Source organism: Ambystoma mexicanum, chromosome 3p (genome assembly GCF_040938575.1).
Source record: "Ambystoma mexicanum isolate Mex_15411 chromosome 3p, UKY_AmexF1_1, whole genome shotgun sequence".
Classification (NCBI taxonomy): Eukaryota; Metazoa; Chordata; class Amphibia; order Caudata; family Ambystomatidae; genus Ambystoma; species Ambystoma mexicanum.
The window spans coordinates 366,349,804-366,638,161 of NC_090925.1; the positions used below are offsets into that span (position 1 = coordinate 366,349,804).

The 288,358-nt window shown below is 49.4% G+C and overlaps 1 protein-coding gene across 4 annotated transcripts; it reads left to right on the plus strand.

Moving 5' to 3' along the window:
• Positions 1-11,068: 11,068 nt before the first annotated feature.
• Positions 11,069-186,146, plus strand: MAPRE1 (microtubule associated protein RP/EB family member 1). 4 transcript variants are annotated; one of them, XM_069651027.1, is made up of 8 exons: positions 11,097-11,226; positions 16,303-16,426; positions 32,308-32,453; positions 89,314-89,518; positions 90,323-90,403; positions 90,643-90,764; positions 153,965-154,117; positions 184,874-186,146. In XM_069651027.1, the coding sequence occupies exons 2-8, from the start codon at positions 16,306-16,308 to the stop codon at positions 184,928-184,930; spliced, it is 885 nt and encodes a 294-aa protein (XP_069507128.1). In that variant the 5' UTR covers positions 11,097-11,226; positions 16,303-16,305; the 3' UTR covers positions 184,931-186,146. The 4 variants fall into 4 exon arrangements, with proteins under 4 accessions (XP_069507130.1, XP_069507128.1, XP_069507129.1 ...); XM_069651028.1 differs by lacking the exon at positions 11,097-11,226 and adding an exon at positions 11,231-11,317; XM_069651029.1 differs by lacking the exon at positions 90,323-90,403 and having other exon boundaries at positions 11,069-11,226.
• The last annotated feature ends 102,212 nt before the right edge of the window (positions 186,147-288,358 follow it).

A 288,358-nucleotide genomic window follows, 5' to 3' on the forward strand; every position in this document is an offset into this window, starting at 1 on the left:
CTCTCTATTTCTAGCAATTGGAAGTGTAGCGACCCATCGATCTAACTAAGCACCCCGCTAGAAAATATGGAGTATGTGGCACCATAGCCTGTCCCGCCCCAACGGTTCAGGAGCGCCTTTTGTTCATCCGCTAACAGGTGGGTCTCTTGGAATAGAGCTACAGATATTTTCTTACTGTGCAGGTAAGACCTTACCCGATTTCTACAAAGGTAGGAGCCCATACCTATCACATTGAAAGTCAATATTCTAATGGAAGCCATGGTTTGTTACAGATATTGTGAGGTGGCACCCACAGCACCCGTCCTATCAGCCAAGTATAATCCCTTGTAGGCCGTGATGTATGGAATAAACAAGAATATTACATTCATAACACAACTATAAAATATTGCCTAGGGAGGATAGCTCAGGAAGCAAGACGAGATGGAGCAAGACGAGATGGAGCAACACAGGTTTGATCCTCGGGTCCGCGCTTAGAAACCTCTGGGTATTAAGCGCGTTATAAATAACCTATCATATCATGGGGAAACATTAACAAACAAACCTACGTTGTTCAGGCATTCCCAAACCACTAAAGTCAGGAGTGGCAGTTGTGTACCAGGGAGTGGGACCAGCAACAGGCTGGTGCCCAGTGTCAACTATGAGCGGATGGATAAGAACCAACAGTGGGTAACTGAACTTCACCCCCACCAAAGAAAAAGGATATCCGCAGCGGCATTAATGCTTAGCCTTTGTGACAGCAGTCAGGGGAAACCAAAGAAACATACCAGGAGTCATGACACTGCCGTTCAAGCAGGTCGGAATCAATACCTATGCGCATTGTGAGCTATCCTATGTGTACAGTGTTCCCCCACATGAGCGGGGGCAGGGGCACTTTCACTCAGAGTGACAAACGATGACTGAAAACATGCTGAGTCATTCGTTATGCCAGGTATCTGCACCACTTTTATCGGCCAAGCTGTTGTGTTCTATCCACATGGTCACAGCTTCAGGATTGTCAAGAAAATACGACTTGGCTTTGTAGAGGACCTTCAGCTTAGCGGGATACATGAGCATATATTTGAGTCCTAATTGTCTAGGCCTCGTCTTGGTAGGCACAAACGTGTCTCTGGCCCTCTGAACTGCAGGCGTATAGTGTGGGTAAATAGCAATTCTGGAACTGTCTCACAGTATCTCGTCCCTCCCTAGAGAACCGTAAAATCACCTTCCTATCTCGAAAGTTAAGGATCTTGGCAATTACTGGTCTAGGGTGGGACTATGGGGATGGCTTCTTCTGGAGGGACCGGTGGGCTCTTCCAACGCCAAAACACTGCAATAGTTTACCCAGGCCAATCTCTTGCAATAGCAGGTTTTCTATATAAGAGGTCGGGCCTGGTCCCTCAGCACCCTCCGGTAAGCCAAGCACATGTATATTGTTCCTGCGTGAACCGCTCTCAGCAGCTTCAGCTTGCATCTCCAGTGTAACATTCCTCTTTTCCAGTTCCTCGACTCCCACCACAAGATCTTTGGTGGTTACTACAGTTTCATTTAGCAGTGTTTCTGCTGTAGTGACCCTTTCAGGCAGTTGTCTTTTTTTAAAATGTCTTTCTTTATTGAATGACTCGCACTTCATCAACAGTGGCCATATACATTTAGCATATCTTACATCCCTCATCACCAAACAAGTTGTATCTTAACATTTACATATCAAGCAGCAAAGCATACATTCAGACATTCGGTTATCATAGGGTCGTGGTTACATCAGATGAGGGGGGTTTCCGTGCACCATGAGAACCCATCCTATCCTGAGGTTTCTGCTTCACCTGTCCATGGAGGCCCTGCAATCGTGTGACATCATACTCTCTATTCTGGCATGGGGGTTAGTCTGGGGGACTCTCTTGAGTCAATAGGTACACCGTAAAAGGGTTCCAAATGTTTTTGGGCCGGTCTTGCAGCCCAATTAGGTTTGCGTATTCCATATCCGTGTCACTGAACCATATTAGATCTCTCAACCCTGCTTGGACCCCAGGGGGGATGCAGTTGTCCACTTCATCAAGACGCATCTCCTCGCTATTATCATGCAGGTAGAGAGCAGCTTTCGGTAATGTTTCGGCAACCGAGGGAGCCACCCAAACATGCAACACAACCATTCCCCCGGTACTGGTCACCCTAACATTTCTGACATGGTACCAACCACACCTGCCCTAAAGGGGCGTGTTTTAACACAGGCCCATAGCATATGTAGCATATCCGCCAGGTCCACATTGCATCTCTGGCAGTTGGCGGGTCTCGTGGTGTCATATTGGTGTGTGCGTGCTGGAAAGATGTATACTCTGTGCAATGTCTTGAGTTAAATTTGTTGTAGCCGGGAGTTAAAAGCTCCCTTATTTGTGGTGCCACAAATCACCGCCCATTGGGCCTCATTACGAGTTTGGAGGTAGCCATGCCGTTTTTACTGGCATGGCTACCCCCAAACTCGGATCTGGTCCTGAAAAATGGGAATTACCGGGCCATTCTGACCTTTGCAGGCCCGGCAATTCCCATTCGCGGGGCATGGACCCGGTACGTCCCCATTCCCATTTGAGCCCCCATAGGGCTCAATGGGAATGGGGAGGATGGTAACAACGGTTCACTTAATAACGGGCCATTGCTACCATCCGCTACAGCTCGCGGGTGCCGCTCTGCACGTCTGGTCTGGCCAGGCGTGCAGAGCGGCCCCCGCAAGCAGAACTCATTATGTTGCGGCGAGGTAACAACAGCGTCGGTAGCACTACTGGCGCCATTGTTGCCTTACCGCAAAACTTATAATGAGGTCCATTGTCTGTCTGTGAGGGCTACCCCGGAGTCCTCTTCCCATTTCTTCCTATATTTCATTGGTTCCCGAGGTGTATCAGTCTGGAGTAGTTTATGTATTGCATAGAAAATAAACAATGGACCTAGATATAAATGAAGCTAGAGAAAATACTTTCAAAATTGCAAAAAAAGATTTTTAACAGTCGAAAAGTTTCTTTTCACATACAATTTCAATATTATTTGTTCAACACATACTTATACAACATAAATTCCTTAACATCAGTCTCTCCTCTTACATACTTTCACACATAAATATCTCAGCTATTTCACAAAGATATGAAACCTAAATAATCATACATGAACATAAAACAATGCCATCAATATCAGTATTGTTATTTTGTATCTTAATATACATTTATTGTTCAAAAGATTGGCTACAATTCCTTTCTCTTAGATCTACATATTTTTAGGTCAAGTATATTGCAGACAACTCCCCTTTGCTCCCGGAGGAGTTTCTAATATATTGTGTGCTGTAAAACACCCCCATCTTCTCTACAAACAGTTACTGAGAGATGAACATCCCATCCGGGTACATATCGTCCATACGGGCTATGCCCGCCACCCCCAGTCTTGAATAATGGCCTTATCGCCGTTTGGTGCTAGGGTGTCTATGTTCCAGAGTGAAATGCCCATGTCAAATGGGCAGTCCACTCTTAGCCTTCTCAAGGCTCTTTTCAAGGCATATATAGTGCATGCAACCGGGTTGAATCTACACTTGTCCCGTGATTTTCCTGAAATCAACAGTCCCTGAAGGGAAAACGGGTGCACCAAGCGTTGCTCAACGCGAACATGGGGAGTCGCCCGAGCTCCCGCCATCCAGGATTTCGTAAAGGACAGTTGTGCCACTAAGAAATAAAGTTCAACATCCGGCTCCCCAATTCCCCCGCTCCCTCAGGGCTGAACCAGTGTTTCCCAACTAATACGTGGGCTTTTTGGGTGCCAGGCCAGCTTGACCAGTAAGGAGCGTACCTCCTGGAAAAAGCCCACTCCCGGCCAGACCGGGATATTCTGGAAGATGTTCAGAAGCTTGGGTACCACTATCATTTTGGGAATTGCTGTTCTTCCCATGAGGGAGAGGCACAGCCCACACCACCTTTCCACTCTGAATTTCAATACTTGCAGATATTTTCTAGTGATTGTCTTCTAGTAGTGTTCTATGTGACCACTCGTTGTTCCCAGCCACATCCTTGGGTGTTCAGAGGTCGAGGAGTATTCTCAATTAGGGGAAATAGATCGGATTTGGTCTTATTGATTCTGAGGCTGGAAGGCATACTGAACCTCTCGACCTCCTGCGTTAGCGGAGATAGATTGCTTGCGGGGTCTTTGATATATACAATCTCGTCATCCGCATACAAAGATATTATCTCCCTGGCCCATCCCATCGCCAGGCCCCTATGTCCGTGATATCTGCGCAGTCGAGCCACCAGTATTTTGATTGCCATGACGAACAGCAGGGGTGAGAGGGGGCAGCCTTGTCTAGTGCCCCGTCCCAGCCGGAAAATGCAGGAGGCATGCTACCAATACTTATCTGGGCACTCGAGCCAGAGTAGAGGAGGTGCACTGCCGAGAGAAAATATTTAGGGAACCCAAACTGAGTCAGTACCTCAAACAAATAGCCCCACTCCACGTAGTCAAAGGCCTTTTCCATATCCAGCTGTGCTGCCGCTGCTTGTGTATTGTGGTCTATCTGGGCTAAGATTGCAAACAGACGCTGAAGGTTTAGTGAGGTAGACCTCCCTGGGATGAACCCAGACTGGTCCATAGGGATAATTTGGGAGACGTGCAGGAGCAGTTGGTCCGCCAGTACCTAGGCAAATATTTTTGTATCGAGGTTCAGCAGGGACATCGGCCGGTATGAAGAATACTCGAGGGGATCTTTTCCCGGCTTGAGGATCAAAGTGATCACCGCCTCACACATCGAGGGAGGGAGTTGTTCCTCTGTCAGCCCTTCCTCTCAGGCCGCCAGCATATGCTTGGCGATCTCGGGACCCCATTCCTTGTAAAATGCAGTGGTCAAGCTGCCCGTACCCGGTGTTTGGTGGAGGGGAGGGCGCGGATCGCGCATAGGATCTCATCAACCATGACAGGGGTTGCCAAGGCTTTTGCCGCCTCACTGCTGATTTTCGGGAGGGTCGCCTCTCCCACATAGTCCTGCAGTTCCGCGATCGGAAGTGTCCACCAGGTGGTATAAAAGCACTCATAGTAGTGACGAAAGGCGTTTGCAATCTCGCTCGGTTTCATGGCCACCTCCCCTTCCTGCGTTTTTATCGCATTTATTTCCCTGTAGCCCCTTTCATGCCTCACAATTGCCGCCAGATGTCTGCCAGGCCTAGCCTCTTCTCCATATCTGCATGCCATTGCCGGCTGAGCAAGGTATTTAACCTCCCTCTCTGTGAGGGCGCCAAAACGGTCCAGCTACTCTCTCAATTTAGCGAGTGGGCCTGGCGCGTCCCCCTTGTCCACCTCCCTTTCCCAAGTATTAATTTCGAGCTCGATATTGTTTAATTGCCTTCGTATCTGTTTTAACAGTTTAACAATTCTAAGGACAGGCACCCTCCCCGAAAGACCCCCTTAAACACCTCCCTTCTTGGAGACAGGGCCCAGGTTCTCAGTAAAGTAGTTTTTGATCAAGCTGTGAATTTTGCCCCTGAACATCAAGTCCCCCATCGCCTCAGATTTGAACCTCCAGTGGGGGCGAGGCAACGCAAAGTCTAGAAGCAATGACCACAGCACAGGGGAGTGTTCAGAAAGTGTTCTTGGGAGCAAAACACAGTCTTCTGTTTGGTGCACTAGGAACGGGCAGGCTAGAATATAATCCAGCCGGGACGAGGTGTTGTGAGTGGTAGAGTGGTGTGAGAATTCCTCCCCCCCCAGGCCTCAAGAGTCTCCACACATCCCCCAACCCCAACGCGCCCATGCCACCTAGGACTGCCTCCGCAGCTCTGGAGTGTCGCCTCCCTCCCCCAGGTGTTTTGTCTCTGCTAGGGTCTAAAACTACATTGAGGTCGCCGCCCACACAATATTGGTATGTACGTATTTCTGAAATAGCCTCAATAAGTTATGAAAAAACTCTGGATCATCAACGTTTGGACCATATATGTTGACAAGTGTAAGCAGTGTGGTTCGCCAGCATCCTGACACTATAACATACCTCCCTTGTGGATCAATATTTGTATAATTCATTCAGTAACCCCAGAGATTTGTGGACTAGTGTCATAACTCCTGCGGAGTAAGCAGAGTATGAAATGTAATATGCGCAGTTTCCCCAGATTTTGGCTACTCCTTCGTTCTTCCCTTCCGAGAGGTGCGTTTCCTGTAGCATAGACATTTTAGCCCCATGGCGTTCACAGTATTGTACTAGTTTGCGGGTTTTGCGCAGGTTATTGAGTCCCTACAAGTTCCAACTAAGAACCATATGTGCTATAGCTAGGATGAGGGCTACATTCAAAGGCGACTTCACCCCGCCCCATTAACCAGCTGGATATCCGACTTTTGGCCACTTCCATTAGGTATGAATCTTTTTGATGTAACTTAAACCAGTAACCCCTGCAACAACCCCCTTTGCCCCCCTTATACACACTTAACCAACCCCCATCCCCACCACCCTGCACAAACACTGCCCACCCTCAACCTGCAGTGACTGAAGCCCCCCTTCCAAAATCCCTCAACATCAACATTACCAAGGGCAATGGCCCGGGGCTGCTGGACACCGCTGTCCAAGTCACCTTAGCCGTTTCGGACCTCGAGGGAAGGACCTGAGGAACTGAACAACTCTTACACATGCCGCTGGACTTATTAATTACATTGTTGGCATTACATTTTCGGACTTATCGTGGGTACCACTCTGATAACATTTTATTCGGTCGGGACAATTCTTTAGTTAGGATCATGAGATCTCAGGACTGACGCCGCCTCCACGGCTCCTCCCAAGGGGATGTATGTAAATCTCGGCAGATTACTTCGGCAAAGATTCTAGAAAGTCGTGAACCACCCCTGGACCGTAAAGAAATGTGTTTGCCCATTATGTTGCACCCTTAACTTGAAAGGGTATTGAATTGAGTACCGAATCTCTCGATCCCGGGGGGCTCTTTTCACTGCCAAGGACAGGCAGGTTTTCTGGGCTTTCTAGCCAGCTGGGGTGAAGTCCGGGTAGAAGGATACTCTAGTGTTCTTGTATTTAAGGTCTCCAAGTTCCCTCACTCTGCAGAGTGTGGTATCCCGGTCCCGATAGTTCAGGACTCGCGCGATGATTGGGTGAGGGTTCAGACCCGGTCTTGTGGTGACCTGTGACACCCGTTGCATCCTCTCTACCAGGAATTAGGAGGACATGGACGGGCTCTGGAACACTTCCAGGATGAACATTTCCATGAAGACCTCCACGTTTTGCTGCAAGACTGACTCCGGGATCCCCACGACTCTGATGTTGTTTCTTCTAGATCTCGCTTCCAGGTCCTCATTCTTGTCTCTGATGGATTTTACCTACCGCCACAATTCCCTGACCGCTTACGACATTTCATTGCTAGTGTCTTCAAGCACTCTGACTTGGGTCTCGACCTCAGATGTCCTACTACTTTCTTTATCTATGCTCTCTGGCATTCTGTCAACTTGATATGCCACTCCGTCCAGTTTTATGTTTATAGCAGCGAAGCCAGATCGCATTTCTGCTAGCACCAAACTTAGCTCCGATGGTGGGTTGCTCGCACTTGAGCCGGCGGCGTCTGCCACCCGGAGCTCCGTGGACGGTATTGTGGAAGCCTCTTGGGGTGCTGTGAACTTGTTGCTACCCTTACTTAGGCCCTCCTTTTGGGTAAATGGTAAGCGGGACTGCCGCTTATTTCCTTTCGCCATATAGCTTTTGACGGGGGCCGCTTCAATCGACCCAAGCACAGGGTCTGTGTTGCAAGGGGGCGCCCCCTGGCCGTCACTGTGTTTGTACAAATTCAGGGTTGGTAGCCCTTCCGATACACCAGGAGCCCTCATGTGTTTGTTGCGCCTCGCTCGAGCTGTGGTATCTACCTAGCAGCAACCTCGTGCCCCAGGAGGTGCGTTTTGCCGCTGTCACCGTGCCCTCTTCCAGGTTCCCCCTCTGTTCGCTAGCCAGTGAAGGTTTATGGTTGTGATCTCACCTGCAATGTCTTCCCCCAAGCGGTGCCCTGAATGGCAGAAGCTGTCACTCTCAAAGGTGCCAGTCTTTAGGGTCAGCTCACTGTGGGGTAACTGTAGCATTTATGGGGGCCCTGCACAGAATGAAATGCCAGGGGCCTCTTTTCTTGTCAGGCCTCGAAGAGCTAATGGGATGGCATTGCAAGGAATGGGCGCCCCCGTCTCAGGCCTCCGTGTCGTGCACCTTGCCACTGGTACTCGTTAGGGACCCACGGTGTAGTATCTGTAGCTGTCCCCTGGCCCCCTGATGGTCACTGGGGGCCCAGGGCCACCGAAGTATGCAGCAGTCAGCAGTCTGCAGGATGCGTTAAGGCCGTGTAAGCTTCCTGGCTCTTCCCGCCCAGCTATAAATCACATTGTGTGCCGTCCCTGGGGTGATGGTTCGCTCGCCGTTGCAAGTGGAGGAGGGTTCCCTCAGGCGGGCCACGAGTCCGCTCCTCCCCGGGCTGCCTGGGTTGTCACTTATAAGTAGGGGGACAGTGGCGACAACACACCCCGTTCTTCGGGTGACTGTAGTTATCCCTGGGGTCAACAGTCAGTGTAGGGACGGGCAGCTACTCTGAAACATTCAGTGAGGGTACAAGGGCCACTCACAAGCAGGCGCTATTGGGTCTACAGGCTCAAGACCCAGGGGCAATCAGGGAGTCCCAGCAAGTGTACCTGACATGCTGGCAAGTGGAGGTGGATCCTGGACGGTACCAGCAAAATGTCCAAGCGGCAAGGCAGCTACGGTGGAATAAAGTCAGGTGGCCTCTGCTGGCGTCCATGCGGCTCTTTCTCTAATTGAAAGTTGTAGAGAGCAATCCCTCTCCGTCGTGCTGCAAGTCCACGCCTAGATGGGGACGCCGGGCTGTGGTCAGGATGTGTTCAGGGCGTGCAGCCCTGCAGAGAATGTTGCGGTGAGTCGAGCTCCCTCTGTTCTTCTGCTCCAGTGCCGCTTCGTGGAGGGTCGGAGGTGCATCCTATTATGCACCTCCCCACCCCCCGCAGCTCGTACGAGTCAAGACTCAGGCTCACTGAGTTGCCCCCCTCAGCCTCCAGTTCTGTTAGGGGAAGTGTACTGTAAACAGGTTTGCAGCAAAGCTCTGCCCAATGTAGGTGAAGCAGAGCGATTGTGCCACTCCGAAGACTTCACCGGATTGCAGCAGCCGCCATCTTAGATCGGAGGCCGCACAAATTGAAAGGCCAACGTCACAGCTTTCCTGGCTCCTAGTACCGTTGAAGAAAGGTTGACTGGGTGGATGGCAACTTCCCAAAGAGATCACTGTTTTGTTTGGCACAAATATAAACACTATGGGTAGCTGCAGCAAGGATCAGGAAAGGATCATGGTGGGAGCTCCAAGCAGCCACAACCTTAGTGCATGAGCTCAGGCCACGCCCCTGTGCAATATAATCACTTATGGTCAACAGACCTATCCGACACAGTACAATGGTTACTTGGGAGTGTAGCCATGAGGAATTCTGGCACAATCCTGTCCGACGTATTGTGAATTTATTTTCTGGGGTGGCTACATGTCTTCCAAATGCCCTGATAATTAATGAATGTGAGGACTAGATTCCTTTTTAGCCATAGCTCTCAACCATTTGTGTCGCAAAGGCAGGTGAAAACACCCGATTTTCTTTTTGCGAGTGAGAGGCCCATTGAAACGAATGGGTGTTCAGGAGGCTTGGCGGGTGAGTCAGCTGTTTACAAGGCGGGTGACACCCGTCTAAAGCGTGTGAGTTGAGAGCTATGTTTTAGCATATACACAAAAACGTAATTCATCAGTGCTGTAATTGTGGGACGTTTTAATTTTCTCTTCAAACCGCTTTAACACTACCAGCACATTTGTTGTAACCGTATTGTAGCAAATGATTTCATGAACTTGTATTACGACTTAAAGTGGGCTTCATAAACATCCTTTCTAATTGGTGTTGTAACACTCCCCCCACACCAACTGGTGTAATAAAAATAACATAGCATTCAGCCACTTTTTTAGATTTAAAGGCACTCTGCGTGTCCTTCACTGATATCCTGTTAAAAACAAGCATTGGCAAAGTCAACCGTTTTGGCTTGTGTATAGGTATTGAGCATTTGCCAGGCACTGCTATTAGATGCATACATGCCAACCCTCTCGATTTAGGCGGGAGACTCCCGATTTTTCAGTGAAAAATCGGGCTAGTTCTCACTGTCTCCCGCCTGAAATAGCTGTAGCTCCAATGCAAGCCTATGGGGAAATGTTGGTCTCCTTATTTCATTGTGGAAATCTCCCTCCCAGCTGTGTCTGAATGTTGGCATGTATGTAGATGCCCAGGTATTTCCACCATTTTGCACCTGCTGCCATCAATGGTCAGCTAATACCACTACGACTGTGCCTGGCAAGTGCCATTCCCATGCCCATACAAAAGCCAAAACTATTGCACAGCTCTCAACTCACACGCTTTTGGCGGGTGTCACCCGCCTTGTAAAGGGCTGACTCACCCGCCAAGCCTCCTGCACGCCCATGCATTCCAATGGGAGTCTCACCCGCCAAAAACAAAATCGGGTGGTTTCACCCGCCTTTGCAACAAAAATGGTTGAGAGCTATGCTATTGGCATTGCCAATTCTTGATTCTCTTCTCTTGCTCCTACTACAGGGTTGTGTCAAAAGCCGGGTTGTCTACAACGCAGGCGGGCTTCAAGTCTGGTTTTTGCTTCAAACAAAGGTGGTAACTCAAGTTGGCATTGCCAATGCTTGTTCTAGCCAGCCCACTTAAGTCCTGGCAAAAGTACACAAGCATCTTTAATTCAAACTCTTAGAACTTCCTGCGCATGGACTGTGCTCACTGGAGGCCGTTCCAACCACAAAGCGCATTGAGGCCATACAAATGGGCAAAGGGAGCTATACAAATGAGAATACAATACAATACGGGCTCAAGGAACTTGTAAGCTGCAAACACCTCTGTCTGCAAAGGAAAATGATGGCGTCCAAGATTGTTTTACCCACTAGCATGGAAGACAGGATTGACACACAGTATAAAAGAATGTTGGACGTCTAGTTTTTAATATAACAATGTGGACGTTGTTCTTCCGTCTAGTCAGCTGACACGCTAGGCATTTAGCGGCGGTTCCTCAATGCCACGCCCTCTCTTGGCGGCGCGCAAAACGGCGGGTTGAATTATTCATGAGGTGACGTAAGGCCGCAGAGGAACATGGCCGCATTGCGCATGACGTCAGTACGGGCGGTGCCGGTTTGAACGAGACGGGTCTTACAGGTAACGGGCAGGAGCTGGGGTCGCGGCGGCGGTAGCTTAAGCGGGAGGGGTGAAAGGGTCTCCAGCGGTACAACTGCTCGTTGCTCATTAGGTGGAGTCATGTGTCTGTGGGGGTAGTGGCTAGTCGTATGGTTCGGCGAGTGCGGCCTACAATACGACGTTGGTAGAGTGCCGCAGGAATGGGGGTGGGGGGATACAGACAGACGGGAGGGTCTGCACTTGGTGCCTGCTTAGTAACCATTTGTGGCACATATGCAAAAGGCGCCCATTATAAAAGATTGACATTGCACGTATCATTAAATGAGGAGCCTGTGTTGTTGAATTCTTCGGGGTGAGGCGGTTAATAAAGACTAATCCTGAGCTGACGTTAGAAAGACAAGCTAGCCAAAATTGTGTGACTCAAATGGTTTAACTCGTAGGGATGGAGCGTTAATGGGCGAAGAGTCCGAGGGTGAACATATGAAGTACCCTTGCCATGAGCTGTTGGAAAGGGTGTGTGTAGTTGAAGTGTTAGTGGTTAAGCACCCTAGACGACTACTGGCAGATAACTATTTAAATAGGGGCAAGATTAGTTAAAAACGTAAAAGTTACGCTGTGACTGAGATTGTGAGAAGAATGCTTGGGTTAGTAAACCGAGGGGTAATTTAAAGACTATGGGATAGGGAAGAATTATTGGATAATCCATTAAAAAAAATGAAATGGTGGGGTTGGTGGACATGGCGACGCACATAAAAATGGTGTACGTTTAGACCACGGTCCAGTGTGTGCATGAAAACGATATACATGTAAAAAATTTTTAGCATCAGGGTAGGGTATTTAACTGGGTGTGGTTATTTGATGCCCCTTGTTAGCCGGTGGGGCTAGGGTCCGATCTTAAATAGTTCCACTTGTTCTATTAATATGATGCCAGGAAAAGCATTCCAGTGGTGCAGTGCCAGGAGAGGGGCGCGGAAGATGGCATGCGAGGGAGGTTGTTGGAGAACTGAGCCTGTGAGGGGGACTTGGAGTTAAGTCATTATCTAGATAAATTAGGTTATCTAGTTTTTGTATAAACTTGAGTTTTTGTTTGTAGCGCCATGTAGTTGTGGCAAAGTAGTGCCTTGTTGTGGTGGATGAAGGAGCAGAGGAGCATGCCTAGCAGTAATCTGGTTTGATAACCAGCATGAAGATGTTTTGGTGGGGGTACAGGGTTATCATCTTGAACCTAGCCACCTTGATGATGGATTTGTTTGAATTTTTCTGACTTGGGAACTGATGCTTGCGTGCCTTGGGTGATGGCGTTAGGCGGTACAGAGGTGTAGTAGATGGATGAGTGGGGTTGGCATTGGGGACTGATGACATATATTGATCAGGTAGCGTAATGCCACCCAGTGATGGCTGACCATGGGGCAGTTGTTGATGTGCTTGGAAATGTAAGGGGGGTGTCTTGGTACCCTCAGCAAAGAGATCTGAGAGAAGGCAAATGTTTACATGATCTTACCCATGTTGTATGTATATAGGCTGAAGGAGTGGCCTCTGGCAGATCCTTGTGGGTCGGGTGTGTTAGAGTTCCAGTATATGTAGAAGATGCGACCAGAGAGCTAAGAGGGCCCTCAGTCGAGTACAGTATATTTGAAGCCTAGGGATGAGAGTAATGGTCTAGGATGGCAGAGAGAAAGAATTGCATGAATGAAAAAAGATGGGAATGTTGAGCGGTGGTAAGATTTTGTGGCATGTTAACTTGGGGACCCAGATTGGCTAGGCTTACGTAGCAAATGTACCTCAACGTTATTCTCAATGTGTTGTGTATTTTGGACTGGTGGGGCAGGAGGCATTCATTGTAAAGGGGCTTGTTTGGGTCAGCAGTAAGATAATCACGAGACTGACCATTCAGGATGTGTGCCAGATGATAAATTGTTGAGGGAGTATAGGCGAGGGATGCGACCTCATTGGGGTGCTACAGTATCGTAGGAAGCCTATGCTGGTTTGGATGAGATCCATGTTTTTATTTTTGAGGCATCTGTGCAGACGAGGATGGAGTTGAAGCCAAGCATGCCATGAAGTGTCTTGGAGAGAAGTTAAGAACAGTGTATTATAGGGATTTGGATCGCAGTGGTGAGGTCCTTTAAAGAGGACACATTCTATTGTAGAGTTTATTTTTGCTTGATTTTAACTTTTCACAGATATCAACAAAAAAATCTGCATCTGAAATGCAAAGGATATCAAATAATCCATAAATATTTCCCCTAATATTTCATGCAATCTAAATATACTTCTAATAGTCGCCAAAGATACCTGGAGAACCATACAAAATGCAATGGTGGGAGGAATCGGTGGAAACGAATGCAGCATCATGAAAAAACTGCAATAGTCGCCAAAGAACCAGTGGGTTCAAGCGTTTGGCATAGAACATAAATTTTACCCGCGACTATGGCATTTTATGAAATCCAAATGTGACCTAAAGCTGCAATTGACACCCAAAGGGGCACGCGTTTTCTGTTCCAATTTTGTTAATCGCTTCCAATCCTACAATTGTTTTGAAGCCCATATGTGAGGCTAATGGTGGTTTTCATTGTACAGTAGTGTCATGAGACTAGAAAAAACAACCCTATATAATACTTTGAAGGAGATGTGGCTCTATTTTTTTTGTCTTCATCCCTGAACCAATGCTTGTATACACAAGGAAGATTAAAGAAGTTCATTCTTTGACTTCCTCAAGATTAAGCCTACAAGTGTTAACAAAATTAATGTTGAGTAATTTTCTTTCACGTGTTCTACCCATTTCCCAGAAAGTGTTCCCATCCATCTTATTTTCAACCTTTTTGCCTGTTTTTTTCATTCTACGTTTGGACTTCAATTTGTGGTCTGCCCTCAAGCCCTTCAAGGGGCAGTGACATTGGGAGAGGGTGCCGTCTGTAGATCCGTTATAACCACAAAAGGGAAAAGTAAAATACTTGCTTTTTTGTTTACTTTACGTACCGACCTTTCCCCAGAAATGATACTACCAACCACCACCTCCATCAGTTACATTGCTGCTACTTTCGTTTTTAGTAGTATTTCCAGTAATAGCAGCAGCTCTAACATGGTTAGTCGTTCTGCCCTCAGTAGCACAGCTATCAATACAACTCGTACTGAGTGCTAGTAGTTATTTAACTATTACTACAGCAAGTTGTAGGTATAGCACTACTAGCAGTGCCTCTTCTGATGCTTCTATTAATACTAAACGACTGCTGATACTTTTACTGCTGGGAATAATAGTTGCCCTACTGCTATAATTAGTCACACTATTACTAGTATTTCTGCTAGTGATGCTATTTTACTAAAAGTACTGGTAGCTGTATTGATATTGGTGTTTGGGACTATCCTGTTGATAGTGTACTCCTAGTAGCACTACTACTTCTGGTACTATTATTGGTGAGGTGGTATTAAGTTAGCAAACTTGGTGTAAAATAAAATATTTCCATTTGATGCTAAAAAAAAGGATCTGCAGACTTTGCCCCTCTGTCAATATTCTTGTTTAGGATTTGGAAGACTACTACAGAATGGAGGACAGCAATAACCAGATAAATGAATACAAAAATGTTGAATAAGGTCTAATATATTGTCACTGGAAAATTATCAAAAGATAAAACATTACAAGAATAGAACACTTTTTTTTTCTTTTTTTTGTTGACTTTTGTGAAATGTGTATAGCTACTTTAAGTAGTGGGGAAATGAGTGCAAATTTTGTGTAGCGGAGACGCATGGTTTCCCTTTTTATTTGTGGCAGTCCATATTGGATGGGGTAATGGACTGGCCAAATAGGGATAGCAGCACTATTGAGTGCAGCAAGTGTGCATTCAGTAGTCGGGAGAGTTAGATTTGCAAAGATGTGTTGGTGGGCTTGTATTTTCTTTTGGTGCTGGCTGAAAGAAAGGTGTGGGGGGGTGTGTGTGCTGGAAATATTGTAGTAGGTGGGTGAGTAGTCTGAGGATGGGGCATCTAGAGAGCAGAATGGGCCTAATACATTGCCGTGACTGGGTTGGAAATCTTGTAAGTTGAGTGGAGACGAGGTTCCTTCACTGGATCTTGGTCAAATGATCACGTTAGGATCACCAATGATGGAAAGATCTTTACTTGGGACAGGCTAAAGTATAAGGTCGACATCTGAAGAAAATGTTTGTGGGTGTCGGGTGAGAAAGTTGATGAATAGGATAGTTTGGGGTCAAGAAATTGGAATAGAATTATCTGCCAGTAGTCTGGAGTGTATGACTGTAGGCTTGGGCGATGATGATGCTACTCGCTTTTTTTGTTAGTGGAGGCAGTGTTAGAATAAGTTAGCGGGCAGCAGGTGGTAGTTTTGGAGGCCCTTGTTTTTGTGACCATCAGTGCTTTGGATTGATGGGAGTTTAGTGGTCGGTGCTGAAGTTGTTAGTGATTGGGTGTTCCAGAGGCCGTGAATGAGTTGTTGGAGCGCTTGGGTTGTCTCTTGAGAGGGGCGAGTGGTGTAGGCTTTTGTTGTGGGGAGTGACCAGTGCTGTATAAGAAGTGGGTTGGGCAGTTGGGGTTGGCTGGGTGGCAAGTCGATGCCCCACAAGTATCGAAGAGGCAGGACAGTTGGGGCGTTTCCAGGGATGTGAGGCACCTGTGCTCCCACTGAGATGTTGCTTACTGAGTCAGGGTATTGGGGTGGCAAATGGGTTGTGACCCTAAGTCCGAACAGGGCTAAAGGGGTGGGACATGTTGTGGCCCCAATATGAGAGGTGGGACATGACTTCATCCAGTGTCAAGCTAGCCAGGCTGTTGTAGCTCCTATCCAGGAGCTAAAGGGCTCCCACCAATTTTGAACCATGAAATGGTACCGGTTTCTATTTTGTAATAGAAAGCACAAGTTAACGCGTTTGGATTCTAGTTGAATGTTTGCTGTTTTTTGTGCTGTTGATCAATGGCCCTTTATTCTTTACCTGTGAGCGTTGTAGTGGGTAGCGGACTGCATAGTTCATATTCAGGTTGTGAATTAATGTGGTTGATGTCACTGCCATGTCAAGTGGCCATAATAGGACACGAACACTCAATTTTCTCCTGAAATAATGGAGATATTTGTGTACTTTCTTTCAGAAAATGGCAGTCAATGTGTATTCCACGTCTGTGACAAGTGATAACTTGAGTCGACATGATATGCTCGCATGGATCAATGAGTCGTTGCAGCTGAATTTAACGAAAATTGAACAGCTTTGCTCAGGTGATTAGAAAACATTTATGTTTGAGAGAAATGTCATTTGTGTTTCAGGTCGGCCTTCTGGCTGTTAAAAGTCTGAACTTCTGTTCCATTTGCTTATTGAATTGTTGCTTTTTGTGGATGTTTACATAAGTTGATGGGCAGGGGAACGCTGCCCAGGTTAACAAAACAATTGCAGTTTCTTATCTCTTGCCCTTAAACATTTTGGGAATGTTTTATGCTTGGCTAAAAATGTTTTGTTCAATTGATTTGCTAGCTACCATGTACCTTCCAAGTGCGAGAGGAAACGTTTTCATACTTGTTACTGCTAATTCACTATAACCAGAATGCTTGCTACTTGTTAAGTATATTTCTTTAGTACATGTATTAAAACGAGGAAGGGTCTGGTTGAGAAGGGGACGAGGAGTAATGACATCAAAGTACTAAATCTACATACCTAGCCTGCTGCATAAGGACGCTTAATGCGTGGACCAGAAACTTCTTTCTCATGTAAAGTGAGCAACACAGAGTCTCCAACTCTACTACTTTTGGTTTCCTTAGCAATTTTAGCGACTTTTGCGCTCACATTGCACTTGTCTAATATATGCTAAAATTCTCAAAAGCAGTATACTTGTTTCGAAGAAAGTTTTTCGAATGAACATAATTGCATTTCATTTTTGCGTAGCCCACAACTGCAATTCGATAGCGAGATGGATTACCTGACCCCGTACCATTAATTCTTAGGTGCATCATCACTGTTGATTGGGCTGTTGCCATATGAAACAGAACTCCCCCGAACATAACCCAAAAAGAGACAAGTGGATATTGCATCCAAATCGTGCACCTAATACGATATTCTTGATACAAGCTCTAGTGTTTTGCATCTAAATAAACGGCAGAACAAAGTTGCAGTGTATAACCCATTTAAGATAGCAGGAAGTCCGAAAGAGGAACGGCTGTTTGTCTGCATACAATGAATTCAGTGTTAACTAACTCATTGATTTGCCACTGTGTGCAAAGCTGCAGTTGAACATCGTGTTCATCAACATTGGTAGATGCACATTCCATACACTAACTGGAAATTCTTCGGTGCCTTTGTTTTCTGTTTTAAAAAAAAAAAGAGAAAATTCACGGCAGCAAATCGTAACGTTGGGTATTTTTCTGCGATGCAATAAAGTGGTTGTTGGGGAGAAGTCTAATTTCTGTGCTAATTCACTTCAACCTTGGAGACCCCCAGCTCTTTTGCTGGACTTTAGGACTTTCAATTTCTACCCTGGAGTGAGTGAGAGACACTTCTCACTCATGTGTTTTTTGATCTGATTTGGACTTGTTTTAGTTTTTGGAGCTTGACAAACTCCATAAGCATCTGGCGTTTCTATTATGACACACAGCGCCTTCAGTGCATTGTCACATTGGATTTTTCATAAGGTTTAAATACCTTTACTTGGCTGAACTACTGTTCCCAAGAATAGTAAAATTGCCTTTACTTGGCTTTTTCCTATGTAGTTCCAGCACACCCCATTTTATGTGGAGTGCTTGGGGGGTGGTTACTTAATAGCCCCCCGGAGACGCCGCGTGGCGGGCCAGCAATAATGGGCGCACGTCCAGGGAAGAAAGAAGCCGGGTCAACCTGTGGCCTCGACTGCTTCCTGGGACTGAGCTGCAGGTGATGGTGAGCGAGCTCCTTGGGGGGCTGGCGCAAGGAAAGAGGCGCCGACTGGTGAAGGCTTGGTGGGGGCTGCGCCAAGTGCCCTGTGTGGGGCCGGGGCACGTCGGCAGCCTCCCTGGCGCGGCGATGAGACCAGTGACGCTGAGGAGCGACCAGCGTTAGTGGGAGTACAGACCAGCGTCCACATGTGCAGAATGGGAGTGTGTGGTGGGGGTGCGAAGCAACAGCAGTGACTGCATTCCATACCGGCCCAGTACGGGATCCTCCATGAGATTTACTTAAAGCAACATACTGTCCTGAAGCACAAACGGGAGCCAGAAGGGGTAGAGGTGTGTATGGTGTTGCATGAAGGCTGTGGGGCCTTGGAGTTGCTGTCTCCAGAGTCCTGACTTGCGGGTTACACCCTCCCCCCAATGGCAGAATCGCATTAACATTTAAGCACAGTTGCTAAGCAGTGGGCGGAGCAGCATAAAGGCACTGCGGCTCTGCCTACAGGCAGAATTGACTGGGGGAAGACCACGCCTTCAATTAGAATACCAGGAGGAGGCACCTGAAGCGGGAGCACGTGGAGGGAGCATAGACACCAGCAGAGCAGGGACCTGGAGTGAGCAGGAGCCCAGGGACCTGGCCCTTATGTCACTGGCAGCGCCGCAAACCCCGAAGAGTGGGAAGCAGGGGGGCTTCTCGATTATGTTGCAGATGTGACAAAGGCAAGCTGGTGGAGACGTGACAGATCAGGTCCACAACACGGACCCCTTGCTTGCTATGTTCACGCAGATGTCCACCAAAGCTGACCTACAGGACCAGCAGAGGAACTCTCGCACAAAATCCTGGCTCTCGATACGATAGCTGGAGCGCAACATAGGGTGTCGGAGTGGTGGACACATTATGCAAACGGTCATATTTTTCCTGTCGTGAAGCAAAGAATCGCTTCAGAACATTGACATGACTAAGCCAGCAAACATCCATGTGATTATAGCTATCATCATAATCTGCCTTTGCCTCTCTGTTTTCACAATGAAGTCTTGACTGTTTTGTACATAATGCCTCCTAATGTATGATGCAATGATAATGGACAGCCTTCTCACCCAAGTGTCTTTTTCAAGCAGCCAATAAAACAGTTTCGCTCTCCGACCATGGCTGGGGTCCCATCAGTCATTCCTACCAGATTATCCCATGGAAACTTTAAATCATCATTGACTTTTTGAAAGGCATTAAAAATGACAACACCAGTAGTTCTGCCATGCCAAGAAACCAGGAAAGCCAGTTCCTGAAATACTTTGCGTTCGTTATTGGCCCCATGAATGTAATCATTAAGATGGAACTACTGTGACGAATTTATGGGGAAGCCCCTTCCCATAAGGCCAGAGAGGTGAGCCTGCTACCAGATAGTCCCCCTGGGGGTGGTACTCAGTGGGTGGATCTCATTGGAGGGTAACACCCCCCTCCATCCCCCTCTTTGGGACAAGTAACCCCCTTATTGGGAGAATGTGGTACCCCACCAATCACTTGACCCTAGACCCCCTTCCCTAAGGGGGCCATGCATAAGTCACACTACCAATTCCCTAGAAAGTACTGGGACTGAAGCACACTACTGATACAAGGGAGATCGAGGGTAGAAATACCGAGACAAGGAAGAATGGGGAGGAGTTTAAATATATTCTATTGACAAACACTCAGATGAAGATGCGCAGAGCAATGCAGAGTGGCCTGCGAAACTAACATGAGCTGTACGAAGAGGAGTGGGGCATGAATGGTACTCAGTTAGCAGTCTAGTTGTTGCTGGCTGCTTATTGGTCAGTGTAGACGACTTATCAAGTCCTCCCTGAATGAAGGAGCTGCAGGAGCCAGCACAGTGCAGGAAGTTGGAAGGAGGTGGACCAGGATGCCGAGAGGAAGCTGGAAGAACCAAAAGGCGATGAGGCAGCTAAGTTTCCGGTGTTCCTGGAGCCTTGAAGCGCTTCAAGGGAAGACCGTGCTACTGAGAGGAAGATTGAGACTGCAGTGTTCCCGGGCAGAGCCCACTGCAAGGCTCCCTACTGGTAGGGGGAGCACTCTGGCTGGTTGGCGGGAGACCAAGGTGAAGTCGGCATCTTTATGGTCCCAGTACCTGGCAGGCAAGTGAACCAGGTCTGTCCTGCAACAAGAGAATCTTAAGTTCTAGGACCCACCAAACTAAAGCAGCATGAGTCATCTTTCTTGTGGCGGTACTTGCCAGGAAAGGACCCCAAGTATCCAAAGGCACAGAGGTGTCCGAGACCCACCATATGAGACCACAACAAGTCCTTCCTCGTTGCAGTACTTGGCAGAAGAGGGGTTTGCGACCCACTCCCATGAGCGAAGCAGAGGTCTGGGACCTACAAGAGACTTTTTACTAAGAGCCAAACTTGGCAGGGAAGTGAATCAAGTTGGCCCCAAGCAGAAGGAGAAGCAGAGGTCTGGGACCTATGAGAGAATTTAGAAAGTGGTCATGAGTCTTGGCGCACCTGATTTTTTTTTTTCTTTTTTTTTTTTTTATGAAGGTGGGTAAGTGTCATTCAATTCCTACTCTAAGGGTGCACAGGAGAAATATGTGACTGGCATAGAGTCCCTATCTATAATGGAAGTGTCCACGACTTATGGAGAACTCCCATCCACACCTATATATATACTGAAGGAAGCTTCAGTAAATATTTACTATAACTTGTATGGTTAAATATCAGATGGTTTTTAAAAAAGATGATTTGAACAATTTTTCAAACCATTCAATTTAGTAATGTCTTTGTGTGTATCATAGTGATCTTACTCAATGCACGTGTTTTGAAAATGTGTTGGGAATACAAAGCAAAATTCATCAGTTGTGGTTACAATTTACAGTGAAAGTTCTAAAGGTTTCTAAATAAAAGGGCTGGACGCGGTTCGAGAATTAAATCTGTTCAGGAGCAAAAAAGAGTTCTTCAGTTTTCAACAAACTTTCTAAAAATAAATTCAGAGTTTGTCAGAAATTATAGTCTCTTATAAATCAAATATTCAGTTGTGATTTTTTTTTTTTTTTTTTTTAAGGAACGTTAAGTCCTAGAATCTCCATACTTCTAGTGTTGTGTAATGGTATGGTGCTTTGTGGTACATCGTAGTAAGCTGGTAGCTTCCTTTTGGTTTCAGAAATTTTACGGGGTCACATGATAAAGCACAGGTGAAAAAAGCATACTAAAGCTTAATCTTCGAGTTAAAATTGTTATATGAATGTCTCTTTTGTTGAAATTACCTTAAAACCTGTTACAGCAGTTTGTTTCAATCGAAATTCACTCTATTAGTTTCCCTCTTCTACTGTATAGCCGTTATCTAATTGCTGTGCTGATTCTAAGTGAGTTTCCCTCTGTGTGTGGGGGACATCTGTATTAGTAGGATGTCTACAGTGTTCTACATCTATCTTGTTTATTTATCCGTACTTGCAACTGTATGTATAAGTGCACTCGTTTTGACTTTGTGCAGGATCTGAGCTAATTTCCGTCCGTGTTTAGTTCTACAAAAAAGAACGCAGCATTCAGTACGTGGCTTTCAGGAAAACGGTGCATCTATCGCTGCTCTCTGCAGGGGTTAGCAGTCTAAACTTTGGAAACTTGCAGTTTCGTGATCGTTTTGACTGAACTGGGGTTATCGACCCAGCCCTTTAAGACGAGATAGCAATACTTTGATTATTGATGTTTCGGTATCTTCTGCATCCCCATTCATCTCAAACTAACGCGGGGCTGGCAAATCACATCTGTTTGCAATTGTCTAAAACTGAGTTACAACTAACATCGATTCTCACGCGCTTCTCTCTCGAAGCATCGTATGAAGAAAAAAAAGCAGGTTATGTACTAAAATTTCGTCAGCATTGACGTCATCCTATGAGGCAAACTTCAAAAACTTATGTGAGAAAGTGATGGGGTTAGAGGGAACATCTAGGTATACGTTACCTACTTGTTGGGTAGGTGAGTGGGTCTCTAACATCAGGTGGGGCAACTAAACCCTCCCTTCATACAAGTCACTATGAACGACATCAAATACACAACGTCCCATTGGTTACACAAACTATAGGACTCTTTATTATGTGGCCCCTATAATTGGTTGGCACCTTGTATCCGCCGGTACTTTTCCACATACGCCATCAGCACGCTAGCTGGCATCCAGGTGCTGGTGGGTTGGTCTTGACCACAGCTTCCCACCATTAGCCTACTATCCATCACTCTGCTGTCTGCCAGTCAATTAGCCCTTTGAAGATTGGCCTTGAGTTTGTTCTTTGTGCCTGGGAATAAGCGGGGGTATAGCATACTTGTGTCTCCTGAAGTTCGCATAGCACCACCGTGTTTTAGAGCTCTGCTGCATTTAAAATATTCTTATTTAATGAACCTCTGACGTCTTCTTTGTGCCCATCCTCTGAACAGGAGTTTGTTCTTTTCACAAGTTCATAGCTACTGTCTGATCATTCAGGCCCAAAGTGGCCTTGGCTACTTGGTGCTGGTCTAGCCTCACATTGCTTTGCTTCACCTCTGCGACACACTGGAGAAACATTTCTTTTTCTGGGTCCAGCTTTGCTAAGATGCATAGTGGAATCGTCCATAGCCTTAAGAATACTTTGTCTGCTTGTGTTTCTTGCACGTGTACACGTGTAAAAAGGACTTAATATCTTTGTTTCTGTAGCATAAACTCCTTAATTTCGAACTTGCTTATCTTTGACACTTCCTTAACGCCTATACAATGTTTAGGTTCTCTTGCCTCTGCATCTCTTCTGGATGTGTCAGCCCTTGCTTCGTGTGATATCGCAAATCTTTCCTTTTGCTCATTTGTCCCTCTTCTGGGATTTCATTCAAATGGCCACCATATTGTTTATGCAAGTATGGGTTTCTCAATGGGAACCTTGCTTCCAGAATTCTCCTTGGTATTGGCATTTTCACTGGCACTGCATGTGTTTGCCACTCTGGTTCCCAACATATATGCATCATGGGAGCGGGGCGCAAACACCTCCATCACTGGCTGTGATCCTATCAAAGGCGTATCTATTCTGAAGTCTGTCGTATGGCTCTCGGCTCTTCCTTGATGGCATTGAATCCCTTGATAGTTGCGTTTGTCTGCAACAACTCCCTCTGGTTATTTGCAACCACTTAGTATTTGCTGCTGTCTGGGTCCTTGTCATGAAGATTATCGTGAATATCGATTAAAGTCTGACTGAATAATCTGTGCTCATATGGAATGGAGTCAAAAGCTTCTATTGACTTGGATGAGACTCTTGACTCGATTATCAACTCTGCAGATCTCTTCTTCCTTAAATGAGCATCTGAACAAAAGCAGATCAGTTTTAGGAATCGCCGATGCTGGAACATGAACATTCGCTATAGAACACAGTCCCCGCCAATCCTCGGGCATAAATGAGCCCTGGATCCACAAGCCCAGTAGTGATCCATGATCAATGCTGTTCCATAGCTCACTCTTGGTGCCTCAAAAATTCGACCACAATTACTTTTCTCGTGCCATTTGTTTCTGAAACGCAGCTTTGCATTAGGTCAGCAGTTTTGCAAGTTTTGACCATAATGGTTTACAGCTTTTTTCTGCATTTTCAACAGTTGGCATATATGACCAATTATTACCAAATCTCTGCAGATTACCAAGCCTTCTTCCCAACCATCTGGTGACTGAACACCCAAATCTGCAGTTGTCCTCTTTCCTTCCACCATCAAATGTCTTCTGCTGATTACGTTTTTTGTTTACTTCCCATCTAATTCCAGCTCCTTTCACTCCAGGCTGTTAATATTTTATCATGTGATTCTTAGTGTGAGCTCTTAATCTTGTCTTTGTGTTTTGGACATAATCTTCATCCGGATCCGTCCATTCCGTTGTCCATTTTAGATGTTCGGCAGAATGCAATGAGATGGACAATGTGCTGTTTGGACATCTATTTCAATAGCTATGAAAATCTTAAACTTCCCCAAGGCAGGTGTGCACGTACATAGCATTCCTCCTTTTGAGGTTCTCCTTCCCACGTCTATGTGCTGATACCACATGTTTCCCAAATGTGCTGTACTATCCAGGTAATCATGAAGTATATCGGCATAATTCCTTCTTACTGGGGGAATCATAGGAACATTTGTCAGTGAACTTGGTGTCTTTACATGTGCTACTGGTGTAGGGATAGCCACAAAAGATCTCTTCCTTTGTCTTTAAGAATCTGTGTCTGGCGTTCAGCAACTATATCTAAGACTCTTCCCTGCATAAGGATGTCTAGTGATACTTGCCACTGAATCTGGCGCCTTCACATAAGTTACTGGAGTAAGGACAATTATATAAGGTCTTGGTTGTCTTGTAGTTGCCACATCTGTACCCTCCTGCTGCATAGCAAGATATGCAGGGATCCTTGCTTTATTTGGATCCACACAATACAGTACGTACTGTGAGAAGAATCGCAATGAATCGGATGCGTGTGTAAATATACCATTGGCCCACTTCACGCAGCAATAGCTTCTTGTGCAGCGTGGTGGTCTCTCGTTGTTGGCCACGTTATTGCTGTCGATGTTGCCCATTCTTCCTTTTTTTTTTTTTTTTTTTTTTTTAAGGAAAAAAACAAAACTTTAATTGGACAACATCATAAAATACTCTGGTAGTAGCTGGATCTGCTTCACAAGCAGATGGCTGATTGCAGGATGTTCAACAGGATTCCTGATGAACATAAAGGAGTTGTCCTTTCGCCAAATTAAATGAGTATGCGTTTCTAGTAAACCAGTCCAGATGTTCCACTGTTCCAAGACTGGTTGCGTAAAATTTGGGAGATGGTGGCGTTGGAATGGGCCTCATGCACAATTAATCGCGCAATACAGAACTTTGCGGGGGAGTGGTGGGAGGTCTTCGGTTTTCTTAGGGACGACTTCAGGATGGGCTGGTGTCCAACGTCTGAGACTTTTGGACTTGGAATAATCCTACAGGACCGTTTTAGAAGGGGTTTTGAACAGCGCACTCTGGGGACAGCACCAGGGGCGTGGGGGCGGGAAGGGGGGGGGTTCTTTGGGGGTTCTTTTGGGGCTTGTTATATTTGTTGAAAACGTCAATAAAGAGCATAAAAAAAATATATAGACCAAGGACAGCAAATTCTGAATGTCTTCACTGGAAAGCCTCATTCAGGATGCTCTCAGTGTTGCCTCAGAATACAGACTAACTTCCTCAATGATGTCACATAGAAATTGATTGCCACTAGATTTCTAGGATCTCTCAGGAAAGTATGAACGTCAGTCTGTCTTCCAACAAGATGAGGTCATTCTTCAATGAAGGAAAAAAGACCATTCCAACTAGTCTATTTGCATCGTCATCAGACGGGGGCATTTGTTTTTTCCACACAGTGCTCAGGAAGCTGGAAGATTTGCTCTATTATGGCACGCATTCTCCTCACTATTGGACAATTTTTAGGATCTTGCAGGAACAGATGAGCGCTAACTTCTCCCCTGGAAAGCTCTTTGGCAGTATGTTTTTTTTTTTGTCTGGTTGCTGTATGGTCTTCTATTTTCTGAGCCCGGCATCCCGTCTCGGCTGTTCTGAAATGAGATGCTTGTAGTCGTACATGTTAAGTAGGCGTGTAACTCCTTTCCTAACCATTCTGCTGTCGTCTGGGCATCACTTCTAGTTCTTGGAGGAGTGATGGATGTCCTCATTCACCTCCCTGTCACTATTTCATGGGGCGTAAGATGATGGTCAGAGCCTGGCTGATTCCTGAATGCATATAATGCAAGAGGCAGGCAATGTAACCATCCTTTTTTTCATGTAAGCTTCAATTTAGCTATCCTTTCCTTAAGCAAATCCCGTTGGCTTGCAGGTGATAAGCTGATCAGAACGTGTTTTTATAATCGACAACAAGCTCATTTGCTCGAATACTTTATTTACAAAATGATACTTCACATATTCCCCATCTAAGAAATACTTCTCATACTAAAAACTTTGCAGCACGAGTGGCATCCGGATGTGTGCAAGGACCTCCTTCAGGCCATCTTGAAAAGGGACATCCTACCACTACAGATCTGCAGCGTATTGACAGTCGATGCTGAAAGGGACCATTAGTTGCGGGATAACTCCCCTTACTATTCTCTGTGAGCCCAGCGGTAAACCTTTGACGTACGATGCAATTTATTACATAAAATGCAACAAGTTCTAACCAATTTGTACAAACCAGTCCTCCGATATCGTTGCTACAAGGATTTCTTTAGTGGCATGTCCAGGGAAGTGCAGCTGTTACCCCACTCTTAAGGCTACTGGCATCACCGGTTTACTAGTGCTTTCCTGTCGCCACAATACTTCGGTAGGGGATAGTCAACACCCCCTCCGCGTCCACAGATCTTTCTCAGCCTGTGGTGCTTCACCTTGAACTGCCATTAAGTCAGTTTTAGACTAGTTATTAAAACGTTAATTCGCGCTAGTCACCACCATTCTCTCATTCAGTGTATTGCTCATTATTGCCGCAGTCTGCGGCTTGATTGCCGCGCGAGATGAAGTCTGAAACTTTACTGTGCTGCGCACTGGACGACTGCAATGCTTACTGGGGGCTGTAGTGCTGTAATAAGTCTGTCCATTAATGCAGCATGTTGCACTGGAGTGCTGTTTGCTCGGAGGTAGTCCCTCCTCCAACGTGCTAGCCCTGCATGTACTGTCAACGTCACATAGATGGGGGTCACTGTACAACGTTACTTCCTGGTCTGTGTGTTACTCCAGCACGACAATCGGCGTCACTAACTCAGCAGCCTCTGCTGAAAAGTGAGTCGGTAGTCGTACACTGTTTTACCACAGCGGCACCTGTATATCTCCACCCATCATTTTGATAAATTTTTGAACCGTCAAAGAATTTCCCCAGCTTCTAAAGCATTTTCCTTCACCCTCGGGATCTCATAAAATTCCTTACAATTTTAGCAATGATGGACGTGTTCGTCTTCTGCCAGTGGTTCTGCTACAAACATGGCAGGGTTCACTATTTTACATCTGACTATTTTAATTGCTGGATTCAATAAGACCACCTCATAGGCAGAGCCCTTTGAGACGTCAAGGTACCTTTTTAGTTTTTCACAAAATAGCAAATAAAGCATGCTCAACAAATGTTATGGAACATCCCATCACTATGCTGGCAGCCTTCTCAATGGCGAACGTGGCGGCTGCCAAAGATTGTTCGCAAGGGAAGTGACACCTCATTACTGGGTACAGAATCCCACTGTAATACGCTAAAGGCTTATACCCCACCGTGGCTCTCTGCGCGAGGGCTGCTGTCTTTACTGTGCCGTTTTTATGTGAAAACAAATTCCTCCGCATAATTCGGAATCCCTAAAACTGAAGCTGTACAAATTACCTTTTTCAACTCAATCCTTCCTCCATCTCCTCAGTCCAGACAATCTTTTCCTGAGTTGCCTGTGTCTTTTCAGAGCATGTAACAAGAGTTATATATAAACTACATTGAAACACCCATGCTCTAACATAATTGCATAGTCCAAAAATCATTGCATATGTTTATCGTGTGTGGCTTTGCCATTTTTCAAAATGGCATCAGCCCTTCCAGGTGTTTTTTTTCCTTCATGCGAGATCAATTGACCTAAATATAACATCTCTTCTTGACAATACTGCAATTTCTCCTTGTCCACTTTATATCCTTTCTCTGCTAGAATAATCATTGGCTGAACTGAGTCATGTCTACACTTCTTCTGATGTGATGCAGACTAAAATGTATTGCAACAAAACACTTTGCAAATCAATATTGCTTAAGTCCATCTGTAGTGACTCTCGGTACCTCTGGGGTGATCCTGTGCTTTTTAACTTGATCTGTCTGTAAATGACGTCAGATCTTGAGAATCTTCATGCAATGGGATTGAGAAACACATTTTTCAAGTCCATCACAGTGAGAAATCGCGCCTCAACTGGAATACTACATAAGATTGTTGCTTGATCATGAACTAGAGGGGAAACTGCCTCTACAATCTGGTTGAGCGCATGTCTTGCACTAAACACCACAACCCCCGCCCCCCCCCCTCGTTTATTTTCCCACAGGGTACACTGCCGTATTGCATGGTGACTTGACGTCACCAAGATGCCCTGATCCATCATGGCAGATATTGTCTTAAAAATACCCTTGTCTGCCTCTTGAGACATGGGATACAGTTGTGCTGGAGGCAAAATTGCTCCTGGCTTCAGTTTAATCTTAACTTCTCCAACCCCCTGCAATAGGACTACGTCGTAGGGGCCTGTAGTCCATTATGAACTGGCACTTCCGCCATGTCTTCGTCAGAAATTCAGGACGCTGCCGTGCTATCCTTTTCTGAGGCACTTCACGTCTTATTGTCCTAAGTGATACTCACTTCAAATACTACTTCGTTATCTGATGGGTGGTCTCTAAACCTATCCTAGTCAGTAACGTCGGTCAATCTGTAACCCTCTCCAATGGCAATCGCTGTGCTCCATGTCCTGCCATCAATATCCACTCCTCCAAGCATAGCTAATTCTCCTCACACTTAAGCTGCTTGTAATTCTGAGGGGAAAAACTCACCCCCCCCCCCCCCTTCTTCATCATAGGTATCCTTGGCCTAAATAAAAATGTATTCTGTCTTGCCTACTTAACCAGGTAGCCATGTTAACCCCTGGCTCTAACCACAGTATGCCTTTGTCAGTAAATTAAATCCTCATTTTTAATTTTGTCATAAAATCCCGGGCCAGTATATTAACGGGTGTCTGCCTTGAGTACAATAATGGCGCTGAGATCTGTCAGTAAAAGGAACTATACTTGTAGCTCCTGTGAAAGCTTGAGCATTCGAGACATTTCCCAATAATGTAAATTTCCCCTCCCGTGAACATGAGCACATTGCACTGGTGTCTACCAAAAAAGAAAAGGATGTGCCTCCTATAGTGACGTCAACCCTTAGTTCCTCTTGAGCATTGGGAGTTGCAGATAGCACTAAACACATGTCACCCAGTGATGTGCAGGCGTATAAGCGGTGCCCCGCTCCAGATCTGCACATTCTGCATAAACCCTTAGCTCCCACATGTTCACGCTAGGTGCCCCGTCATTCCACATGTCCAACATTCAGGAGGAAATCTCCTAATTTGCCCTGCCTGCATGCCTTGATTATCATTCTGTCTATCCTGAAACCCACCTTGGTTATTCTGGAAATGTCCCCGATTATTCTGGAAGCTCCCCTTGGTACGAATCCATTATTAAACTGCCCTTGGTTATTCCCCTGTGGCATGCCTGCTGCTTGCTTGTGATCCTGGCCCTTCTCTAGTAGTCAACATCGCCCCTTCTATGGCGTATTTTGACAATTTCTTCTGCACTAACTTTGCCTCTTCATCTGTCCTTGGGTTTTTCTCCTGCAATAATGCGCAATGGTCAGCTGTGTTTCGTACCATGGTTTCGCCTCCATACCCACCAGCTTCCTGAGCTGTCTGCACTTCATCTGGCAGCCGTTGACATAATATATGGTAAAATACAGGCCGCGTTTCCATTCCATCCTCCTGAAAATTCTGAATGTAAAGGGGATCCTCCCCTTCCTGCATCTTTCGTGCCATTATAGCTCCCATAGCTGATGTATCTGGATACTGCACTCTTAAGCGCTATCCAGACTGCCACTCTCAGATTAAACAGTGCTCCATCGTGAGCAGTATTCTACGCAGTGACACTAGCGTATCCGACTCACGGCCAAATGTCGCTCGCTCTCTCTACAAGGATAGCTCCTAGAAGACCTTTTTAATATAGCTAACGTGTTTCTTCTTGTAACTTTCTTACGTGTATCCATTTCCCAGCGCCGGAAGTTGAACTGGGGAGTTTACACCTTAAACTATCCTTATCCATCTGTGGACAGGGTATATACTGCGGTCTGGCCCCTGCTTTCTCTAGCAAGGAATTGCGAGAGCTCATTCATCCCCCATCGTCTGTCTGGCTATAGCGGGGACAATTGTTCCACACCGCTTTCTTCCCGGTAGTGACCTTTGTCTGCTCGCATAAGGTGGCGAGTCGCCCCCTCTCACTCTGGGAATCGCCTTTGGGACGACCTGGTCGTGCCAGGGGTTCTCACTTCTGTAATTTGGGTGGGTCCAAATCTGACATCTTTCTTGTCTGTCTTCATTGTCTGTCGGAGAACAGCCCTCAGGACCACATGCATTTGGTCCCTCTTCCCCACGGAAGGTTTCTCTGACGCATCCTGTCCCCATCCCGCGAGTTCCCTCTTTCGCGTCTGTTCAGAGTGAGCCTGTCTAAAGACAAAGCTCTATGTTTAAGATAGGACAGCCTTCCCTCTTTGCCTTACGACTGGGTACTTTCAAATCGTGTTTTTTTTTATTTTAATTCCATTTTGGTCCTCGTATCGTGATGTCTATCAATTTTTTGTTTCCAAGGTTTTGTCAAAATAATCTACGTTTATTCTAGATGGACATGGCACTGGTTCATGTCTGGAATCTGTCTTCCCATGCTGCTACTGGATTAGGTTCCATTAACTTTCTCTATGCAATCCATGTTGCGTGCCCTTTGTCTCCTTGTTCTTTCTACAACCTTTGTGTCCTTGCTTCTTCCCTTACTCTTTCGTCTTCCTGTCTTCATCTCTTCTCGTTTGCCCTATGTATTTTTACCTGTGTCTTTGCATTCTTTGATCTCTTAATTTCTGTTCTTCCTCTTTTCTAACTTCTCGTTCTTCGGTTGCTCTCAGCTTGTTATCGTACTTTCTTTGCACCCCTGCTTTTTTTTTCAGCTGCTCATGTTCCCGTCTTTGTCTATCCTTTTAGCCTTGTCCTCTTTCTATCATTTCTCTCTTTCCATCATTTCTCTTGTTCTCTATCTTTATCTTGGTCATCCTGATCTTGTTTGCCTTACTTCCTCAATGCTCTTCCCATCAAGTTTGAGCAAAATCTGACCTTCGTTCTGTAGGAGCGCTGTCATCAGTCTTACCTTTCTCTCCTTTCCATCTTTTTATCTCCCGCCTTGTCTAGGGACGTACTTGTAGACCCACGGGACAAGGAGAGGAGTGATTACATCTCTTTCTGGACTTTTCGTCGATGCTCTGTGCAGGCGACTCCTGTCTGATTGCTGTACCTTATTGTCGCCTTAAGCTCTCTTAATGGGTACACTCCTTCATACTAGCGCCATTTATTTCAGGCGCGGCGGGGGGGGGAGCAAAAGGCTCCTCACCCCTCCTCCCCCTCTTTGCACTGATTAAGCATCCAGTTTTCATTTTCCAGAGCTCTAAGCTCGCTAGCCTCTTCTAACTTTTTCCTGTGTATGCTGCATGCAAGTATGTCATGTGGCAAAACTGCTTTTGCTAGTGATCCCCCTTGTGGCCATTGCATGAACATCTTGCCTGCCGTGCCGATAACCCATTCTGCACTGTACTGTAAAGCTTGGGTGCATGTTTCTGAAACTTTGCACAAATGTATAAGCAGAGTAATATCCCCCATTTTGACTTGGTCACACTTGACTGTCAATACTCATTATTTTTACATTTTTATTAATGCTTTTCAGAAAAAAACACCCTATGAGCGTGCACCAATCGTTGCAGCTCCACGCCTTCGTGTCACGTTCTAGTTTTATTCACTAAACACCAACTAATTAAATTTAAACTATCCGTGATTTCTTGTTTTCACTTTTATTTTCACCACATACATGTCATACAACATGACAGATTTGGCCAGCCCACATATCTCAGTCCACGCTCCTAGTGACTATTCTCTGATCCTAAAATTACTCCTACGGAGTGTGAGCGGTTCCCTTTAACACCAAGGGTCACAGTTGAGAAATGAGGAAACGAGGATTTGAACCAATGTTTCTTGGTTCCGGATCTCCATCGGTTTGACACATAGCTGCACCAAGAATAAGCAACCTTGATCCGTCTCCCCACCCACATATTTGATGCTTTATTGGGTCATGGTTGGCGCGAGCTCTGCACCTGTACACAAGATCTTGAACCAATGTATTACCTTTTGATCACAAATGTTTGTATTGTGTGACTAGTAGGCTACAACTTGAAAGGTTACACCTTGGGTAAGGTAAGTGGTCTAATATGGCACCCGTTTGCCAATAATGTTGGCATCCCTGTGTGAGGCTCTGTAAAATAAGAGGGTATTGGTGTGGCTTTGTTTAGGAGAGAGTGGCTGCTGATGCAGTGGGGCAGGTTATCCAACGGCCAACCCTATGGTTGGGTGGAGAAATTGGTTCAGCGTATTTGGAAGAATTTCAATACATTCTATCTGCCTGGTGTTATAATAATGTTCCTCTTTGCAGGTAGTGCTTACTGTCAATTCATGGATATGCTGTTCCCTGGCTCAGTGGCCCTAAAGAAAGTTAAATTCCAAGCCAAGTTAGAGCATGAGTACATTCAGAACTACAAGATGTTGCAAGCATCGTTTAAGAAAATGGGCGTCGACAAAGTAGGTTTACTTTTGATACAATACATTATGACTACTTGCTAAAAACCTTTGCTAATAAGTTGTTTATTGCACGTAAAGTTTTAATTGTGTAAGCTGTCCTTCCATTATGGGTACCGATTGAATTGCAACGCTTCAGTTCATGCTATTGTGAACTTGACTACCTAAGGACGCCGAAGTGTCTGTCTGCTGCACCACTCTTTTGCCAGTTTATCTGCCACTCCTTGTTTAACTAGTTGGAAAATCTGCTTCTGCAGCAGGCTCTAAAGACTGTGCGCAGTGCAGCAAACCATTTGCAATGGCGCACGTATGCCCAACACACCATATATGCAGCCCAAGGTCCCCCAACTGTCAGTTTTTCTGCCTGATTGGCAGGTCAGAAGTTCGTCTTGGTTGCTGTTCAACCTTGTGATAATGGGGTACTGTATATTGAGAAATGTTGCAAAACTTTACTGAGTTACTTATCACGACCTTCCAAATCTTGCATCCAGGGAAGGGCAATGGCCCAGTATGAATGACTGCAATATTCATCCTTAACCTCTGCTCTTGTGATATTGGGGTTGGGTGGTGAGAACACGCTTTATACTGGGATCAGTGCTGGTGGCTGTAGTGTATCTGTCAAAGACTACCACCAATTAATGGGCTTTGAAGGCAGTACTGGTACTCTTCCAAAAATCACACTGTTACTTTCTTGGTTCTACCAGTATGCAGTGCTACCACCAGTCCTATATTGAAGCCATCCCCAGTGACTCGGACACGGTCATTATGGTACCAGGGCCCTTGAGAACTCTCCTCCATGCATGTCTCTTCCAGTTTTTATCAGGCTGTCGGTCTAACCCTGTTAGACAGGTAAGACCTTAAGAGTGAAAAGCTAAATTGTCATGTGTAGGACTGTCCCCAAATCCCTATCCACTCTGTCGAAAATTGGGTCATCCAACGAGTTGAGAAATTAATCTCCTAAAAATCCCAGTCCTTCGTCCTCAAAATCGAGGAGAAGGCATAGATCCTTTACCATAGTGGTACTCTGGCGGATCCGAAAAGGAAAGGGGGGTGGGATGTGTTGGGAGGTTAAGCGGGAGAAAAAGCAAGAGCGCTGTGATATGCCATTGGCAGCCTCAGTTCGGTAACCGTGTTTGTTGAGCTTAGGTGTGCTTTTTGTTCATTAGCCGCCATGTGTTGTGTAAGGTTGTGGTGAGTGCGTATGGTTTGCAGTGCTTTGGAGTTGTATGTGTAGAGCATGAGGGGGTGTATGCACAGGGGTGAGGTTTAGTGTGGTTGGTTAGTGGAATTGCTATTTAGATGCAGCGCATGCTAATCTTCATAATCCTGTCCAGACGTGGTGCAATGCTAATCTCTGCATTCTATCTAGATTCAACCAGACTGACGTTGACAATTCTGTCAAGATATGACACGTGCAGTCTTTACAGTTCGATCTAGTTGTGACACAATACTAATCTACACACTTCCGTACAGATGTGACGCGAGCTAGTATTAGACTTCTGTTTAGATGTGAAGCAATGGCAGTCTTCACAATTCCATCTGAATCTTCACCGTCTAATTTAACAACTTTGTTTTGATGCGACAGTGCTATTCTTCACAATTGTCTAGATTAGACACAATGCCAATCTTCACAATTCTGTCTATGCGACGTAATATTAGTCTTCACAATTCTGTTTACATGTGACGCAAGCTAGTATCGCAGCTCTCTAGATGTGATGTAGGTTCATCTTCACAATTTTGTCTGGGTGTGACGCAGGCTAGTATTACCGTTATCATGACACGTTGCCAATCTTGAGTTCTGTCTAGATGTCGTGCAAGCTGACATTGTCTAGATGTGACTTGATAGTGTTATATCTCTGGCTATATATGAGGCTGGCCAAGCATCGCAATTCTGTCTGGATAGGACGCAAGCTAATGCGTAAGTGTTCTGTCTGGCATTGTCTCCCTTTGTTCCTAGGGGTGGTCCTTCCCCAATGAGTTCTGAGTGCTTCTTGTCATGTTGGGTGGTGTTTACAGCTCCTTTCTCTATAGCAGCGGTCCCTGTCACTTGGGATTAGCCTAGCGAAGGGGCTTGGAGGTGCTGTATTCATTCCAATTATGTGGTGAAGAGGCAGGTTTTGAGTAGTTTCCTGAATTTTAGGTGGTCCTTTGTATTTCGGGCGGGAGTTATGATATGATATATAATGGCATTTGTAACGCGCCTATACACAAGTGTTTCAAGGCGCGACGAGGCAGGGAGGGGGGGGGGGGGAAACAAGGGGAAGACAGACAACGATCCTACTAGGCCAGGTGTCATTTAGATCGCGCGTGCAGGGGTAGGGGGGAAGGGGAAAAAGTGCAAGTGCGAGGGGGGGGGGGAAGTGCAGTACAAGGTAAGTAGAATAAAATAAATAGATAGGGCCAGCTGGTGGTAAGTGCTGGGAAGGGGGGGGGGCTGTAGGGATACAGAGACAGTCCCGCAGTGCAGGGGTTGCCAGGGAGGCAGTGCAAGTGGAGAGTGGCTGGGCCCAGGACCGAGGTCGGTGAGAGTGCCCCAGTTGCAGATTCAGTGCAGTTTCAGTGAAGAATTTAGCAGGGGAGAGAGAAAGCAGAAGCAAAAAAGAAGGGTTTTGAGGTGCTTCAGGAACCGTAGATGGTTCTCATGTTTCAGGGAGGCAGGAAGGCTGTTCCAGAGGGAGGCCCTTGCCGCGGAGAGAGATCTACCCCCAGCTCGTTCCTTCGAGAAGCGGCTGACCCTGGGGAGTTGGAGACGGATGAGCGAAGGGCTCAGGAAAGAAGATATTTAGGAAGAGAGAGTTGAAGGTATTTAGGCCCCAGGCCCCAGAAGGCCTTGTGAACAATGCAGAGGGTTTTGAACTTGATCCTCGCAGCCACTGGGAGCCAGTGTAGAGATTTCAGTCCCGAGTCCTGAAGTTGCACGTTTTTGCTTCCAGGTGAGGGGAGGATCCTCCTAGCTTTTTCCTTGTGTAAGGTTTTGGTTTAAGGCTGATGTCGTTGCACAATCTGAGTGTTCGGGTCGGTTGGTAAATTTATTTTTTTTCTTTTGTATGAATTCTGCTCCTTGGCCGTGGATAGCTCTGTGCGTTATGCACATTATTTTGAACGTGATTTGTTGTTTGACTGCAAGCCAGTGTAACTTTTTTATTTGTATCATGCTCATACACGTGTTTCAGAGCATGACGAGGCAAGGAAGGGAAACGAGGGAAAACAAATTCTTACTAGGCCCAGGGACATTGAAAACGTGCAAGTGCGGGTAAGGGTGAAGTGCATGGGGGGGCGTGGGAAGTGCTGAGATACAGACCCCAAAGTGCAAGGGTTGTCAGGAGGCAGTGCGTAGCGGGGTGGGCAAGTACCTGGGCCTGAAATCAGAGGGTGGCCAGGTGCACAATGCCTAAGCAGAACAGATCAATGGGGGAGAGGAGGAGAGACGGCAGAAACAAAGAGGGAGGTCTTGACCTGCTTCCGTAACCAGAGATGGTTCTCAAGTTTCAGAGTGGCAGGGAGGCTATTCCAGAGGGAGGCCCCAGCCGAAAACGGATCTACTCCCAGCATGTTGCTATGTGAACGGCTGACACTGAGGAAGATGGAGGCGGAGGAACGAAGCGCTCAGGGAAGCTATTTGTGGAGGGAGAGTTGAAGGTACTGGACCCAGGCACCAGAAAGCCTTGTGGACAATGCAGAGGGTCTTCAATTAAACACTTGCAGCCACTGGGAGCCAATGAAGAGATTTCAGGGCTGGAAAGATACGATCCCAGGGCTTGAGGCCAAGGACCAGTCTCGCAGTCCTGTTCTGGATGAGTTGCAAAGGACGGAGAGTAGAAGCGGGTAAATTTAGAAGGGGGCTGTTGCAGTAATCCAGCCTAGAGAGAACCAGGGCTCGAGCCAGTGAGCTTCTGGGGGGAAGGAGAGGGAAGGCAAACTACCTCTGAGGTGTAGTAGGAAGGTTGACTTTTTAGAGACCTCCGATGTGGGCAGAAAAGGAAAGCGTGGAATCAAAGATGTCCCCCGAGGTTCTTAGCCTCGCAACTGGAGGGTAGGAGGAGGGCCAAGGGAGGCCAGTCAGAGTCTGGGAAGGGGGGTGAAGGTGTGCCGATGAGGAGGATCGGTCTTACTGGCATTAAGGAAGAGATCGTTGGTGGTACACCACTCCTGAATGGCAGACGGGCAATTGGAAATGAGAGAAGAGGTGGCCGATGGAAGCCTGAAAATGAGTTGAGCGTCATCAGCATAGCACTGAAAATAGGAGCAGAAAGAGCCGATGCGATGGGCGAGAGTTGCCAGGTATTGGTTGAAAACCAGGCAGAGGTTAGACCCCTGGGGCACACTACAGGTAGAGAAAGATGGATTGGGGTGGGGTGGTGGCCTAAGTCAGACCTGGGAGCGTCGATCAGAGAGGAAAGTCACAGGCCAGAGCCTGATCAGTGATACCCAGATTGTCACGAAAACTGTTGAGGATGGCATGGTTGACCGTGTCAAAGGCAGAAGAGGGATTGAGTCGGATTAGGACAGAAGGGATGTTAGGCAAGGTTGGGAGAGTAGGTCTTCACGGATGTTCAGGAGAGCAGTGTCCGTGCTTCTGGCAGCTCTAACACCAGATTGAGGATCATGGAGACCACCAACAGAATCGAGTGGAGGTTGAGCTGCAAGATGGCCAGCTTTTCCAAGAGTTTGCCAAGAAAAGGTGAGCTGGAGATCGGGCGATGGCTTGCTGGGCAAGAGCGGTTGTGGATTTCTCGAGGGGGGTGCACAAGTGAGTGCTTCAGGGTGGCGGGAAAAACAGGAGAGGCAGACTGCAGTAGGTTTGGCCAGCTCCTTGCAGATTTTGAAGAGTTCGGCTGCCGAAGACAAAGGCTTGGTTGTGGGCTCTCTTCTCCAGCATGGAGTCTGGAATGGATTCACATGCTCATGAATCTTCCCCGTCGTCTGGCTGGGAATCCTCGGTAAAAAAGTCTGTACTGTCTTCCTCCTAACAGCCAATGTGAGCTCTGAGTCATACTGCCCCAGCCGATGACTGCCCTCTATCTAAGCCCCTCATCTGGATTTTTCAGAATCCAGCCTTCTTCAGATTTTTACCACACATTCAAGTGTTCGGCGTCTTCGTGTTTAGCTCTCGGGCTTTTACTGCATATTTTACTTTTTGGAAGAGTTACTCTATTTTGAGTTTACTCTGACAGAAAAATAATCGACCCTGTGTGCTCCATCGATCTTCCTTCAGATTTGGATTCTTCAGAGCCCCCCAAGGGCAGATTTCATTGCATTTCTTCGTGGAAGCTTCCAGAAGAATCTTCAGGCCTTCACTGTGGATCATGTCGGGTGAGAAGGATTCTCCTTCCCCCTTTCCTTTTCACGTTTTGTTCCCACTGCGGTTTGCAGAATGTGTATGTACATGGACGATAAGCATTCCCAATGCCTGTACTGCCTGTACCAACGTATTAGTAGGAGGATTGTGCGTTTTGCAGTGAACACTCGAAACACACATTGAAGGATCGGCGTCAGCGGCTGGAAGAGTGGCTGCAGGCCAAGGCCTCTGCACCGGGTGGTTCCCAGGAGCATGTCTCTCCCGGATCCTGGAAAGCCGAGCGGGCTTTTAAGTCCTTTGAGGACGCCCCTCCCACAGGGGTCCAACAAAAGGCCAAGCACTACGAGTCATCTACTGTCGGGACCGCCGCTGCGATGGGCTCCTCATCGGCCAGGGCACATTTGACATCTCCGGATGCATCGGTCTCCAGTCAACGCTCTGGATGTACTTCCAAGAGAAAGTCAGATTACCCAGGCAAGCTGAAGGTGGCCCTGGATACTACTACCAAGGAGAAGACCAAACAGAGTACAACTTCCGGCCTACCCGCGGCGGATAAGGTCAAGGGGGTGCGGGGGCCCGACCCATAAGGAGAAGGCCAAGGAAAGGGTATCCGGAGTAACCGTTAAGGCCAAGCAGGACAAAGTGCCCGGCTTGTCCGTGAAGGCTCGGGTACACCCGACGAAGGCGGCGCCTTCCATTGAGGTGGTGGTTGTGTCCCTTTTTAAAGGCCACGGGGGCGGACCTGCAGGACGGCCCTCAGACGGCAAGGTTGTCCCTCCCAGGAGGGAGACTTTGTTTATGCCAATTGAGAAGACCCCAGATAAGAGGATGCCGATCTACCCAAGACGTCCCGTCTGGATGTGAAGAAAGGGTTTTGGGGGGGGATTGGAGGTGTTTAGGTGCTCCAGGGAACAGACCTCAATTGTTGACCTCCATACCATCCTGGATGGCGATGAGGGAGACGTCTGAGTCGCGCCCGTGACGAGGGTGGCGACGACTAGGATGCTGTCAGAGCCTCAGGATGACTAGGGCCATAGCCCGGCTCCTGCGCCCCAGCTGCCACCTAGAGACCTTTCCGTGGACATTCGATCTACCCTTCTTACGTTGGCATCTGAGATGGAGGAGGATGCTGGTGATGGACACCACAGCATCTGCCGCTCCGCTGGCAGGGAACCACTGGCAAAGATGCACCCACTGGCTCTCACCCTTCGCGGGTGAGACTGCGGCAGGCATGGGTGACGATGGGCATGGATGACCCCGCCCCCCCGTTGCCACCACCCAGAACCTCTCCACCAGACGAGATAGAATCGCTCCATGCGATCTCCAGAGCATCAGAGCTTTACAAACTCACACAGGAGGAGAAGGATGCTTTCTTATACCAGAACCGCGAGGCAAAGGGGAAGACCAGCCTGTAGGTTCCGTTCCTGGATGACATTTGGGATGAAGGACTAATGCTTATGAAGAACTCTTCTACTGTCCTAGAGAAGTAGTATAGGGTGCCGGACTCTGCGCCTGTGCATGCGGCCCAACCATCACCAGTGGTTTCTGCAGCAGCCAAGTAGTCAGGCACGTCTTCTGCAGCATCCACCCCCTCCTGACCACGAGTGGAAGAAGTTGGATGCCATTAGTAGGAGTCATCTACTCTGCGGCGACTACCATCGAGGCCGACCTCGCTATCGTGGCACGCTACGACCAGGAGCTGTGGTACAAGCTTGCACCTCTACTACTCAAGAGGTTGAGGTAGTGTCGGACAACGCCATCACGGTGGCCACGGACATCGCGGGCACAGGGTTATGCCAGATGGGCAATGGCATTGGCGTTCACCGTTGTGGCTGGCTCAAGGCCGCCAACTTCCAACAGGAGGCCCAGACCAGGGTTTTGGACATGCCCTTCGGGGACAATCTTTTTGGGAAAGCGGTGGATGAGTCCCTACAGGCCATCAAGGAGGACACAGACGGCACATGCCCTGGGCACGCTACAGCATCGACCGTAGTTTTTTTTTTGTAACTGTTTTTATTGATTTTAACATGCAAGCAAAATAAACTGAACAATAAATGGCAGTTCATGGGTATAATGCTATTATTAAATGTACATCGTCTCGATATTCCTCCCTCCTGTGTCGATTCCACTTCACCATTCTCTATCGCATCCACCAAGGGTGTACTCAATGCTGCGCCTGTCAAGGAGTCGTCCTCTCCAGAGCCGGTCGAAGCCGCCTCAAACAGTGTGGCCACTAAGCACCTCCAGGCCATTAATGACTCTCCTAGGTCCTCGGGAGGAAAGTCTACCCGAGAGTTTTGGCAGAGGTTCCTCTTATCGCCAACACTCATCCTCGTTGTCATCCAGGACTGCAAGGCGGCCGGTCGGTCTACCTCCAAGCAGGAATGAACTGGCTGGGATGTCTGGCCCCCACCTATATACCACAGAGGGAGGCCGGCTGGCTAACTTCACCAGCGTGTGGAAGACCATCTCCACCGACTGTTGGGTGCTGGTCGCCCACGGGCACACGAGTTCCAACGAAAGGGTCCTCATACCACCGGTGGCACTGCAGGAAAACTGCTGCTGGAAGTTCCGGCCATGATAAGGCAGGGCCGCTACAGTTGGTCCCAAAGGGAGCCTCCAGAGTTTACAAGGTACTTCTCGTATGAAAGACGAACGGGGGCTGGAGGCCCATCCTCAACCTGCGGCGACTCAACCTATACATAAAGTCTTAGAAGTTCCAAATGGTCACTCTTCAACACGTGCTGGGACAGCTGGAAGAGGGAGACTTTGTCATCTTTGAGGATGCGTACTTCTCCAGCATCTTTCATGGACTCGCATGCTTTGAATATTCCCCATCAGGCTGGGAATCTGTTCTTTTAAAACAGCGTTTTCCCTTGGAAAACATCAACACTTTAGTGTCCTATCGACGTCATTATAGGGTGCTTAGGTACCACCCAATAGGACATAGGGTATAAATATACCCACCCCCACGGCTTCTCCTCAGATTTCAACCGTCTCCAATGTCGGGGTCACCTTGTGCTTTCTACACATGGTGTTGTGATCATTTTTTCACAATGTCGGGAAAAGTGTTTCGGCCCTGCGCTACTTGCGGAATGAAAAAGGTATATGAAGGGGACTGGCACATGGACTGCCTCTATTGCCTCTACCCTCATCATTCCGCCGATACCTACGACATCTGCAAGGATTTCTCGCAGAAAACATTGAAGGACCGCAATCGGCGGTTGATGGCGTGGCTGAACGATGGGGCCTACCCTCAATCGGAGGTAGGATTGGTGTGCAGCCCAACTTCGGAGAGACCTGCTCCTGCAGTTCCTCACCGGTCGGCTGAACCACCGGCAAAGAAGTCACGGCCTACAGAAAAGAGTGGCCGCCCCTCTTCGGGGAAACACCTGATGAGTCTGACCAGTCCCAAAGGCCTGAGATCTTCTTCGAAAAAGGACTCTTCAAAACGCTCCCCTTCAGGGGACCATCATAGGTCTTCCTTGAGTAGAGAATCTTCAAAGCACCTATCCAGAGTCACAAAAGACAGGATCACCTTAATATGTGCCACAGCTGCCAGCGCCGTCGGCGGGAGTCCCATCGACGATGGCTACAGAGTCTGTCGTCACAGTGGTGACGGCGATCAAGGGCCCACGGTTCTCGTCGTCGACGTGCTACCAGTGACTGGAGTTTGCAGCCTTTGGTGTATGATGCCCTTCTGCCGGACACCTTCTTACAGCAGGAGTCCGCCCTTTCAGTGTTGATGGAGCGAGAGCCTGTGGTGAACCCAACCAGCCTCGGCTTACAGGGCGTTGGCCCGGAGTACAGAATGTTCCACCTGCGTCTCCTCTACTGAACCCACGGTCGGTGCTGTCCCTCCAGGTCTTATCTACACTGCATTCCATATTAAGACAACTGGATTAAGATACACCCCCGGTAACACCTATCGTCGACGCGGCAGATGCCCCTCCGCGTTCACGGCTGAGTTGCCGGCTTCCCGGCCGATGAGCACAACCTCCTAGTTCCCACCCGGAGGAGGGTGAACTGCAGATCTCTGACCAGGGTCCCAAGGACTCCATCTCTGCCGTTGCCATCAAGAGACCCGACGAGTCTGATGTGGAAATAGAGGCTCATAGGAGCCTGGTGCAACCGTCGCCCCCGGATGACATTGGGGCGTTTCATGCCATGATGGCCAAAGCCTGTCGAGTTTGTTCTGACACCAGAGGAAGAACGAAAATAATGCTTCCTATTTGACCACATGCGAAAAAGAAGGAAGGCGGTTTCTCCCTTCCTATCCTGGACCTTGTCTGGCAAGAAGGCCTATGCACCATGCGCCAGCCATTTTCAGAGACTGCAGTTAAAGGCAGGTTAGAGGAAAAAACTTAGTGTTTGGTTGCACAACCCACCCCTGAATCAGTGGTGTCAGCAGCGCTAGCAGGAAAGCCAGAACACAGCACAAATGCACTGCACCTCCTGACAGTGACGCAAGATGCCTTCTGGGGGGGAAAAAGATTTCAATGGTGGGGGCGACGACAGTTAAAGCCACCAACTTGTTGACTATTATGGCACGCTATGACCACGAAATGTGGCATCGGCTAGCCCCTGTTAGAACATCTACCCGAAGAACACCGAAAGGCGGCCATGTTGCTGGTGCGTGAAGGTGAGGTGTCAAATCACAGCATTCACATCGCTGTAGATTTTGGGGAATCTGGTTTCAAGCAGATAAAAAATGGGGTGGTACTAAGGAGGCAGGCCTGGCTAAAGTGTACAGACTTTAGGCCGGTTCATTACAAGGTACTGGACATGCCCTGTGAAGGGGAACAATGTTTGGGGAATAAATAGATAAAGCCCTCAAGGGCATGAAAGAGGACTCCGATAAGGTGGTCATTGGGGGGCTTTGCAAAGTGGGCGGTCCTTTCGGCCCTTCTGTGGAGCTTCAGGAAATGCCCAGTTTGCTGTCTCCAAAGACCGAAATTACAATCGTCTGAATACTCCTCACAAGGATATAGACGGGCAGTGCAGCCTACACGTGATTTTCAGGCATCCAGAAGGAGAGGACAGCGCTCTTCCGCCAAGGGTAAACTATCACAGCAATGACTCTTCGAGGAAATGTGCTGGGGGCAGAGTAGCCCTACACATTGTCGAATGGGACAAAATTACATCAGACCGTTGGGTGTTGGACACGGTGCGGTTGGGCCACTCTGGCATTCAAGGACCCACTGATTCCCATTCCTCCCGTGTATTCTGTGCAACCTCATCTTCACACCTTACAGCAGAAGGTTGTATTTATTCTACAGAAAGGGCCTATAGAATTGGTTCCAGTGGCTGAGAGGGTTCAGGGGGTTTACTCCTGTTACTTCGTGGTCCAGAAACCCAACAGCAAGTGGCGACCCATTCTGGCGCTGAACAAGACTCTGAAGTTCAAGATGCTCACTCTTCAGGAAGTCATTCGGTCGGTTCAGCCGGGAGAAATTCTGGCGTCGTTGGATTTGCAGGATGCATATTTCCACATACCTATGCGTCAACGACACCAGAAATTCCTGCGTTTTGTGGTGGGTCAAACTCATTACCAATTCTGAGTGCTCCCGTTCGGTCTAAAATCGTCCCCCAGGACATTTACGAAATGTTTATCGCTGGCATCGTGGCTCCGAAGAGAAGGTCATCACGTCTACCCTTACCTGGACGACTGGCTGATACACGGCTCGTCTCTGGCGTTGACGCAGGCAAGTCTCAACGTTACCATGCGGCTGTTACGACTAGGCTTCGCCGTGAACTTCGAAAAGTCAGATCTACCTCCCTCCAGGAGCTTGGTATTTTTGGGCGCAGAATTCCAAACTCAGTCAGGCCTGGTGAAGCCTTCCAGCGAGAGTTCAAAAACTTAAGCTGAAAGCGGCAGAGAGGCGAGTCGGTATGAGAATGTCGGTCAGAAAGTACATGTCGCTGTTGGGAGCCATGGCGTCATGTATTCTGTTGGTGAAGGATTGTCTCTGCATGAGGCCAGTGCAAGAGTTTCTGGCGGGTCATGGTCCGACAAGGTGGTGGTCAACAGCGACTTAAAGGAAGTTCTTCGATGGTGGCAGCTCTCGGACGATCTGACTCGGAGTGCCGTTGTTGGAGCCAGAATTTCAAGTTACAATTGTGACGGATGCCTCTCAGACAGGGTGGGGAGCGCATCTGGAGACCTTCCAGGTTCAAGGTCTGTGGTCTCCAGTCAAATCGAGTCTTCATATCAATGTGCTGGAACTGAGAGCAGTTCATTGGGCTCTAAAATAATTTTTGCCGCACATACAAGTCTCTGTGGTGAGTGTTTGCTGGACAATACAACCACAATGTTTTACCTCAGGAAGCAGGGGGCACCCATTCCAGGGTACTCTCGAGAGAGGCTCAGGAACTATGACATTGGGCCCTGGAACAAAACATCAATATTGTGGCGTTTCATCTGCCGGGGGTGCTGAACGTGCAGGCGGACTCCCTCAGAGAAATAAACCAACTCCAAGTGGCCGCTGAAGGAACAGCAGGTGTCGAGCATTTTCTGGAAATGGGGTCGTCCTTCAGTGGATCTTTTTGCCACTCGAGAACAGAAAGTGCAAGGAGTTTGCCAGCAGATGGCTAGTTCGCTGGGGGATGCGTTCCCGTGAATGGGCATGTTCGCGTACGCATTCCCTCAGTTTCCACTTATTTGGCAGACCCTTCAGTGGATTCAGAATTACCCGTGCTGTGTGATCCTGGTGGCCCCGTACTGGGCCAGGCAGCCGTGGTTCTCAGACCTACTCCATCTAGCCGTAGCAGAACCAGTGCGGTTACAAGTGACATCGGACCTTCTGTTTCAAGACAAGGGTGCAGTTTGGCACCGCGACCTGGGCTCTCAGCCTGACGGTGTGTGTTAGGCAGAAACCTGTGCAGTTCCCTCTGGGACCACTGCAAAAGATTTAAGTCTACAGGTGTTGGCAGTAAACCCACTTGGTAGCAGTCTGTACCACACAGATTCACTGTGGTAGCTGTGGCTGAGCAGTCAGACTTCCCTCAAGAAGAGTTAGACAGTATATAGAGGATACAGGATAGGTACAGAGGCACAGTAGTATAAGCAAACACTGACCAGAGCTAGGTGTAAAAGTATATACTTATTTATTTTAAAGGCACACTCATAAATTACACTAGCACAGAAAAAGGTAAGTAAGTCAAAACGGTCACTATTAATTATATGTACATCCCTAGTCATTTGTTGGACAAGTCTAAGTTAACACCACTTATTTCCAAACAGAGGTGAGCGCTTAACATTAGATGGCACTCCAACAAGTTACTGAAAAGGGAGGGGAAAAGGTAGGAGTAATGCAAACATCAAAGTAAAACACTTTTCACATAAGGTTAGAAAGACAATCAATTGTGGGACAAGGAGAATTGGTTCGGGGCCTGCTTTAGAGGGAGCCCGGCGAAAATATGCCCAAGATCACACAATGTCACAAGTCTTTACAGGTGAGTAGAAAAGGTTTTTCTGAGATTAGAAAAGTTTAGTTAGGGTGTCCCAGGCTTACCCAGGTTCGAGAGCTGAGGGCTAAATCTACCCCGTATAATCGGTGGCAAGGGAAGCCGGGCGGAACACAGTACCTTTTTTAAAAGTGGAAAGGATCCTCCAGCGGTGGTAGTTGTTCCTGGTAGTGCGTGCAAGTCGCGGCGTCGTCCAGGGGAAGAGGTGATCCCGACGTGGAGGAAAGCTGCAGATCGTTGCACTACCAGGGAAGAGACCAGCCGTGGAGTTTTCCGGTCACAAAGGATTTTACCCCTCTTTCGCGGTTGAGGTAAAAAGTGGTATCCCGGTTGCCGGGGTGCTTGGCACAGGCCAGGCGGCCACGAGATGCTTCGGGACGGCGAAAAGAAGGCAGAAACTGGTTGTCCCCACCCGTCAAGGGAAGAAGACTCTCCGGCGGGAGATCTCCTCTGTCGTCGGGGGAAAAAAAGTGGTGAGACGGTTCTGCAGGGCTCCACCGGTGGTGTCGTCTTGGCAGGTCGGCTCGGCTTCTCCCTCTTCGGCTTCTTAGGTCCTGTGGCGACTTCTGAAGAACCAGTCCCAAAAACCCTGCTTTTTATGCAGCAAACCCCCATTCATACAGCCTAGCTGTCACTCAAACATGCTAAGTGGTGAGCGGGGGGGGAGTGAGGGGGGGCTCACCACTTGGGCCAATCACACCAGAGTGCGACTTGAGTTGGCAAGGCAACTCAGTCCAGGGTGCCTAAACCCCCTCCCACATCCCCTGTCGTACCCAGACAGAATGGCACCACTTTGGAGGGCTTCTGTGCAGAAGCCCGCCAAAAGTGGAACAAAGGCTCGACTCGGGTTCAGGGTTACTGAAGTGAACCTAGACGCCATTTTGGCCGCGAGTTCTGGCAACAAATCCCAACCGGTGAATTTATATTAAATAAATAAACCGGCGGTATCTTTAACATTGCACCAAAAAGTGGTGCATTCAAAACAATGGGGAAATCCCATTGGGAAATATTCTGGTGGAATATTTCCGTGGTATCCACTGCCACCAGCCAGAACTCGGCGAGGGGGGGACGGGACAGTACCCCCTCGACAACAGACCCAGGGGCAATCTAATTGCCCCTACCAGTACTTCCACAGTAAGATGGTTTGTACTGGTTAAGTTCCTAAATTAAGACTAGTAAAGTCAATGGTGACTTTACAGACCCAGGGAGACATTGGTCAGCCCCAGGGTGTGGAGACTGTTTGGGGGTCACTATGACACCCCTGTGTTACTGCACGGAGGGTGCTGTGTAACACACATTCAAAACCCAATGATAGCCTATGGGGAAAAAATACTGCATAGCAAGTCACAGAAACACTCTCGTCATGTCCAAGAGTGAGCGTAAAAGTCTCACTCTTGGCAGGAGAAAAAAAAAATAAACCCCAAAAATCCAGCAAAGCTGCTCGGGGACTCACTAGGTTAGGAAATTCAGCCTAAACAGAGAATTCTCCCTAACAGTGTGGCTCCTGACTTCTCCGAGTTTGGCCTACTGAACATTCCTAGTGACTGTTGCCGCATTTTGGAGGTGGCTAGAGGTCCCTCTACGAATGTCTCCTATGCATGCAAATGGAAAAGGTTTTGTGTGTATTGCAAGGGTCCATCCCAGGCTGACCCTTTACGCATTTCATCGGAACAAATTCTGCCCTACGTGTTGCACTTGTCAAAGAAAGGTTTGGCGTTCTCCATAAAAGTACACCTGGCGGCCATTTCTAGATTCACTCGGAAGAGGCATGCTACCCCTCTGTTCAGTGATCTGGTAAAACATTTTCTGAGGATTGTTTCGGACTTTTCCTCCCAAGATATTCCCTCCTGGTTGGAGCCTCAATCTGGTACTGTCGGTCTGATGAAAGCCCAGTTTGAACCCATGTCGTCGACGCCCCTGCAGTTCTTGTCGTGGAAAGTGGTGTTTTTAGTGGCCATTACTTCAGGAAGAAGAATATCGAAGTTGCAAGCCCTAGTGATTGATCCTCCATAGGTTTCTTCAAAGACAAGGTGGTGTTGGCTACTAACCTGCACTTTATTCCAAAAGTACCAACTAGTTTTCATAAACTCTCTTCTGTTGTGCTGCCGCCATTCTTCGCTTCTGCTTCATTGGCAGAAAAGGCGCTGTATACGCTGGATGCAAAAAGAGCATTGACATTTTATCTGAGTCGTACTCAGTAGTTCAGACGTTCAAGACAACTGTTTGCTTTTCCCTTAACTGAGGATCCATAAGCCACAATCTCCAAACAAGGCCTCTCGCTGGGTCTCATCGGCTAGTTCCTTCTGTCACTCTAAGCTGGGAAAGCCTTAGGAGGGGCGCACTCGAACCACCGCGTCGTTATCAGCATTATGGTCAGGGATTCTGCTGGTGGACATCTGCCAGGCGGCCTCCTGGTCGGTGCCACATACTTTTACTCGGCATCATTGCTTGGAGCAGCAGCATGGTGCAGATGTATAGATGGGACGTGCAGTCCTGCAATGCCTGTTTCAGTAAAGTAAGCCCCACAGCCTTGGGTTATCTGTTTTCAATGTTACCACTGCTAATGTCTTCTTTGCTGGTCTTATTTGTTGTGTTCCTGATGTATTGGTTTGCATTACACGCCACCATGCATGACTGCTATGTAATCTGTTCAAAGCATGCGAATCCATGAAGGATCCAATGCTGGAGAAGGTAGTTTATTACCTGTAACTCCATTTCTCCAGCGTTGGTATCTTTCTTGGATTCACATGCACCCGCTGGCCTCCCCTGCATGCAAACCTAGTTGGTGCCTCTACTTTGGAGGTTAAAATCTGAGAAGCCACGGGGGTGGGTCTAGTTATACCCTACGTCCTATTGGGTGGTACCTTAGTGTCCTATCCACGTCCTTTCGGGGCGCTTAAGTGTCAAGGGAAAAACGCTATTTGAAGAAAAAAAAAGGGAGGTTCCCAGCCTGACGACGAGGGACTATTCAAAGCATGTGAATCCATGAAAGATACCAACTCTGGAGAAATGGAGTTGCAGGTAAGAACCTACTCCCTTCCACATGCCCATTCACAAAGGACACCGCATGTTTCTGCGCTTCGTCGTTCAAGGGAAGCATTACCAATTCAAGGCCCTTCCCTTCGGCCTGAAGTCGGCACCTGAGTCTTCACCAAGTGCCTGGCTGCAGTGGCACACAATCTACGAATGCAAGGGGATCCACGTCTGCCCTTACTGGACGACTGGGTCATCCGGGCCAGATAAAGAGAAGTTGCTGTCGTCCACACAGCGAGGACCGTCCACCTTCTGACGAATCTGGGTTTCTCTGTGAACTGTGCCGAGTCCTGCTAGACTCTTGCAGGACACTGTTCTGGGGTCCCGAATCACAGTGGCATGCATGGCCTCACTGTTAGAAGAGAGGATAGCCGCCATCCTGGGCAAGGTGCAGCGGCTGCTGGCAGTGAAGATCGCCACAGTGAGGGCCATAAAGTCTCTGCTCAGCGTGACGTCATGCATTTACATCATCTGACTCTGCAGGTTACGGATGCACCCGCTGGAGGAGTTCCTCAACGCCCATTGGATCCAGGTGTCCGGAAGCTTCCAAGATAGGATCGCGCTCGAGGGGTTCCGTCGAGTGATAAGGTGGTGGGGCGTGCGCGCTCATCTGACCGGAGCCGCAGATTTTAAGGCTTTGCTGCACTAGGAGACGGTCACTATGGACGCTTGCCTGCAAGGATGCGAGCTCACAACGGAAGCCTTCACGCCAGAGGTCTGTGGCTGCCGGAGAAGATGTTCCACATCAACGTTCTGGAGCTGCAGATGTTTTGGGCACTCAAATCGTTCCTGCTGTCACTCTAGGACAAGGTGGTGTGGGTCTTCCAACAATACCACTGATTTTACATCAGGAAAACCGGTGTGGCACCAGATCCCCCAGTGCTCTCCAAAGAGGTGCAGGACTTAAGGCACTGGGCCGTCGCCCAGGGAGATGTTCCTCATTCCGTTTCATCTGGCAGGAGTGAAGAGCACGGTCGCCGACACTCTGAGCAGGGAGCTTCCCTCTTGCCACGAGTGGGAACTTCGACAGGGCATAGTGGAGAACCTTTTAGTCAAATGGGTCAATCCCTAGATCGACCTGTTTGTGATGGTGACAAACACCAAGTGTTGCAGGTTCCCCCAGCAGGGGGTGAATGGGGGATGACTCCTCATTCCCTTGGGAAGGCCTTTCTGTATGCGTTCCCTCCGGTGCTGGATGATCCTCGCACCGGCGTGGCCGAGGCAGATCTGGTACCCGGATGTCCTCCGCATGTCAGTCTCCCCACCAGTGGTCGCAGATCTTCTCGCCAGGGAATGAGACGCCATTCTTCACCACAATCCAGGGTCTCTGAACCTGAAGGCCTGACTGCTGCAGCGCTAGAATTCGGTGGCTACGATCTCCCGGCGGACTGCAAGGAAGTTCACGCCAAGGCTAGAGCATAGTCTACTCTGAAATGCTGCGGATACAAATAGAAGCATTTTGCGATTTGGTGCCGGTCGAAGCTCTGCTCTAGTACTGCCATATTTGCTGTCACTGGCCAAATCGGGACTGGCCCCATGCCTCCGTTAAGGTACATCTGGCGGCTATCTCCCATAGCTCCAGAATGGCCTTTTGCACCGTCTGGTGAAGGAGTTAATCACAAGACTGTTCCGCTCGCCCGCCCCCCGTGAGTGCTCTGGCCCCGGCATGGTAACTCTAGTGCTGACCAGGCTCATGGGGGCTGGGGGGGCATTTGAACCTATGCGTTCAGCTCCTAAGTTCCTGTCGTGGAAAACATCTTTTCTCGTGGCTATCACCTCTGCACAAGAGTTGGTGAGATCCAGGCCCGATCCTGTAAGCCGCTGTGCTTGACTTTCCACAAGAAAAGGGTGCTACTTCATGGCCAAGGTGCCATCAGACTTTCATCTAAACAAGCCCTTGGTTTTACCTGTGTTTGATTTATTTTTTATTTATTTACTTTTTTCTGACGCCTTCATCGCCGGCTGAAAGGACTTTGCATTCGCTGGATGTGGCTAGAGCGCTGAAGTTTTATGTGGCCCGCACAAAGAGTTTCCAGAAAACTTCTCTGCGTTTTTGAACTTTGGTCCTATGAACCATGGGAAGGTGGCTCTCCTGCTGTATCACCCATTGTCAACGGTTGGCCAACTGACTGCTACCTGGCCATTCGAGAGCCCATTCCACCACCTGTCTGGTGTGCCCCTGCTGGACATCTACAGGGAGGAGTCGGCCAAGCAGTGCTGCGCAACCTGTTTGCTTGAAGGTGAGCCTGGTGGGGAGGTAAGAGATGCTTAATTTTGAACCTTGCCATCTCCCGTGGTTCTGAATGTGTGTACTACTATTTATTCATGAGCATGTGAATCCATGCCTGGCCCCCTGCTGGAGAAGGATCAAGTTACTTCCCTTTAACTGTTGTTCTCAAGCATGGGCCGGGCATGGATTCACATGCGAACCCTCCCGCCTACTGCGGCTCGTCTCTTGGTCATACTGCCCCTTTACGTGCTAACAAATCTGAAGTTGGCTGCCTGAGGGGCTTGGGTCGAGGGCAGTCATTGGCTGAGGGCAGTATGACCCAGAGCTCAGTGGTTAGGAGAAAAACAGTTCAGAAATGAGATTTACCGAGGATTCCCAGCCTGAGTGGTAATATTCATGACCATGTGCATCCATGCCAGACCCATGCTGGAGAACAGGCACAGGTATGTAACTTGTTCCTTAGTATGGACAGTTGATATTGCCTTTGGAGCAGGCGGCAGACCAGTTTGTCAGAGGATGAACCGGAAGCCCTTCATGTCCTCTCAGCCACCCTGCACTTGCGTTTAAGGGTAGCTAGGTCAGTCTTACCAAGAATTGCACTTGGCTTTCGGCTTCAAACGGATCCTCATGACTGGGGCAAGAGCATCAGACCTAGAAGAGTAGAGCTTGGAAAGGGCTGTCTGGCTGTGAGTCAGCCAGAGGACGTGGGGAGAGAAGTAGGGATGTAACGGTATACCGGTATACCGTTTATACCGTTAAGCGTGCTTTTCAATCTGATTTGGAAAGGCTGGAGTAAGCAAGTGCTGCACAGTCTTGGTCTTGCACTGTTGGATGTGCCATCTGCCAAGTAGTTACAGTTTTTAATGCCATTCCATAAATCACACGTTCCTGATATAAAATCAATATGTTAGCAATAGGAAGAATAAATACAGTGCTAAGAAGGAAAAGGGTTTACTTTGGGATGGCGGCTTTGAGGTTTATATATTTATAATGGATAATGTTTGCTAAACATATGACAATGGGGGATTTCCCTGGTTCTATCATTGAATTTACATATAAGTTACACTGTAAAATGTACTCATCTCTGTGGGTATTCTCTGCTGCCATACTAAAGGGTAACATGTCCGTGATTACTGAACACCTTTTGGCCCGCAAGTAAACTAAAGGCTGTAACGTAAAGAGAGGGAGGGAGTGTGTGTGTGTGTGTGTGTGTGTGTGTGTGTGTGTGTGTATGCGCACAAGCATATACTACCATCAGCCGCCATTGAGCTGTGGCATGCAGGTTATCAAGATGGCAACATGTTCATCTTCACCAGTAGCCAGTGGGGGAGCTAAAAGCCTAAATGACCACTTAAGAAAAGCTATTCAGTTTGCTTTGCTAGTTGCAGCAGGGCTCCCCGCCCCCCTCCTCCTCTCCACACGTCTGTTTGGTGGAAGCAAGGGGTGGCATTTCAGTGGAAAGTATGTTGAAAAGCCGAATTCTGGCCCTGGGTGCCTGATTTTGTTTGGGATGATAAATCTGACAATTTATGACCTTTTAGAAAATATTTAAGATTAGTTAACATCACCTGCTATACCGCGATAACCATGATATACCGTCATTTGGCAAGAAGGTTATCATACCGTCATAAAACTAATACCGTGACACCCCTAGAGAGAAGGTGGCGGAAAAAGCCTCAACTGCCACACGCTTCATGGGCTGGATGTCTGAGAAGGTAGGTGGCAGTGTTGGGGGTAGGCTTGGCCTGGGGGTGTAGAGTATGTGTGTGTTGCGAGGGAGTGCTGGGGTGATGTGGTTTCCTCATGATAGTTTGAATAGGAGTTTAACTGCAGCGTTTTGGGTACGTTGCAGTTTCTGCAGTATTTGTTCTGGCATTCTGAGGTAGACTGTTGGCATAGTTCACTCTTGACATGAGGGCGATGATCGTCTCGCTTATGGGTGAAGGAAAGGAATGGTAGGATTCTTTTTACAGAAAGTAGGAGGTAAAAAAATCTTGATTACATTTACTTGCGGTTCTAATGTTATCACGCTGTCCATTAGGATTCCCAGGTTTTTTACTATTTTTGATGGTGTGGGTGCTGTTCCTAGTTCTGTGGGCCATGGTGGTGGTGGTCAGGATTTCTGTCTTGCCTGGGTTGAGGTTGAGGCTGTTTGTGTTCATCCAGTCACAGATTTCTGTTGAGACATTCTCCAGCATCGGTTCATCTTCTGTTTCTTCGCTTTTTAAAGATTTGTCTATTGGCGTAGTTGTAGCATGTATGTTTTTTGTATCTTGATTAGCGGTGCCATGTAGATGTTGAAGAACAGTGGGGATAGGGATGATCCTTGTGGTACTGACAGTTCTATAGTTAGGAATGATTTTATCCAGAGTAAGGATAAGTCCTCTTGTTCCCATTTCTTCTGATCATTTGATGAGGAGGTTATGGTTGACTTGCAAGCTGTGGAGTGGTCAAGTAGAGTTTTTGCCGGAGTCTGTTAGGTCATAGCAGATCGATAGGAGTGCCGTTTCTGTACCCCTCATGGGTCTAAAGCCGACTTGTGCCTGGTCCAACAAGATTGGATGTGTCGTTGGAAATGTGCTTTATTTGGTCAAGTTAGTTTCTTTTTCATGGGGTTGAGCATGGGCGGGGAAACAATTTTGCTTTTGCTCTTTCGTCACTTGGTGAAGGGTTTTCAGGGGAGAATGCGTCAGTTGTTTCAGTGATCCATTTGTGAAGTAGCTCTGTTTTTCCATAAAGGTCTGCTACGTCCAGGTTAGTGGTAGTTGGGTTTTTAAGTTGCTTGCTTTGACAGCGTTCCAGTTTTTTTGTGCTAGTTGTAGTTTATCAGGCTGTTTTTGTAGGTAGCATGATCACAAACGGGATGAGGTGGTTGCTCCAGAGTGTTTGTATTGGTGGTGCGGTGGCGATAGGATTTTTGTTGGCAAAGATTGCTTCGAGTGTGTCTCACCGTTTGTCGCTATTGTCGTAGTTTCATGGCTTTGAGTTTGTTTTTTTTCTCCTGGAGTTAGCATTTTCTTCAAACCAGATGTTGAAGTCCCTGAGGATTATCAGATGCTCATGTTCGATGGCTATGTTGCATCATATGTCGAAGGTCTGTAAATTGGTATGCATTTTGTTTGTTTTGGGTTCACTTAAGTGAAGGACCACGGATTCAGTTTTAGATTTGTGGTTCATCTCCTTTTTTATTTTCAGGTCTTCACCTACTTCACCTGTGCATTTATCGACGCCTTTGCTTCAAATGTCAAAGGTTTTTAAACCTTGCTAGGATTTCTTTCAGATCCCTAACCTCAATATGAGGGCAATCAGACCTCGGAAGAAACACCTGAGTTGTCTTCAATTGGATACCCCAGGTATTCATAAACATATTAACGTCTCTGAATGCTTTATTTCAGAAGAGACCAAGGTTGGGGAGCTACATAACACCCTACAGTCAGCTAGTGTGATAGACAACTCCCCAGAGCTGGATTTTGGTAAACTGGTCCTGGCTAATCATGCAGAACATAAAGAAGCCTAATGTCGAAGTTGTAGTGTTCCTAGGATGGAGTAGGTCAGGTCCTTCATTCCAGCAGGACGGCCTTGCAAACACATTGGACAACGGTCCTCAATTTTACCCTATACTACCATTCCCTGTAGCACTCCAAAAAAGGGTTGTGGCAAACTGGGAGGCTCCAGAGTCAAGCCCGCCAGTAGCGACCCTAGCTACTTGTCAATAAATCCGACTACAGAAAGTCTAGTAGTGCAAGCAGCTACATCCACCTCTGAGCCAGCTGCATATCCAACCATATCCCCTGATGGGGATGACCATCGTTTTGACTCATGGGCAAAGTCTTTTCTGCTAGCAGCGAGGCTTTAAAGTCTGCTAACTCCACATGTGCTCTTGCAAAATTCACATTCACCCTGTGGGACTGCATTGTGATGGCGGCTGATCACATCCCTAAATGTGAGGAAAGAGATGGCTTCTTTAACCAAGGGATACTAAAGAGGCCATGTGAGTCTATCGGGTCTGGGTATTACTGACCGAATCAGCATGGCCATGGTGGCCAGCATGCAGATTTACGTGGTTGAAGTCAGGGTTTGCACCTGAAACGTTTCGACTCCTCAAAAGGCCATTTGATTGCTCGCACTTATTTGGTAATAAGGCTGACGAAAGCTTTGAAGCTGCAGACCTCGAAGGCGGCAACCATGTCCCTAGGTTCCTCCATCAGACAGCCTCAGCCTTTTCTCCCCAGTGGATCATCTTGGACAGGTAGGTCCTTTCGCTACTACATTGGAAGAACGAAAGTACAGACCGGTCAAAGAGGACCAAATTTCTTTCATGGTAGGTGAGGGAGAGGTGCAAAGCCCGCCCAAGCAGGAGCATCTTTACCATCAGCCGCTGCTTCAGTCACCTCAAAACCTGAGGTCTTAACTCAACGACACCCCAGTGGGAGGCACTGTCACAGCATCTGAAAGAATGGCAATGTATTACCTCCAGTGCACGCTAGCCCAATGTTATTGCCTCACATACAGAGACCTCCGGATCATCCGCCCGGAAGTCACTTGTTAAATGTTCCTGAGCCATTCCTGTTGCAGGTAATGTTAACCCTGCTAGAGAAAGGTGCTATAGATCAGTACCTGGGATGGCGAACAATGGTATTCTCCTAATCCCCAAGAAGGACGAAGGACTGAGGCCCATCTTGCACTTGCGATACTTGGAAGTTCCTCAGGAAGGACACGTTTAAGATGGTCTGACTTTCTCAGATCCTTCAGGCCCTCCGAGTCCACGATTGTATGGTATCATTGGCCTCAGTACTTCCACATGATCGGTGTAGATATGTGAGTGGGCGTCATGTATGGAAGGGACTGGGTGTTGGCCGGACACTGGATGGAGATGCAGAGATGCTTGCGTGCCCCACCTGAAGAGAATATGGGAGTTTAGCGCCTCGCTCCCAGGCGGCAATGCCAATTAACCAATCCACTAACAATTTCACCCCTATGCATATACACCCTCAAATTCCAACCAAACATAACAATCTGCACAAACTTCACTACACTGCAGCAACAAACCACACATAGACTCGCACAACAGCACACGATGACTACTGACTGTTAAACACCCCAAGCCCAACCAACGGAGTTAACCGGGTTGAGGCCGCCAGCAGCACATCACTGCTCTCTTGCACTTTTCATGTTTATTCCTACTAACTCAGGCCCCCCCATCCCTACCCCCCCCTTCCCTTTTTCAGAACAGCCAGGGGACCAATCCGGTGGTGATAGTGTGCGGTACAAATATCCTTTACCATGAATATTCCCAGTCTGGCTGGGAATCCTTGGTGAAGAAAGAAATCAGTTTCAGTTTCATTTATGAACTGTCTTTCTCCTAACAATCAATGAGCTCTGGGCCATACTGCCCCCAGCCAATGACTGCCCTCTACCTAAGCCCCTCCTGTGGCAGCCATATTCAGATTTTTACTGCACGTTCAAGTGGTGGGAGTCCTCGTGTTTAGCTCTCGAGCTTTTACTGCGTTTTTTTGCTTTTTTGAAGCGTATTCGACTATTTTTCGGTCAATCGGGCCTTGTGCTCCATCGATTAATGGGGACCCGTTTTTCGTTTTTTTTCTTCAGCACGCTCCTCGAGGGCGGATTTCGTAGTTTCTTCATGGAGGCTGAATTGGTTAGACACCTGTGCTGATTCTGTGCCCTCAAAAGTAAATATTTTGAACATGTAGAAGTAAATTGAAAGAATAAAATAAATACTCCTAGGTTAATGGGTCTTGATTTATTGTGCGATCAAAACCTGACCGGAGTAGGTGATAACTCATCTTGTATACATTTATTTGTGAATTTGAACTTGCAGTTGCTGCATGACCTGAATTGGTGATTACTTCTCACCATAAATAATAGGTTCAATTGATTGCATTGAGTTTAATCATGCCCTCTGGTTTCACTTGATTGCATCAAATTTGAACATTCCCTCAACACGTGTATCTCCAAATGAATAATTTGGTTCTTCAGGAGGGAGTAAAAAGATTGAGTTGGCTTGCTTGGAAATGTTATTGGTTCTTAGTCAAATCTTTTGCCTGTTTTCCTTGGCTTGCTGTTTTTGGATCTGGTTGCTATTCCTCTTTTCTTGGTGTTTGGAGCTTCCCTGGAGCCTCTCCTGGTTGGTATCCAGTTGCTGTCATATCCTACGTTTTTGGTAGAAGTGCTTTGAAAAGCAGGTACGTGCGGGCCAATCTGTACCTTTTTGGTATACTTCTCAACAAAAAAAGGAAGTGTTGTCTAAGTGGAGGGGTCCACACTTGGTGTTGTCATAGTTGGAATACCTGAGTCGCTCATTAGCAGACTCTGGTTCTGATGATTGTGGTGATGCAGTTGGAGGTTGTATTGGTTTGAGTGGTGATTTGATTGGGGGGTTTGGGGATTTCTCATTGACATTGATGTTTTTGGAAATTTATAAACTCTGAATTTCATCTCTAAAGAACTTCTGTTTTTTTAGTCTTGAGTTCATTCGTGTAAATGTTCAAAAAGTGATCTAATATTTGGTCGTTTTTGAAGGTGGCTTCTGGTATATTAAGATCTGTAATTAGTATCGATTTCCTTAGTTTTTTTTTTTTTTTGCATGTTGGATTATTCTGCAGATCATTTCCTTTGAAGTTTTGATAAGTTGTTCCCAGGCTGACGTGTTATCTAGTCCTGAACTAGGTTGCAAACCTGTTTTGCCTCTTCCAATCCTGCGACATGTTGCATGTTTTTGGATTCAATTATTTGAAGAATATGCTGTAGCTCTGCTCTGGTTGTTGAAGATAAATCAAAGATACAAATGTGCACAGCCTTGGTACAACCTGTCGGCGAGTTTAAAAAAAAAAAAGCTGTTTGAATTCTATTCATAATTGTTCGGGTCTGCGGTCATTGATTGGTGCCTTATCATTGGGGCTGTCCAGTGTGGAAGAAATGGCTGAATTGGTTAAGACGGGGAGGCTTCCAGAAGATTTTTCAGGCTTACGACGCGTGGACCATGTCAGAGGAGGAGTCCACTCCCCAGTTCAAGATTTGCTCCAGCTGCGGCTCGCTGAATCTCTTCTCAGACGACAAGCCTTCCGAGTGTCTTTACTGCCTGTAACCAACGCACAAGGAGGAAGATTGTGCGTTTTGCCAGATGGTTCCTTGCACGATGAAGGATTGGCACGGGCGGCTGAGCGAGTGGCCTACAGGCCAAGGCCCCTCCTAGCAGCATGCCTCTCCTAGCTCCAAGAAGTCTGAGCAGGCTTCTAAGACCTTTTGAGGGTGCCCATCCCGTGGGGGGGTCCAATAAAAGGCTAAGCATCGCAAGTCTGCTCCTCAGCGGCCATGGCGCAATCGTCTCCAGTCAACACTCTGGATCATTGGCAAAGAGGAATTTGGGTCATCCGGGCAAACTCGAGGAAAAGCCCAAGTCATCCTGCTGGAGAATGCAATTGGGTATTGGGGGCCCAGACCCTCTCCCCTAAGGAGAAGGCAAGCAGGACAAGGCTCCAGCCCTGACCGTAAAGGCCCAGGTACATCTGGCGAAGGCCCAGCCTTCCATTGAGGGGGCGGCAGTGCTTGCGAGGGCCACCGAGACGGCTTTGCAGGGTGAAACCCCGAACGAGTGTCCCTTCCTCCCAGCACAGAGGCAGTGTTCCGGCCCATAGGGAACACCCCCAGAGAAGATGCCTGTCATCTCCGAGACCTTCCCCTCTGGAGGCGAAGAAGGCTGGGGGGAGGTACGGTGTCCCTTCAGGGAACGGATCGCCTCTGCTGAGGAGCTCACCGGTCTACAAGCAATCCAGGAGGAGGAAAACTTAGGAAGCAGACCCTACAACAAGCGCGCCGATGGCGTGGAGACACCGCCAAGGAAGAGCAGCAAGGCTACTGGCTCACAGTTGGTGCCCCAGCAGCCTATTCCGCCTACATCTCAGCTGCCACCCCCGTCTCGGCTATCTCCTAGAGACCCCTCAGTGGGTGCGTGGATTTCCAGATCCCACTGCACCAGGAGACTGTCACGACAGACGCCTCTCTGGAAGGCTGGGGAGCTCACACCGAGGTCTTGAAGCAAGAGGCCTGTGGCTACCAGAGGAGAAATCGTTGCACATCAATGTGTTGGAGATGTGGGCTGTGTTTTGGGCCCTCAAGACTTTCCTTCTGTCCCTCAAGGGCAAGGTGGTGTGGGGCTTCACGGACACAACCACCACAATGTTTTACTTCGGGAAGCAGGGGGCACACTATCCCGGCGCTCTCCAAAGAAGCGCAGGACCTATGGCACTGGGCCATTGCCCAGGGGATGTTCCTCATCCTGTTTCCTCTGGCAGGAGTGAAGAACACCATCAGACTCCCTCAGCGGGGAGCTGCACTCTTTCCACGAGTGGGAATTTCGATCAAGGAGCGTCCAGTTAGGGCGGCCTACGCCATGATGCAGGCCGAGGGAAGCTTCCCCCGCCACAGGCGCAAAGTTAAGCGATGGCTATGGCTCCGATACGGATGCCATCGACCTTTCATCGGAGCGACCACACTCGGAACCGTCCGTCCCCACCAGGCAGGACGATAGTTCTGCTATGGGGAATGTACACCCCGGTGATGGGGACGCACCTGCGACTCATAGAAGCAAGCACACAACACAAAAAATGGTCCAATGCGCCGAGATACTCAACGGCACCCGCTGATCTGCGTGGCTGGCAGCCCTCCCCGCAACCACGTAAGTGGCATGCGGCAGGCACTACAGACAAGGGTGCCAGCACCGTCACATGGCCGTTGAGGTGCCATCTTTGAGTGCACCGACCCATAGAGTTCCGACTACATCTAAATCTACAGCAAAGCTGCTTGAACAGCCTAAACCCCTCCTGGAGATGAACATCTGCTAGACTCTCGCAAAGGATCGTTTTAGTGGCCAATAAACCCAAAGGCAGTCGGAAAACACGTCCACACGCCAGGAAGACTATTCAGAGAGTAGCCAGCCCTTATCCAGAAGTCTCTCAGATAAATCTTGGTGTTCTAGGCAGGTAAATTCCCCAGTAGGAACCCTTTCCCTCTCTGGCTCCTCTTTATGGACCAGGGAAAAGTTTGAAGGGTGCATGATTAGGCTTGCAAAATGTGTGGACTTCTCAGAAAAGTTTGTCTAAAAGGCCTAGTGAAGAAGACCTTTACCCCACAGTGGCCAAATTCGAGAGAACCACTTGCCCACTTCATGAGGTCTATGACCTGACAGATCAAGAGGAGGTTCCTCATGACCCCTATTTACAAGAGGATGATCCCTTTGAGGATACCACTGACCAGGCCCCGGATTGGAAGAGATGAGGTGCCTGTGGACTACCCACCATGGTTGTCACAGATTTAACGACATTCTCGAAAAAGCAGCTGAACATTTCCAGATGGCCACGCAAGAGGCGGTGCAAGACTCGGAAGCCTCCTGCCAGCCAGGCTATCCCTTTACTTAACTCCATTAAAAGGCGCATCGCCCCTTAACACCTTCATGGACCAGGGCTGTGAACCCACGGGTGGAGTATCTTTTTTGCTCCTCCCCTACTGACTCTATTCGGGGACATGCCAACCCAGATTCTTTCGTGGTCACTACTACAAGGAAGAGGGCAGGGGTGCCCTTGGCCACAGGTGAGGCACTGCCGGACAAGGAGTACAAAAATTGTGTCCTAGGGAAGCGGGTCACTACTGCAGCAGCATATTCCACCAGCATTGCCAACAATATCATACTGTTGGCCAGCTACCTGCTACAGGAGGGCCTGCAGGAGGTCTCCGAACCAGTGCGCTCTCGCTTGCTTAAGATTGTCAGAGGGTAAACGAGTAAACCATAACATCCTTAAACACCTTGGATGCTGCGGAGACGGCAGGGAGGATCCTGGGCCAGGGTACCCTTTTGAATTGACACGCCTGGTCGGGGGGGGGAGGGGGTGTGTTATCAAACTGGAAACACAGGCGTCTCAACAAACCGATGGCGTCTGACCCGTTTGGCAAGGCTGTTGACGAGGTGCTAGAAACTGCAAGAAGGAACACAAGACTTTGAAATCTTTGAACCAGATCACTCAAAGGCCCTTTCAACAGCGGGGAGTGGGAGGGAGAGATTTCTTGCTGGTCCTTTCGCAGACAATCTTATTATTGTTCCCTACAAAACCAATATGGAACGGGTAACACATGGTCCTCAGGACAGGGGTCTGCTGCCTCAAATCAGTATCCACCTAGAGGACCACGCCGCAAGAAAGGAAGGGGTCGCAATGCCACCTCTAGAGGCTGCCCGGCTGTCGGCAATGACTCTCGGATCCGGGTCCCCCCCTCCCATGCCTCCCCGGTTGCGGGGACGTATAACATCATTCTTACATGCATGGTAGGGGATTACCACAGACCAGTGGGTGCTCAAGACCGTCACCCATGGTTATTGCATAGAGTTCAGCCGGCCACCTCGATTCAGACCACGAAACGCCTCGGAATCCTGCTGCAAGAGGTCGAGATCCTCCAGGAAAAGGGCGCAATCTAAGTCACCGCTGTTCTACAGGTAAACAAGGGTATTTATTCAGTGTACTTCCTTGTACCCCAAAAAGGATCTCACCATGCACCCTGTGCTAAGACTTGGGCCCAGCGAACACTTGTCAAACCAGAAGTTTCAAATGATAACGTTGCAAGAAGTAATCCTGCTAAGGAAAGGGGTTTACATGGCAACATTGGACATGAAAGATTCATACATTAATATTTCAATGTTGCCGGCACACAGGAAATGATTAAGGTACACAATAGAAGACACTATCAATTCAAGGTTCTTCCCTTCAGCATAGCCTCAGCACCAAGAGTGTTTACAAAGGTGCTGGCAGTTGCAGCAGCTCACCTGCGCAGGCCATCCATTCTAATATATCCTTACCTACCTCGATGATTGGCTAATAACGGGATTCCTACGGAACATGCCTGTCAAAACCTAAGTCTATAGACCTCTTCAGTCTGGGATTCTCCATAAATTGGAGCAACTACATCTCCCATTAAGTCTTGCGGACTAGTTGCAGTATAACGGACTAAGATTAAGGCCATGACCTTAACCATCCACCTAATCTACACCTCCCAGGGCCCATCGCTTCGTTTGAGGAAGACATCACCACTGTTCTTTTGGATAATACCAAACCCACCTCGCAAATACTGCGGTTGGGTAATTTTAACTTGGGATACCATGACGCTAACATCGGCCAAAGCGCTGTCTGATACTTTGACTAAACTAGGACTCGCGCAGAGGCTCAACCAGCCTACTCCCGAAAAAGGCAGAACTCTAGACTGGGTAGCAGATCTCCACTGCGAGACTTCAATCGCATCTATTCTACCCCAGACCTGGACTGACCACTATCTCAGCCCCCCCTCACAAGGAACAAACTGAATATTACTTACTACAGACAAGCTTATGCCTCTTCTGTTACCCACCCTGAATTCATCAGATTCACTGGACCCAGCTGAGCTAGTTGAATTGTACAATTCTATGACTCTAAACATTACTCTATTGCCCCACTTAAAAAGCGTAAAAGTAAATCAAAAGCCCACCTTAACGCATGGGTCACCCAAACTAAAAATCTTACGAGCAGAGAAAGAAAATGGCAAGTTTTGTGGATAAATTTGCCTTCTAAAGAAAACAAACGTAACCTGATTGAAATATCTAGCAAATACAAAGCTGAAATATTATGAACTAAAAAACGTACAATGACAGGATCAATGAAGCTAGTTCCAGTAACAAGGAACATTTTGCAATTCTGAGGGGAAATTGAATCCCCCATTCCTCCCGAGGATTCTGCACTAAGGATAAAGTATGGTATACGAACATACAAAATGCTCTCAAACAAAATTGCTACCCTCAAATAAAATTGCAGCAAAAAAACTAAACACTCACTATGAACCAGTAGAACAACCTTCTAACCGCCCCTGAAATTCAAGTTCTCCAAGTCTGTTGCAGAGGTTGAAAAGATCATCGCATCGCTCAAGCCATCCATAGGTTGGGTTTTGACATCCATAAAGGTTATATACGTACAGCTAAAGCCTCCAGAGACTTGGCCCCATTCATTACCAAATTAATAAACCCATAATTTTTCACCTGGAACGTCGTGTAACTTAAAGGACTCTTGGGTTCTACCACTGCTTAAAGCATCATTGGATCCAACCATTCCCTCTAACTATAGACGTATCGCAACCGTCCCTTCGTTCTCAAAATAGATAAAGCTGCATACTTCCAAATCCAGCGATTTCTTGAGACTAATCTTTTAGGATTTAGACATCTGGTTTCTGACCACTTCATGGTGCGGAAACCGCACTGATTGACTTAAATATGCAGATTGACCAACTCAAGGACAACAGGCAATGTGCCTTACTACTCCTACTTGACCTTTTGGTGGATCACAAAGTCCACTGTAAACACTTGTCCTCTGCTGCCAATTTCTCCCAAGAAGCCTCAGACTGGATACAATCCTTTCTGAATAGGTCAATGAAGCTTGTTTCACCCACCATGTACAATATATCTGCAAAGCCCCTGTTAACCTGGATCGTCTTGGTATCGTCTACACTAACCACGCAGATGATACCCAGATACTCTACCCCTCTCGGGTGATTGTCACAGATCTGGTCCTTAACAAAATATACCTAATCAGTCAGGCATGGATGGCTGCCCATGGCTTATGCCTGACCAGACCGAAAAGACTGAATGACAGCTGAAAGACTCATCCCGAACCTACTCCCTACACTCGACACACTCCCAGACAACCTGGACCCAGAGACCCTGGTTGAAGAATATAATAAGGTCATGGCCACCTCACTGGACCTAATTGCCCCCCTTAAGCTGAGACCAAGCAAACCGAATACGCACCTAAATAAATGGTACACACCATTCCTTAAAAATTTAAGGCAGCAAAAAAGGAACTGAGACCACTTGGAAAAAATCCCCCTCAGCTGCAAATAAACTCAAACTTTCCAAACTAGCCGCACTTTACAGAAATGAAATTTACCTGGCTAAACGATCCTCCTATGACTCTCGTATATCCCATGCGAAATCTAACATGAAGGAATTATTCTCCATCCTTAAAGAAGTAGAAACCCCCACAGTACCTCCTGACACCTGTACCAAAGACAAAAACTGGTGCTCAGAAAGCACCCTAGCAAACAAAATTGCGACCCTCCAAAGTAAAATCGCCAGTAAAAAAGTATCCCTCAATGACTCTCCCTTCAAAAACTCCAGATAAGCTCATGTTTACAGATCTCACTCGCTTCAACTTCTCTAAAGTCACGATTCTTGAAGTAGAAAAAATCATCCTGTCTCTGAAACCCTCCAACTGTCGGGGACCTGTGCCCGGCACAGCTCATCAAGGATGCCGCCCGTGACCTCTCCCCCTTCATCACAAAACTGATTAATGCCTCCTTCACCACTGGTTCCATCCCCACCAATCTGAAACAATCGTGGGTACTTCCACTATTAAACCCACACTTGACCCAGCCACGCCCACAAACTACAGACGCATAACGACCGTTCCCTTTCTACTAAAAATCCTGGACAAGGTTGCCTATGTTCAAATCCAGAAGTACATACAAGAACACCATCTGCTAGGTTCCAGACAATCAGGGTTCCGCCCTCAACATGGGACTGAAACTGCTCTCATTGACTTGAAAGCTCAGATTGATACGCTTGGAGACAACGGCCAAGTTGCCCTACTCCTCCTTGATCTGTCTGCAGCTTTCGACCTGGTCGATCACTCTGTTCTTTGCACACATCAGCTCATTTCTCTACTGAGGCCATCACCTGGAATGGCTCTTTTCTCAACGGTAGAACCATGAGGGTCTTCTCACCTATTGCGGCGGCAGACCCCATACCCATCACTTGTGGCGTCCCTCAGTGCTCCTGTGTGTCCCCCACATTGTACAACATATTTACCAAGCCCCTTTTCGATGATTTGGATCATCTCGGTATCACCTACACTATGCAGATGATACCCAGATCCTTCCGCTTTCTGAAGTTTATGGAAAGGATTTGGCCTTGCTAAATGGGGTGTACATCATGCTAGGCACCATGTCCAGTTTAATGAAACTTGGCCCTGCCTACAACTCTCATGATCAATGGTAACAACATCAAGGTTGGACAAGAGGTCAAAACATTTTACCTGGACTCCAATTTCTCCTTCAGAAAACAGGTGAGCTCCCTGGCTTCCTCCACGGCCTATACGTGTAAATTAATTTGTACAGCTAAACCATGTCTGTCTGACACTAGCTGCCTTACCCTTGCTAGAGCCCTTATACTGTCCCGCCTGGACTATTGTAATGCTCTCTATCTGGGATCCTCCAAGGCTACCACTAGCAAAATACAAACTCTTCAGAATAAGGTTCTCAGAGCGGCTCTGGGCATCCCCAGAAGAGAGCACATCTCAGGACTTAGTCAACAGAACAACTGGCTCTCAATCAACGACAAAATTCTCTTAAAAACGGCATCACTCGCAAATCTCTTAACAACGTTACCCCTAATTACCTGATCAATAGATTCCATAGACAGTCCTCCCTGAGACCTACCAGAACTGCTTACAAAGACAGCCTCTCTGTCCCTAACTTTAAACGTGCCACCATAGGGGGCAACAGCTTCCCAGTGAGAGCAGCCAAACTATGGAACTCCTTACCGCCCAATCTTAGAGTGGGCCTGCCTTACCTGAACTTCCGATCCAAGGTAGTTTCATGGCTGAAAACGTAGGCCGTCAAAGATACTCCAGTGCTACGATGCTACCCGCACACAATGTAACCATGTTTGCTCACTTGTTTATGTATATAATATCCATGTACCTCATTGTTATGTATATAATATTGGTGTACCTTACTGTCTCTTTGTATACCCTATGACTTGGAACCAAGCTTTGCAATTTCTTGTAAAGGCTGCACCCTGATACCCTTGGGTATGCTTGCGCATTATAAATAATAACACAAACCGAAATATTGATCTTTGGAGCACTGGCCAACCTCCATAAACTTGAAGCGCAGCATTCAATATTGATATTACCATTAAAGTTGCTTCAACCCTGAACATGGACAAAGGTTAATTCTACGGCTTCCGCAACTGCCTATACGTGCAAGCTAATACATGCCTGAACCCCGTACATATCAACCAAGAGTTGCATAGCCCTATCGAGCGCCTTAATTCTGTCGACTTGACTACTGCAATGCCCTGTATGCAGGATCTAGCAAACAGATCACTAAAACTCCAAATATTAAAAAATGCCTTCAGAACAGCACTATGTATTCGGAGGAGAGAGCATATCTCTGAGGTTAGAAGAACTGATAAATGGCTCTCAGTCAAGGCTAGGATTCAATTCAAACTAGTCACCCATAAATGCCTAAACAATGCAGTCCCACAATACCTTTTGAAGAAATTATCAGAAAAACCTTTACGTCCCACCAGAGCTGCCAGCACCTGTTGTATTGCAGTTCCTAGATTAAATCTGAAAAGGGCAGGTGGGAACAGCTTCCCTGTTCAGGCTGCCCAATATTGGAATGCCCTCCCTCTACATCTCCAAATTGACCAGACTGTCCTAAACTTCAGGAAAAACACCAAAAACTGAATAGCAACGAACGATATCTGCCTCCTGTTGTCTATGATTCCTAGTTCAGACTAGCCCCGACGTCAGTACTGCCCTTCTTAATTCCTGCTTGCACTGTTTTGCCACCTGTTAAACTGATTTTTTTGCTTGTAACCTTTCCCCTACAGATCCTTATGTAGGCCTAGTATCGGAGCTTTAATTAATTGCACAACCCGCCTCTGGCTAGCCTGCTATATTAGACCTGTAACTTATGCCATACCTGTCCTCTCTGTATTTAAATGGTTCATGCTTGTCTATCTTGCTACCTTTTCATACTTCTCTAATTTGTGTAATTTATTTGTGCATGCAATTGTAACTATCTGCTCCTATGCCACACACCTATATACCTACGGGTTTGGTGCGCCTTAAAAATCAACAAACGGGAAGTTCAGCCTAGACCCCAGCCAAGTCTAACAGTTTCTGGGGGCCCTAATTCGGAAACAAGGCTGCCTGGTCTTCCCCTCCAAAGAGGGTTCAAAAGATGCTGTTTCAGGTCCCTCGGTATGTAGCCAGGCAGTAGGTGACGGTATGCAAGGCCATGCGACTGTTAGGGATGATGGCATCCTGCATATAATGAGTCCCTCATGCATATTTGTGCATGCACCCCATGCAAGAGTGGCTCAACGGCCAGTGGTGTTAGGCCAGCGGACAATGGGACTATCTAGTGGTTGTCTCGGAAGACCTTGTTCTCTCTTTGCAGTGGTGGTTGAGGGAAAACCTCTTGAAAGGGAAAAGCTTCACCACCCCCGCAGTAGAAACCACTCAACACATCTCTCACAGGGTTTTGGGGAGGGGGAGGGCTCACCTCCATCAGCAGACGGCGCACAGCGCTTGGTCCTCAGCAGTAGCATCCAACCACATAAACCTGAGTGTTAAAAGCACTGAGGGCTTTTCAGGCACAGTTGCAGGGGAAGACAGTACTGGTCCTCAGACCGCACCACGGCCATGTACTACTTGAACAAACAGGGAGGCACTCGCTATCCAAACTGTTTCCGAGCATTTGGAAGTGGGCTCTCAAACACCAGATGTTCCTACTGCCCCAACATGTTCCAGGGGAACTCGATCTTCTTCCAGACATGCTCAGCAGAGACTTCCCACTACCCTTGGAGTACAAATGGCAACTACATGAAGGCATTGTCTCAGTTTTTGCAGACTGGGGCTTTCCAGAGATAGACAGTTGCAACTCTGGAGAACTCGCAATGCCCAGATTACACCTCCAGGTACCCTCCGAACCGATCCAAGGGGAACGGTCTCTGGATAACCTGGTCAGGGAAATGTAATTGTCCACAAGATGCACCAGGAACCAGTCACCATGTTATTGGTGGCCCTGATGTGGGCCTTGCCCATAGAACATGCTATCTCAGGACAAGGGGGAAACACTTCGCCCATGCCCGCAGACTCAGCTTAGCGTTCTGGCTCCTGAAGTGAGTTCGGGCATCTCCAACTCCCTCAGATGCATGGATATACTTCGAGAAGCAAGACAGCCTAACACCAGACATTGCTACTCCAATAAATGGAAATGCTTCGTCATCTGGTGCAATTTCAAGAGCATCAATCCCACTGACTGCCCTCCTACTCGTATTGTACTATACCTGACTTGCCTACTAGACTCTGGTCTAGTTTTTAATTCCCTGAAGGTCCACTTAGCTGCACTTTCAGCCTATACCACGTCCCAGCATAAATTGCGATGGTGTAAGATCCCAGTAATTAAAGCTTTCGTGGAAGGGGTTAAAAGAATTCCTCCCCCCTATTTCTAACCCGGCTCCCGGATGGGACCTAAATCTGGTATTAACCAGACTTATGGGATCTCCTTGTGAACCTATGCACACAGTTCAAAGGCTTCGAGGCACTCGTTTACAAAACCGCCTTCCTAGTGGCAGTTGCTTATATAAGGAGTCGGTGAACTACAGGCCCTTTCAATTCTAGACCCTTTTGTCAATTCAGAGAAAGTGGTTCTGCGCACTCGCCCGCGGTTTGTGCCCCAATTAATTTCTAAGTTCCATGTGAACTAGTCAATAGAACTACCCACTTTCTTCCAGAACCCCACTAACGTGTCGTAAAGAAGCCTTCACACACTGGATGTGTGCAGGGCAGTAATGTACTATCTGGAAATAACTAAAGCACTAGTAAACCAGTTTTTCGTTTCTGTGGTGGATGGTAGGGGGGGGCAGTCTCTTATCAGCCATCTCAAGGTGGATTGTCCATTGCATCACGCCCTGTTTCACTCTTGCCAAGAGATCTGCCCTTCAAGCCTAGAGCACTCTACTCTGGGCACTAGGGCTTCCATGGCAAATGTTCCTCTCGTGTCCAATTGCAAAACAGCAACCTGGATTTCAGTACACACATTTTCAAAACACTATAGCCTAGACACTCTCTAGGGCTGATTCTCAGGTGGGACAAGCAGTACTAAGACATCTTTTCACTACTGTTCCCTCTCACATCTCACCACCCACTCCGGGTACTGCTCGCTAGTCTATTCACAGCATATGATTCTAAGCAGATTCACAAGCATCCAAAGACATGCATTATTACCGTAATAGCATTCGACACACAAGGGATTTTGGGTACACTACATATTTTAGGGCTGGTGTTACAGGCACACCCGTGTCGAGATCCCCTTTCGAGAAAGACAAGATGCAATACTCTGCAGTTACCACTAGATGTCAGACTGTATGCATGTGAATTGAAGCAGATACAATCAGAAAAGCTATTACGGTAAGTAATGCATGTCATATCACTGCATTTAGAGCAATACTGAGTTTGGTGTGGGATAGTTTTGGGAATAAAACAATTAACAAAGTACTTTTTTTGAACCATCGCCCAAACCGATAGCCAGCCATCACCTTTGGGTGCATTCTGTAACTAATGGGATTAAGCACTTTCAGGCACCTCCTCACTGCCTGCCCCTGCCAGACACGCCGCAGCCAGAGGCAGGCTTTACTGGTGAATCACGCCAAAGACAAACCGAACAAAGGGACCAAACCTATTTTGGCTAGCAGAGTAAATCTCAAGAAGGACCTTTACAACAAGAAACGGTGAAAAGACAGGGGCCATTTTGACAAAATGGGCACCCATGAGTGCTTTACTGCAGCTGCAATTGCAGCCCGTGGTAGAAACGCACAATGGTAGGAAAAAGTAAACCACTGCCACCAGCCATTAATTATAGAAAGGGTAACATCAATTTTTTACATGAGAACTAGACAAAGGGGATACTAAGTAACCTCTCCAGCACCCCATTGTAAGATAGTGTGTGCTTGGTCTAGAAAGTTACAACATGCAAGTCCATTTCACTTCACTGCATTTGGAAACGGTAGATTTTACAAAGGTTTAAATACCATCTCTTGGTGAAACTAAGAATTCCCTGTCGCTGCACTGAATGTGCTGTCACAATGTGAAGATGCCTATGGAGTTTCCAAATCACAGAAAAATACATGAGTAGGGACAAAGGTCTCACTCTCAGTAGGTTAGAAATTGAAAGTCCTGAAGTCCAGCAAAAAGAGCTGGGGTGGGGGGGGTCTCAAAGGTGGAAGGGAATTGGCACGTTTCTGAGGATTCTCCCTAACCTACTTTCTCTTGGATAAACTAAGAGCAGCAAAACGAAATAGGACTTTTCTCTTTGTAGACCCAGCACACACCATCTTACATGGAGTGCTGGAGGATAATTAGTATCCCCTGTTTGTCTACTTTCGCCTGTAATTTTGTTAAACTCACCAAAATTAATGGCTGGTGACAGGGGTTTATTTTTCCTACCTTGAGTTTTTACTGCAGGCTGAATCCTCAGCTGCATTATGACCCCCCCGTCTTCTTTTTTGCCATTTCTTGCTTGTGGGGTCTTTCTTGGGTTTTACTCTGCACGCCAAACCAGGTTTGGTCCCTTTGTTTTGTCTTTGGCGGGCTTCACTGGTGAAGCCCACCTCTGGCTCCAGTGTCTGGCAGGGCAGGAAGCGAGGGAGGTTCCCGAAACTCAGTGTTTAGTCTCCTTGGTTACAGGAATGCACCCAAAGGTGAATGGCTGGCTGTTCTTGGAGGACAGCCACCCTGCTGTGAGTGGCAGCTACGCTGCAAATGAATGGGAGAAACTTGCCTAAAAGAGTTCTTTTGCAAGGAAGGCAGTCTACCACTGGACTAAGGAACCGGAGAAACACTGGAAGAGATGCTTGCTGCACCTCCTGGACTGTTGCCCGGTGAAGCCCTGCTGCAGTGCTGAAGCTCCAATTTTTGTATCTACTAGATAAGCCCGGAATGGACGACTTCATCCCTTGGGTTGGTGGGACCAACTGACGCCAACATGAACTTGACTGAACACCTCTCCTGCTGGCTGTACTTTGCTGCTGGAACCGAGTGACGGGGGACAGGAACACCAGCAACGAGTGCATAGCCTTTAAGCTAGAGACCGAGCTCCAGGAAGATCCTAAGGACTTCCTCGAAGCAGGACGACCCAAGCCTGAGCCACCTCAACAGAGTGCAGTCCCCAGAAGCAAGGGGAGCCCACAAGGTGTCCCATAACCACGGTGGTGCTATTTGTGAGTAGCTGTAACCGTGAAGAGCTCCTTATCTGGAGTAAGCCCATTGCTTCTGCTGACCTTCAAACCGTAGTGCAGGAGTCCCCAGACGTCGTCCCTCTTTTCCCCATGACTGAGGCCCAAGAACAGGATCTGCAGGACTAAAACAGGAACAGAAGCCAGCTGGACCCTCCTTCAAACTAAGGTACTGTGTAACTAGGGGTACTTGCCTCTTGTGTGTAGCTTGCTTGCTCTCACTGGAGACTTGCATTTGCTGCCCTTTGCAGAGTTTCTTGCAGGGTCTGCCCTGGATGCCAGCTTCAGAATGTCTTTAAGGAGGACAAACACTCCCTTTTGCCTTTACTGCCTACATGAGGACAAGACGCATGTGGAGAAGGACTGGTCGTTTTGCGGCAATATGTCGGAGCGGACCATGAAGGACCGTCATCAACGTCTCGCCAACTGGCTGGAAGGAAAGAGCCCGTCAGGCGAGAAGTCCGAGCGGTCTTCTAAGACCTTTGAAGGCGCCCCGGCGACGGGGGTCCAACAGAAGGCCAAGCACCGCGAGTCCGCTGGCACCGGGAGCGCCGAACGGTTGGGCTCTACGGGCGCCAGGCAGGGCGCATCCTCCCCGGCGCCATCAACCACGAGCCAGCGCTCTGGCTCGGGTAAGAGGAAGGCCGAGCACCCGGCGAAGCTCCTGGAGAGACCCCGGTCGAGCTCGAAGGCCCCATCGGAGGGGGAGCGAGGCGGTGACCCCCCCGCCCCCCACCCCCAGGAGAAGGCTGTGAGCGCACCTAAGGTGGTGAAAGCCTTGATCCATCCGGCCAAGGCCTCTATCGAGACAGTCGCGGCGGCCCTGGCTCAGCCTGTGGAGGCTACGCCAGTGGTGGCGACCTCGGGGCCCAGAGTCTCCCTGCCACCGCGGAGGGAGTCCTCTTTCGTGCCCATCGACAGGACCCCCGTGAAACCTCTGACGGAGAAGAAAAAGGGGGGGCAGGAGGTCGTCGTGGATTCAGCCTCAACCTGAGGAGGAGTTGATCGAAGTCTTAAGCCACGGCGTTGGCGTGGAAGAAGACCAGCCCGTCAGGGGGGACCCCGACGTAGGAGACGACGAGAATGTCGAGGGTGCTGACGGGGCTCCTGACCGCCCGTCGGACTCCCCTCAACCAGTGCCGCAAGACAACTCTGTGGCCATTTTGTTGGCTATACAGTCCTGCTCGGAGATGAGGACGAGACTGCCACCAACGGAGGAACCGCTCCCGACGGGGGACCCGGAGCCAGGCCCTTCTGGGAGCCCTCCCCCTGAGAGGATTCATCCTCCACATCCTTTTCAGCCATCGCGCCCTGTTCAGCCCTCCTCCACGACACGTGGGGATGATACGGGGACTGACGCAGCCGCGACGGGTACAGACGACGAGGTTTACGACAAGGATCTCCCGTCGTCACCTCCCACCCGGGCTTCCCCGCCCGACGAGATTGGATCGTTTCACTCCATGATCTCCAGGGCATCCGAGCTTTTCCAGCTCTGCCCGGAAGAGAAGAAGGAAGGTTTCCTTTATCAACGACGCGAGGCCAAGAGGAAGACGGTCCTCGCTGTACCTCTACTAGACGATATTTGGGATGGGGGCCTCGCCCTCAAGAACCCATCCACGACGCCGGCTAGAAGGGGATTGGTACGAGAAGAAGTACCAGGTCCCGGACGCGGCCCCCTTGTGCCTTTGGGCACAGCCGACCCCGGACTCGGTCGTCTCCGCGGCGGCCAGGAAGAAAGCGGGGGGGAGGGATGCGGCCTCTACATCGACCTCCCCGCCGGACGGCGAGGGAAAGAAATTGGATATGATGGGACGCAGGGTCATCTCGTCGGCAGCGACGACGATTAAGGCGGCCAACGCCTTGGCTATCGTAGCCCACTACGACGGAGTTGTGGTACAAACTGGCCCCCCTGCTGGACTTCGTACCAGACGACAAGAGGGCGGAAGCCCTAGAGATCTTGCAGGAAGGAGAGGTGGCGTCGGACCACGCCATTACGATTGCGACGGACATCGCTGACACTGGATTTCGCCAGTTGGGCAACGGCGTGTGCCTTAGGCGGCGTGGATGGCTCAAGGCTACTGACTTCCGTCAGGACGTGCAGACCAGAGTCTTGGACATGCCGTTCGACGGAAACAACCTGTTTGGGAAAACAGTGGACGATTCCCTTCAAGCCATCAAGGCGGACACGGAGACGGCCCGGGCTCTTGGGGTTCTCCAGCAGCGGCGGCCGCTCTTTCGGAGCGGCGGAGGCAAACGGGGTGCCTCCAAAGGTTCCAGCGGCGGATTTTCCACCTACTGTCAAGCGGCCCGTTCGTCGTCACAGGAAGCTTACAGGGGACGAGGCAAGTGAGGCGGACCCCGCCGTCGTCTCCAAGGAGGACAAGGCGGCAAAACCTCGTCGAAGCGGGACTGAACCGGCCGTGGGGTCGGGCCCCCACCGAAGCACCCCGGTGGGAGGCCGGCTGGCGAGCTTCGTCAGCGTGTGGGAGTCCATCTCCACCGAGCGTTGGGTGCTGTACGCCCTAGCTCAGGGTCACGCTCTCGTGTTTCTAAAGTGCCAGCGCGTTCCCCCTGTGGCCAGGAAAGAACATCGCGTCCCTCAACTTCTCTTGGAGGTAAAGGCGATGCTCAAGAAGGGCGCCATCGAGCTCGTCCCAAAGAGGCTTCGGGGCTCCGGAGTTTACTCTAGATACTTCCTCGTGCAGAAGACGACTGGAGGATGGCGTCCCATCCTGGACCTACGACGACTGAACAATTTCGTCAAGGCACAGAAGTTCCGGATGGGTTTCTTGCATTTTTGCTTTTCACAAGCCTCCCAGCTTGTGGCCCAACAGTGATTCTTTTTACAAAAAAACTCTTCTAGAGAACCGCTGTATGCACCGTAGCAACATGCTCATCCTTCCTTAATGTATTTTTATATACTTCTGTGTTGCTATCACTGCCACTTGGAAATTGCTGCTATTGATTTTGCAATTGTTGCCTTCCATATACATGAGCCCTTGCTTGCACAATATGTACCCATCAGACTAGGCCTATGCCAAATTTAGTTAAGTGTAATTGCGCCAAATGTAGACCATTCTAGCCCACATTATCTGTAGTCACTTAGTCCTGACCCACTAATTGATAGCCTGTGCCTTTTTCAAGCCATCATACTGCGGCCTGCATCAACTGCCCTAGTGATATTCGCACCCCAGACTTCCCCCTTATTTCAGCCTCTGGTTGCCCCTGAACCAATGACACGCTGGTATTAAATGCTACATATGCCTAGTAATTACACGGCACCCATATGTGACATAGGTGTGACCACACAACAAATATGCTTACCACAAAGATGTATCTAATATTCACTCTTAACCTTACTCTGGGCTACTATAATAACCACTATAACAATGCATGAACTCCACACCATGCAGGAGAAATGCTCGACTCAGAGCACGATTATATAGTCCAAAAGTCAAAAGAACTAGACCCTTGATCTTCGCACCCACCCAATCGGCCACAGACCCTCATCTATCTGCCTCAGCTTCCGAAAGACTGCAAAAACATCAGACCTACTCACTCCATAACCAAGGTCACCCTCCAACACGTCCTGGGTCAACTGGAGGAGGGCGATTTCCTGTCGTTGGATTTGGAGGATGCCTACTTCCATATTCCCATCCTAAAGGGACACCGAAAGTTTCTCAGGTTCGTGGTCCAAGGGCGTCACTACCAGTTCAAAGCCCTTCCCTTCGGACTGAGGTCGGCACCCAGGGTGTTCACCAAGTGCCTCGCACCGGTGGCGGCGCAGCTGCGCCGAGAGGGGATCCACGTCTACCCCTACCTGGACGACTGGCTCATCCGAGCAAAGATGAAGGAGCTCGCCGTGGAACACAGCGCAGGGACCGTCCAACTGCTCACGGACCTGGGTTTCTCCATAAACTACGCCAAGTCCCACCTGGTGCCCGCGCAAGACGCACTGTTTCTGGGAGCGAAGCTCGACAGTGTTGCTTCTGGCCTCTCCGTCAGAGGAAAGGACGAGGGCCATCTTGGGCAAGATGCAGCGGATGCTGGCTGCGGACGCGGCCAGGGTGAGGTCCATCAAGTCCCTCCTCGGTATGATGTCTTCTTGCATTTATCTCATCCGCCTGTGCAGGCTCCGGATGCGCCCGTTGCAGGAATTCCTGGACGCGCGTTGGATCCAGAGGACGGGCTGCTTCGAGGAGAGGATCACACTCGACGAGAGTTTCCGACGAGCGATCCAGTGGTGGGGCACCCGCACGCATCTGACGGCGGGCATGGACTTCCAGACCCCCGGCCACCAGAAGACAGTGACCACGTATGCCTCCCTGGAAGGGTGGGGAGCGCACACCGAAAATCTGCACGCGAGAGGCCTTTGGCTTCCGACGGAGAAGTCCCTCCATATCAACGTCCTGGAGCTCCGTGCAGTGTTTTGGGCCCTCAGGTCCTTTCTTCCGTCCCTCAAGGGCAAGGTGGTGAGGATCTTCACCGACAACACCACCACCATGTTCTACATCAGGAATCAGGGCGGGACCAGATCCCCAGCCCTGTCCAAGGAGGCGCAAGATCTGTGGCATTGGGCCGTCGCCCAAGGGATGTTTCTGGTGCCGTTTCATCTGGCAGGGATAAAAAACACCATCGCCGACTCGCTCAGCAGAGAGCTGCGCTCGTGCCACGAGTGGGAACTACGACAGGATCTAGTGGACCGCCTCTTCCGACAGTGGGGCACACCCCAGATCGATCTGTTCGCGACGGCGACAAACTCCAAGTGCCGGGGATTCGCCAGCAGGTTTCCCCAGCTGAGGAGCATGGGCGATGCTTTCTCGTTCCCCTGGGAGGGCCTGTTTCTATACGCGTTCCCGCCATTGCCATTGCTGATCTGGCTCATCAACCAGCTCAAGAGGTCACGGTGCAGGATGATTCTCGTCGCACCTGCGTGGCCGAGGCAGATATGGTTCCCGGACCTTCTGGACTTGTCAGCGTCCCCGTCAATCAAGCTGCCAGTGGACGCGGATCTTCTCTCCGGGGAAGGAGGCGCCATCCTCCATCACGACCCGAAATCGCTGAACTTGCAGGCCTGGCTCCTGCAGCGTTAGAGTTTGGAGGATACGACATACCGGCCGACTGCAGAGAGGTTCTTGCAAAGGCCAGGGCGTCCTCAACTCTTAAATGCTATGGACACAAATGGAAGAGGTTCTGTCTGGTGCCACGCACAGAAGATTAACCCTCTACGGATTACGGCTCCCCAGGTACTGCCGTACCTTCCGACGCTGGCCAAGGCTGGACTGGCACACGCGTCCATCAAGATTCATCTTGCTGCGATCTCCAGAACCACGGGGCGGACGTCTTTGTGGTCTCATCGTCTGGTGAAAGAATTCATGAAGGGACTGTTCAGATCGTTCCCGCCGGTGAAGGCTCCAGCCCCGGCGTGGGAGCTCAACGTGGTGCTGACCAAGCTCATGGGACCTCCGTTCGAGCCTCTGCACTCGGCTCCGTTGAAGTTCTTGTCATGGAAAACAGCGTTTCTTGTGGCCATCACCTCCGCACGAAGAGTGGGAGAGATCCAGGCCCTTTCCTGCAAGCCCCCGTACTTGACTTTTCACGACACGAGGGTAGTGCTCAGGACGCACCTCTCCTTCATGCACAAGGTGCCATCGGACTTCCACCTCAACGAACCCTTGGTGTTGCCTGTTTTCTTCCCGTCGCCTTCGTCGCCGGCCGAAAGGACTTTGCACTCGCTGGATGTGGCTAGAGCGCTGAAGTTCTACGTGGACCGCACGAAGAGTTTTCGGAAGACGTCACAACTTTTTGTGAACTTTGGACCTGTCAATCAGGGGAAGACTCTCTCAAAGGCCTCCATTTCCAGGTGGCTCTCCGGCTGTATCATGTACTGCCATCGGTTGGCAAACCGACCGCTGCCTGGCCGTCTGTCAGAGCCTATTCCACCAGAGCGATCGCAGCTACCACGGCGTTCCTATCTGGTGTGCCCTTGCTGGACATCTGCAGGGCTGCTACGTGGAGGTCGACGCACACCTTCACGAAATTCTACTGCGTCGATCGGGATTCCAGGGAGGAGTCCAGGGTCGGCCAAGCAGTGCTGCGCAACCTGTTCGCCTAAGGTGAGCCTGGTGAGGAGGTAAGAATTGCTTAATGGTGAGTTTGATGTAATGCTTAATGTTGAGCCTTTGCCACCTCCCGTGGTTGTGCATGTGTGTACTGCTATGTATTCTTTATTCATGAGCATGTGAATCCATGCCAGGCCCCATGCTGGAGAAGGAACAAGTGACTTACCTGTAACTGTTCTCCAGCATGGGTCTGGCATGGATTCACATGCGAACCCTCCCACCTACCCCTCTGCGGCTCTTCACTTGGTCATACTGCCACTTCACGTGCTACCAAATCTGAAGATGGCTGCCAGAGGCGGGGCTTAGGTAGAGGGCAGTCATTGGCTGTGGTCAGTATGACGCAGAGATCAGTGATTGGTTGCTACTACGAAAGACAGATCAGAAACGAAACTGATACTGATTTTTTTCTTTACCGAGGATTCCCAGCCTGACAGGGAATATTCATGAGCATGTAAATCCATGCCAGACCCATGCTGGAGAACAACAGTTACAGGTAAGTAACTTGTTCCTTACACTGCCTTTTTATATCGATGGCAACATAATCAAAGTAGTAAACGAGGTAAAAACACTTGGGTTTCTACCTTGATTCCACACTCTCAAAAAAACAAGTCAGTTCTATGGCTTCCTCTACAGCCTATACCTGTAAACTGATCAGGGCCTGCAGACCTTACATCTCCAACTAATTGTACTGCACTTGGATTATTGTAATGCCCTATATGCAGGCACCAACAAAAATATCATAAAATTCGAATATTGCAAAATAATGCCATCAGAGCAGCACTGAATATTCCCCGCAGAGAGCATGTATCTAATATCGGGAAAGACCACCACTGGTTAAAAATCAGTCATACTCCTCAAAACGGTATCCCTTACCTACAAAGGACTTAATAATACTGCACCCCCTTATATCTCCGCCAGACTGACTAGATGAACATCCATTCACCTCACCAGAGCCTCTAACCATCTCTTCCTAGAAATTCCCAGATTTAGATTATCTAAAGCTGGTGATGCCAGCTTCCCAGTCGGAGCTGCACATGCCTGGAATGCACTACCTACTGCCTTGAGAGAGGAGAAGCCCTACTCTAGATTCAGATGCAATGTGATAACTTGGCTCCAGACTAATGACTCCTGATAAATTGCATCCCCCTATTGAATTCCCGGACGTATGCTCAGAATAATCTTGCTATTCATGAATCTGTATTCTAGACTACCTACCTTCCACTCTTGCTATGCACCTTGTATCTAAGTATTGCATACACTGTAATAATCATGTACTGTAACTAAGCTCAAATATTCTTGTAAACTGTTGCGCCCTCCTACCTGAGGGTTTGGTGCGCATTATCAAATAATAAACTAAACTTACATTGTGCAAGACTTTGTTATATCTTCAAGTGCCTCAGCTCACCTAGCCTTTGTTCAATTGACATTACCTCGCCTGGCTCCCTGCAGACTCTACTTACCCGCTGACTTGTTTCTCTGTCCCTCCAAAAAGTCATACAGAAGTTACTTGTATATCTGGGAAAGGGTTAACCTATACTTCATTGGGGGGATTGTGAAGTACTTGGCTGTTCAGAGAAACTTGTTAACCATTGTTTCCTTCTCTAACCTTTTCCATAACTTCGTTATTGCATTTAAGTGTTCAAGTGATGTATCAATGTCCAGTGTCCTAGCAATTCAAGCCACCTCGGTGTGTATGAAGTGACATCCCACAAAGGTATCTATTTAACTGAAACTGAAGGAGTGTGTTTGAAGTTATTTTATTGTTACAGCTTACCTTTTCTAAAGAAGCCTTATTTGAAGAAAAATATTTTAATAAGAAACCTTGAGTAAAATGTTATTTGAATACCTGTCTCTGTGAATCTGTTCAAACCCTATTGCTCACATTGACCCCTCTTGAGATAAGCCTGGCTGCTCAGTCACTGTACCAACTTGTGTAGTACAGGCCTATACCAAAGGTTGGGTTACCTATTGCCAAGAGGACAAGCCTTGTGTAGTCTCCCACAGTTGTTACATACAATCTTGCCCAACAGTCTGTAGATCAGGAGGAATATTATGTTTGTTTGGTCATGGAGTTTCAGCTTGCTTAGGAGGGATTCCTAGTCCTCTTCATGAGTTGAGATGCTCGAATGTTTGTGTAAGACAGATTCTCCAGCATGGGGTCTGGCATGGATTCACATGCTCATGAATATTCCCCGTCAGGCTGGGAATCCTCGGTAAAGAAAAAACCAGTATCAGTTTCGTTTCTGATCTGTCTTTCGTAGTAATAACCAATCACTGGTCTCTGCGTCATACTGACCACAGCCAATGACTGCCCTCTACCTAAGCACCTCCTCCGGCAGCCATCTTCAGATTTTTACCGCACGTTCATGTGTTGGGATCCTCGTGCTATTGCTCTCGAGCGTTAGTGCTATTTTTTTCGCGCTTTTTCACAAAAACTTCGATATTTTCGGTCAAAAGAGCCTCAAGCTCCACCGATCCTACATCCGATCAACGGGGACCCGTGTCGGATTCGCCTGCGCCCCTCAAGGGTGAAGATTTCGTCGAGCTACACTTCGGAGGACTCCAGAAGCTTCTCAGGCCCGGTCTCGGAGATGGCCCAGGAGAAGGGAAGCTCGACGCCCGGAAAGCTGTTCAGGGTCTGCCCTGGATGCCAGCTGCAGAACGTCTTTAAGGAGGACGAACACTCTTTCTGCCTTTACTGCCTTCATGAGGACAAGACGCACGTGGAGAAGGACTGTGCGTTTTGCGGCAACATGTCGGAACGGACCATGAAGGACCGCCATCGTCTCGCCAACTGGCTGGAGGGTAAGAGCCCGTCCGGCGAGAAGAAGAAACCCGAGCGGTTTTCTAAGACCTTTGAGGGCGCCCCGGCGACGGGGGCCCAACATAAGGCTAAGCATCGCGAGTCCGCTGGCACCGGGAGCGCCGAACGGTCGGGCTCTACGGGCGTCAGGCAGGGCGCACCCTCCCCGGCACCATCAACCACGAGCCAACGCTCTGGGTCGGGTAAGAGGAAGGCCGAGCACCCGGCGAAGGAGGCCCCGGTCGAGCTCTAAGGCAGAGGAGGAGCGTGGCAGTGCCCCCTCCCTCAAGGATAAGGCGGTGAGCGCACCTAAGGTGGTGAAGGCCTTGATCCATCCGACCAAGCCCTCTATCGAAACGGTCGCGGCGGCCCTGGCTCAGCCTGTGGAGGCTACACCAGTGGTGGCGACCTCAGGGCCCAGAATCTCCCTGCCTCCTCGGAGGGAGTCTTCTTTTGTGCCCATCGAGAGGACCCCCGTGAAACCCCCCGGGGGGAAGAAGGGGGGGCAGGGCGTTGTCGTAGATTCGGCCTCAACCTCAGAAGAGGAGCTGATCGAGGTCTTAAGCCACGGCCTAGGCGTGGAAGAAAGCCAGCCCGTCGGAATGGACCCCGACGCAGGTGACGACGACGACATCGTCGAGGATACCGACGGGGCCCCTGCTCGCCCGTCGGATTCCCCTCTGCCAGCGCCGCAAGACAAGTCGGCGGCCATTTTGTTGGCCATACAGTCCTTATGCACCGAGATAAGGACGAGGCTACCGTTACCGACGGAGGAACCTCTCCCGTCGGGGGATCCAGAACCGGGGCCTTCTGGTGTTCCCCTACCAAGAAAAGAAGGATCCATCCACCACCTCCTTTTCAACCGTCGCGCCCCGTTCAGCCCCCCTCCCCGTCCACCCGAGGGGATGATACGGGGACTGACACGGCGGCGACGGGTACGGACGACGAGGCATACGACGAGGATATTCCGTCGTCGCCTCCCGCCAGGGCTTCTCCGCCCGACGAGATCGGATCTTTCCACTCCATGATCTCCAGGGCTTCCGAGCTTTTCCAACTCTGCCCTGAGGAGAAGAAAAAGGAAGGCTTCCTTTATCAGAGGCGCGAGGCCAAGAGGAAGACGGTCCTCGCGGTGCCTCTTCTGGACGACATTTGGGATGAGGGCCTTTCCCTCCTCAAGAACCCTTCCACGACGCCAGCTAGAAGAGACCGGTACGAGAAAAAGTACCGGGTCCCGGACACGGCCCCCCTGTGCCTCCGGGCGCAGCCTACCCCGGATTCCGTCGTCTCCGCGGCGGCCAGGAAGAAAGCGGGGGGGGTGCGGCCTCCACATCGACTTCCCCGCCGGACGGCGAGGGAAAGAAATTGGATGCGATGGGACGTAGAGTCATCTCGTCGGCAGCGACGACGATTAAAGCGGCCAACGCCTTGGCTATCGTGGCTCGCTACGACAGGGAGCTCTGGTACAAGATGGCTCCCCTGCTGGATTTTCTGCCGGACGACAAGAGGGCGGAGGCCCTGGAGATCCTGCAGGAAGGTGAGGTGGCCTCCGACCACGCTATCACCGTGGCGACGGACATCGCCGACACTGGGTTCCGCCAGTTGGGCAACGGCGTTTGCCTTCGACGTCGTGGATGGCTCAAAGCTACGGATTTCCGGCAGGACGTCCAGACCAGAGTCCTGGACATGCCCTTCGACGGGAACAACCTGTTTGGGAAGACTGTGGACGATTCCCTTCAGGCCATTAAGGCGGATACTGAGACGGCCCGGGCCCTTGGAGTTCTGCAGCAACGACGGACGCCCTTTCGGAGCAGCGGAGGCAAGGGCGCCTCCAAAGGTTCCGGCGGCGGTTTCGCTTCCTACCGTCAAGCGGCCCGCTCGTCGTCGCAAGAGGCCTACAGAGGACGAGGCAAGTCTAGCGGACCCCGCCGTCGTCGCCAAGGAGGTCAAGGCGGCAAGGACGCGTCCAAGCAGGATTGAACCGGCCGTGGGGTCGGGCCCCCACCGAAGCACCCCGGTGGGAGGCCGGCTGGCGAGCTTCGTCAGCGTGTGGGAGTCCATCTCCACCGACCGTTGGGTGCTGGACGCCCTGGCCCGGGGCCACGCGCTCGAGTTTCAGAGAAGGTGCCCGCGCGTCCCCCCCGTGGCCAGGAAAGAACTTCACGTCCCTCAACTTCTTCTGGAGGTAAAAGCAATGCTCAGGAAGGGCGCCATCGAACTCGTCCCAAAGAGGCTTCGGGGCTCCGGAGTCTACTCGCGATACTTCCTCGTGAAGAAGAAGACGGGAGGATGGCGCCCCATCCTAGACCTGCGACGGCTGAACAAGTTCATCAAGGCGCAGAAGTTTCGGATGGTCACCCTCCAGCACGTCCTGGGTCAACTGGAGGAAGGAGACTTCCTATCGTCGTTGGATTTGGAGGATGCCTACTTCCACATTCCCATCCTAAAGGGGCACCGAAAATTCCTCAGGTTCGTGGTCCAAGGGCGTCATTACCAGTTCAAAGCCCTTCCCTTCGGACTACGGTCGGCACCCAGGGTATTCACCAAGTGCCTCGCACCGGTGGCGGCGCAGCTGCGCCGCGAGGGGATTCACGTCTACCCCTACCTGGACGACTGGCTCATCCGCGCCAAGACGAGGGAGCTCGCCGTGGTCCACACGGCAAGGACCGTCCAACTCCTCACGGACCTGGGATTCTCCGTGAACTACGCCAAATCCCACCTGGTGCCCGCGCAAGTCGCACTGTTTCTGGGAGCGAGGCTCGACAGTGTCCCTTCTGGCCTCCCCGTCGGAGGAGAGGACCAGGACCATCTTGGGCAAGGTGCAACGGATGTTGGTGGCCGACGCGGCCAAAGTGAGATCCATCAAGTCCCTCCTCGGGATGATGTCTTCCTGCATCTACCTCATTCCCATGTGCAGGCTCCGGATGCGCCCGTTGCAAGAATTCCTGGATGCGCGCTGGATCCAGACGACGGGCAGCTTCGAGGAAAGGATCATGCTCGACGAGAGTTTCCGACGAGCGATAAGGTGGTGGGGCACCCGCGCGCATCTGACGGCGGGCATGGACTTCCAGACCCCAGCCCACCAGGAGACTGACCACGGATGCCTCCCTGGAAGGGTGGGGAGCGCACACCGAAAATCTGCACGCGAGGGGACTCTGGCTCCCGACGGAGAAGTCCCTGCATATCAACGTCCTGGAGCTCCGTGCAGTGTTTTGGGCCCTCAGGTCCTTCCTTCCGTCCCTCAAGGGCAAGGTGGTGAGGATCTTCACCGACAACACCACCACCATGTTTTACATCAGGAAACAGGGCGGAACCAGGTCCCCAGCGCTGTCCAAGGAGGCGCAGGATCTGTGGCATTGGGCCGTCGCCCAAGGGATTTTTCTGGTGCCGTTTCATCTGGCAGGGATAAACACCATCGCCGACTCACTCAGCAGGGAGCTGCGCTCGTGCCACGAGTGGGAACTACGGCAGGATCTGGTGGATCGCCTCTTCCGACGGTGGGGCACACCCCAGATCGACCTGTTTGCGACGGCGACGAACACCAAGTGCCGGAGGTTCGCCAGCAGGTTTCCCCAGACGAGGAGCATGGGCGATGCTTTCTCGTTCCCCTGGGAGGGCCTGTTCCTCTACGCGTTCCCTCCCTTGCCTCTGCTAATCCGGCTCGTCAACCAGCTCAAGAGGTCACGGTGCAGGATGATCCTCGTCGCACCTGCGTGGCCGAGGCAGATATGGTTCCCGGACCTTCTGGACTTGTCAGCGTCCCCGCCGATCAAGCTGCCGGCGGACGCGGATCTACTCTCCAGGGAAGGAGGCGCCATCCTCCACCACGACCCGAAGTCGCTGAACTTGCAGGCCTGGCTCCTGCAGCGCTAGAGTTTGGAGGATACGACATACCGGCCGATTGCAGAGAGGTTCTTGCAAAGGCCAGGGCGTCCTCGACTCTTAAATGCTACGGACACAAATGGAAGAGGTTCTCTGTCTGGTGCCACGCACAGAAGATTAACCCTCTACGGATTACGGCTCCCCAAGTACTGCCGTACCTGCTGACGCTGGCCAAAGCTGGTTTGGCACACGCGTCCATCAAGATTCATCTTGCTGCGATCTCCCGATACACCAGAACCACGGGGCGGACGTCCTTGTGGTCTCATCGTCTGGTGAAAGAGTTCATGAAGGGACTGTTCAGATCGTTCCCGCCGGTGAAGGCTCCGGCCCCGGCGTGGGAGCTCAACGTGGTGCTGACCAAGCTCATGGGATCTCCGTTCGAGCCTCTGCACTCGGCCCCGTTGAAGTTTCTATCGTGGAAAACAGCTTTTCTTGTGGCCATCACCTCCGCACGACGAGTGGGAGAGATCCAGGCCCTTTCCTGCAAGGCCCCGTACTTGACTTTCCACGACACGAGGGTAGTGCTCAGGACGCACCCCTCCTTCATGCCCAAGGTACCGTCGGACTTCCATCTCAACGAACCCTTGGTGTTACCTGTGTTTTTCCCGTCTCCTTCGTCGCCGGCTGAGAGGACTTTGCACTCGCTGGATGTAGCTAGAGCGCTGAAGTTCTACGTGGACCGCACGAAGGGTTTTCGGAAGACGTCACAACTCTTTGTGAACTTTGGACCTGTCAATCAGGGGAAGGCTCTCTCGAAGGCTTCCATCTCCAGATGGCTCTCCGGCTGTATCATGTACTGTCACCGGTTGGCAAACCGACCGCTGCCTGGCCGTCCGAGAGCCCATTCCACCAGAGCGATCGCAGCTACCACGGCGTTCCTATCTGGTGTGCCCCTGCTGGACATATGCAGGGCTGCTACGTGGAGGTCGACGCACACCTTCACGAAATTCTACTGCGTCGACCGGGATTCCAGGGAGGAGTCCAGGGTCGGCCAAGCAGTGCTGCGCAACCTGTTCGCCTGAGGTGAGCCTGGTGAGGAGGTAAGATGCTTAATGTTGAGTAATGTGATGCTTAATGTTGAGCCTTTGCCACCTCCTGTGGTTGTGCATGTGTGTACTGCTATGTATTCTTTATTCATGAGCATGTGAATCCATGCCAGACCCCATGCTGGAGAAGGAACAAGTTACTTATCTGTAACTGTTGTTCTCCAGCATGGGTCTGGCATGGATTCACATGCGAACCCTCCCTCCTACCCCTCTGCGGCTCTTCACTTGGTCATACTGCCACTTCACGTGCTTCCAAATCTGAAGATGGCTGCCGGAGGAGGTGCTTAGGTAGAGGGCAGTCATTGGCTGTGGTCAGTATGACGCAGAGACCAGTGATTGGTTATTACTACGAAAGACAGATCAGAAACGAAACTGATACTGGTTTTTTCTTTACCGAGGATTCCCAGCCTGACGACGGGGAATATTCATGAGCATGTGAATCCATGCCAGACCCATGCTGGAGAACAACAGTTACAGGTAAGTAACTTGTTCCTTCTGCCTCCTTCAGTGTTCGCTGTGTACATTTATAATTGTCTGGTATTGCTTCGTTCTTGATAACCAGGTTTCTGTGGAGAGTGCATGTCTGTGCCTTCTTCACTTAAGTCATGGATTGCTATTAGGCTTTTACCATAGATCTGACGTTACTGCAGTGTAGTTTGATTTTCCTTTAAAGTTGTTTGTATTTGTTCTGTTGGGTTTCTGTCGCTGGTGGGGTTTTCTTGGTTGAATCTGTTGGGCGGGGTGGTTCTTTGGTGATCATTCTCTTCGTTGAGTAGACTGATGTTCATGGCAGGGTTGGTTTGTTTCGGGTGTTAAATTGTGTAGGTACCCGTCCGTTCTAGTATTCGGTTATGTAGGATGTGTAGAGAGTGATGGTTTCCAACTTGTCCCTGATTCTGGTTGGCATGTTGTCTATGGTGTTGTCATTGTTGCTGGACTATTTTGCTTGCCACGTAGTTGTATGTGGCAAGGTAGCAGACGATGTAGTCAGTCTTTGCTCTGTTCTTTTGTATGTCTCATCTGGCCTACTAGACTGTTCAGTTTATCAGATTTGTGCGGTCAGGCTGGTCGGTTCCTTTCTGAGAAGTTTGTGGTTTTGGTCTGGTCTGGCTTTTGTGGCGAGGCATGATGTGGGTTGTATTCCTTTGAGTGGGGAGCGTCTTTGGATTGGTGTTTCGCTGGTCCTTTGGGGGATAGGGGTTCAGTCTTTGCTGTGTGTTTAGTTTGTAGCTGGTGAGGTAATGGATAGTTGAGATCTCGTTTTTGAAGACCTAAGTGGTGGTAGTTTTTTTTTGGGGGGGGGGGGGCTCCTGTTTTCCTGTTTTGTCATTTTATCTTGGAGGTCCTTTTATGGTTGTTGAACCAGGGGTAGTAAACCCTCAGTTCTCATGTTTAGTTCTGTCCCTGCACGTTTTCCTTTCTGGCTCTGATGTGAGAGTCTGCAGTGGGTAGGAATGTCTGGTTGGAGACGCAGCGACTGCCCAAAGGGCTCCTGTACCCTAGCCACCAGGGATTTTGTGGGGGTCAGTCAGTGCGCTATGTGGGCTCGGGGAGCCTGGATACAGGGTAAGGGCTTAAAGGCAATGCAGTCACACCTAGGCAAGGTGCTCCAGGGTCAATGCAGTTACACCCAGAATTAGGGCAACTGGACGGGGAACAGTGCCTAAAAGGGGTGCAACAGGCAATGCAGTCACACCTATAGCCTGATTCATGGAATTATTTGGTTGAAAAATGCAGATTTGCGTGCCTTTCTGCACGAGAATCCCCATACTTCAAACAGGGATTTTCGTGCAGAAAGGCGCTCAAATCTGCATTTTTCATGCACATAATTCCATGAATCAGGCCGTAGTATTGGAACACCTGGTTATTGGGGTGGTGCCTAAAATAGGGGACATTGCGGTCAATGCAGTCTCACCTAGAATTTGGACACCTAGACGGAGGGAGAAGGCTCGAAGAGGGTACAGCAGTTAATACGACAGCACTTCAGTCTGGGACCTCTGGATAGAGGGAGAAGGGCTAAAAGAGGGCACAACAGTCAATACAATGACACTTTGTTTTTGAAACATTTGGGTAGAGGGCCACAGCAGTAAAACTTTGACATTGCACACCTGGATAGAATGAGAAAGGCCTGAGTAGGGGACAACAGTGAATGCAGCAACCAATAACACAATGCAGTAACTTGCAGTTAGCCTAGCGTGCGCAAACTATTCGAGAAAGGATATGAGATGGGGTCAGACAGTGATTGCTGGTCCGTTTAGGCCTCGCCTACCTTATCTGTTGCTGCCAGTTGAGGGCTGCTGGCTCCCCAGGCTAACACTGGCCAACAGTCTTGAGCGGCTGCTTCTACAGGCGCTGTCCTTTGCCTCGAGGTCCTTACACGCAGGGGGGGCGCTACCCTGGGGGGGTTGATGTGTTCGCGGTCAGGGTTGGGTCTGCTGAGTGCCAATCAGCCGCAGAGGGTGCCGGGCTAATGCACAGGGAAGTGGCAAGGAGGGAGCAGGGAGGAAAGTGCTGAGTGTTAGTGTATCCCTTTTGTCACTGCTACTTTAACATTTGTTAGTGACAAGCATCCATTACTGGCTGGTGGCAGGGGACGTGCTCTACCAACGTTTGTGCACTTTTTACCTGCAGGCTCTCTCCACAGCTGCGGTTATGCACAGAATGCTCCCCATTGACCCAAAATGGTGTTGAAATTGAGTAATTGAGCAGAGGCTAAAACCAGCTCCTAGGTGTCGGGCATCAACCAGTAGGCAGGAGCTACAGCAGGGGGGAACCAAGAGCTACCAGAGATGCTCCTTTAACTTTCTGTCCATTTTTGCATGAACTACTGTCTTTAAATGTGCATCATGTGTTCTAATTCTTCTTTCTTAACATTCTCAAATACTTAAAGTTAATGTCACATTTACATGTTTTGAAGGCACCAGTTGGCCTAGGAGACAAATGTAGCCGTTTGCTTCAAGCTAACCAGGCTCTACTATGCTAGAAGCAGGAGTTTAATGGCTCCCAGCAATTTTCAATCCTCCTTTGTGTGCTTGTACTTTCTTGGTCCTTCTACCATTCGGGTGGAGGGGGGTGTTAGTTTGTTCTTCGGCAGGAACCCTTTGCATAGCCCACCAAGGACTCCATGTCTGCGAGGACTGGAATGAAGGGAGGATCCTGAAACTCATCCTTTGTGTACTGGTGTGCCTGGGAGAAACCAGTTCACATTGGGCAATGGTGACTGATAGTATAGCCACCTGCCCCTTTCTGTAAACTGCAGGTAGTTTGCATAGTGTGAATTGCTGATAAAGGGCAACAGTCTGTAGGCAGAAGACTGGCCACTGGACAAGACCAGTTCACCACTGAAGATGACCAGAGACCACTGCTGTCCTGACCCCGTATTCAAATGGTCAGAGGAGCTTGGAGGACAGCTTCTTCCCTTTGACTAGTGGGAACTAGCCGTAAAATGACCTACAAGATGAGCCGTGCCGTGCCATGCCATGCACTTCCTGGGCTGCAACTGCCAATACCCTTTGACCTGTGACCATATTGCAGTGCATAGTCTTCCAGTGAACGGATCCTCCCAGAACTTTGAGCTCCAATCGATCCTCCAGAGACAAGAGCCCTTTCCTCAAAGTCCCATCAACAGAGTACAGGGACCGAGGAGGATTGAGCGGGTGGTAATCGTTTGTCCTTGAAGCCTGTAAAAAGGTGCCAAAACTGCAGACTTGAGTTGGAGCACAAAGAATTCTTTGCTGATGTCCTGTCTCGACTGCTGCTGCGACATCGCTTCCAGAGTCACCCTTTTTGTCACCACTACCAAGGAACAGCAGACTGGGTCCACTACTTCTGCATCATGAAAGAAGCAGTCTGCACAACTCTTCAGGTACTGTGGGGACACATGTTGGGTGGTCCTCGTCATTTCGTTGCTCCTTTTGCTGCTGGAGTGCCGATTCCAGTGCTTGGTTGTTTGCCCATACTGATCACCCAGGCCTAACACTTGTGCCTTTACTCGAGGTTCCTGAAATCTTTTTGACCCACAAAAGCATCTTACTTGTAATTGAAGAATTCTCTGTAACTTTGCCTTTTCTGATGCTGTGCCTTACCTGCTTTACCTCTGATATGATTTTGAAGATCTCGTACCTTGATAGTGATGAGGCCTCTCTAAAGTAATGCAAGTCTCTAGTGTTGCCCTGCTATTGTTGGTGTAGTTTTACTTATTTTATACTTATGGTTTACTCACCTAAGTATTTGTTTTCTATTACTTTGAGTTCTAATGGTACTTCGCTGAATAACTTTACCCTGTGTACATAAAAGATCTATTTTACTATAACAAGTGTGTACATTTCTTTTGTACTATGTATTTGATAAGTTCATTATACTTAACTACAGCTCACTTCTCCTTAAGATCAGCCTGACTGCTCTGCCATGCTACCACTACCTTGAGCAGTGCAGACTTGAACTAGAAGTTGGGGCCTGTATACCAAGGGATAGTTTTATGAAGTCCACCCCCTCACCCCCGGTAGACTTTAAGAAAGCTCCGCTAACATTGATCATCAACAAATAGTTTTAGCTTCCTTGTCACTAGACCTTGTAAACATTTACATCTAGTTCCTTAGAATCCAAAAAAGCAGTTTTCTGAAATGTTTCTCTTGGAGAGAGTGGTTGATTGGGGGGCGGGGGGATTTGCTTTACAATACGGAACCACATTAACATGCCAGGAGTAGGGCAAGGGATTAAATTGGAAAAAGTATTTAATCAGGCTAACGCAGCATGTTCCTTTCATACACATCTAATTTGGGATTGTTCCAAGTCATTGTTCAGATAGTCATTGCAGAGAACAGTTCGACCTCTTCAAAGTCTTTAACCCATGCTGTTGCTTCCCTTTTTAGATAATACCAGTGGACAAATTGGTCAAAGGAAAATTCCAGGACAATTTTGAGTACGTTCAGTGGTTCAAAAAGTTTTTTGATGCAAATTACGATGGAAAAGATTATGACCCCGTGGCAGCCCGACAAGGTCAGGAGACTGCCCCAGCACCTATTATTGCAGCACCCGTTCTCAGCAAACCCAAAAAATCTCTGAACTCCAGTGCAGGTAAAGTTGTTTCCACTTGATAGCCTAGTTAAAAAAAAAATGCAATACGCACTGGTCCTGCTGCTAGGGTGGCCAACTCTTTCATAGTATTTTGCGGGACACTTGCCCACAAGTCAGTCATTCACGTTTGGCCCGCCCCATTTTTTATTTCCATTTTTATTAATGGCCCCTTTAGAGCCTGCAGGTCGAGCTGTAACGCTCTGACACAGGCTTAATTGAAATGCAAATGGTTTGTCCTTGGAGGTGATGGTCAGGTTTTTTAACTGCAAACATGACCATCACGACCCAGGAACAGACCATTAGCATTTGAATAAAGCCAGGTGTCGAGCGTTACAGCTCGACCTGCAGGCTCTAAAGGAGCCGGGGCTGCAGAACCGCCGGGGAAAAAGCGGCGGGCGGCAGCGCCATGCTGTTTAAATGCCCACTTCAATTCGCAGAGAGGCTGTGATGGATGCAGGTTGTCCTGACGAAAGTCAGGACAACCTGCGTCCCGCACAGCCACTCTACAAACGGCGGGACAGAGTCCCTTATTGCGGGACAATCCTGCGAAAAGCTGGACAGTTGGCCACCCTACCTGCTTTTTTACGGAAGCATACTTGGTTTTTTAACAGGATGTTGTTTTCCAGGAGGTTCTTGGTGCTTAACTACTTGCCTGTAGGTTTCATATATTGTAATGAAGCTCAATGCATGATTTTGCTCTTTATCCATGCCAGACAGAAGATTGTGTACTTTGACCCACTTGATCAAGCCATGAGTGCCCTTAATGTTGCATAGCTAATTTGGGGAATTGCTGTACTCTTCCAGATGACATTTTGGTGGGAGCCACAGAAGCAAAGACTGCGAAAACAGAGCCTTCTCAAGCCATAAAGAAAATGGCGAAAATTGGTACATGCACTGTTGTAGTATTATAGTCCACTTAGATTTGGTTGGGGACCTTGGAATTGAACCTCAGCACTTATTCTCCTTTCAAGCTTTTCACAACTTTTGGTGATCACAAGGCAAGACTGTATTCACACTATTTTGATACAAAAGTTTCTATTGGGACACTACATGCTTGTAAGGAGTCAAACTTTTGGGGTGAAGCTCCTGCCAGCATGGTGAAGATATTTATTTTATTTTTTCAGCGCCACAGAGAACGGCAGTAGCTCCCCAGAGGAATGCTGTAGCTCCGAAATCTGGCCCCATTTTAAATAAAAAGGCATCGGTTAATAATGGAGAGGAGGAGTCTGCAGAGCTCATGCAACAGGTTGGTCTTGTTAAAATATGTATGAATCTTCTGTCACTATTTGAACAATTTAATCCAAGGTCAGAGATGAAAATCTGTAAAAATGATGCACTTTTTCTGGGCTCAACCCATAGCATTTGATTTTGTGTAGTGAACGGGTTTGTCAAACTGAGGTCTGCAAAGAATTTTATGGGGTTGGGGAAAGGAGGGGCAGTGAAGAGTGCAGATCTGCAGTCAGTCTTTCATTTTGCTTATGGTGCTTGGCCTCACTACACGGCCAAAACGTTGCTACAAAGCCGATTTGGCTGGCAATACTTTTCTGCCATATTAACAAATGAGGGCCTGTTTAATATCACTCAAGTATATGCATTGGAAAGGGCGGTACCAAATGGGGGGACAAATGTACAAATGGGTTAAATGTGTACGGTGGGCGAAGAGTGGTAGATGCACAGCTTGCCGAAAATGGGCAGTGTTGGGGATTCTCTTTTGCACCTTCACTCCCTTGACTTCAATGGGCCTTGGTGGTTGCCAGGTTGTGCCATAAATTGCTCCCCCCTGAAATGTCAGCATCCTAGCATCAAAGGAAGCTAGACTGGAGCAGCTTGTGTGACGGCTCCTTGAAGTGTCACTGCTGCATGTGGTGACGATTGCTGGAATCAGTCTTCAGCCTCTAGTGTTCTGAAGGTGTTTGCACCGCAATCTTTCTTATTCATCTGGTGTTGCATGTGGAAGTGGGACCAGGCTGGAAGAAGTACTGGAACCTGCAATCCCTGGGCACCTCTCACCCGAACAAAGGATGGAAGAATGTCCAACATCACCCCCAGACTCCCTCAAATATCTGCCACCTCTCCCCACCTCCATGACGATCCACTGTGACATGGGCAAATCGGGGTTCGGGGTGGTGTGAGGGTGTTGATTTTAAAACATACCAGTTACTCTCCCATAGGATAACGTTGTGTGCAAAGCCAGTTTGTCTCTTCTCCCCCTTTCCTTTTTACTTAACTTTGGTCATTGAACCAGGATCAAGTATCCTGGCCCTGGGATTAGAGGAGCAGAGCAGTGAACCCACATGTCTTTGGACAAATAATTATTCAATTTTTAAATAGTTTTGAACTGTTTGAATCCCCACTACACACACCCGCCAAGCCCATTGCATCCTTGTATTGGAACAGGCTCATTTGGGCACCAGGCCCCCTACATCTTAGAGTTGGACTTGTTAAGTGAAAGGGAATTAGAATTGTACTAGATCTATAACTGCATCATACTACACTGATTTGCCTGGTTAATTGATTGCATTGTAACTGGTGAATGTATAGATTTGTGATGCATGATATTTTGTGATACTACCTGCTAGTTTCATTTCTAAGTGTTCTTAAAGGCTTCATTTTATACATGCTGTCTAAACTGAATTATTGTGGTGGTTTGTGTTAACTTTGAGGCCCTAGACTAGTCTCTCACTCCTGAGACTAAGCCTTGATTGGGTTTTGGCTAAACTGATTCCCTGTTGACCATAACTAGGGTAGCCTCCTAAAATCCCCAGACCCATGATGACCCCCCACCCCCTGGGGTTATTTGAAATCCATCTTAAATGACGGGGAGGACTGATGGGGGGGGAAAAGACTTGCCTTCGAGGGCTGCCTTACATGGTTGCTGTCCGTAAACGTCTTTTGCAAGGTTCAGACCCTGAACCGCATCACTGCCTGCTATTGCCTATGTACAGTTGGTGTCCACACTCTGTGCCGGGCAACAAGCAAGTTACTGTTGCAGAGATGCAGCCAACCAGCCTCACCTGGTTCTGGAATTGGCTGACCCTTTGACCATCTAGTGTATGTTTGTAGCTTGTGCAACGCAAACGTTTGCTTCCAAATATAAAGTGAAGCTTACACTTTTTTTTTTAACCCCTCTCCTGTTAACCCACTACCCTAGCCCCTCTTCAAAAACAACTTGGCTTGTAGAAGAATGGCAGGGCATTTTTCCACAGCAGTTTAAGAGGACATGTGTGCGAACATCTTCCGGCTAGGCCATGAACATGGCCTTGACGGGGTTAAGGTAAACCGCTAGGAAACTCTAGCTATTCTGAAGCTATTTTGTTCCTGGGTTCTGTTTGCTTTCACAATCTGTCTGCATAGTTTTAAGCAGTAAGTGCGTGGATTTGAATTGATAATCAGTGGCACGTGTAGATGTTGCAGAGGCGAGAGGCTGGATGCCTGTGGGACTCTGCATGATACATTTTTGTTATACATTTTTGTTTTGAGTTGAAGGGTAGGCATGTTTAGTTAATGTTAGGGAGAACTCTCAGAAAAGTGATCATTCCCTCCACCTTTGAGACCACCAGCAACTTTGCTGGATTTTGAGGACTTTTAACCTGGAGTGTTAAACCCCTTTTTCCCGCTCTTATCCTGCATTTTACTGTGATTTTTTTTTTTAACTTTCTTTTGGTTGTGGAGTCTGACACTCCATAGGCATTATTTTTTACATTGTCATACTGCACCTTCAGTGCAGTGACACAGGAAGGTCTCAGATTTCCCCAAGGTTTAAATACCTTCTCTGGAATAAACAACTGTTTCCCGGAGCAGTAAAGTAAAATTGACTTTACTTGCATTTCTAACTTTCTAGACCCAGCACACACTATCTTACAGTAGGGTGCTGGAGGGGTTACTTAGTAGGGTGCTGGAGGGGTTACTTAGTAGGGTGCTGGAGGGGTTACTTAGTATCCCCTTTGTCTAGCTTCTCATAACATTTTTGTTAGCCTTTCCTCGATGAATGGCTGGTGGCAGTGGTTTACCTTTAACTATGTTCGTAGCTGCAGTAAAGCACCCATGGGTGCGATTTTTGTCAAAATAGCCCTGGTCTTTTTTTTGCCATTTCTTTGTGGAAAGGTCCTTCTTGAGAGAGTTACTTTGTTCATTTGGTCTTTGGCGGGATTCACGCGTGAAGCCCGCCTCTGGCTCCAGGGTGTCTGGTGGGGGCTGGAAGCGAGGGAGGTGCCTGAAACTCCCTGTGCTTAGTCCCCTAGGAGACAGGAATGCACTCTTGGGTGATTAGCCAGCTGGCCGTCCGGCAGGGACAGCCACCCTACTGGGTGACTGACAGCTAGGCTGGAATGAATGGGAGAGAACTGAATAAAAGGCTAAAAGATTTTGGCTTGGAAAGAAGTCTACCACTGGAAGAAGGAACCAAAGAACTTGAAGAGGACGCCTTTGAGTTGATGGGACCAAGCCACTCCAAAGTAAGCCACCTGGACATTCTCTCGGAGCTGGTTGCATTTCCAGAGTTCCTGCTGGAAACCAAAACATTAGGGAGAGGAACACCAGATTGTGTGCATTGCTTTTAAGTTGGCCAAGAGCTCTAGGAAGATCTTCACACTCCCAGGAGGCAGGACTGACCAAGTTTGAGTCCCCCTCAAGAGTGCGGGACCCCAGAAGCAAGGAAAGTCCATCTCGACAGCCAGTAAACATGGTGTTGCTATTTGCAGTAGTCGCGAGGAGCTGAAACACCGAAGTGCCACTTGTTGGAAAAATTGCTGGTTGCGGGTGGTGATCGTCCCATTGCAGTACAGGAGTCCCCAGAAGTCCTCCCTCTTGTTCCCACGAATGAGGCCCAGGAACGGTGAGATCTGGAGAGCTGCACAGGAGTCATCTGCTTCACTTTTTCTTCAATACAAAGGTACTGTAAAAGTCTGAACTTGGCTCTTGTTGTAGAGTTGCTTGCATCTTCTACTACTCCCAAGCCTAACAGCTTGTGGCCCTACATTGATTCTTCTTTTCTCCAGCATGGGGTCTGGCATGGATTCACATGCTCATGAATATTCCCCGTCGTCAGGCTGGGAATCCTCGGTAAAGAAAAAACCAGTATCAGTTTCGTTTCTGATCTGTCTTTCGTAGTATTAACCAATCACTGGTCTCTGCGTCATACTGACCACAGCCAATGACTGCCCTCTACCTAAGCACCGCCTCTGGCAGCCATCTTCAGATTTTTACCGCACGTTCATGTGTTGGGATCCTCGTGCTATTGCTCTCGAGCGTTAGTGCTATTTTTTCGCGCTTTTTCACAAAAACTTCGATATTTTCGGTCAAAAGAGCCTCAAGCTCCACCGATCCTACATCCGATCAACGGGGACCCATGTCGGATTCGTCTGCGCCCCTCAAGGGTGAAGATTTCGTCGAGCTACACTTCGGAGGACTCCAGAAGCTTCTCAGGCCCTGTCTCGGAGATGGCCCAGGAGAAGGGAAGCTCGACGCCCGGAAAGCTGTTCAGGGTCTGCCCTGGATGCCAGCTGCAGAACGTCTTTAAGGAGGACGAACACTCTTTCTGCCTTTACTGCCTTCATGAGGACAAAACGCACGTGGAGAAGGACTGCGCGTTTTGCGGCAACATGTCGGAACGGACCATGAAGGACCGTCATCAACGTCTCGCCAACTGGCTGGAGGGTAAGAGCCCGTCTGGCGAGAAGAAAAAGAAATCCGAGCGGTCTTCTAAGACCTTTGAGGGCGCCCCGGCGACTGGGGCCCAACATAAGGCCAAGCACCGCGAGTCCGCTGGCACCGGGAGCGCCGAACGGTCGGGCTCTACGGGCGTCAGGCAGGGCGCACCCTCCCCGGCACCATCAACCACGAGCCAACGCTCTGGGTCGGGTAAGAGGAAGGCCGAGCACCCGGCGAAGCTCCTGGAGAGGCCCCGGTCGAGCTCTAAGGCAGAGGAGGAGCGTGGCAGTGCCCCCTCCCTCAAGGATAAGGCGGTGAGCGCACCTAAGGTGGTGAAGGCCTTGATCCATCCGACCAAGCCCTCTATCGAAACGGTCGCGGCGGCCCTGGCTCAGCCTGTGGAGGCTACACCAGTGGTGGCGACCTCAGGGCCCAGAATCTCCCTGCCTCCTCGGAGGGAGTCTTCTTTTGTGCCCATCGAGAGGACCCCCGTAAAACCCCCCGTGGGGAAGAAGGGGGGGCAGGGCGTCGTCGCAGATTCGGCCTCAACCTCAGAAGAGGAGCTTATCGAGGTCTTAAGCCACGGCCTAGGCGTGGAAGAAAGCCAGCCCGTCGGAATGGACCCCGACGCAGGTGGCGACGACGACATTGTCGAGGATACCGACGGGGCCCCTGCTCGCCCGTCGGATTCCCCTCTGCCAGCGCCGCAAGACAACTCGGCGGCCATTTTGTTGGCCATTCAGTCCTTATGCACCGAGATAAGGACGAGGCTACCGTTACCGACGGAGGAACCTCTCCCGTCGGGGGATCCAGAACCGGGACCTTCTGGTGTTCCCCCTACCAAGAAAAGAAGGATCCATCCACCACCTCCTTTTCAACCGTCGCGCCCCGTTCAGCCCTCCTCCCCGTCCACCCGAGGGGATGATACGGGGACTGACACGGCAGCGACGGGTACGGACGACGAGGCATACGACGAGGATTTTCCGTCGTCGCCCCCCACCAGGGCTTCTCCGCCCGACGAGATCGGATTGTTCCACTCCATGATCTCCAGGGCTTCCGAGCTGTTCCAACTCTGCCCTGAGGAGAAGAAAAAGGAAGGCTTCCTTTATCAGCGGCGCGAGGCCAAGAGGAAGACGGTCCTCGCGGTGCCTCTTCTGGACGACATTTGGGATGAGGGCCTTTCCCTCCTCAAGAACCATTCCACGACGCCAGCTAGAAGAGACCGGTACGAGAAAAAGTACCGGGTCCCGGACACGGCCCCCCTGTGCCTCCGGGCGCAGCCTACCCCGGATTCCGTCGTCTCCGCGGCGGCCAGGAAGAAAGCGGGGGGGGGTGCGGCCTCCACATCGACTTCCCCGCCGGACGGCGAGGGAAAGAAACTAGATGCGATGGGACGTAGTCATCTCGTCGGCAGCGACGACGATTAAAGCGGCCAACGCCTTGGCTATCGTGGCTCGCTACGACAGGGAGCTCTGGTACAAGATAGCTCCCCTGCTGGATTTTCTGCCGGACGACAAGAGGGCGGAGGCCCTGGAAATCCTGCAGGAAGGTGAGGTGGCCTCCGACCACGCTATCACCGTGGCGACGGACATCGCCGACACTGGGTTCCGCCAGTTGGGCAACGGCGTTTGCCTTCGACGTCGTGGATGGCTCAAAGCTACGGATTTCCGGCAGGACGTCCAGACCAGAGTCCTGGACATGCCCTTCGACGGGAACAACCTGTTTGGGAAGACTGTGGACGATTCCCTGCAGGCCATCAAGGCAGATACTGAGACGGCCCGGGCCCTGGGAGTTCTGCAGCAACGACGGACGCCCTTTCGGAGCGGCGGAGGCAAGGGCGCCTCCAAAGGTTCCGGCGGCGGTTTCGCTTCCTACCGTCAGGCGGCCCGCTCGTCGTCGCAAGAGGCCTACAGAGGACGAGGCAAGTCTAGCGGACCCCGCCGTCGTCGCCAAGGAGGTCAGGGCGGCAAGGCCACTTCCAAGCAGGATTGAACCGGCCTTGGGGTCGGGCCCCCACTGAAGCACCCCGGTGGGAGGCCGGCTGGCGAGCTTCGTCAGCGTGTGGGAGTCCATCTCCACCGACCGTTGGGTGCTGGACGCCCTGGCCCGGGGCCACGCGCTCGAGTTTCAGAGAAGGTGCCCGCGCGTCCCCCCCGTGGCCAGAAAAGAACTTCACGTCCCTCAACTTCTTCTGGAGGTAAAAGCAATGCTCAGGAAGGGCGCCATCGAACTCGTCCCAAAGAGGCTTCGGGGCTCCGGAGTCTACTCGAGATACTTCCTCGTCAAGAAGAAGACGGGAGGATGGCGCCCCATCCTAGACCTGCGGCGTCTGAACAAGTTCATCAAGGCGCAGAAGTTCCGGATGGTCACCCTCCAGCACGTCCTGGGTCAGCTGGAGGAAGGGGACTTCCTATCGTCGTCGGATTTGGAGGATGCCTACTTCCACATTCCCATCCTAAAGGGGCACCGGAAATTCCTCAGGTTCGTGGTCCAAGGGCGTCATTACCAGTTCAAAGCCCTCCCCTTCGGACTGCGGTCGGCACCCAGGGTATTCACCAAGTGCCTCGCGCCGGTGGCGGCACAGCTGCGCCGCGAGGGGATCCACGTCTACCCCTACCTGGACGACTGGCTCATCCGCGCCAAGACGAGGGAGCTCGCCGTGGTCCACACGGCAAGGACCGTCCAACTCCTCACGGACCTGGGATTCTCCGTGAACTACGCCAAATCCCACCTGGTGCCCGCGCAAGACGCACTGTTTCTGGGAGCGAGGCTCGACACAGTGTCCCTTCTGGCCTCCCCGTCGGAGGAGAGGACCAGGACCATCTTGGGCAAGGTGCAACGGATGTTGGTGGCCGACGCGGCCAAAGTGAGGTCCATCAAGTCCCTCCTCGGGATGATGTCTTCCTGCATCTACCTCATTCCCTTGTGCAGGCTCCGGATGCGCCCGTTGCAAGAATTCCTGGATGCGCGCTGGATCCAGACGACGGGCAGCTTCGAGGAAAGGATCAAGCTCGACGAGACCTTCCGACGAGCGATACGGTGGTGGGGCACCCGCGCGCATCTGACGGCGGGCATGGACTTCCAGACCCCAGCCCACCAAGAGACAGTGACCACGGATGCCTCCCTGGAAGGGTGGGGAGCGCACACCGAAAATCTGCACGCAAGGGGACTCTGGCTCCCGACGGAGAAGTCCCTGCATATCAACGTCCTGGAGCTCCGTGCAGTGTTTTGGGCCCTCAGGTCCTTCCTTCCGTCCCTCAAGGGCAAGGTGGTGAGGGTCTTCACCGACAACACCACCACCATGTTTTACATCAGGAAACAAGGCGGAACCAGGTCCCCAGCGCTGTCCAAGGAGGCGCAGGATCTGTGGCATTGGGCAGTCGCCCAAGGGATGTTTCTGGTGCCGTTTCATCTGGCAGGGATAAAAAACACCATCGCCGACTCACTCAGCAGGGAGCTGCGCTCGTGCCACGAGTGGGAACTACGGCAGGATCTGGTGGATCGCCTCTTCCGACGGTGGGGCACACCCCAGATCGACCTGTTCGCGACGGCGACGAACACCAAGTGCCGGAGGTTCGCCAGCAGGTTTCCCCAGACGAGGAGCATGGGCGATGCTTTCTCGTTCCCCTGGGAGGGCCTGTTCCTCTACGCGTTCCCTCCCTTGCCTCTGCTAATCCGGCTCGTCAACCAGCTCAAGAGGTCACGGTGCAGGATGATCCTCGTCGCACCTGCGTGGCCGAGGCAGATATGGTTCCCGGACCTTCTGGACTTGTCAGCGTCCCCGCCGATCAAGCTGCCGGCGGACGCGGATCTACTCTCCAGGGAAGGAGGCGCCATCCTCCACCACGACCCGAAGTCACTGAACTTGCAGGCCTGGCTCCTGCAGCGCTAGAGTTTGGAGGATACGACATACCGGCCGACTGCAGAGAGGTTCTTGCAAAGGCCAGGGCGTTCTCGACTCTTAAATGCTACGGACACAAATGGAAGAGGTTCTCTGTCTGGTGCCACGCACAGAAGATTAACCCTCTACGAATTACGGCTCCCCAAGTGCTGCCGTACCTGCTGACGCTGGCCAAAGCTGGGCTGGCACACGCGTCCATCAAGATTCATCTTGCTGCGATCTCCCGATACACCAGAACCACGGGGCGGACGTCCTTGTGGTCTCATCGTCTGGTGAAAGAGTTCATGAAGGGACTGTTCAGATCGTTCCCGCCGGTGAAGGCTCCGGCCCCGGCGTGGGAGCTCAACGTGGTGCTGACCAAGCTCATGGGACCTCCGTTCGAGCCTCTGCACTCGGCCCCGTTGAAGTTTCTATCGTGGAAAACAGCGTTTCTTGTGGCCATCACCTCCGCACGACGAGTGGGAGAGATCCAGGCCCTTTCCTGCAAGGCCCCGTACTTGACTTTCCACGACACGAGGGTGGTGCTCAGGACGCACCCCTCCTTCATGCCCAAGGTACCGTCGGACTTCCATCTCAACGAACCCTTGGTGTTACCTGTGTTCTTCCCGTCGCCTTCGTCGCCGGCTGAGAAGACTTTGCACTCGCTGGATGTAGCTAGAGCGCTGAAGTTCTACGTGGACCGCACGAAGGATTTTCGGAAGACGTCACAACTCTTTGTGAACTTTGGACCTGTCAATCAGGGGAAGGCTCTCTCGAAGGCTTCCATCTCCAGATGGCTCTCCGGCTGTATCATGTACTGTCACCGGTTGGCAAACCGACAGCTGCCTGGCCGTCCGAGAGCCCATTCCACCAGAGCGATCGCAGCTACCACGGCGTTCCTATCTGGTGTGCCCCTGCTGGACATATGCAGGGCTGCTACGTGGAGGTCGACGCACACCTTCACGAAATTCTACTGCGTCGACCGGGATTCCAGGGAGGAGTCCAGGGTCGGCCAAGCAGTGCTGCGCAACCTGTTCGCCTGAGGTGAGCCTGGTGAGGAGGTAAGATGCTAATGTTAAGTTTGATGTGATGCTTAATGTTGAGCCTTTGCCACCTCCCGTGGTTGTGCATGTGTGTACTGCTATGTATTCTTTATTCATGAGCATGTGAATCCATGCCAGACCCCATGCTGGAGAAGGAACAAGTTACTTACCTGTAACTGTTGTTCTCCAGCATGGGTCTGGCATGGATTCACATGCGAACCCTCCCTCCTACCCCTCTGCGGCTCTTCACTTGGTCATACTGCCACTTCACGTGCTTCCAAATCTGAAGATGGCTGCCAGAGGCGGTGCTTAGGTAGAGGGCAGTCATTGGCTGTGGTCAGTATGACGCAGAGACCAGTGATTGGTTAATACTACGAAAGACAGATCAGAAACGAAACTGATACTGGTTTTTTCTTTACCGAGGATTCCCAGCCTGACGACGGGGAATATTCATGAGCATGTGAATCCATGCCAGACCCATGCTGGAGAACAACAGTTACAGGTAAGTAACTTGTTCCTTCTTCAAAGACTTCTAAAACATTGTGCAAAGACTTTTCTACTTGCCTATCTGAAGAGCTTCAGGCCATGACGTTTGCCCATTGACTTGGGCTTAACCTGTTATACTAAGTGACTCTGCTTAGGGGATCCAAAAGTATTTGCCTGCTTAAGAATATTTGTGGTCTCTTTGTTCTGATAACCAAGTGCTAAGAGTATTCTAAATGCAAAAGTAAGATATTAATGTCCCCAGCACGGTGTGCAGTTATAATGTCGAATACAATTTTTGGGGTTTAGCTAGTAAAAATGAACGTAAGGTTGGGAGGGGGGCATTAAAGTCGACATTTTTTACATTATTTTTTCGACATTTTTGGAGTTGACATTCACTATAAACCTCCCAGCACCCTAGTTATTGAAGTCACCTGACGGTGTAGGTTGTGATTGTGGGCCATCGAAAAGGGTCTTTACTGATTTAGAAACTGAGTATGTAGTTTTGAAGTGTATTTGTGTTGCTTTTTATATTGCTCCCTTCTGAAGGCTTATTCTAACTGACTGATAAATTAATAATTGTTTATTCAAGAAACCTTGTGTGCAAGTGTTTATTTGAATACTTGTCACTGAAAATCTTTAACTCCCCTACAGGTAGGAATGATGTATGCCACATTCCATCAATCTTTTTATTAGTGTTGGGTGGCTGATTGTGTCAAATGCCACTATCGTCCCATCACTCTTAGACGTTATCGGTAAAATATATGGGGCGATTATTTTGCAACATTTCCACACATGGTGTGTAACAAATAACATCAACGACCCTTTACAAACTGGCTTCGTCAAAGGGGTCAGCACTGCTACTAACATCTTCATTATAAACATTCTAAAAAGCTGTATCCAAAGTAAAAAGACAAAGTACTTCATGGCTTATATCGATCCGGTACAAGCTTTTGACCAGATTGATCGTCAGAAACTGTGGAATAAGCTGACATTGGCATATTGCCCCCTTAAACATGCAATAAATCACTGCGGGTGAGTTTGAATTGAAACGGATTGCTATTTGATCAAATCATGACTGTGGTGTAAAGCAAGGTTGTCCGATTGAGTCTGCGATATTTAACTTTGTTATGGCAGATTTGAAACTTCCTGACCACCACATGACGACAACCCCAAACCCCCCCCCCCCCCCCCCCCCCCCCCGACAATCGGTGGTGCCCCTTTACCTCGACTATTGTACGCTGACATCGTACTCCTAGATCAGACTCCACTAGGGTTGCAACAGCAATTAAACAATCTGCAAAACTTAAATCACTGATAACCACCTAGAGATTAATCCAAAACTAAAATTTTACTTTTGTAAACTCGAATAAAGGCAAGAACGCTTATATTTGGAAGCTTTAAGAAGAGTGAATTGAACGAGTCACTGCCTTCAAATACCTTGGAGTCTGGCCAAGTGACACAGCATCAGAAGCTCCCATGATCAGTCACTTAAGAGCTACAACACAAGCATTGGTGAGTCAAGCGTGCGCTGTGAATCGGACTTGTGGAAAGTTCTCTCTGCTTTATTTCATTCTACCATGCCAAAGTCATCCCTATACTAACCTATGGCTCAGAAGCCATGCCGCATATACAGGACAGAACCTAACCCTTATTAGAGGGTGTATTTTTGAAGGACTTCATTTCAATCATACGGCGAGAGTTGGGTCTTTTTTCTCTTGCTTAGTTTGTTACATGGAAAAGCCTCACATTGTTTAAGAACTGCCTTGCACCTAAACACCCCCCCGCCCCCCCCCCCCCCCCCCCCCACCCGAGATTCTTGAAATGCTGCGTAAAGAGATAATGGCATCACCCACTCCGATGTTAAACAATGGCGAGCAAAATATTTGCCTCACGTTGAGGGAAATGGGTAGCACACTTGAAAATCTGGCCACGAACCCTAATCAATGTAAAAAAACTAAGAATCAGACTGGATCATAACTCTTGAGTCAGCAAATGGGTATTAGTGATAAATCACGTCGACTAAACACCACTTGTGTATACTTGAAGCAATGCCCTGATAAGTCTATAAGAGAACAATTCTTGAGAACTCGATTTAACCTTCAACTAACAAATGAAGTAAAACACCTGCGTGGCCTAAGTACATCGAACGGTTGTCGTTTTTGCAAAAACTTCTTTGAGACGGCACTGGGTAACAACCTGTCCAGCACTCACAGACCATCTTCTTCCATCATTTATTTTCTGATTTCACCAAAGACATGGATGCATGTTGGACATTATTAATCTCGGGATGCAAAACAAATTATGTGATTGCTTTAATCACATTTTTAGAACCCTTGTTTGTAGAGCCATAATGGTACGTGTTGCCTTCATGACGAACTGAAGTTTGTTTTCGTTAATTTCAATTTGTAAGCTAATAAATAAAAGTAAAAATGCTGCCATGTCCAATAGTATGAGGGCTGATTGGGCATGGTCTATTTATTTTCCGGTCGTCTCATATCGATGAGAGCTGATTCTGTTCCCCCTCATTGGTCTGAAGCCAACATGTGACCGGTCGAGTTGTTTTGACGTATTTAAGGATTTTGTACACCTGGTTCTCCAGGATCTTTGCTGGTTAGGGCAAATTGGAGATCACTGTAGTTTGGGTATTCTGCGCTTCTGGTTCTTTATCAGTGGTTTAATATATAGTGATTTTGATGGACTATACTGTTCCTCTTTTGATTGTTGGATATCGGAAGTGTCAACATGGTTCTGTGTTTGAGGATTCCTTTGAAGATGTCAGGGGGCAGGGGTCCCTTGGGGATCCTGCAAGGTTGGTGTTCTTGATCATTGTGGTGAAGGTTTCTTTTGGAATTGGTTCTTGACAGGTGAGTATTGCTGTAATCTGCATTTTGCCCGGTGTCTGGTTCGGCAGTCGTATTTGTTGAGATGGATTTCTTAACTCTGACCTGGTGGGCAGAGGTTCAGAAGGCCAGCCTCGTTTCTTGGAACAGGGTAACCTCCTGGACAAGCAAGACCAATCAAGTTAGCATTGGCGGCGGTCCTGAATAGGTGTTGGGAGGGGGTGAGGGTGACTGAAAGACCTCAATGAGCACAGAGTAAAGGACACTAATCAGTCAGGTGTATATATTAAAAATGCATGTACATTTATTCAAGGTCTTTGAGTTTCAACACAGTAATTATCAACAGTAATACCTTTAAACCAATACAAGGCTTCTCCAGCATGGGGTCTGGCATGGATTCACATGCTCATGAATATTCCCCGTCGTCAGGCTGGGAATCCTCGGTAAAGAAAAAACCAGTATCAGTTTCGTTTCTGATCTGTCTTTCGTAGTAATAACCAATCACTGGTCTCTGCGTCATACTGACCACAGCCAATGACTGCCCTCTACCTAAGCACCTCCTCCGGCAGCCATCTTCAGATTTTTACCGCACGTTCATGTGTTGGGATCCTCGTGCTATTGCTCTCGAGCGTTAGTGCTATTTTTTTCGCGCTTTTTCACAAAAACTTCGATATTTTCGGTCAAAAGAGCCTCAAGCTCCACCGATCCTACATCCGATCAACGGGGACCCGTGTCGGATTCGTCTGTGCCCCTCAAGGGTGAAGATTTCGTCGAGCTACACTTCGGAGGACTCCAGAAGCTTCTCAGGCCCGGTCTCGGAGATGGCCCAGGAGAAGGGAAGCTCGACGCCCGGAAAGCTGTTCAGGGTCTGCCCTGGATGCCAGCTGCAGAACGTCTTTAAGGAGGACGAACACTCTTTCTGCCTTTACTGCCTTCATGAGGACAAAACGCATGTGGAGAAGGACTGTGCGTTTTGCGGCAACATGTCGGAACGGACCATGAAGGACCGTCATCAACGTCTCGCCAACTGGCTGGAGGGTAAGAGCCCGTCTGGCGAGAAGAAGAAATCCGAGCGGTCTTCTAAGACCTTTGAGGGCGCCCCGGCGACGGGGGCCCAACATAAGGCCAAGCACCGCGAGTCCGCTGGCACCGGGAGCGCCGAACGGTCGGGCTCTACGGGCGCCAGGCAGGGCGCACCCTCCCCGGCACCATCAACCACGAGCCAACGCTCTGGGTCGGGTAAGAGGAAGGCCGAGCACCCGGCGAAGCTCCTGGAAAGGCCCCGGTCGAGCTCTAAGGCAGAGGAGGAGCGTGGCAGTGCCCCCTCCCTCAAGGATAAGGCGGTGAGCGCACCTAAGGTGGTGAAGGCCTTGATCCATCCGACCAAGCCCTCTATCGAAACGGTCGCGGCGGCCCTGGCTCAGCCTGTGGAGGCTGCACCAGTGGTGGCGACCTCAGGGCCCAGAATCTCCCTGCCTCCTCGGAGGGAGTCTTCTTTTGTGCCCATCGATAGGACCCCCGTGAAACCCTCCGTGGGGAAGAAGAAGGGGGGGGCAGGGCGTCGTAGATTCGGCCTCAACCTCAGAAGAGGAGCTGATCGAGGTCTTAAGCCACGGCCTAGGCGTGGAACAAGGCCAGCCCGTCGGAATGGGCCCCGACGCAGGTGACGACGACGACATCGTCGAGGATACCGACGGGGCCCCTGCTCGCCCGTCGGATTCCCCTCTGCCAGCGCCGCAAGACAACTCGGCGGCCATTTTGTTGGCCATACAGTCCTTATGCACCGAGATAAGGACGAGGCTACCGTTACCGACGGAGGAACCTCTCCCGTCGGGGGATCCAGAACCGGGACCTTCTGGTGTTCCCCCTACCAAGAAAAGAAGATCCATCCACCACCTCCTTTTCAACCGTCGCGCCCCGTCCACCCGAGGGGATGATACGGGGACTGACACGGCAGCGACGGGTACGGACGACGAGGCATACGACGAGGATTTTCCGTCGTCGCCTCCCACCAGGGCTTCTCCGCCCGACGAGATCGGATCTTTCCACTCCATGATCTCCAGGGCTTCCGAGCTTTTCCAACTCTGCCCTGAGGAGAAGAAAAAGGAAGGCTTCCTTTATCAGCGGCGCGAGGCCAAGAGGAAGACTGTCCTCGCAGTGCCTCTGTTGGACGACATTTGGGATGAGGGCCTGTCCCTCCTCAAGAACCCTTCCACGACGCCAGCTAGAAGAGACCGGTACGAGAAAAAGTACCGGGTCCCGGACACGGCCCCCCTATGCCTCCGGGCGCAGCCTACCCCGGACTCCGTCGTCTCCGCGGCAGCCAGGAAGAAAGCGGGGGGGGGTGCGGCCTCCACATCGACTTCCCCGCCGGACGGCGAGGGAAAGAAATTGGATGCTATGGGACGTAGAGTCATCTCGTCGGCAGACGATTAAAGCGGCCAACGCCTTGGCTATCGTGGCCCGCTACGACAGGGAGCTCTGGTACAAGATAGCTCCCCTGCTGGATTTTCTGCCGGACAAGAGGGCGGAGGCCCTTGAGATCCTACAGGAAGGTGAAGTGGCGTCGGACCACGCCATCACCGTGGCGACGGACATCGCCGACACTGGGTTCCGCCAGCTGGGCAACGGCGTTTGCCTTCGACGTCGTGGATGGCTCAAAGCTACGGACTTTCGGCAGGACGTCCAGACCAGAGTCCTGGACATGCCCTTCGACGGGAACAACCTGTTTGGGAAGACAGTGGACGATTCCCTTCAGGCCATCAAGGCGGATACTGAGACGGCCCGGGCCCTTGGAGTCCTGCAGCAGCGACGGACGCCCTTTCGGAGCGGCGGAGGCAAGGGCGCCTCCAAAGGTTCCGGCGGCGGTTTCGCTTCCTACCGTCAAGCGGCCCGCTCGTCGTCGCAAGAGGCCTACAGAGGACGAGGCAAGTCTAGCGGACCCCGCCGTCGTCGTCAAGGCGGCAAGGCCGCGTCCAAGCAGGATTGAACCGGCCGTGGGGTCGGGCCCCCACCGAAGCACCCCGGTGGGAGACCGGCTGGCGGGCTTCGTCAGCGTGTGGGAGTCCATCTCCACCGACCGTTGGGTGCTGGACGCCCTGGCCCGGGGCCACGCGCTCGAGTTTCAAAGAAGGTGCTCGCGCGTCCCCCCCGTGGCCAGGAAAGAACTTCACGTCCCTCAACTTCTCCGGGAGGTAAAGGCGATGCTCAGAAAGGGCGCCATCGAACTCGTCCCAAAGAGGCTTCGGGGCTCCGGAGTCTACTCGCGATACTTCCTCGTGAAGAAGACGGGAGGATGGCGCCCCATCCTAGACCTGCGACGGCTGAACAAGTTCATCAAGGCGCAGAAGTTTCGGATGGTCACCCTCCAGCACGTCCTGGGTCAACTGGAGGAAGGAGACTTCCTATCGTCGTTGGATTTGGAGGATGCCTACTTCCACATTCCCATCCTAAAGGGGCACCGAAAATTCCTCAGGTTCGTGGTCCAAGGGCGTCATTACCAGTTCAAAGCCCTTCCCTTCGGACTACGGTCGGCACCCAGGGTATTCACCAAGTGCCTCGCACCGGTGGCGGCGCAGCTGCGCCGCGAGGGGATTCACATCTACCCCTACCTGGACGACTGGCTCATCCGCGCCAAGACGAAGGAGCTCGCCGTGGTCCACACGGCAAGGACCGTCCAACTCCTCACGGACCTGGGATTCTCCGTGAACTACGCCAAATCCCACCTGGTGCCCGCGCAAGTCGCACTGTTTCTGGGAGCGAGGCTCGACACAGTGTCCCTTCTGGCCTCCCCGTCGGAGGAGAGGACCAGGACCATCTTGGGCAAGGTGAAACGGATGTTGGTGGCCGACGCGGCCAAAGTGAGATCCATCAAGTCCCTCCTCGGGATGATGTCTTCCTGCATCTACCTCATTCCCATGTGCAGGCTCCGGATGCGCCCGTTGCAAGAATTCCTGGATGCGCGCTGGATCCAGACGACGGGCAGCTTCGAGGAAAGGATCATGCTCGACGAGAGTTTCCGACGAGCGATACGGTGGTGGGGCACCCGCGCGCATCTGACGGCGGGCATGGACTTCCAGACCCCAGCCCACCAGGAGACTGTGACCACGGATGCCTCCCTGGAAGGGTGGGGAGCGCACACCGAAAATCTGCACGCGAGGGGACTCTGGCTCCCGACGGAGAAGTCCCTGCATATCAACGTCCTGGAGCTCCGTGCAGTGTTTTGGGCCCTCAGGTCCTTCCTTCCGTCCCTCAAGGGCAAGGTGGTGAGGATCTTCACCGACAACACCACCACCATGTTTTACATCAGGAAACAGGGCGGAACCAGGTCCCCAGCGCTGTCCAAGGAGGCGCAGGATCTGTGGCATTGGGCCGTCGCCCAAGGGATTTTTCTGGTGCCGTTTCATCTGGCAGGGATAAAAAACACCATCGCCGACTCACTCAGCAGGGAGCTGCGCTCGTGCCACGAGTGGGAACTACGGCAGGATCTGGTGGATCGCCTCTTCCGACGGTGGGGCACACCCCAGATCGACCTGTTCGCGACGGCGACGAACACCAAGTGCCGGAGGTTCGCCAGCAGGTTTCCCCAGACGAGGAGCATGGGCGATGCTTTCTCGTTCCCCTGGGAGGGCCTGTTCCTCTACGCGTTCCCTCCCTTGCCTCTGCTAATCCGGCTCGTCAACCAGCTCAAGAGGTCACGGTGCAGGGTGATCCTCGTCGCACCTGCGTGGCCGAGGCAGATATGGTTCCCGGACCTTCTGGACTTGTCAGCGTCCCCGCCGATCAAGCTGCCGGCGGACGCGGATCTACTCTCCAGGGAAGGAGGCGCCATCCTCCACCACGACCCGAAGTCGCTGAACTTGCAGGCCTGGCTCCTGCAGCGCTAGAGTTTGGAGGATACGACATACCGGCCGATTGCAGAGAGGTTCTTGCAAAGGCCAGGGCGTCCTCGACTCTTAAATGCTACGGACACAAATGGAAGAGGTTCTCTGTCTGGTGCCACGCACAGAAGATTAACCCTCTACGGATTACGGCTCCCCAAGTACTGCCGTACCTGCTGACGCTGGCCAAAGCTGGTTTGGCACACGCGTCCATCAAGATTCATCTTGCTGCGATCTCCCGATACACCAGAACCACGGGGCGGACGTCCTTGTGGTCTCATCGTCTGGTGAAAGAGTTCATGAAGGGACTGTTCAGATCGTTCCCGCCGGTGAAGGCTCCGGCCCCGGCGTGGGAGCTCAACGTGGTGCTGACCAAGCTCATGGGACCTCCGTTCGAGCCTCTGCACTCGGCCCCGTTGAAGTTTCTATCGTGGAAAACAGCTTTTCTTGTGGCCATCACCTCCGCACGACGAGTGGGAGAGATCCAGGCCCTTTCCTGCAAGGCCCCGTACTTGACTTTCCACGACACGAGGGTAGTGCTCAGGACGCACCCCTCCTTCATGCCCAAGGTACCGTCGGACTTCCATCTCAACGAACCCTTGGTGTTACCTGTGTTTTTCCCGTCGCCTTCGTCGCCGGCTGAGAGGACTTTGCACTCGCTGTATGTAGCTAGAGCGCTGAAGTTCTACGTGGACCGCTCGAAGGGTTTTCGGAAGACGTCACAACTCTTTGTGAACTTTGGACCTGTCAATCGGGGGAAGGCTCTCTCGAAGGCTTCCATCTCCAGATGGCTCTCCGGCTGTATCATGTACTGTCACCGGTTGGCAAACCGACCGCTGCCTGGCCGTCCGAGAGCCCATTCCACCAGAGCGATCGCAGCTACCACGGCGTTCCTATCTGGTGTGCCCCTGCTGGACATATGCAGGGCTGCTACGTGGAGGTCGACGCACACCTTCACGAAATTCTACTGCGTCGACCGGGATTCCAGGGAGGAGTCCAGGGTCGGCCAAGCAGTGCTGCGCAACCTGTTCGCCTGAGGTGAGCCTGGTGAGGAGGTAAGATGCTTAATGTTGAGTAATGTGATGCTTAATGTTGAGCCTTTGCCACCTCCCGTGGTTGTGCATGTGTGTACTGCTATGTATTCTTTATTCATGAGCATGTGAATCCATGCCAGACCCCATGCTGGAGAAGGAACAAGTTACTTACCTGTAACTGTTGTTCTCCAGCATGGGTCTGGCATGGATTCACATGCGAACCCTCCCGCCTACCCCTCTGCGGCTCTTCACTTGGTCATACTGCCACTTCACGTGCTTCCAAATCTGAAGATGGCTGCCGGAGGAGGTGCTTAGGTAGAGGGCAGTCATTGGCTGTGGTCAGTATGACGCAGAGACCAGTGATTGGTTATTACTACGAAAGACAGATCAGAAACGAAACTGATACTGGTTTTTTCTTTACCGAGGATTCCCAGCCTGACGACGGGGAATATTCATGAGCATGTGAATCCATGCCAGACCCATGCTGGAGAACAGTTACAGGTAAGTAACTTGTTCCTACTATACATATATACAATACCGAGTGGCCTAAAGGGTTAATACAGAGAATGGCTCCACAACCTAAAAGTAGCAAACGGTACACATACTTTAGGCAGCTCTGCAATGATCAAATCCTAAAGGGGCAGTCCAGTCACTACGAAGAGTGGAGCCTTTACTTTCTAATGTTGGTGCATGTGATGGTGCAGAAGGGTGAAAACGGGGTCTCTTGTAGGGTCTGTAGCAGCTCAGGAAGGTTGGTGGGGTGATTCAGAATAAGTTCCCACTATTCGTGCAGGGTCTCCCCAAGAGGGCAGAACAGGTTCCAGGAGTTGGTAATGGGACGGTAGCTCGGGCTACACGTGGGAAGGTGAGTGGCCCTCGGGGGACATTTGAGCATAAAAATGGGTGGATGCGCTAGGGGCCACTGGTAAGGGTTGCAAGTACTCACTGACTCCTGGCGCACTCCAGACCAAACTTAGCCAGTCGTGTCCACTTTGGTTGCAGTTTCAAAGGTGCCAGTTGTGCAGCTCTGCGCCTTTCCAAGGCGAAGTTACAGCTATGATTCCCAAATGGGTCAGTGGCGATGTCTCCGCTCCTGGTGGATGGATCAGGCCAGTTTCACTGTAGCAGGCTTCAGGGCACGGCAGCAAGGCACCTGCTAATTTAGTCACTGCGGCGGGGCGACATGGTAACCGCATGTACTCCGATTGAGGTGCTCTCTTTACTCCAGTCCTGGGAATGCCAAGTGTACGAAATTCAGTGTGAATGCCGTGAACCGAGCTTGCGATGGATCAAGTTTCAAGGTTCTCCTCGAAGCGGTGTCGGAGCAAAGGTCATGCGCAAGCTGGTTGGCCCAGGGACACTTCCGTGAAGGCTTACTTGTAGGGTTTGATGACTGTGCAGAGAATATTTGTTCCCACTATTCCAATGGGTCGAAGCGTCTTCGCAGACCTAGTTCGATAAGATGCAAAGTGGTCTGGCGGGACAATGGTGGTCTCGGGGGCCAAACCTTCCAGCGGTTTCTCAACTCTGCTTCTTAGTTTCAGGATCCTTGGATCCTATCCTAGGTTCAGTGAGAACTCAAGCGATCGACCTAGCATGGGGTGTTTGGAGCCTTCTCTTATCCAGAATCTTTTGTGCCAAAACGAAGAGGACCCAATGGGAGATCTACTCACAGGCATGCCAGACGTGGACCGATCATGGACCACAGTGGTCCCAGTCATTACCAGCACACCACACACTCTGGCACCAAGGGTGTGTATTGGAACTAGACTGTCCAGCCCACATCCTGGGGGGGGGGGCCACAGCATGCAGAAGCCTGCGAAAGGTTGGGGGTTTGCTGGAGAATTCATGGCCAAATGAGGACTGAGCTGGCTCGGCTCGACCTGGGCAAGATGGCCAAAGGACAGGACAAAAAACCTTGTGGCATGGCCATTTTGGAGCCAGGCCATGCCTGTGCCAACTACAGTAAACATGGTTTGCATGGCAATAAAGGGTTAAATACACAAAGATAAGCTGCCACAAGCCCTGTCCAAGGCACATCTAAAAAATCCTTTGAGGGAGTCTAGGGCCTTTGGAAATTAAAGGAAGACCCCAACACTGTACTGTGAGGTACATTGTGCACTTGTAACAGGGAAGTTGCAACATTGGAAAGGACTAAGGGAAACAGTCTCCCAGTACTGACTGTCTTTAAGGGCATGTCAGTTCCCCACAATAAAGTGAGCAAAGGCCCAGTGGAGTGCAGCTGTGCTGTGCTTTACTGGCAAAGTTAGACTGTCGTGTTTATTAAACAGTAGCAAAACGTTACACAACTGGAGGGAAAACTTCACACAAATGGTAATCTTTCCAAACAGTATTTACCTGGGCTAGGTTGATCTCCTGGATTATATTTTTGATTGCAGGTGGTTGGTGTCACAAAGTGCTTGTGTAGTGATGATGGAATTCTTGCAGCAAGAAGGGTCTCTTCGATCTGTGAGTTAAATAGCAGAATTAACGACCTTTACAATGAAATGTTCCTATTCGTGGGGGTCCACAAAGCCCTCAGGTTTCCCTATGTTTTTAAGCCCATCCTACACCCTCCCCTTGCGTTTTAACCCCTTACCCCACCACATACATATTTTAAAAAATCGATTTTCGTTATTAGTTTGGTTTGGTTATTAAATTCATTGTTTACTATTAGTTATAATCACTGGATACCAGTTTTTTTCATTTTGAGTTTGTGTATTGTTTGCTTATTCTATTCTTGTGCTGTATTAGTACTTTTTTACTTTGAGGACCTGTTGCTTTGTACAGTTGGGTATTTTGTCTTGTCTGGCGTTTCCCCCTCAGCCCCCTTAATTTTTGCATTTATTTTTTAGTTGTTCTGTGAGCCGTTTTGTTGCCAGGTTTTTTTTTTTTTTTTTCTGGAGCCAGGTGGTCAAGGGCCTTGGTGATCCAACGGAGTCTCTTCTGCTGTGTCTGCAGTGGGTTCTGTTTCGCTTGGGAGGGTTGAGTCTAGAAGGTTTGTTAGTCCCACTAGGTCTAGGTCCTTCCAGTTTCTGTTCTTGCTGGTACGGAGTGTTTATTTCCAGCCGGTAATCATGTTTGGGATGTGATGTAGAATGTTATCAATCAGTGGTCGCTCAATACCATTTGGTTCTAGGTGGCACGGATGCGCATTGTCCTTCCCTGCAGTAAATTCCATGCATGGTGTTGGGTGTTGTGGGTAGATCAATTTACTATTTGCTTGAAATGTAAAGTTTCCAGGAGTGCGCGGAGTGAGTTTGCATTGGCTTTGTTTTCTTTTTCTATCAGAATCAATTGTTGGTCAGCCAGTATGACTAGGTTGTTGTAGTAGTCGTAAGCCTTAGATTAGAAGGGCATGGATTTTTATTGAGGTTTTTACTTTTTTTCTTTTTTGGGTTATTTCTGGTTCGGTTTGTTGGGTTTCTGTTGCTGGTGGTTTTTCCTTGTTTAATCTGTTGGGTGGTGTGGTTATTTGGTGATCGGTCTCTTCGTCGAGTAGGCTGATGTTTATGGCCGGGTTAATTTCAGTTTGTTTCCGGAATGCGAATTGTGTTGGTTCCCACCCATCTGTTTCAGTCTTTGGGGATTGTTCCGAAAGATTCCTCTTTATTGAACCTTTCCTTCCATTTCTCTCAAACATTGTTTCCATTAGTCTTGTTACTTTCTTCTTTCAGTAACTTTTTACCACTTGTGGCAGTTTGTCATTGTACAATGGGTACTTTGTTTTGCCCTAGAATAACGCTTGGAGGATTTTTGGTTACTGTAGGTGTGCTGGTGGCAGCAGTGACCTTTTACCATTGTTTGTGCATTTTGTTTTAACGTTACCGCGTTTGGCTACTGTTGGGTAGGATTTTCATAAAAATGTCAAGTCTTCCTGACCTGGGTCAACCCTAGACCTTTTTTGCTGTACTATTGGGATGTGTCCTTAAGGCAGCTGTGTGGGAACCTTTTTCCACACCCACAGAATCTTTTACTTTTTTTTTTTTTTTTTTAAAAAATGGGTGTCCTACAGTTCCCAAGGGTAGAAAGGATCTTTGGATCCCTTTTACACTTTATTTTGTGAAACCAGCACACCCCACCTTATGTGGAGTGCTGGGGAGATAGTGTATCCCCTTTCGCACTAAAACTGTAACAATTCTGTTACAGGGGCAAGGTTACCTTCAATGGCTGGTGGCAGTGAATCCTTGTATTAATTTGGTGCGCCTTTGCCGCGGGCTGTGTTCACAGCTGCAGTAAAGGCACCCTAGGGGGCTCATTTTACCAAAATGGCCTCATCTTTTTTGCCATTTTAGTGTTTCTTGTCCTTGTTCCTTCCCCTGACATCTAGGGCGGGAAATTCCTTTGTGTGATTTATCTTTGCTGGGAGGCTCCTGGACTCCCCGCCCAGGCTCCAGTCATCTGTGAGGATAAGCGATGGAGTCCAAAACTCTGCATCCATGTCTTTCTCCTTGCCTGAATGGGGACAAATCCCAGTGGGGGGGCTGGCTGTCCCGATTGGACAACTAGACCGCCCCTTGTGTAAAATGTAGGGAGAGAATGCAGAAGTTGTACTGTAGTTCCTGTTAAATACTGCAAACCTGGAAGCTGAAGACCAGTCGACCACGAACTGAACAAGATGATGAAGGAAAAGCAGCTGAGACGATTTCCAGAGAGCCTGCTGTGTAACCGGAGCCTGCTGTAGCCCTTCCTTCCAATCAACCTGGGGACTACGACGACCCTGACCCACAGCCTGGTGAGACCCACTAGACTCGAGGACCTGCATTTTGAGCTGTCGCATGCATTACTGAGACCCTGCGTTGCTGCAATACCCTGGAGCTTTGAGCCACTGTGTGGCGCACAGTCTACCGACGCTCTCTGAAACTTTGCAGTCATACTGGTAGATCTCCAGAGATGCAAACAGTCCGAAAAGTCCCCTCACCAGAATGCTGGACCTTTGTAACAGTTAGAATTGAACCACGATTTTGTCTTCTGTGCTTCTTGAAAAGGCACCAAATCCACAAACCCATTCAGCCACGAGGAAAACTTTGCCTAGAGAGCGCTTCATGGATCCCTGATGCAAAGTTCCTTCTGAGGTCTTGTTTTCAGTCACCACGACAAGTAATCCACTGACCAGGTATTTGGCTGCAGATCCTGAAGTCGTCCTGCTGCAAAAGCTTCAATGCTGAGGTACTGTGTTGGCTTGGGTATGTACTTACCTGAAGTCTTAAGATTTCTGTGTTGCTGTGGGGTGTGAGGGGGAGGCCTCTCATCCAGTGCACCCAGCCCCACTGCTAGAATCCTGCTCTGGTGTCTTCTGTGAAGCCCCTGGAGCCTCTTCTAACCCTAGAAGTAAAGTACTCGTTTGCCCAGTCTTCCTAAGGAACGTTTGCTACTTAACCTATTTTGACAGTCTGTTGGTCACTAGGGCCTAGTGACCCCCTACCCCTCCCCCCATGCCACACTCCTGCTCCAAGAATAGGGGAAATACGTTTTTGCCTAGAAAAGAAGTTTTTAAATGTTACTTGTAAAAGTTGGTTGGTAACTAGTGAACAGTTACAAAAGTTCTAACTTAACTTGGATGTGTGGTGCACTATTAACTATGGTTACCATCTTTCTTGCCTTAGAAACCGTTTTACCATTCTAATAGAAAGTAGATGTGAAGGTATATTACTCACCTGTGATTAGGTTGTGCCTCTTCCCAAAAGTAATGTTGGTTTCACCAGATTATGCCTGTTGGGATAATTTTATGAGTGCCCCCAACTGGATCTTGCTTCCCCTGACTTGCTGCTCGCCTGTCCAAAATAAGTCTGTGTTGGGTTGCCTACCTAGAACAACGTTTGAATCATTAAGTAAAGTGTAACATTGGGTTTCGCTTTCCCTGTACTCTTGTAGACCGTTTGATTCGAAATGTCCCTCATAAGTCATACGTAAGGTACTTGTATAGCTGGGAAAGATTGAACCTGGATTTTATTGTGAGGTTAAAGTATATGGGTTTTACTTAACTTGACTCAGCTGCGTGCCATAAAAAAATAAGTTACAGGAGTTGCTGCTTATCTCAATCTGTGGATCACGTATCTGACAAGCACCTGTGATTATTTCCTCCTTAGGTTTTACTCACTTCTGGTTTATCACAAAAGTAGTTATAGGTTTTTACTGTACCTGGAATAAGTGTTACACTATTCACAAAACATATAATGTCCAGTTGTCTTATGCGATCTGTACTGAGTCGCTGTACAACTCGTAGGGTTTAATGCCCTTGCATTACTGATTGTATTGTGAAAGTAACCGTTGGTTTTTTACTCCCCAAGAATAGGTGTGATGTATACTGAATGTGTATGAACAGGTTTTGACTTCCCTAGAACTATTGTTAGGTGTTTGAAATAAGGTTTATACTTTGGTCTGTGTACCTTCAAGTATAGTGTTTTGATAAATGTGAATACATAAGGTGTGTTACTTATTACCCCTAGATTTATCTGGGCTGACCTGTATTTAAATAAATCCTTTATTTTTACATACTTGGTGTTTCAGTGTTTCTTTGGACCATATGTGTACAATTTCATATGTACTGATTATACAGCCCTCTCTCCCTCCTAAAATGAGCCTGACTGCTCGGTCTACGCTATCCTGAACTCTGGTGGTACAGCCTTTATACTAAGAGTGAAGTCTTGTACTGCCTCAGTTGAATGGTTTTACTAAACCCTCAGAAAAACTGTCCTAACAGCTACTAACTGGCTAGTGGTCGAACATGGCCATGCCACAAAGTTTTTTGCTTGTCCTTTTGGCCATCTTGTCTTTTAGCCTGCGTTAGCTGCGAGGCCTGGGAAGTCCTTATATGGACTTCCCGTGCCCAGAAAAGCAGAGGATTTTGGCAGGCTACTGGAGGGCTGTTTGCTGCCAGGAAGTGGGCTGGGACTGTCTGGTACCAATCCACAAACTGGTGCTGGTGTGTGTAATGTATGAGTTTGCCGCCGGTGCTCTTGATTGGACCACTGCTGGGGTGTGTGGGGCAGATCTGTCATTGGCTAGTGGGAGCTGTTGCACTTACCTGGTGCTTACGTTAAGGGGACCACTGCACCACTGAGATCCTGGAAGAAACTGAAGGAGCCAAGACTCCTGTTCAGCTACAAGACATGCAAGGAGACTGTGAACCCATCAGAAGAAGGCTTGGTGACCAACTTCTGCTGCTGCCCTGGTAGAGCCCTGTCCTAGATCTCAGCTGTCCTGTCAAGTTGCTGTGACCCGTGGAGGGAACATCCATTCACGTCCGCTCTGAGTCCTACAAAGATCCTTTGGAAGTGCCCCAGCACCGTCCTGTGGCTGACTAGCTTGAGTTTGGGCTACCGTGCTGCAGATGTCACCGTCTCGAGTTGAGGCCTGGAACTTGGGATATTCAGCTTGTGCAACAAGACTCAACCTTGTGAAAATTCGTGGTCCTAGCATCAAGGGGACCTGAGATGGGAGGGAAACTCCTTTGTGTCACAGTTCATCGGTCATCGTCTGAAACTGCTTAACTGTTCATTCCTGTCCTGAGGGGTGGCCCTGCATCGATCCAGTTCTGCTGCATTCTTCGATTGGGAGACTCTGCACCAGCATTGGACACTGACCGGCGAGCTTCCCAAACCTGCAACCCCTGGGAATCGAGGGCTGAGGCTGGTGGTGGGGAAAAGACCTTGGACCTTCAATCGACCTGCCAAGTCCTGTGAAGATTTGTAGTATGAGGGGTGAGTTGTAGCAATACTTAACCTGAACCTCTCCACTCTTTTTGTTTGGTTACTTTTAGATCACTTTGGCTTTGCCATTGCTTGTTCACACAAGCACTCAAAGTTGGGCACACGTTTGTTAGCTAGTTCTTGTCCACTGACACTTGAAACTGTTTCGTTTACAAACTGTCTTTCTCCTATAAACCAATCACTGAGCTCGGGGTCATACTGCCCCAGCCAATGACTGCCCTTTCCCTAAGCCCCTCCTCTGGCAGCCATCTTTTTTACCTCGCATCCAATTTTGACCTCACATCCAAGTGTAGGGAGTTCTCATGTTTAGCTATAGAGCTTTGTGTTTTCGCTACTAAATCCTATTTTTGTTCAATTGAGCCTGTGTGCTCCATCGTTTCTACATCCGACTAACGGGGATCTGTTTTTCTGGCATCTTTCTACGCCCCCTCAAGGGTGCAATTGTCCAGTTTCTCTCCGAGGTCCATCAGGCCTACACCGCACCATGTCAGAGGACGGAGCCTCGCTATTCAAGCTCTGCACTAGCTGTGGTTTGCAGAATGTTTTCATGGAGGACAAGCATTCCCAGTGTCATTGCTTTCACCCATCGCACAAGGAAGAATATTGCAATATCTGTGCTTCAAGCACACTATGAAGGATCGGCACATCAGACTGGCTGCGTGGCTCAAAGCCAAGGCCCCTGCCTCATGTGGTTCACGGGGGAATGCCTTTCTGGATCCAGCCAGCCAGAGAGGACTTTTGTCCTTTGAGGGTGTTCCATCCGTGGGGAGGGGGGGGGGGAGGAGGAGGAGGAGGAGGAGGGAATCAGGACCCTGTGTGCTCTGTACTACACAGGTTGGTAGTGTTGATCAGCCAGGCTTATCTCAAGAGGGGCCAATGTGAGCTGTAGAAGAGTTAGAGATTCAGTGACAAGTATGCAAATAAACTTACACACAAGGTTTCTTGATTAAACAATTTAACAGTCAGTGTAAGCCTTCTTTAGAAGGGGGCAATATAACCAGAACACTCAAATACACTTAAAAAAACTCTTAATATCTCAATCAGCAAATACCCTTTTGGGATGGCCCTCAGACACTACCTACACCCTCAGGTCACTTCAATAGTTAGGGTGATGGAGACATTAATGTCACTGATGTATTTAGAATTTGGAATGTCAAAGGAAAAAGGTCATTAGAACAGAACAAGAGATCACACAAATATTCTGAAGCAGGTAAGTACTTTTGGTAACCCCCAATGCAAAGTTAGTTAACACTTTCCTGGAAGGATGATAAAACACAATGTCAGAGGGCAGAAGAGTCATTGGGAGCCAGGCTAGGGCCAAAGTTAATTGGGCAAAAGTCTAGGTGAGCTGAAGCACTTTTTGCAGGTCTTGCACAATGTTTTGGAAGTCTTTGTAGAAAAGAATTCAAAGCGGGGCCACAAGGGGTTTAGGCTTGTGAAGTAAAGAAGCTATCAGCGTCTCTACAGAGCAACCACAACAGGTCTCGCCAACAGAGAACAAGTGCAGTTACACAAGAGCTAAGCTCTCAGACTGTACAGTACCTTTAGGTTGAAGAAAAAGGGCAGCAGATGACTTCTGTTCCTGTGCAACTCTGCAGATCCTGGTGTTCCTGGGCCTTAGTTGTGGGGATAAGTGGGTGGGCGTCTGGGGACTCCTGCAATGGGACGGTCACCTACCTTCAAATCAGTGGCTGTTCAGTGTTTATCTCCTTGCGTCTAACGCAAATAGCAACCCCGCTATTCAGTTCCAGCAGCAACTGCAGTGGAATTTCAACCGGCCCCAAGAGGATGTCCAGGTGGCTTACTTTGGAGTTGATTGGTCCCACCAACTCAAAGGGAGAAGTCGTCCTTGCAGGGGCTTCTGTTATGAATTGGGAGTAGCGGCACATCAGCAGGGCTTCACCAGGCAAACCAACGGTCCAGAAGTTGCAGCAGGCGTCTTCAAGTTCTTCTGATGCCTTCGTCCAGTGGTCAACTCTGCCTTCCAAGCCAAAAAGCCTTGTCTTTTTATGCAGGTTTCTACCATTCATTCCAGCCTAGCTGTCGGCCACCCAGCAGGGTGGCTGTCCCTGCTGGACGTCCAGCCGGCCAGTCACCTAAGGGTGCATTCCTGTCTCCTTGGAGACGAAGCACGGAGTTTCGGGCACATCCCTCGCTTCCTGTCCCACCAGACACCCTGGAGCCAGAGGCAGGCTTCACTCATGAATCCCGCCAAAGACCAAATGAACAAAGGGACCAAACCTGGTTTGGCGCGCAAAGTAACTCTCTAAGAAGGACCTTTCCACAAAGAAATGGTGAAAAAAGACTGGGGCTATTTTGACAAATCACACCCTTTGGTACTTTACTGCAGCTGCGAACGCAGCCCGCGGTAAATGCACACCACGGTAGTTAAAAGTAAACCACTGCCATCAGCCATTCAGTGAGGCAAGGGTGACATAATGTTACATGAGAAGCTAGACTAAGGTGATACTAGGTAACCCCTCAGCACCCTATAGTAAGGTAGTGTTTGTTGGGTCTAGAAAGTCACAAATGTAAGTAATTTCACATCTCTTGGAAACACTTTATCCAAGAGAAGGTATTTAAACCTTGGGGAAATCTGAAAGACTTTCCTGTGCCACTGCACTGAAGGTGCTGTGCGACACAAATGTAATGGAGTTTTTCAGACTCCACAATGAAACAGACAGACAACACAATTAAAAGTACAAAGTCCCAGTTCAGCAAAAGAGCTGGGGGTCTCTTAAGGTGGGAGGAATTTAGCACTAAAGTGAAAATTCTCTCGAACATCCAGCGGCCTCAATCTCCAGCCATCGCCACAGTTCTTCATCGAAGAAGTCCGCTACCCCGGGGAAGCTGCGGGAGAAGGCCAAGCAGGACAAGGAGTCAGACCTGGCCGTGACCGCCCAAGTGATACAGGCAAAGTATGCTTCCATCGAGCTGGAGGCGGCCACCCTTTCAAAGGCGTAAGGGGCTGACCAGGTCCAGGGTACCTCTGGAGCGGCCAGAGGGACTCTTCCTCCCAAGCGGGAGGCTTCTGGCAGACCAGCAGAGAAGACCCCCTTAAAAGAGGATGCTGTCCCTTAGCCTGAGACCCACACCCCCCACCCGCCCCCAGGATCCGAAAAAGGGGGTGGGGTAAAAACTCCAGGTCACGGATATTTCTTCTGACGTGGAGGGCGAGGGTTCTGTCCACACCATCCCGGAGGAGGCTGCAGATGACGGGAACGTCGAGGTGGTTGCCGCCAGAGGCGGCGACTGTTGTCCCCAACGACATATAGGCGCTGGGCCCAGCGACCCTACTCCACAGGTACCTCCCAGGGATCTGTTGCATGACATTCTTTCGCCTCTCCACACTCTAGTGTCGGAGATGCAGAAGAGGATGACGCCAACTACTGCACCACCGGCGACTACCCGTTGACACCAGGGCTGCCAAAGAGGCACACTAAGCCCCCTTTCCAGGAGGTTCAGACTTGTGTACTGGACATGCCATTCGACTGAGCCAATCTTTTTGGAATCATGATTAATAACGAATGTACAGGGTCTTAACTTCCCAGGATAGAGCAAGTCTGTAGAGTGGGGACTAGCCCAAATATTCAGATATTGTGTGTCCAGGAAACTCCTCTCCTGGAGGCGGATGAGAAATTAATGTCCATAGATTTACGAAGCAATACTTCGACACAGCAGGCGAGAAAGAGGGGCATAGCCCTCCTCTTTAGTGAGAATGTTCCCCTAACAGATTACCGTTTCGGGGTCCCATGGGTAGCTTTTTGCTAGTGAAGGTGTTTCTCCTTGAGCAAGCATTAACTATAGCCTCCATTTACTGCCCGAATAACGCATCTACCCGATCAGGCTCTCCAGATTGCGGTTGCAACAGCTTCAGGAATTCCTGGATGCCTGTTGGATCCAGGTATCCGGAGGCTTCAAAGACCGGATTCTGCTCGGCGAGTTCCGTTGCGTGATAAGGTGGTGGGAGTGTGTGCACTCTAACATCGCCGGAGGCAGACACTTCCAGAACTCGCCTTACCAGGAGAATGTCACGACGGACTCCTCACTGGAGGGCTGGGGAGCCCACACCATAAGTCTCCACACCAGAGGTCTGTGGCTCCCGTAGGAGAAGGAGCTCCACATCAACATCCTGGAGCTGCGGACAGTGTTTTGGGTCTTGAAGTAATTTCTTCCTTCACAGGAAAGGCAGTGAGGGTCTTCACGGACAATACAATGTTTTACATCTGGAACCAGTGTGGGCGGGCACCAGGTACCCAGCGCTCTCCAGAGAAGCGCAGGGGCTGTGGCACTGGGCCGTCACCCAGGGGATGTTTCTCGTACCTTTTCGCGGGAGTCAAGAAGGCGCTGACTCTCAGCAGAGAGCTGCGCTCTTGCCACGAGTGGTAGCTTCGGCAGGATCAAGTGGACAGCCTCTTCCGCAGGTGGGGCAGTCCCCAGATCGATCTCTTTTGCAACGTTGACGAACAGTGCTGGAGGTTTGCCAGCAGGTTTCCCCAGCCGGGGAGCATGGGAACGCATTCTCTTTCCCGTGGGAATGCCTGTTCCTGTATGCGTTTCCTACGTTGCCACTACGAGTCATCAGTCAACTCTGTGGCTGTGTAGGATGATTCTTGATGCACCAGCGTGGCCGAGGCAGATCTGGTACCCGGACCTTCTCGGCATGTCGGCGGCACCTCCATTCAAGTTACCGGTGGTCGCAGACCTTCCCGCCAGGAAAGGCGGCGCAATCCTGCACCACGACCCAGGAACGCTGAACCTGAAGGCCTGGCTCCTACAGCGTTAGAGTTCGGTGGGTACGAGCTGCCGTTGGACTGCAGGGAGGTCCTTGGCAGGGCATCATGCTACGGGCACAAATGGAAGCATTTTGCAACTGGTTGCAGATTAACCCTCCGAGGGTCACAGCCACCCAAATTCTACCGTACTTGTTGGGTAAGTCTGGGCTGGCACTTGCCGCCATCAAAGTTCATCTGGCAACTCCCGCGCTACACCCGGACAGTCTTCTCTTGGGCCTCACTGTCTAGTGAAGGAGTTCATTAAAGGACTGTTCAGATAGTTCGTACTGGTGAAGGCTCCGGCCCCTGAGTGGTAACTCCATGTGGTGCTGACTAGGCTCATGGGGGCGGGGAGGGGTGGGGTTTGGCTTTGAGCCTGTGCAACAAGCGCATCTCCAGTTCCTGTCTTGGAAGACTGCTTTCCTCATGGCCATCACCTCTGCTAGGAGAGTGGGTGAGATCCAGGCCCTTTCCTGTAAGCAGCCCTATTTGACTTTGACCGCGAGGAAGGTGGTACGTAACTACCCCTCATTTATGCCCAAGGTTCTGTCGATTTCATCTCAATGAACCCTTGGTGTTGCCTCTTTTTCGACGCCTTTGTTGCCAGCTGAAAGGACTTTGCACTTGCTGGATGTGGCTCGAGCACTGAAGTTTTATGTGGCCCGCACAAAGTTTCCAGAGACTTCTCCGCTTTTTGTGAACTTTGGTCCTGTGAACCATGGTAAGACCTTGTCCAAGGCTTCCGTTTCCAGGTGGCTCTCTGGCTGCATCACTCATTGTTACTGGTTGGCGAACAGACTGCTGTTTGGCCGTCCGAGATTCCATTCTACCAGAGCAATCGCTGCTACAACGGCGTTCCTGTCTGGTGTGTCCATGCTCGACATCCGCAGGGCGGCTACGTGGAGGTCGACGCACACCTTCACAAAGTTCTACTGCATCGACAGGGATTCCAGGGAGGAGTCCAGGGTCGGCCAACCAGTGCTTATGCAACCTGTTTGCTTGAAGGTGAGCCTGGCGAGGAGGTAAGAGTAACTGCTCCTGTTGAGCCTTGCCACCTCCCTTGTATGTACTGCTATGTATTGGTGGTTCGTGGGCATGTGAATCCATGCCAGACCCCATGCTGGAGAAGGAACAAGTTACTTAACTGAAACTGTGGTCCAGCATGGGTCTGGCATGGATTCACATTCGAACCCTCCTGCCGGCCCCTCTGCGGCTCTTCTTGGTCATACTGCCACTGTACATGCTACCAAATCTGAAGATGGCTGCCAGAGGGGCGGCTTAAGGAGAGGGCAGTCATTGGCTGGGACAGTATGAACCTGAGCTCAGTAATTGGTTTGTAGGAGAAAGACAGTTTATAAACGAAAGTGTTAGATGGCGTCTGAGCCCCCTCTGTAAAAACAGGCCCAATTGATCCTTAAGTTTTGCTCTATGTGCCAAACCAGGTTTCGTTCCTTTGTTCATTCGCCTTTGGCGGGCTTCAAGAGTGAAGACTGCCTCTGTTGCCCGAGTGTCTGGGGTGGGCAGGAAGTGAGGGAGGGGCCCAAAAACCTCCCTGTGCTTAGTCTCCTAGGAGACCCAAATGCACTCTGTGGTGATTGGCTGACTGTCGGCAAGGACCACCACCCTGCTGGGTGAGTGACAACCTGGCTGGAATTAATGGGGGTGAACTGAATAAAAGGCGAGTTGCTTGGCTTGGAAGGCAGTCGACCACTCGAACGAAAGAACCGAAGACGAGCTTGAAGAGGACGGCTGCTGCAACTCCTGGACCATTGGTTTGTCTGGTGAAGCCCTGCTGCAGGTCCGAATCGCTAGGTTCATCTCGACAGAGAAGCCCTGCAAGGACGACTTCTCCCTTGAGTTGGGACCAATCAACTTGACACTAAGCCACCCGGAGACCATGCTCTGAGCTGGTTGTATTTTCCTCAGAGTGCTGCAGGAAACCGAATAGCCAGGGAGACGGACACCAACTTGTGTGCTTGACTGCAGCTACCGGAATGGAAGATTTGCCAGTTGCCAGCTTTTTGACCAGTCGCAGTGCAGGAGTCCCCCCAACGTCCTCCCTCTTGTCCCCACAACTGAGGCCCAGGAACAGCGAGATCTGCAGAAACTGCCAGGAACAGGTGTCCAGCTGCATCTTTTCTTTACTTGTAAAGGTACTGTAAAACCAGACTGAGTACTTAACTCTTGCAGTGAAAGTACTTGAAAGTTTCCCAACTCACAGGCCTAATCTGCTTGTGACCCAACATATGATTCTTCTTGCTACAAACTATTCCTAAGAACTTTTGCAGAGACCTTTCCGTTTATCTACTAGAACTCCTTTATTGACTTTGGCCTAGCCAATTGAATGGACTCTTCTGGTGAACTCAACATATCTGCATTGCCTAAGAAATAACTGTATTCTTTCTATGTTCTGATAACCTATGCCTTTTTGCTCCTCCTTCAAAGTAATCTGCCTCAAACTGTATAGCACTGGAGTATATTTGTGTAATTATATTGCCTTATGTTTTATAACTGACAGTTAAATTATTATTTTATAACAAAACTTGAGTAACTTTATTTGAGCACCTGTGATTGTAGACCTGTGTAACATAATTACAGCTCACATTCCCTCTTGAGATAAGCCTGGCTGCTCCGCTCACAAAAGCTGTAGTACAGACTTATCAAAGGTTGGTTTTTCTTACACCTGTAGTCCTCGTTGTGTGTAGTGGTCCCAAAGGGGTACTGCATACAAACTTTGCCTAACAACGGTGCGCTTTACATTTTCCTCAGAGAAAATGTAATCTTCTTTGACCACTGCCACTCCTAAAACAGGCTCTAAAGTGGTTCCAAAATGTTGATCACTGACCCTCTGTGTCTGCCTTTGGTGCTTTGGTTCGGCCCAGCGACTGTGGCTCCTGTCAGTCGATGACGGAGAAGGCTCTTCGTGAACGAAAAGGTAAACTAGCGGTGGGGCGGGAAGCTTCGAGGGCCGCTTCTAAGAAGCATAGAAAGTCCGGCGAGTCGAAACTCCAATGGGCATAAACACTCAAAGAGATCTCGATCTAGGAGTAGATCAAGACTGTCTTCTTAGTAGACAAAGAACAAGAGGAGACATAGATCCCCTTCCTCTTACCATCTCGATAGATGTGTCCGAAGATGTCGCACGAAGTCTGATTCCCCTAGGAAATGGGAAGAGTTTAGAGAACAAATGATGGTCTTTGAGAATGCAGCCCCCCTGGCCCCCCTCAAAGAAACCTCAGAGCCAGACCCTGGTTGCTTCCTTGAACAACGCAGGATAGTCAAACTACTAAGGCCAAGTCCAGTAGTCGGGTGGAAACTCTACGATCTCGACCCGATGTTAAAACGACAAAGGGTCCTCTAGATTCGAGTGATTCCCCGGTATCGGCTAGAAAGCATAAACTGTTGAAGCACAAGACTAGTTCATCAGCGCTGACTACCTCAAAGCCAGAATTGGCTCCATTATTTGTCATCGATTTTGAAGAATCCTTCGATTCCATCCAGGCAAATTCCAGAACAGGAAAATGACCACCTTTACCCAAATCGGACATTAAGTCCATGTCTATTTTTGAGGAAGAAAGTGCCTCGGAGGAAGAAATTTCTCCATTTGGAGTAAAATGTGGTACTAGAAATGTGCCAGAGGAATTGATTGACCCCGAGTCAAGAATGAGACCTGTGAGGCACCCTTAACTGTGGCATTGACAGTCACTAGAGTTAGATTTTTTCAAAAACCTGATCCTGCAGAACATGCATATTCCGGGTACAGGATCTTGATGAACAGGGTTGCTGACTATATGGGTTGGGGTAGATCTTTACCAACCTTTGAACAAGATATGACCAATATCCTGGACCAGGGCCCCCAAAAGGCCCCAGTTCTTCCCTTTTCATAGGGCTCTTCAAAGAACAGTGGTTGCAAATTGGGAGGCTCCCAGTCTGTTGCAGCAGTCAATAGACTTTCCCCAAAAAATTTAGGCCATCAAGCTGTGACCCTGATTATCTGAGTAAACGCCCTACACTGAAAAGTCTAGTGGTACAAGCTGCTACTTCCACGAGGCAGTCGGCTTGCCCCTCTATCCCCCAAGATAGAGGATAAAAAGGTGGACGCTTGGGCTTGCAAGGTATTTACCTCGGGCAGTATGGCCCTTAAGTTGGCAAATGTTACCTGTACCCTGGCCAGGTTCACCCATATCCTGCAAGATTGCGTAAAGGCAGCGGCTGAACATATTCTAGCAGGCGAAGGAAGGGAAGGCTTTCTGAAAATTGTGAAAGATGGTAAGGAGGCAATGGGGGAATGTCTTTAATCTGGATTGGATACTGTTGACCGTATCAGCAGATCCATGGCTGCAAGCACAGTACTGCGCAGATTTACGTGGTTGAGGAAGTCTGGGTTTGCACCGACGTGCAGGCCAGGCTACTCGACGTGCCTTTTGATGGTTCAAGGCTGTTCGGCAGTAAAGCTGAGAGCTTAGAAAAACTGCAGACCTCAAAGGCGGCAGCTAAGTCATTTAGCGCCTCTATGTGACCGCCTCAAAAACCTTATTCAGGCTCCTCTTCCTGGAGAGGTCGTTCTTTTCGATACTCCTCATTTGGTAGAGTAAGAGGACAGGCCGCACAGAAAGGTAAAAGAAATTTCCCTCGTAGTGGACGAGGAGGTGCAAAATCGGCCTCAGCTGCAGCATCTTTGCCCTCAGCTGCTCTTGCAGCCGCCTCCAAATATGATACCTTAGCACTCACCCCAGTGGGAGGCAGAATCTCGCAGTATCTGAACGAATGGTGGGGCATTACTTCAGATGCTTGGGCACTCGAAACAGTAGCTCATGGTTACTGCCTTACCTTCCTAAAAAGGCCTCTGGACCTTCCACCGGGAACCAATTCTGTCAAAATTCCAGATCCGCTCCTTGTGAAGGAAATTTTACCCCTGCTAGAGAGGTGCAATAGAACAGGTACCTGTAGCGGAGAGGAACAAGGGTTGGTACTCCCCTTACTCTTGCGTCCAGTCCCCTTTCCTCCATACTGTATGGGCGTCCCTTCCAAGGGATGAAAAGAGGTAACCTTTTTCACCAGAAAAACCTTCTTCCCCCTTTAAATTTAGAGGCGGGGCCCAGGACACATGCGCTGCCCTGACTCCGGCGCCACACCCCAGTCACCTTTTCTGTGTCGATGGGAACAGGCCTAATTCACCAGCGCTCCTGGGTTTGGCTTCGGCCATGTAATTCCACGCGCGGATACTTCATCTTTTTTGTCATTCAGGAGTCACGCTCCTCCCCAGCGCGTGTAGACTTCTACAGGGTTCAGCAGGTGTCCATCCTGCAACGGGCTCTTCCCAACTTCAGACCCCCACGCCCTCTGCCTTCGTTGCCTTGGCACAGACCACGGTTGGCAGTCATGTTCGGCGTGTGACTCGCTGTCCTCGAAGGCGCTGAAGAACAGACTCGCCAGGTGGGAGGGAGCTCTTCCAGAGGATCTCAAGAACTTCGTGAAACGTCGAACCAGGCCCCCACGGTAGGGCCAATATTTTCCAGCGCAACACCGCAAGGGAGACGCCTTCCCTGGAATGTCCTGTGCGGGAGGGACTGGCCAGGTCCTTCTACTAGCCTTCGGGTCGAGGGGTCCTCTGATCCTCCCAGGAGCAGTGTCAGTTAGACCGGAAGGTTCTTGTACTAGGTCTACACCCGAGGGGCTGCGCCATTTTACCGGCACCATGGCCGAGGGGCTATGCCCTAATACCTGCAATACGTCTGAGTGGGGCACCTAAATGCAGCTCTACCGACCTCCAGTTTGAGGGTATTACGCCTACCGGGCAGAGGCCCGAGGAGCAGTGTAGGCCTTGTGACCCACACGCAAGAGTCTTGGACGAGGCCAGGCCCAGTGGGCCGAGAAACACGTCAGACATGTGGCAGGTAGCTCGACAAAATGGCAGCCACGCCAGAAAGTGGCAACCGTCCGCCATTCCATAAATTTGGCAAAGAACAAGTGTGAAGGTGGGACTGGCTGCAACCAGGTACGTGGCCTACAGTCTATCCTCATTTGCGCTGGGCACCTTTCCTTTGCGTCCATATGGACAGGGTACGCAGTAGCCCCCGCTACCCTGGTGGTATTCCCCCTGCCACCTCTTTGGTCAGTGGGGAGGTGCTCTTAGAGAAATTTCTCGGCCTCATGAGGTCTCCTCGGAGGGGGGTTATCAAAGACTGTCGGAAGTCCTCCCTGCCATGCTAGAGGCACCAGACTCCATCGGTTCCCCAGGCCCTGTTGCAGCTGCATCCTCTGGCTCCACAGCCGATTCTGCTTCTGCGGTCCCTGTACCCCAGCCTCCGGCACAATCTACCCCCGCCCCCTCCACAAGATCCTCCAGATCAGCAGGATACGGACTAGGAGGATCCAAACATGCCATCCTCAGCCAGGGCCTTCCATGAACATCTTGCTGACCTGGCCGAGTACCTGTCCCCCCATCCCCCCAAAAGGTCGACCAGCCAGCAGAGGGGGTTCTGGCTGAAGTCCTCACAAGATGCCCCTCTGCCAACACTGGGATTCCACTGCAAACTGATGTAGTGTCCCTGGCCAAGAAGGGTTGGCTTAAGCCCCACTCTGTCCAGCCGGTCAATCGACACCTGGACGCCAAGTACAGGCAGATGAATGGGATACACGCTTGCTCTCGATCCATCCTCAGCCACACTCCTCAGATCGCTGCGGCATCACTATACTCCAAGCCTCAGTCGTCCTCGGCCGCCTCCTCTGTGGCGCTGCTAGGCAAGGAGAAGATCTTGGAGGCATACAGCAACAAGATATACTCCAACGCCACCTTGCACCTGCGTCAGGCCAACGCAGATGCCATGCTGGCTGCTGCCAACCAACGGTTATGGCGGGAAATTGCAGACTTCCTCCTGGAACTCCCCACCCCATGCCAATCGCACTTTAAGGCGGGGCTAGCAGAAGCCAAGCTCGTGGCGCCATGACCTCATGGAATCCATAGTGGCTCATATCGATACTTCGGCCCGTGCCATCTGTATTGCCACAGACATGTGAACAGTCTGGCTCTGGGCAACACAATTCAACCTGGATGTCCAGGAGTGCATTCTAGAGCCACTGTTTGGGGTTCGGAGGGGGGGGGGGGGTGTGTCTCTCTACCACTATTCTACGGACAAGGAGCTGGACAAAAAACTGCTCTCAAATGGCAAAGCTTTCATCCTTACAAAGACCACGCCCAAATAGTAGACCCAATCTTAGCAGTACTCGGAGAAGGGTCGTACAAATGGAGGGTTCCGCGGCTTCCAGGAACGCAGATCCAGGCAGCCGGACCTCTGTCTCGGAACCGGTGCAAACATCAAAAGGGGGTGGGGGGAGAGTTGGGGCTTTTTCCAGTCCCCCTCAGCCTCTGAGGGAAAGCAGGCATGACACGCCCCTTCGAGTTGCGTCTCTGGGGGGGGGTGCAGGCTTGCACAATTCTGGCACCAGAAATTCACTGACCCCTGGATCATCTCCATAGTATCCATGGGGTACCGCCTTCCCATCCTGGCCTCTCCTCCACTCCCACAGGTTGGGACAGCAACTCTTTTGGCAGAGATCTGGTCGATCATGGAGAGCCAGGCAGTGGAGGAAGTTCCAGCCTCCCAACGAGGCTTTGGCTTGTACTCCTGGATTTTTGCCATTCAGAAGAACCAGACGGGCCTGAGAGTTGTGCTGGACCTTTCCACCCTCAACCTCTCCTTACCCCTGCAAAAATTCAAGATGGTTACGCTAGCTTTTATAGCAGAGACATTGGACAAGGGAGACAGGATGTGCTCCCTTGACCTAAAGGACGCATACCTACACTTCCCGATTTGGCAGCCCCATACGGTTCAGGTTCATGGGGTACAATTCCCAATACAAAGTCCTCCCATTTGGCCTCCACTCGGCCCCCAGGGTCTTTACCAGACTCATGAACGCTGTAGCGGCCCTCCAGAGTGCAGGGCCTCCATCTACCCATACCTCGACTGGCTCGTCAGGGCTACATCTCCGGAAGCGTTTCACCACTCTTCCCATTCCCTTATGAACACACTGCACGACCTGGGCTTCTCGCTCAACCTAGAGTCACAGCTGCTCCCTATGCAGACTGACATTCTTGGGACTCATTTGGGACACGTGCTCCGAGCGGGTTTTCCCATCGGAAGACAAGATCTCTGCCATCAAGAGGGCCACCGCCCACTTCCTAGCAGAGGGGTGACCTCGGCATGGTGGTACCAACATCTCCTGGGTCTACTAGCGGCAGTTCTGTTAGCCGCACCGCACACGAGACGAAGGATTCAGCTGCACTTCACTGCCTCATGGAGTCGGGAGCGGGGCTCGCAATCCGAGATGATCTGCATTCCTCCATCTCTCCGTCCAGACCCAACTATGTGGTCCATGGACTGCAACCTATGGATGGGCAAGCCCTTCCGGCTGCCCTCTCCGCAGGCCACCCTCACCAGACTCCTCGCTCAAGGGCTGGGGAGACACCCTGGACAATCTCTCGGTCCACGGCACCTGGACTCTACAGGAGCAGGAATACCACATCAATTGGTTGGAGCTGAACGCCATCTGGTTAGCGCTCAGAGCATACCTACCACTTCTCAGGGGCAGGTTGTCCTCATCCAAACGGACAACTCGACCAGAATGTACTACATCAAGCGCGGAGGCACCAGATCCCCTCCTATGTGCAGACTGGCAATCAGCATGTGGGAATGGGCCTTGGAAAACATTTTCCGCTCGGCAGTCCATCTCACGGGGAATCCAACCTGGAAGCAGGCAGGCTGGGAGCGGACAATTACAAGTGGCAGCTAAACAACTGCATTGTTCAGGAGATTTTCAACAGGGGGGGGGTCACTCCGCAAGTGGATCTGTCACCTGGCACAACAAGAAGTGCACTCAGTTCGCATCCTGGGAAGGTCAGGGCCACAGCTCTCTGGGAGACTCATTTCACCTCCAGTGGACCGGCATGAAGGCCTACGCCTTTCCGCCCACTCCCCTGATCCACAGGGTAATTTGCAAGATCAAGGAGTCGCACCGACTCCTCCTCATTCTGATTGCTCCTCAGACATACAACATCGTCTTGGGGGAACTCCCGATCATCCGATAAACGACTGCAAAGGGGGGGGCAAGACCAGGCTGCCCACTGTCAGCAATTCTTTTCGCACTAGTGATGGACCCACTGGCCTTGGACCTCCGCTCCCACCACCTGGACAGAGGCCTCTCCATGGGCCTGCATAAGCTGATCATCTCCCTCTATGCTGATGTTGCCTTATACCTGCACGATCCAGCTGTTAACCTAAATCCGGTGATGCGGCAGTGCTCAAATTTGGCAACTTCTCAGGACTAAATCAACCACGTGAAATCTGTGATCTCCCCACCCCTCTTCCCCCCGCCCCCCCAACATTTCATACCCAAGAATTCAGATGACTGGTTTCCAATGGCAACAATGGAAAGTCCGAAATCTGGTCGTCTTTATGTCCAGAGACAGCAGAGACCTCATGCTAGACAATTACGAGACAACAGTTGAAACCATGCAGACCAAAGTGAACAGGTGGAAGCTTCTCCCGCTCACACTCTGGGGAAGGATCTCCTTGGTCAAAATGAACATCTTACCCAAGTTCCTATATCTATTCTCGAACATACCGCTAGTGCTAACTCAATTCTTTCACCGCATTAGAAGGCTTATCCTGGATCTACTCTGGGCAGCCAAAACAGCGAGTGGCATATACCACACTGATACAACCCGTAACGTAAGGAGGTCTTGCTCTCCCAGACCTAGAGCGCTACTACTGGGCAGCACAGGCCCAATTCCTTGGCCATTGCTATGCCACACACTTCATCAGGCTTCGTGCAAATTGAAAGAGCCCTGGCTACCCCCTTCCTCCTTAGGGCCGTTATCTTTGGCCAGCTGCAGGTGTCCCGCACTCCGATTAACATTTTCCACACCACATATACCATCTGGAAAAAGATTGCTTTGAAGAGCGATACCCAGGTCAGATACTCTGCTCTTATTCCTGCAAGATTCATCCCAGGGATGCCTCTCACCACAGAAAAAAATCTACCTCCAGTGGGTCGATAAACTCCAGATAAAGACACTAATTGACTTTTTCATTGAAGACCTGTTTCTAATGGATTGTCTCCTCCCTCTTATTCCTCATCTTCTGATAATTCGTTCGCCTGCTTCAGAATTTTTTTTTTTTCGACAAAGGGTGCTGTGCTCGAGGTTGTGGCGTCGACTGTCCCTCGACGGGCTCCGTACCGATGTCACTGATGGTAGAAGTAGCTCGTTTCCGTTTTTCCGATTGCTTCGCTCTCGTGAACGGCGCGCTTCGAGATTTTCTGTCAAAATGTCTTCATCGACCGCTTTGACTCCAAAACTGGGTTTAAGTGGTGTATCGACTGCAGGTCGAAGATGTCTATCACATATCCTCACCATATCTGTCTTTGGTGTCTGGGCTCAGACCATCAAACCGGCGACTGTGGCTCAATGATGGAGAAGGCCCTTAGTGAGAGGGAAAGTAAGTTAGTGGTGGGGCGGGAGGCTTCGAAGGGCTCTTCGAAAGCCTTGTCTAAAAACATAAGAAATCGTCCGATTCAAAGGAATCGGAACGTCATGATAAACATTCGAAGAGATCCCGGTCTCGTAGCAGAACGAGGCGATCTTCGTCTTCTAAAAAGCTCAAAAGGAGACATAGATCTCCATCGTCATCATCTGATTCATCGACTGAATTGGTTCGATGTCCCACTAGATCGGATTCCCCTTCAAAATGAGAGAGCTTTAGAAGAAAAATGATGCAGGTCTTTGAAAATGCGGCCTCAACTCCCTCAAAGAAACCTCCAGAAAAGCCAGACCCCGGTTTCTCCACTGGACGACGCAGGGAAGTTGAACTAGACGCTAAAGCCTGGTAGTACCCATAAATCTCGAGTCGACAAATCGTCAAGAGATCCTAGAGGATCGAGTGTTTCTCCGATCCCTCATAAGAAACAAAAGTTGTCGAAGTCGAGTGCAACTTCATCGGCGCCGACAGTTTCGACGACTAAGCCTATATCATCCTCAACGCCTTTGTCAAATGCTTCGAGTGCATCGAAGGTTTCTTTGACCCCCTCGAAGAAAAAACTGATTCCTTCGACAAAAAATCTAGAGGAAGAGAGGGTTTACACCTTTACCGAAATCGCTTTTTTTAGGTCCATTTCTTCAATTTTTGAAGAATCTGGCTCAGATGTCACTCCTTTTGGAGAAAAATATGGCACTAGACAAGTTCCAGAGGAACTGATATACCATGAGACAAAAATGAGACCTATCTGAGACTCTGCATTCTGCTAGTGGTGTGGACACATCACCCGAATTGGAGTTTGCTGCACCTGATCCTGCAGAACATGCAGACTGAGGGTATAGGAATTTGAGTAGGGTGATTGAATATATGGGTTGGGGAAGAGCCTCCCCTACGTTTGAGCAAAACGATATGATGGACATTATGGTCCGGGGACCCCTGAAAGACCCAGTTCTCACTTTCCATAGGGCGCTCCAAAGAGCAGTTGAAAAGAACTGGGAAAAACCGGATAGCATTGCTGCAGTAGACGGCAATCTCCAAAAGTACAGAACTTCTACTTGGTTATTCAGGCCGCTACTACTTCCAGGCAGACAGCATACCCAACCATACCTCCGGACAGGGAGGACAAAAAGGTTGATGCCTGGGCTCCCGAAGTTTTTACTTCGGGTGGCATGGCCTTGAAATCGACCAACATCACCTGTACCCTGGCCAGGTTCACACACACCCTGTGGAAATGCATTTCGGTGGCGGCTGAATATATTCCAGAAGGCGAAAGGGAAGGCTTCCTGAATATAGTCAATGACGGGAAGGAGGCAATGGGGGAATGCCTCCAGTCTGGACTGGATACTGCTGATAGTATTAGCAGATCCATGGCATCAAGCACAGTGCTACGCAGATTTGCATGGTTGAGAAAGTCAGGGTTTGCACCAGATGTGCAGACCAGACTTCTCAACATGCCCTTTGATGGCTCGAGGCTGTTTGGTAGTAAGGCTGAGAGCCTAGAAAAACTAGACGTCGAAAGCGGCAGCTAATTCTTAGTGCCTCCATGAGACTCCCTCTGAAACCCTATTCGGGCTCATTTTCCTTTAGGGGTCGTCCTTTTCGATGCTAATGTTGGTAGAGGAAGAGGACAGGCTTTTCAAAGGGGCAAAAGGAATGTAACTCGTGCTGGACTAGCAAAGACTACAAAGCCGTCTTCAGGAACGGCATCTATGCCCTCACACTCATGCAGCCGCCTCCAAATCTGAGGTCTTACCATACAAAACACCAGTGGGAGGCAGAATCTCTCAGCATCTGAAAGAATGGCGGGCCATTACTTCAGATGCTTCTGCACTGGAAACAGTAGCTCAAGGTTACTGCCTTCCCTTCCTAAAAAGACCTCACGATCATCCACCAGGAGCCAGCTCTACCAAAATTCCAGATCCGCTCCTTTGGCAGGAAATTAACTCCCTGCTAGTGAAAGGTGCAATAGAACATGGACCTGTAGCGGAGAGGCACAAGGGCTGGTACTCCCTATTTTCTCATCCCCAAAAAGGATGGAGGTTTGAGACCCATCTTGGACTTGAGAAAACTAAACCAATTCCTCAGGAAAGACCAGGTCAAGATGGTAACCCTTTCTCTGATCCTTCAGGCTCTCCAACTCCAAGACTGGTTGGTATCATTGGACCTTCAGGATGCTTATTTTCATGTGCCAATCCATCCCAAGCACAGAAAATACCTTAGGTTTGCAAGTTGGCGGTTCTCACTATCAGTTTCGAGTTCTGCCATTCGGGCTGACCTCCGCTCTGAGGGTTTTCACCAAACTGATGGCGGTAGTGGCAGTGAGTCTTAGGAGAGGGGATTCACGTCTACCCCTACCTGGACGACTGGCTAATCGGAGAACATTCTCTAGAACAAGCTCAGGAACGCCAGTCGACCACCTGCCACTTCCTCCACAACCTGGGCTTCTCCCTCAATTTCAAGAAGTCCCACATGATACCATTCCAACAACTCCAGTTTATCGGAGCAGTCTTGGACACTTCCTTGGGCAAAGCCTCGCCGCCCGAGGTGAGAGCTCTCCACATCCAGCAGATGGTAAAATTCCAGAAAGCCCAGCATCTGCCGGCCTTCTATTTCCTGAGGTTGCTAGGCCTAATGGCATCCTTCATTTTTCTGGTGCCAGAGGCCAGACTGAGATCCCTCCAATGGCCGCTCAGAATTCAGTGGTCCCAATTCTCGGGGAATATGTCAAATCTTCTGCAAGTCCCGATCGCAGTTGCTCAGGATCGATCAGGGTGGGCTTGCAACGACAACATCCTCAAGGGAGAATCTTTTTGGCAATCGTGGCCGGAGATAACAGTAGTGACGGACGCATCACTCACGGGGTGGGGAGCTCACACCAACGATCTGACCATCAGCGGACGTTGGTCTCCATCGGAGTCCAAACTACACATCAACCTATTGGAGCTGAGGGCAATGAATGTCCTGAAGACAGACAACACAGTGGCCATGTACTACCTCAACAAAAGAGGGGGCATAGGATCACTTCCTCTGTGCAGAGAGGCAATGCAGCTCTGGTTCTGGGCAATACAAGAAGGAATCTGTCAGTAGTTCACCTAGCTGGAGAGCAGAACACGGCGGCAGATGCTCTGAGCAGGCAGAGCAGTCTCCCACGAGTGGGAGTTAGCTCAGGAAGTCCTTCTGTAGAGCTTCGCCCTTTGGGGAACCCCTCGAGTGATTCTGTTCGCAACCACGGTAAACCAGAAGTGCGATCAGTATTGCTCTAGGGAAATTTCCCTTAGAGAAGCTTTAGGGGACGCGTTCGTAGTGGATTGGGATTTTCCCCTGCTGTATGCATTTCCTCCCCGTGATTCCTCGAGTAATCAGGAGGTTGAGAAAGTTTAGGAAAACCATGATCCTAATTCTCCCGGACTGGGCCAGGAGAATGTGGTACCCAGACCTTCTAGACATGTCCATCTGCCCTCCAGTACGTCTTCCACAAAGAGGATCTTCTCTCGCAAGAGGAAGGTCTGGTTCTCCATAGAGAGGTCAACACACTCCAACTTCATGCATGGTTTCTGAGAGGTTGAGATACAAGGATTGGGTTCTTCCAGATGACGTAATGGAGATTTTGCTTTCGGCCAGGAGGCCAGCAACAAAATCCTTATACCGGTGTTGTTGGAATAAGTTCAGTAACTGGTGCAAAGATGGGGATGTGGACCCTTTTCAATGTAGCACACCAATGGTGCTTTCCTTCCTATTACCCCTAGCCAATCTGGGGCTCCCATTCGGAACAATGAAAGGATATCTTGCTGCGCTGTCCATTTTTAAGCGCTCCTCGGAAGAGGTTTCTTAATTTAAAATGCCATTAATCATACAGTTCCTAAAAGGACTTACACATGTATATCCACCAATACTATTTCATGTTCCAACTTTGGATTTAAATTTAGTTCTTAAATTCCTAAAATGTATACCATTTGAGCCTCTGCATTCCTGTCGATTGAGGCTTTTAACACTAAAGACTGTTCTTCTTGTGGCATTAACATCAGCCCGCAGGGTAAGTGAACTACAGGCTCTCATGTAAACCTCCATACACCACATTTTACAAGGACAAAGTAGTTCTGAAAGTTAAACCATCTTTCTTACCGAAAGTAGTTTCCCACTTCCATTTGTCGCAGAAAATTGTTTTACCAACATTCTATCCTCATTTGTGAAAAGAGGAGAGATTACATAGGCTGGACCCCAAGAGGGCCCTCAGCTTTTACGTTGCAAGAATGAAAAAATTACGTCGATGACCCACTCTTTGTGGGCTACACAGGTTGTAAATTGGGGTTAGCAGTGACAAACCATATCCCGCTAGATTATTCTAGCTATACTGGAATGCTACAGATTAGCAGGGAAAGACCCACCGAATGGGCTACGTGCTCACTCCACTAGGGGAATGGCTACTTCTGCGGCTTTGAAGAGGGGAGTCACTGCAAAAGATATTTGCTCGGCTGCAACATGGGCATCAATGCATACTTTATCAAGAATTACTGCTTAGATGCCTCCTCCAGTGAGGGGCTATTTGCCAGAGCGGTACTTCACTCTACATGAAAACAAGAACTCACTCCCACCTCCAAATTGGTTACTGCTGTGGGAGTCTGATCACAAGATGAGGAATACGTGGGAGGGCACAATCTATTCGAAGAACAAGATACCAACTGTAACGTTCTTTCGACTGGATGTTCTTCCCACCTATTCCTCATCGACCCTCCGAACCTACCCCGCAGTACAGTTTATATTCTTTTACAATTTCCTCTCACGATGGGCCGATCAGTCACGACATATGCCTGGATGTTCCACAAGTATTTCCTCGGAAAAACGGAACTGAAGCCAACGGGCACGGCTCGAGCTACACCATTAGTAACGTTGACACGGTACAGAGCCCATCGAGGGACATTCAACGCCGATATTTTTTTTTTTTCTGAAGCAGCGAAGCTGGCGAACGAATGATCACAAGATGAGGAATACGTGGGAGGAACATCCAGTCGAAAGAACGTTAGTTGGTAAGTAACTTGGTCTTCTCACCCCACAAGCCAGAGATGGTTGGCATCAAAGCCCTGTACATTTTCATCTACTTCAGAACACGGCATGCCCTCCAATCGTACATTCCCACCTTCCCCTGGCAACTCCTCCACGGGGTGATACAATCTCAAGGAGAGGGACGACTCGTCACTAACATCTATAAAACACTATTCAATGAAACGACCACAGCACCGCTATCTCCCAGGCGAAGATGGAAAGAACCCTACTTGCCACATTAGAAGACCATGATTGGGACTACATATTGCGACCTAAGCAGAAAGTAGCCATCAATACGAAATATAAGCAAATCAAACTACCTGCATCAAGTATACCACTGTGGCAAAACTACGCGCACAACGACGGACAATTTCGGCGGCCTGGCGCCGCGGCAGCGCTTTGGAGGCAGACTTTAGACACCTAGTGTGGTCTTGTCCAAGTGTTCTGTCCGTTTGGAACCAGGTTCTTGAAAATGTCTCCCATCATAGGTACACAACTGGAACACAAGCCCATTCTAGCACTGCTAAGCCTAACTAAACATTTGCACGAAGCTGATTGCAGACTGGCGAATCTTCTGTTAGTCCTGGCACGGATAGGGACAAGGGCCACCGCCAAGTTTGCAACACTGGCTAAACGACGTGACATACTATCAAGATGTGGTAAGCTGCTTTATAAAGACACTCCCCTTACACGCCCGCCCACCGGACATTTGGGGCCCCTTCATACTGTACCTGATGTCCAATACTAATACATACTCATCGCAAGCCACAACCCCAACCGCAAACAGGGACTCCTCCCAGTAACAAGGGAGGTTTAATATAACCTTGAAAGTTTACTCCGACATTTTGCCACCTGCGGACAGCAGGGAAGGCGGGAGGAAAACTGGATTAAGGGCACTCTGTGGTACTGTTCCAGGCTATCATAGTAGCCTCGAACATAAACCCGCTTGACCAAATACTTTCTTTTGGCTCCGGTCGGGTTTATTCGCCATTTCTTTTTGTTAAAGTCCTTCTTGTGTTTTACTTTGCGCAGCAAACCAGTTTGCCTCCTTTGTTCAGCGTCTTTTGGCAGGCTTCCCTCAAGAAGCCCTCCTTTTGGTGGGCTGAATGTAGAATCAGAGGACACTTTCCTCCCCCCTCCCCCCCCCCCCCCCGCTCTGTGATAGATAGCCAGGCTGTGTGATTGGGGGATTTCTGCATAAAAGGCAGGACTCTTGGGCTGGAAGTGAGTCGCTGCTGGAACTGCAAGGAACCAAAGAGAAGCGGAAAAGATGGCTGCTGCAACTACAGAGTCTCGGTGGAGGCCTGCAGCAGTCATGAGCTATCTACCCTTAGACAAGAGATGATCCAGTCCGGAGTCGTCTTCACTTGAGCTTGGTGGGATTAACCAGCTCATCTTCCACAGGCAGAGGATCCTCTTCTTGGTCGAAATCGCTGCACACAGCTGTGGTGGTCCGGATAGCCACCTGAAGAGCCTCCTGTTTTAAAGGAGTGCACCTTTTATTCACCATTGCTTTTGCTGCTGCTGGCCTCATCCCTGGGTAGTGCAGATCGCTCCAGACATCCTTGTCCCCACGACTGAAGTCAAAGGAACTGTGAATCTGCAGGAACTACCAGGAACTGCCGTGGCACCAGCTCTTCACTTGAATAAGGTACTGCTTCCGACCTCGAGGAACTAGGGTGAATCCCTTTTCTCACCAAAGGCTTGTCCTTCTCTTCCTTCCCTCTTATAAATTTTGCTTCCTCGAATCGTGAACTGTACTAACCGTGTGTTCCTTGGCAACCGGAACCCTGTTCCACTTGACACTGGCGCAGGCCTATTGACTTTAATTCACTTGTAGGAAAGTGTCCTCTGATTCTATCTGCCTTGACGAAAGTATTGTCTATGATTTTTATCTCCAATTCTCTTGTTTTGATTCATGTGCTAAGTGTGTTAACTCCGGTGACATTTCTTTCTGTGCGTACTCTTATCTTTAGTAAGATTACTGTCAAAAGGTGATCGCATTTGTCCCCCTCCGGTAACGTCTTTGTTTCATAACACCGGTTTGTCAAAACCAAAGTTACTAACCTTGAATTATACTGCACAAAGTGAATTGGTTGTGTAGTGTATTTTATGCATGGTTTTAATTTAATAGAAGTGAAGTGTTTTGCAAACAGATGGTCTAGAAATAAATGTACATTTACTTTTTAACCAAAAACTTTGAGTCAGTGTTGGCTTGAGTCACAGTAATTGTGGTCCTTTGTGTAATTTCTACTACTGCTCATTTTCTCTTGAGATAAGTCTGGCTGCTCCACTACTGCTACCACTTTAACAGTGTAGGCTTGTACCAAAGTTGAACTTGTATTACCACTGGTAGTCTAAATTGTGTGTAGTGGTCCCTAAGGGCACTGCACAGGATTCTGGTTTGTGGGATCACTCTAGCAAAAATGATCGTACTGTGCACATTTTTAGGCATAAATCATGCAAAACAAATTTTCTTAATGCAGTTTAATACAAAACATATTTTTCTTTAATCAAAAATAAATAAAGGATATCTAAATACACATTATCGATCTCTGTTCAATTTGGTTGATTTTTCAAAATAACAATCATTTCAACAATTTCTGTTCATGTAATCTTGTATTCAAAAATTACATTCAGTTTTTTTTTCCACTTTGTTTCTTTTGTTGCAAACTTTCAATAAAAATAATCTCCCACGGGGAACAAAGCAAGAACAAAACAGATTCCCCTCAACAGTTATTCCCCCCTCGCCCGCACTTCTCACACCCACAAGAATATGGATATTTTCACAACTTGTTTTTGAACCAAGATAACTTGTGTCCCTTTTAACAGTTCCTTTCCTATTATTTAATAGGGATTTTATGGTTCAAAAGTTCTCCCAAGTGGTAAAAAAGACTGTTTGTTGTTTGGTCTCTTTTTCTTTAATGCACAACGCGTTTCGGGCTCTGTGCCCTTCATCAGGTGCGACCAAATTCTATACTTCAATGTGTTGTATCTGCAAATTAAACATATATTTCTATTTAGATCTTGTGTCCTTGTTGTTCGTATTGTTTTTAACTTAACAGATTCCTTTTTCAGTTAAGACAATTGTACCTGAAATACTGTGGATCGCTCCAATCTTCCAATCTCTAATACTTGTCAACTTGTCTTCACTGTTATTGCCTCGTCAGTTCTTATGTGCTCCGTGCGTGTTTTGCCCAGTCTGTAACAAACGAATTAACATCCGTTTTTCATGTGGACCTATGAAATAAGGGGGTGGGTTTTGTGCTGGGAACAGTCGCTACAACATAGAGCTGTGTCCCAGTCACAAAACCCTTGTTCAATGTCTTCATTGGCTTGTATGATATTGCGCATCATATTGCCTCACCTGCGTCAATAGACTGCTGCGGGCAACGGATCCATGGCACGCCGCGCGTGCGGCCGCGTTATTTCCAACTCTGCTCCACCGCGAGCCACTCAATTTCCTCTTTCTTCACGTGACGTTCTCACCTCGTCTTCTCCAAGTCCTCTCCCTCCAGTTCGCTCCAGTGTGTGAAATCACGTTACGGTTGCTGCACTGTCACCTTGTTTTTGTTTAATGGGACTCTGTGCTTCTAGTCCTTGCTTGCTTGCTACTAGGCAAACCGGTGGATAGTCCACCTAGACGCCATCTTGTAATGGCTTTCATGGTTAATAATTAAACCATGCCGCTCTGTTCACTTAAAATTGGCTGCAGTGTTTTTGGGATTTCTTAATCGAGCAATGTTATGAGCATGAAAAGAGTTGTATATGCTCTTCATATTTCAATGCCAAGCAGGTGATTCCTCATTATGTACTATACATGGCCAACTTGTTCTCCACGGGGCTTGCCACGTCCTTTAAACCATTTGACTTAATGTTTTAATTATTTATTTACCGTGTTGAGCCCTGCTTTAGATATTACTGTGAAAATGCCAGGAGGCATGCCTTTTTCAGTCTATGGTTTCTGTGCATTTCTACAAAAAGCAACTCTGATCCCAATCCGCATTCATGCCATAGGGCTGCATTGAATTCAATTTGTCGATCCAGTATGTTTCTCTTTGCAGGAGAGTTTTATTTAGATTTCCTCCTCGTGGTGTTTTTATCTGTTCCAGAATAATCTTATCTGTAAAATATTGTCTTTTTTGAAATGTTGAGTGACTGGTGATTTAATGGCTCCTGTCCTAATGTTTGATGTATGTTCGGACCATCTTATTTTCGCCTTCCTCATAGTCATCCCCACGTAATATAAACCACATGGGCATCTTATTCCATGTATAACATTTTTCGAATCGCAGGTTGAAGAATGATAGAGATTTATTTTGTAACCTTTATGTGGATGAGGATGGTATTGCCCGTGATTAAGTTGTTACAATTGTTACAATTATGACAAGGAATCGTTCCTTTGTGGAGTGGAGGTTCTGGAAAGTGTCTTTTCAACCATCACAACAGGTGCCGAAAAAGCAAGCCGAATCAGCAGAGATGCAGCGTTGCTATCCAAAGAAAAGGAGGAACAGGAGAAATTAGTATGTTTCTACCTTCTCCCAACAGAGCCCTAAAATCCAAAAAAATCATTTTAAAAAAAATGGTCAACATTGACCTTAGATCCAATGATGAAGACTCTTTCCAGAACATCCACTCTTTTCATATTCCAAGAGCAAAACAATGAGAGAACACCTCATTAAAGCAGATTTTTCAGCAGAAAGACACTCCGGATACCCACAAAGGAACAATTGCTTGCCATAATTGTAACAATTGTAACAACTTAATCACGGGCAATACCATCACTCTTCCACATAAAGGTACAAGATGGCGCCCACAGCGTCTAGGTGGACTATCCACCGGTTTGCCTAGTAGCAAGCAAGAAAGGACTAGAAGCACAGTGTCCCATTAAACAAGGTGACAGCGCAGCAACCGTAACGTGATTCACACACTGGAGGGAACTGGCGGGAGAGGACTCGGAGAAGACGAGGTGAGAACATCACGCGAAGAAAGAGAGGAAATAGAGTGGCTTGCGGTGGAGCAGAGTTGGAAATAACACAGCCGCACGCACGGCGTGCCATGGATCCGTTGCCCGTAGCAGTCTATTGACACAGGTGAGGCAATATGATGCGCAATATCATACAAGCCAATCAAGACATTGAACAAGGGTTTTGTGACGGACACAGCGCTATGTTGTAGCAACTGTTCCCAGCACAAAACCCACCCCCTTATATTCATATTTCCACATGAAAAACGGATGTTAATTCGTTTGTTACAGACTGAGCAAAACACGCACGGAGCACATAAGAACTGAGGAGGCAATAACAGTGAAGCCAAGTTGACAAGTATTAGAGATTGGAAGATTGGAGAGATCCACAGTATTTCAGGTACAATTGTCTTTTAACTGAAAAAGGAATCTGTTAAGTTAAAAACAATACGAACAAGGACACGATCTAAATAGAAATATATGTTTAATTTGCAGATACAACACATCGAAGTATAGAATTTGGTCGCACCTGATGAAGGGCAGAGAGCCTGAAACGCGTTGTGCATTAAAGAAAGAGACCAAACAACGAACAGTCCTTTTTATCACTTGGGAGAACTTTTGAAACATAGAATCCCTATTAAATAATAGGAAAGGAACTGTTAAAGGGACACACCAAGTTATCTTGGTTCAAAACAAGTTCTGAAAATATCCATATTCTTTGTATGTTAAAAAACAATGTAATTTTTGAATACACAATTACATGAACAGAAATTGTTGAAATGATGGGTATTTTGAAAAATCAACCAAATCAAACAGATATCGATAATGTGTATTTAGATAACCTTTATTTTTTGATTAAAGAAAAAATACGTTTTGTATTAAACTGCATTAAGAAAATTTGTTTTGCATGATTTATGCCTAAAAGTGTGCAGAGTACGATCATTTTTGCTAGTGATCTCACAAACCGGTTTATATTGGATTCTGTAGCCCAGAATCAGACTCTGTATAGTGATAACTGCATAAAAAAATTACCTGAATTCATATCAAGTCTCATGTTGGCAAGGAGTGCTCCTCTTTATACCCAAATGTATCACTGCACAGGATTCTGCCTAACAGGTAGGACATTTAAACCACTGCCACCAGCCATTTAAAGTAATCAGGATACCATAAATACTCCTACATAAGTAGGAAAAGGGGTTACTAAGTAACCCCCAGCACTCCACATACGATGGGGGTGTGCTGGACCTACATAAGAAAAAGGTAAGTAAAGTCAATTTCACTGTACTCTTCTTGGGACTGTAGTTCACCCAAGAAAAGTTTTTTAAACCTTATGAGCAACCTTAAGGCTTTCTGTGACACTGCACTAAAGGTGCTGGGTAAGCGTACAAAAAGTAGATGCATATGGAGTTTGTCAGACTCCCAAAACAAAGGAAATACACAATACAAATTACATCAAAATACAGGAGTGAGAAAAGGGCCTCACTACAGGATAAAAATTAGAACCGCAAAAGAGCTGGGGGGTTTAAAGGTTGAAGGGGAATTGGCACAAAAATGTAAATTCTCCCTAACACCCGCATGGAACGACTTTCTCACTTGGGCTGCTGGGAACAACTAGCCTTAAGACTAGCTTCAATTTGGCGCAACCCCCGACTTACTCACACTTACCAAGGCTGCAGATTCCAATACCCAGGGACCCCTGACCATCATGGAGTGCATTGTCTTCCGAAGTGCGAATCCGGCCATGCCTTTTTGGGCATCCAGCAGAAGCGGGAAATCTTCCTCCATAGTCCCCTCAAGAGTCCAGGACCAACGGATCAAGTAACTTCTAACCAGAGCTGTTTGTTCTTCTTTGATGCTGAGAAAAAGGTGCCAAAACCACAAAGCGCCCATGAATCAAGGCGAATCCATTGCTGCCGTGTCACTCGCTTGGGATACATCAACCTCTTGCCATTTGTTGTGCTTCCTACCATGGCGTGCCATTTTACCCTCTTTGCTTATAACTCGCTTGCACTTCAAGGTGACTCCTTGAGTTGCTGTGATTTTTATTTCTATTTGAACTGACTTTGCTGAATATTTTAGAGCATCAGAACTTTGAACTAGCCCATTGATTTTGGCTGTCCTGGCTCCCTAAAGGCCCCCCTTCTGAACATATTGGCTTTGGCAGTGCTTGTTCCCTCACAGGTTTTAATTGTTGAACACTATTTCTGGGATAAGACTGCCTACATCCCCCTCGGAGAATCTGTTTTTCAAAGTACAGGGTCTGTGCTAATCAAACTATAACCTTTGCCTCCGAACTCCATTTTATTTATTTGGATTTATAAAGCGCCGAGTGGCCTGGAGGCATCGTGGCGCTATTGCAGGATAGTTTCACACTTGGATTTGGGTAGTTTTATTTAAATGATTTTCTAAAAGTCTTTGCAGAGCTTTGTCAGTCATAAAAGAAGACTGTCCTCAAAGTGAAACAATATTGGCTTTATTGAGTTTCGCTTGGGGGCAGATTTTCTTAAAGACCCACTGTTCCCTAGTTGATTATGGCACTTTTACCACTGCAACTGTGGTGCTAGGGGGTGGGTATGATTAGTACATGCTGGACTGTGGGTCCTCGTGTCAGTTTCTTTTTTGTTTTTTCCTTAATCTTAATGATTTAAAGTTTTTCTGTGTCCTGGATACACAGTGAAGATCCTTGATCAGTCCTTGTCTTAGTTTGGATAGATCAAACTGTAGTCTGGCTTATTACATTCAATTTAGTTTTGCAGATAGTGTTGTGATGAGCTGACCGGTTTCGGTGGTGAAGACCACTTTCATCAGGGCTGGGACAGCTGACGGTTAACAGCGCTGTTGTTGGTGGAAGAAGCTGAATCTAGCTCATTAATTCCAAATGGACCAGTCTCTAATGGTACAGAGCGAGGTGAGGACGGGAGGGAAGGAGGGGGCGGGGGGAAGAGAAAAGGCACAGACATGAGTTGTGGCGGGGATACATCATGTGTCCTTGGGTTGCCTTGTGTGGGTGACCTCTTACCCCCGACATTGGTGTCTTCTCTCTTTGGGGTGGTCCTAATGTGACTGTGGAGCTTCAGTCCCACTGCAGGTGCTGACAGTGTTCAGCTTTCTGCCAGAAGCACCTAGATGTGGACCAAAATATGGTTTAAATCAATCTAGGTACCTGTTTTTATGACTTAACTTATGGGCCACATAGATTACTTTTGATTGGCAATGTTCGCAAAGAACATAAATGCACAAACACATCTATAGCTGGGTTCGTGTGTAATGTACATATATACCAAGCCTGGTGGTTGGCAGCACAGAGGTGCTATAACCTAATGCAAGCATTACAACAAAGACACCCACATGTCTAAATGCAACTGACATCTAGGAAGTTTCACATGCAACTAGCTGTGTGGCTTTTATTACAGATGAGTGGTATTAATAAAGGAAAAATCAAAAGCAGAATAAGGCAGAGTAGGAATGGACAGACCTGTTGTGCCTCTAACTGTGCTACAACGGGTGATTCTGGTGGGCGGCAGTTCAAAAACACACTAGAGAGGAAAGAGAAACAGAACAAAGGTGGACACGGTTTAAATGTGCCTATTTAAAAATGCCTGTTTGGAAAGCGGGAACAGCTAGATCCAAGAGGGGTGCCGCATATATGGCTCAAGCTTACCTGGATCTGTTTAGAAGTATTCTCTAGTGTGCGTCTGATGCTGGAAATGCATCGGAGGGACAGGGCCTCCGTATCCTTGTCCTTTACTGCTTTTTATCGTGTGTTCTGTCGTGGTTTCCGCGCAGGAGTTCATGTGGGACTCCTGGCGGTGCAGCTCTTTTGGTTTGGTGAACGGACCGTTGAGATACCCTTATGGCACCCATGGGTGGGGGTACAACCCTGTGCCCCTAGTGTTTTTGGGCACCTGTAGGTACCCCGCAGAGCAGGGTATGGGCTGGTGGCAGCTCCATGCTGAAATTGACAGGTGCGCAGAGTATCCTCCATTTTGGGATACCCCAGCCCTGCCATTGGGATCAGTTGATTCCTGATGGAAAACAAGATGGCCCCCGTGGCCACTTGATTACCCATTACCTTGTTTTCCCAAAGTCCTGGGAATCCCTAACTCTGTCCCTTCCCCCTGACTGGCTTTTGGGTGGAAATGCCATATATGGTGGTGGTGTGAAGACCCGGCCAGACTAGCTGGAGCCTTCCCGGTGATGTATGTTGTGGGTACCTCCTGTGGATGGGATCTGGGTGAATAGTGTGTGTGACGAATATGCATTCTGTGTTGTGGATGTCTAGTATCTGGTGGTTGACACAATGACTGAGACAGCCCTGCCCGAAACCGGTATGAATGCAGCTTGGAGTGTTGAATGGCTCGGTACTTGTCCCAATACACAACTTGTTGTGAGTGTCTGGAGAGAAGTGAATGGCCTGAATACCTCGTGTGCCTGATTGCCTGCCTGCATGAATGCCCTTAGTCGTGATTGGATGCTTGAGTGTGACCCAACGGAATGAATGGGAGATCAACAGTATATCTGGGGACCTCTCACTGCTAGAAATCGTGTTCAGAAGCTGAAGTCCACTAGGACTAGTAACTGAAGCTTGACCTTGAAGCCCTGCTGGACGAGAAGAATTGCTGTTGCTCTCCTTCACAATCTGAAAGCTGCTGTGCCTCCAAGGACTGACCCAGAGAGGACCTGGTAAGGCGCCCTCTTCCCGAGCTACGAGGGACCATTGTGCACAGCTGATTTTTGCCAAGGCTCCCTGGTAGACAGACCTACGACAGGCTGCCGACCCGGGGACTGCTGGGAATCTCAAAAAGAAGCACCCTGACTGTTGTCCGCCGACCACCCCGACCGGAGCCGCCGTGCTCCCGTTTGCCTAAGAACTTCATTGATGATCGGACGCTCTCGTCTGCATCGTCGCCCCGCTTTATCCCGCTGGAGAAGGCCCGACTGTCGCGCCGAGGAGCATCCGTCGGTGGGTTTCCCGCCACCTAAGGACCAGACGCCGACCACTCGATGCCCTTGCGGGGCCACAGATCTTCATCTCTTTGCGGTCCAGAACTATCGTCACCGAGGTGCCCCGCACGCCTCTTCCTTGCAGGACGCCAACGCTCTCGACGAGCACCGCTAGGAACGAAGCTGCCACTTCACTGCTGTAATTCAACCTGTTCTCCATCGGAAGTTCGACCCGTGATTCCAGCCTTAAAGGGAGTCACTCAAGAAGGATCGGTCGACGCATCTTCGGAGAACTCTACTCCACCAGGTACATTGGGGGGCTAAAACCTTACTAGGAGGAAATAAGACTATTGAACAGTATATCGACTGGGCTTGTGCTATACATCTTTATTTTACAGGTTGCCCAGGTTTGGGGGGGGGGGTGAGGGGTGAAATCTCCACATGGAACTGTCTAGGTAACGTGGCCAGCATTCTGCCTATTGTTTCAACCATCTTACTTTCCTGCCTAAGTCTATTGCTGGTTTCTTCGTTATTGATCTGTGTGACATTTTAACCGTACAGTGAGATTCGATAACATTGGTGGTACCACTTTAGAATTGTATATATTTATCATTATTGACTTCCGAGTATAAAGTGCGTTATTGTGATATTGTACATACCTTTGAATATTATATAAAGACTGTTTTCAGTAATCGTGTGTGGACATTCCTTTGTGGGGGTTCGGGGACTACACTGTACTAAAGAACCAGCCCGCATCACCACCTGAGAAGCTAGGCCTTGATTGCTCGTCCATTGCTACCTTACAGAGAATCTTGGCTGGGGTCTTCCGTGCCTCTCCTCTACCATATAGAGAGCGGAGGTACAGACACCCCTACCAGTCTTTACAGCGTCCAAGTACGAAAAGTGATTTCCTGAGGCTGAGGACTGCCGGTGCCGGAAGCGAGAGATCTTTGGGGGGAAGGAGTGCCTGAAAAATAAGCTTGTGGAGCATGTTACGTGAGCTCATCATTGGTGAGCCGTTCCGTATGTGTGCATGCGCCTCCATAGTCGGGAGTATTTCTCTCGCGTAGCGTGAGGGCATGGGGAATTGTAGTTTTCTGGATAAAAAAAAACCCTGCGCGTTGGTTGACATTATAGGAGCCTCGAAACGGTAACCATGGATCTGGCTAGAAAATGGCCTCGTGGTTGTTCGAGAGATGACCCACTTGGGTGTCACTCAAGCTCACGTGACAACTAGTGATGCTTGTAATGTGATCCGTCATTTGTTTGAAATGTGACATTTGTGAACGGTTTCACGCCTCAGTCGTTCATTTTCCAGTTTGGGTCAGAGTAGTGGGACCATGGGGCAGGTGGGGGAGTGTTATAAACCCTGCCACTGATTGATCGTACAGACATCATACACCTAGGTGGGCTGGGCGAGTGTTGGAGCGGTTCTCAGCTTGCATATGTGCTATATAACTTAGAATGGGAGGTACATTATAGATGTTACAGAATATACGTAGATTGACAGTATGGGTATCTCATTTCAGTCTGCGAATTCTAAACCATGACACCAAAATGTATGAGGTGTCACAAGCTGGTGGTGAACGCATTTAGGACCTGCTGGATCAATCAGGCAGCTGGTTATGTAACGGAGTAGGATCAGACTGAGGATTAAATCGGGTTTGAGGTTGGAATGGTATCACCTTGAGTACATATTAGGTCAATTAGGCGAAATACTGTGGCAACAATGATTGAGGAATACTATTCTGAGTAGACTGATGAAGACTTGTGACCCATATGGTGCCATATTGTTTTGACAGACAGTACATAACTTAATGTTAAAGAACAAAATAGTTAGTAATATACAGTGTTAGAGATACAGTTAATGAGGTAACCATAAGTTGTTCAATCCTTATAGGGTTGCCAAGGTTTGCCAGGAATGTTGATTCAGTCAGACCCCTGATGTCTGTTTTTGGTCTGAATATCCATTGTTCACGTTGGTACAGAAAATCATGGGGATTTCCTCCTCGATGGAATGTTTACTTTTTCAATAATGGACTAGGTAAAGTCCTCTGGGGCATGGTTTTTGCTGGTAAAATGTTCAACCATTGGTGATCTTAAATTTTTGTCTGGATACATGATCGGTGTTCTGCCAACCTAGTCCTAATGGGGCGTGTTGTCATTCCTACATAGCGGAGATCACATGGGCAGGTTATTGTGTAAATTACATTCTTTGTGTTGCAGTTGGTTAAGTCCCTTTGTGTCCAAGGATATCTCAGACCAATATCATTTTCTTTTTTGTTCGTGTGGTAATTGTACATGAACTACATGTCCCACAGGGACCATGACCTTTTGGTTTTTCTTGATTCCATAAGGTTTTCTGCATCTGGGTCGCAGGTTCCTTGTAGGTGTGAATTGGGGAATCTTTCACATTTTTACCTCTCTTGATTGCAAACATTGGTGTTTAGAGTTGAGATTCACCTACATTTAGGATAGGCCAGAGTTTTAATACTTGTCTTTTGATTTTGTTGGTTAGAGGGGAGTAAGTAAGGACGGCTGTGATGTTATTGTCGGAGGGGCTTTTCTCTTTAGTATGTTCCAAAGTCACATCCCGCGGGATGTTTCTCGCCCTTTTTCTAGCTTGCTTTATTACCGGTCTGAGATATTCCTAACCCCCCCCCCCTCTATTTCTCAGTTTCTGGCTTAGTTGGTCTGCTTGTATTTCGGAATCTGTTACATGTGAACAATTCCTGCGGAATCTTAAATATAGTCTGAAAGGTAGGTTCTTTCTCAGGCTAGCTGGAGAACTGCAGCAGGGACTTCCTATCCGTAGGTTTGTTAAATACTAGGGTAGAAATGGCATTCCGTATTTCAAGTTTGAGGTCTAGGAAATTTAGGGTTGTGTGGCTGTGTCTCAGTAAAGGACACATATGGGTTCTGGTGGTTTAGCCATTTCAGGAAAGCTGCAAGCTTCTCATCTGTTACTTTAAAGATCATAATGATATCATTAATGTACCTTTTCCACAGGTCTATTATGCCTAGCCATGGATTTGTTGGTGGATATTTTGTTCCTCGAAACCTGCTACGTACAGGTTTGCCAAACTGGGGGCAAATGTAGCCCCCATTGCAGTCCCAGAGGTCTGTTCCTAGAATGTTTTTTCGAAGAGGAAGACATTTTCCGTGAGTGCTATCAGCCAGTTGCATGATTATAAAGTGACAGGAGTTTCAACAGGTGGTTGTGCGTTTCTCAGTACCTTCTCTACAACTTGCAAAGTCGCCATCTGAGGAATTTTCGTGTATAGGGCCTCAATAGCCATTGTCACTAGTATGTGTCGTTCAGGGTGAAAGGGAAGGTATTTCAGTAATTTCAAGACTGCAGTCGTGTCTTTCAGATGTGATTTCATTTTGCTCATCATAAATCTAAGAAAAACAACAAATTCAGATAGAGGCTCTAAGATGGATCTTATGCCAGAGACAATTGGTCTTCCCGGTACCTGTGTTGTTCCTTTGTGCACTTTTGGAAGTGCATAAAATGCTGGTTTCCTAAGTGTTTTCGGATTAAGGTACTCATTCTTTCAGGCTGATGTGGCCTTCAACCATAGCTTCCTCTAGGATAGGTAGGATTAGTTTGCGTATAACTTCTGTGGGGTCTTTTCCAAGTTGTCTATAAATGATGTGATCATCCAGGAGCGTCGGGGCAATTTTATTGTAGTCCACTGCATTAAGTGTCAAACTATCTTAACTAAGGGAAGATTTGGGTACTAAACCGCCCTTTAGGTCCAGTACGTTGATACGCTGTTACAGGATATTCACTTGGAGCACGTTATACATGGTATGCATTTGCTGCAGGTGATAACATTGTTACTGGAGCAGATATATATATTAGATGACATAGAGGGGATTTGCAGGTTACTGAGGGAAGAGTGATGGAGAAAATGTATGAAGAGGTCTAGTTGAACAGCTTTGTTTTTAGAGCTTTCCTAAATGTTGGGATTCTTCCTTTCTTAGACTGAGTGGGAATGAGTTTCTAGCTTTAGGGGCTGAGAGTTGGTGTGAGCGTTCGTCACGTTTCGGTCTGTGGGCTAGTGATTAGTGTATTCTTTCCACTAGGTATGCTGGGGCAGACTGGGCGATGAATCTGTGTGTGATGGTGAGGGCTTTGCATGTTATGCGTTCTTTGACCGGGAGCCAATGGGCATCTTTTGTGCCTGGGAGATGTGCTCTCTTGGGTATACTGAGTGCGGCTATAAGGGCACTGTTTTTGCGACTTGTAATCTGTTGATGTTATTGGAGGTGCCTAGGAGTAGAATGTTACAGTAGTCTAGATTTGCATCAGTTGTGGCCCTTGCGATGTGGAGGCAATTTTTATGGGATAGGTATGTCTCGGTGTTTGATTTTTGATGTGAGTGCTGCCGCAGATGAGATGGCGTTGACTTGCCAATCCATTTATGGGGTGGAGTCCAGATATGACTGAGGTTTTGATGGTGTTCTCGATGCTGAAGGAACTATAGTTGTGATCTAGTTTTTTTTAGGGCTTCTTTAGTGCCTACTAGCAATATTTTGTTTTTTTTCACTGTTTAGGCATAGACCATTTGCAGCCATCCAAGCCTGGATTCGTGCATGTGTCTTGGAGTGTCTTGAGGTCTTGTTCATAGTTGCCTGTTAGAGGTAGGAGGATTTGGGTGTCATTGGCATAGTTTGTAAAGGCTATGCCAAAGTCTTCTAGGTCACTGAATAGGGTGAGTGAAGAGGTTGTAGAGGGTGGGGGAGGTGCATGAGCCTTGAGGGACTCCACAGCTGCTAGGTGATGGCTGGGCGGATGCCTGGTCTGAGAATGCTCTCATTGCTCGACCGTCCAAGAAGGTGATCCAGTCGGTGGCTTCTTGGGAGAAGTGTGCTGCGTCGGTGAGGTGTTTGCACAGGATCATGTGCAATTAATCTATATTGCAATGGTGATCACTAATAAGTGTTACTGACCGCAAATGGCATCACCCGATGTGCTGGAAAAACATGAAAAGTGACTCACTTGCCTTATTGCTTCTGTTACAAATTGAATCCTACCTTTGGGATTAATGTTACTATTAGTTGCTGCTTTTTAAAGAATGCTTTAAGTGTCTATATAACATATTTATAATATTTGTGTGCAAGTGCTTGCTTGGAACTTTGATTTCATTGTACAGCTGACATTACCCCTTTTTAAGATAAGCCTGGCTGCTCAAACTACCAACTTGTGTAGTACAGGCCACCCTGGTCAACAAGACGTGTCAGGTCATCAACTAGGGGGCGAAAGCCAGACGAACGGGTTGTAAGAAATTAGAGGACTCAACAAAGGAACTAAGCCACAGTGATCAAGAATTTCAGTTTTATGAGAAAAGGCAGGAGTGAGATTGGATGAAAATTTGATGAGAGAGAGGGATCCATTTGAGGTTTAAGGAGTGGGATCACAAGAGCCTTATTCAGTTCCTCTGGGATAACACCGTAGCAAACTATTAACTGCAGATGTAATCCAGGGGGCATTTTGAGTGGAGATGGTTTTTAGTGTGGCCAAGGGCATGGGGTCCAAATGCAAGGCAGATTTCAGTTTATTAATGGCTTCAAGAACATCCTGAACAGTAAAGGAGTGAAAATGGACCACGCTATATTTGGATTACAAACTGGGCCAAACGAAAGCCGAGAGTTTGTACATGGGGACAAAAAGTAAATATCTTCACTGGCGTAGTGCACATCACCAGAGTAACTGGGGTGTTCCTTTGGAAAGGGGACACTGTCCCTCCAGTCCTTCTCTGCAGCTGCCTTGTGCTACAGTAAGTGGCAAAGCATGGGAGATGCATTCCCTCTACTGGTAGCCATAGGGAATGACCAGTACACCCAAATGTCAAGCTGGGATCCAGACAAAACAGATGTGCCGTAGACTCTAAAGTCAATTGTAAGTGTCAAGTGGTATTTGTGCCCCTTTAACCCAGGCACTATGAGGAGTGTGTCCTTTAACAAAGTGTGACCTGTATGGCAAGTGAAACCTAAGAATGATCCTGAGTGGATGTTGAGTATTATTGGTGTTCCTCATGATGGGCCCCAAGCCTATGTTCTGGATTTTGATGGACCACCCTGCATTCATCCCTTGTCCTCACCAATGGTTCCTTTTGTTGCAACACATTTCTAGTTTTTCAGTGGTTCGACTTTAGTGCTGGAAAAAATAAATTGCAACAATGGCATCCACCAGAAAGGTTTCTTGGGTGTTTTTGAGTGCTCTATGAAATCATGACTTGAGGGGATTGAATCGGACCAAATTATCTTAATATGATACTTAAAAAGTTGGAAAGGGAAACCAGTACCGAGACTACAGATGAGCTGGGTGGCAAACATATGGTAGTCATGGGAAAGTACCAGAGAATGACTCCCTTGTCAAATTGTGAAGCAATTTGAATTGTGGTCCACCTAACTGCATCAAAGGTTGAACTATAAAATAACACCTTCAGGTTGCTAAGATAAAAAACAGGTACTCTTCCTGGAAGTATTTTGAATGGTTGGTTTTGTAATGTAAAATGAAATGTATTTAAAAGATGTTGGTTATTTGGATTATATGCATGCACAATTTTTAGGCCAAGACCCTTTTGCTATTTGCGTTATGTGATCATCAATCCTTTGCACGTTAACATTAAATGGCTCTCCTCTGTCCTCAGATTAATTTGCTGAAGGCAACTGTGGAAGACCTTGAGAAGGAGAGGGACTTCTATTTTGGAAAGCTGCGGAATATTGAGCTGATTTGTCAGGAGAATGAAGGCGAAACCGACCCTGTACTGCAAAAGATAATAGAAATTCTCTATGCTACAGATGTAAGTACACTTTTTTGTGCATTTGTGCATCCTTCAAGTATTTGGGAGGGCTGATCTATGACCAACTATTGAAGGAGCTCGTGATTGAATAACCACATGAATATAAGATCTAACACTTTGTTTTAGTTAACTTGCTGTAGATTGGTAAGCAGTGATCCCCTTGTCAAGTTCATGCGCTTGCGTAATTCTGTAGAGCTAGGGGGCGGGCTCCCAACTCTGGTCCAAAATCAGGGAAAAAACAATCCACAAAAACTCAGTGCGCCACATGCAGGAACAACACTATTTGTACTTCTTCAGCATGTGGTGTGGCATTGATTCACATGCACATGAATATTCCCAGTCAGGCAGGGAATCGTTGGTAAAAGAAGAAATGTTTCACTTTAGTTCATAAACTTTCTCCTATAAACCCATCACTGAGCTCTGGGTCATACTACCCACACCCAAAGACTGCCCTTTCCCTAAGCCCCTCCTCTGGTACCCATCTTCAGATTTTTACTGCATGTTCAAGTGTTGGGATTCCTTGCATTTCGCTCTCAGAGCTTTCTGCATTTTTTGCCTTTTTGGCTGGGAAAACCCTATTTTGTTCAAATCCAGCCTGTGTGCTCTGTTGTTTACTCATCTGAAACACGGGGGTCCGTTTATTGGCAACTTTCATTGCCCCTCAAGGGTAAAATCGTCAAGTGATTGATTACTTTTTGGAAGTTTCCAGAAGGCCATAAGGCCTAGACCGTGCCGGATCATGTCTGAGAAGGACGGCGGTTCCCTCTTCAAGCTCTGCACCAGCTGAAGTTTGCGGAATGGTTTTACGGGCGACATGCATTCCCAGTGACTGTCTTCACCTGACACACAAGGAAGAAGATTGGAATATCTGCTGTGGCTTAGCTAAGCGCACAATGAAGGATCGGCACGTTGAACTGGTGTCATGATCACTGTTCCCAAGGAGCCAGGACCAGCCCAACGTCCTTGGGAGCAGGCCCCTAACCCTAATACTAGGCACCAGCCGGTCCCTACTGGGACCTTTTGGACCCTGTCCTGGCGCCAGTGGCACCAGGCTCATCAAAACCATCGGTCCCGGCACTGGAAGCGCCGGGCTCATAATTGGTGTGAAAGTGCTTGGGTGGACTTACCTGCAGCAGACCATGCTGCTTACTTACCAGCCACTTAGAAGCCCTCTGTGAACAGGAACTACTTTCTTACCTGGGTGGGGCAGCTCCACTCCCTGGATACAGCACTGGAACTCTTCTGGAAACTGGAACTCTTTTCTTACCTAGGCGGTGCCGTGGAAGAAGACGCCTCATCACTCCAAGGCTATTTAAACCACACCCGATAGATGAAACGTGCTTCGCGTTATTCTGCATCTGCAGCAGAACGCTCACCGTGTCTGTTCCAGCCTTTCCTCTTTCGATCCTGAACCTGCAAGAATTATACTTACCATTCCTGTATCCAGTCAACATCAGCACCTGCAAAAGACAAGAAACAGGTTAGCAAGACCAACTCTACCACGGTGCTTTCTCACCTGATCCATCAGCAGCGGCCGTGTCTTCACGCTGCACCTTCGCCTGCAAAGACAAAAGCATTGTTATACTTACCGGCACGCCGTGAATTCCGGATTTCTTCATTCTGCATCGCCGCCTGAGAAGACAAAGTATAGTTAAAACTTACTAGCATTCCGCTGACTCCGGCGCTGCAAACCAACATCTGAAAGACAAAAGAAAAAGACATTAAGCAGGTATTTACTCACGCCCATCACGCTCGTTGCAATAAAACGCCTGCGAATACTCCGGCGTCTCTTTAACACGAACTAAGCTGCAAGGAAAGACAGTTGGAGCGCTTGCCATACTTACGAATTTCCAGGCGCTTCACTCCATCTTCCATCCCAAGAGTCCTGCAATACATAAGGGAAAAGCATTATACAGAGTCTTCAATATTAACGTGCCACGCATTTAAAGACTATAAAGACAAAAGGTGTCCAGAAACTCACCGCTCGTGCAGATAACGACGGTAACCATCCTCTGAATTCAAGAGGCCAATGTTTCACCAGTGAAGGAACTGGCAACGGCACCCTGCACCAGACGCAGATGGAGAGCCCAGCATTCACCTATCTAAGGTGAGCACGTTGACCTGGGGGGTGGGGGGGGCTCTACAAAAAAGCTGGGAAGAGAGAGAGACACATTCAACAACCCAGGCCAGTAACCCCCATATTCTTTCACCTGCAGAAACCTCACTCTTCGAGTTCGACACACAGTGCGAAGAGGTTCGACCCCAGAAGCCAATCGAGTCCTGCACATCACTTTTCGAGTCAGACACCTTCCTGCCAAGACCCGCGCCTCCGTGGGAATCAGGTGAGCGTTACAACTGGCTGCGTGGTTCAAGGCAAGGGCCTCTACCCTATGTTGTCCCCAGGGGGCATGCCTCATTTGGATCCAGCTAGCCAGAGCGGGCTTCGAAGTCCTTTTGATGGTGCTCCATCCGTGGGGGGCCCAAGACCAGGCCAAGCACTGCGCCTGCTTCCATTGGGGTCGCCACGCAAGCGGGTCCTGCTACGGTCAGGGTGCGTTCAGTTTCGATTTCCAGCCATTGCTCCAGCTCTTCGTCAAAAAGGATGTCGGCTACCCTGGGGAAGCTGCGAGAGAAGCCTGATAATACCAAGCAGGACAAGGTGTCCAGCCTGCCAGTCGAGGCCCAGCTGGTCCAGTCCTCTTCCATTGAGATGGTTGCTGCCGCCCTTTCGAAGGGTAAAGGGCTGACGCAGTCCAGGGTACCCCAGTGGCAGCTGGGATGGCTTTCTTTGCTTCAACCAAACCAGTGGAGAAGACTCCGGAGAAGAGGATGCCGGACCTTAGCCCGAATCTGACCCCTCGGGACCCATAGCAGGGGAGGGGGTGTGTGGAAGAGCTCCAGGGCTCAGATATCTCCACACCATCCAGGAGGACGGGGGGGTGAGGTGGAGGGTGATGAGAGCGTCACATGCCCACCGGAGGCGATGACTAGGAGGGCATACTGGGCCCAGCAATCCCAGAGATCTGTCGCAGGATTTTCTCTCGACCCTCCACACACTGGTGTCAGGGTGCCAATGGCACCACCAGCGAAGACCCTGTTGACACTGGGTCCACCATGCTAAAAAGATACCCTATGCCTCCACTCCAACCATCGCTGCCCCTCTACCCCATGGGGATGGCAACGGCTGATGCCGATGACTGAATCTCTCCGCCACCAAGGGCTTCTCCACAAGACGAAGTGGGTTCCTTCCACTCCATGATCGCCCATGCGTCGGAACTTTTCCAACCCCGTCCCCCCCTCCCAGAAGAGAAGGGTTTCCTGTATAAACACTGGGAGGCGGAATGGAAGACCATTCTGTCGGTACTGCTCCTGGACGACGTCTGGGATAAGGGGCTGGCGCTTTTGAAGAACCCTGCCCCAGCGAAGAGGCACCAGCTAATAAAATAACGGGTGCCAGAATCTGCACCCAAATGTCTGCGGTCACACTCGCCAGACTGTGGTCTCAGCTGCGGCTAGGAAGAAGTCTTCATCAGCCTCTGTTCCCCACGAACTAATCCTACCCCCCCCCCCTTTCCTCGACAGGTGGCGAGTGGAAGAAGTTGGATGCATGGGACAGATCATCATTTACTCTGCTGCGACTACGCCTTTACAATCCTGGCATGACCGGGAGCTATGGTACAGAGGCCCTGGGCATTGCAGGCACAGGGTTCCGCCAGATGGGAAACTGAGTCCGTCTTCATCGTCGTGGCTGGCTGAAGGCCACCAACGTCAGACAAGGGTCCAGGATATGACCTTTAACCTTTTTTGGCAAGGCCGTAGATGAAAATCTCAGGCCATCAAGACCGACAGACGGCCCGTTCCCTTTGGTCCCGCAGGCGGGAAGTCAGGTAGGTCTTAGCGTTTCAGCAGTGGATTGTCCTCTTACCGCCAGTCCTCCCGTTCCATGACCCAGGAAGCCTACAGGGGCTGTTCCAAGCCCTTTGGAGGTGACTACCTTCGTCAAGGCTGGCAGACGTAGAGCCCCTACCCCTGTGCACCCCGTTGGGAGGCCGGCTGTTGAACTTTGACAGCATGCGTGTGGGAAAACCTCTGCCCCGATCGATGGGTGCTGGACGCTCTTGCCCATAGGCACACTTTGACGTTTCAACGAAAGTGTCCCCAAATACCACGGTGGCCCAGCAGGAACACATCCCTCAGGTGCTGCTAGAGGTTCGGGCCATGTTAAGAAAAGGGGTGATAGAGCGGGTTCCGAAGCGACTGTGATGCTCCAGAGTTTACTGAAGATACTTTCTGGTTAAAAAAAAAAACCAGGGGCTGGAGGCCCATTCTCGATCTGACTCAACAAGTCCCAAAAGTTCAGGATGGTCACATTGCAGCATGTGCTCTGCCAACTAGAGGAGGGAGAATTTGTCCTCTTTGGATCTAAAGGATGCGTACTTTCACATCCCCATTCACGAAAATCAAAAGTTCCTGTGCTTCGTCATACAAGGGAAGCACTACCAGTTCAAGGCTCTCCCCTTCAGACTGAAGTCAGTGCCCAGAGTCTTTTACGAAGTGCTTGGCTCTGATGGTTCATCTGCGACTATAGTGAATTCATGTTTACCTGTACCTCGACTGGCTCATCAGGGCCAGGTCAAGGGACATTGCTGTCGATCACATGGAGAGGACCGTCCGGCTGCTGACGGATCTGGGTTTCTTGGTGAAATATGCAAAATCCTGCTCTACTCAATCTCGGAACGCGTTGTTCCTGGGGTCCAGGCTCAACATAGTATCCTGCCTGGCTGCTCCGTCAGAGGCTAGCGGCCATTTTGGGCAGGGTGCAAAAGCTGTTAGCACTGAAGATCGCCGGGGGTAGACTTACAGAGCCCTCCTTACCAGGACAGTCACAACTAATACTTTCCTGGGGGGATAGGGAGCACACACTGGATGTCTCCATGCTGGAGACTGGTTTGGGCCCTCGAGTCATTTCTCACGTCCCTCGAGGTCTGAGTGGTGAGGGTTTTCACTGAAAATACCACCACTGATTTACATCTGGAAGGATGGGGGCATCAGATCCCCAGTGCTTTCCAGAGAGGTGCAGAAGTTGTGTTTGTCGCCCAGGGGATGTTCCTCATTCCTTTTCACCTGGCGGGAGTCAAGAACACATTCGCCGATTCCCTCCGAAGGGAGCTGCGCTCTTCTCACGAGTGGGAGCGTCGGCAGGATCAAGTGGGCACCTTCTTCCTCAGGTGGGGCAGTCCCCAGATGGATCTATTTGCAGCAACAAACACCAAGTGCCAGCGGTTCACCAGCAGGTTCCCCCAGCTGGGGAGTAGGGTGTGCATTCTCTTCCCCTGGGAAGGCCTGTTCCTGTATGCGTTTCCTCAGTTGCTACTGCTATGAGTCGTCAGTCAACAATGGTACAGGATGATCCTCATCGCACCAGCATGGCCGAGGCAAGTCTGGTACCCAGATCTTCTCAGCATGTCGGCGGCCCCTCCAGTCAAGCTGCTTGTGGTCGTGAATCTTCTCGCCAGGGAAGGAGGTGCAATCCTGCTCTATGACCCAGGATTGCTGAACCTGAAGGACTGGCTCCTGCAGCATGAGTTTGGTAGGTACAAGCTGCCTGCGCACTACAGACACAAATGGAAGCGTTTTGCGACTTGGTGCCGGTCGCAGAAGATTAACCCTCTAAGGGCAACAATCCCCCAATTCCTCACTTACTTGTCATTGGTTAAGTCTGGGCTGGTGCATGCATCCATCAAGGTGCATCTGGTGGCTATCTCCCGCTGCAACAGATCTCTGTGACAGTGTTCTTTGGTCGCACTGCGTAGTGAAGGATTTCATCAAAGGACTGTTGCGTTCGTTTCTGCCGGTGAAGGCACCTGCCACAGTGTGGGAACTCCACGTGGTAATGACTAGTCTCATGGGGCCCCATTCAAGCTCTGCACAAGTTCCTGTCTTGGAAGACTGCTTTCCTCCTGGCTATCACCTCTGCCTGCTAGTGTAGGTGAGATCCAGGCCCTGTCCTGCAAGCAGCCTTACTTGGTGTTAGCTGTGTTTTTTCCAACACCTTCGCCGGCTGAACTGACTTTGCACTTGCTGGATGTGGCTTGAGCGCTGAAGTTTTGTGGCCCTCACAAAGTTTCCGGAAGAATTCTCAGCTTATTGTGAACTCTTGTCCTGTGAACTATGGGAAGGCCTTGTCAAAGGCTTACATTTCCAGGTGGCTGTCCGGCTGCATCACTCATTGTCACCTGTTGGCAAAACGACCGCTTCCTGGCTGTCTGAACCCATTCTACCAGAGCGATTGCTGCGATGATGGCGTTCTGTTCTGGATTACCCCTGCTGGACATCTGCAGGGCTGCTACGTCAAGGTCTACACGCTCTTTCACGAAATTCTACTGCATAAACAGATTCCAGGGAGGAGTCGAAGAGTCTGCCAAGCAATGCCATGCAACCTGTTCGCTTGACGGTGAGCCTGGTGAGGATGTTGGAGTAATTGCGTATGTTGAGCCTTGCCACCTCCCGTTGTTGTGTATGATGTACTGCTATGTATTCTTTATTTATGAGCATGCCAGACTTGTGCTAGAGAAGTTACATGTAAGAACCGTATGCCATCCCGGCTGGGAAGATTAACAGAACAAGCCAACTTTGACGTGCCCTTTGCAAGCACAACATTTTATAGCCATAAAGGAAACATTAACCTACCGCAATATAAGTGTAACAAAACTCATACTAACATTCTTATTGGCTGGTCCTCACCAGCCATGTAGACGCTATACATTGTTCAAAAGCTATTGGCAGGTACCATATCATCACAATAAGAACCACCCACCCCACATAAAAAATGCACCAATCCCATCTCGGGGGAAATCAGGTCAATAAGGGTGTGATGCTGGAAATGCATCGGTGGGACAGGGCCTCCGTATCATTGTCCTTTGCTGCCTTTTTACCGTGTGTTCTGTTGTGTTTTCCGTGCAGGAATTCATGTGGGACTCCTGGCGGTGCAGCTCTCTTCTGGTTTGGTGAACAGACCCCTGGGATACCCTTGCGGCACCCATGGGTGGGGGTACAACCCTGTGCCCGTAGTGTATGTTTTTGGGCACCTGTGGGTGGCCCGCAAAGCAGGGTATGGGCTGGTGGCAGCTCCATGCTGAATTTGACAGGTGCTCTGAGTATCCTCCATTTTGGGATACCCAGGCCCTGCCACTGGAATCGGTTGATTCCTGATAGAAAACAAGATGGCCCCCGTGGCCTCTTGCTTTCTATTGCCTGTTAACTTGTTTTCCCAAAGTCCTGGGAAGCCCTGACTCTGTCCCTTTCCCCCCCTGACTGGCTGTTGGGTGGTAGTTCCATATATGGTGGTGTTGTGAAGTCCAGTCCAGACTGGCTGGGGCCTTCCCAGTGACTGTATGTTGTGGGTGCACCCTGTGGGTGGGACCTGGGTGAATGAAGTATGTGACCAATATGCACTTCTTGTTGTGGATGTCTGGTTTCTGGTATGATAAACAAAGACTGAGACAGCCCTGTGTAGTGTTGAATGGCTGGGTACTTGTCCCAATCCACATTCCTTGTTGTGAGTGTCTGAGAGGGAGGAGGATGGCCTGAATGCACTGTGCCTGATTGGCTGACTGACTGCATGAATGCCCTTCTGTATGATTGGCTGCTGAGAGTCACTCAGCAGTGTGGGTGAGAGACAAGATGGTATATCTGGGGACCTCTCACCACTGGAAATTGTTCAGAAGCTGTGTCTACACATGAAGAGTAACTGGAACTGCTGATCCTCGACGCCCAGCTGGAAGTATACTTGCTGTTGCATTTGCCTTCCACCTGATCTGTAAGCTGCTGAATTTGTCGAAGACTGATCCGAGAGAGGACCTGGTAAGGCGCCCTCTTCCCGTGCTCCGAGGGACCATCGAGCACCGCTAACCTTTGCCGAAGCTCCCTGGAAGTCGGACCCTCGAAAGGCTGTCGACCCGAGACTGGACTGCTGAGGAGAACGAAGCAAAGCACCCGGACTTCGCCGCTGTCGGTCTATTGCCGTCGACCAGGGTTTGCAGGTTTGTGTAACCGCTGGAGGCCCGTCGAAGTTGTGTTGCCCAGCTGTGGGGACCACTTGACGCCGTGCCGCCAACGACCGGAGCCACCCGCTCCTTTGCCTAACAACATTTGAATCCAAGGACTCCCTTGTCCGCAACGTCGACCGATTTGTCCCGCCGGAGAAAGTCGAGGACGACCAACGGGCCGTGGCGAATACGCCGGTGGGTTTCCCGCCACCTGAAGGCCACAAAGACTTAGACTCGACGCCCTTGTTGGGCCACAGTTCTTCTGAAACTCTTTGCGGTCCTGAACAATCCATCGCCGAGGTGCCCCGTACACCTCATCCTCGCAGGACGTCGCTGACGAGCACTGCCTGGATCGACATCGGGGTCTCGGCACCCTTGAACTCATTGCCGACGACAAGTTCACCATCTTCGACACCTCTCGACGATCCGTGGCTTCTGCTTTAAAAGGAGTCACTCGAAGGTTCCTTCGCGTCTTCGAAGAACTCTACTCCACCAGGTACATTGGGGGGAGGGGGGGGTAATACCTTAGTAGGAGGAAATAAGACTAGTGAACAATATATGGACTGGGCTTGTGCTACATATCTTTATTTTACAGGTTGCCCAGGTTGGAGGGGGGGGGGGGGGGGGATCTTCACACAGAACTGTGCTTAAGGGTAGAGGCCAATATTCTGCCTATTGTTTCAACCATCTTGCGTTCCTATCTCTATTGCTGGTTTCCTTGTTATTGATCTGTGTGACATTTTAACCATACAGTTGATGCACTTTAATGAGATTTGATAACATTGGTGGTACCGCTCCAGAATTGTACATATTTATCTTTGTTGCTTTCCGATTACAATGTGCGTTATTGTGATCGTGTACATACCTTTGAATATTAATTATATAAAGACTGTTTTCAGTAATAGTGTGTGGACATTACTTTGTGGGGGTTTGGGGACTACACTGTACTTAAGAACCAGCCTGCATCACCTCCTGAGATGCTAGGCCTTGATTGCTCGTCCATTTCTACCACAATAGAGAATCTTGGCTGGGGTCCTCTGTGCGCCTCCTCTACCATATAGAGAGCGGAAGTACAGGCACCCCCCACCAGTATCTTTACAAAGGGGCTACATTTTAATTGAACCATGACACAGCAGACAAATGGTGCCACGCCATACCACTGTGGTAGTCCAATGAGCAACGAACCAACATGGCACACACCCTGTATTCATTTCCCATTCTCACCATCCACACATCTCGTATTGTCTTCCTGACCGCTCTTGATACGAACTTCACAAGTGATGTATACTTTCCCAATCTTGAGTCAGCACTTGTCTGGGACCAGGCAGTCATCCCTTGGGAAACGCTTCCCTTGCAATAAAGAGCTGGCATCTACCTCGACACCCCTCCCCACCTGCCCTTTAGCGGACTATGGCCTAATGCACTATAATTCCAGCTTAGTGCCTCAACCTGAGGCCTATTCAAAATGTTCTTGCTCATAGCAACTAGCATGCCTATAGGTTACAAGACACAATGCTGTCTTGTGCTTTACTGTTATGATCTAAAGTGCAAATGCCCATTTGTGAGCAGTGTGCTGCGCCAGATGAGTGTTCTTGTGTGCTGGCAATTTCTCCAGCTGCCATGTAACTCAAGTGATGTCATGAGCTAGGCTGCGTGCAGGTGTCGCACAATGTGCTGTTTTCTATGATGCATGCAGTAATCCGACGCCATACATCAGTTGTTTTTGCAATCAAGTAGCGCAGACAAGGGGTGAAATAGGAGATGCTGTCAGTTGTGCACAGATGCAGAGCAATGTGCTACATGAAAATGGAGGTGCTGCACCCTCCATGAACGGCAGTGCAAGCAATGCAATGTACCACAATGCTGGCAAAATTATAATGCAACTGCCTGTTATGGGAAAAGCAAAAATTTGCTTTTGTCTGCTATATTGCTACCCCTATTAACTTAAACTTATGGGCCCTGCTACTGTCCTTGGGGCACATGGTCATTATGTCACAGCTCAGTTCCTAATGCCCTGTTGGATCTTCCTTGGCCGTTACATGTGCTCATGTGGGGGACGCAGTGCCGCTGAGCTCTTGATTTGGTGGAAATGCCATTGTGAACCATTTTAAATGGGCCCCAAGATGCAAGAGTTTTTCACTTGCCAATACTTTAACATCTCTCCAACCATCTACATAACTGTAGAAAGAATGTTGCAAGTGCAAATATTGATGGCACCTTTTCTCCTTGATTTCGAACAGGCATCAGCTCTTGTGCTTCCCAAGAAGTTACATATAGGCTTCCTTGAAGTCTCATGTATACATAAGCCTGTTGACGGTTTTAAAATCCAAGGCAAGCTATTAAGCCTGAACCCCTTTAATACATTTGCTGTTGCTGTGCACATTGTTGAAACACGAGTTTGAGAAAACCAATGTGCATTGCTATTGAAAATGCTTCTTTATTACCCTAGCTTCAACAAGTTGTTTTTTTGCATTTGTATAGCGCCTTATGTATCATTGGTATGATCTCAAGGCGCTGGTAGGTTGAACGCCCTCGGGAACCACAGCGCAAGTCAGTTGAGAGTCGTAAAGTGCGTGGGCGCACCAGGTATGTGTGCAGCTGGTGTGGTTGTTGCAAGATAGCTGCTTCTTAGCGGTAGGTATGGTGCTTAGATCAGTTTGTGTTCAGTCTGGAGGGTGGACAACGGAGTTCTGGCTGCGCTGGGCCGGAAGAGACGCGTAAGCTAGCCGGTATGTGCTAGCTAGCTGTGTTTTATTAGAATGTTGGGTAGTTTGAGTCAGGTTAGTTTGAGAACAGCTTTACCGAATGTGTCATAGTACTGCTGTGCTCTAGTTGAATGGTGGTGTATAGGAGAGAGTAAGCATAGTAGTGCGATATTGTGGTAATCAGTAAAGTGTATGCGACTAGGCACACAATGGTGTTGGAAATACCTTCTAAGTTCAACTTTAACACAGTGACGCTATTCGGGCACATGCTGTTTATCACAATTGTGCCTAAATGTGGTACATGCTATCATTCACAATGCACCTACGTGAGGGATGTGCTACCAGTCATAATTACGTCGGTGTGATGCATGCTATTATTCACAATTCAAGCTAAGAGTGGAACATGTTAACATTGTTACACCAGTCTCAATGTGGCTCATTTTTACTAATGTCTCTGGGGGTGGCACTAGTTATTAATGCATGCATGTTAGGTTTTGCAGGACAACATCTACAGTGATGGTTCATTGGTGATCAGATCTCTAGGTGAGCATGATGTAATTATTGGCAGTTTACATTATGGGAAGGTAAGGAAGAGTGGCAAGTTTTTTTTTTTTGGAGTAGAGTAATTGCTCTACACCCCACCCATGCCAAACTTAGTTTTGTTGTCTGGCCGCTGCTGGCTTCCCCTGCTGACACCTTCAGACATTTCTTGGAGCCGCCAATGTAAGAGCTGCCCTTTGTCTTGGGGCCCTTAGCCACAGGGGCTGCCCTGGGAGGACTGCTTATGATCAGTTGGGTGTGGCAGAGGCACAGCCAATCAGGGGTGGGGACGGAACAGGAGGCTGACCAGGGTGGGGTGCCGGGAGATCCCCCAACGCACGCTGGGCCTGGGGGCACTCATACACACTATTTAAGGCAGTAATGGGGTCGCGGGATGGTGCGGGGGTTGTGGGTTGAAGCTACTTACCTGTGTCGGCAAAGGACGCATTTTGTTATCAATTTGGGTCAAAATGGAGGTCGCAATGAGGGCAACACTCACCTGGGCGAGTTGCAAGCAAAGGAGGCAGGAAGGCTGGCGCGCTACACCAAAACACTGGGAGCACACTGACCAATCAGGTCACGGGGCGGGCTAGGAAGGCGGGAGCAAGTGGGGAGGCAGGAAACGAGGGATGCGGGCAGACTGGGCTCGGGTTATTTATTTTTTCAAATTTGGGCCAAAATGGAGGTTGCAATGAGGGCAACACTCGCTGATTTAAATCATGACCCTTCCACAAAACCTTGCAAGTTTCTAATTCTAAGTGGCATGCTGCTCTCCCAGCAGATTTATAATCTGTATTTTTATTAAAACATTGTTCCAGGGATGGAAAACTGACCTGGTTCCCAATGTTTCAGACTCGCTAAATTATACATATCTGTACATTGTTAATGGGAATACATTAACAACATTGCTGTGCATGCAGGTGGTCTTGTTTACAGAGCAAATTACTTTGTAGTAATTGTCCATAGAAAAGAATGAGATTCAATGCAGTGAATGAAACAATTGTAATTTTGGGGAGTATGTCCTTGAATAAAACGTTTTTAAGCTTAGCTGGAATTCACCGTTCTACAGTGTATGCTAATCTCATTTTTTATAGTTGGCCATTTCGTAAATTGGACAGTGCATTACATTTTTTTTCTGAAGTCCAACTAAGGGCTTAGTAAAACCATACAACAGAGACTGTGCAAAACTCTTGAATGGGTATCGGGTAATAAAATTGTGGCAAAATGCTGCTGGTAAATTGTGGCAAAAAGCTGCGGTTTGACCCGGTAAAGGTGTACCCAATTATACCATTTAAGGGGAGCGGGAGGTGGCCCCTGGTCCCCTTAAATGGTATAATGGTTTCAGGGGTGTCCCCGCATCCTTTACTGGATTTTGATGGCAAAACCACTGCATTTTTGCCGCGATATTTTGTATTAACAGACATTTTTGCTGTGATTTTAAGATATGGAACCGTATAATGCTGTACCACTATATGGCAGCATAGACGGAGCAACCATGCTAACCTTGGGAGCGAGGGGGGGCTGTTGGAAGGTACAAAACTTGTAACTTAACAGGTGTATTTGTAAAGCACATGTTCACCCCCGAAGGGGCATCTTGGTGCTAATAACAGATGTTTATTGTAGTATAACAAGGATTCAACTCTAAAAAATAAAGGTTTGTTATAAACTCAGTAGGTCAAGGTAAGTCTTGGGATAAGTACTTTGTCATGGTCCTCAACGCATTACAAAAATGAATGCTATACAGACCAAAGCATAGACTCTGTTCAGAAAACTTAACATTCTCCAGTGTTGGGCAAGATTGTATGCAGTACCCTCTGGGTGCACAACAGCTTTGACCTCCTGGCAATAGGAACCCAGCCTTTGGTATAAGTCTGCACTACACAGATTGGTGCCGTGTTGAGCAGCCAGGCTTATCTCAAGGGGGTCAATGTGAGCTGTAGAGGAGTTGCACAGAGATTCACAGTGAAGTATTCAAATAAACTCTTACACACAAGGTTCCTTGATTAAACCACTGTTAATTTAAGTCAGTTTGAATAAGCCGCCTTCAGAAGGGGCAATATAACGGTAACGCACAAATATACACTTTCAGCAAATACCCATTTGGGATGTCCCACACACTACCTACACCCTCAGGTGACTTCAATATTTAGGGTGCTGGGGACATTGATATATCACTGTTGCATTTAGAATCTGACTTGGGAGTATGTCAAAGAAAAAGGTTATTGGAACAAAACAAGAGATCGCACAAATATTCTGAAGCCGGCAAGTACTTTTGGTAACCCCCAATGCAAAGTTAGTGAACCCCTTCCTGGAAGGAAGACTAAACGGTCAGAGGGAAGAAGAGGCATTCGGGGAGCCAGGCTAGGCCAAAGTCAATTGCGAAAAGTCTAGGTGAGCTGAAACACTTCTTGCAGGCAGGCAAGTCTTGCACAATGTTGTAAAAGTCTTTGTAGAAAAGAAGAAATCAAAGCAGGGGCACAATCTGATTAGGCTCGTGAAGTAAAGAAGCGGACAGCAACTCTACAAAGCAACCAAAACCAGGCTCAGCAGAGGACAAGTAAGGTTACAACAAGAGGTACTTTCTCGTAGACTAAAGTACTTTGGTTAAGAAAAGGGCTTTGCCTGGCTTCTAGCTCACAGATACTGTGTTCTTAGGCCTCAGTCGTGTGGTCAAGAGGGAGGACTTCTGGGGGCTCCTGCACTGCAATGGGACGGTCGCCGACCGCAACCAGCAATCTTCAAACAAGTGGCACTTGGGTGTTTCAGCTCATCGCGTCTACCGCAAATAGCAACACCGTTGTTCCTGGCTGTCGATGGGCTTTCCTTGCATCTGGGGTCCAGCACTTGAGGTGGCTCAGACTCGGTCAGTCCTGCTTCCTGGCAGTCCGGAGGATCTTCCTGGAGCTCTTGGCCAGCTTAAAAGCAACGCACACTATCTGGTGTTTCTCTCCCTGGCGATTCAGTTCCAGCAGTGGAAATTCAACCAGCTCGAGAGGATATCCAGGTGGCTTACTTAGGAGTTGATTGGTCCCACCAACTCAAGGGGAGAAGTTGTCCTTGCAGGGCGTCTCTAGTCGAACGAAAATGGGAGTTTCAGCACAGCAGCAGGGCTTCACTGAGCAAACCAACGGTCTAAGAGTTGCAGCAGGCGTCTTCAAGTCTTCGGATTCCTTCTTCCAGTGGTCGACTCTGCCTTCCAAGCCAAAAAGCCTCGCCTTTTATGCATGTTTCTCCCATTCATTCCAGCCTAGCTGTCTGCCACCCAGCAGGGTGGCTGTCCTAGATGGCCAGCCGGCCAATCACCTAAGAGTGCATTCCTATCTCCTTGGAGACTAAGCACAGGTCGATTTGGGCACCTCCCTCGCTTCCTGCCCCTGGCAGACAGCCTGGAGCCAGAAGCGAGTTTCAATTGTGAATCCCGCCAGACAAAACGAACAAAGGGACCAAACCTGGTTTGGCATGCTGAGTAAATCTGAAGGACCTTTCCACAAAGAAATGGGGGGTTGGGGGAAGACTGGCGCCATTTTGACAAAAATGGCACCCTTGGGTGCTTTACTACAGCTGCGAACGCAGCCCGCAGTAAAAACACCACAGTAGTTAAAACCACTGCCACCAGCCATTCATTGAGGAAAGGGTAACCTAAAAATGTTACATGAGAAACTAGACTAACTCCTCGAGCTATTGTAAGATAGTATGTGCTGGGTTTAGAATTTACAAAATGTCACTGCTCTTGGAAACAGTTTATCCAAGAGAGGGTATTTAAACCTTTGGGACATCTGAAAAACTTCCATGTGCCACTGTGCTGAAGGTACTGTGACACAATGTAAAATATGCCTATGGAGTTTGTCAGACTCCACAACCAAAAGAAACGCAGAAAACACATAGAACTAAAAGTACAAAGTCCCAACGTTCATCCAAAAGAGCCGGGGTTCTCTAAGGTGGGAGGAATTTAGCACTAAACTGAAAATTCTCCCTAACATCCAGCATGGATGGGGTCTGGCATCGATGCACTTGCTCATGAATATTCCCCGTCAGACTGGGAATCCTCAGTAAAAAGTTTCACTTAAAAACTGTATTTCTTCCATAAACCAATTGCTGGTCTCTGGGTCGTACTGCCCCAGCCAATGACTGCCCTCACATTAAGCCCCTCCTCTGGGAGCCATCTTCAGATTGTTACAGCATAATCAAGTGTTGGGAGTCTGAGTTTTGCTCGGTGAGTCCTATTTCTGTCAGAGCCCATTTGCGACCGGGGGTGGGGGGGGGGGGGGGGGATTTGTTGAATTTCGTGCCCCTCAAGGACAAGCATTGGTGAGTGTTCATCGAAAGTTCCAGAAGGCCTACTTCGCACTCCGGACCATGTCAGACGAGAAGAAAGAGGGAAGCTCTTTTCAAGCTGTTACAATTGCGAAACGTGTTTGTAGAGGACAAACTCCTTCAGTGCCTCTACTGTCTCCAACCGGACCACCGAGAAGGTGATTGTGAGATCTGCCTTTGGTTCAGCAAGAGAACCAGAGACGTACCCCTCCCCGGAAGGTTTTTAAGGCTGGTAACCATCTTTCCACTCAACCTTCGCTCTGATGGCAAACACTCCTCCGACATCTGCCACCTCCTAGAAGAACTTGACCTTGATGGCCTCTCTCACCGAGATTCGGTTCACGGCCAGCTGTCAAGTTTTGACACTCTCCTCCCTGATGGCTACAAGATCGTCTCCGCCCCCAGATCGAACCGGCCTGGTGGGGGTGTAGCCCTGATCTTCCCTGAGTGGATTCCTACCTCTATCATCCCCACTCTTCTTTCAAATGCCTTGTCTGCAGGCTCTCCTGGACACTTTCACTGTTGCAACTCTCTACCGGCCTCCTGGTCATATTACCTCTTTTCTCTGAGTGTGCTGTCCTCAACCACTCTACTCCTTCTTGATCTCAACATCCATCTTGATTCTCCCTGTCCCTCATCTGTGCTCTTTCGCGACCTCCAACTCGCTCTCCCTCCCCTCCGGCCCGACTCACTCTGCTGGTCACACATTTGATGTCCTGATCTTCTCTGGCCTCCCTGTCTACTCCCCTCACACTCCTCTCCTGGAGTGATCACTCCCTCCTCTGTCCATCTCACCCCCCCCCCCCTACCCCCCAGCCAAGCCTTCCAAGATTGCCACCCACCTTCTCAGACACCCGACCCATGAAGCGTGTCAATCGTGGCTTTCACTACCAGTCTCCCCATCTCAGGCTGACTCTCTCTCTTGACACAGGCCTGTCCCTGCTCTACTCCTCTATTTCTGCTACTTTTGATGTTGTTTCCCGTCATGAGGATCCGTTTGAAGTCCAAAGCCAAGTGTAATTCCTGGTATGACTCAGACCTTGCTGCACTTAAGCGCAAGTGTAGGGCAGCTGGGAGGAAATGGAGGGCTTCCTGCTCATCCTCTGACAAACTGGCTTGCCACCTGCTCGAAAGGCAGTACCGTCTCGCTGTCTGCTCCCAAGAAGAGCCCACATTCAAGCCTGCGTCTCTGTGGCATTTAACAACTCAGCTGAACTCTTTAAAATCTGCAAGGAGCTCGCCAACCCTGCTGCAGTCTCCACCCCCTTCCAGCCCCCCCCCCCCCCCCCGCCACCCCATTCTTGCCTCCCAGGCTCTCTTTGCAATGCCTCTCACTTTAATTCCAAAACCCATGACATGTCCACCCACCTAAGCCCCGCCTATGGCAGCCATCTTCAGATTTTTACCGCATTTCAAGTGTTGGGGAGTCCTTGTGCTATAGCTCTTGCTTTTACTGCGTTTTGCTCTATTTTTCGGTCAATCGAGCCTCAAGCTTTATCGATCCATTATCTGACTAACAGGGAACCGTTATTTTCTGAACTTTCTATGCCCCTGGGGTGATTTTTTTTTTTTTAAATTTCTTTTAAATTTTTTTTTTTTCGTCAAGTTCACTTCTTGGAGCATTCCAGAAGAATCTTGGAGGCCTACACCGCGTGGACATGGCCAAGGATAAATGAGACTCAGCGCCTCTGTTCAGGATCTGCCCAGGATGCGGGCTGTGGAACATCTTCCTGGACGATGGGCACTCCCTGTGCCTTTAATGCCTGCATTCAGACCGCTCGCATGTAGAGGAGGCCTTTGCTTTCTGCAAGGACATGGTGCCACGCACTATGAAGGACCGTTGCAAGCGGCTTGCCGAGTGGCTGCAGATTAGGACCCTGCTGGCTGGTGAGCCCCGGCAGCATGCTTCTCCCAAGACAATCTGAGCAGTCTTTTAAGACCTTGGAGGGCGCTACGGCGAACCAACATAAGGCAAAGCTCCATGGGCACTGGAGCGCCATTGGTACGGGCTCCGAGGAAGCCAGGCTGGGCGCGGCATCGCCGACGCAGTCGGCCACTAGCCAATGCTCCAGCTCGGCAAAGAAAAGGAACTTGGGCCACCCGGGTAAGCTTCTGGAGAAGGCCCGGTGGACTCTGACTGAGAAAGCCAAGGGGGAGCAAGGCGTTTACCCTCCCCCCCCCCCCCCACAGTGAAGGCCTCAGACGCGCCCACGGTCGTGAAGGCCAAGGTTCACCAGGCTAAGGCATCTATTGAGGGAGTGGTAGCGTCCCTGGGGAAGGCCGCAGATGCGGTCCTAGTGGAGACGACCCCCAAGACGAGTTTCCTTGTCCACTCTGAGGGAATAGTCTTTCCTGCCCATTGAAGACTCCCGTGAAGACCATGAGGATCTCCCGAAGGCTGTCGCCCCTGGCCGAGAAGGGGGGTGGTGGGCACGGTAGTCCTGCCGGACTCGGGTATCTCCTACGAAGAGGATCCCTCAGGCCTGAAGACGGTGCTTGACAAGAAGTTCGTCGAGGCCAGGTCCTATGGGAAGGACCCTGACGAGGCGGATGTGGAAAGTGATGAGGGAACCAATGAGGGGCGGCAGGGTGGTGAGGACTCCACTGCCTACGCTCACGTCGCAGCCGCCGCCACAGACGGACATGTCAGCAGACATCCTGCAAGCTCTGCACACCCTGTGCTCAGCAATAAGATCAAGGATGCCTGTGCCTGACGGGTGATCCAGCTGTGCCTGGACCATCAGGGGACCCGCTGCCTAAGAAGGGACAAGCCCATCCGCCTCCACCCTACCATCCTTCGCCTCCATCCCCTCTGCTGAGGGACTAGAGGGAGACTGGTACGGACGACAAAGGACCTCCTGTCGCTGGTACCCAGGGCTTCTCCACCCGACGAGATTGGCTCGTTCCATGCCATGATTTCTAGTTCCTCTGAGCTATTTCAACTGAACCCCGAGGAAAAGGAGGGTTTCCTTTTTCCCACCAAGAGGAAGACCGTGCTCTTGATCCCGCTGTTGTACGACATTTGGGGACGAAGGACGGTCCCTCCTGAAGAACCCGTCCCGGCAAAGACACCGGTACAAGAAGAAATACAGGGGGCCAGACACTGCACCGAAGTGTCTCAGATCTCAGCTGTCCCCGGACTCTGGTCTCGGCGGCGGCCAGGAAGAAATCTGCAGGGTCGGCGGCATCGACTTCCACGTCCCCACCGGACGGCAAAGAAGCTAGACTCCACGGGACAGGGTCATCTCAGCGGCAATGACCATTAATGTGGCCAAAGCTCTCGCCATCGCGGCCCACTGACGGGGAGCTTTGGTTTAAAATCGCCCCTCTCCTGGACTTTCGAACAAGGGGGCAGAGGCCCTTGAAATCCTACAAGGCGGCGAGGTGGCATCGGACCATGCCATCACTGGCCACAGACCTCACCATCAGTCTTCCGCTAGATGGGCAATAGCGTTTGCCTTCGTCGGCGAGGTTGGCTGAAGGCCAGCTATTGCTGTATAGACAAGGGTATTGGACATGCCCTTCGATGGGGACAACTTGTTCGGCAAGACGGCGAACAAATCTCTGCAGATACCGAGATGGCTCGTGCTTTGGGCACACTCCAGCAGCGACAGCCATCCTTTCGGTCCTCCGGAGGCAAGTCCCATGGTGTCTCCAAAAGGATTCAGTGGCAACTTCTCTTCGTACCTTCAACCAACCCATTCCTCAGCCCAGGAAAACTACAGAGGCCGCAGCTAAGCCAAAGGAAATAGTCGCTGCTAGGGAGAATTCTCATTTATGGCTAATTTCCCTCACCTAGTGAGTCCCCCAGCAGCTTTGCTGGACTTCTGGAGTTTATTTTTTTCCACTTGGTAAGAGTGAGCTTTTTCCCCCACTCTGTTTTGCCATGTGTATTTCTCTGTTTTTGTGATTGTGGGCTCTGAAGTACACCACTTCAGTAGCCCCCTTATTTTTGTGTCACAGCACCTTCAGTGCCGTGGCACAGGGTTGTCTTTGAGACTTCCCCCGACTCCATTTCTGAGGCTGACTAATGTCCCCCAGAAAAGGGTAAAGTTGCCATTAACTTTACCTAATCAATCTACCACAGATCCAGTACATCCCATCTTCCATGGAGTACTGGGAAGGGTTAATTCGTATCCCTTTTTATCTGTACCTCCTAGAGCATTGTTTCGCTCTTTTAGCACTGCCACCAGCCATGTCTAAATGTTATCTACCCTAACTTTTCTACTGTGATTATGTTAGATAAACGTGGTATTGTTCTTGGCTATTATATTAGCCTCGAACATAAACCCGCTTGCCCAAATCTTCTTTCTTTTGGCTCCGGTTGGGTTTATTCGCCATTTTTGTTAAAGTCCTTCTTGTGTTTTTTACTTTGCGTGGCAAACTAGGTTCGCCTTCTTTGTTCACCATCTTTCGACAGGCTTCTGCTCAGAAGCCCTCCACCAGGCGCCTGGGTGTCTAGGTGGTCTGAATGTGAGGGAGGGGTGTAGTCACCCCCCTGCACAGGGTATCCTAGGAAACACAAGTCTCACTTTGCCATGATTGGCTGAGGTGGTTGTCCAGGCTGGACAACCCCCCCCTCCCCTGCTGGGTGATTTGACAGCCAGGCTGTGTGAATGGGGGTTTTTGCGCATAAAAGGCAGGTCTCTTGGGCTAGAAGTCAGTCGCCACTGGAACTACAAGGAACCGGAGAGAACGACTCCTGCTGCAACTACCCCATCCCGGTGAAGCCCTGCTGCAGTCCTGAGCTATCTACCCTTGAACGACTAAGAGGATCCAGTCCGGAGTCGTCTTCCCTTGAGCCTGGTGGGGATAACCAGCTCATCTTCCACAGCCAGAGGATCCTCTTCCTTGGTCTAAATCGCTGCACACTGCTGTAGCGGCCCAGATGGCCACCTGAAGAGCCTCTCCTGTTTTTAAGGAACGCACCTTTTATTCCTTGTCGCTGCTGCCGGCTTCATCCCTGTGTGGTGCAGACACCCTTCAGACGTCCTTCACAACGAAGCTCCAGGAACCGTGGGTCTGCGGGAAACCAACAGGAACTGCCAGGGCACCACCTGCACCATTGGAATAAGGTACTGTGTTCTGCTTGAGGAAACTGGGTGAACCCCCTTTTCTTCATCTCCAAGGCTTGCCCTCGTCTTCCCTCCTTCTTATAACTTTTGCTTCCGAACATTGACAATATCGAAGTACTTTTGGCTACATTGAATCGTGAACTGTCTGTGTGATCTTCGGCAACAGGCCCCGGTGTCACTTGACCCTTGCTCCGGCCCTTTGACTTTTGAACTCCTGTCTTTGAGCGTTTCTAGATTCTGTCTGCCTAACCAAAATACTGCCTGTGATTGTTGCCTCCAACTCCCTCTAGGGTATCTCGGGTGCTAAGTGTGTTTTGCCCCGTTAGCATTTCATGTCACAGATACGCGTTTATTTAGTAGACCGAACTTTCAAAGTGATCGCAATCGTATTCGCAGTAAAGTGTTTTGTTCATAACACAGGGTACTTACCTTGAGACATAGTGAATTGGTTAGTTGTAGTATATTTAACGTGTGGTTTGTGTTTAAGTTTAATAAAAGTGTTGTGTTTATAACTAATGGTTTAAAATAAATGTACTTATATTTTTCTACCTGAAACCTTGAGTCAGTGTTTGGTTGAGTCACAGTAATTGTGGTCCCTTTGTGTAATCTCTGCTACTGCTCATATACTCTTGAGATAAGCCTAGCTGCTCCGCCACTGCTACCACTCTGACATAGCGGTACAGGCTTGTACCAAAGGTAAAACTTGTATTGCCACCTGTGGTCTTAATTGTGCGTAGTGGTCCCTAAGGGCACTGCACAGGAATCTGCCTAACAGTCGCTAAGGCCCCCAAAGTGGGCCGTCCATTGGTTGCTGGACACACCCTGGAGTTCCTGGATCTCTGCCGCCTCAAGTCCCAGAAGTTTCGGATGGACACCCTTCAGCATGTGCTGGGACAACTGGAGGAAGGGGATTTCCTGTTCTCGCTGGACCTGGAGGATGCTTATCGTCACATCCCCATCCACACGAACATTTGTACGCTTCGTGGTCCAGGGGCAGCACTATGAATTCAAGGACCTTCCCTTTGTTTTGAAGTTGGCGCCAAGGGTCTTCAAGTGCCTGTCTGCGCCTGCAGGGGATCCACATCTACCCCTACCTGGACAATTGGCTAATCCGAGCGAAGTCAAGGGAACTCGCCGTCCAGCACATAGCGAGGACAGTCCGCCTGCTCACATAACTGGGGTTCTCAATGAGCTTGGTGGCATCACAGGACGCTTGGTTTCTGGGGTACAGGCTCAAAAGTCTCACGCCTGGCTTCGCCGTCGGGGGGACATGAAGGCCATCCTGGGCAAGGTACAACGGCTGTTGACCATGGAAGTTGCCAGGGTGAGGTCCAAGTCCCTGCTTGGCATGTTGTCCTGCATCTACCTCGTTCGGCTGTGGCCACCGCAAGAGTTCCTTAACACCCTCAACAAGACATTGTCGAGCTATTCAGTGGTGGGTCGTCTGCGTGGATCTAGCGGCGGGCAGAGACTTCCAGACCCCAGCACATCAGGTGACAGTGACGACGGACGCCTCCCTGGAGGAAAGGGGCGCGCACACTGGAAATCTCACACAAGAGGCCTTTGGCTACCAGAGAAGTCGTTACAGATCAACGTCCTGCAGCTCTGCGCTGTTTTTTGGGTCCTCAAATCATTCCTTTCTGTCCCTCAAGAGCAAGGTGGTGCGGATCTTTACCGACACCACCACGATGTTCTACATTCGGAAGCAGGGGGCACCAGATCCACGCGCCTCCAAGGAGGCGCAGGATCTTTGGCACTGGGCTGTCGCCCAGAGGATGTTCCTGGTAGCCTTTCATCTGGCAGGAGTGAAGAACACTGGCGCTGACTCACTCAGCAGGGAGCTGCGCTCTTGCCAAGAGTGGGAGCTTCGGCAGATCAGGTCAACCGACTGTTTCGAGGATTGGGCAATCCCCAGATCGATCTGTTTGCGACGGCAACTAACACCAAGTGCGGGAGGTTAGCCAGCTGGTTTCCCCAGCCAGGGAGCATGGCGGGGGGGGGGATGCATTCTCCTTCCCTTGGGACAGCCTGTTTCTCTATGCATTTCCCCCGTTGCATCTGCGACTCATCAGTCAACTCAGGATGATACTCGGCGCACCGGCGTGGCCGAGGCAGATATCCGGACCTTCTGGACATGTCAGCGTCCCCTCCAGTCAAGCTTCCGGCTTCCCAGGGTTGCTGAACTTGCAGGCTTGGCTCCTGCAGCGCTAGAGTTTGGTGGATACAATCTCCGGGCGAACTTCAAGGAGGTGCTTGCCAGGGCTTCGTCTACACTGAAATGCTACGGCCATAAGTGGAAGAGGTTCGCTGTCTGGTTCTGTGCACTGAAAATACACAATGGACTACGGCCTCCGCCGGTGCTGCCGTAGTTGCTGACCAAGGCAGGGTTGGCCCATGCTTCCCTCAAGGTTCATCTGGCAGTGATTTCCCACTACGCCAGAACTCCAGACACTATGACTACGACGACCGCCCCGGTTAAGGAATTCATTAAAGGACTTTTCTGTTTGTTCCCGCTGGTGAAGGCTCTGGCCCCGGCGTGGGAGCTCAACCTGGCACTGACTAGGCTCATTGGAGGGAGGGGGACCCGTTCGAGCCTATGCATTTGGCACCACTGAAGTTTTTATCGTGGAAGACAGCGTTTCTTGTGGTCATTGCCTCTGCATGATGAGTGGGAGAGATTCAGGCCCTCTTGTAAACCACCTTAATTGACATTCCACAAGACGAGGGTGGTGCTGTGGACGCACCCCCCTTTCATGCCCAAGGTGTCTTCGGACTGTCATCTCAACGAGCCCTTGGTGTTACCTGTTTTCTTCCCGTCGCCGGCTGAGAGGACTTGGCACTCGCTGGATGTGGCTAGAGCGATGAAGTTCAACGTGGACAGCACAAAGTGTTTGCGGAAGACATCACAGCTCTTTGTGAACTTTGGCCCTGTGAACCAAGGGAAGGCCCTCTCCAAGGCTTCATTTCCAGGTGGCTCTCCGGCTGCATCACCCATTGTCACCAGTTGGCAAACCGACCGTTGCCTGGCCGTCCGAGAGCCCATTCGACCAGAGCCATTGCTGGAACTACGGCGTTCCTGTCTGGTGTGCCCCTGCTGGACATCTGCAGGGCTGCTATGTGGAGGTAGACTCACACCTTCACTCAGTTCTACACCAACACCACTCTGACCCTGAACCGGTCAAAAGCTCAACTGACCAGTGTCGAGCTAGATATCAAAAGAATAGATATTACCATCCCAGTCCCACACCCGAAGAAAAGCGAATGCAAACAATACTAACTATGAAACAGCGGGGTCAAAACAGCACCAACAAAGCGGATCTGCCCACAAGGAACTAGCATCAACCCAAACGGAATCACAAGGACCTGAATCTGGATACAGACCCACAAAACCAACCCTCAATCTTCTGCATACTTAAGCCACACAAACCCAGCAAACCGCATGCACTTTACCACACTGCGTCAACACATAATCGCATAATCACCTATAGCACTCAAGGTCTCGTCCGAAACTAGCACCAAAGCCTAGCAGTCGGTGTATACTGAGCTGAAGCCGCCAACAGCACATCACTTCTTCCACTCTCCTGCTCCCTTCCTCCCAACTAATCCTATTCCGTCCTTCCTGTTTACAGATCCGCCAGAGCGCATGGGGACCAATTCCGTTGGTCAAGGTGCGCTATATAAGTACCTATAACAGTTCTACTGCGTCGACCAGGATTCCAGGGAGGAGTCCAGTGTCGGTCAGGCAGGGCTGCGCAACCTGTTCGCTTGAAGGTGAGCCTGGTGAGGAGGTAGGGGATGCTTAATGTTGAGCCTTGCCACCTCCCATGGTTGTGCATGTGCACTGCTATGTATCCTTGAGCATGTGAATCCATGCCAGACCCCATGCTGGAGAATGAACAAGTTACTTAACTGTAACTGTTGCGCTCCAGCATGGGTCTGGCATGCATTCACATGTGAATCCTCCCGCCTACCCCTCTGCGACTCTTCTCTTGGTCCTCCTGCCACTTTACGTGCTACCAAATCTGAAGATGGCTGCCAGAGGAGGGGCTTGGGTGGAGGGCAGTCATTGGCTGGAGGCAGTATGACCCAGAGGCCAGTAATTGATTGTTAGGGGAAAGAGAAACACAACTGATTTTTTTTTCTTTACCGAGGATGCCCAGCCTGACATGGAATATTCATGAGCATGTGAATCCATGCCAGACCCATGTTGGAGAACAGTTACAGGTAGGTAACGTGTTCCTTTGCCTCTGGATCTTTCAGTTCCCCTATGAAGCACTCACTTTTGCATCCTCTCCTCAAACACACAGCTGATCCCTCTTGTCCGGTTAACTACCGCCCAATTTCCATCACTCCCTTTTTGGGGAAGCTCCTGGAAAAGTTGGCCATCTCCCAGATTAACCTTCTTTCTGACTGTTGGCTCTCTCCATGACCACCAATCTGGTATAAGAGCTGCTAATCCAGAACACAACTGCGAGACTTGTCCTTGCCCTCAAGCCCTGGGATCCCTTCATTGACTCCCAGTGGATGCAAGGACAAACAATCTGCATTGTCCACAAGGCTTTCTGGGGCCTGTGTCCAAAATATCTTCAACTATCCCTCTGTAAATACCTCCCCTCTCGAGCCCAATGCTCCTCTACTTCCAACTCCCTCAGGGTTAGTCATTTTTCTAAGAAACAAGCTGGGGGCAGATGTCTTCGGCTGGTGCCTCCCTTTGGAACAGCCTCCCGACCACCTTGAAACTTGGGAACCTTCTCTGGTTCTGGAAGCACCTTAAGACCTTCCTCTTCATTTCTGCCTTCTCCCCTGCTGATCTGCTTCTCTTGGCACCGTGCACGGAGACTACGACTGAAATGCAGGCGGCGTGGGACTTAGTAAGCCTGCTGAACCAGTGGCAGGAGATGTATCGCTGGACATATTCTCAACCCTGCACATGTTGGTGTCAGAAATTCAGAAGGGGATGCCCCTGACCCCGGTGGCCCTGAATCGACCTCTGGTGACAGGAAGCCCCACCGGCACTGCCTCATCAACCTCTGCACCCCGGCTCCTTCAACACCCCCACCCATCCAAGGGACCAGGACACTGGAACAGATGCAGCGACTGACGGCATCGTTATGGAGGGCGTCTTGCTGCAGCAGAGGGTGTGCCCTCAAGGCGAGGTGGGGTGGTTCCTTGCCATGGTCGCCATGGCGTCCAAGCTCTTCCAGCTGACGGAGATCTGAAATTGAAGGTTTCCTCTACCAGAGGTATGAGGTAAAGAGGAAGACATCATGCTGGTACCCCTCCTGGATGACATTTGGGAGGAGGCCCTGGCCCTGATGAACCCAGCCTCAGCCAAGCGGGATAGTGAGGGAAAGAAGTTGGACGTAATTGGGACAAGAATCATCTACTGGGCACTCTTCAGCAACACTGCCCATCCTTTCGCGCCTCCGACTGAAAGTCCAGCAGATCGACTAAGGGTTTTGGTGGGGGTTCTCTTCGTCGTACTATCTACCCTCCCGGTCCACAACCCAGGAGGCCTTCAGGGGCTGTTCCAAGGCTTTTGGTGGATGTGGCCACCGCTATCCCCGCTCCCAAGGCGGGACACAGGCGCCAAAGCAGGACTAAACCGTCCAGGATGTCGGCAGCTGGCTGGAGAGTCATCAGCGAGTGGAAGATACCCACCGACAGATGGGTGCTGGACGCTCTTGCCCAAGTTTCAGCAAAAAAAGTCCACGGATCCCTCCCATTGCCTGAGAGGAACAGCACATCCCTCGGTATGGGCCATGCAGCGATAGAACTAGTTCCAAGACTACTCAGGGCTCCGCAGTCTCGTCCAGATGATACTTAGTCAAGAAAGACTGGGAGCTGGAGGCCCATTCTTGACGTGCGGCATCTCAACAAATGCCTCCAGTCCCAAACTTCAGGATCGTCCTGTTGCAGCACGTGCTCGGCCAACTGGAGGAAGGAGACTTCTTGACTTAGATGGATCTGGAGGATGCGTACTTGCACATCTCCATCCACAGGAAGCATCAGAAGGTCCTATCTTCAGCCTGAAGTTGGCACCCAGGGTGTTTACGAAGTGCCTGGCACCAGTGGCAGCCCATCTGTCTACAGGGATACATGTGTACCCATATTGGCTCATCTGGGCCAAGTCAAGGGAAGTGGCTGTTGGCCACACGGAAAGGACCGTCCAGCTGCTGACAGATCTGGGATTCTCTGAATTATCCAAAGTTCTGCGTTATTCCATCGCAGAAACCTTGTTCCTAGGAGCCAGGCTCAACACTGTCTCCTACCTGGCATCACCCTCTGGGAGAGTGTAGCAACCATTTTGGTGAAGGTACACCGGCTGTTGGCGCGGAAGACAGCCACAGTGCAGACCATAAATTGTCTGCTTGGCACGATGCCTTTGTGCATCTACCTTATCTGACTTTGCAGGCTACAGATGCGTCCTTCAGGAGTTCCTGGATGCTCGCTGGATTCAAGTGTCTGGAACCTTTGCAGACCAGATTCCTCTTGGCGAGTTCTGTTGAGAGATAAGGTGGTGTATCCACTCCAATGTAAAACAGGGGTAGGGTTCTGGGAGTCCCTCTACCGGCACAAACGCAGCCCATTGACCTATTCTTGGGTGGATGGCCCCCAGGAGGGTCTTGACCAAGTCTTTAGCTCACTGTCCATTTCACAGAGTAGAAATATCCCTCCATATCAGTCTTTGTCCTGCCCACGGGCAGTCCAACATCGAAATGCTAGGCAATTCTCCGAACAAGAGTACCAACAGCAACTCGGGGCTCGGTTTCAGAACCTCCATACCAGGAGACAGTCACCATGGACGCTTCCCTTGAAGGCTGGGGAGCACACACCGGACTTGTGTACACCAGAGGCCTGTGGCTGCCTAAAGAGGGCGATCTCCACATCAATCTCCTGCATGTCCATATCCTGGAGCTGTGGGCAGTGGTCTTGGGGGGGGGGGGGGGGGGGGGGGGGCGGGCCTTTGAGCCTATCCATCAGGCTGCTTTCATCTCATGGAAAATTGCTTTCCTCGTGGCCATCACCTTCGCCAGGAGGGTGGGTGAGATCCAGGCACTATCCTGCAAACAGCCTTAATTTACTTTCACGACACAAGGGTGGTGCTGTGGACGCACCCTTCCTTCATGCGTAAAGTTCTGTCGGAATTTCACCTCAGCGAGCCTTTGGTGTTGCCCATGTTCTTTCCGAAACCTTTCTCACCGGCTGAATTCGCACTCTGGATGTGGCGCGTGCTAAAGTACATGGCACGCACAAGGTTTCCGGAAGACGTCTCAACCATTTGTGAACTTTGGTCCTGTGAACCATGGGAAAGCTTTCTCCAAAGCTTCCATTTCTAGGTGGCTCTCTGGCTGTATCACGCACTGTTACCAGTTGGCGAAACGCCCGCTGCCCGGCCCTCATAACCCATTCCACCAGAGCGATCGCTGCAACGACAGCGTTCGTCTGGTGTGCCCCTGCTGGACATCTGCAGGGCTGCTATGTGGATGTCTATGTACACCTTCACAAGATTCTGTGTCGACAGGGATTCCAGAGGAGTCCGGGGTCGGCCAAGCCGTGCTACGCAGTCTGTTCGATTGAAGGTGGGCCTGTTCTGGAGATGTGAGACTTGCTGCGCTCTGTGTTTGTGTAATGATATACTGCTGTGTATTCTTTATTCATGAGCATGTGAATCCATGCCAGCTCCCATGCTTGAGAAGGAACAAGTTACTTACCTGCAACTCTTGTTCTCCAGCATGGATCTGGCATGGATTCGCATGCAAACCCTCTCTCCTTCCCCTCTTCTTGGTCATACTGCCACTTTATGTGCACCCAAATCTGAAGATGGCTGCCAGAGGAGGGGTTCAGGGAGGGGGCAGTCATTGGCTGGGGGGCTGTATGACCCAGAGCTCAGATTGGTTTATCGGAGAGACAGTTTGTAAGTTATTCTACCGAGTATTCCCGGCCTGACGTGCAATGAGTATGTGAATCCATCCATGCCAGACCCATGCTTGAGAACAATGCTTACAGCGAAGTAACTTGTTCCCTATACGTTGCTGAATGGCAGAACATATCTAAGGTAAGTAATAACTTTACAAGTAATTAACATTTTCTAAACTTTTACTTTTCAAGTCAGACCCCTTAAATTATCCAGCCCTTCAGTTCACTGAGGCAGGAGTATGGTCTAGGAGCCAGCTGTAGAAAGGGTGAGATGAGGCTCAGTTGCAGGCGAAGTTAGAGTTCCAGAGGAAGACTGTCAAACAAGTATTCTACTTTCGAAGTTAGTTGAGGGTCCAGGTACTTCTGAGAAGACACCATAGGAGGATTCCAGCAGAGGCCTGGGTGAACTGCACGAAGGGACTCCCAATCGCCCCAAAGCTAAACAGGAATCACAAGGGACTTAAGTAATACCTAGGCCACCACGGTATTGCTGCACACAAGATGAGTTTGCAGCAGGACTACTTCAGGATCTTTAGCCAAAAACCCAGGCACTGAATTCCTTATGAAGACAGAAAACGGGTCCCTGAATGGGCTTTTTCAGCAAGGATTGACGTAGAATGCACCAGACTAGAGTTTCTTAGTGGCTAGATGCCGGCTGTGTGGTTTTGGTGCCCTTTTCAGGAGCCAGAAGACTGAATATCGCCTGTCGGATTCTTTGTTTGCAAGGTCCAGCACTCTTGTGAGGGTACTTTAAAGACTCTAGTCATGTCTCTGGAGGGTCCAGCAGGATGCCCACAAAGTTTCTGCAAGACTCGGAAGACCTTATGCGCACAATGGCTTGAGGTCCCAGGGTATTGCAGCCCCGCAAGGTCTCGGCACAACCTGGGATGGCTCAAAATGCAGGTCTTGAGGCTAGTGGGTCTCGCCAGTCTCTGGGTCGTCTGTTTCAGGATCCCCAGGTGATTTGGAAAGAAGGGTAACAGCAGGCTTTTCAGTCGCTGGAAATGGTCTTAGCAGCATTTTCTTCATCCTTCTTGGTTCCAGTGCTTGACTACTTCTGTTTCCAGGATCTGCTGGTTTCACGTGATAAAATGTAAAGGGATCCAAAAATTCTTTAACCTTGGGAACTGTAATTTTCACAAGTTTATCCAGAGAAAGTTGAAAGGAGAGCACCAAAGGCAACCCAGCAACAATAGGCAGAATGTGCCAAAAGTTGTAGGAGGATAAAATAAAGGCAACACTATGGAGAGTTTTAAAAATGACACCCATAAAAAGAACGAAAGACTAAGTGTGGAAAGGTTCCCAGTTAGAGGTATAGGGAAAAATAATTCACCAATAAAGCAACTGCTGGATTCGACACAGGTCAGGAAGATTTATTATTGCTATGAAAATCGTACATGACAGCATCAAACTTTCTTGTCAGTCCCAGCCAATCCATTTTAGCACTACAGACACTCCCTTCCGGCCACCTTGATGCGAAACAGGCCTGCACTCTGTTCTGGGTACTTGTGTCCTGCAAACATCAAACCAGCAGAAGTCTTGCCTTTCTCAACCTTCTAACGCAAGGCTCTGCAACATGCAGATCTCAGGCGTTTCGGACTAAAATTGCCATGATCCATCACCATTGACCTTGCAGGTTAGGGCTGATGGCAGTTGTAGCCCAAAATATCTGCACAGCCAAAGGTTGTGAATCACAAACATGTTAACATTTGACTCTTAACCTCATGGCCTTATCCTTCAAACCCATTCTTTCCTTGACGTTACCGCTCATCTACCACTGTCTATCCTTGTCTGGGTCTAATTCTTTAGGCACAGCTTTCTTCCCTTACCCCTTCCATATAAACCTCACCTTTGCATGCTGGCTCAACCATTTTGCATGATTTGGCACTGGACAAGGTTTGATTGCAATCAAATCCTTGCCGTGAAATGTAATTCTAATATGAAATTGTGCATGCGTCAAACCTCAGTCCATTGAGCACAGCCTGTTCATTCCTTCTGGGATGTTTTCATAATGGTGCACATGAACAGAGTAAGTTGGTGGTCACCATCTTGCTTATCCAGTCGTCCAGTTCTCATGGCTGGGAGGAAGAGGGCTGTAACACTGATCTGGATAGTGTGTGCTTCTTGAGTAATCCCATTTTCTTTTTCTTTTAGGAAGGTTTTGTGGTACCCGACGAAGGAGCACCGCCAGAGGAACAAGAGGAATATTAATGCTGCTCAAACCAGCATAGCAATCATCGGAATTATTTGCCCCAATCATGTGCTTATCTGTAAAAATATTCCCTTTTTATTCTTAGAGGACTGTTTCTTTCAGAAGCAAAAAGACCTCCCTCTTAAAGTGCACTTGCAGAAGATTCACTCCTTTATCCAGTGGTTATTTCCTAGAACAGTATTAACATCTAGCGCAGGTATGGTATGTGAAGGAAGGAGGTGGCAGCATTTCCTGGTCCAAATTGGTTTATGCAGTCCATGGCCTCGAATGTTGGAGATTCACGTTTGCATGCTGCACGCCGTGGTGGATGCTTGAGGGACACAAGTTAATTGGACCTAGATTTCCCAAAATGGTTAAACTAGATCATAGCAAAATGAACTTAAATCAATAAATGCCTTAAGAGTATTTAAAGTATGCTTCCAAGCTTGTGCTGCAGGATTGAGACTACCCCACAGAATGCCCAAGGATCTGTGAGCCACATTAAAGGGCTTGAATGAGGTCTGCTTCATGCCTTTAACAAGAGGCCCACATTTCTTGGTTTTAATCTTTTCCAGAAGCTAGCATTCATACAATCTGAAAAGAACTCTCGCATGTGGGCACATATGGAGCTGTACGTTTTGGTAATGAGCTGAAATTAACAGCCTGAGAATTTACATAGAGCTCCCCCCGTTTCTTTTTCCTTCTGTTATCCTAGCAGTTGTCTTTATTCTCACACTCCTGCCTGGTGTTGCATTTATCTACGTCATGTTAATGTTTGTATTTAAAATTATTTGTTCTTAACACTGTCCTTGTGCTATCTGTCAAACCAGTTTCCTTTGTTCCTTTTCATGTACTTTGCAAGACTTTGGTGGGTGGGAAGGGATGGGTTCCTAGTACTCAGACTGATTGGCCCTTATGTGCTTGAAACAATTCTGGTGGTAGCTTGACCTAAAGATATTGTAGAAGGCAACCCTTTGGTTATAAGTTGTGTAGTGCATGAAATCTGTGTGGAATCCAGAGAAAAAACCCAGTTCAGTTAAGAATACATAATGCCAAAAATGCAAGTAACTAGCCATTGTTCTACAGTGGTGCTATTTTTTTCGATTCTCTTGTGGCCTTTTAGACTTGTGTTGCCCTGAAAAGTTCCTTTTAACTGAAAAAAACATGTTTCACTTGACTTTCTTGACAGGGTTTTTTCTACTTGAAAATGTTTCTAAATAAACTTATGTATTTGAATGTTCCGGTCTCTTTGAAGAACTTGTAGGGCAGCATTGTAACTTGTATCCTTGTGCCCTGTGGGATATACTCAAGTAATCATGAGGACTAAATTAGTATAATTTTCTCTGAAGCAATGAATTTGGAGGTTGAAAATCAACCAATAAAAGTTGAGAATTTGTGGCTATAATGCAAGAAATGGCTATTGTGGAATCGAGATCAAGCGCTTTAATCCCAGTGTTAGTCTAGACAGGTAAGTGTGCAAGAACTGTTTCTGCCAATGTACAGTCTTGATTCAATCTATGCTCCCAATATAACACTGAAGTTTCTTTGTGATTGACCAACCTATCCGTCTTTAGTGAGGGGCTACTGACTCTTGAGGCTTTTATATTGTAGGGTCGATGTGCAGACTGGTTAAACCTCACAGAAGTGCAACCTTTATGATCGGAGTTACTCCAGTGTCCTCGCCCTTCTTTCCAACTGGTTAGGGGGATAGCTTGCATCGAATGATGGATGAGAAGCTTCGCCAAATGAGGATGTGGTCACTTCAGTGCTTTTAGAATGGGATGCAGTACATGAGAGCATACCTGGTGCTGCCCCGCCATCACCAACACCTCCCAGTTTGGCTGTGGTGCCTCTTTTTCAGGGCATTGATGCTGCTCCTCTTTTCCTGTTTGCTCCCCTAGGGGCACATTTTTTAGTTTGATTGGTTATGTTTTCTTAACATTGCCTTTGCCACACATGCCACTGACTGGGTTCATGCGATGCATAGGATGTGGTAAGCACTGAAAGCGCCTGACCCTCATACAGCCTGTGAAATCTGTCCCCATCTATTGAGTTTCTGTTCTGTTTGCATAAAGCCCAGGTCGCTGAGAACCTGCTTAGTGTCCATGCTTTAGGGTTCTTGACCACAGGCTACCATGGACTTCGTGAAGGGGTGGCAGACTTCATTTTAGCAGTAAGATGGAGGCTGGACTTGGGTGCCTGACAACTTTCAGGAGGTACTGTAGTGTTCCTGCTTGGACCCATCCTGAACAGGCAAAGCACTCGAAGTCCTCAAAGTCCTCGGATGTCGAAGTCTGACCACCTCCAGAAGGGGGCTAATCTTCCACCTAGTATCACCAGGACGCTAGCGGTACCAGCAAATCCTCTTCAGAATTTCTTATGATGAAAGACAGTCAAGCTTCGGTACCGGCTGGATATTCATCCAAGCATATAAAGCAAAAACTCAAGTCTATGAACTAAAGCTGACTGGGGCATAGTTAACCTTCTGGACTGATTAAGGTTTCAGTTTCTGAGGCTGACCACTTCAATCCTTCCGAATATTTCACTGCCTTGGGAGATTTTTGCTACACCTGCGAAAGAAGCTTCCCCCTGGCACAATTCTCTCCTGAGCAAACTCATCAGCACCAATCTTTTGAACAAATGTTCAAGCACCAAGGCCAGTAGTATTGAAGGTATACAAAAAAAAAATGGTTAACACTTTTTAACCAGGGCTGATATTCCTTGGTCGACTTAGGGCATCTACAGAAGGGGTGCCTTCTCCTTTAGTGGAACGGATTGAACTGACTGCAGTTTTTTAATGATTTTAGCCAGTAAACATTTAGATAAGGATTTGCCACCAGTTGGACCTTCTGCCTTGTTCCTCCATTGATGCTGGCGGATACACCAGTTGAAAAGGGTGAGAATGCCCTCTTGTAGGTCGTTTCATTTGGTGATGTCTGAAGCAATGCACGCTCTGGATTTGTCCTCACTAGAAGAGTGATGGTCATGCATTTTTTCCAAGGCTACTGCTCTTCCACTCCAGATAAGCCTTTTGCCAATAGCGTTTTATGTTGGAGTTTTTGCAGTATGCAAATGGCCGATCTCTTGTGGTTATGATTAATTTGTCTACACACATGTCTCTAGCACTCTGTAAAGTCAAAGGCCCTAGACAGAATTTCTTGGACAGACTGCTGTGTGAATCATTGGGCAAGAAGAGTTATTAAAATGTGACGGTCTCAAAATGTGGCTTCTGTTCTAGCTGGATACAGAATTGGGAGGCTCTGGCCAAAATGTAGTGATTTACTTCCCCTTATGGCCAAGGGGGAATTTCTTTTTGGTTGTCGGACGGTAAGGAATCCATATTGCAAGTCAAAGATATCACTCGCACACACTACCACTAGGGGCTGTAAATTATGCAGTTTGAGAAAGCATGCCTACTTGAAATCCTTCACTGCTCCATTCTGATGGCTTTCTACGGAGGAGACTTTGCACAATTTACGTCTTTGTGGAATTTCTCCTTGAAACTCTGCAAGTAAAGCTACCATCTCCAGATGGATAGTATATTGCATTTCTAAGTATTGCAAACTTCCTGGTTTCCAGGTTCCCGAAAGACTATGCTCTCATTCCACTAGAGCGAAGGCAGCATTGTTGGCCTTCACAGACCTTTCCCTGTCGCAGACATGTGTAGGATTTATTCATAAAACACCTTCAGATGTCTTGTCAAGGGGAGATGCTTTCTTCTGTTGGATGGAATTTTTCACTCTTTTGCTTGCTCACTGGCTGCGCATATGCCTCTCCACCCATTGTACGCCTCTGCAGAGTCTCCCTTCCCAAACAGTTGGAAGGGAGCAGAACACTGGGAGTCTGGAAAAAGAATAACCTTCATGGTGATCTGGTCCTGTTGGTCCTTGCTCTCCCTTCTTTACAATGTTCTGCCAGTCGCCCCCCCTTATCTATATGCTGTGTTTCAACTTCAGTGATGGAAAAACCAGTTCCCAGAGGTGTTGGCTGGTGGGGATTGGTGCGCAGAGGGATGCTTTTGCATACTGTGCCTGATTCTAAAAGTAACAGCATCCTTAGCACTTTGGAACATAAGTTGTATCTACCCTTGTATAAACTAATAAAGGCTAAATGAACATTTATGCTCCAGTTTGGTCCATGGATACTGAGTCAATAGCCTTTCTGATCTGGGCGGCTAAGTCCCTTGCACTAGAGTACTTTTTTCTCAGAGTAACTTCAAATCTTTGCCTAAGTTGTTTTTGTTTTATAGTTCATTTGTTCTGGTCACTTTCTTTATACTATATGCTCTTGATCAAGATCTGACTTCAATGGGATGTCCATGTTGGACACTGAAGGGTTTGTGGATAAGGGCTTCTTGGGTTGGACTTCTAGAGCTTTGGGCATTTCAGAAATGCATTGTTGAAATGCTCCAGACCCAGTCAACTATGTAGTATCACGGTCGTTCCTAGGTCAGTGGCATTCCTCTTTTGCCACTATTGGAGATTGCTTTATAAACTCTTGCCTCTCTTAAAACCAAGGGTTATACTTTAAAATGGATACCACACTGTACCCATTCCAAATGTATATTTCTAGCACTCTAGGGAATGTCTTATGTCTGGTTTAAAAATGAACATCTCTCGAAGTGTTAAAGTTCAATGCCATCTGATTAAAGCAGGTTAAGAGTTATGTAGGGGGGGGGGCGCTGTTGAGCAGCCTACAAAATGGCTGCTTAGCTCTGGAGCTCCGTGCCTGGCCGCTGATTATCCGGCAACATCGGCGGTTCCTGCCATAATCCTTCAGTCTCATCTGGCCCCCTGCGTTGCTGACTGCCTGGGCTATCTGCACATCTAATCCCGAAGCGAATTGGACCCCCTAAGGCCCCCAACTGACTACTACGCTGTGCCTCGTTGTGGCCGACTCTGGGCCCGTGGGGTGTCGCGGTGACCGCTGCGAGCCGGCCTCTGGAGCCTCCGTTTGATGCCCCGGAACTTGTGCTTCCAGACCCACCACTTGATCCGGAAACTCACCCGCTTCACATCCGCAGCCTTCTCGACTGGACCCGGGCTGCCGGGGGACTCCCGCCCCTCGCGTGTGGCGGCTTCTCGCCCTGCCGGTGGGGCGCTCCGACCCTGCGCCGATTGAGGGGAGCGTGCTGGGTCGCTGCGGAGGCCTGCGCGGCCCTCCCTTGCTCTCTGGACCCGTGGCGTGGATCCCGCTTTGACTGCCTGCGGGTGCCCCACCTGCGGGCGCTCCGACTCTGCTGGGCCGCTCGGTGCACGGCGGCGCTCCTGTGCTGAGTTCTTCCCGCTTGGAACCGCGGCCTACAGGTGAGGAGCCCCCCCCCCCTGGACTGCCTGATAACGACTTCGATCTCTGCGGGGCTGTAACCCATTGAGCTGCTCACGTCAACGAGGGCCTCCCGGTGGCTGTGCGGTTGGGACCCCTGAGGTTGGGACCCCTCCATGATTCAACCAACTGGATGGTCGGTTAGCTGCATATCACATAATAACTGGCTGCCCTCATTACGCCTAGTTTAATCTGCTGACACTGTTACACCTGCTGCGGACCCTCCACTGCACAGAGGCTCGCTTCCTCCTCATCGCCATCTCCCCCCGCGGCGCGACCACTCAGCACCCAGGCCCCTATTTCCTGCAATGTCGGGCCGCTCCAGAGGAACTGCCAAAGGGGGTACCATTGATAAATTCGCTAAGGCGATTCCTCGCGCTAAAGCAGCCCACATGTCGCCCCCGCGAGAGGAGCTTGATAATGACACTATTCCTGGGGTTGTGGTGCCAGATCTTACCACTCTAATGGAATCGATGGCCAAAAACTTCGCCTCATTTCACGAAAAGCTTGACGACATCAATGCAAACGTTGCCTCACTCAAAACTCGTGTAGATCAGGCGGGATCTAGAATCACGGAGGCCGAAAATAGAATCTCCACCAATGAAGATGCCATACGCACGCTCCAAGACACTGTGGCCTCCTTGTCGCGTGACATGAGGAGTGTAAGGGCGAAATGCGATGATTTGGAATCACGTTCCCGCAGGAACAATCTGCGCATCATCGGGGTCCCCGAGAATGCTCTCAAAGGCCGGATGGAAGACGCCGTGGAGAAATTGCTTAAGGACCTGTTGGACAACCCAGCCCTCTCCCCATATTTCACGGTGGAGCGAGCTCACCGGGCCTTTTCACCGCGACCCAAACCGGGCGACAGCCCTAGGCCCATAATAGCCAAGATTCTCAACTACCGCGACAGGGACCTCATCCTCCGCCTGTCGCGGGAGAAGGGTAACCTACGAATGGAGGCCCATACCATTAGAATCTTCCCGGACTTCTCTGTGGCGGTGCAACAGGAGAGACGTCAATTTCTCGGCGTCAAACTGCTCAGGGAGCGCAACGTCCCATATGCCATCCTGTTTCCCGCACGGCTTAAGATTACCCATAACGGCAAATTATACTTCTTCACCGTTCCAGAGGAGGCGGTAAAGTTCATCGAGATGCAAATACCGCTCCACAATCCGGAGGACGACCAAGCTGGTGGCATCTGAACACGCACTGTGTGGCCCAACGGATCTTACTGACTTTGCTGATCCTTGATGGGTGATATGTTACTGGCAGCATGATTCTGTTCACTGTGATGTTGTGGTTTGCTACTGCATGCATTTATGTCGCGGCCTGGCTCCCGAGGGCAGGTGCTGGTCACTCCTTTCTGCCGGACTCTGAGGCTACCAACCGCCCTGGCCTTTGGCCCTGACTGACCGGGGAGGGCGCCCTTGGGCTCTGGGGTCCGTCCCAGTAATCCGCCCATTGCAGTGGCATGCCCCGACTTGCACATGCTGCCTTTGATATGCTTAAATTGACGGCTGCGTGGTGTCAACTCATCCCACTAGGGCACAGCCGTGCCCCGTGCCCTTCAGGTGCTCTGTTTACATGAGGCCTAGGGATCACACTGAGCAATGCTGGCACCCCCTACTAATCTGGAATCAGTACTCATCATTACACATAGTTCTGGTATGCTCACTACAATGGTCACCTCGGTGACACACTCCATGGGGCCAACTCATTTTTGATCCGGCCTGCCCCTTAATAATCATCGCCACTTGTTACTCACATTGCAATGCCCTGATGCCTCTGCGACAGCCCTTGTGTCCCATTGGCGATGAGGGGGGCATCCACCACGAGACTGCTGTAAATGTTTGTATTGTAACCGAATTGCTATGACGCATGTATTGACCCCTGACTCCCACCTAAACAGGCGGGACCATACATTGCGTGACCGCCGACACTGCTCGTCTTGTAACGGAACCATCTGGTTCCAAGCGTGCTTGCACGGCAACGGCGCACCCCACTGCGATTGCATTGTTCTTGGATACACCTCTGTTGTGGGTTAGCCCCTGTTGGGCTTTTGGACTGTCTGAGCCAAGTTGGGGATGGCTCAGCTGCGCACAGTTCGGGGAGGGTGATGTTCACACTACTAATCTTGGATCGGTGGTGAGGGTGGCGGGCGGGAATGGGGTGTTATTTCAAAAAGGCACACGAGGTTTCGCGGCGCGGTACTGAAGGGCAGCAAGTGCATTGTCAATCCCAACTTCTTGGGCTCACTGTCACTGGACATGGGACGTTCACTGAGGCGTGCATTGTGCGATTAGATATTTACCAATGAGATGTCTACCGTTATAATGTCCTGGAACATCCGGGGATTAAGTAATCACACCAAGGCCAGCAAAATCGTGGCCTATGCTAATGGGCATAACTGTAGGGTACTATTTCTAAAGGAGACACACTGCAATGGTCACATCCCACAGACCATGGCCCCATCATGGGGCACCGCCAGATTCTTCACCTCTTACTCCTCCCAGGCTAGGGGCGTACTTACCATGATCCACAAATCAATCAAATTTATATTGCATAAAAGCTACGTAGATCCTGAGGGACGGTATGTTATATTACACTGCACTCTGGTTAATAAAGGGTATCTTCTAGTCAACACTTACTGCCCAAACATAGACTCCTGAATTCTTTGACGCTGTAGCCACCGTACTGCTGGGCTTCGCGGGAGTACCAATTATATGGGGAGGAGATCTGAACCTTATTCTGGACACTGTCCTGGACAGAACGGGAACTGCTACCAGAGCTCTGTCCAGTGCTGCTCGTCAGTTACGCAGCCATATACAAACACTGAACATCTGTGACGTCTGGAGGACACTGCACCCCCAGCGGCGGGAGTACACCTACTACTCGTCTGTGCATGACAGCTCGTCTAGGATAGACCTGTTCCTGGTGCAAAAGGGAAATTATGGGCAGAGTTGGGGGCTCATGGATCCTGCCTCGCACACTATCAGACCATGCCCCAATCACAGTCTCGGTGGAACTGGGGATGCCCATCCCGACGTTTAGCACCTGGCGTTTTAAATCCGAGGCCCTCAAAGACATTGTCTTCAAGGCTGAAATATTAGCTGACATTGAATCTTTCTTTGAGTCCAACTCTCTTCAAGATACATCAGCCGCGGTGCGATGGGATGCCTTTTAAAGTTTATATTAGGGGAATGTCTATCTCCCGAGAGGCTGGGGTTCTGAAAGCAATAAGAGCTGCCCTCGGGCGCTCTGAAGCGAAGCTGAAGCAACTGGAGCTGCAATGCTCCACGGCTGCTGACCCCGGTACACTTGCCCAAATCGGTGATGAAGTTCAGATATATAACTCACTTGCTACCAACGAAGTCCAATACTTTAGCCGCCCACAGGCCGCCAGGAAGTATGGGGAGGGGGACAGACCCGGGAGAACACTGGCAGCACTGGTAAAAAGGGAATCTGGCCTGATGCAGATTACCTCCATCAAAGATCAACATGGCAACCCACAATGGGCGGACCAACGTATATTAGACATATTTGCAGAATTTTATAGATCCCTCTACTCCCAACCTGCCGAACACACCGAACAACACATGCGCGAGCTCCTTGACCAGATCCCCACCACTGGGATATCCTCTCATACCCGGGACCAACTGGACCTCCCGATTACATTGGACGAGATAGTGACGGCCATTTCAGACCTACCCAAAGGTAAAGCCCCGGGTCCTGACGGGCTTACCACTGAGTTTTTCCAAGAGCACATCGCTATTCTGGCCCCTAGGCTGCTCGAGGTTTGGGACGAAGCACTACGCGTCTCCATCCTTCCCCCTTCCATGCGTGAAGCAGTCATCACGGTGCTGCTCAAACCTGGTAAACCTGATGATGAATGTGGGTCTTACAGACCTCTTTCCCTTATGAACCTTGACACAAAGATCTTTGCTAAGATCATAGCGAACCGCTTTCTGCCCATCATGACGCACTTGGTTCACGAGGACCAGGCAGGCTTCGTCCCCGGTAGGTCTACCTCTCACTATCAGAAGGTTGTTCAACGTCATGTCCCGTATAGACCAGGATGTCCAGGCTGTAGCAGTCACTCTGGACGCTCAAAAAGCCTTTGACCTGGTCTCCTGGAACTATATGTGGCTGGTACTTGAAACTATGGGCGTAGGCCCGAACATGATCGGGTTCATCAAGTTACTATACACTTCCCCTATTGCAAGAGTAAGAGCTAACTCACTGACATCTGACCTCTTCACACTTTCCAGGGGCACCCGACAGGGTTGCCCCTTCTCCCCGATCCTTTTTGCACTAGTGATAGAGCCGATGGCGGACTATGTCCGTTCACGCCACGCTCGCAAAGGAATAAGATTGGTCGATGATCCTGAAATCATCTCTCTATACGCTGATGATGTTCTGCTGTATATCAGGGAACCCTCGGCCCATCTTGACCCTATACTGAGGGATATCACTCGCATTGGCACCCACTCCGGGTTTACAATTAACTACTCGAAGTCTGAGATCTTCCCTCTCACTAAATCCACCACACAACCCACCACCGAATATCCCCTCCGTTGGTCTCCGGATGGTGTTAAATATCTGGGTGTTCAAATATCCCTAACCAAATCCACCCTGCTCGCCAATAATTACTCAGCTGTAGCACAGTTAGTCGAGGCCAAGCTCTTACGGTGGCGCACCCTCCCAGTATCCATGACAGGTCGTCTCTCCCTCATTAAAATGATTTTGCTGCCTAAGCTCCTCTATACTTTCAACAACATACCCGTGTGGCCTGGGATGGAATATTTCTCTAAACTACATGCACTATGCGCACAGTTCTTATGGCACTCCGGTGCCGTATGCAAGAAGTGGACCGATATGGTGCTTCCATACAAACAAGGGGGAAATCTCTGCTCCGGACCTGCTGCTGTATTGGATTGCGGCCCAGGCCCAACACGGCACTCATTGGTACCCCGGTTCTCCTGCCCGCCCACATGTTAAATTGGAACGACTGGCAGCCGCCGGCACTAACATAATGGCCCTCATACTGCATCAGCACTATACGTCTGACTCCCCCATAGATCCTATCAGCGCGACCCTATATGCCTGGGCACGCCTGTTGTGTCTGACATCCAACCCTTTCCCTTACTATAAATGGCTCCCGGTTTGGGCGTTCCCGGGCCTGGAACCCACGCATGACACTACTCTTGCCCGTCACTGGGGCGCATTGGGGTACCAGGCATTATCAGACTTCTATCCGGAAGGCAGGTTCATTGATCCTCAAACATGGAAACGGGGGCACACCAGATCCGCTCTAGAGACCCTCCAATACTTTAGGCTCCTAGCTGCGTTCCGCACCAAATGGCCCTCATTTCCAGATGAGCCCCCTGATAATCCGGCGATCGCATACATCACTAACTCGGGCGGCGCTCGCGGCGTCGTCTCCTCATTGTATAAGATCCTACAAGACATCACCCCGATCCCAGTGCTCAGGGCACGCGACGATTGGGCAACTGAACTGGGCCTAGAAATACCCGATGGGGTCTGGGAGGAAATGTGCCTACACACCCAAAAGGTCTCTCTCAATTTCCGTCACCGGGCCATGCAATATAAACTCCTAAATAGGCTTTACTATACCCCGCACAGGACTTCGAAGTTCACTCGCACCATGGTGCACCCCTGCCCGCGCTGTGGAGTAGAGGGAGCTGACCATCTACATATGTTTTGGTCCTGTAATAGACTGACTTCTGGGATAGCATCCTAAATATACTCACCGAGATTATCGAATCGGTGGTCGACCCTGATCCCTTAGCAGTCCTTTTCGGAGTCTGGAAAACGGAGGACACTAGACGTCTGGCTAAATTTTTAAACATAAGCTGTATGATAGCCAAGAAATGCATACTCCAGAGTTGGAAAAGTTCCTCCCCTCCGCCCTTTAAGAAATGGCTGAACTTGCTTACCTGGTCACGAAACTGCGAGGAGGAATACCTGTCCACGCTCCCAGCCCACTCCCGCCCCAAGAACATCTGGGTTGAATTTAACACCTATCTTAACAACCAAAGTGAAACTACACCCACAACTGACTTGCCCCCTGCCTCACAAGGGACACCCCCTACACCATGAGACCCTATATCCTCTGCCTAAGACTCGCCCTGGTGCTATTGCTATGTCTACTGTATTCTGATTACTGTGTTGCTCAAGTATAATATGTCATACAAATGTGTTGCCTTGCTGTATGTGCCTTGTGAACCTCTGCCGGAAAAAAAATGAAAGTTTAAAAAAAAAAAGAGTTATGTAGGGGTAAACCTTTTAGTTGGGAGGTAATATCCCTAGTAACACTATTTCTGGAGCTTGTGGATCTGCTTAGATCACATGCTCTGCATAGTTGGACATCTAGTGTAAGTCATGGAGTATTAAAAGATGTTTTCGGAACTCAAACCGATGTCGACGGGGCGTGTGATTAGTAATACTAGCCCTAGTGTGAAATGTACTGTACCCATGGTCCTTCACACATGGAGGTCCCTCAGATTGTTTTTTCCCACCATCGAAGTTGTTCGCAAATGCAGAGTTCTTCAGGCTTCTAAGGTTCTTTGGTTAGCTAAAGTTGTACTTTCTTATGTTCACCTCGCCGTGCAACTGCTTGACTGCTCCTAACAAACACCCTCATTGTCGACAACTGACTGATCAACTCGACACAGCCTTTGCAGGCCCTCTGCAGGCTTTGGCCCACTGCAGTAGGGGGAGGTTCTGTATACTGACCTCTTTGAGAGAATGCTTATTCCATCTGCCCTTTCTTTTAAAATACAATGGCCAAAAACCCCTTGAAATGTTGCCCCTCCTGCAAAGTGCTGTGGACGGATGCACACAATGTGCAATCACTGCCTTGCGAGGGATCTTGCCGAAAACAATTGTAAATCCTGTAGACTCTTTCGGGCGAAGACCCATTAAGGATAGCTGGACCAAACACTGGCACGCTCACACCATGCAGGCCAAGGCCTCATCGGGGTGACTGATGACTCCAGTGATGGCAGTATTGGTCATGAGTGACGGTGAGGTGGATGCATATCAGAACCCCAGGTGCAGGCCCCTGGGCGGTTCTGTGCTGGAGAGGACACCTGTCGGCAAAGGCGCAAACGCACACAAAAGACATAACCCACGGGTGACTCTCAATGGTAGTTATGTTATGTCACTTATATAGCGCCTTATATATCATTGGTATGACCTCAAAGTGCTGGTAGGTTGAATGCTCAGGAACAGCAGTTCAAGTCCGTAGAGTCGTATGGTGTGTGGGCGCACCGGATATGTGTGCAGCTGGTGTGGTTGTTGCATGATAGCTGCTTCTTAGTGGTAGGTGTGGTGCTGAGGAAATCAGTTAGGCCTGAGGAGACGCCCAAGTTAACTGTTATGTGCTCAGCTAGCTGTGTTTTATTTCGGATTTATCATGGTATAGCTGTGTTCTAGTTGAAGGTGTATAGGAGACAGTAAGCGTAGTGTGATATGATGGTTATCAGTAAAGCGCCTGAGACCAGGCACACGAGCAGCACAGGGGGCGTACATCGCGGCATGTATAAAGCGACCGGATGGGTAGGGGATAACATGTTATACAGATAACGTGGGGATACAGGTACATAGCATATATAGGAGATACAGATATGTACCATCTGCTGCAGCATCCGCATTGTCCATACCATCTGTAGCATCTGCACTAACCGTAGCGTCTGCACATCTGTCGCATCTGCCCTGTCCACATTGTCTGCAGGATCAGCATCCGCAATGTCTGTACCAACCGTAGCATCTGTTAGATCTGTGACATCCCTGCCATCTGTGCCGCCTGTCATCTGCACAATCCACGACATTCCCTTGGTCCGTTCTAATCACTCTATCCGTTCTGTCTCTGCTCCACACGCTCCGTCCACTCATCGACTCCCTTTGCTCTTTTATTTTTTGTTCAAACAACCCTGGATTTCTGTTTATTGTGACTATTCGTTCCATTTGCTCTAAGCGTCGATTCCTTGTGGGAAGAGCCACGTTTTCAGTAATTTGCGGAAAGACAGGTAGTCTTCGGTGTGTCGAATGTGGGGTGGAAGCAAGTTCCATTGAGGGGGCCAAAGCTGAGAATGAGGACCCTCCTAACCTGACTGACTTGGTGTTTGGTATCACTAAAAGGAAGGCAGAGCTTGATCTTAAGTGCGCAGTGGGTGGTAGGGTTAAAGCTTGTCCTGTAGGTATAAAGGGCCGGTTTTATGCACTGCTCGGTGGGAGATGCATAAGGTTTTGAAAGTTGCCCTTTGTCCAACCGGGAGCCAGTGAAGAGTTCTGAGAGCTGGAGAGGTGTGGTCTCTTGGACCAAGTGCTAGAAGCATTTTGGCTGCAGCGTTTTGTGCTTTGTAATTTAATGAGGTGGTTTGCTCGGACCCCGAGGTAGAGGGAGTTGGCATAGTCCAGTCTCTCTTACAATACATGGACAGCGGCGAGTCTGTTGGGAAAGGAGAGGTGCAGAAAAATGCGTCTAAGAATTTTGAGGTGGTAATGGCAGGACTTGGAGACGTTGATTTGGCGAGAGAGGGTTAGGTTAGAGTCGAGGGCATCAAGTTTTTTTACTGTAGTCGAGGTGGTGGTTGGATTGCCCATGGATGTGAGCTATGGTAGAGGGTGGTGGAGAAGCTCGGTGTTGCTGCACACCATGATTTCGGTTTTAGGAGGTGGTTTGTAGTCCTTCAACAATCAATGTCAAGGAGGCATGCTGCGAGGTTGGGCTGTCAGTTTGAGTTGAGGAGTTTTAGGATTATTTGGGTGTCATTGGCGTAGTTGTGCAAACGCGGGGGTAGTCCTGTCCTCACAAATTAAAGTCTGCAATAATGATTCACACCTTCCTAAATAACCTGAACATCGGTAACTAATACTAGTCGCTGGGGGAAGAACCAACTAGTCTACATACGCCTTTTTATTATTTTGGCTATTTTTGTAGCTTTTCATTTTTTTTTTTTCAGAAAATGTTAAACATAATTTTTAAACGTGACAATGTGTGAAACAGTAGACCGTGCAAATGCAATCGCAATCAATTACAAATACACAAACCGCAAAAAGCATATCTGTTTGGTATGCCTATACATATACTTAAAGAAACTAGAGATCAGCACAGCATTACTTCATATAGATCTCAACCTCTGCTTTCTTTAGTCTAATCCGTATGGGCCAATGAGGCTTGAAAAGTAGTCTTTTGGCGCCTGGCGCTAGTATGCCCTGGAAGGACTGGACAGACTTGAGAAATTGAGTCTGTATGTGCCTAGCGCTTGTGGAATGACCAGGGAAGACTGGTCAGAGACCAAGAGAGACTGCTCGTCTATGGAAAAATTGAAAGAATTTGATGTGATCCTTGCCCGTGGTCCTAGGAACTCTGCCACGTGCATCACTGACGTTTCGGTTACTGAGAGTCACAACCTTTTTCTGGGGCCTCCCTAAAGACAAAGGACAGGTGTACTCCGTCAGGTACATACATTGGTGGGTCTTAGCTGAGTAAGCATTTGGAAGGTAAAAGACCGTAATAGTAAAGATTAAAAAAAAACAAGTGACAGGCTGGTGGCCCTTTTGGCAGTTATAGCACAGGATATTGTGCAGGCGGATTATTCCAGCGAGGGTGGACATATAGAGGTTGAACAGGAGGCCTGATGGGAATGCTCCTAGTGGAACGCCGGTATTGATTGGTCGGGCGGCAGAAGCAAAGGAGGAGAGGAGGGTTATTTGTTTTCCGTTGATGAAGGATGCTATCCATTTGAGAGCGTTTCCACGGATTCCTAGGGAGTGGAGGTGGTCGAGGAGGATTGAGTGGTTGTGTCAAAGACGGCGGAGAGGTCTAGAAGGATTAGTGCAGCGCAATCCGCAGTCTCTGCTGTGATCAGATCATCCCAGATTGAGGTCTGAGTGGTTTGGGTTCCATGTCATGGTCTGAAGCCTGATTGTGCAGGGTCTAGGAGATTGTTGGATTCAACAAAGGCATTTAGTTGGGAGTATGCAGTTTGATCGATGAGTTTAGCAAGGAACCTGGTGTTTGAGATCGGGTGTTAGTTTTTGGGGTTGGGGGTCGAGGGAAGGTTATTTAGAAGAGGCTTGACATATGTGAACAACTCGGCACCATGAAACTATGACAACTAGTCAAAGGAGCAACGCACTCGGCAGGACACCCCCTAGATGCAATTTTTGCCTAAGAAAAACTCATCACCACGGCACCTCTGATACAAATACTATGGAGCGACCATCTCATCGTCCCATTCGTGATCACTCTGCCTACATCCAACACCCGAAACTCACAACCACCACCAAAAGAAACTGGAAACACGTCAAAAAAAGCAACCTATTCGAACTGGAATTAACAAAACCCTCAACTACAGAACTGGAGCTAGCTGACCTAGACGGAAAAGCAGAGATACTGCACAAATGGATCGCAGATATGATAGACCAGATTGCCCCAGAAAAAACGGTCACGCCATCAAAAAAAGAGCAATGGCAAAATGGTTCATCCACTATTAAACGACATGAAAAAGGAAAACCGAAAGATGGAATTGGAATGGAGGAAAGAATACAACCTAGGGAAAAAAAACACTGTACCAGAAACAAATCCGTGCATACAAGAATGAAATTCGAAAGGCAAAGAAAAGACATTACGATGACAATCAACAATGCCACCAACACACACAAATGTTTAGCATCATTGAAGAAATGAGAAACCCACCAGGCTTTGATACCCCCTCAGAAAAACTATGCAACGACCTGGCAGATCACTTAAAAAAAATCGTCATCCGTTAAACCATACAAAAGCGACCACCCAACCACAACATACAACCCAACGAACCCAACCTGGAACCACAACACAAACTCCAAAGCTTCCCTGAAATATCAGCAGAGTCATTCGCAATGCTGGTTAAAGAAAGTGGGATCACCCATGGACCCATGTCCCCCAGACATCTACAAATCAATACTCTTGCAAGGATCGCCAGCAGAACACTACAGAAACCTTCTAAATCTATCACTATCAACAGGGACTGTACCAAAGATCTTCAAATCAGCTTAAATCAAGCCACTCTTAAGAAACAAGTGGTGATGTAGATGACCTCCAACTACAGGCCGATCTCTAACATCCCCTACCCAGCAAAACTTCTAGAAACCTACGTATATAAACTAACCCAAGAACATGTAGAAAAACACCACCTGCTGGACCAAGCTCAAATCTGTTTCGGACCAGCGAGAGTAACGGAAACAGCGCTACTATCCATCTGGGACGACTTCAAAACTAACGCAGACTCAAACACTACCTCAGCCCTTATTCTGCTCGACCTCTCTCCAGCCTTTGACACAGTTAGCCACGACACCCTGACCAAAAGACTAGAAAACATGGGCATAACAGACACAGCACTACGCTGGACCAAATCATTCCTAGCAGACAGAACAGAAACCGTATGGATAAAACCTTTCAAATCCACCCCACGAGTCAACGATTGTGGAGTACCACAAGGATCCTCACTATCTCCACTATATTTCAACATCTACCAGACTCCGGTCATCAGAATCTTCAAAAAATACAACATTACATGTTACAACTACGCAGATGACACTCAGATCTACAAAATCAGACACTGATGCCGACCATTCAACCCTAACCGACTGTTTAAAAAAAAAAGTCTTTGGCTGGATGGATGCCAACAACCTGAAAATCAACCCAGGAAAGGCCGAAATCATCGTATCCAAAGACCAAGAGAACGAAACCACCATCACATGGCCTACGGAAATGGGAAACGCACCAACACCATCGAAGGTAGCAAAAAATCTGGGAGTCCTAATGGACAACAACCTAACCCTGGAGCCACAAATAAATGAAAGTGAAGAAATGCTTTTTCCTCATCCGGGCGGCAAGAAGAATTCTACCTTTCCTCTCCTTCGCGCACAAAACACTCCCTATCGTCACCCTAATCATGTCTAAAATAGACTATGCAAACAGCCTCTACCTCGGAATATCAGAATACCTCCTGAAGAAACTGCAACGGATCCAAAATGCAGCAGCAAGACTACTCCTCAAACTATCCAGAAGAGAACACATCACTCCAGCCCTAAAAACACTACACTGGCTCCCAATAAAACATTGCATCACCTTCAAAACAATGTGCATAACGCACAGGGCAATCAGCGGACAAGGAGCAGAATTCCTACAAAAGAAAATAAGTCTACAAACCAACAAGACCCCTCCGATCGAGCAACGAAATCCGCCTGGAACTTGAACCATACCTTAAGAAAAAACGTGGAGGCACCTCCTTCTACCACTTAGCCGCAAAAACCTGGAACACCATCCCAAAGGAAATAAGAAACACTGTAGATCACCTAAAATTCAGGAAATCACTAAAAACCTGGCTCTACAACACCACAGACTAAACCTGGAAACCGAAACTGGAAAAAAGGATAACTAAACCGAAAAGACACGGACATCCCTGACCCGGGAGAGTAAAGCCCACGGCAGATGGACGGGTGATACCGGATAGACAGGAACACAGGCGGCACGCACGGAGAATGAGTCAACTAACCCAGACAATCCCACCAACATTTCGCCCGCCCCTCAATCTAAGTACCACCAGGTACCACATTGGTGTGGAATTGTCGCGATATTGGCAATCACCCCACTACCTGAGAAGTTGTCATTGGCAGGTGCACTGGCCACAGGAGTATGAATGGAGGTTAAGGGGAGCTATGAGGGAGCATGTTACAGGCGGGGCTAGAGGTGTAAGGAACCTGGATGCCAGTCAGACACAGATCATGACAGAGCTGCAACAGGGGAGACTACGCAAGCCGAGCGCTTCAATTCAGGATAGAGATGCAAATTAACCAACCCTACTAACCGTTTCCCTTTCTGCATACACCTCTCAAACTCCAAACCAAACACAACCAAAACCTACAGCACAACAAACCGCACAAACTTCACTACATTGCAACAACAAAACAAAAACACACAGCCTTGCACAACAGTACACGACTACCGGCCGCAAACACCGCAGGCCCAGCCAACGGACCCACCGGGCTGAGGCCGCCAACAGCACATCACTGCTCTCTTGCACTTTTCCTGCTTCCTCCCACTAACTCAACCTCCCCTCTTTCAGAGCGCCAAGGGACCACTCTGGTGGTGATAGTGCGCGGTACAAATGTCCTTTAACATTAACATATGCAGTTTTGAAGGTGTCGGAAAATTCCCAAGGAGAGGGAGTCATTTAGGATGGTTCTTACGTACACTCCTGCGCAGGTGGATGAGGATGGTTCTTAAGAGGATTGAGGGGGGGCAGGTGTCAAGGGGGGGGTGCCAGATGGTTTCCGGGCAGAGAGGTTGAGAAGTTCATCTCGATATTGGTTATTGGTGTGAACGAGTCGAAGGTTGGTTGAGTTTAGTTGCTGTGGCAGGCGGGGGGGGGGGCGGTGACTGGTAGGACGGGTGGATTATGTGGCGGGGACAGGAGGGCCAATTGAGAGAATGTGTTCTGTTGAGCAGTGGTGTAGAAGTGGAGTGAGTGAGTTGCAGAGTGACGGAGATGGTGCAGATTGGGTGGAGGTACAGGTTGGTTTGGTGAATTCAGAAATTATTTTGTGGAGTTCCTTGCTGGGATTTTCACATTTGAGAATTGCAGTGGACTTTTTTGCTTTTCAGATTTCGGCTTTGAAGTGCCGATGGTGTCGAGCCAGGGTGGATCTACTCTGGTTGTTTATCTTTCTGTTTGTGTTTGAGGGATTTATACAGTTTTGCAATCTTCAGTTCTGGTGTAAATCATCTGGGATAAGGCCACGGCGAGCGGAGGATTGGCAAGTGTGGGTGAGCGGTATTAGTGAGATAGTGAGCCACGAGTCAAAGGAGTCGATGGTTCAGGGTTCATTATGTGGGATGGTTGAGGGAGGAGTTTGAAGCAGGGCATCCGCAAGGTCAGGGAGGATCTTTCGTTTCTTCCTGAATTTGCATTGATTGGGGGCTTCTGGTTCAAGCATGGGGGCGAGCGAATGGTGAAAGGCACAATGAAGTGATCAGACCAGATGATGGGTTTAGGGGGGCTTAGATGTGTCTGGTCGTGGGAGCTAAAGATGACATCAAGGGTGTGTCCTTTAGAGTGAGTTGTGAGTTGGGCTGTTCATGTGAAGGCAGAGGTTAAGCGCATCTAGGCAGTTGACGAGTGAGTGGGTCATGGGGTTGGTTGGTGGGAATGTTGAGCCAGATATTGAAGTCCCTTAGAAGAGTGAGGGCGGGATGGTTTATTTGGATGGTGGCTATCGAATCACAGAGGTTGCTTGAGAATGGTCTGTCATAGCCAGGGGGTCTGTAGATGATTAGGAAGCTGTGGGAGAACGTTCGGTGGGGGGGGGGGGCTTAGTTTGACGAGAAGTGATTTGCAGGAAGGGATGATTGTCTGGCAGTCGATGATTGAGGCGGAGAAGTGTGACTTGACGATTGCTACTCCTCCAGAAAGCCGGTTGAGTGGGATGAGGGAGTAGTCCAGGGGGAAGGCTTCATGGGCGATGGGGGCAAATTAGTCGGAGAACCAGGTTTCTGTGATAAAGACTAGGCCTAAATTGTCTGAGGCGAGGTCAAAGATGCTGTCTGGTTTTTGTTACAGATGGGGCATTAAAAAGGATGCATCTTACTTCGGAACGGGGGCTGTTGTGGTGGTGGTGGTGGTGGTGGTGGTGGTGGTGGGGGGGAGAGGAGTGGGTGAGTTGCTGGGATGGGTGGGGTGTGGTGGTGAGTGAGCGGGATCTGGGAGGTGAAAGAAGCAGATCGGTCGATGGTGGTTGGGAAGAGTAGGTGGGCAGAGGATGGGGTTGGACGGATGGGAAGACTGATTTGCTGTAGCCTGATTGAAAGTGCCCATTTCTGCACTCTATTAGCAAATCTGAATCCAGCCTATGCCTGTTTTGCTGTAGCCTGACCAGTACCGAGACATTGCCACATTAATTGCAACTCCTCACCTGCCACCACACCTCGATACTTGAGAACCAACTAGTCACGACATGCAGTCGATGTCCTCCACCAGCCTCTACCTCACCCACATAGTCATCTTAGGATCTCTATCCTTCACTGCAAGCAGCTACCCTGCCAGCATCCCTAAGACAACACGACCACCAACTCACTCGTCCCTCCACCATGCTCCACTGCTCGGACCCTCCATCGAATCCCTACCTTAACGGCCCAGCCCTGTGGCTCAAGCACTTTGCAACCAAACCTACACCAAACCTCCCATGTACAATACAACTTAGGAATATCAGACTTGGATCGAGACTGCCCAGACCACCCTGTATTCAGCGCAATCACACCACTCCTACTCTACACAAACCAACCTACCCGCAGCACCCAGCCCCCCCCCCGTCCACCCCACCTACCTCAGCGCTAAAGGGAGCCCTTATTAATGCAAGATCCCTCACGGCCCATGCCCTTGATATTGCAGACCTCAGCACTGCCCATAACCTTGACTTCCTAGCCATTGCCGAAACCTGGCTACATGATGTCTCTGGCCCATTCCTCGCCTTATCCCTACCCAAGGGCTATACCATTAGAAATGACCGTCACTCCAACCTGTCTAAAGGAGGAGTCGCTTTCATACATAGGGACAAGATAACTGAGAGCTGCAGACAACACACAATTCAGCTCTGCAGAATCACTATCAGTGAAACTTTCCCTCTCTCCCACCAATACAGCAACACTCCATCTTGTATACAGACCTCCAGGTCCACTGGGCTCGTTTATTGAAGATGTTGCCTCCACCATGTCGGCTAATACCAAGCCTAACTCCCAGATACTGCTATTAGGCGACTTCAACTTCGGCCTTTCCGATCCTAAGGACCACATGGCCTCTGAAGTTGACACTACCCTATCCAACCTAGGCTTCCAGCAGCGCATTCGTGATCCTACACATAACAAGGGCAGAACGCTCGACTGGTTAGCTGAACTAAATTGTAATACCAATGTCATCTCCAACGCTGCTTGCGCTTGGTCTGACCATCATGTTATCACCTTCCTTCCTCCTGCCAGCCACCAACCCCCAGCCCACACCTACCATAGCCCCCGCTATACCCACCAGAAATAAAGGGGATATCACCAGGGAGAAACTGCTTCCTCTCATCCTCCCTTGCTTGAACACTTTCGCTTCGCAGCATAAGGACCCCCCTGTTTTAGTAGACTCCTTCAACAGCCTGATGATCAAAGCCATTGAAAGCATAGCCCCACTAAAAATTTGCAAAGCCAAACAGTCCCACCTAAACTCCTGGTTCACTCCGCAGCTTAACGCTCTGCGCAAAGAAAAGTGCAAGGCCGAAGCCCACTGGAAAAGTCATCCCAGCTCAGCTAATAAAGCCTCTTTACTGATCACCTCTCAACTATAAGGAAGCCATCTTTCAACCCAAAAAAGAGATCTATAATTCACGCATATCCCAAGCAGAATCCAACACAAGAGAATTATTTAAAATTCTCAAAGAATTAGAATCCCCCTCACCTGCCCCTGACGTGTGGACCAAAGACCGCACTTGGTGCAACAATATACAAAACACACTTCTCAACAAAATAACCACTTTGCATTCCAAAACCAACGCCAAACAAAACTCCCTCCACACTACTAATTCTAGCAATACCCTGCCACCTAAAATAACCACCCCAGACTCCCCGGTGCCATTCAACTTCACTCCGCTCACCGCTCTGGAGGTTGAAAAAATCATCTGCAACTTAAAACCATCCAATTGCCAAGGGGACGCATGTCCAGCACAGATCATTAAGGAATCTGCTCATGACCTTGCACCTTTTATTACCACGTTTATCAATGCCTCCTTTCAATCGGGAGTGGTCCCTAACAACTTGAAGGACGCATGGGTCATCCCCCCTCCTAAAAAAACCTACCTTAGATCCGGAGGTCCCAACCAAGTACAGGCCCATCGCGACGGTCCCTTTTCTGCTAAAAATCTTAGATAGAGCAGCGTATCTTCAGATACAGAACTACCTGGAAACGAACAATCTAGTAGGCACGAGACAATCCGGCTTCAGACCTAAGCACGGTACGGAGACAGCCCTCCTAGATCTCAAAACCCAAATTGAGGACTTTAAAGACAAACGCAAACTAGCCCTGCTATTACTATTAGACTTATCTGCAGCCTTCGATTTGGTCAACCACCAAATCCTGTCGCCACCTGAAAACGGCCGCCCACTTCTCCGACAAGGCCACTAACTGGATTCAATCCTTCCTGGACAACAGAGAGATGAGGGTATTCTCCCCTACTGCCTCTGCTGACCCTGCGCCAGTCCCTTGCGGGGTTCCCCAAGGATCGTGCGTATCCCCTACCCTCTACAATGTTTTCACTAAACCCCTGTTTGATGTGCTTGACTATCTGGGTGTCACTTACACTAACTATGCCGATGACACCCAGATACTCATCCCCATCACGGGCGATTACACGGTAGACTCGAAATCCTTAAATGACATATACCTCGTCATCCAAACCTGGATGGCTCAACACGAGCTCTGTCTCGATGACGACAAGACAGAGCTCCTCATCCTAGGCACACAGCAAAGACTTAACAAGCTGAACCCATTATTCAGCTCCTTTAATATCGACGGAAACTCCATAAAAGTTTCCAAAGACACCAAAACGCTCGGAATCTACCTCGATTCCACTCTCTCCCTCGACAGATAGACAAACGAATGCAGTTGCGGCCACCGCTGCTTACACCTGCAAGCTGATCACAGCATGCCGCCCTTTTCTTTCCACTCATAACTGTACTATCCTTGCCAGGACTTTGGTCATGTCCAAACTGGACTACTTCAATGCACTGTACCAAGGCACTAATCAAGGCAACTTAGACAAACTCCAGGTCATACAAAACAACGCCATCAGAGCAGCCCTTAATATCCCGAGATCAGCCCACATCTCTGAAACCAGGAAGAACCTTCACTGGCTGTCAAGTCACCCAAAGGATCTCTCTAAAATCGCTTTCCCTGACCTACAAATGCATGAATAACCTGGCCCCCATCTACCTCTCCTCACGGTTCACGCAATATACCCCATCTCGATCTCTAAGATCTACCCTCAACCAGCGCCTAACGATCCCTAGATACAAGCTCCAAACAGCGGTGGATCCAGCTTCCCAGTTTTGGCAGCCAAATTGTGGAACTCTGTCCTCCATACCATCAGAAACCTTCCTTCTCTGAATCTTTTCAAACACAAAGCCAAACATTGGCTAGTCACATCTGATGACCAAACTGCACTCTGAATACTTGATTACATATGTATCTCTGTACAAACTACCAATGTTTTTGATTACTATGTCAATTTAAATGTAACCTGAAATGTCGTAATATTATGTAACCACTGTTGCTAAGGTATGCGCCCGGTAGCCTCTGGGCCTGGTCTGCGCTATACAAATAAAACAAATACAAATACGGGGCTGGGGATTCAAGGGTGAAGCGCATGGGGTTTAGGGGTTCTAGGTGTGGTTGGCAAAAATTCAAGGGAGCGATTGGAAGCAGGGTGGTGATTGTGGAGATTGAGAGATTGAGGTGGTCGGTCGAGGCAGGAGGGGTGAGTAGTGGGAGATAGGAGAACACACCTGTTTTCTTTTTTCCAGGGATTTTATTGCAGTTCGGGTGTGTGAGGGGGTAGGGTGGTCGTAGGGCGATGGAGATGCGTCCACTGTTCTTGGCAGGGCGAGACGTGCAATTTTTAGGGAGGGGAAGGGATGAGGTCGATTGGGTGGGGGGGGTGTTAGAGGGAGTTTGAGGAAAGGGTAGGGGTGGTGGTTGGACGGGGTGGGTCTGGGGGGGTTCATTGGTGGGGCAGGGTGTGCAGGCTTTGGGGTGGATGGGAGGAACAAGAGTCTTGGGATGATTGGCATGCCTTCGGGCTCCTCTGGCTTGAGGGTTGGATAGGGGGTGGGGTGAGTGTGGTGGAGGGTGGGAGGGAATGAATTTGGGGGGGGAGGTGTGCCAGAGTGAGGCTCTTACCCTGGACCTAGCTGGACGGGATGGACTCCTGGTGGGGGCGGGGTTAAGGCTTGGTTGTAATATCAAGAGGTGGAGTTCGACACAGTGGATTCACTGTACAGTGAAGTTAATGGGGTGCACTCAATATCGCTTGACTCTTATAACTGGCTGCACAATTCAATACAGTAAAACTTTAGTGCAATTGGGGTACAACTAATGTTGGGCACACTTCCTAAATACAAGCTTCAACACAGTGGTGTTAGGGTACAACACAGTGGTGTTACTAGGGAACAGTCGGTGTTGTTGGGTGTACTTTCTAAATTCAAACTTTAACACAATCAAGATGCAAGATTCAATACAGTGACGGTTTTGAGGCACACTATCTTGGGCGCACTTTCTACGTTCAAACTTTGCCACAGTGACGCTATTGGGCACACTAATGATGTTGGCCGCCATTTCTAAATTCAAATTGTAACAGTCTAGATGCAGGATTCGATACAGTGAGGCTATTAGGGCATACTCAATGATACTTGGGCACACTATCTAGATGGGAAACTCCACAGTGAAGCAGTTTGGGCACACTCAATGATCTTGGGCGCACTTTTGAAGTTCAAACTTTGCCACAGTGATGCTATTAGGGCACACTTAGTGATGTTGGGAGCACAGTCTAGATCACGGGTGCACAACATACGGCCCGTGGGCCAGTTGCGGCCCGCCATGCTGTTTGTCCGGCCCGCGAGCTACAGAGACTTTCCTAATGGAGTGCGGCCTGCAAGTGGCATCTGCTGCCCTCCATTAGGAAAGTCTTTGAAACTCTTCCGGGCAGGACAAAACACTGGCCCTCATTAGCTCAGCACACATGCACCACGTAGCTCCTACAAGCCACCTTGTGCGTGTGCTGCACCAATGGAGGGCCAGAACTAGGGCTGGTGTGGCCAGTAAGGCTTGATGCCGGAAGGCATTTCAGCCTTCCCATGCCAGCCGTAGTGCCAGAGACCTCGCCAGCGTTCCAGCTAGCCTGCCTTCCAGCACGTGGTAAGTGGTCTGTTTGTGTCGGGTCTGTTCTGCCTGTATGTTTGTGCGGTGTGTTGAGATGCGGGGGGAGTGTCTGGTCTGCTTGAATGTTTGTTTTTGAGTGCAAATGCAGTGTATGTTGATGCAGGGGGGGGGGGGTCGGGTCTGTATGGGTGCATGCTTGAGAGTTTGTGTGCTGAGTTGGGACCCGCCCCTCCCACATTTACTTTTCGGCCCTCTATAGGTGGCATGTAAGGTACATTGGTTGAGGGGTGGGTGCCATGGGGCCTAGTGTTTGCTTGAGGGGTGGGAGCCATGGGGCCTAGTGTTTGGTTGGGGGTGGGAGCCATGGGGCATAGTGTTTGGTTGGGGGGTGGGAGCCATGGGGCATAGTGTTTGGTTGGGGGGTGGGGGCTATGGGGCATAGTGTTGCACTCCAAGAGTGAACCCAATAATAAAGCTAAAACAGGCACAGTTAGGAGACGTTACATCCTTTGCTTTTTGAGGAAACCTGACTCAACGAAGGCCATACTCCTCTTGGGCAACCCAAACAGCAAAGTATAGCAGTCCAAAATAACGGAATGTCCAATCAAGGGTCAATAAAACATATATAATTTAAACAGATGATATACAATAACTAAATGGAAATAAATTATAACAATGGAAAATGTGTAGTACAAAATGAGTTTGAGGTGTAACCATTTGTATTTCAAACGTATTCTTTTTCCATGTGTTTAATACAAATTGTGGGTTGAAAGCCTCCTGCCTACTGCCCCACTCACATTTACTTTTTGGCCCACTATAGCCATCATGTAAGGTACTTTCAGCCCACTGTCAAAATCAGTTGTGCACCCCTGGTCTAGATGCAAGGTTCAATATAGTGATGCTATTGGGGTAGGAATAGTCGTTTGACCTTAATCTGTGGCTGTATGATAATGCAGTGAAACCTTTTAGATTGTTTAAGGGTGGTGGGGATTCCTGGCGTGAAGTAATTGCTTCAGTCCCCACCCTTGCCACACTTTTCTTGTTTGGTTCTGGTTGATGGCAGGCTACTCCTGTGGATACCTGCAGATACGATCTGGAGCCGCCTCTTTGGAGCTGCCATTTGTCTTGGGCCATTAGTCGCAGGGCTGCACGGGCAGAGGGCTGCCCTGGGGAAGTCAGTAATTGCATGGGTAACAGGTCCTCTGGACCAGTCGGGGCGTGGAGGGTGGTTCGGGAGGCAGGAGGGGAGGCGGATTCAGGAAGAGGGAGCGGGGAGGGGAAGCACAGAGATGGCGTCTGATGGGTCCAAGGACGCAAATCTCAAAGTTAAAAACTTCAAATGGACACAAATGCTACCAAAATCAAGGGCTGCACACTCCGTGTTGGGGAGAATGCTCAAATGTGCGAATTCCCGCCACCTTAGACACCCCCAGCAACTTGTTGGATTTTGAGGACTTGATTTTTTTACCTGGAGAGAGTGAGACCCCTTTTTCCCCACACTCGTATTTTAATGTGATTTTTTTTTTTAACACTTTCTTTTGGTTGTGGAGTCTGACAAACTCCATAGGCATCATCTTTTACATTGTCACACAGCACCTTCAGTGCAGTGGCACAGGGAAGTCCTTCTCTGGGATAAACTACTGTTTCCCAGAGCAATAAAGTGAAATTGACCGTATTTACATTTGTAACTTTCTAGACCCAGCACACACTGCCTTACAATAGGGTGCTGGAGGGGTAAATTGGTATCACCTTTTGTCTAGCTTCTCATGTAACAATTTTGTTACCCTTTCCTCACTGAATGGCTGGTGGCAGTGCTTTACTTTTAACTACCGTGGTGTGCATTTACTGGGGCTTCGTTCACAGCTGCAGTAAAGCACCAAAGGGTGCCAAAAATGGCAGTTTCTTTTTTCGCCATTTCTTTGAGGAAAGGTCCTTCTTGAGATTTACTGTTCGTGCCAAACCAGGTTTGGTCCCTTTGTTCGCTTTGCCATTGACGGGATTCACAAGTGAATCCCGCCTCTGGCTCCAGGTTGTCTGGTGGGGGCAGGAAGTGAGGGAGGTGCCTGAAACTCCCTGTGCTTGGTCTCCTAGGAGACCAAACATGTGAGGTACCGTTTTCATCGGGATACGTGTGGAGACGGGGGGAAGGTGAGCCATGTGGTGTTGGTGGTGTGTTTCTGTGGGTGGCCAGAGCTAAATGTCTGATTTGTCTTCATTTCCAGCCAATTTCAGAGACATTTCCCCATGTCCACTCAACGAAACACGCCACCAACAGATGTCATACCTTCTCGCGTTCCCACAGGTGTCCCGACGAAAACTGTACCTCACATGTGTGGGTGCACCTACCAGGGGTGGAAAAGGGTAACCCGCTGGTAACCCCAAGCCTTTCGCCACAGCACATTTTGTTCATGTGGGCAACCTACAGATTTGGGCCTATGGTGTCGAAGCCAGCAAGGAAAACAGGGAACCCCATGCATTTCCCAAAAGAGGACACCTGTGGGAATCCACAGTGGAAAGGGGGCTGATCCGTGACCAGCAATGCGTCAAAAATGGTGTCTTTGGAAAGGGGAGAATCTTCCCCTTTCCAAAGACACAATTGTTTCAAAAATCCATGGTCTAGTGGGCCCCAGGGCCCCAAACCACCACCTTCGATAATTTTTTTTGTTTTTCCTCAACCCTTGGGGAAGATGCTCCCTGCCCCCCAGGGGTCTCCTGCGCTGTGGGTGAGAATCTCCCCTTTCCAGCGATACTTGCCTCGATCTCTGGCTTGAAATACAGCCAGAGATTGAGGCAGAGTAAGGTGAACACTTGCTTTCTCTTTTCACCACGGCAGCCGAAAATGGCTGCCGCAGTGAATTTACTTTGAATTTCACGTCGGCGTGCGTCACGCGCGCCAACATGAAATTGAAGGTAATCCAACCCCTGGACAGTGAAGGCGGACCTCCCCCTCACATAGCCTGTGGGTTTGATTACACTTTTGTGCGCAGGGATCGCACAAAGCAGAGTGCCTGAAAGGACGAGGTATCTCATCCTTGGCAACAGGGAGGGAATCCCAAGGACGAGCTACCTCGTCCTTGGCACTAATAAGGTTAACATTCCTTTAACATTACTTTAACATACTTTCTCCATAATAGAAAAGAAGAAAAGCGAGGCAGGACAAATTAAAACATTTTCACTTTCATTCATTCCTTATTCATCTACATCATTCAAATTCAGTCATTAACTTGCCTTATCTCATCTCAATACTATTTGTCATGGCCTCACCTTACTAACCAACATGATTGTATACCTTTTCATTCCATTTGCTCTTCATCTTTAAAACTTTTTCAGTAAACTTCAGAACAGCAATGATTAAACTGATTTTTTTTCCCCCCATGATAGCCCAGACCCACCACTCCTTCGCACTCAATGTACTTTCATCCAACTTGAAATCCACTAGATAGAATTCTATAATCTTTTAGGGACTCGCATAACGTTACCCAATGACCTAGCGTCTCAACCATATTCTTCTTCTTGCAGAAAGTACATTTATCACTTTCAATACCTGGTCTTTTCCGTGCCCACATTACTTCTCCTGTGGCTAGACCATTTAGTCTACACCTAAGGAGCAAATGGTGTTAGTGTTGAGACGGAATTTCTGCAAATAGCTTGGAATAGAGTTTAAGCCATTCCTTTCGAGGGTTCTTACATTGCTCAGTTTACATTGATCACATTGTTCAAGAGTCCTAATACAATCGCAGGCTCGCAATTTCTGCTTAACTTTGGTCGGGTTGATCTCCAGAACACTGGGACCAATCTCATTCGAATGTAGAATCCCTTCAATCTTACCTTTCCACAGCTTTACATATTTATCCTGTGTGTTTTTAAGGGGATCAAAAATTCCCTATGGGACAATCTTTTTTTTTTTTTATAATTACATTTCCTGTACAGGGCCACTGACTTCCACTGGACACTAGATTCTAGCGATTGAAGCATCAATTCTCCAGCATGGGGTCTGGCATGGATTCACATGCTCATGAATATTCCCCGTCGTCAGATCAGAAACAAAACTGATACTGATTTTTTCTTTACCGAGGATTCCCAGCCTGTCTTTCTTAGTAGTAACCAATCACTGATCTCTGGGTCATACTGCCCCCAGCCAATGACTGGCCTCTCCCTAAGCCCCGCCTCCGGCAGCCATCCTCAGATTTTTACCGCACGCTCAAGTGTTGGGAGTCCTCGTGTTTAGCTCTCGAGTTTTTTTTTTTTTTTTTTTTTTACTGCGTTTTCACACTTTCAGGAGATTTTCTCATTTTTTCGGTTTAATCGAGCCTCAAGCTCCACCGTTTCTACTTCCGATAACAGGGACCCGTTTCGGAATTCTTCTACGCCCCTCAAGGGTGAAGTTTTTGTCGAGTTTACACTTCTTGGAGGATTCAGGAAGATCTGCGGCCTACCTCAGCGGACATGGCCCAGGACAAAGTAAGCTTCTTGCCCGGATCCAAGCTGTTCAAGAGCTGCCCTGGATGCGGATTATATAATGTTTTCAAGGAGGACGAGCATTTGCGATGTCTCTACTGCCTCCATGGGGACAAAACGCACGTGGAGAAGGACTGTGCGTTCTGCAAGAACCTTTCGGAACGGACCAAAAAAGATCGTCGTTCCCGCCTCCTGGCTGGAGAAGGGCACAGCAAGTGAGCAGGCAAAGAAGAAGGCTGAGCGGGCTTCTAAGTCCATTAAGGGCACCCTGGCGAGGGGGCCCAACAGAAGGCCAAGCACCGCGATTCCGCGGTCTCTGGGAGCGCCGAAGGTCGGGCTCTGGGTGCGCGGAAGTTCGGGCTCTTCGGTTGCCAAGCAGGGCGCTACTTCCCCGGCACGTTCGACCACGAGCCAGCGCTCTGGTTCGGGGAAGAGTAAGTCCGAGAACCCGGGTAGGCCGCTGGAGCGGACCCGGTCAATCTCGAAGGGGGTGTGAGGCGTTGACCCTCCCCCCCCCAAGGCGAAGGCCCGGGATGCACCTAAGGTGGTGAGGGCCTTGATCCACCCGGCTAAGGCCTCTACCGAAGTGGTCTTTGCGACCCTGGCGGAGCCGGCTGAGACTACGCTAATGGAAACTGCCTCTGGGCCCAGAGTAACCTTGCCGCCGCGGAGGAAGAAGAGGGGGGGTGGTGGCCGTTACAGACTCAGAATCAGCCTCTGAGGAGGAACTGGTGGAGACCGAGAGGGTCCTCAACGAAAGGTCCATAGGCCTCAACGAGAGGTTCGAGAAGGTTCGATCCCAGGGGACGGTCCCTGCTGATGTGATTGAAGATGGCGACGAGGAGGACGAACGGGGCCCAGTGGAACGGCCATCCCGTCCGTCGCAGCCATTGCCCGAGCCCCAGGATAGCTCGGCGGCCATTTCGTTGGCAATCCAATCCTTATGTACCGTGATAAGGATGAGATTACCACGGACCCCGACGGAGGATCCAGAACCAGGCCCGTCGGGGAAACCCTCCGAACAAGCGGAGGAGAGTCCACCCCTCTCCACCCTTCGTGCCCGCGAGGCCGGTGGACCCCTCATCCCCCTCGCTGGGAGAGGATACAGGGACGGACGATGGCGGCACAGCAACATCCCGTCGTCACCCCCCCCCCCCCCAACCCCGCGGGCGTCCCCATCCGACTAGGTTGGCTCGTTCCACGCCATGATAACCAGGGCGCCCGAGCTCTTCCAGCTCTGCCCTGAAGAACAGAAAAAGGAGGGGTTTCTGTACCAACGACGAGAGGCTAAGAGGAAGACGGTCCTCGCGGTGCCTTTACTCGACGACATCTGGGACGAGGGGCTTGCTGTCCTCAAGAACCCAGCCAAGAGGGACAGGTACGAGAAGTACCATGTCCCCGATGCCGCCCCCTTGTGCCTCAGGGCCCAGCCCACGCCGGACTCTGTCGTCTCGGCAGCAGCTTAGAAGAAGGCAGCGGGCGCGACGGCTTCCACTTCCCCGCCGGACAGGGAGGGTAAGAAGTTGGACTCTATGGGACGAGTCATCTCGTCGGCGGTGACTATGATTAAGGTGGCCAATGCCTTAGCGATCGTGGCCCGTTACTACAGGGAGCTCTGGTTCAAGATAGCTCCCATGCTAGATTTCCTGCCTGATGAGAAAAGGGCGGAGGCCCTAGAAATTCTGCAGAAGGGCGAGGTGGTGTCGGATCACGCCATTACGGTGGCAACGGACATTGCCGATACCGGATTTCACCAATTGGGCAACAGAGTTTGCCTCCGATGACGAGGATAGCTCAAGGCGACTTTCGCCAGGACGTCCAGACCAGAGTTGGACATGCCGTTCGACGGCAACAACCTCTTTGGTAAGGCAGTGGATGAGTCTCTACAGGCCATCAAGACCGACTCGGAGACGGCCCGGGCCCTTGGAGTGCTTCCGCAGCAACAGCCCTTTCGGAGCTCTGGAGGCAGACAGGGTGCCTCCAAAGGATCCAGTGGTGGCTCCTCCACCTACCGCCAGGCGGCCCCCTCCTCTTCTCAGGAGGCCTACAGAGGTCGCGGCAAGCAAGGGGGTTCCCACCGTCGTCGCCAAGGAGGCCAAAGCGGCAAGGCCGCTTCCAAGCAAGACTGACCCGGCCGGGTGGTCGGGCCCCCACCGAAGCAGCCTAGTGGGAGGCCGACTGACGAAGTTCGTCAGGGTGTGGGAGTCCATCTCCACCGATTGTTGGGTGTTGGACACCCTGGCCAACGGGCACTCGCTGGAATTCCTAAAGTGCCCTCGCATTCCTCCCGTGGCCAGGAAGGAGAATCACGTCCCTCTGTTGGAGGTAAAGGCGATGCTCAAGAAAGGTGCCATCGAACTCGTCCCCAGGAGGCTCTGGGGCTCCGGAGTGTACTCAAGGTTCTTCCTCGTCAGGAAGAAGACAGGTGGCTGGCGCCCCATCCTAGACCTGCGTCGGTTAAACAAATACATCAAGGTGCAGAAATTCAGGATGGTCACCCTCCAGCAAATACTAGGACAGCTGGAGGAAGGCGACTTCCTATCGTCTCTGGACCTGGAGGATGCCTACTTCCACATCCCCATTCTAGAAAGGCACAGGAAGTTCCTCAGGTTCGTGGTTCAAGGACGCCACTACCAATTCAGAGCCCTACCGTTCGGATTAAAGTCAGCACACAGGGTTTTCACCAAGTGCCTGGCACCAGTGGCGGCGTGGCTGCGCCTGCAGGGGATCCACGTCTACCCCCTACCTGGACGACTGGCTAATCCGAGCAAGGTCAAGGGAACTCGCCGTCGATCACACGGCAAGGACCGTCCGGTTGCTCGCGGAGCTGGGGTTCTCCATCAACTACCCCAAATCCCACCTGGTTCCGTCACAAGTAGCACTGTTTTTGGGGGCGAAGCTTGATACAGTGGAGCAATTGGCCTCCCCTTGAGGAGAGGACCAAAACCATCCTGGGCAAGGTACGGTGACTGTTAGCCACGGACGTGGCCAGGGTGAGGTCCATCGAGTACCTTCTCGGGATGATGTTCTCATGCATTTACCTTGTCCCCCTTTGCAGACTTCGGATGCGTCTGCTACAGGAGTTCCTCGACGCCTGCTGGTTTCAGGCGGGGGGCTGCTTCGAGGACAGGATCCCCCTCGACGAGGAGTTCCGTCGGGCGATCCTATGGTGGGGCACCCAGGCTCACCTCACGACGGGCACGGACTTTCAAACCCTGGCGTTTCAGGAGACTGTCTACAGACGCCTCTCTGGAGGGTTGGGGGGCCCACACCGGAGATCTCCACGCAAGAGGTCTTTGGCTCCTGGAGGAGAGGTCTCTTCACATCAACATCTTGGAGCTCCGTGCAGTGTTTTGGACGCTCAAGTCGTTCCTCCTGTCACTCAGGGACAAGGTGGTGCGGATCTTCACCGACAACACCACCACGATGTTCTACATACGGAAGCAGGGAGGCACCAGATCCCCAGCCCTATCCAAGGCGTCCCAGGATCTGTGGCACTGGGCCGTCGGCCAGGGGATGTTTCTGGTTCCCTTCCACCTGGCGGGAATAAAAAACACCATTGCTCAGCAGGGAGCTGCGCTCATGCCACGAGTGGGAACTGCGCCAGGATCAAGTGGATCGACTTTTCCAACGATGGGGCAAACCCCAGATCGACCTGTTCGCGACGGCGGTGAACTCCAAGTGCCAGAGGTTCGCCAGCAGGTTCCCACAGCCGAGGAGCATGGGCGATGCTTTCTCGTTGCCTTGGGACGGCCTGTTTCTATACGCTTTACCTCCGTTGCTGCTCCGCCTCATCAGCCAGCTCAAGAAGTGCAGGTGCAGGATGATCCTTGTCGCACCGGCGTGGCCGAGGCAGATCTGGTTCCTGGACCTTCTGGACTTGTCAACGTCCCCGCCAACTCTCAAGTGTTACGGTCATAAATGGAAGAGGTTCTGTCTGGTGCCGTGCACAGAAGATTAACCCTCTGCGGATTACGGCCCCTCAAGTGCTGCCGTACTTACTGTTGCTGGCCAAAGCTGGACTGGCTCACTCCTCCATAAAAAATACATCTGGCTGCCATCTCCCGATATACCAGGACTGCGGGACAAGGGCGTCCTTGTGGTCTCATCGCCTGGTAAAGGAATTTATGAAGGGATTATTCCGTTCATTCCCGCCGGTGAAGGCTCCTGCCCCGGCGTGGGAACTTAATGTGGTGCTGACCAGGCTCATGTGAACCCCATTCGAGCCTATGCATTCGGCGCCCTTGAAGTTCCTGTCATGGAAGACAGCGTTCCTCCTGGCCATCACCTCTGCACGAGTGGGAGAGATTCAGGCCCTATCTTGCAAGCCTCCATACTTGACTTTTCATGAAACAAGGGTAGTGCTTAGGACGCACCCCTCCTTCATGCCCAAGGTGCCGTTGGACTTCCACCTCAACGAGCCCTTGGTGTTACCATTTTTCTTCCCGTCTCCTTCGACGCCGGCCGAGAGGACTTTGCACTCGCTGGATGTAGCTAGAGCGCTGAAGTTCTACGTGGACCGCACAAAGTTTTTGGAAGACGTCACAGCTATTCGTGAACTTTTTGGGTCTGTGAATCAAGGGAATGCTCTCTCGAAGACTTCCATTTCCAGATGGCTCTCCGGCTGTATCATGCATTGTCACTGGTTGGCAAACCGACCGCTGCCCAGCCGTCCGAGAGCCCATTAGACCAGAGCGATCGCTGCTACCACGGCGTTCCTGTCTGGTGTACCCCTGCTGGACATCTGCAGGGCTGCTACGTGGAGGTTGACACACACCTTCACAAGATTCAACTGCGTCGATTGGGACTCCAGGGAGGAGTCCAGGGTCGGCCAAGCAGTGCTGCGCAACCTGTTCGCTTAAGGTGAGCCTGGTGAGGAGGTAAGAAATGCTTAATGTTGAGTTGTTGTATTGCTTAATGTTGAGCCTGTTGCCACCTCCCGTGGTTGTGCATGTGTATACTGCTATGTATTCTTTTATTCATGAGCATGTGAATCCATGCCAGACCCCATGCTGGAGAAGGAACAAGTTACTTACCTGTAACTGTTCTCCAGCATGGGTCTGGCATGGATTCACATGCGAACCCTGCCACCTACCCCTCTGCGGCTCTTCTCTTGGTCATACTGCCACTTGGCGTGCTACCACATCTGAGGATGGCTGCCGGAGGCGGGGCTTAGGGAGAGGGCAGTCATTGGCTGGAGGCAGTATGACCCAGAGATCAGTGATTGGTTACTACTAAGAAAGACGGATCAGAAACGAAACTGATACTGATTTTTTTTCTTTACCGAGGATTCCCAGCCTGACGACAGGGAATATTCATGAGCATGTGAATCCATGCCAGACCCAGGCTGGCGAACAACAGTTACAGGTAAATAACTTGTTCCTTCTTGCCTAATGGTGCACACAGGCACTGCATAAGGAAGTCTTAATAGCGACTGCCAGAACAGACCCTCAAATTTCTCCCATGATTCCCAGGGCAGATGAAGAATGGCCTTGGTACCATAAGTTAATATTTGCATGGTTTTCTGTTTGTAAAAGACAGAATGGGAATCATTGTAAATCACCCATACTTCCTATGGAATATTCTTGCCTGCCTGGTTTATTAGCGTATTCAGTCTAGATCTCAAGTGGGCAAAATGCCCCTGATCGCTAATACTTTTGTTGATCACTACACCCAGGGAAGTCAAAATACAACTAATTAAGAAACACATTGGTTCTTCTCTGCTTAAGGTGAGGTTGCCATTTTATTTTTCAAAGCCCTGCCCCAAAAGTCATCCTGACAGGGTTTTCCAGCCCCTTAGACTCTCTCTCAGGGGCCATGTGCCACAAGGTCACCCCTGTTAAGGATGTCACTCCATCCAGGCCACCCCTGTAAAGGATTTCACTCCCACCCGTCTTGTTTTTCCTACCCACATACACCTGAACAATTCAATACAATCATAAGGCGAATGTCTTGTTTCGTAGACTTTATGGACCGACATCCTGACCAATTAACTATTCTTAAAGATACCTCACAGCCAGGGGCATCAGCACTGCCACTCCCTGCCAAAAGGTCTCTGCTTGAGCTAAAGCCTAGCACCTCTGCTCTAGGCACTCGGGCCTCAATGTTCCAAGACACCTCTTGCGACTCTAACTATGTTAGAGGTATTTATACCATACACTGTCACCACTGCTGTGGTCCCCAGGGGCTCTGGCGGATCTGAAAAGGAGGCTGTCAAGAAGGGGGGGGTTAGTAGCATGTAGTGGGAGTAGGAAAGTGAGTTGCGATGTCCTGTTGGCTGCTTCAGTTGAGTTTGCACGGTTTGCTGAGCTGAAGGGTGCTTTTCGATCGGTGCCAGAGACCCCATGTGCTGTTGTGGCGTGTTATGTGCTAGTTTGTTGTTGCAATGTCAAGTGTGTGGGTTGCTGTGCAGAGGTGGTTGTGTGAGTTTCTGTATTTTGAGTATGTGGAAAGTTGACATTTTTATGGTGTGGTTATAATGGGTTTTAAATATTTGTAGATTTCTTATCCCTTTGTCTTCACATTCCTAAGCCCAACCTCCATGGCCATCCTGTGTTTGGTACGCTAACTTGACTGTCTAGTTGGCAGGCATGCTCCCTGGTTGGAGCTCTTTGTGTGGCTCTAGTGGCTTGTGGATCTTGCTAATTTTTGCTATTTTCCTTGCAGGTGGTGGTTTGGTCAGAGGACACCTATCCAAGTACCCTTTCGGGGTGGTGGCGGCATGTAGGCGGTGCACGCTCACCCCTGATTTTGTAATGGAGGGAGAAGTTTAAGGATTATGGTTTCCTACCATGATGTGCATGGTTTTGTATTGGTCCTTTCATCCCAGTTGAGTCCTCCTGAATCTGGAGCAGAGAGCCAGGTTTTGAGTAGTTTTCTGAACTTGAAATGACGCCTTGTGTTGCATATTTTTTTGGTAGGTTATTCCAGGTTGATTTTGCCAGGCGAGTGAAAGATGATCCTCAGTTTTCTTTTGTTGTAAGCTTTTGGAACTAGTCGAATGCTGTTGCTTGATCTGAGTGGTCTTAGGTGGTAGATCATTTTTTTTCATTAGGAACTCTGCTTCTGGGCCGTGTACTTCTCCGACGACCAAGCAGACCCATGGTCTCAGGGGGACCTCTATGGGCAAGACCAGTTTTAAAACTACATTTACGGTATTCAGTTGCCAGACAATGACCAGTTGTTAGCAGGTTTGTCTATTGACAATCAACTCCAGTACAATGAGCTGCTACTAAAGGCGACACAGTATTTTAACATTGACACTTGGGAAGCACAGGTCGACCGCCACCCAGTTTATACCACTCCAGCAGTCTGTCCAAAGACTAAACCAACCATCCCTACTGGTGCCTAGTCTCACAAGGGCGGTCATTCCTAGAATAGAGAAGCTATCCAGACCCATGCTCAAAGACCCCCTGTATATTGAGGGTCAGCTGAAGCCAGGTTACCTAGTGGTCACCACCACCATGAAAAGGGTGGGCACTCCCCTGGCATTGGCAGAACCCCGCCAGACAAGTAGAGCAAAAAGAGATGTACCTTTGGGAGACAGGTCGCCTCTTCTACAGCATTCCAGACCAGAATCGCTAACACAAAGTTGTCAGCTAGTTAAGGCTGCAACAAATGGGATGAGCTGGAGCGCCAAATAGAAGCTGCCCCAGAACCACTAAAGGCCGTTACTGAAAACTATCTCGGAAGGCAAGCAGAGCTCGTACTGCATCCTAAAGAATAACCTTGATGCAGCAGATGAGGCACGATGCATCATAGTAGAGGCTCATCAAGCGCCATGCTTGGCTCAGGGTTCAAGCTAGAGATGCAAGCAACCCCCTTCAACATGCCAGTGGAGACAAATGTGTTATTCACCAGTCACAAGGCCAAGGCTCCTTGTCCAATTTTCAGAGGTAGTAAAAGGTGCAGAGGAAGGTGCAGAACCTCACCTGGGAGAGACTCCACCCCTCCCAAACAATGACAGCCTGTTTCAGGTCCCCTCCCATGCCACTCCAGTAGAAGGCTGAATTTCTCACTTCACCCACCCATGGGAGGGGATAACATCGGACGAGTGCGTGTTGTCCACCATAACAGGTGGGTATTGCATAGTTGCCACCCTACTGCCCACCAAGCCAGACGTTGACAGAAGAATGCTGGAGGAAATAAAGGCGCTGCTCGAGAAGGACACCATAGCGATTTGTCCTGGGAAACGAGGTAAACTAGGGTATTTATTCAACAGACTTCCTTGTGTCAAAGAAAGACCTCATCATGCACCCAGTATTAGATCTGCAAACAAGTAAACCTCAAAGGTTTTGAATGACCACGCTCCAGGTGCTGATTCACTCCTAAGACAGGGAGACTATATGGTGACATTGGACATGAAAGATGCATACTTTCATATTTCAATGCACCCTGCACACAAGATATCTGCGTTTCAGGACGGTGGGAGTAAACTACCAGTTCAAGGTACTCCCATTCAGCATTGCCTCGGCACCAAAACTATTCACAAAGGTGCCTGCAGTAGTGGCAGCATACCTGCGAAGAAAGTTTGTACCTGTATTGCAGTCTGGATGACTGGCTAATCACTGGGGAAAATCCTCAAATTTGCAAACTAAATACGCAAAAGTCAAGCCTTCTCTTCAGTCTGGGTTTCTCCATAAACTAGAAGAAATAAAGTATAGTCCCCAGCCAAATAAAACCATTTCAAAGGGATTGTGTCCTGACGTATTCCATATCTATGATTTATTCCATATATATGACCGGTAATGTCCACAGCTGCGCTACTTCGGAAAATGTTCAGCAGAGGGCGTCCTGCGTCGATGGTGTTGATCCCATGTCCCTTGAGGGTCGATGTCACCGGATGTTATATATAGGATGCACAGCGCCCGTAGCCTCAGTTCTGTTTTTTCCGCAAACGTGTTTGCTTTCGGAATCTCGGCGCGCTCGATTCTTCTCTTCAAACGATGTCTTCATCTTCCTCTACTACCCCGAGGCTGGGCTTTAAGATGTGTCGGGACCAAACAGTTTGCAAAGGGGTATTGGATTACCTATCAAAGGCACTGCTGGGTCAAGTTGGTAATTTGAGGGGTAGATGGGCGCGGGGGGGGTTGCCAGATGAAATATGCTGGGAAGGAGTTGCAAGGAAAGGTGGTGACCCCAAGGTCCCTCCCTCTCCTGTAGTACTTTGGCAGAGCAAGTAACTTTGTCCGTTTCTAACACAAAGAAAGGTACTGAAATGGCTAAAGAAATTGAATAGAAGTATCCTGCAGTAGATAAAAGCTTTTGACAGATTTTTTTGTTATTCATAATCCTTGTGGGTGTGTCCCAACATGGGTGTGGTACTGGAACCTTTGGCAGTGAAAGATGGAGCTTCACCTTTAAATTTAGTATAGGGTGTGGAGGTGCAGCCCCTGGTGTGGTAATGCCCCCCCCCCCCCCCCCCCGAGTCCCTGCGTTCCAGCACCTCACCTCAGTCCCTTTTTCCATATGGATTCTGTCTGACCTGGCTTGCTCTCCATTCTTGTTTGTTAATTCTCCCCTCCCTTTGGCGCCTCTCCTCCCCCGGCACATATCTACTGCATGAGACTTCGCGAGATGCACATTCTGCAATCGCTTGTGCCCAGCCTCAGACCCCATGCACTCTGTTTTGAGTGCCTGGGGCCTGCCAACCACTGGGACGCAGGCACGGCTTGCAGTGCTCTCGGTCACCGGGCCTTGAAGAATCTTCTTTCTTGCTCGAGGGAGTTCTTCCATGCTTCTCTAGGTCATCTTCAAGAGTTTGTCTCCAGGACCCCATGTCAAGACAAGGTAGGCCCTTTGATTAGCACAGCTCCTCCTCTGTATGGAGACTGCTTCCCGGGGGTTTCCCCATGGGAAAGGATACCTTGGATTCTGGTTCTGGCAGACCTGAGGCCGTTAAGGCTATTTGCTTCCAAGCTGAGGGGCTGCGGTACTCTTCTGGGTGCTCCACAGAGGGGTGAACTTCGTCCCCTCCGTAACTACCAACTCGGTAGCTGAGGGCACCCAGCCTACCGGAGCAGCCTCCGAAGTCGCTGCGCAAGGCGATTCGAGAACTGGCCTGCGGGCCGAGGGCTCTGAGCCTATTGGAGCCATCTCGGAGGGTGACTCTTCTGATTCACGTTCCAGGGTCAAGGAGTGCCCTTCCATGTCTAAGCCAGCATGGGGCCTTTGTGCTCTCCCGCCCAGAGCATGGTGCAAGGCCCCAAGATGATGGACAAACATGTGGCAGAGCCTGCTAGGCCGGGTGGTCAGTCAAAATGTTGAAAAAAAATGTCACAAAAAAAATATCAAAAAAAGTCGAATTTCTTTTTTTATTTATGTATTTTTTTGGGTTCGGTTAAAAAAAAAAGGGATAAAATAAAAAAATAGAACCTTTCCCAAAAAAAAGATATTGAAAAAGAAATGCAACTTTTTTTTTTACTTTTTTTTTTTTCTACATTTTAACTTTCGACATTGTTTTCGACCAAATGACTATAAACCGCTAGGCCGGTGGTCATCTTGGATACAGACCTTCCGGCCCTTCGCCCACACATTTGGCTACACTGGCATGTTGAAGGGGGTTGCTTGCGTCTCTAGCTTGAACCGTGGGCTACTTAAGAAGGTTCCAGTCCACTTCCCTCGGGCAGCAGCAAACGACTTTATGATACGGGTGTGTGGTCTCTGCAGGGTTACATCTACCCTTCGCAGCCTTATTGCTACATATTCCAGGTACTTTAATCAGGTAAGGAGGTACAGTGCCGCAGAGGGCTGTGCCCCATGTAATCCAGCAGCTTGAGGGGACTGCTATGAGGGTTTCCTCTTACTCATACATCCTGTCCCCTTTCCTCCATACTTGTGGGACATTCCGTCCTTCGGGATGGGACCAGAGCACTTTTGTTAAAAAGCATCAAAGATTGAAAATGTTTGTCCTATTTTTACACAGGGTACTGCATGTGGCTGTGACCCCACCCTCCTGAGCCCTGCGCATCGCCCTTCAGTCATTTACTGTGTCAGGGCTGGACGCACTGGCATCACTGGGAATTTTATTTTTGTTCCCTTTGGCCTTCCCCCTGCTCCGGTTCCTCGGTCATCTAGTCCTCCGTCTATGCCAGTGTCTGGGATTCGTGTCCTGTTGTTCATGCGAACGTCGCTTCGCTAGGGCGGATCACCACGCTTTGCTTTGAGTGCCTAGGCCCGGAACATCGTTGGGATTCGTGCTTCTACTGCGACTCCCTCTCCGTCCAGGCACTCCAGCGTCATCGTCTTCAGTGGGAGGAGGTGTGTCCGCGCGTTCCTCCACCTCATTTCCAGCTTTTCATCGAAGAAGAAACGCCTGGTAAGTTCTTTACTTTCTCCAGCATTGGATCTTTCATAGATTGAGATGCTTGAATATTCCCCGTCGTCAGACTGGGAATCTGCTGTGATTTTAATAATTATTAAAAAATTAAATGTATATACATTATTTCCATAGAAAAATGTAGATAGTCCATTATGGCCTATGAGCCATTCAATTGTGTAGTCCCTCCACCTCACTTTGCTCTTCTATGGCCCCAACCAATGAGCGGGCAGGGTTTAAGCTTCACCCCAGGCAGCCATCTTCAGATTTTTCACTGCAGGCTAACGGACTAGAGGGAATCCTCAGCTCCCTGAGCTTTTTGTTTTTTTCTTAAATGTTAGATATATTTTTTCTCAAACAGCTTTATATCGATCTCCTGATCAAATCCTTCTTACATAGGGCCTGATTCATGGAAGTGTTTTATAATGGTGCAATCCCATAGGAAAACGTTCCATGAATCAGGCTCACCGTGTTTCCGGGTTCAGAAAACACCTGTTTTTACTTCTAATTTGTCGAGTGAATCCTCTTCACACCATATCAGAGGAACCTACTACCAAGAAACCTTCCTTTTTCAGGGATTGTGTAAGATGCAAAAAGAAGCTGGTCTACGTGAAAGACCCTCATGAGCAGTGCATATGCTGTCTCTATCCCCATGACATTCACAAATGTGAAATTTGTAAGACTTTTTCTAACAAAACTCTCCAGGACAGACATAGAAGACTCCTACATTTGGAATCAAGAGGACACTCTTCTGTTGAAGAATCAGCTAAAACAGCCCCTGTACTGTCTATGAAGCCTTCAGAGAGGCAAACTTCAAAAAGAAGGGCCTCCTTTGTAGAAAGAAGTTATTCTCCTTCACAGAGGAGTAAGAAAAAGATGGAATCATGGTCCCCTGGTCCTGGAAACCGAAAGAACCTTGATGAGAAAACCACCTCCAAAGTTAAGGAGAAGTTTAAAATTACGGGGGGCAATCATCATCGAAAACAGTCTACGAGCGGCACTGGCGATAGAGGCCCGTCGACGAGCAAGCCGTAGACTAAACCCAAGTCATCTATGACGACGCCTCAAACCTAGTCGTCCATGACCAAGTCGTCATCCTCTAAATTGGCCACAACTAAACAATCGTTGACGAAGGAATCTCGCCACTCGTCAACAAAGCTATTGTCGTCGGAGCATCACCTGTCCACGAAGCCATCGTCGTCCACAGCACCCTCGTAAACAAAGACACCCAAACCACCGTCGACAAAAGCACCGTTGACAGTTGAATCCCCCCTGACCCCCGTTGACAGAGAAGAATAAGTCCAAGGCACCGTCCACGGATGTTATAATTATTTTTCAATACGACTTGTTCAGTTAGTAGAAGTGAAAGGCACCCACTTGTTTCACAGACTGCAATATGTGAAGATGTGAGAATTCACATGGTTGCCCCGAGTCTAAACCAAAAGGTACTGGTCCGGGGAAGAAAACCCTGAACAGGTTGATGTTTTGGAAGTCTTCTCCTGCTGCTCGATGGACTAAGGCTCAGGAAGGGCTTCTTCCTTTCAGCGAGGCTGGAGAGGTCTAGGGTAGCATTCAGATCATAAACTAACTGGGAATTGACACGCCTCGGAACATAGAAGTAACGTCCTTTTCAAGCAACGAAGAGTAGTAGTCTGTATGACAAAATACCTTTCTGTCGGGTGGTCTCGCACAGCTTGTTAAGCCGAGAGCGTAACTGAATGCTCTGTCAGACTGGAGACTCGCTTCGGGGTCTGTGTTGCCGTGGAAATGGGGAAAACCTTGTCTATCGGCGAAAACGCAACGGGGAGAAGGTAAGAAAGCACGAGTGTATTGCTTGTAAAAAGAACAAATGGAAATAAGATTCCTACCCTGATTCCTATGTTAAACTTGTGACGGGGGAATGTTTCTGTTTGAATCGAAGGTCAAGACCTTATTCCACTCTGATCCAATACCTAACAGGACAGAATAGACAGAGTTGGAGGGCAAGGAGAGCATAGGAGACGGAGGTGAGAAGAGTAGTAACAAACTTACGGAGCGTAGCTAGGAGAACAGTAGCAACGCGACATTGCTCGGATCCAGCCGACATATAACTGGATTCAGGTAGCAAAGGCGCAGACTGCTCATCCACACACCCTTGAGAAGCTAGAGATTAACCTTCGTTCAGAGAAGCCGTCTTGGGAGGAATAAAGTATACTGTTCCAATACCCTTCCGCCGCCGCCATAAAGTCCACCTAGGACGGCAGGACATGACGACAAATGTTTCGAGCACGCATTCCAAGGAAAGCGAATCGTTCAAACCAATGGAAACGGAACTCCACACCCTGGAAGCCGCCTGTCTACCAATAAGGGCTCAACTGTCTCCTTTTTAGAGACGGCATAACTGCCTGACATCCTTCAGAAGGATTTTCCGGATTCCAAACTCATTTTTGAGCAACCGATCCTCACTCCTAAGGAACAGTCCTCCCTGGCATCTCACCTTGGAGGAACCGGCAGATCCATATGATCCAGAGCTCATGCTTTCAATGCAGAGGAACAGTGACTAATTTAATAGGCAGCAAAGGCATTGTACTTCTACAACGATGGAAAGGTCTCTTACAAGGCGAGTTTCACTGCCTCTTTATTCTCCAGGAATCTCTCCTAGCAGGAGCAGACCTCCTAAGAGAGCACACTCACCAGAACCTCCCTACAGGTCCAGAAGCAGGACTCAGTGATTTGCCGACAAGGGTCTCCCCTCCTAGATAATTGCCTGCACCAAGACCACCGACAAGGGACCCCATGAGGCCACCCACAAGGGACCCCACAAAGTCACATCCACTGCATCTGTTTCCGACTGGCAGGAAGATCCTTTCAGGGATTTTTCAGATCCTGAAGGAGAAATTACCCAGGATCCTGATGCACAGAGTGAGTGAGACGATTACATTGTGGAAAAGCCTAAGAAGGAGGACTCCCCAGGAGACGCTTCACTACCCGACGATCTAGTATCTTTTCATACCATAATTGGTAAAGTAGCGGACCTCTTTAATTTGCAGGTTGCATCAGAAATCAGAAGAGAGAAAATCAGTGCGCTATGAGCATAGAGACAAATGTAAAAGGACAGTCACTACGATTGCCCTTTTGGACACAATATGGGACACTGGAGTGAAGATTTTGGCCACGCCGTTCCCCACACCGGCACTCGTCTCAAGACCCGAGAAAAAGTATAAGGCACCGGACACAGCACCATTATGTCTAAGGGGACATACTAAACCAGATTCCATCATAACGGTTGCAGCCAGAAAAGGGCTGGCTGACCAATCATCGCCCCTTTCAGCTCCACCTGACAAAGAAGGGTGTAAACTGCAAGCCATGGGCAGGAAGGTATCATCGGCATCTTTCACCATTAGGGCTGGAGACGCTCTTGCCATGACTGCACGTCTGGACCATGAGCTGTGGCTCTGTATGTCCAAGCTGACCAAGCACTTGCCTACAGACCTGCAAGAAGAGGCCAAAGCAATCCTATCTGATGGTGAGGCTACCTCCGACCATATGATCGACACAGCTGTGTTTCAGACAAATGGCCCATGGTATGGTCTTGACGAGACCAGCCTGGATGAAGGCTACAAACTTTAGATCTGAGGTTCAGGCCCAGATACTGGATATGCCCTTCGATGGGCAGGACCTCTTTGGAAAAAAAGATATACAACCATCTCAAGAGTATAAAGGCTGACACTGATCTGGCGTGAGCCATCAGTTCTCCTAAGGACAAGGACTGCAGGCCCTTTCGAGGTGCGTCTTCAAAATAGTTTTCAGCCGCCTCATCTACAATCAAAAGTACCTTTTCAAGACAGATGCCATCAGTCGACAAGCAGATATACCCATAGGGGTAAACGTGGTTCGAACCATGCCAAGCAAAATTGACATTCCCCTCCTCCCCTCACAACACACCCCAGTGAGAGGGAGGTTTTTACCAACGTTGGTTAAAAATAACATCAGACAAGTAGGTGCTACAGGTGGTTTGCGATGGGCACATCGAATTTCTGGATCAACCTCAGTCTCTTGCCCCCTTTCCACGCAAGATGCATCATTTGAACCAGGTTATGCTGAAAGTTCACAAGCTACTCCTAAAAGCAGCGTAAGAACCAGTACCAAACCAGCAAATGGGAAAAGGCTTCTACTCCCGGTTCTTTCTGGTGAAGAAGAAAAATGGCCAGTAGAGACCGATTCTGGATTTGAGAGCTCTCAACAAGTTTATCAAGTTCAAAATGACATCCCTTCAGAACGTTCTCCCGTGGCTCAACCAACACTACTTCCTCGCCACCCTTGACTTGGAAGACGCCTATTTCCACATTCATCCTGCCCACAGGCAATTCCTCAGATTCGGCATAGGGGAGTCACATTTTCAATTTCGTGTCCTCCCATTCGGTCTAAAATCAGCACCATGAGTGTTTACCAAATGCCTCGCTCCAGTGGCAGCATACCTCAGAAGATCGAGAACCGAAGTCTTCCCGTATTTAGACGACTGGCTCATAAGGGCAAGCTCATTCCAACTTGCGAGCTTTGCAGTGGAGAGAACAATAAATCTCTTGAAAGAGTTGGGTTTCTCGATAAACAAGGAAAAGTTCTGCCCCATTTCCAGCAAGACGGTGCTTGTTCTAGGAGCAGAACTCAACACCAACATACCCAGAGTAAGACCATCAGCAGACAGAATATCTGCTTTAACTCAGCGGGTTTCATGGTTTCAAAGCAACGGGACAGCCACGGTCCGCTCCCTCAAATCTCTTCTGGGCATGGTGTCCTCATGCATATTCCTCATACCAAATTGCAGGCTTCACATGAGGCCAATCCAAGAGAACATGGACCGACAATGGAAGCAGGCAGTCCGGTCATGAGAGGATACCGTACAACTACCAGCAGCCTTTCACAAGGCCCTCCTATGGTGGGGCATACTGCAAAACCTACTACAGGGAATGCCTTTCCAAGCTCCAACTCACTCTTCTCTTCCGGACAGATGCTTGACTATCGGGCTGGGAAGCGCACTTGGCAGATCTACAAACGAAAGGCACTTGGTTCTCTCAAGAATCCCAGCTGCACATCAATGTCCTGGGTCCTGGAGCTCAGGGCGATACGGTGGGCACTGTGGCTTTTCTACCAGTGCTTGCAGAGCAGGCCATGACCGTCCAAACGGACAACACGACATTGATGCACTACATGAAAAAACGAGGGGGAACGAGGTTGGAGATGTTGTCTCAAGAAGCTCAAGAACTATGGACCTGGACTTTACATCACAAGATCCACATCATTGCAGAACACCTTCCGGGAGTTGTTGGGGAGAATTCTCTTAAAAGGCTAATTTCCCTTACCTATAGAGTCCCCCAGCACCGTTGCTGGATTTCCAGAGTTTCTTTTTTACTCCTGCTAAAAGTGACACTCTTTTTTCCCACTCTTAGGCATATGTATGATGTGTGTTTCAGGCTATTTTTGTGCTTATGGGCTATGGAGTTTTCTCACTCCATAGGTATCTTTTTACATGTGTTACACAGCACCCTCAGTGCAGTAACACGGGGGTGTCAGTGACCTCCAAACATAGACTCCATACCCAGGGACTGACTACTGTCTCCGAGGGCATGCAAAGTTACCATTGACTTTGCTAGTCAATAGTAATGAACAAAACCAGTACAACCCATCTTACAATGGAAGTACTGGGAAGGGTTAATAGTTTTTCCCTGGTGTTCATTTTCGAGAGGGTACTGTCCAGTCCCTCTCTCAAATGTTTCTGGCTGGTGGCAGTGGTTACTACCATAAATATTCGACCGCAAATATTTTCCTATGGGATTTTCCCATTATTCGAGACTACCACTTTTACTGACAGCCTGTAATGTACTGCTGGGTTATTTTAATATTAACTTTACTCTGGTGTTTTTTTTTTGCCAGATCTTTAATATTTTTTTCTCGTGTCGCTCTCTGTAATCCAAACCAAGATCGGGCCCTTTGTTTGTCCTTTTGGCGGGCTTCTGGACAGAAGCCCTCCTTTAGGCCCCAGTTAGTCTGGGGTAGACAGGATGTGTCTGAGGGGGAATAGGCACCCTGGACTGGGTTGCCTAAGCAACCCAAGTCGCACTCTGCCCTGATAGACTGGGGGGGGGGTTTATCCCGCCAGGAAAACCAACCCACTGTGTGAGTGACAGCTAGGCTGTATGAATGGGTGTTTTTCTCCATAAAAGCAGGGACCTGCGGACTGGAAAATAGACGTGGCCACTGGAACTAAGAAATCCGAAGAGAGAAGCCGAAGACATCTGCAATGACTGAACCACCAGTGAAGCCCTGCTGCAGATCCTCACCACTTTTCTCCAATGACCAGAGAAGAGCTTCACCTGCAAGAGCCTTTTCCCCTTGAGCTGGTGGGGCCAACCAGTTCGCCAATCGCCTTCCAGGACTTGCCTTGGTCGAATCGCCAGTGCCAAGCACTAGGAGACCGGCTAGCCAGGTACCCGTCCACCACTACCGCGATTTAAAGGAGCGTACCTTTTATTCCCTTTTGGCAGCACTGTGGCTGGCTTCATCCCTGGGCAGTGCAGTAACTCGAACCTTCCTCCACGACGAGAGCCTCTTTTCCTCTGCTGGATCTCCCGAACTGCAGGATCTGCCAAGAACTACCACAACTGCAGGAGCCTCTTCCACTTTTAAGGTACATAGTTCCGTCAGGCCTCCCGTTTCGCTGGGTACTGCTAAAGGTGTTTTAAATCCTTTACTGACCTTCTGGGCTGGCCGTCCATATCCTCTAACATTATCTTTTTACCTTCTGCACCCTCCTTTTACATCTGTTAAACAAAGACTTCAGCTACTAGAACCGTTTGATCCTGGGCACTTTGCCTTGTACCATTGACTCTGGCACAGGCCTATTGACTCTGGCTATTTCAGTTACAACTGCCTTCTCTAGATTGCTTTTCATCAAGAAATGTGTTGGTGCACCTAAACTCTTATAACCACCTTTCCTTCCCCTTTATATACGGTTGAAGTGCCATTTTGCTTGGTTTCCACGTAGGTATTGCTTATGCTAAAGTACTACCTCGCCTAACTTGTTCACAATCCAATTGGGAAGTGTTGCTGGTGTGTTTAGGAGTAAGTTTCTTCAGAGGAAGGGAAAGGACATGTTATACAGGGTTAGAGTGCCATTTCTGCTTGGTTTACACTGTGCTGTTTTGCTCAGTTTTCACTCTTGCTCAAACTTGTCTACAATTTAATTGGGGAGTTGTGTATACTTTTCTTGACTGGTTTAACTTGCTTTAATGAAAGTGATTTGTGTGTTGTTACGGGTGTGTAAAATAAATATATATATATTATTTTTGATACAAAGCTTTGGTCAGTGTTTCCTTGTGCTCTAGTCCTATTGTGTAAACCCTGAATACTGCTCATCTCCCTCTTGAGATACATCTGGCTGCTCAGCCACAGCTACCAACTAAATCTGTGTGGTACAAACTGATACCAAAGGGGATTTATTGCATATACCTGTAGTCCTAATCTTCTGTAGTGCTCCCTAAGGGAACTGCATAGGATTCTGCTTAACGGGAGTGGACAACGTTCTGGCAGACAAGTTAAGCAGAGACTATTCAGCATCCCACGAATGGGAGCTAGACGGAGCAGAAGTCAGACTAATTTTCCACACGTGTGGGTATCCACAGATCGATCTTTTTGCCACCAAAGCCAACAAAAAATGCTACAGGTTCGCCTCCAGGTATCCAGAGCATCTCTCGATGGGGGACGCCTTTTCAGTGGACTGGACAGGCAAGTTCCTTAGCGAGAGTGCTACGCAGACTGAAGGAACAGACCTGCTCGATCCTGATAGCGCCGTTTTGGGCTTGCCAGGTTTGGTACCCGACCCTGCATCACCTGTCTCTATGGCCCCCTAGTCGCCTCAAAGTTTAACAGAGTCTCTTAACGCAACAGGATCTGAAAGTGCTCCACCACGACCCAGCAAGCTTGTCACTCAATGCGTTGTTCTTGAGCAGCGAAAACTAATTAACTTGAATATCCCTGCAGAATGCTGGGACATGAGGCCTCTAGGGCATCTTCTACACGAACAACTTACATTAGGGAATGGACTTGTTTTACTAAGTGGTGTGAAACATCCTCGGTGAACTCGCTTTCTGCTTCCATCGAACAGATCCTGCCCATACCTGTTGCACCTAGCTAAAGCAGGGCTCTCCTTTTCATCCATCGAGGTGCATTTGTCCGCTATATCAGCATACCCAACTAACCCAGGTCAACAATCTTTGCTCACCAAACTGGCTGTCAAAATATTTTTGAAAGGTTTGTTGCATATTGTCCCACCAACTCCTACACCGGTTCCTGCATGCAGCCTGAACACTGTCCTCGCAGCGCTCATGGCGCCACCATATGAACCGATTCACAGGTGCGACAAAGTTCTTATCCTGGAAAACAGCTTTTTTAGTAGTTATCACGTCAGCCAGGAGGATTTGCGAGGTGCAAGCCTTGTCTTCAGAGCCTCCATTCACCTTGTTCCTTAAAGACCGCGTCATACTGAGGATGTTTCTGAAATTCTTACCCAAAGTACTGTCAGAAATGATGCTCACCGAGCGCATCGTACTTCCAACCTTCTTCATGAATCATTCATCTGATGCAGAGATCCTTGCATTCCCTAGATGTGGCTAGGGTTCTAAAGTTCTACATACAAAGAACTAAGGAATTCCACTCCTTTACTAGACTTCATTGCATTTGCTGGCCGAACTAAAGGGCAGCAGATTTCGAAGCAGAGTTTGGTGTGTTGGGTTTCCCAATGTATCAGTCACTGCCACCAGTCTAAAGGCGATCCATTCGCCAGACCTCCTTCAGCCCACTACACCAGAGGTAGGGCAGCTTTTGTTGCTTTTCACGCTGGAGTACCATTGAAAGACATCTGCAGAGTCGCAAACCTGGAGCACTCTGCATACGTTCGCCAAACATTACTGCCTGGAAGAAGATACCAGCAAAGCGTCAGTACTGGGTCAAGCGGTTCTTCGCCATCTCTTTGCTTAAGGTAGGAGCAGCCTTCACTTCCCGTCTTCCCTGGTAATGTAACCTGTTCAGTTGCTGTATAGTAAGGCAATCAGAAGGATATCCAGAATGTACATAATGATGGGCATGTCTAACTGCTTGGTATTCTATTCAAGCATCTGAATCTATGAAAGATTCAATGCTGGAGAAGATTTAGTTACTTATCTGTAACTGTATTTCTCCAGCATTGGTATCTTTCATAGATTCACATGCGCCCACCCGCCTCCCCTGAGAGGCTGCTCCCTCTCCCGGGTGCCATCTATTCATGTAGTCTTCTAAGGCTCAAAATCTGAAGATGGCTGCCTGGGGCGGAGCTTAAACCCTGCCACCTCATTGGTTGGGGCCATAAAAGACCAAAGTGAGGGGGAGGGACTACACAATTAAATGGCTCATAGGGCATAATGGGCTATCTACATTCTTTTTCTATGGAAATGATGTATATAGATTTCATTTTTAATTTAAATCACGGAGGATTCCCAGTCTGACGAAAGGGAATATTCAAGCATCTGAATCTATGAAAGATACCAATGCTGGAGAAATAGTTATAGGTAAGTAACTAAAACTTTTAGGGCGCCCTGGCCAGGGGACACCTTCCCGGGGGCTTCCAGGTCTGGGAGGTGCTCGTGTAGGTCTGTCACCAGGGGTTCCCGTGAGGTGCCCCAAGGGCCTAATAGGCATACCATAGTGTTCTACGAGGGTTTCTGGAGCAGACCTGCCAGTACCGGCCATCGTTACGAGGTTCCCCATTTGGGTGCTAAGGTTAAGCCCAGTTAGTCTGTGGCTCTGGACACCAGGGTTTGCCCTGAGGTCTCAATTTCTGGAGCTTTCCACACTGACACTGGGGTGCACCTTGAGGTCTCCGTTTCTGGAGCATTCCATGCCGAGTCACGGCTCGAGGCCTCTCTTGAGGGATCTTTACCTACCAGATTAAACCCTGAGGTTCCTCTTGTTGAGGCTAAAGTCAGCACCGACCGATCCGAGAGACCCTCTTTGAAGGTCTTGCCAGTGAGGTATATTCCTCAACCGTCCCATGCTCAGGGTCGTGGTGGTACCGGTTCTGTCGAGGGGGTAAAGAGGACTATCAGACCATTACTCCTCCACTACCAGCTCTGCTGAGGTTCCTCCGCAGGAGGCTAAGTTTGTGGTGGGATCTAAGATGTCCAGTAAACATCCAAGACCACCCAGTACCAGCTCTTCCGAAGATCCTTGTGTCAAGGCTAAGGTGTTTAAGTCCCCTGAGGAGACAAATGCCTCATCGCCACATGTGACTGAGTTCTCCTCAGGTGTTGACAAAATGGCGGCCCAATCTCCATGGTCCACGGTGGCCATTTTGGATACCTCTCTTACACAGACGTTCACACCGTCTGGTGCTGGAAGCATTCCTTTTGGGGCTGAGCAGCCTTTTCCACACCATGTGGACAACAGAAATTCCTCCCGTCATTTGACTGGCCTGCTCGGCTGACGCATACAGTCTCGCTACCTCCTGCTTCCGCTCATTTACGTGGACCCGGCCGGTGGTGGGCCTTCATGGCAACCGTCCTTGCGTTCATGGGAGTATGCCCCTCACTAGCTACCTCTGCCTGTACCTAGGCCAAAGCCTTTGGCTGAGGATGATTTATTTTGGAAGTTTCAGATGCTCATGCACTCTGACCCTATGAAGTTGTATTTCAAGCGTCTTTTCAGGGAGCTTCCTGTCCCGCCTTTGGCCCCAGCGGTTCTGATGCAGATTCTGGTGGTGCCACTCCCTCTACCGCTTCCTTCTGGAACTCCTCAGTCTCTTCCTCTAACCCCATTGTCTCCTATAAAGAAGACACTGGTGGACAGAGGCATCACTTTAAAACCTGAGGCGGTATGTGTGGTGGACCAGTCTTCTGTTCCAGCCTCGTTGGATGAGCCTCAAGCGGATCAGGACGGCGATGAGCAGCCCCGCTCGGTGAGAGCATTCCATGACCGGGTCCTAGATATGATGGCCCTCCTTGACATTCCAGTACCTGAGCCCCTCCGCCCCCTTCCACAGGAGTGTGCTTTTGGTATCCTTTACGCTGTAACCTCAAGAGTGCACCAGCTGTTCCTCCAGGAGGACGTCTTGGCCAAGGCCGCAAAGTCTGGCATAAACCCCACACTGGGCTACACGTCAACAAGAGAATTGACATACAATACAAGCTTCACACCTCTGAGGAGATGGCCTTATCGGCTCAACAGTGGTGGCTGCGGCCAGCCTCCAGTCCAGGCTGGCCTCTACAACTTCAACGGCAGCATCTCAAATCCTATCCAAGGAGGATACATTTTTGCACACCTTGGGCAAGGAGTTTTTTGCCAATTCGGCGCTCCAGCTTCGTCAAGCGAACACCAAGCTCATCCTGGCAGCAGCCAATCGGAGGCTGTGGAAAGTTAGCCAATTTCCAGGAATGCATTCCTGTGGATGGGCTAGATGACTTTAAAGCCGGGTTGTCGGACACCAGAGTGCTGGCGCAGGATCTACTGGAAGCTGCGGCACACCATGTAGATTTCTCAGCTCGAGGCCTTATGGTAGGGGTTGACACCTTTCACCAAGCGTGGCTCCACGCGACAGTTTTCAAAGGAAGTGCAAGACAAAGTTCTGGACCTTCCTTTTGACGGCAGGGAATTTTCATTCTTCTACCGACTAGGAGCTCACAAAGACCAAAGAGTACCCAAACAGCCAAATCTTTATCAGTATTGGCGAAAGCACCAGCTAAGGCCCCTTATACACAGGTCGGAAGTCCCAGACTCAGTCCTTCTCTGGGCTCACAGGGGTTTCAGGATCGTTGTGCGCGCCAAACCGATGCTCCGGTTGGCGGGACTAGCTGAAAGCAACAACTGCAGGGTGGCCGGTTTTTCTCTCGGCCACCAGCCTCTTCCCCAGGGACAGGTAGTCTCCCTGCCGACAAATCAGCAACATTATATTTTTTTTGTCAGTCGCACGAGACTCCGGTGGGAGGACGAATCTCGTCTCATCTGGAGGCGTGGCAGACCATCACCGAAGACCGGTGGGTTTTGTCCATTGCTCGGGCAGGCTTTTGCTTGCCCCTACCCCACCCTTCCAACAGATTGGGACTCCCTCCCTCAGAGCCGAGGTACAGAAACTTCTAGACCTCAGCAGTGGTACATGTTCCCCTTGGGGAGCAAGGGGAGGGCTTCTGCTCTCGTCTGTTCAGTGCCCAAACCCAACAAGGCTGGCCTGCGCACTATCCACTATCTTTCCCAGTTCAATCTTTCTGTTCCCCAAGAGAAATTTAAGATCACGCCTTGCCAAATAAAGTCCTCTCTTCAGAAGGGTGACTGGCTCAGAGTAGTGGACCTTCAGGGCGCTTATATACACATCCTGATATGGAGGCCGCATCAGAAATGGCTGCGGGCCTCCCTGGCAGGAGAACATTTCCAGTTCAGTGTGCTCCCTTTTGGTCTCAGCTCAGCGCTGCATGTCTTTACGAAGATGTTGGTCATTGCAGCTTTCCTCTGCCTACATGGCGTTCATGTATATCCGTATTTCGACGACTGGCTCCTATGCAGCTCTTGTCTATATATTGAGCAATCTCCAGTCTCTCCTCCAGCTCCTGATCCACCTTTGGCTGTCAGTGAACTAGTGGAAATCTTCCATGACTGTCTCCCAAGACCTGATTTTCCGGGATTTCTGTTGGAATACGATACATTCCAGGGTGTTCCTAACGGCGGACTGGATTGCGGATCTATCCACCATGTGTCGGCTCTTCCTCCAGGCAGCGAACATGACTGATTGGTGGTCTCAAAGGGTCCTGGGCCTCATGGCTTTGTGCCGGTTTGCCCTTCCTCTTGCACGTCTGAAAATGAGGCATATTCAGCTGGCTCTTCTGAGCTCTTGGTCTCAGGCTTCGGACCCAGATTCCAAGATGATCCCAGTTCCATCCTGCATGACGACGGACTGGTTATGGTGGTCCTCGACCAACAGTCGTTCTGCGGGGGGCCCCTTTTCACAAGTCCTACCCACAAGCGATGATTACCATGGAACCCTCCCTTCTGGGGTGGGGCGCGACGCTGGATCATCTCCAGGTTTTTGATCTATGGACCCTTCAGGACAGGCAGTTTCATATCAATTATTTGGAACTCCTGGCTGTTCTGGTGCTAAAAGCTTTTCATTCGTCCATCACGAACAAGGTGGTCCGTATCCGCACGGACAACTGTGTGGCGATGTTTTGTTTTATATCAATAAGCAGGGTGGCACCAAGTCACCTCCCCTTGTGGACCTCGCCATTCAGATTTGGGAATGGGCCATCCAGCACGACATTTGGCTGCTGGCTGTACACATTCCGGGTTACTGCAATGTGATTGCACACTCACATCCAGCTACGAGTGCGAACTGAACACGGAGGTTCTCTCCACCATTTTTCACCAATGGGGCACTCCAGAAGTGGACCTTCTTGCGACTTTTACAAATAGGAAACATCCTCTTTATGCTTCCAGGAATGGTTTCAGAATCTCCTCCCTAGGGGATGTTCTCGAGTTGCAGTGGCACAACAGGAAGGCCTTGCTTTCCCGCCATTCTGCTCATTCATCGGTCACTCTGCAAGCTCAGGAATACATTGAATTGCACTGTCCTGTTCATAGCTCCTGACCTGCTTCACCAGTCCAATCACCAGATGTGGCACCCCTCCCCACAATCGTCCAGCTTGGCAGCCTGATGCCTGAATTCAGGGCATTAGCGCAGTTTAACTTGCCTGAGAACAATATGCGCGTTATCCAAGCGGCCAGGAAAACCTTACACGAGGTCTCAATATGAGAGCAAGTGGCTCTGTTTTTGCCACTCGTGTTAAGCTAGGCAGCTCGACCCCAGGCACGCTACGATTGACACTTCTTTTGTTCATATCTCATCTTGCAGCCTCGGACATCCATGTCTAGTCTTGCAGGACTTACTTGTCGGTATTGCCGACTACCTGTCCACTGACAGCTGTTCCTCTTCTTTGATGAATTCAGTCATTAAAAGGCATTTTGCAGGTCTATTGCATCTTTTTCCACCGGTTTGCAATCCTCATCCCAAATGGGATTGGAATGTGGTCCTCACCGCCTTATGCCATAAACCATTTGAACCCATGGCCATTACTGATCTCAAATACCTTTCTTGGAAGGTCGCATTTTTGATTGCAGTGACATCGGCATCCGTTCCTCACCTTCCATAAGGATAAGTGTGCTCCGCACTCATCCTTCTTTCCTGCCTAAAGTGGTTACCGATTTTTAATTTGAATCAATCTATCTCGTTACCTGTCTTTTCCGAATCCGGCCTCACTTTTATCTCGACAGAACGAGTGAACTCAGGGGTTCCTCACAACTCTTGTCACATTAGAAGACCCGGAAGGGAAACCTGCTTCAAAGGCTAGTATCTCCTGATGGATTGCCTCCTGCATTTCTGAAGCATATACCATTCAGAGCCTTCAACCTCTGACGGGCATTCATGCCCATCTTGTATGTGGCAAAGCGGCGGCTGTTAGCGCCCAAAAGTATGTTCCCAGGGAAACCATTGCCAAGGTGGCTACGTGGGCTTCCCCATCAGCTTTTTGTAAGCATTACTGCTTGGGCCTGAGCTCCAGGGTCAATGCCTAATTCTGCCAGGCTGTTCTTGTCATGATCACTGCTTCCAAGGAGTCAGGATCAGTCCAACGTCCTTGGAAGCAGGCCCCTAACCCTGATCCTAGGCACCAGCCGGTCCCCACAGGGACCTTTTGGACCTTGTCCTGGCGCCGGTGGCACCAGGCTCATCAGAAGCCTTGGTCCCGGCACTGGAAGCGCCGGGCTCATCATAGGTGTGAAGATGCTTGGGTGGACTTACCTGCGGCAGACCATGCTGCTGACTTGCCAGACTCTTAAAAGTCCTCGGTGAACTGGGACTACTTTTCTTACCTGGGTGGGGCAGCTCCACTCCACTGGAACTCTTCTGGAAGCAGGAACTCTTTTCTTGCCTAGGCGGGGCCGTGGAAGGAGACGCCTCATCACTCCAAGGCTATTTAAACCACACCCGATTGATGAAACGTGCTTCGCGTTATTCTGCATCTGCAGCAGAACGCTCACCGAGTCTGCTCCAGCTTTTCTTCATTGGATCCTGAACCTGCAAGAATTATACTCACCATTCCGGTACCCGAGCAACATCAGCACCTGCAAAAGATCAGAAACAACAGGTTAGGAGAACGAACTTTCACACGCAGTGTTTGCTTACCTGATCCCTCGGCAGCGGCCGTGTCTCACGCTGCACCTTCGCCTGCAAAGACAAACAGCATTATTTTACTTACCGGCACGCCGTGCATTCCGGATTCTTCACCCTGCATCTGCACAAAGACAAACAGCATTATTTTACTTACCGGCACGCCGTGCATTTCGGATTCTTCACGCTGCATCTGCACAAAGACAAACCGCATTATTCTACTTACCGGCACGCTGTGCATTTCGGATTCTTCACGCTGCATCTTCACCTGCATAGACAGCAGCAGTGTTACACTCACCGGCACGTGGCGATTTCCGGATTTCTTCTTTCTGCATCGTCGCCTGCAAAGACAAAGAAAGAGACAGTAAGAGCGCTTGCCATACTTACAGACTAAAGGTGTCCAGAAACTTACCGGTCGTGCAGACAACGACGGTACTCATCCTCTGAAGTCAAGAGGCTAACGTTTCACCAGTGAAGGAACTGGCAACGGCCCCTGCACTAGACGCAGATGGAAAGCCCAGCATTCACCTATCTAAGGTGAGCAAGTTGACCTGGGAGGGGGGTTCAACAGTCAAGCTGGGAGAAGAGAGATAGGGACATTCGACCACCCAGACCTTTAATCCCCATATTATTTCACCTGCAGAAACCTCACCCTTCGAGTTCGACACACAGTGCGGAGAGGTTCGACCCCAGAAGCCAACCGAATCCTGCACATCACGTTTCATGTTACGGACACCTTCCTGCCAAGACCCGCGCCTCCGTGGGAATCAGGTGAGCGTTACAGAACGCGAAGCCCACCACTAAACTCCTACCCAGGCGCAATGGAAACTTCAGATACCGATCAACTAGCCCAGTTGCTTGGGGAATTAAGAGCAGAAGTACATGCAGCTCGCCAGGAAACAAGCTCCCTAAGAAGAGAACTGATAATTTCTAAGGAGCGAACCGAGGACCTTGCTAGGCAGTTGTTACAAACTCAGGCAGGACAGACACCTTTGCCCGTTCCAGGAGGGAGTTATCCTTCTGCATCAGCTTCAAACCCAGTGCAAATCAATCTGCCCGGTAATGTGCCCTTGGCTCCGCCCGAACGCTTTGCTGGTGATCCAAAGAAATTCGCAGTGTTCATCAACCAGTGCCGCCTGCATTTCTTGTGTCGACCAGCTGCATTCCCAACGGACCAGGCCAAGGTAGCTTTCGTGCTTTCTTATCTCAGTGGCAGTGCTGCAGATTGGTCGATCCCTTTAGTCACCCAGGATGATCCGGTTTTACACGATTTTCAAGCCTTCCAGTCCAGCATGGAGAAACTGTTCGCAAGACATGCACAAGGGCAGGCCTTGGACAATGAACTTCTCTCATTACGACAGGGTAACCAAGACCTCTTGGCTTATATAGCCTCTTTCAACAGACTCATAGTGGAAACACAATGGCCCGAGGACCAGAGAATAACGCTTTTTTACAGAGGCCTGCGTGGAGAGCTCAAGGATGTGCTAGCGCAGGTTGTGAATCCTCCACAAGAATGTTCAGACTATATTGACTTGGTTGTCCAACTAGACCATAGACTACAGAACAGGAAGGCAGATCGTTCCAGATTTGATACCCGAGTGTTTTCCAAACCACAGACCTCGAATAAGGGAGCTGATACTGTGGAACCCATGCAAATAGGGGGCATGAGAGGACCTTTAACCCAGAAAGAACGGGAAAGAAGAAGGCAGCTGCAATTATGCCTCTATTGCGGTAATTCAGGACACTTTCTTCGGGACTGTCCCGTGAAACCAGCTAAGAAGACTGTAGGAGCGGCTGATACCTGTACCACAAGTTCTGAGCAGGGAAACGACCTCGCCCGACAAGAGTAGAGGTCCTCTTGCCGAGCGTTAAGATCTGTCCCGTGACCTCGCATTTCGTGATACCCATGGTCCTCATTAGTCCTGAACGTCCGGATCGTTTGCATGCAATTGAAGCTTACATTGACAGCGGAGCAATCGGTAACTATGTGGACCGTGAAATGGTATCAAGGATGAATCTACCCCTTGTCCCTAAGGCAGTAAAAGACGTCATCACTACTGTGGATGGCACGGAGATAGCCTCCGGACCAGTAACGCATGCCACCCAAGAAGTGACGCTGTTGAGTCATAACGGACATCGGGAGAGAATAGTGTTCGATGTTATCAAGGCCCCTCAGTTCCAGATCATTCTGGGAATCCCTTGGTTAGAGAAGCACAACCCTCAGATTGATTGGCGAGCAAAAACGGTTCAGTTTCCAGAGTGTTCTACCACTTGTTATCCTCGACCTGATGTTTCACTGGCGACGATCTCTTCTGAGGAGATTCTCAAATTGCCTCCCGAATACCAGGAGTTCCAAGACGTCTTCCAGAAGGATCAAGCTAACACCCTACCTCCTCATAGGTCTTACGACTGTCAAATAGATCTGATACCTGGAACAACCCCTCCTTGCAGCAGGATCTATGCCCTCACCGAGCCAGAGAACGTTCACCTCAGACAGTACCTGGACCAATACCTAGCTAACGGGTTCATCCGTCCTTCAAAATCTCCAGCTTCATCGGCTTTGTTCTTCGTTCCGAAAAAGGAAGGAGACCTTAGGACTTGCATAGATTACCGCTCCCTGAATCAGATCACTGTTAAAAACAGATACCCGTTACCTTTGATCCCTGAACTCCTGGACCAAGTCAAAGATGCCTGTATATACACAAAGCTGGATCTCAGAGGAGCCTACCACTTGGTACGGATCAAAGAGGGCGATGAATGGAAAACGGCCTTCCGCTCCAAGTACGGGCTATTCGAATATCAAGTGATGCCCTTTGGACTGTGTAATGCTCCTGCTGCTTTCCAATATTTTATGAACGATGTCCTCAGAGAACTCATTGACGTATGTGTAGTTGTCTACATTGACGACATCCTCGTCTATTCATCATCTGAAGAAGAACATCAGAGACATGTTAAAAAGGTTCTCGAGAGATTGCGTCAACATAGTCTTTTTGCTAAGCTTGAGAAATGCGTCTTCAACGCAACGGAAGTCGAGTTCCTGGGATTCATACTGTCACCTAACGGAGTCCATATGGATTCAAAGAAAGTTGATGCAATTATCAAGTGGCCACCACCAACCTCTGTAAAAGGAGTTCAAAGCATGTTAGGATTCGCTAACTTTTACCGCAGATTCATTCCTGAATTTTCCCGGATAGTCCAGCCCATCACCGCTCTGTTGAAAAAGAACAAACGTTTTGAGTGGTCTTCTGAAGCGGAACAAGCTTTTCAAGACTTAAAAGCTAAATTCATCTCTGCACCTGTTTTAAAACGCCCTCGCCCAGAACTACCTTACATCATGGAAACTGATGCTTCTAGTCTTGCTATGGGTGCAGTGTTATCACAAAGAGATTCGGTCACAAACCAACTACATCCGGTTGCCTTTTGGTCCCGCAAGTTTTCGCCTCCTGAGATCAACTATTCAATTACAGACAAGGAACTTTTGGCCATCAGATCGGCCTTTAAAGCTTGGCGGCATTATCTTCTAGGAGCCAGACACACAGTCACCGTAATGAGTGATCACCGCAATTTACAATACCTAAAGACAGCCAAAGCTCAGTCTTCCAGACAACTTAGTTGGGCTCTGTTTCTAGCAGAATTTGACTTTATAATTACTTATCGACCAGGCAGTAAGAAAGGAAAAGCGGATGCCCTCTCCCGGATGGGAGTAGATGAACATTTGATCAATCCAGATCCAATACCCATAATCCCAGAACAAAGGATTTTGGGTTTGGTCAGCACTCAATCTTTTGAAGACATCAAGACCACGGTGAAATCGCTCCTAACTCCGACCGATTTGCAGGACTGGCAATTAAAGGGAAAAGATTTCTCAGTAGATCAAGACCTACCATATTTCCGAGGACGATTGCACTTGCCCTGTGAGAAACTACAAAAACAAGTAATCTCCGGTTATCATGACTCTCTAATGGAGGGGCACCCTGGCATTACCAAAACCATGGAAAAGATAAAAAAAGACATTTCTGGTGGCCATCGTGGAAAAGGGATATTAGAGACTTTGTAATCTCCTGCGGTGTGTGTGCCCAGAATAAAAGTCAAAAGCAAAGACCAGCCGGCCTATTACAGCCACTTGACATCCCTCCATGTCCATGGCATACCCTGTCCATGGATTTTATCACGGACCTACCTCCATGCTTGGGATATACTACCATCTTAGTAGTCGTGGATCTATTCTCGAAAATGGCTCACTTCATACCCTTGAAGGGTCTGCCTTCAGCCTCAGTATTGGCCCGGGAATTCTTGGCAAACATTGTTCGCTTACACGGTTTTCCTTCGGTTTTAGTCTCCGATAGGGGAAGTCAATTCATCTCCCACTTCTGGCGCAGTTGCTGTCGTCTAGCCCAAGTTGATGTAAGACTTTCGACCAGTCACCATCCCCAAACTGACGGACAAACCGAAAGGACAAACCAGACACTAGAACAATATCTACGCTGCATGCTCCAACAAACAGAAAACCCCTGGAAGGACATTCTTTGGATCGCTGAATACGCGTATAACAATTCGACTCATTCTGGAACCGGGAAGACTCCTTTTTTCTTGTTATATGGACACCATCCTAGAACCTCCAACCTGGACCCTCCCCAAGAAATTGAAGCACCTGCTGTGGATCACTTGCATTCGGAGATCACCTGTGCTTTTAAGGAAGCCACTGCCCATCTGCAAAGAGCTAAAGCTCAATTCAAAAAGGCAGCCGATCGGCAACGTAAAGAGGCCCCTCACTACGCTGTTGGAGATAAAGTCTGGTTATCCACTAAGCACCTGCCTTTAAAAGGACCCCGCACTTTCATCCCGAGATACCTGGGGCCCTACCTCATATCTGCCATAATTAATCCGGTGGCTGCCAAATTGGAATTGCCTACGCATATGAAAATACATCCAGTATTCCATGTCTCCTTATTAAAACCAGTACAACCAGAAACCCGATTGACTGAACTCCCGGAACCCGTTTTGGTAGACGGAGAACTCGAATTTGAAGTGAAGAACATCCTAGACTCCAAAATTTCCAGGTCTAAATTATACTATCTGGTTGATTGGAAAGGATACGGTCCCCAGGAAAGGTCTTGGGAACCCTCAGAACACGTCCACGCACCTCGTCTGGTCAAGAGATTCCATCTGAATCACCCCGACAAGCCAAAGCCCCCGGAGAAGACACACTTAGGAGGGGCCTTGAGGGGGGATACTGTCATGATCACTGCTTCCAAGGAGTCAGGATCAGTCCAACGTCCTTGGAAGCAGGCCCCTAACCCTGATCCTAGGCACCAGCCGGTCCCCACAGGGACCTTTTGGACCTTGTCCTGGCGCCGGTGGCACCAGGCTCATCAGAAGCCTTGGTCCCGGTACTGGAAGCGCCGGGCTCATCATAGGTGTGAAGATGCTTGGGTGGACTTACCTGCGGCAGACCATGCTGCTGACTTGCCAGACTCTTAAAAGTCCTCGGTGAACTGGGACTACTTTTCTTACCTGGGTGGGGCAGCTCCACTCCACTGGAACTCTTCTGGAAGCAGGAACTCTTTTCTTGCCTAGGCGGGGCCGTGGAAGGAGACGCCTCATCACTCCAAGGCTATTTAAACCACACCCGATTGATGAAACGTGCTTCGCGTTATTCTGCATCTGCAGCAGAACGCTCACCGAGTCTGCTCCAGCTTTTCTTCATTGGATCCTGAACCTGCAAGAATTATACTCACCATTCCGGTACCCGAGCAACATCAGCACCTGCAAAAGATCAGAAACAACAGGTTAGCAGAACGAACTTTCACACGCAGTGTTTGCTTACCTGATCCCTCGGCAGCGGCCGTGTCTCACGCTGCACCTTCGCCTGCAAAGACAAACAGCATTATTTTACTTACCGGCACGCCGTGCATTCCGGATTCTTCACCCTGCATCTGCACAAAGACAAACAGCATTATTTTACTTACCGGCACGCCGTGCATTTCGGATTCTTCACGCTGCATCTGCACAAAGATAAACAGCATTATTCTACTTACCGGCACGCTGTGCATTTCGGATTCTTCACGCTGCATCTTCACCTGCATAGACAGCAGCAGTGTTACACTCACCGGCCTGTGGCGATTTCCGGATTTCTTCTTTCTGCATCGTCGCCTGCAAAGACAAAGAAAGAGACAGTAAGAGCGCTTGCCATACTTACAGACTAAAGGTGTCCAGAAACTTACCGGTCGTGCAGACAACGACGGTACTCATCCTCTGAAGTCAAGAGGCTAACGTTTCACCAGTGAAGGAACTGGCAACGGCACCCTGCACTAGACGCAGATGGAGAGCCCAGCATTCACCTATCTAACGTGAGCAAGTTGACCTGGGAGGGGGGGTTCAACAGACAAGCTGGGAGGAGAGAGATAGGGACATTCGACCACCCAGACCTTTAATCCCCATATTATTTCACCTGCAGAAACCTCACCCTTCGAGTTCGACACACAGTGCGGAGAGGTTCGACCCCAGAAGCCAACCGAATCCTGCACATCACGTTTCGTGTTACGGACACCTTCCTGCCAAGACCCGCGCCTCCGTGGGAATCAGGTGAGCGTTACAGTTCTGAAGAACCTAAAAAGTTTCCATCCACCCGTATTACCTGTGAGGTGTGCGTGGGAATCTCCCACAAGTATGGAGGAAAGGGGATGGGACGTAGGAGTATAACAACATTGCGCACCGTAGTGACTACCTTACTCCTAGTCCATAGTCCCCTTTCCTCCATATGCCCGCCCACTCTAACAAGTGTCCTCTATTATTGCGTAAATGGTTGCAGACCTGGCGATAGAAAAGGACTGAAGGGTGATGGTGGGCTGGAGCTCAGCAAGGTGGGGTCACGGCCATGTGCGGTACCCCATGTAAAAATAGGACACAAATATTCAACTTTTGATGCTTTTTCACAAGTGCTCTGGTCCCGGCCCACAAGTATGGAGGAAAGGGGAGTATGGACTAGAAGTAAGGTAGTCACTACGGTGAGTAACTTTGTTATTCTCATGCGCTCCCTGCAAATGGGGCACCTCAAGGGTATTGTCAAGCAAGTGATCCCACAGGTTGTGCCGATGAGGCCTCTGCCTCTGGGCCCTCCTCCGGCCCTTCCACTACCATTGCCTGTTCCTCCACTGGTCCAAGCCCTGCTGTTGCTTCATAGCCCTCCTCCTCCTGTACCACCAGTACTTCCTCCACAGCTATCTTTGGGTCTGGATCAAGACCCTCCCTTCCCCCCGCCCCTTGCTTCTCTCTGGCTCTGGTGTCTCGGGATCTGGACTCCCTCTGTCTGGGGAAAAAAAAAGGGCATGGGGGATGATGGTGGCAGCGATGACGCCCAGGACTAAGAGCCTTCTGTCTAAGTAAAGGCATTTCACAACTATCTTCAGGGCCTTTCAAATTGCTTGGGGACGGGGGGGGCACCCAGGAGTCTGGTGTGGCACGAGCCGGTCGGGCATTCTGCTCCAGAAGGATCTTCTACAGGTGGCAACAGGTCAGGGAGAAACCCAGGGCCAACGCCCAGATGAACAAAGAATTGGACAGTCCGCTCAGGCCTCCCTCCCCCAGCCACACACTTCAGTAGTGGCAGCGGCCTCCTTGTATTGTAAACCATTGTCTTCACCGTCCTCTGTCAGGGCTCCCTCCAGTTGTCTTTCCGAAGAGGACAAAGCACTTAAGTCTTTTGACAAGAGCTATTACCTCAACTGTGTGCTGCATTTGCAGCAGGCCAATCCGAGCTGCAGTGAACCAGAAGCTGTGGTGGGAGTTTGGGGAGTTCCTACCCAACCTCCCTCTGGATAGGCAAGTTTCCTTTAAAGCTGGCCTAGCAGAAGCCCGGGCAGTGGCACAGGACCTCATGGAATCTTTGTTCTCCCACATTAATACAGCCAGCAGAAGGCTGACCTTGGGGGTTGAGATGAGATGGATGCATGCCACTAAATTCTCCTCTGATCTGCAGGAGAGGAGCCTGGATCTTCCTTTTGAGCGGTCTGATCTTTTTCATTCGTCCACTGATGAGCTAATAAAAAAGAAGACGTATGCAGACTGCCACATCTCTGGCAATCCTGACTAAACCAGGGCAGAAGTCCTTCCCTCCGTTCCAGGGCAGGACTGACTTCAAACCCCTTGCTTTCACTGGTTTCGAGGGTTTTCGTGATTGTGGTGCATGGAGGCCTGCCTAACTGGTCCCCCAACAGCCACAGGAGGAAATGGCAGAGAACTATGCACAGTTTGTTCTGTTCTCCTCCGCTCTTGCCTCGGATGCTAAAAGGCAATGATGTAATAATGGTCAGGGAACACAGCTCGCCTGTCGGGGGCTAGCTGGCTCTTTTTTAGGACAGCTGGAAGCGTTATTTCAAGAGTCCTTGAATCCTTTCTATAGTCTCCATGGACTTCAGTCTTCCTCGTGCTTTCCCTCTACCTTCCTCTCCTTCAGATTGTGTCCATAGCACTTTTACAGGAGAGCCTCACTTCTAGAGATGCAGGCAGTGCAGCTGGTTCCTCAGTCGGACAGAGGCTCTGACTACTTCTCCAGGAATTCTGCGGTACCCAAGAACAACTAGGCTGGTGTACTAAAGGTGCTAATTCAGCACCAGATAGGCGGTGCACCTACCATCTTTGAGAATAAAGCAGGGGGGGAACATGGGTACCCAAATTAGTCACACCAACTCCCAAGACTGGACTCTGCCAGGAACCACTGCTCAAACACATGACCGCACTCTGCGGGCCAGGGAGGTGGGGGACAGAGCGCAAGCGGTGTGTCACTGGCAAACTGAAGCAGCTAAGACGGTATTACCCAAATTTACCTTTTACAATTGACTTTTTGTCCTAATTGACCTTCTCCACAATTGACCTTTATATTTTAGTTATTTTATATATGTATTGGGTTGGTTTTGGATTATAAATGATGTAACGGGAATTGGGTGGGGGGTTGCCGCAGGGTTTTAGATTGGGTGGGGGGGTTGTGGGGATTTCCCCCTGCATATATGTTCTAATTGACCTTTTAAATTAGGTGAAGTCTCCTGAGGGTCAATTGTGAAAAGGTCAATTAGTATACAACTGCTAAAACAGCACTGTGTGAGGTAATTACAGGGCAGCAATCCAGCGGTCACATGTGGGTATAAGGCAAGTGGATCTGAGGCAGGGAACCGGTCACATGGCCACATGTCCCCTATCGGCAGGTGTCTATGGGAAAGGGACACTGGATTGAGTGATGTTCCTGGGAGGACCAATCAAATGGTAAGTCTGTTTTTCTGGGAGGTGGCCAGCCTTCAGAGTATCCACCACAGGGTTTGCGAAGGTCGTTATCTAGCAGGTTCTATGTGAATTTTCTTTTTCTCACCAGAAGCAGGGTGTCTCGTGTTCCGTTCACAATGGTCTTCCCAGCTCCTCCCCCCCCCCTCCCCCCTGTCACTGCAGGTTAGTGTCTGTCTTGTCCCAGAATGAACAAACCAGATTTAATATGGTTAGTTGTAACTTAATGACGCCCACTCAACCTTAAAAGCCTTCACCTGTACTTGCTTTTACAATGTTTTTATGCTTTTTTTAAAACAAAACACCACAAGAGTCTTAGTCTTTTTTTTTCTCTCTCCCCTTCTCCCTCTTTTTGCCACTTAGAGAGACTATCCCAGAGGCCCAGAAGAAGGCTAAACAACTAGGAGCCGAAACGACAGTGGATACAGCTAACGGCAAGGTCTTTAGTCCCCCACCCTGTAGGGGGGTTTCTACCCCCTGGCGTAGACCTACGGTTTGGTCCTCTGATTCAGCGTCAAGCTGACCTATAGTTGGGTCCTCTTAGTTAGGAAACAGACACTAGGTCTGACTAACTGAACAGACATTAAACCTATGTACAGCAGGTTTTCTTTCCTCTTCTTTTCCCTGTACATAGGATAAAAGTATTTGACTTGTCCAAAAGCACCAAGGCAACATTAGAGTCCTAATCTCTCTTTCAGCACTAAAAATGACTTTGTATATATATATATATATATATGTGAATGACAAATATGTCATATTTGACTGCTTTCTCGCAATTACACACGAGACCGGAGTAATGTATGTCTTGTCTAACACTTTACCTGCACCTGAATTACGTTGTCACAAAATATGCACTGAGACCATTTAAGATGTTTTGTTTACTAAATAAAGATCAGCTAAATAAATAAAGCTGAATTATGATGAATTATAAGTTAAACTGGTGCTCAATGTTATCTGTATGGTTTGAGTCCTCACACTAATATGTCTAGGGACGTCTAGCTTACTTTTTGAAGCAATATTTGAAATTTGTTTGTAAATTAAAGACAGACTAGTAATAATGTTCTGTCGCAAATTTACCATGTGGTAGGATCCACCCTTTTTGTTTCATACTAATAAATTCTGGCAGTCAGTACAGATGTTGTTTTACTAATTGCAAATTGTCCCAGGGAGGGCTGAGAATCGATGTGCCAGATGGGGAGGCGATGTGTAGGGATACTGTTGAACTGTTTGCTTCAATCATGCTTCCCTAACAAACATCCAGCACTAAGGATATGACATAGCCTAGCCAATGAGATTCTTGGGAAACATCAAAAATATGAACCTACTAAATTGCAAGTGTTTCGAAGTGTCTTGACCATTATTTAGTATAAAACGAATGATCTCTATACGCCCAGATGTCGGCTCTCCTCAATCGGTTCTAGTCCACTGTTTGTTTGGTTTGTTCTTGCCCAACTGTAATAAGCAGTGTTGCTTCTTGCTCGGTGTGCTTCTTTTTGAGTCTGTTTTTTATGGTGTGATCTTGGGACCCCCGAGTATACTGGCCTGAGGGTAGTCCTGGACCTGTCATTTCTCAGCCTTTCTTTACTGCTAGAATGCGACCTCTGTGTGCACAGAACTGAGTCTATGCACAGGGGACTGGATGTGTTCCCTAGACCACAAGGGTGTGTACCTGCAAGTCCCCCATCTACCAGCTGCATTGAACGTTTCTGTGGTTCACGATTATGTCGTACCACTTCCAGTACAAGGTTCTGCCTTTTGGCCAGAACTCTGCCCCTCGTGTCTTCACAAAGTTGATGAATACGGTGGCGGGTCTCCTCTGCCTGGAGGGCCATCACTTATACTCTTATCTGGAAGACTGGCTGGTGAGGGCCAGTGTGCTCGAGAGGGCAGTGCACTCCTGCCAAAGACTGGTAGATGTTCACCAGTTGGGGTTCTCGCTCAACCATAGGAAGTTGCAGTTGACTCCCTCCCAGATTCTGGTGTTCCTTGGAGTGCGATGAGACACAGCCATTCAGTGGGTGATCCTCCCTCTGCAAGATGATTGGGCACTTTCTGCCAACTCGACCACCTCAGCATGGTAGTTCCACCTTCTGGGACACATGACATCTTGCGTGGGCATGGTTTGGCCCGCCCAGCCTCAAGATGAAGTGCCTCCTGCTCTTTCTGGTGTCCAAATGTGTGTCCCCCTCCGCCCCCACCGGATTGGCACTGGTGGCTGATGAACCGCAATGTGGCAGTGGGAGCCCCTTGGCCCTGCTGGAGCCCACTCTAGTGGTGATGATGGATTCCTTGCTTTTGTGCTGGGGGCCTGCTCTTTAGGGCTACTTGATTCATGATGCATGGTCCAGGGCGGAAGTACTCCTGCATATCAATCTGCTTGAGCTCAGGGCAATGGGCCTGGCGCTCAAGGCTCCCCCTCTCCTGGAACAAGCTGGTTCTGGTCAGGACGGACAACTCCACGACCATGTTTTACCTGAACAAGCAGGGTGGCACCTGATGTCCCCCCCCCCCCCCCCAACCCCCTGTGCATGGAGGCACTATTCATCTGGGAATGGTCCCTGACAGAGGGGATATGGATTTACTCAGTCCATCTCCCAGGGGAGAGCAATGTAGAAGCGGACCAGCTGAGCTGCTTGGAGTTGAACACCTACGAGTGGGAGTTAAACATCAACTCCTTGTTACCCCTGGGGGATTCTGGATCTGGACTTATTTGCATCTCCTCTAAATTCCAAGTTCCCCTGGTTTGCTTCATGGGCAGGATGGGGTCAGGGGTCTCTGAGAGATGCCTTCCATATCTGCCGGTGTTATGCGTTCCCTCCTCCATTGCTCTTGCCGACCCTCTGCAAATTACAAGCATCGGTGGGCTGCAGCCTCATTCTGATTGCCCCCCCTGTAACGCTCACCTGATTCCCACGGAGGCGCAGGTCTGGCTTCGAGTGCTGATGCTTCTTCAATGGTGAAGCGCAGGACTCTGAAGATGGACAGGAAGGGCCCTCAACTCTGGCTTCTCCGGCTCGCAGGAATATTCCCCTGTGCGTGAAAAGGGAGTATTACCTACTGACTGAGTTATGACCAAGCCTCCCACTCTCTTCCAATCCTCCACGATACCCTTCCACGGTTCCCCGTGAAGTCTCACCTTAGGGTCAGGAAGGATGAGCTCTCCATCCTGCTTCTGATGCAGGGGCGTGTTGAAACCCAGTTACTTCACTGGATTGAGGATTGATGGGAGTTCAGGTAAGCTTGACTATTCAGGTAAGGCTCTGTAAAAGTTCTGTTGCAAGTTCAAAAGTCCAAGCTTAATAATAATGTTCATTTGTCTTTTTGTAGCAAGTGCTAATGTTTATGTCCTTTTTTCCCCTTAGGGGCCGGGGTTCGGAATGCCGGAGATATGGCACCGACCTGAAGTGAAATGTGCAGTTCCAGTAAATGGCAGGTTAGTTCTGGATGAGCGCTCGGGAACTGACTTTGCATACGCTCATTCAATGTCTTTGTCTTTTTCCCCCATAGGGGCCGGGGTCCGGAAAATGCCTGGAAGCGGCAAGACCCGAAATGAAATGAGGTAAGTCTTATTCCCTTCCTTCTCTCACCTCTAATTCTTGTCTTTTTCTCTAGGCTCTGGGAAGTGGCTGTGTATCCGGATGATCGCTGCTGAAGATGGAGGAACCCAGGAAAGGTGAGTGAAATGCAGCGCTGCAGCGATCATAACGAAATGCTTTTAAAAAATGTCTTCCCTTTCAGGATCGTCTGTGATGTCTCCGTGGTGCAGATTTCGCTGGTAAGGTCTCTTGTCTCCCTTTGCAGGTGACCCAGGATGCTGACAGGCGTGGCTGAAGTGCAGGAGCTGACACGGTGAGCGTCCAGCTGCGAGGAGTTGCTGATCGGGTGTGGTTTAAATAGCTTTGGAAGAAGTCCCAAGTGTGTATCCTTCCTCTGATCAGGTATGTATCCTTCCCCGACCACACCCGGGTGGAAAGTAGTCCTACAGGTAAAGTAGTTCCATTCAGGCCTCAAGAGGGCCTGGATGTGGCAGCATGGTCTGCATCAGGTAAGTGCACATGAAAACACTTGCACACATGTATAGCTTTATGAGCCTGACGCCTAAGGCACCAGGACAGAGGTCCAACATGAGCCTGGCGCCTAAGGCGCCAGGTCTGCGTCCAAAGGGCCCCACCCTGGGCCCGCTGGCACTCCCCTGGGGGAAATGATGCCTGTCGCTGGGTCGGACCTGGCTCCTTGGAGGTAGGCATCATGACACCCCCAACTGGCCTTTGATGGCTTGGTTCTCGAATCCGCTACAGTTGTGCCCTCGGGGGCAGTCCATCTTCCGATCCTCAGCAGGCCGAGGCAGTGGAGCACCTGGATTGAGTCAGGCTAGCTCTAGCGGCCTGGTTGCTGACCAGCTGAGACTACAGCATGCTCAATTTTCAGATGACAACTGGGACATCATACAGGAGGCTGTCTACTCGATCCCAGTATAAGAGCAACTGGACTAGGTTTTGCCACTGGGCTCGCGACAAGGGGCTAGACCCCCTCACTTGCTCCCTGGACGATGTGCTGGTGTTCTCTGCACATCTCTCGCTCAGGTGGATACCTGCTGCACCTATTCGGTGGCAGTTTGGGCCTACAAGAATTCCCCAGAGCATGTTTTTTCAGCAGCCAACCCAGTGGTTAAGGTCCACCTGAAAGGGTTGTCCAGGCTTTTTCCTCCGGTGCATAGGCTGCATTAGGTCTGGGACCTCAATGTGGTTCATGTGGCCTTGCAGTGAAAGCCTTTTGAGCCGATGGCCTTGGACATCCGGTTGGTGATACTAAAGACAGTACTATTGGTGGTGGTCACATCTGCGTGCAGAGTCAGCGAGCTGCAGGCATTGCCTTCATGCAAGCCCTTCACCACGTTTCATAATGTCATGATCGTTGTGCACACCCATCTAAATTCTTTGCCCAAGGTGGTCTCTCCATTCCATTTGAATCTGCCTGTCAGTGTTTTTCCAGAATCCACAGTCTGAGGCAGAAAGGGCTTTACATTCTTTGGACCTCAAGATAGTCCTCAAGTTCTCTGACAACTTCCTTCAGGAAGTCTGAGGCATTGATTACTTTTGGGGGCACATCTCCTGGCAGCCAGGTCTTCAAAGCTTCTATCTCCCTTTGGATGGTCCAGGCCATTTCAGAAGCGTATACGGCCATGGGCAAACCAGTTCATGAGGGGATTCATGCCCCTGGCATTAGCTAATGCCAGGGGCTAATATATTCAGTGTAGCCAGGTATTTGTGTCTGATGTGTTAAAAGGGGACAGAGGTGAGGTGGTGCCTCAGGTGGGGCGGGGTCTTTCCTGTGGTATACTGAAATTAAAGGGGAAGCTCCTTTTTTGCTGCCAAAATCTCTGGTACAGCCCCCATGTTGGGGGACGCCGACAAGGATGGAGGAAAGAGGACTACGAGTACTCTAGTCACTATGGTGAGTAACTTTAATTCATCAACTAGTGATATACGGAGCTCTGTACAAGGTTAAGAGATACAATTTCACACCAAAAAAGAAAGCGAGTTCCAATTTCGGAACTGGGATTTTACCGGCAAGTAATGACTAAACACAAGTAATAAAACAAAATTTAAAAAAGTAATGACTATAAATACAACATTTCTGTAAACATAGGAGTCCATAGCAAAACATGTATAAAAGACAATATAAAGTCAAAAATGCAATTCCAATAAAAACACAAATATTGAAATGCTTTTAAAATAAAAATATTCAATCTTCTCTGGCTGAGCTGAGAAAGTAAAATAATGACCAGGCTCTAGAGATTTTTTGCTTCCTTGCCAACTGAGCCCCAGGACCATGAGCTGCATGAAAGTGCAGGCATTCAGACCTGTACGTCCCCCAAAAGCCCCCTCCTTTTAAAGTTAACTTTACCCCAACCATGCCCTTTAATTTTAATTAAATCGGACCTCTCTGCCTTTAATTTGAATCAATGTATCCTACCGCTCTGCCTTAATTTTAATTTCCCCCAGACCCCTATCTAGTGGGCTACAGAAAAGAAGGTAAAGGACAACCCCATATAATTTGGACCCAATTTGGTTCCAGCTGCTTTGAATTTGGCTACACTAGAACCGTATTAACTAGGTTCCTGACACTTTTGAACTTAGCCACAGTAGAATGGTACAGATGTAGTTAATGCTGCTTTTGAATGTAGCCACACTAGAATTGTACAGAGTTAGAGAACGTTGTTTTTAATTTAACCAGACTAGAATTGTTCTGATTTGAACTAGTTGTTTAGTTTAAGACGTGCACTCCACAATCCATACACCAGGACCAAAGAAATCACGAGACTGTTAGACAAGATTTGGTGCAGTATCCTTTGGGTGCACTAAAACAACCCTGACCTCTGGCAATAGGAACCCAATCTTTGGCAGAAGTCTGTACTACACAGGTTGGTAGTGTGGCTGAGCAGCCAGGCTTATCTCAAGAGGGGTCAATGTGAGCAGTTGGGTGGTTACACAGAGATTCACAGTGACAAGTATCCAAATAAACACTTACATTCAAGGTTTCTTGATTAAACAATTATTAATTTAAGTCAGTTTGAATAAGCCTTCTTCAAAGGCGCAATATAATAGTAACACAAATACACACCCTTAGTTTCTCAAAATCAGCAAGTACCCATTTGGGAGGGCACACAGACACTTCCTACACCGTCAGGTGACTTAAATAGCTAGTACACTGTGGACATTAATACACCACTGGTACATTTAGATCAATCCTGAGGTGTGTCAAAGTAAAGAGGTTTTAAAGTAAGACAAATGATCACCCAAATATTCTTAAGCAGTAAGTACTTTTGAACACCCCCCAATGCAAAGTAAGTTAACCCTTTCCTGGAAGGAAGGTACCAACGCACAATCGGAGGAGAGAAGAGTCATTCAGGGAGCCAGGCCAGTCATTTGGGCAAAAGTCTAGGTGAACTGAAGCACTTCTTGCAGGTAAGTAAAAGTCTTGCACAATGTTTTAGAAGTCTTTGTTGAAAAAGTAGAATCAAAGTAGAGCCACTGGCTGGGAGGCTTGTGAGGTATAGAAGATGCAAGCAACTCTCCAGAAGCAACCAAACCAGGTCTCAACTGAGAACAAGTAAGGCTACAAAACGAGAGGTAGGTTCTCTTAGACTGTACAGTACCTTTGGATAGATAAAATGGACCCAGCTGGCTTCTGTTCCTGTGTGGCTCTGCAGATCCTTTTGTTCCTGTGCCTCAGTCGTGGGAACAAGAGGGAGGACTTCTGGGGACTCCTGCAACAGGACGGTCAGCGACAGCAAAGGGCAAACTTCAATTCAGTGGCACTTCAGCATTTCAGCTCCTCGCATCTGACAGCAAATAGCAACACCGCGGTTCTTAGTTGCCACTTCAGACTTTTCTTGCTTCTGGGGTCCAGCATTCTGTTGAGGTGCCTCAGGCCTGGTCAGTCCTGCATCAGGGAAGTCCGGAGGATCTTCCTAGCGCTTGGATCCGACTTAAAAGCGATCCACTCGATTTGGTGATCCACTCCCGGGCATTTCGGTTCCAGCAGCAGCAGCGGCAGTGCAAGTACAACCAGCTTCGAGAGGATGTCCAAACTAGTTCACTTTGGAGTTGATTGGTCCCACCAACTCAAGGGAAGAAGTCGTCCTTGCAGGGCGTCTCTAGCGAATTCGGAGCTTCAACACAGCAGCTGGGCTTCACTGGGCAAACCAACAGTCAGTTCTTCTTCAGATTCCTTCATCCAGTGGTCGACTCTGCCTTCCAAGCCACAACGCCCTGCCTTTTATGCAGGTTTCTCCCATTCATTCCAACCTAGTTATCAATCACACAGCAGGGTGGCTGTCCTTGCCGGACAGCCAGCCAGCCAATCATCTTTGGGTGCATTCCTGTAACCAAGGGGATAAAACACAGGGAGTTTCGGGCACCTCCCTCACTTCCTGCCCCTGCCAGACTTACTGGAGCCAGAGGCGGGCTTCATTCATGAATCCTGCCAAGGACAAAATGAACAAATGGACCAAACCTGGTTTGGTGCGCAGAATAAATCCCAAGAAGGACCGTTCCAGCAAGAAATGGTGGAAAAAGAAGACCGGGGCCATTTTGACAAAATGGGCACCCATGGGTGCTTTACTGCAGCTGATAACGCAGCCCGCGGTAAAACTCCCAATGGTAGTTAAAAGTAAACCACTGTAGAAAGAGTAACATAAAGTTACATGAGAAGCTAGACAAGGGATTCCAAGTACCCCCTCCTGCACCCTATTGTAAAATAATGTTTGCTGGGTCTGGAAAGTTACAAATGTAAGTAAAGTCAATTTCTCTTTACTGCTCTTGGAAACAGTAGTTTATCCAACAGAAGGTATTTAAACTTTTGGGAAATCCGAAAGACTTCCCTGTGCCACAGCACTGAAGGTGCTATGTGTCACAATGTAAAAAGATGATGCCTATGGAGTTTGTCAGACTCCAAAACCAAAAAGAAACAGAGTTTAAATCACGGTAAAATACATGAGAGAGTGGGAAAAATGTTTTGCTCTCAAGGTTGAAAATTAAAGTCCTAGAGCCCAGCAAAAGTGCTGTGGGTCCCTAAGGTAGAGAGGAATTAACACATTTCTGAGAATTCTCCCTAACGGGGACAGTTGAGAACAAAGAATTCAACACCAAGGGATGTCCCGAAACCAACTAACCAACCCCCTTGCTTTTTGCACACCCTTGCACTGCTCATAGTGCACACTCCCAGAGGGCCAGTGATAACACCCCACCAAAAATGTACAAACTGCACGCTGCTCTCTAATCGTAGTACAAACCCAATACCTGCAAACAAATGTCTCCAACACTGAACGCTACCCTTACGGACACAACAAGCCCAGTCCACATAAAGCACATCTAAAAGGCTCACGCGCACAGGTGACAGTGTCTCCTGGTTCTGCATACATCAACAGATGAGCCACAAACTATCCTAACCCTCAATAACCAAACCTACAGTTTGAGGAGGAAAATGTTTGTAACATGGCCATTTAGAAAAGTAGCCTCCCTCTCCCTAATAATTTGGCATGACTTGTGAGAAATGCATAGAAGGAATGATGTAGATTAACAGTGGTAATGCTTTTTAGAGGGGACCTAAAGGGAAGACTAATTCCAAGAGATGTGTGTATTTTGTATTTGTGAAAGGGGAAATTACTGTTTTGATTTGTCTAAAGGGGCTTATGGGGAAGCAAGGTGGAGGGAGGCCACACCTGGTGGTCTAGGAGGATCCAGGCATCGAGTTGATGCTACATATTACAATTCTTATTTCTTCGGTGAACATGGTTTTGCGTGAGAGAAGACCAGATCTAAGGTGCATTTCTGGGTTGCTGTTGCAAACTGAAGACAAAGTTTGAATTTTCAGAAAAAGTGCAAGGAAATGAATGTTAGATCAACAGGTGTCCTCTATGCTTGGCTCCGACATAAGGGTAATGAAAATAGCTACCCTTCATGTAAAGGGATTACATATGCCTACGAAGAGGTTGTTACTGGCAACAGAGATGAGGTGAATTAACTCTAATACATTTTGTTGACTAAACACATTTGAAACGAAATTAAGAGTTTAGGTTGATGGGAAAGGGTGCTGCTTGAGCATTCTGGTCATCTGCAAATCTTAAACAGGGAGTGGGCACCCTATTAGAACCTGTTGTCCTACTTGATGATGTAAGGGTCAAGAGGGACAAGGACGTAAGGCTCCTCCCAGTGGAGAAGATGCTTGGGCAAATGCTTACTTTCATATCAATATATGGTCTGAATACAGAACAGTTTCATTTTGAGGCCGACAAAACCATCAACCAGTGGGCACAAGGTACCAGGATGGGGGACTGAGGGAGGGGGCGACAGGACTTTAATACGATTAAGAAACCAGTCCTGAACCAGTTGTCAAGAAGGGGGAAATCTAGGAAGAGCAGTGAACAATCGAGTCTGGCTTGACTCGTCACTCTTGGGGGGAGTGTGATGCTGGACATGCATCGGATTGACAGGGCCTCCGTATACTTGTCTTTACTGGTTTTTGTGTGTTCTGGGTGTTTTCCATGCAGGAGTTCATGTGAGACTCCTGGCGGTGCAGCTCTCTTTTGGTTTGGTGTACAGACCCAGGGGATACCCTTATGGCACCCATGGGTGGGGGTACAACCCTGTGCCCCTAGTGTATGTTTTTGGGCACCTGTGTGTGGCCCACAGAGCATGGTACGGGGTGGTGGCAGCTCTGTGCTGAATTTACAGGTGCCCTGGGCGGTCTCCATTTTGGGATGCCCTGTCATTGGAATCCGTAGATTCCTGATGGAAACAAGATGGCCCCCGTGGCCTCTTGCCTTCCATCGACTGTTAGCTTGGTTTTCCCAAAGTCCCGGGAAGCCCTGACTCTGTCCCTTGCCCCTGACTGGCTGTTGGGTGGAAGTTCCATATATGGTAGTGTGGGGAAGTGCCGACCATACTGGCAGGAGCCTTTCCAGCGACCGTATGTTGTGGGTACGCCTGTGGGTGGGACCTGGGTGACTGGAGTGTGTGACGAATACGCATTCTGTGTTGTGAGTGTCTGGATGGAGAAGAATGGCCTGAATGCGCTGTGCGCCTGATTGGCTGACTGTCTGAATGCCCTTCTGAGTGATTGGTTGCCTGAGTGTTACCAAGCAGAATGAATGGGAGATCGACAGTATATCTGGGGGCCTCTCACTGCTAGAAATCGTTCAGAAGCTTGAGTTGAAACTGACATTGAAACTGAAGCTTAACCTTGAAGCCCCGCTGGAAGAGCAGTATTGCTGTTGCCCTACTTCCTCGCTCTGAAAGCTGCTGTGTCTTCAAGAACTGATCCAGAGAGGACCTGGTGAGGCGCCCTTTTCCCGAGCTACAAGGGACAATCGTACACTGCTAACCTTTGCCGAAGCGCCCTGGAAGTCTGCCTACGATAGACTGTCAGATGGAGACCGGGACCGCCGACGAGAAACAAAGAGAAGCACCGGACATTCCATCCACTGTCGTCGACCAGGGCTCGCAGGTTTGCTATAACCGCTGGAGGTCCGTCATATTTAGTTGCCCAGAAGCGGGGACTGCTTGACGCTGTGCCGTCGACGACTGGAGCCCCAACGCCCCATTGATTAAGACATTTGATTCCCGGACGTGCTCGTCCGCATCGCCGACCGCCTTATACCGCCGGAGAAGGCCAGGCCATTGATGCGCCGAGGAGCATCCGCTGGTGGGTTTCTGTTAGGAAAGATTTCATATTTGAATGTAATTTTCCCTCCCTGTGTCAACCCCCAAACTTTTTGCTGCTGTACTACACCCTGATCTAACCTTTGCCAGAGAAGCGCAGACCACAGCCGCACTCCTCTGGGCTTTCGCTCCCTTCTTATGGGGAAACTGACATGCCCTTAAGACAGTCAGTACTGGAAGACTTCCTTTCCCTTAGTCCTTTCCTCATGTTGCAGCTTTTGTGCAACATGTAACAAGAGTGCAATGTAACTTACTTTACCGCACCTTTGGGTCTCTAGTCATTCCAAAGGCCCTAGAAACTCTTTAAACTGTGCCGATGTGTCACGGACAGGACTGGTGGCAGCTATCATTTTTCTTATGTTTTGAACCCTTTCCTGCCATATTATCTGCGCTTACCGCGTTTGGCACGAATAGGTGGCCTGGCTCCAAAATGGCCATGCCACGAGGTTCTTTGTCCTGTCCTGTCCTTTGGCCACATTGCCCCACCTTCCCCAGGTCGAGCCGACCCGGGTCAGTCCTTATTTGGTCATGCACTTTCCCGCGAAACCCAAAGCTTTTGCGGGCTTCTGCATGCCTTGTGTGTGCCTCCAGGATGTGGGCTGGGATGTCTGTTCCCAATACACATCCTGGGTGCCAGAGAGTCTGGAGTGTCCTGAATGCCTGGGACCACTGTGGTCCGTGATTGGTCCACGTATGCAGTGAGTGTTTGTGAGCAGATCTACCATTGGGTCCTCTCCGTTTTGGCGCAAAGGGAACTTTGGATAAGAGGAGGCCGAAAACACCACTACCATGTCGCTCTCCTGAGTTCACACGAACAAAGGATAAGGAGCCAAGTATCCTGCAACAAGAAGCAGAGTCGAGTAACCGCTGGTGACCCGCTGGAAGGTTTGGCACCCTGAGCCTGCTGTCTTCCTGCGAGACCCCTCTGCATCTGATCGTCCTAGAACATCTGCAAAGGCGCTTCAACCCATCGGAATAGTGGGACCAACTATTCTCGGTACCTTCATCAAACCCTGCAAGTAAGCCTCTTCGGAAGTGTCCCTGGGCCAACCAGTGGGCTGACCAGCTTACGCAGGACGTTTGCTCTGTCACCGCCGCGGTTTCGAGGAAGCCCTCAACTTGGTATACTGCTTGCTCTTTGTCCACGGCACCCTCACACCGAATTTCATACACTTGGCATTCCCAGGTCTGAAGTGAGACGAGTGCGCCCGGACCGGAGTAAACGCGGTTACCGTGTTGCCCTGCTGTGGCAACGACCTGTGCAAGTTTGCTGCACTTGTGACCCTCTTGACCCTGAAGCCTGCTACCATGGAAACTACACGGTGTTGAGCCGTCCTGATTGTCGCATTTGAACCTGCCAGCGAAGTGGATGAAACTGGAGAGGTCTGGGTCTGCCTGCGTCGGGGACCGTTGAGTAGTCCATACCCCAACCGGTGACCCCTAGCGCAGGAGCCCATTTCTTTTCCACAGCTGTTGCGAAATAGCGACTCTATCCCGCACTCTCAACCTGCCTCTGCCTGCAAGTGGAGGTCCTGCTTGAATAGTGGGGACTTGTTCTTCATCGACCTTATCAGCCTTCCTGAGCTGCTAGTGACCTATTTTGTCGAGTGGCACAAGCGTGTGCATGTACTATTGAGCATAAGGCTCCTCTCTTCGTAGGGCTTGGACTGCCTCCTAGTTGGGTGTATTCTTGATGTGGAACTGGGTCTAAAGATTACTTGCACTGCCTGTTTTCATCCCCATCTAGGTGGTCTACATATTTGTCGCTTCTTAATCCTTTAGACCCCCTCTGGTCTTGTGTGTGTGTATATATATATATATCGTGTTGATTGTGATATGTTGGTTTACTTCAGTATTATTGTGATTCTTTGCTATGGTCTATATTACAAAAGCTTCGTAATGAATGTGTCTATATTTTTAATATAACACCTGTATGGAGTAATTTGTAAGTGTCCTTGCTTTGTGTGCTCATTGAGGTCTTTCAGTCACCCTCACCCCTCTTGAGACTTAGTCTTGACCGCCTGCCATAGCTACCCTGTTTGGTCTGACTTGTCCAGAGGTTACCCTGTTCCAAGAAACTAGGTTGGCCTTCTGAACCTCTGCCCCTCCAGGTCAGAGTTCAGAAATCCCTCTTAACAGTTCCCGCCACCCAAAGACCATAGAGATGCCAGACGACTTGACACCCTTGCTGGGCCACAGTTCTTAACAAACTCTTTGTCACAATCACAACTTAATGAAGGGAAGAGAGATCGACACTCTCCCGAGCCACGGAAGCCAAATGAATTCAACCCTCCCACCGTGGTTGGCACAGGTGCCTGATTTTAGAGAAAAGGTCGCCACGCGGCAGCCAGTGGGGGGAAGAGGTGTTAGGGAGAGGTTGTGGATAGGATGGGGGGAAGTTAGGAACACCGGATAAAGGGTAAGGAACTCCTACAGTGGACAGGACTGGGGAAGCACAGGGAAAAAACCCTAACCTGTCTAACATACAGATAATAATCACCTGGCTACTCCTTAACCTCCTGATCCTGCCTATAATGAAAGTAGCACACCTTAATACGTGTACTACACCTGACTTACTCACAATAGACACATATGGCAAGCCATGGGATGAAACAAACAATAGGGATTACTCCCAGCATGAACATACAATTACAAATGGCCCTTTGGGACGCATAAGCAACATATATTGAGCGTCCACCAGTTATTTGCACTAGAGAAGCTTCCCGGGAGTCCTTTTAGTCATGCAGTATGCGTGAGTTTCTCTGCACACAGCCGTCTCTGAAGACAGTAACTACTTTAGAACATAAAATTTAACGTATGCACATCAGCTTGGACACACCACGCTTGTCCCTGTTGGCCCCAGTACTTATCTTGAGTCTGGGAGCCCCTCGGGACTTCCCAGACGCGGAATGCGTTTGCAGTAACACTACCTGGGACACAAAGTACTTCGCAGAGCAACACAAATTTCCCCCTGTACTTATCTCCGGTCTGGGAACCCCGTGAGACTGCCCAGACGAATGATGATGTGCCGTGATTCACCCGCTAGCTCCGTGGTCTCTCCTGATACGGCTACTGTGCTGAATTCGTTCCGCGTTCCGTTTTGCTTTCCTCGGCGTGCGGCATGCCTGCTCCCCAACCGTCCAATGAACAAAATAAGCCACACCTGCCGCTCGTCGTTGCCTGCTAATAAACTGTTCTTAATTCCATACAGCTGGCAACACGCGCATGCAGGACTACACGGCACGCTCAGGCTGCTGGGAACTGTAGTTTTCAGATCCTTTCCACACTCCTGTATCTTAATGGGCATATTTTAACACTCCACGTCTCTGCCAGCCCTTATTCCTGACACTCTTTGCGGTCCTGAACTATCGACATCGAGGTGTCCCGCACACCTCATCCTTGCAGGACGTCTTCGACGAGCACCGTCAGGACCGAAGCTGCTGCCTCATCACCAAGTTCACCTTCTTCGAGTCCCATCGACTATCTGTGGCTCCTGCTGTAAAGGGAGTCGCTCAAGAAAGATCCATTGACGCCTCCTTGAGGAAATCTGCTATTCTGGGTACATTGGGGTGGTAGAAACACTTTAGAAGGAAATAAGACTCATTGAACAATATATGGCCTGGGCTTGTGGTATATCTTTATTTTATAGGTTGCCCAGGTGGGGGGGGAGGGGTTCTCCACACAGAGTTGTGTCTAGATAAACGGGGCCAGTATTCTGCCAATTGTTATAACCAACTGCTTTCCTCCTAGGTCTATTGTTGGTTACCTTTATTAATTGATTTGTGTGACGTTTGATCAGAGTACAGTTGATGCACTTTAATGAAATCTGATCATAACTGTGGTACCACTTAGAACTGTATATATTTGCCATTGTAGATTAACTGAGCACAAAGTAAGTTATCGTGATATTGTATATAACCGTGAAACTTAATTATATAAAGACTGTTTTAACTAATACAGTGTGCGGACATTCCTTTGTGGGTGCCTGGGGACTATACTGTACTTAAGAACCAGCCCGCATCACCTCCTCAGAAGCTAGGCCTTGATTGCTCGACCATAGCTACCAAATGGAGAATCTTGGCTGGGGTTCTATGTGCCTCTCCTCTACCATATAGAGAACAGGAGTAGAGACACCCCCTCCAGTCTTTACTGGGAGGTAAACCCAGATAAGGGCTACACCCTTTACTCTATCCTTGCAAATTATTTGTGCACACGACTACCTCCTGATTAAAATTTGTTTGAGACCACCAGGGGGCGCAGGCAAGGTGGCCGCCTGAACCGACAGCTCCGCACCCAGCCCCGGGAATTTCGCGGAGTCTAGCAGGAAGAAGGTGCCCATCTCTTGCATGCATCGCAAGAAAGGCCGTGTGAACCCCTGCCCACCCAGGGGGTCCAAACCAGGAGTTTCTACGACACCCACAGACCGAGTTTGACCGCCCGAGGTCCCTGCGGCCCCTCTCCCAACGTTCCTGAACAGCACGCAGGCGGTGCGCGCCAAGGCTTGCCGAGGCCGCAGCAGAGCACAGGAGCGGAGAAGCCTGTGGAGGCAGTGCCCACTTGGAGCGAGGAGAGGCCGGAGGTGGTGGACCCCGGAGGTTCCACCGCACCCTGGGGCCCCTGGTACCCCGTCCCCGGAGGGGCCGAGGCGGCGCGGAACCAGCGCGAGGCCGCGCTCGACATTGAACGAAGACACCAGAGGCGCCACACGCGCGCACTGAATCGCCCTGACACCCCACCCACCCATGGGGTTGTACGGGCCCACCTAACCGCACGACAGAACTCCCCAGCCTGGGCCGTCGCGGGAGTGTGCCCACACCAAATCTGGCTGGGAATGCTGGAGAGGGCACTGGAGAAAGCACACGCCAGGTGAGAGGCCCTCGGACCAGGACTTCATGTATAGGCCACTTCTCCACTGGTGTTGAACCCCTTGAGTCATCCGGCTGGCACAACCATAGACAATGACTCCCCCCCCCCCCCATCCGGTGTCCCTCCCCACACACTCAGCCGCAACCAACACCCCATGAGTTGGAAGGAGGCCTTCTCCAAGTATCAGTTTGCGGCTGGAGGGGACAAAATGGCCACCGGGTCCCCATCGGTGCCGCCTCTCGACCTGGGGGCCATCCAATATAACATCCAGATGATTTGGGAGGAGATGCGTGGGATTCGAACCGACATGTGTGCTAAGTTGGCCGACCTTACCACCAAGGTCACCACCCTGGAGGATCGCGTGGAGGGAGTCGAGAACAACCAGCTCTCCACGGCGATCTTGGAGTCGCAAATGGAGGCCAGATTTCAGGAGGTACATCGTAGGGGGGAGGCACTACGGTTCAAGGTGGATGACATGGAGAACAGGGAAAGGAGGAACAACTTGCGCATCTTTGGCCTTGTGGAGTCCGAAGGGGAGAGCCCGCAGGCACTGGAAGGCAAGCTCCACGACATCTTAAGAATCGTCATGGGGGAGGAGGCTGACATCGAGATTAAATTTGACAGGGTGCATCGAGCCGGCGGAGGTGGTAGAGGCCCGAGGTCGGTGTTGGCTCGGCTGCACTACTATAGAGACAAAGCCAGGATCCTGGAGAAGGCGAGGAACTTCGGTGATATCCAATACGTAGACTCTAAGGTGGCAATCTACCAGGACCTTTCGTCCCTCACCCTCGCAATGAGAGAGAAATGCGGGGCCCTTACCAGATGGTTGCAGGGTAAGGGGTCAGATACCGCTGGGGCCACCCCTTCTACCTGGCATTCGAGTGGTCGGGGGAAAGACACCACCTGGTGATGGAGGAGGGGACATCGTGCGTACCACCAACGACCTGGTGGGAGATTGTGTCGGGCCGTCCAGCGGAGCGGGGGGGGTGAGGCCAGGAACCCACCACGGGGCCCCGACAGACTGGGACAACCTAGCAGCAAGTCCAAGGTCAAGGGGGCACGCAAGTATCAAAAAACCAGGCACCCATTATCGGCCTCTGAGGATCACCTGAAGTGACTGTAACTTTTCATAATGTTTATTGATTGGTTCGATGGACCTCCGTGTCGGGCCTGTGCCTGGGGACACGGGGGACCACGGGAACAGAGTTACGTCTCACAAGTTCTGTTTAAAGGTTCACGCGTGTTCATTTTGATTTAATGGAGAATGGGTTATCTACATGTCTACACTACCCGGGGCTGGGGTAGAGTCCTTGGTGGTTCGTTGACCGTCCCCGAAGAAGATCGGGTGACATGGACGAATGCCTCAAGACGGGGGGGAGGGGGGAGGGGGAAAGGGGCAGGGGGAAGGGGAGGGGGAGAATGACCATTATCAAGGCCAAAATGGGAACGTTTAGAGGGGTCCACGGGGGGGGACTAGCCAGCTCGAACAGGAATCCTCAATTTTTCAACTTGCCATACGCAAGCATTACACTACGGTGAAGTTGGAGATGGACTACCTAGACGATAATGGTTGAAGGCAAGATAGGCACGCTCAATGTCAAGGGCCTCAATTCACAAAACAAAAGGTCCCTGACCAGTAACGTGTTCCCAAACAGCAGTTGATGGTGCTGTTCCTCCAAGAAACCCATTACAGACAGGGGAGGGAATCACCCATCAGGGGGAAGGATATCGGCGCCAACTTCTGGGCCTCCCACAGGAGCTCAAAGAAGGAAGGCGTGGGGATTCTCTTGAGCAAGACACTCCACCTTACCAACAGAGACCAAGAGAGGCTTTGGGGGGAGGTTCCTGAGGATCAGGGGTACTTATGAAGGGGAACGCATAACCCTGGCCACACTCTATGCTCCCAACTCAGGCCAGATAGGTTTCCTAACCCAGATTCTGGGGGTAATGGATGAATGGGCTATGGGGGCCATGATACTGGGGGGGGGTGACTTCAATCTCATTTTGGACCCCGGGCTGGACTGGTGGACGGCACGGGTGACTGAACCGAAAGGGATCACCAAGGACAACCTAACGCTCCAGACCCTGCTGAGGGAACACTACTGGGAGGACGTCTGGCGAACGACACACCGGAGCCCGGGGGATACACATTCTTTTCACCCCTACACCAGAATCGATTTCCTTTTGACTTCTAAAGAGGGGAGTGGGGTGGATACAGCTACGAGGGTCGAGGCAATAACATGGTCCGATCACAAGCTTCTTGTGGCGGACTGGTCGCTCCCCCTATCCCCCAGGTCGGCCCGGTGGAGGTGTAATGATACGCTCCTGAGAGACCCGGTCTTCAGGGAATTCTTCAGAGGTGAAATGGAGGCGTATTTCGAGATAAACGACGATGGGGAGATGGATATGGTGACAGTGTGGGAGGCGGCGATGGCCACCTACTGTGGTCTCCTTATAGCAGAGGGTTCTAGGCGCAAGCGGGAGAGAGGGCTCATTGAGGCTAAGGTACGGGCTGAACTCAAGAGCCTGCGGGGTAGGCTTACCCAAGAGGGGGTTGACAAGGAGTCCCTCCTATCGGAAATGCGCGAAAAACGCCAGGCACTGCACACCGTCTTCATCGGGGAAGTGGTCAAGAAATTGAGATGCATGCGACAAAGGTACTATGAAAATGGGGATAGGGTGGGGACCCTATTGGCACGCAGAGCTAGGGGTTGAAGACTGGAGGAGGGTTGGACCTATTAAAGATGGGGAGGGCAGGGCTCAACAAAAAGGCAGAGATAGTGGGCTCCTTTGCAACCTTCTATAGGGACCTGTACACAAAACAGGAGGGGGAATCGTTGGAGGAGATCCGGGTTTATCGGGAAGAACACCGGTTACCCCGCTTAACGGAGGCCGAGCTGCAGGGCTTGGAGGGGGACATAATGGCAGAAGAGGTGGAGGCAGCCGTTGTCATGATCACTGTTCCCAAGGAGTCAGGACCAGCCCAACGTCCTTGGGAGCAGGCCCCTAACCCTAATCCTAGGCACCAGCCGGTCCCTACTGGGACCTTTTGGACCCTGTCCTGGCGCCGGTGGCACCAGGCTCATCAAAACCATCGGTCCCGGCACTGGAAGCGCCGGGCTCATAATTGGTGTGAAAGTGCTTGGGTGGACTTACCTGCAGCAGACCATGCTGCTTACTTACCAGCCACTTAGAAGCCCTCTGTGAACAGGAACTACTTTCTTACCTGGGTGGGGCAGCTCCACTCCCTGAATACAGCACTGGAACTCTTCTGGAAACTGGAACTCTTTTCTTACCTAGGCGGGGCCGTGGAAGAAGACGCCTCATCACTCCAAGGCTATTTAAACCACACCCGATAGATGAAATGTGCTTCGCGTTATTCTGCATCTGCAGCAGAACGCTCACCGAGTCTGTTCCAGCCTTTCCTCTTCCGATCCTGAACCTGCAAGAATTATACTTACCATTCCTGTATCCAGTCAACATCAGCACCTGCGAAAGACAAGAAACAACAGGTTAGCAAGACAAACTCTACACACAGTGCTTTCTCACTTGATCCATCAGCAGCGGCCGTGTCTTCACGCTGCACCTTCGCCTGCAAAGACAAAAGCATTGTTATACTTACCGGCACGCCGTGAATTCCGGATTTCTTCATTCTGCATCGCCGCCTGAGAAGACAAAGTATAGTTAAAACTTACTAGCATTCCGCTGACTCCGGCGCTGCAAACCAACATCTGAAAGACAAAAGAAAAAGACATTAAGCAGGTATTTACTCACGCCCATCACGCACGTCGCAATAAAACGCCTGCGAATACTCCGGCGTCTCTTTAACACGAACTAAGCTGCAAGGAAAGAGACAGTTAGAGCGCTTGCCATACTTACGAATTTCCAGGCGCTTCACTCCATCTTCCATCCCAAGAATCCTGCAATACATAAGGGAAAAGCATTATACAGAGTCTTCAATATTAACGTGCCACGCATTTAAAGACTATAAAGACAAAAGGTGTCCAGAAACTCACCGCTCGTGCAGATAACGACGGTAACCATCCTCTGAATTCAAGAGGCCAATGTTTCACCAGTGAAGGAACTGGCAACGGCACCCTGCACCAGACGCAGATGGAGAGCCCAGCATTCACCTATCTAAGGTGAGCACGTTGACCTGGGGGGGGGGGGGGTGCTCTACAGAAAAGCTGGGAAGAGAGAGAGAGAGAGAGAGAGAGGGACATTCAACAACCCAGGCCAGTAACCCCCATATTCTTTCACCTGCAGAAACCTCACTCTTCGAGTTCGACACACAGTGCGAAGAGGTTCGACCCCAGAAGCCAATCGAGTCCTGCACATCACTTTTCGAGTCACAGACACCTTCCTGCCAAGACCCGCGCCTCCGTGGGAATCAGGTGAGCGTTACAGCCATCAAGAGACTTAAAGCAGGGAAGGCCCCCGGAGGTGATGGATACACGGCCGATTTCAATAAACGACTCCAACCCATTCTGACTGAACCCTTAGCCAAATTGTTCAACCACATTTGTAACAAAGAGACTATCCCCCCACATTCCTACAGGCCCTCATCTCGGTAATCCCCAAGCCAGGAAAAGACCTCACAGAATGCGGCTCCTACAGACCCATTTCCCTCTTAAACCTGGATGCTAAAATATTTGCCAGGATCCTGGCCACTCGCTTGGAGAAATGCCTGCCCCGCCTGGTTCATCCAGACCAGTCGGGCTTTATATTAAATAGACAAGCCACGGATAAAATTCCTATTCCTCTTCCAGATGCTCCCCACTCAGGTCCCAGCTGCGTTCCTACAGGCCATGAAGCACACCCTACTCGGGTTCCTCTGGGGGGGGGGGGGGGCATAGGATCTCCTACGATGTCCTAACGAGACCCAAGGAAGATGGTGGGGTGGGATTCCCGGACTTTGATACATATTATAGGGCCTCCCAGCTGAGGATTCTGGTCGACCATTTCAACCCTGGGACACAAAAGCAGTGGGTAGCACTGGACAATAGGTTACTTGCCCCGGTCACGCTCGATGAGTGGTTGTGGGTCCCCAGAGCGCACATCCCCAGGCGTGTTCTAGATCACCCGGTACTGGGTGTCCTGTGGTCTGTCTGGAAGGAGTGGGGTTACTATAGATGGCTTACAACCTGGCCTTCCCCACTAAGTTGCATCTGGGCGCCACCATTCATAGCTAAGGTTGCGGAGCCGGCCGTGTATCAGAGGTGGTATGAAGCGGGCCTTGTTAGGGCTTGCCACTTGTGGGTGGCTCCTTCTTGCCCCTTCTGGACCTGGAGGAGGCCCTGGGGCTGGGTAAGCTTTCACCGTTTCGCTATCTCCAACTGAAGGGAGTCCTCTCCGAACCCTCATGGGGAGGACATGCTCAGGAGGGAACTCACAGACTTCGAGAAAACAATCATCTCCACACGGGGCTCCAGGGGGGTCATATCTCGTTTGTACAAACTTCTCTTGCTTTCGATACCCAGGGATCCACCGCCAGCACAAATACAATGGGAAAAAGACTTGGGCACGGCAATAGACGATAAAAGGTGGACCAAGATGTGCATCCGGGCCCATCGCTCAACAACCTCTCCCCCAGTGCAGACACCAGGCCCTCAAGGTTTTACACAGATGGCACTACCCCTCACAGTTGATAGCCAGAATGAGTCCGGGCTATGACCCACACTGCTGGAAATGCAAAAAGAAAAAAGGGGACTACATGCACATGTGGTGGTCTTTCCCGAGGGTGCAGTCATATTGGGGAGAGGTCCTATACTGGGTTAAGGGGGTGGATGGTGTCTCTAGGCCCCTCTGTCCCTGGCTGCTTCTGTTTGTTATTGTGGTGGGGGATGACTAGGAGGACACCAAGGGCCACATGTTGTAAGTCATGCTCGTAGCGGCCAGGTGCTGCTTGGCCCAGAAGTGGAGGAATCCGCACATGCCTGATGAGAGGGAATGGGTAACGAAGGTGCGGGCGATATACGACTTAGAATTTTTAACCCACGTCCTGGATGAATCCAGATCCAACATTGAGGAACTTTGGCTTCCCTTCTTTGAAAAGTATGAGCGATCGACCTAAGGGGTGAGCCCATCAACTGTTGGCCTGTTTTGGTTTGGGGTCCAGAGAAAATGGAGGACCTACTAGGTATCCGTTGTACAAGGCACGCGCCCCCCCCGGGGGTGCTGCTAGGTTGAGCCCTAGACTATGTGTGCACCAATCTACTCGACAGTCCGAACTCGAAAAATGCATAACGCGTCCCTGCAAGACAAGCTTGAAATCGGCACCTGTTCCCTGGCTAGGGTAGGGTGGGGGGAGGGGGTGGAAGGGTTATTGTTTGAACGTTTTTTGAGAATGGCATCGGATTGAAATGACATGTTTGTTGTAATAACTTTAAAGAAATGCTAATAAAAACTATATTTAAAAAAAAAAAGTTTATTGATATTCATGTCATTAGCAAACATAAAAGATCTGTGTTGCAATCATTAGCGTCCTTGGCATTCAAGTTATTAATCGGCAGTGCAGCTTAAACTTTACATTAATATAAACTAACACTACACCACAACCACCAAGCCATGTATCACATGTCAACCATCCTGTCCTGATAGTAGGGGTAATACAGATCCCTTAGCTTCAGAATTACCTGTTTACTACCTATTTTAATTTTGCAGGGCTGAGTCACCCATCCTCATGCCATGCAGGGGGTGTTACCAGAGTACTAGATTCCCCTGGAGATCCCTCCATTATGAAACAGGATTGTCCATGAATCTTGCACAGTGTCACAAGGGTTTGTCATCTGGGGCCTGAACATTGTTTCTTTAAGGGCTTGCCATGGTGTGATGTAGGTTCCAAGGCCGCCCTCTATTATCTCGTCAGGACATTGCCATGCGCCTCTTAGCCAGTATGCATGCCAAGTCAGTGAATTTGGTAGCATGCCTACATTTTTGGGGTCTGGGATATGCTTCCAGCAGACACTTCAGCGGCACCCAGTTGAAGCATATTCTTTCCGCCATCTGGTGCCCAAAAGAACTGTACATGTATACAGGTCCAGAACATATGTATGGCGTCTGCCACCCCTGAGGGACCCTCAGGTGTGGAAACAAGGCACAATCACCACACACGAACTGATATGCCAGACACGAAGTTGTATTCCCAAAATCTAGGGTTTATTGCAAAGCAAATAGTCTCATTTGGCCAACTGGGTCCCACGCCCCGCAACGTGTGTCTACCAGACCTCGGGGGACGCAAGAGAGCGAAGATCGTACAACAGTTACATATGTACAAAACAAGCATCTAGTAATCAGTAGTGTCACATCCAATACCGCCCCTAATACATTTCCTTTAAACTGGGCACAATGATTGACAATGGTGACGAGTATGGCACCTTCAAACATTCATTTCGTAACAGTTTGCAATTTTGTGAACCCACAGACACAAGTCTTTTTTTAAAGAACACAATGCTTCTTTTTCTGCAAGCAAGCTGTGCGTAGGGGAGAGACACATTCCAGGCCTCGCTATCTTCTAGTTTCTATTCGCCTAATGGGGGTCAACTTGCTCTCCAGGGCTCAGAAAGGGGAGGCCGCAAAGAAGAGCATAATTCAAGTCATTTAATGTTCGCTTCTAGCATTTCTACAGTGTTTTCGAGACTAGCTGGCACCTGTGGACTGATTAGGATGCCTCGCTGCTCTCTTCCAAGGATAGTGCGAGGGAAGAGACCAGGCATTTCTGTCTGGTTTGCTACGTTATGTTTCAACATGTCTTATGCACTAGTAAAGCAGAATAATATTTCAGCGAAGCAGTTTAACAGAAGGCAAAAAGCAAACGTTAGAGAAAACAAAATGGCAATTTCAGTCACCTTAAAATGGCCGCACTTTAGTCAAGCTTATGGCTCCACCTTTCTAATTAAACACATGAGGCGGTTGGTCTTCGGCCAACAAAGTACATTGCCTTCCGATCGAGGGGATGTATACTTTTTCTGGACTGACACCCCACCACCACACCACGGACAATCGGAGGTCCTAGTTTGGTCCATTGCCGCTATTCGGAGTGGAGTCATATATGCTCTATACAAAACATTGACTTGTAGAAGGTGGAAACGTGCATTACTGGAGACCTTTTTGGTGAAAAGCAAGGCACCATTCCACTGGTTATCGCTCCCTTCCCCACCCAGGTCTTTCCAATTTCTCTTTCAGTCCTATTTTTCACACACTCACAAATTTCTGCATGCAGTTATATATCCGCGCCACCTGTCTTCCAACTTGTACAACAGTTGCAATAATGGGCACATTTCTGGTTCCCGCCGGCCAAGCTGGCTATTTCTTTTTTGCTATCTGTCGGCCTCCTATACCACAAAATGGGCCCCTGGGCAGTCCCTCAATGTTAAGCAAGTATGTGAGCTCTCTATATCCTCCCTCCTTATGCATGTCTCCCCATGTACTAAGCCCATATTCTTCCCATTGTCTAGCCACTGCCAGATTTTCGACTCCTGTGCAGGCATCTGGTGCCATAGGTGCTAGCGAGAAGTACGGGTTAAACACCTTTATTGCTTTTGTCGCCCTCTTCAGACCACCTCATAGTAGTGCCTTGCCACCCATCAACCGTCCACACATCCAGAGGACTTCTTTCAGTAGGGCCGGTCTAACCAATGCTTGTAGCAGGTCTGTCTTAGCTATTACCTCATCAGACAGCCAATAAATCACATATTGCAGTCAGTTGTGCTACAAAGTAATACATCTCAAATCGTGGCAGCTGCACCCCCACCTCCCCCCTGTCGTATTGCAGGCATAGAATATTCAAGGTGATATTCTGTCTACCATTCCCCCACAGAAACTCCCTAAGCAGTGAATCTAGTCTGTGAAAAGAACACGACTGGTATATAATGGTGCACATTAGAGACTTGGTAAAGCAATCTTGGTAGCATAATCATTGCTGACCTTCCCATTAAAGACGGTGGCAGTTTCCCACCAGAACCTCATTGATCGTTTTATCCCTTCCAAGGTCCTCACTGTGTTCTGTGCATGCATTTTCTCAGGAGTGTGAGCTATATGTATCCCAAGACATCGGAAAGTGTCATGTTCCCACTGCAGTCCAAATTCTGGCAGATTTTTAGGATCGCAGTGTTTCAGTCCCGCCAGCAGGAATAGACATGATTTCTGTTGGTTAAATGATATTCCAGAAAGTTTGGTAAATGTTATCCCACATTTCTAGCATCATTGGCTAGTTATGCTCTGGTTCGCTCACATGTAAAAGGGTGTCATCTTTGTACAATGAGATTAGGTGGGAAATCCCACGCACCCCCACCCCGTGTCCATGTACTCCTGTCTGAAGTATACTGCCAATTGTTTAAGGGCCAGGATATTTAACATGGGCGACAGCAGACATCCTTGTCTTGTCCAGTTCCCTATCTTCCATCTGGCCACAGGTTGCGTGTATATCACCCGTACCCACTTAATGAAACCCTGCCAAGTACTGACATGTTCCATTGCTGCCAGCGTCCACTACCAGTATACAGAGTCAAAGGTCTTGGTGGCATCTAGTGATGCCACCGCAACCGGGGATTCACTTGTGTTGGTCTGGTTTACAATATGTTGTAGCGCCGCAGATTCATATTGGTGTTGCGTCCAGGGACAAACCCTGTCTGATCTCGATGTATCAGTAGGGCAAGCGCCCTCCTAAGTCTGCTGTCTAACAGCGCTGTTAATATTTTGAAATCCTGATTTGGCATTGTTAATGGGTGGTATGAGTCGCACAGGTCTTCTGGTTTACCGGGCTTAGATTTAGGGTCCATTATTGCCTTCCTCATGCTTTCAGGCCCCTCTCATAGGCCTCCTCATATGTCTTTAGGAGCACTTGAGCGAGGGTAGTTAATAATTAATCCGGGAGTCCATCTGAGCCTGGTGTTTTCCCATTGGAGAGAGGCCTAATCACCTCTTCCATGTCTTCCTCCATCAGCGGTAAATCCAGAGAAGCAGCGTGCTCGGAGTTGTGGTAGTCTAATCTGCGAGATGGCCTCCTCTAGGTCCTGAAGGGTCACCAGTGCCTTATGGCTGTATAATGTCCTGTAAAATGTACTAACAACACTATTTATTTCGCCCTGTGACCTACAATGTTCCCCACACTCATCCCTGAAGTGTTATTTGTCCCCATGCCTTTTCTGATTTGTATAGCAATGACCGCAGTCTTCCCACGCTATCCCCTTCCGCATGCATGCACGCTATGTGAGTGGCATGATCAAATTGCCTGAACCTATCCCATGTTTCCTCGCATTTATTGCACAAGGAGTTAAGCTCCCTTTCATCAGTTGTCTTAATCTCATTTGCCTCTACCACACAAATTCTGTCCTCCAATTGCCCCAATTCCTCGCTCAATACTTAATCCCCCAGCACCCACCATTGCTGCTCCTCTTCTAACCACTGTCAGAGTTACCGACACTGTGCCCCAACTGTCCGTGCTACCAACATTTACCTCCAAAATGTTGGTTAGGAATGTGTCTAACTGGTCTCTAAAGGCATTGTCTAGGAGCGTGTCTGTTGAAATTCTCTGTGACTGGATCGGGGGCTGGAAGCACCGCTGGGTCCAGTTCACCATCAGTGGGGAATGATCAGAGATGGTGCACCCCATATAAGTGCCACCCTTGAAGTCGTTCAAGTGTTCAGTACGCACCAGCACATAGTCTATACGAGTGTGGAGTTTATGCCGAGCTGAGTAGAACGAGTACCCCCTCCCATCTCGGTTCTGTTCCCTCCAGCTGTCTGTCAGTGATCATCATAGTCAAGGTCACAGATGCTGACTTCAACCTGGGCCGCGATGAGTCAGATCTATCAAGGGTCAGGCTCCTCACACAATTAAAATCACCACCCCAAATGAAGAGGGCCCCCTTCAAATGTGTCAGTTTGGTTCTTAGTGATCAAAGGAAAGTGGGCTCTGTGTGATTAGGACGGTACGTGTGTTACGCTCACCTGGTATCCATGGAGGCGCCACACAATACTGGATGGAGGTCTAAGCGCTATCCCGGACCCCTCTCTGCTTGGTTATGTGGCAGACGTTGGGTAGCATCTTAGGTTTTCGTGCTTTGAACTCTCCATCTTGCGTCTCTGTGCAGGGGCGCGTGGTTGGTGCGGGCGTTCCGTGGACCTAGTTGCTTCCCTGGTCCGTGTGCCCTTATGCCGGGTCCAGACCGGCTGTGACTCTGACTCTGCTTGCTGTCTTCCAGGTGAGTTATAATGTCTTTTCTGTCTTTATTCTCTTTCTTTCCCTCTGTTTTCTCTGTCCTCTTGGCGTCTGTTCCCTAACCATGTCTTTTTGTTTTCACAGGGATGGTTGTGATCTCGGAGTTGCCGCGCCAATGGCGAAGACCACAGTGAATTATTGATGCATGGAGGGCTGCGCTGTTTATTGGTGTTAATTGCTATCGTGTGTTCTCTTCCCTTCTTTGTACAGGTTGCGGTGATGTTCCAGAGTGATGAGCGATGGGAGAGCTGCTTGCATAGGTAAGTGCTTTGTTAATGCTGACCTTGTTCCTTCTCCCTTGCAGTTTGCGGTGAAACCCGGAGATGGGCGAGGTAAGAGAAGCGCAGGGTGCTGTCAGGACTTGCTGCTTGCCCAGGTAAGAATTGTTATTAATGCTGTCCTTGTTTCTTTACCTTTGCAGGTTGTGGCGAACTCTGGAGATGGGCGAGGTAAGCGAAGCGCAGGATGGATTCAACACTGGTTACTTCACAGGTAAGTGTTCTTGCTCGCTAATGCTGTTCTTGTTCTTCCAGGTTATTAATGGAATCCAGATCTAGGGGCTTCAGGATCGGGCTGCCGGAGAAGCAGATGAGCAGGAGCTGGACACGGTGAGCGTTACGCTGCAGGAGTGCAGAATAGCGCAAAGCGTGTTGTGCTGTTTGGGTGTGGTTTAAATAGCCCAGGTACAGGCCAAGTAGTCCCAGGCCCAGCCAAACCCCAAAACACTAGACTGCATGGCTTGGTTCTAAAGAACTGAGCTTTGTAATAGGCCTCCATGTTGGATTAAGGTCGAAAACTGGTATTGCTTTATTCCCGATAATGAGCCTGTCGCCAAAGGCGCCAGGACTGACTCCATGTATGTTTCTGATGGAGATTTAAGGCCCTTGGGGCCAGTGTGAACGGCTTTAGCCCCACTGCTGCCAGGGGGCTGTTATACCTGAGGGGGGTCGGGACATGGATCGTGACAGCATGTTCACTATACACACTTCTCCAGCATGGGATCTTTCATTGATTCACATGCTGTGAATATTCCCAGTCGTCAGGCTGGGAAACCTCGGTCACTTTAACTTAGCATTTTTTCTATGGAAAATGTTGACACTTCAGTGTCCTATCAACGTCCTTTCCGGGTGCTTTAGACTCCACTAATAGGACATATTGTATAAATATCCCCGCCCCTGTGGCTTCCCTTCAGATTTCAACCGTCTCCAGACTGTTGGGATCACCTCGTGTTCTTCGTGGGTTTGCACATGCTTTTTTTGGTATCGAGAGGTACGATGGCATCAGCTCAGAAGAAGTCTCTTTTTCGGCCTTGTGCTACCTGTGGCTTGAAGGTGTACGAGGGTGACGACCATATGGATTGCCTCTACTGCCTTTACCCCCATCACTCGGCAGGCACCTGGAAGATTCGAAAGACTCTTAAGGACCGCAATCAGCAGCTTATCTGTTGGCTCAATAAGGGCACGTACCCGGCTTCAGAGGTGGGGTCGGTCCAGAGTCTGTCTTCGGATCGGGCGGTGAAGTCTGCGGGACATCGCCGTGCGGCGTTGGCTGAGCCTCCGGCGAAGAAACATCGTCCTGCTTTGCCAGCCTCGGAGGTGAGGAAGAGTAGTAAGTCTTCATCAAACAAGCCCCAGTCGAAGTGTGCGAGTGCCTCTTTGTCCAAGCATGGTCGGTCGTAACATTCCTGGGGGTCTGGTGGTAGGCCGCAGGAGAAAGGTTTGGCCAAGCTGAAGGAATCCTCATTGAAACGCTCGTCGTCCGGTGACCATCACAGGTCGACCTCCAGCCCGGAGTCTTCCAAACACTAGTCCAGTACTGCCAAGAAAGCTGGGTCTCCGGTGAAGGCGTTGTTGAAGGAAGTGGTTCCGTCAACTACCTCGTTGACAGTTTTTCCATCTTCGACTGTTGGGCTGCAGTCTACGATCCCGTTGTTGACTGTGGTGGTGCCGGCCACAACAGTGATTGACAGTGGACCAATGCTGTTCTCGTCCAAGCATGGGGGCACGGAAGGATTGTTGTCGACGAGCGGGGCGTGGCAGGCCTCTGCGTTTGATTCTCTTCTTCCGTACAACATTCTGCACCAGGATCTGGCAGCTTTTTCGGTTTCATCGGAGGTTGAAGATGAACAGGTGCTTGGCCCGTCGGCTTTGGGTCTAGAAAGTGTGGGGCCTTCGACATGAAGTGGACTGGGAGCTGGTCCGACCATTTATCCGCTGGTTAACCCGCAGTCTCTTTTGTCATTACAAGTCCTGTCCACGCTTCAGTCGTTGGGGCAGCTGGATGCGAGGTTGCCACCTGCGCATGTCAATCCAGCGGTGCCGGTGGTCGAAGTACCTGGTGTAGTGCCGAGGAAGTCTCCTCCGGCACGGTTGCCTGTGCCGTTGCCGGTGGGGGTAGGCTGTCCACTGTCACATCCAGAAGAAGGCGAGCTACCAGAGTCTGAGCCAGAGAGTGTTCTGTGGGACACATTGTCTACTGCTTCGTCTTTGCCGATGAGGGACGATGCGTGGGACACAGATGGAGTGGTGGAGCCGCCCCAGAGTCCAGCGCAACCCTCTCCACCAGATATTGTGGCGTTCCACGCCATGATGTCTAAGGCGTGTGTGGAGTTTGGACGGCAAGGCGTGTTCCCTATTTGATCATATGGGCCAGAGGAGGAAGGCTGTCTTCTCCGTGCCTATTCTTGATCATGTGTGGCAGGAGGGCCTGTGCGCGATGCGCCATCCATTTTCGGAGCCGGCTGTCATAGGTTGTCTTGAAAAAAAATGTCAAGGCGCCAGAGTCTACCCCGAAATGCTTGCTGTCACAGCCCCTGCCCCAGTCTGTGGTGTCGGCAGCGGCCAGCAGGAAGGCCAGGAGTCCACACAAGTGCGCAACGCCACCCGACAGTGAGGCCAGGAAGAAGGATGCCTTTGGGAAGAAAGTTTTGACGATTGGGGTGACGATGGTCAAGGCGGCATATTCCCTGGTGATCATGGCTTGATATGACAGCGAAATGTGGCATCGGCTGGCCCCAATTCTAGAACATCTGCCGGAGCAGCATCGCAAATATGCCATGCTGTTGGTGCATGAGGGTGAGGAGGCCTCCAACCACAGCATAAATATTGCCGTGGACCCGGTGGAGTCAGGATTTAAACAAATTAACAATGGGGTGGTGCTGCAACGCCAGGCCTGGTTAAAATGCACTGACTTTCGGCCGGATTTACAATATAAAGTCATAGACATGCCCTGTGAAGGGGAGCGCTTGTTTGGTGAAAAGATCGGTGAAGCCCTGAAAGGGATGGAGGAGGACACGGAAATGGCTACATTCTTAGGAGCCTTACAGAGTGGGCGTTCTTTTTGCTCGTTTCAGTGAGCTTCAGGTAATGCCCGGTTTGCTTCCTCCAGGGACCGTGGATACAGTCGATCGTTACTCCTCGCAAGGGTATCGATGGTCAGCCCAGTCGGCGCAGAGAAAACGAGACTTCCAGGCTTAGCGAAAAAGGGGTTTGCAGTCCTCTGCATCTAAAGGGAGGCCAGCTAAACCGCAACAATGACTGCCTCATGGGTAATCTGCTAGGGGGCAGGGTGGCAATGCACATGGACGAGTGGAGCAAAATAACATCTGATCGTTGGGTGTTGGACACAGTGCGTCTAGGCCACTCGGAGTTCAAGTGTCCGCCGGTTCCTACACCACCGGTGTATGTCTTATAGCCACATCTTCACATCATGCGGCAGGAGGTGGTTCTCATGCTGGAGAAAGGGGCTATAGAACCGGTGCTGGTGGCAGATAATTCCTGGTGAAGAAGCCCAATGGCAAGTGGAGGCCCATTCTAGATCTTCGGGTGTTGAACAAGACTCTGCAACGCCTGAAGTTCAAGATGCTTACTCTTCAGGAGGCCATCGGGTCGGTGCAGCTGGGCGAGTTTTTAGCGTTGTTGGATCTACAGGACGCATATTTTCACATTCCCATGCGGTCACGGCACTGCAAGTTTCTGCGGTTTGTTGTCGGCGACGAACACTACCCGTTTCGGGTCCTCCCGTTTGGCTTGAAGTCGTTTCCCAGGACGTTCACGAAGTGTTTGGCACCAGTGGCAGCGTTCCTCTGACCGGAAGGCCAACATGTATAACCCTACCTGGACGATTGGTTGGTGAGGGGTTTGTCACCGGAGAGGGTGCAAGACAGTCTCCTGGCAGCCATGCAGCTTTTGCAACGGCTGGAATTTGCCATCAACTTCGAAAAATCTTTTTTGACGCCGTCCAAGGCATTGGTGTTTCTGGGGGCAGAGTTTCTCACCTGGCACAATCTGGTGAAGCCCTCCAGCGAGCGTGTCAAGAAGTTGCAGGTGAGTGGAAGGAGGGCACAGTGGTGTCGGTCCGAAGACTCATGTCGCTGTTGGGGGCCATGGCTTTGTGTATCCCGTTTCTGCCAAATTGTCGTCTCTTCATGAGGCCGGTGCAAGAGTTCCTAGGGGACCAATGGGCGCAGAATCGCGGGTCATGGTCTGACAAGTTGATGGTCAACAGAAGTCTGGTAGACGCTCTTCGCTGGTGGACATGCACAGCCAATCTGGTGCGGGGCATGCCGTTGCTGGAGTTCCAGTTTACGATTGTGGCAGACGACTCTCAGACATGGGGGGGGGGGTTCATCTCGATGGGTCACAGGTGCGGGCTGGTGGTCTCGGGAGGAGTCTGTTCCACATCAATGTGCTCAAGTTAAGAGCAGTCCACTGGGTCCTCAAGTAGTTTCTGCTGTGCATACACGGATCAGTGGTGAGGGTGTTGATGGACAATACCACCACAATGTTTTATCTATGCAAACAGGGGGCCACACATTCCAGGGTCCTGTCAAAGGCGGCGCAGGACGTTTGGCATTGGGCTCTGGCTCAGGAGATCAGCATTGTGGCCTATCATCTACCGGGGGTGTTGAATGTTCAGGCAGATGGACTCAGCAGGGATGCCGGCCAGTTGCACAAGTGGAGGCTGAACGAGCAGCAGGTGTCCATGATCTTCCGGCGATGGGGACATCCTCCGTTGGATCTGTTCGCATAGAAAACAGTGTCAGGAGTTTGCCAGCAGGGGGGCTCAGCCAGAGTCTCTGGGAGATCTGTTTTCATTACCGTGGACGGACCGGTTCACGTATGCATTTCCCCCATTTCTGCTCATTCTGCGGACCCTCCAGTGGATCCAGAGATACCAATGCCGTGTGATTCTGGTGGCCCCATTCTGGCCCAGGCAGACGTGCTTCTCCGATCTCCTTCATATGTCAATGGAAGAGCTGATTCAGTTGGGGGCGGCTCCGGATCTCCTGTCTCAGGACGAGGGCAAGGTGTGGCATCACGATCCGGGATCTCTCAGCTTGACAGCTTGGCTCCTGACCACTCCGAGTTAGGACATTTAGGTATTTCCTGGCACTGTCGGCGGATTTTGCAGGCAGCAAGGGCACTGTCCACCAATATCTACTACGGATGTAAATGGAAAAGGTTTTGTGAATGGTGTAAGGCCCACCCTGGAATTGACCCTTTCACCATTTCTCCGGCACAGGTTCTCCCGTACATATTGCATTTGACGGAAGGGGGCCTGGCATTGTCATCCATTAAGGTACATTTGGCGGCGATATCCAGGTTCACTAGGAGACGACATGCTGCCCCTCTGTTCAGTGATCGGTTAGTGAAACATTTTTTGAAAGGTTTGTTTCAAACTTTTCCTTCTACGAAGATGTTTGTGCCGGTGTGGAGCCTCAATGTGGTACTTTCGGTTTTGATGAAACCGCCTTTTGAGTCTGTCTACGACTCTGTTAAAGTTTCTATCCTGGAAGGTGGCTTTTCTGGCGGCAATTACTTCAGCCAGGCGTATATCCGAGTTGCAGGCACTGATCATCGACCCTCGATACTTGAGATTTCGGAAGGACAGGGTTATTCTGGCCACTAACCCACATTTTATCCCTAAAGTGCTGAAGGCACTTAACAAACTCTCTTCTATTTCTTTACCCTCGTTTTTGCTACTTCATCCACGCCTGCAGAAAGGGCCCTGCATTCTCTGGACGTTAAGAGGGCTTTAAAGTTTTATTTGAATCGCACTCAGGACTTCAAGAAGTCGAAACAGCTGTTTGTGGCTTATGGCCCGTCCAACAAGGGACAGGCTATCTCCAAACAAGGACTCTCGCGTTGGGTTTCCTCTGCGACCACTTTGTGCCACCCGAAAGCTGGGAAGCCTTTGAGGAGGGTTCCTAAGGCTCACTCGACGAGATCCACCGCTTTGTCTGCAGCGTTATGGTCTGGTATTCCGCTGGCGGAGATTTGCCAGGCGACCACCTGGGCTGTGTCGCATACCTTCACCCGGCATTACTGTCTGGGGCGGCCGCATGTGGATGATGTGCAGGTGGGGCGTGCGGTTCTGCACCGCCTGTTCCAATAAGGTAAGCCCTGCAGCTTCATGGTGTTTATTTTGAACTTTGTCACTTGATGGGTTGTTGTCTCATGTATGTGATTTAGGGTTCATTATTGGTTTGCCTGTTACGCTCCGCCACACATTTGTTGTACTGCTATGTAATCTATTCACAGCATGTGAATCCATGAAAGATCCAATGCTGGAGAAGGGAGTAGTTTCTTACCTGTAACTCCATTTCTCCAGCGTTGGTACATATATCCCTTACTTCTCGTGCATGTTGTTACCATCTCTTTAATATATGCAAAGTCTGTCCCTCTCTCACTTTCTATGCTACCATAATTTTAATCTCCTCCCTCATCTTTTCTCGCCTTTTCTATTGTTCTTCTCTCTTCTTCGGTCTCCCCGCATCCCATCTTTCCCCCCTCAAATCCCTCTTGCCATCCGTACCCTCTGTCTTCTCTCTCTCCCCACGACTCCATCTCCAACTCACTTTCTTACCTGGGCTGGCTTCCTTTTCACTCCCAACTTAAATTTCACTTCCTTTGCCTTGTCCCTCCTTACCTCTCCTCTCTCATTCTGTCGCACTCTGAAACACTTGTGTATGAGTATGATATCAATATCATTCTACACCCCCCTCACTCCCTTTGTTCTGCCAATAGCTTCTTACTGTTTCCCCACCCCCTTGTGCCTCTTCTTGTTTCCGCTCCTTTCAGCTCCTTGCCCCCCTGCACTGGAACTACCTTTTTCTATCCGCTCCATCCCCACCTATTCCTCCTTCCGATCCTCCTTGAAATCACTCCTTCATTCCACTCCTTGACGCCTTTCCCCCTTCTTACCTTTCTCCTTCTAGTACCATCTTCTTTGTTCTCTTTATCGTCCCTTCTCTCCTAAGATCTCCTTTCTTCCTACTACTCACTTTACTCCCTACTCTCTCTCTCCCTTTTTTTCCTTCCGCACCCTCTCCTTCTCATATGCAAATTGTCCTACATACTGTTCTTTCTGGTTTGATTCGTGTATACTGTTATTGCTTTTACTGTTCCATGTTTGCTGTATTTTGTTGTTAAACTGTAAAGTGCTTTGTATTAAAGCACTATATAAAAACAATAAATACAATACAAATGTGTTGCTTTTCCTTTGGACCAGTGGTGTATAATCCGGGTATATTGCAATCTTAATGGCCGCCCTCTGCAACGTACCCCCTTCTCTGGAATGTCTCAGGATTACTTCCTGGTCCCTAAAGTTAAGTACTCTTGCTACAATTGGTCTTGGGTTAGATCCCGGTGGGGGCCTTTTTTTGTAGCGATCGGTGTGCCCTTTCTATTGTGAACCCCGGGACAGCTGCCCATGGCCCACCTCCTGCAATATTAGGTTTTCCACATATGATTTTGGATTGTTACCCTACCTTCTCTTTGGTATTCCGAGCACTCTGATGTTTTTCCTTCGTGATTGCCCCTCAGCGTCCTCTGCCCGATCTTCCAAAATTGTTTTTTTGTTTCTAAAGCTTTCATTCTTTGCATTAGTTCTGCAGTGGTTGATGCTGTTTCCTGTAGCAATGACTCTGTTGTGGTAACCTGCTCCACTAGCGACTTTACATCGTACCTCAATAATTGGACATTGACCTTAACTTCATCTATTTTTGCCTTTTAAGGAGGATCGTAGGGCAGCAATGGCATCTAGTATGTTCTTGTCCTGTGACTCCATCTGAGCCGGCTGTGGTTGGCCCTGTGGTGGTTCATCCCTCTTTTCTTCCATACTGTTGGGGTGTCTACCCTGAGCTGTGCATTAGTCCATAATAGTGAACTTATTTATTTCCTTTTTGTTTGGGGGGTGGGGGGCGGCAAGCATATTGTGTCCTCCTACGGTATCCCTCTGCACCGAAATATCTGTTTCTGTAGAGCAGCTCAGCTAGCTTTGTCTAATCCAGGCTCACTTCTCACCCTGTGCCCCTGGTTGTTTCACTGCTAGTCCTTCTACTCAGGTGGCAAGGTAGCCCATTACAAGAGTCCAGTCCACCCAGGGGTCTGGTAATGCAATGCACCGTCGAGTCCCCTGCACAGCAAAAGGCAAAATTGTACTCTCTCAATATGTGGAGTGGTAGGGTTCTCACAAGTGCGCACTCATTCATATTGGTGCCAGGCCAGAGTCTGTGGGGTTCCACTCACCACCTCAGCCACATTGTCCACAGTCACTGCTCCCTGATGTAGTCAATGGGTTTTCTTGGCCTCGCTTGTTCTCTGATCTGTACCTGCATCACACACAGCCTGTACATGTCTCGCCTCTCCATGTCGGCTCTGCTTCACAAACCTCTCGGAGGTGTTCCATTGTTCAACACTGTCTTCTCTCCAGGACTCCTGCACAGTGATTTCAGCTCCGGGCTTGCGTGTTATGTCCTGTGGCTCCTCCATCCCTCTGCCTCCTGCCAAATGTCCCTCGCTGCCAGTGCCTGACCTCACATCTGTGTCCGCGCTGGACTCCAGCACTTCGCTCTGCATTCAGCAGCGGGTCTGTGTGCCAGCTTCCTTGGAGGGAGGGAAGGAAGGAGGGAAGTAAGGAGGGAGGGAGGGAGGGAGGGAGGTAGGTAGAGGGGCTCCGGGTGGTCAAGACATTGCACGCCAGTTTTCTTGATCCTGGTAGTGCTCCCGCTGTCCACTGTGTTATTACGGCTGGAGATTGTTACTGTCCCTTTGTGGCTGCCATCTTGTCTCCGGCTGTAACGCTCACCTGACTCCCACGGAGGCGCTGGCCTGGTTCGCGCTGCTGTGACCTCTTCTAAGGTGATGCACAGGGTTCGGAAGACGGACTGGACCGGGCTCCCCAAATCTGGCTTGTCTGGCTCGCAGAAGTATCCTTCTGTAGGCGAAAATAGGGGATTAACTGTGTGCGGGGTAATGGAATCGGCCTCCCACTTTCCCCTCTCACCCTCCTCGAAACCCTTCTGTGATTCCTCGTAGCGTCTCACCTTAGGGTCTGGAAGGACGAGCTCTCCATCCTGCTTCTGATGCAGGGGCTCGTTGGTATCCAGTTACATCACTGGATTTTCGGATTGGTGAGAACCAAACTTGCTTGGCTTCCAGGTACGTTGTTTATAAGAGGTTCCCCTTGTGTCCATGCATTAATGTACTAATGCTAGTGTCTTTTTCCCCATAGGGGACGGGGTACGGAATGCCGGGGAACAGGCACCGACCCGAGATGAGAGGTGAAATCCTTGTAGAAATCAGGTAAGTCTTTAATGAGCATTTTTTGGTAATGTCTTTTCATTCGCTCATTAACGCTGATGTCTCTTTTTCCACTTAGGGGCCGGGGTCCGGAAATGACAGGATGCGGCGCGGACCCGAAATGAAGAGGGAATGAATCAACAGGTAAGTCTTAACATGGAGATTTAGCTTTCCTTATTCCCTTCTCTCTCACTTTTTGTTCTGGTCTTTTTCTCCCTAGGCGCTGGGGCGTGACTGCAAATCCGGATGATCGCTGCTGAACATGGAGGCGCCCTGTAAAGGTGAGTGGAATGCGGCGCTGCAGCGATCGACGCGATGAGCTTTTAAATAAAAGTCTTCCTTTTCAGGATTGTCGGCGAGATGTCTCCGGGATGCGGATTTAGCAGGTAAGGACTTTTCCTTCTTCTGGTCTCTTCTTCTCTTCCTTTGCAGGTGATCCAGGATGCTGGCAGGCGTGGCAGAAGTCAGGATGCAGGAGCAGACACGGTGAGCGTCCAGCTGCTAGATGCAGAACAACGCGAAGCACGTGTGGCTGTTCGGGTGGGGTTTAAATAGCCTTGGAAGAAGTTCCAGGTATGTATCCTTCCCTGACCACGCCCGGATGGTAAATTAGTCCCACAGGTAAAGTAGTTCCTTTCAGGCCTCAAGGAGGCCGGGATCCTGCAGCATGGTCTGCATCAGGTAAGTGCACCCAAGCACTTCCATAATGAGCCTGGCGCCTATGGCGCCAGGACTGATGTCTTTTATGAGCCTGGCGCCATAGGCGCCAGGACACTGTCCAAAGGGCCCCTATATGGGGTTGCTGGGTCCTTCCTTGGGGACTGGATGTCTGCTTTCGGGGATGCAGGGCTTGAACCGGCTCCCCGGGAGCGGGCATCATGACACCGGCTTGCTGCAGTGTCCGCTTTCCGTTTGGTCTCCTGGGTGGCTCACCTATGCCAAAACACACGTTGCAGGCAGTGCCAGTGTTCCTGATGCTTTAT

Excerpts from the sequence above, each read along its gene's own strand:
- MAPRE1 (XM_069651027.1), top strand. The coding sequence starts at position 16,306 with ATGGCAGTCAATGTGTATTCCACGTCTGTGACAAGTGATAACTTGAGT. Across the intron at positions 90,404-90,642 it reads AAAGAAAATGGCGAAAATTG|CGCCACAGAGAACGGCAGTA; the intron begins GTACATGCACTG and ends TTATTTTTTCAG. Across the intron at positions 90,765-153,964 it reads CTGCAGAGCTCATGCAACAG|ATTAATTTGCTGAAGGCAAC; the intron begins GTTGGTCTTGTT and ends CTCTGTCCTCAG.